General features: G+C 45.8%; 5 protein-coding genes, 1 non-coding gene and 1 pseudogene across 11 annotated transcripts; 2 read left to right on the forward strand and 5 right to left on the reverse strand.

Moving 5' to 3' along the window:
* Positions 1 to 28,317: 28,317 nt before the first annotated feature.
* On the reverse strand, positions 28,318 to 120,570 carry Nudcd3 (NudC domain containing 3). The gene is made up of 6 exons (XM_051165216.1): positions 120,113 to 120,570; positions 114,682 to 115,004; positions 61,168 to 61,300; positions 46,849 to 46,992; positions 34,751 to 34,939; positions 28,318 to 29,872 (listed from the first exon to the last, which is right to left on the reverse strand). Exons 1-6 carry the CDS (start codon positions 120,302 to 120,304, stop codon positions 29,762 to 29,764), a joined length of 1,092 nt encoding a protein of 363 aa, XP_051021173.1. The 5' UTR covers positions 120,305 to 120,570; the 3' UTR covers positions 28,318 to 29,761.
* Positions 80,394 to 80,521, reverse strand: LOC127206058 (uncharacterized; annotated as a pseudogene).
* Positions 120,571 to 123,279: 2,709 nt separating the features above from the next.
* Positions 123,280 to 123,386, forward strand: LOC127206071 (U6 spliceosomal RNA). The gene has a single exon (XR_007832759.1). It is a non-coding gene; the product is annotated as a U6 spliceosomal RNA (small nuclear RNA).
* A 3,979-nt stretch (positions 123,387 to 127,365) lies between these two features.
* On the reverse strand, positions 127,366 to 145,214 carry Npc1l1 (NPC1 like intracellular cholesterol transporter 1). Its single transcript, XM_051165089.1, has 19 exons — positions 145,158 to 145,214; positions 142,915 to 144,440; positions 140,648 to 140,748; positions 140,179 to 140,351; positions 139,803 to 139,931; positions 138,758 to 138,940; positions 137,730 to 137,844; positions 137,471 to 137,598; positions 136,895 to 137,032; positions 136,546 to 136,635; positions 133,857 to 134,047; positions 133,548 to 133,672; positions 132,945 to 133,071; positions 132,733 to 132,788; positions 131,680 to 131,830; positions 131,197 to 131,428; positions 130,900 to 131,013; positions 130,657 to 130,819; positions 127,366 to 127,562 (listed from the first exon to the last, which is right to left on the reverse strand). Exons 1-19 carry the CDS (start codon positions 145,212 to 145,214, stop codon positions 127,366 to 127,368), a joined length of 3,996 nt encoding a protein of 1,331 aa, XP_051021046.1.
* An 18,972-nt stretch (positions 145,215 to 164,186) lies between these two features.
* Ddx56 (DEAD-box helicase 56) lies at positions 164,187 to 173,484 on the reverse strand. Its single transcript, XM_051165005.1, has 13 exons — positions 173,267 to 173,484; positions 172,490 to 172,650; positions 172,176 to 172,346; positions 171,973 to 172,063; positions 170,991 to 171,235; positions 170,080 to 170,199; positions 169,322 to 169,435; positions 169,123 to 169,217; positions 168,003 to 168,076; positions 167,798 to 167,887; positions 166,909 to 167,014; positions 164,631 to 164,704; positions 164,187 to 164,333 (listed from the first exon to the last, which is right to left on the reverse strand). Exons 1-13 carry the CDS (start codon positions 173,294 to 173,296, stop codon positions 164,256 to 164,258), a joined length of 1,449 nt encoding a protein of 482 aa, XP_051020962.1. The 5' UTR covers positions 173,297 to 173,484; the 3' UTR covers positions 164,187 to 164,255.
* Positions 173,485 to 176,958: 3,474 nt separating this feature from the next.
* Tmed4 (transmembrane p24 trafficking protein 4) lies at positions 176,959 to 180,411 on the reverse strand. Of its 2 annotated transcripts, none has more exons than XM_051164908.1 (5): positions 180,215 to 180,411; positions 179,938 to 180,038; positions 179,485 to 179,610; positions 179,117 to 179,263; positions 176,959 to 178,147 (listed from the first exon to the last, which is right to left on the reverse strand). In XM_051164908.1, exons 1-5 carry the CDS (start codon positions 180,372 to 180,374, stop codon positions 177,998 to 178,000), a joined length of 684 nt encoding a protein of 227 aa, XP_051020865.1. In that variant the 5' UTR covers positions 180,375 to 180,411; the 3' UTR covers positions 176,959 to 177,997. The 2 variants fall into 2 exon arrangements, with proteins under 2 accessions (XP_051020865.1, XP_051020866.1); XM_051164909.1 differs by having other exon boundaries at positions 180,339 to 180,361.
* Positions 180,412 to 194,020: 13,609 nt separating this feature from the next.
* Ogdh (oxoglutarate dehydrogenase) lies at positions 194,021 to 253,938 on the forward strand. 5 transcript variants are annotated; one of them, XM_051164916.1, is made up of 24 exons: positions 194,021 to 194,154; positions 200,988 to 201,235; positions 217,963 to 218,154; positions 219,634 to 219,724; positions 226,817 to 226,861; positions 234,212 to 234,327; positions 236,508 to 236,662; positions 236,846 to 236,992; positions 237,604 to 237,694; positions 238,173 to 238,352; positions 239,630 to 239,758; positions 243,869 to 244,048; positions 244,475 to 244,627; positions 245,302 to 245,404; positions 245,704 to 245,832; positions 246,139 to 246,289; positions 246,566 to 246,693; positions 246,781 to 246,959; positions 247,323 to 247,394; positions 247,959 to 248,087; positions 248,923 to 248,995; positions 252,883 to 253,046; positions 253,246 to 253,400; positions 253,519 to 253,938. In XM_051164916.1, the coding sequence occupies exons 2-24, from the start codon at positions 201,014 to 201,016 to the stop codon at positions 253,637 to 253,639; spliced, it is 3,105 nt and encodes a 1,034-aa protein (XP_051020873.1). In that variant the 5' UTR covers positions 194,021 to 194,154; positions 200,988 to 201,013; the 3' UTR covers positions 253,640 to 253,938. The 5 variants fall into 5 exon arrangements, with proteins under 5 accessions (XP_051020873.1, XP_051020874.1, XP_051020875.1 ...); XM_051164917.1 differs by lacking the exon at positions 194,021 to 194,154 and adding an exon at positions 194,525 to 194,673; XM_051164918.1 differs by lacking the exons at positions 194,021 to 194,154; positions 219,634 to 219,724 and adding an exon at positions 219,847 to 219,949.
* The last annotated feature ends 11,920 nt before the right edge of the window (positions 253,939 to 265,858 follow it).

A 265,858-nucleotide genomic window follows, 5' to 3' on the forward strand; every position in this document is an offset into this window, starting at 1 on the left:
CACTGGCCGCTTGCTTTCTTAAACAACCCAGGACCATGTGCCCAGGGGTGCCACTGCCCACAGTGGGCTAGACCCTCTCGTATCAGCCATCAATCAATAAAATGCCTAACAGACTCGCCCATAAAATAATGTGTCAGTTGAATTCCCTCTTTCCAGGTGACCCCAGTTTTGTGTCAACACAATGAGCCTCAGAGTCAAGTGGATCCTGGGGTTCCCAGGGATCTTTTCAGGGCCTCTCTTATTTTTTCCTTTCTTTCTTTCTCTCTTTTTGTTGTTGTTATTGTTTGTTTTTGTTTTGTTTTATTTTGAGACAGGGTTTCTCTGTGTAGCCAAGGTGAATTGCCGAGACAGGCCTAACAAATGCTCTACCATACCCTAGAAACTGTATCTACAATGACCTCACCATTGGGGTCACCAACCATATCAGTAATAGCTGCCATTTATTGTCCGAGGACTAGAAGGGCTCCAGTTGGAAGGATTTTGGAGGCGGGATGTGTTAGCCCAGAGATGTAAGTAGTTGAGGGAAACAGGCAGTGTGGGCCACTCCTGCCTTCCTGGCATGCAGGCAAGAGAGATGAAAAAACAAGACTAGAAGAGGCTTGGGATCGATATTAAGTTCTGCTTCGGGGGTGCAGAGGCTAAGAGCCTCTCAGACACCCACTCCCACAGGATCAGGTGAAAACAAGGTCTTCCAGAGCATCACAGGATAAGCACGGGAGGAGGGTGGGACTACAGCTAGGAAGGTCACAGGAGGCAGCAAGGGCCATATGGGTCTCTGACGATGCAGCACTGAGGAGGCAGCCTGAGTAAGAAGCAAAAACACAACGAGAAATAAATGGAGCCTGAGAGGACAAAGGGAAGGGCATATCTGGAAAGTCTGTCAAGGAAGTTCAGGATAGTCATGCCAGTGGGGACGTGGGCCACAGCCAGGTGGGATGCTGGTCAAGGAGGGCATGGTGCCAGGAAGTAGGGTGTCACCATCTCGCTCAGGAATGACTTTCGTATATTATAGACGAGCTTGTTCCATGGTAGCCTCACTCCCTACAAAGAGCCATAAGCCTGGACAAAATTCGGGAAGCCATTGTTTCAGGCAGGAGACAGCAGCAATAGAAAGATGTGAGTCCCTGACAGACTCATCCCCACAGCCACTCCGCTTCCTCTCAAGGACAGTTTGCATTCCCGTTGTGAGTAGCGCGGAGAAATCCCACACCATTCTATGCCATCTCCACTGTGCTGTGAGCCATCCCTTTGTTTAGTATATCGCGCTGTATACATTGCCTGTCCTCCCACTCCCAAATTCCTATATGCTTTGGAGCACACAGTATATATGGTTTGCTACTGTGTATGGTCTTTGGCATCTGCCAGGGGTCTTGCAATATGTCTCTTATGGATGGAGGGATGGTCTTCTGTACAGCATAAAGCTGTAGTGGTTATCGCATCTCCCCACCCTAGTCCCAGGGGAACATTTTAAATATTTCATCATTAAAGCAGGTTTTTTTTTTATAGCTACTCTTTAACAGAACAAGAAAAGTTCCCTTCTATTCCTGGGACATGATCTGAATAATTCTAATCCTTTAAAATGTGTTGAAACTTATGGCTCAGCCATATGATCAGTTCGCGTAATGCACCATATGCCCTGGAAAATAATGTGTATTCTGTCATTACTGGGCATGGTGTTCTGAAGGCGCCACGCACGCCAAGTTGTTAACCACGTTACTCAGACTCTTTACCGAGTTTTGTTGTCTGCCTGTTCTCGCATTTAGTACGGGAGGTGAGTTAAAATTGTCTGCTGTGGCTGCCAAAGTTTCTATTCCTCGCTTGAAGAGTGTCAACTTTATGCTATGAAGTTACTAAGTTCATGTGAAATTTTAAAGATTTCTGGTAAGTCCATGCCTTCATCTCCACGGTTATGTGTGATATCTCTAGTTGTCCTTTTTTTTTTTTTTTTGTGCCTATTTTATCGAAGGACAGTTCTGTTGTGGTTCATGGTGTGCAGGAAAGGCTTAGTTGGCTCAAGTACTGGATGTTCCAAGAAAGAACTTGCTCTGAATAAACTCCTGGGAAGCAACTACTGAGCCCCGGGCGTCCTGCTCCCAATGTGTCATTACATGGCTGAGGCTTTTGGCCATGCTGAAGCAGTGTTAGCTTCTAAATGTTTTTCTTCCTGAAAATTCACTGAAATTCTAACCTAGTGCCTTGGAATGTGACACTGAGGAGATGATTAAGGTAAGAATGAAATCAGTATGGTGGACGCTAATCTAGCAGGTGTCTTAGAAGAAATAGAAATTTAGACAGAGGCATGCAGAGGGATGACCTTATGTGGGCCCAGGAAGACACATTTCCCATGCCAAGGAGAGGCCCCAGAGAAACCAGTCCTTCCCACGTGTCTGAGACTTCCAGACACCAGGACTATAAGAAACCCTCCTCTGTTGTTTTAAGATGTGTTGTTTAAGATAAGAGTTTCTTTATGGAAGCCCTAAGTCACAAATGTGAACAGACTGCTTATGCAAAATGTGGTGTGCAGGGATGACCTATGTAAGCTGTGGGAAGCTTACGGGCTGTATTTTCCATCCTTTTACTTTCAACCCCTGCATCTTTATTAAGACATACCTCTTGTAGCAATGTAGCTTTTTATTTTATTTTTTTTCCTTTAGAGTATCATGACCTTTTGTATTGAAATATTTAGTCTGCTTACATTTAGTGTACTCCCTGGTATGCTTTATTTTCTACCCATTATGTAACTTTTCCTCTACTTATATCATGTGTGCTTTGTATTACTTTTCTTCTTTGTTGCTTGTGTTTAATTAAGCAAATTTTGTTTTTTATTCTCTTCCACATTAGCCTTTGGTTGTGTGTTTTAGCTATTGTATCTAATACCTTACTTATGACTTACTTATCACTACTCACATGCTTTGTAGTAGATACACCCAGAGACAAGAAGCCTGATGAGCTCTATGTACTCTTTTAAAATGTTTTCCCTAGAAATTTATCTTCATTTTAAAAAAATGTATTTATTTATTATCTATACTGTGCTCTGACTGCATGTACACCTGCAGGCCAGAAGAGGGCATTGGGTCACATTATAGATGGTTGTGAGCCACCATGTGGTTGCTGGGAGTTAAACTCAAGACCTCTGGAAGAGCGGTCAGTGCTCTTAACCTCTGAGCCATCTCTACAGCTCCTTCATTTTTGAAAAATATTTTCACTATAGAATTATAAGAAACTATATTTTGGCAGTTATTTTCCCCAACATTCTAAAAATGTTATTGTCTTCTGAGCACGTGTTGAAAAGTGTGCTGTCCACCTTTGGGTGACTGCTCAGGCTCCTTCAAAGCTGGTGTTTACCCTGCTTGAGTGTATTGGTTGCCTTCCACTCGGGGACTGAGGGCATTCTTTTGTTTCTAAAACAATTATAACCTAACATCGCTTCCTAGCTCTTGTTTTTCTTGTATCTGAGACTACAATGGTGTCTCTCAGAGATTTTCAATATGCTTCATACATGCCTTACATTCTTCTGTAGGATACGTCTTTATCTTTTTTTCAAAAAACATTTTTATTGATTCTTTGGGTATCTCACCTCGTGCAACCCCCATCACGCTCACTTCCCCAGCTTTCCATGTCTGCCCCTGCAACTTTGTAACCTCCCTCCCCAACAAAAACTTTTTAAAAAATCTATTTCTGTTGTTCATATACTTACAGGAGCGTGGTTGAGCTTCCCGTGGTCCACCCATGAAAGAATCCTTTCCATCTGCACCCCTGCCTGAAGCCATTGATTTTGGGGAGCTGTACTTCAGCATCCTTTCCACAATTTTTAAGTGCTCTTTTTGATGGCTTCTGTTTTAGCCTGTTACTTTGAGGGGTGGAGTGGGGGTTAGGACAGAAGTCCTCCATGTCCCTCTTTCTCAATTGTGCATCTATGGTCATCTATATCACTGGCCGAAGTAGCTTCCTTGCTCTCTTTTCTAATATATTTTATTAATTTATTCATATTACATCTTAATTGTTGTCCCATCCCTTGTATCCTCCCATCCCTCCCTCCCTCCCTCCCATTTTCCCCTTACTCCCCTCTCCTATGACTGTGACTGAGGGGGACCTCCTCCCCCTGTATATGCTCATAGGGTATCAAGTCTCTTCTTGGTAGCCTGCTATCCTTCCTCTGAGTGCCACCAGACCTCCCCATCCAGCACAGACCACGAACATGACCCCAACTCTGCAGTAGGATCACAGACCTAGACAAGACCTTCGGAGGCAGCCTAGACCAATGACATCAACATGGATTCAGGCGGCAGCATGGACCACAGACATCCTCGTGGACTTTAGTGGTAACACAAGCCACAGCTGCCGTAGGACCTCGGCCCCAGCATGGACTGGACATCACCATGGCCTCAGGTGGTAGCACAGGTTACTCACATCAATATGGTCCCTATCAACAACTGTGTCTCTTTTAGAGAATTTCAATATGTCCCTTACATGTCTTATACTCTTTTGTATTATCCATCTTTAAAAAAAAAAAAATCTTTGTACAGCATTCTTGATGTCTTCTACTGTCCTGTCCTCTGCTTCCCCAAATCCTACCAGTTCATTTCATTAACCATTTCCTGTTCCACCAACACTTAAATCCACCTATTCTAAATATCAACTGTTTACACACACACTATATATATGTACACACACATACACACACACATATATATGTATATGTCTACACACATATGTAAGATATATTGTTGGCAGAGGCTGCCCTTGTCTTCTTGAGTAGCTATAGTGTGAGGAAGCCCCTGCAATCAAAGTGACACAAGGCACAGCTGTGGCCCTTGTGAGTTTCATTGTGCAGTATCACTGGTCAAACCTGCTCCTAAGGTGTTGCTCTCCACAGACCCAACTAAGACCCTGAACTCCAATTATTTATTTACTTATTTATCGGTCTTTGTTTTGCTCTCTGTCTAACTGCCCAGGCTGTGCCCAGCTGGAACTTGCGTTGCAGGCCAGGCTGGCCTCAAAGTCACAGAGATCCCCCTGCCTCTGTCTCCCGGGTGCTGGGATTAAAGGCATGCGCCCCCATGCCTGGCTCCTAAACTCCCATTTTTATCTCATCAGAGCCATGGGATCGTGAAAACTCTACTCAACTTTTCACCGACTTCATTAGGTGTAGCCTCTCACCATGTGGACCGCACGCACAGGCAAGTATTTAAGGGAAACCTCCACATTCGGGGCTCCTGGCCCCTTGGGTCCTGCCTGACTCATCAACGCTACAATTTAACTTTCTTCCCTCCTCATGAAATTCCCAGGCCCGGTGTGGTGTCACAAGCCTTTAATCCCAGCACTTGGGAGGCAGAGGCAGGTGGATCGCTGTGAGTTGGAGGCCAGTTTGGTCTATCAAGTGAGTCCAGGACAGCCAAGGCTACACAGAGAGACCCTGTATTGAAAAACAAACAAACAAACAAAACAAAAAACAAAAACAGAAAGAAAGAAAGAAAGAAAGAAAGAAAGAAAGAAAGAAAGAAAAGGAAATTTCCACCAGCTACCTTGGCAGTGCTGGCCCCGTGCTTGAATTCCTCATGCCCGTCTCTTTTCTTTTTGGCTTTTTAAAATTATAATCTAATTTTTTGAGGTTATAGTATAATAACTCACCACCACCCCTCTTTTGTTTTGTTTGTTTGTTTTTTAAAGACAGGGTTTCTCCGTGTAGCCTTGGCTGTCCTGGACTCACTTTGTAGACCAGGCTGGCCTCGAACTCACAGCAGTCTGCCTGCCTCTGCCTCCCGAGTGCTGGGATTAAATGCATGCCAGCTCTTTTTCCCTTCTTATTCCTCCCTCCAAACCCTCCCATGTAGTACTCCCTTGTGCTTGCTCTCAAATTCATGGATTGTGTGTGTGTGTGTGTGTGTGTGTGTGTGTGTGTGTGTGTGTGTGTTCCTAGATATATAAATACAAACTGCTCAGTCCACACAGTGTCACTTGAATGTGTGTGTTTTTAGGACTGGTGGTTTGTTACTGAGTAACCCGTTGGTGTGCTCGTTCTGAGGAAGGCAAGTTCTGCGCTCTCAGCATTCCTTAGCTGTCCACAGTCTTTGCATAGGGTTGAGTCTCCTGAACTCCACCCCCTCCATAACAGCATGTCTACTGTTGTTCAGATTAATCTGTCCCATAAATGAAAAACACCCAGCTGGTAAACAGTATGGAGAGCTCACCCCGCCCAGTTCTTGTGTTTGGAAATGTGGCTTCCTAGGTTCCGGTTGTCAGCAGCTGTCCAATTCATTCAAACAATTGCTTAACCTGGACTTCCTAGCTGTTCTCAATCTTTTCCTTGGGGGAACATTACTGTAGCCAAAACTTATTTGAGAGAGAGAGAGAGGAAGTCTCACCATTTAGCCTTGGGTGGCCCGGAACTCTATATAGACCAGGCTGGCCTCAAACTCAAAGAGATCCACCTGCCTCTTGAGTTCTGGGATTGAAAGTGTGTGGCAGAAAATGTACTCTTAGGAAAAGATGTATTGTTTGTAGGAATGTTCTGCCTGCATGCTCTGCACTGTGTACATGCCTACTGCCGGTGGAGGCCACAGGAAAGCATGGATCCCCTGGGACAGAGCTGTGAGATGCCCTGTGGGTGCTAGAAGAGACCAAGATCCTCTGCAGGAGCAGCGGTATTCTTAGCCACGGGGCCCTCTCTCAGCACCAGGAAATGCATTTTTACAGATGGTGTCAAACAGTATGTTTCTAGAGAGAGCAGAAATGATCACACAAAAATGGTTCCCCCTTTTGAATGCTTACTCCTGGCCAGACTGTGCCACATGGCCACATGAATTATGTCACTTGATTTTTGACAACAATCTCACAGGCTAAGTGGTACATCTAGCCCGCGGTAGAGAGGTAAAACAGTAGACTTGGAGAAATGATTAACTTTTCTAGGCAGTCTATCCTCTGGAACCAGCATGCATTCATTTTGCTTGTTTGCATTTTATTTCCTTTAAGACAGTGCCTCCCTGTGCAGCCTAGGCTGCCTGAGACCTCTCTGTACTTCTTCCTCACACTCCTGAGTCCTGAGGCTGGAGATGTGGGCCACCATGCCCATATACTTTGACACTTTAAAACTGAAGGTAAAGTATGCATATAACATAAAAATTTCAACTTTAATCAAAGTATACATTTCCAGGGGCATTAAGTACCAGGTTATCACTAACATATTTCCAAAACCATTCGCTGCCCCACACAGAGCTCTTTAGCCACGCATCACTATAACCTACCTTATCTGTCTCTATGAATTTCCTGATTATTGGAATATTCAAGGAGCAGAGCCCTACCTTACTCTCCCTTCAGTCAGGGGATGGAAACCTCAGGTGGCAGTGAACAAGTGAGATACAAATTTCTCAGGGCGTGAGCTTCAGTGAGACAGCTTTTTTAATTGGGGGGGGGGAGGCTGTTTAAGCCTTTGGGGAGTGGTTAGAGACTTTTAGGATGAGTGTACATTACTGGCCGGGGCTGCGTTGCTGGGAACCCCTTATTTGCATGGAGAGGAATTCCAGGTGCTTGCTGAGCATGATTTTATAAAGGGGGAAGTTTTACCTGGAACCTGACTCAAGGTTGGCAGAGGTACGGGGGTGGGGAGGTGGGGGATGGAGGGGGGTAGGGAGGTGGGGGGCGGAGGGGTAAGGACGGGTGTAAGGATACATGTACCAGGACATGTGCAGAATAGGGGGGAGTGGTCCTACCCCTGCTGGTCTCAAGAAGAGATTTTTGGGGTTTGGACATGCCTTGACTTCACTGTTGCTCCCGGCCAGCTCCCCTGGTAGCCTGGTTTCCTGGCCCCAGGATTGTGCAGGTGGAAGTTATTCTTTACTTTCTTGATAATGTATTTTGATGTACTAAAAGTTGTGGTTTTAATGACGATCACTTGATCCATGCCATATAAAGAAGCTACCGTCAAATCCAAAGTGAAGATACTTGTGTTTTCTTCAGAGTTACATGGGGCCAGCTCTGATATTTAGGTCCAGAATATATTTCGAGTTAATTTCTCTGTGTGGTGTGAGATGGGGGTCCAACTTTATTCTATGAGACAGGTAAGCTCCAAGAGGCAGATTCTGTGGGGAAGGGGTGCCAGTGGATGCAGAACTCTTTCTGTGGTGAAGAACATCGTCTAAATTTAGCAAGTGGTACAGGCTGCAGAGTGCTGTGAGTACCCTAAAGCACAGGATTGTACACATTAAACAATGGATTTTATGCTATGTGAATTATACCTCAATAAAGCTGTTATTAAAGGGAACAAAGGGAGCAGCTGGTGGCCCAGATGAGGGAGGACACACTGGCACTCCTGCCTTCTGCATCCAGGCAAGAAGACATGTTACACAAAGCCTTTGTGGCTATGGCCAGACTCCCACTGTGCGAGAGCCATGTGCTAGATTAAACAAACAACCCAGGCTTTTCCCCCATCACTCTCCATGGAATAAAAACCTTTCTTTCCTATGTTTCTTCACCCCTGCCTCAGACTCCAGTGAAGCTGCTGGCTCTTTAATCCTGTCAAATTAATTCACACAAAGAAAAATCATTGCAACACCATCAGCACTTGTGTCTTCTTTTGGGAGTGGATGATTTGAAGGAAGGGCAGGAGCACTGGCAGCCCACAGCATCCTGGCCACAGGCTAAGGCGAGGCACAGGTCTCCCTTCTGTCTCCTTACGGAGAGTCTTATTTCCTCAGGACAGAAAGAACTGGTTAAGGAGCGTGATGACTCCTGTTCTGACATCATGTTTAGCTAGAGCTCGTTTGCTGGCAAACCTACGTTAGGTTACACCTAGGATTTGAACATGTAGACTGGCTGGTTCAATGGGGCTTCTTTGTGGATGGTAGGAGTTGAAATGTTGGGGTCCAACATTCTCTCTCTGTACAGCATAGCATGATTTTCTGACACCAGGAATCACAGAGGACCACGCTATTTCTGTCCTGGAGGGTGAGGGGGGTGGGAATAGGCGTAGTGTCCTCCTAAGGGCGTTCTGGTGGCCTACCTGCACAGAAGATATCAACAGCAGGCCACGGTGGAGACTGGGGATCTGCATTTGCGTGTGCAGGGATTTCATAAAGTCTGGCTGATGACACTGTTGTGTAGATCCTCTCTGGGCACAGCCTGGGAAGCTCACGCCCCTTCTCAGGCCCCTAACCACAGGAGTGACAGCAGTCCCTAAGGTCTGGTGTACCCCTTCCTGGATCCCTCACACAGCTCCCTATCCATTCTTCCTGTCCCCTTGTCCAGATGCCCAGCTAGAGGGGCCAGGCATCCTCTTTCCAGGCCTCAGGGTTAGACACTGCTGACAGAAGTAGAGGGGACAAAGGCACTTTCTCTGAAAGTCCTCTTCTCTGGTGGTGTCCAGAGCCCCATGATGCTTGTGCCACTACTAAGGTCTTCGAAGCTCTCAGGAGGGTCATCACAGTGTCATACTGCTCACGTGCCCCTGTCCCCCCCTCCCCCGCCAACCCTGTGACCAGTTCCCTATGTGCTGTGTCTCTTTATAAACTCTCTGAAGCACAGTCTCCTTCCCAGGTTTCCAGACCATTGAAGGTAGCTCTGCTGGCCCAAGACTAGTCCTTTCCCATAGGCCAGACTTTCCTTTCCAGGGGATCTGTGCTTTTGTTTCTCATGTCTGTCTGTCTGGAATTAGGGGTGGGAGAGCTGATAATAACCAGGCTATACCCCATAAAGCAACAGCCAAATGCCTGCCTTCTTGCGCCTCCTCCAGGGCCCATAGCTAGCAGGCGGAAAGTCTGGTTCCCAGGAAAAGCTGTTCAGCCAAACTTAGCACAGAATAGCAATTCAGGAGCTCAACTCTACCTAGCAACAAGATTAGCAGCTGATTTTGCAAGCTGGTATTTTTATCCTAGGATGGGAACGGCTGAGAGCGGCTACCTCCTGCTTCTCTCAATGCCCCTCCCTCCAGTTCTACCCAGGGACCTTGTTCTCTGCAAATCCCTCCCGGCCCCATGGCCATCTGTGTCTTCCCTTCTTGCTAGGGCACTTTTTGACCCCCTGAGGTTTGGGTCAGAAGGAAGCATCTACCATGGGTCCATAAGGAAACAGAGTCCAGGGCTCGGAGGCGCCGTTGACCTTTCCTCCTCTCCCCACTGCCCTGCCTTCCTTTTTCTTATCCCTCTCTCCCTGTCCCCAGCATTTGTACCTGCCATGATTTCCAAAAGCCCCTGGCACTCTGTAGCCTCCCAGACAGGGTGCTCTGTAAATGGGGCTCCCTGTCCCCATGCAGCACACAGTGGGCTCCTGGCATCTTGTGCTTTCTGGTCCATGACCTCTGCTTATACACTCAGCCTGCCCTCTCAACAACCTTCACAATGACAAGATCTTTTGGCAGCCTAAAGCCCAGGAGCTTTCCGTGTGGACTGCCACCCACAACTACCCTCTTTGGGGGAGAAAAAGATATCCTGATGAAACGGCGAAATGTGGCAGAACTGGACGTCCAGTGTGAGGAGAAGACAGTGCAGACTCACTTTCTCCAGACCTTCTCTCCCTTGACATCATCCACTGCATGCGGGGGAACCCTGAGACCTGGAAAGAAGGGGAAAGACCGGCTGCAACCTCGGGTCTTAAGCGCTCCACTGTGGCAAGTCTCCTGGCTTGTAGTTGCAGCTCCCACATGCTCAGGTGAGGCATAGACCTGAAGTGCAAAATTTCTGCAGGAATAGACAGAGAATAAGCAAACCACAGGAAAACCTGCATCTCGTCAAAGGACTAGGAAACAGAGTCCACCAGAGCTAGGACTCTGTGGTCCATGAGGGCACTGAAGGGAGGGGAGAATCAATACAACTCATCTCTCCTCCAAGTGCCACACGAGCCCAGGCCCACTGGAAGGACCGTGTACTGGCAAGCAGCACACCACGACAGTGATGCAGGGTCTCTGAAACTTCCATGCCAGTGAAACTGTGTCTCACAAAAGCAGTGCAGACGCTTCCCCAGGTGATACCTCAAAAGCAAAGTGACCTGCTAAAATGACCTAAACAGGAGTGGGCGGTCCCCCTGGGGTAGCCATCAGAGATCACTCACAATACCAGGACCTGGGAGAGCTACAAGAGACGCCATCAACTGATGGCCACGCTGGGAGGTTTCAGCACTAGATATCTCAGGGACCTGAAAGCAGATATCATTAACATGTCCTGACAAACAATTATGGGTTATTTTAAATTAAGCGTGATTGATTGATTGGTTAGGTTTGTTTCGTTGGTTTGCTTTGAGACCGGGTCTTCCTATGTAGTCCAAGAACTCACTAGGTAGACTAAGATGACCTGAGATTCCACAGAGATCTGCCTGCCTCTGCCTTCCAAGTGTTGGGATTAAAGGTGTTAAGACACCACACCTGGCTTTTGTAAGCTTATTTGTTTTATATGTATGTCTCTGTGTGAGGTATTTGCATGTGTACACAGGTGCACTAGGAAACTAGATTCCCTGAGCTGGCGGTACAGGTGGTTGGGCACCAGCTGTGCTGCAATCAGAACACTGGAAGAGCATGCTCTTAACTGCTGAGCCATCTCTCCAGTCCCCAAGTTATTCTAAATGAAAAGAACCAAGTGAAAATTACAGAACTGAAAAGGCCTTGCTGCATGGACGCACAAGCACACTGGTGACAACAGAGTCGGCAGCCCTCACGGCAGGTCAATGGGATTTACTCATCAAAACCAAGAACATAGACTGGAAAAGAAATGAACAAGGCCTCAGGAATATGTGGGAAAAGCAGAGTTTACGTTCTCATCACTGGAGGTCATGGAGAGGAAAGCGTGTAGGGATAAAGGCAGCCAAAGCATGATGCTGGAGAGCATTCCAATTTTTACAAAGAAATCAGAGTCTTTAGAAGTGGATCGAATGCCAAATAACTCAAACCAACTCAACTCAAATCACATTATTAAACTTCTAAAAACCCAAGGCAGCTGGGCATAGTGGCGCACACCTTTAATCCCAGCACTTGGGAGGCAGAGGCATCAGATCTCTGTGATTTTGAGGCCAGCCTGATCTACAAAATGAGTCCAGGACAGCCAAGGCTACACAGAGAAACCCCATCTTGAAAAACCAACCAAACAATAAACCAACCAAACAACAACAAAAACAAACAAACAAACAAACAAACAAAACCCAAGGCAAAGGAAAGAAGTTATAGCAGCCCAAAAGAAGGTGAAATATTATCCAAAGAGGAACACTAGCCCCCAGGACAGGAAGTCTCCCAGGAATCCATGGCAATCAGAAACTGAAGATTTTTCAAGTGCTGGAAAGGAAGGAAAAAGAAAAAAGAAACAACACAACAATAAAACCTCTTACCTGAATACTCTATAATCCAGCAAAACCAGTTCAGAAGGATGGAGAAAACACGCCCCCAGATGATGACGAAGAAAAGGAAGAATTGGTTGCTAGCATCCTAACCTCAAAGGACAAATGTCCCAGACAAGCAAAAGGTGACCAGAAAAAGGCTAGTACTTTCTACAAGAAAAGGGGAGCAATAGAAAGAATACTGGGCGTGAAGAGATGGCTTAGCAGTTAAAAGTACTTGTTGCTTTCCCAAAGAACCCAAATTTAGATTCCTAGCACCCTTGTCAGGCAGCTCAAGTACCTAACACAAGGGGATTTGATGCCATCAAATGGCCTCTGTGAGTGCCTGAGTACTTGGACTCTCACATATAGACAAACAAACAAACAAACAAATAGATAAATAAATAAAATCTTTTTTAATCTAAAGAACAAAAGTAAGGTAAGCAAAGCAGACTGTTCAATTCATGGATTTCTCTAGTCACATTCAATGGCTAAAGCAAAAACGGCAATACCATCTGATGTGGTTCTTTGGTGTAGAAGGAATCCTCTAACAATTACATTCTTAAATCTAAGAGGGAAAAGGAACATTGATGGACTTAAGGTTCAGACACAGTAAACACAATGAGGCGTGGGCACCAGCACTGTAAGTCACTGGTGTCTGTTTACGGTCATGCCAAGGGCAACCGCGAAGACAACTATAGAAAGCTCGCTGCTCTTGCACAGGACCTGGATTCAGCTCCCGTCTTACAACTTAGCAGCCTTACAACTGCTTCTAACTCCATTTCCAGAGGATCTAACGTCCTTTTTCTAGCTTCCATGGGCTGCAGGTGTGCACATAAAACACATAGTATGTAAACACTTAAACACATAAAGTAAAAATAAGTAAGTCTTCATGGTGTATGTGTGTGTGCATGCACATGTGCATGTGTTTATGAGAGATTTCCATCACTGTGATGTGACAAATTACACAAGCATGTCCACCTAAAGCAGGAAGGATTTATTTTGACCCAAGGTTTCAATTTCAGCTCACTTGGCTTCACTGTATCTGGGACAGCCAGTCGTACTCAGCAGAATCAAGCTGCTCAGTTCATGGAGCTATGAAGAGAGAAGGGAGAGAGGGAGACAGAGACAAGGAGAGGGGAGAGCTGCGAAGGAACCTAAGATGCAGCCTTCAGCCGCATGACCTAGAGCCTCTTCTCAGGCTGCAGGACTGTGCTGCCTCTGCACAACGGGGTTTCCAGCTCCTACAGGGCAGCTCACACCTGCCTGTGGCTCTGGCTCCAAGGGATCTGATGTGCACCTCTGGCCTCCAAGGGCACCTGGGTCCACGTGTACATAGCCACCACTTACACATAAACACATCTTTTAGTTAGTCTTTTCTTTTGCTTCTATCACCTCCCAATGGCTCAATTACTTATGACGTAACCAGAGCCTTCATGATCCAACCACATCAAAACTGTCTCACTTCTGAAAACACGGCTGCCCTGGGGACCACACTTTCACTGCTCGACATTTTGGGCTCAGCAAATAGGAAGAAAGAAGTGACCTAGAAGTGACAGACTGATAGCTTCCCTCTCAGTTGTAGAGAAGTGAAGTAAATGTGCTCTCGCCTTCCTTTTCAACATAGTGTTTGAAGTTCTAGCCGCTGCAACAGGAGATCCTAGAACTGGGGGAGGCGGGGGTTCAGAAAGGTCACAGGATCGAAAACCAATACATACACGTTTGTTTCACTTCTATAAACTAACAGAAAACATACACATACACACACACACACACACACATACCATATGCATGCACACACACACACACACACACACACACACACAAACTAATCTTACCCAAGCATCTCACCACACCTCTGAGGACTTTCCTCGATTGGATCCTTTGAGGTCGGGAGAGCTCTGTCAGCCTGGCCCACACCTTCTGGTGGCAGCCTATATAAAACTACATGGGAGAAGGAAGCTTCTGCTCTTGCCTACTTTCCCTGCCTTTTGAGTTCATCTATCCTGCTGCTGAGGCAGCAGGTTTTAGAGGTTTTAGAACCTACTTCTTTGGGATCCCAGCACATACTGAAGATCACCTGAGCCATTTAGCCTCACGGACTGAACAACTACGGATTCTTGGCCTTTCCATCAGGAGACAGCAATTGTTGGACTAGCAAGACCCCAACCTGTAAGCTTCTCTGTGAGGTATCCTCTTAAACTCTATAGATTCTACTATCCGTTGTTTCTCTAGAGAACTCTGACATACATTACAAACATACAATAAAACAAATGCAGATTATATGAAGTTATAAAAAAATGATTATTATCCTGGTTGAGTTTGTCAACTTGACACAAGTTAGAGTTATATGAGAAGAGTGACCCTCAATCAAGAAAATGCTTCCTTAAGATTGGCCTGTAGAGTATTTTCTTAGTGATTGACATGGGAAGGTCCAGCCCACTGTGAGTGGTGCCACCTCAGACAGGTGGTCCTATATGGTATAAGAAAGCAGGCTAAGCAAGCCATGGGAGCAAGCCACTAAGCCGCAGCCTTCCATGGCCTCTGCATCAGCTCCTGCCTTCAGGTTTTCTTGCTTTGAGTTCCCGTCCTGACTTCCCTCATAAGCTGTAATATGAAATTAATCCTTTCCTTACCAAGTTGCTTTTGGTCATGGTATTTTATCACAGCAAGAAAAGCCCTAAAAACAATAATAAAACAAACCATTGATTTGAACACTTGGAAACATACATGGGTTGGAAGACTCAATATCAGAAAAGAGGTCAAATCTTTCAAATTCATAGGTTTACTCTAATTCACATATTCAAATCTCAACAAGATGCTGGGTATGTCAATCCTGCACGTAGGAGGCTGAAAGAGGAGGGCTATGAGTCTGACAACATACTGACCCCATGGCAAGAGTCCGCCTGAAAAACACAACCCTCAACATGGCTCTTTGTAGACACACAAATCTGTTCTAAATTCTAAAATTTATGTAGAAGGAGCTTACAGTAAGCAAAGGAGACATGAAGAAATGGTTGAATATGTTGAAACTTACAAAGCAGCTACAGAGTTAAAATGGCAGAATTGGTGGAAAGGTAGATACACAGATGAGTAAAAATGAATAATTCTCAGGAACAGAACGTCATATGTCTACTGCTTCTTCTCCTCCTCTTGGTTGAGTTTTCACTGTGTCTAAGAAGATTCTCTTGGACCCAAGTGATCAAGTGAGCCTGCTGTTCCAGATTCCCCAGGAACCAGCCATGGGCACTCATTAGCACTCTGTGACAAGAGGGTAGGTTGGTCATGGAGAAAGGTATCAAGTGTAATATAACAGCCAGTTACCTGAAAGACTGGAAACCGTTCCCCACAAGGATTACAAGTAAGAAACAGAGCATGCTCTAGAAAATCATAATGTATACAAATATAGGTGGAGAGGGAATGTGTCATGATCTATACAAGTTATGGCTGTAGGGGTGGGGCTTTTGGGCCTCAGACCTGTCCCAGTTCATTTCCATTTTAAGAGTACCTTTCCTTTTTCCTTTCTTCCTTATTTGTGTGTGTGTGCGTGTGCATGTGCGTGTGTGTGTGTGTGTGTGTGTGTGTGTGTGTGTATGTGTAAGGTTTTTCTATGTAGCTGTGGCCGTTCCAGAACTCAGTGAGTAGATCATGGAGGCTTCAAATGCATAAGAGATCCACCTGCACCTGCCTCTGCCAACTGAGTTCTGGGATCAAAGGTGTGCACTACCATACCCAAACCTTTTCTTAAACTATCTCATTTCTATCGCTATCCATACCTCCTTGGTCCAATTCTTTGTTCTGGAACATAAAGTCCTGGAAATCTCAGAGGGTGTCCCTCTGGACTCTGATCCATTCCTATTACAAAACCTCACTTGTCAACTTTTTTAAAATTACATTTATTTGTACGTATGTATATGCATGCATGTATGCACATGTAGAGGCCAGAGAACAGCTTGTCAAGAGTCATTATCTCCTCGACCACATGGGTTCTGGGATTCAGTCTCAGGCTGTCAGGTTTGGTGGCAAGTACCTTTACTTGCTAAGCCATCTTGCCAGCCTCAGTTCACTTTTAAAAGGATCAAAGCGATTCAACAGAGGGAAGACCATACTTTCAACAAATATTGCTGAAACAGGAGATGTTATGAAAACAATGAAAAGCCTGCAAAACAAAATTGTCACATTTTATATAAAAATTGACTCAGGAGGATAGAAAGACGGCTCGGCAGTTAAGAGCACTGGCTGCTTATCTGGAGGACCCGGGTTCAATTCCCAGCACCCACATGACAGCTCATAACTGCAGTTCTGGGGGATCTAACACACTTTCACACAGACATACACGCAGGCAAAACACCAACGCACATAAAATAAAAATAAATTTAAAAATAAAAAAGGACTTTGAACCTAAATGCAAACTATAACAAAACATGAAGAAAAATGTAGGAGAATTCTTTGAGATCTAGGATAAGGAAACGATTTTTTTTTTTTTAGACCTGACACCAGAAGCCTGATTCATAAATGGAAATTTTGAAACCCTGGATCTCATCAGCATTAAAAACTTCAGCTCTAAGCAAGACCATGTAAAAGGATGAATTGCTAACTACTATGATGTTGTGGGGTATATATTTGGACTTCTTACAGATTCTAGGCATGCAGATTCCAAAAATCCTTGGAACCTGCTGGAGTAATAGCGTCTTTTGTGTGCAAATGAGATGACTTTGAGGCTGCTGTGTCCTAGGTAACTGAAGGATGGTTGGTGATGGCCGCTACAAAGTTCAAGGCAGGACTAGAGGACTCAACTGCCCGTTCCACCATCCTCCAGGACAGGGAAGGGATGAAAGTGAGACTGACCACCAGTGAGCCTTCATCAAACCCCACTTGGACATGGGTGCCAGTTTCAGGAGGCTCTGGACAGTTAAAGCCTGTGACACTCTTGGGTTGTGGCTCCAGGAAGGCCCCACCTATAAATACTTCCTCTGAATATTCTGTTAATGTCTGTAGAGCACACGTGGTTTCCCTCAACTCAATAAGCTGCCCAAGCATTTACCGGAACCTCAGCAGCAAGTCCTAGGAACCCAGTTTATAGCCAGTACAGGTGAGACACCGAGCCTGTGATTGTAACAGAAGAAGAGTAACCATGGAGACCAAGCCCTTAATCTGTGTGATCCAACACTGTGGCTAGGTAGACAGCATGAGAACTGAGTCAAATTGTGAGACACGAGCTGTGTCAGTTGCTGTACACTTTTTGGAGACATAGAAGTCTTGCACATTGATTGTCCTGACATAAAAGCAGACATTATATAATATATATGTATTAATTATTCATATATATATATGAATTCATGTTAAATATTAAATTTCATAGCCAGTAAATGACTTTTATCTAAAATATATAAAAATTTACATAATCTGACATTTATTTTTAAAACTGGATTCAAATAGAACTCAGCCAAGACTCAACTGAATTTTCACTATATGTGGCAAAAAGCACATAAGATGCTCAATGCTCAAAATCACTAACCACTGGAGGCACACAAATTAAGTCAGGAGATGCCTTCTCATGTCCATTAGAAGGGACAAAAAAAAATCTTACTGGGGTCAGACACAGTGGCATGCCTTTAATCCCAGAACTCAGAGGTAGGCACATCTCTGTGAGTTCCAGGCCAGTCTGCTCTATATAATAGACCTTGTTTTAAACAACAACAACAAAACAATCCCATTCAAACCTGTATCATTTCCCTTTACTACTGTAGCAAAGTGTAAGAAAGTTAGTCTTATGACAGAATGAAGTATTCCACAACCTAGGAGGCCGGAAGTCCTGAGTTTATGATCACCTTCCATGCACCGTGGAAGCGGAGGTAGCCATGGCGTGCCTTTCTGACTTTTCTGTGGAACTCTTCCACATTTATGGAGCCAGGTGATTATTTTGGGGCCCACCCAAGAATGCAGAATAATCTGTTGTTTGGGGTCAACTGTATGGAAACCTAAATTCTACCTGCAACCTTGGTTCCTCCGCGCTCCACCCCAGCACAGGTTCTGTGCACCGGGACAGGACTGTGTGGAGCCATCGCGCTGTTTATCACAGCACCAGACGGTCTGGGCACAGATGCAGAGAAACTGACGGTCTAGTGTTGCTGGTGGGGATGTAAAACGGCACAGCTGCTCTGCAAACAGTTTGACAGCTTTAATAAAGTTACACATACACTTAAACATATGACCTAGCAGTTACATTCTGGGGGTATTTATTCCAAAGAAATAAAAAAAAATGTCTGCTCACCCCAAAGCCTGTATATGAATGTTAATTGCAGCTTTATTTGCGATAGGGAAAAAAAGCCCTGTTAACTGTCATTGGCAGCAGAGATGGAGACTCAGCTCCCCTGGCACCCTCAGGCATTTCTGAGTCTTTGGAGACCTTGACTCAGGTAACACTCGATCCTTGACTTCAGTGCAGAAAAGAACCTCATGGCAAACCAGCACAAGTAGAGCTGAGCTTACTGAAAACAAAAAGGCAACCGGGTGGTGGCGGGAGCCAGAGGCAGGCCCCAACCCTCTGTGAGTTCAAGGCCAGCATATTCTACAGACTGAGTTCTAGCCTGGCCAGGGCTACACAGAGAAACCCTGTCTTGAAAACAAAAACAAAACCTAGAAAGGCAGTGAAGAATATGCATACTTTTTAAAGAGGAGTTGCGATTAAAAATTACTGCATATACATGCATGAACATACATGTGGAGGCAGATGTTGATACATGTATGTACGCACACCATGTATATGCCTTGTATTTGTGGAGGCCAGAAGAGGGCATCGGGCCCCTTGGAGTTGGAGTCATAGATGGTTGTGAGCCACCACATGGGAGCTGGAGTTGAACTTGAGTCCTCTGGGAAAAAGAGCCAATGTTCTTAACTACCTTAATTTTTTGAAACAGCACCTCTAATAGAACCTGAAGCCCTCCATTTGATTTCACTGGCTGGCCTGCAAGCTCCAGTGCTTTTCTTGTGTCTGCCTTCCCAGTGTCGGGATTATAGGTGTGTGCTATAACTGGCTTTTAAAGCACATGCCAGGGACTCAAATAGATCTTTGGGCTTGCATGGCAACCACTTTACGGCATTACTGAATGAGCCATATCCCTAACCCCAAGAATTGCTATGTACTAAAAGGCTTTTTTAATTTTTTTTTTTTTTTTTAAAAGACGAGGTCTCACTATGTATTGTGGACTTGCCTGAACTAGCTACAAGCTGCCTCTGTCTCCTGGGTGCTGGGATTAAAAGCATGAGCTACTATGCTTGGCAAAAGATATTTATTCAAACATAGATTTTCATCAAGGGGGTTAAGAGAAAGAGACATTCAGGGAAAGAATAAAACATACCCAAATGTGGGTATGGGCTTCACAAGGGACAGCCAGAATTATGCATCTTAGCAGTGTGTGTGTGTGTGTGTGTGTGTGTGTGTGTGTGTGTGTGTGTGTGATTTTGGTGGCCCTCAAGTTACACCAAAAGAGTTGCTAAGAAATTTATCTCTCCCCACCCCCAGGGTCTATGCAGCCCTGACTGGTCTCAAACATGCTATGTAGAGTAGGCTGGCTTTGAACTCACAGAGATCCACCTGCTTCCCCCTTCTCAGTGCTGAGATTAAAGGCATGGGCCATCATGCCTGGCCCTTCCTTTTTGTATAAGTGGGATTACAGGGTGGCTCTGGAGGTGCCTTGGATTGGATTAAAATATGACAAAGTAAAACTATGGGCCACTTAGGCTACATGAGGGGTTTAGGACATCTTTTAATGTAAATGGGTTTCTGGTGAGATTCCTAGAAAACTGCAGGTCTCCATATTTCCCCTATCTTTCTATGCTGTCTCAGACACTATACAAGCCAAATGTCCTTTGAAGGGTGGATGGTTAAGCTATAGTACACCCACATACTCTGGCATGCTACTCTGCAAGAAAAAGGAATAAACTGCAATACACAGGGCAACCTGAGTGGGCTTCAGGGAAATTTTGGTGAATGAAAATGGAGCCTCAAGGACCAGGCGTGGTGGCGCACACCTTTAATCCCAGCACTCAGGAGACAGAGGCAGGGGGATCACTGTGAGTTTGAGGCCAGCGTGGTCTATAAAGTGAGTCCAGGACAGCCACGGCTACACAGAGAAACCCTGTCTCAGGAAAAAAGAGAAAAAAAGAAAAAAGAAAAAAAGAAAAAGAAAAGAAAAGAAAAGAAAGAAAGAAAAAAGGAAATGAAGTCTCAAAAAGATAATAAAATACTGTGTAGTTCCACATAAAGCCACAGCGCAACTCTAGTGAAGGATTCTTTAGTGCTCTCTAGAGGTTAGGGGCGGGGCACCTATAAAGGAGTATAAAGGAGTCTGGTTGTGGCCAAACACTTCCGTATTGGTTCTAGCAATGTTTCTGTGGACTCACATGCAGACACACACAGACATGGTGGAACCTGAATGTAGTCTGTGGCTCTGATCTTGTCTGTTTGCCCTGGGGAGGCTGCAGCATGTACAGTCATGAAACCCATCTAGGATTATTTTTGGCTGTATAGGAAAGGTAACCATGTGTGAAAGGCAATCATGGTAGGTTATGGCAGCAGGGCCTATGGGACCATTTCATCCTGGCCACCTTTATCCCCATGACCGGCCTTCTGCTAGGCACATCTCTCAGCTGTATCTCAAATCCCAGACACTCCTCCCTAAACAGAGACCAACAACACCAACAAGAGACCAGTCCATTCTCAGTTGGACATTCCAAGTCTTTTTTTTTTTTTTTTTTTTTTTTTGGTTTTTTGAGACAGGGTTTCTCTGTGTAGCCTTGGCTATCCTGGATCTCACTCTGTAGACCAGGCTGGCCTCGAACTCAGAGATCCACCTGCCTCTGCCCCCGAAGTGCAGGGATTAAAGGTGTGTGCCACCACACTGGCTTGGACATTCCAAGTCTTATCCTGCAGCTTGCCAGTAGATTCTCCCTGGCTTGGACCCTGTTGTCCCTCAAACTGGAACCCATCAGTGTAAGACCTCACTTCTATGCAATGATCAGACCAGGGAGGCTGGCTGAAGATCCACAGAGCCACCGCCCTTGTCCCTACAGGGGAGCTGTGGTGGGCTGGGGGAAGTGGGTACTGTGGTGGTCAACCTGGCACTTGCTACAGCTAGCTGTCCCTCCAGTGGGGACCTATTGGCATAACTTGGGCTTTTAACTCTTCCATGTGCCTAGAACAGGACCTTCTGTAACATTTCATCTATTACAGCGTCAGCAGCAGACTAAAGTGTAATGTTTTAACATGTTCTGGTGGTGGATGGTGGTGATGGCTATGCCACCATGTCAGTGCGGCATGAGGGAATGTACTCATGTCAATGAATTGTATCGTGGTGGACTGGGGCCTTCAAGATGGCTCAGCAGGTATAGATTCCTGCTTGACCACTTGAGTTCCACCCCTGGGACCTACATGGTAGAACGAGAGAACCAATTTCACATACATGTGGGTTTTGTTTTGTTCTTTTTTTTTTTTTTTTTTTCCAAGACAGGGTCTGTGTTAGCCTTGGCTGTCCTGGACTCACTGTGTAGACCAGGCTGTCCTTGAACTCATAGCAATCCGCCTGCCTATGCCTCCCGAGTGCTGGGATTAAAGGCATGCACCACCACCACCTAGCCACATGCATGTACACACACACACACACACACACACACACACACACACACACACTGTTTAATACAAAACGTGAAACAATTTTATGTGTATTTTGCCACAAAAAAAAAAAAAAAAAAAAAAAAAAAAGCACAAGCGCCGGGCGTGGTAGCACACACCTTTAATCCCAGCACTCTGGAGGCAGAGGCAGGTGGATCGCTGTGAGTTCGAGGACAGCCTGGTCTACACAGGGAGTCCAGGACAGCCAAGGCTACACAGAGAGACCCTGTCTCGAAAAACAAAACAAAACAAAAAGCACAAAAGCCTCCTGATGGAGGTGGGGGAGTATGCCAAAGGTGAATGGGGGAGGGAAGAAGACTGGTGGGTTTTTTTTTCCAGGTTGGGGCAGGGAACCCTAAAGCAGTATTTGAAGCTTTGTGGTCTACCAAACAGAGAAGCAAAAGTAGGCACAGGGGTAGTAGTTGGAAAAATAAGGATTAAAAGAAAAACTTGGACCCTGAGGCATCTTAGGTGAGCCCTCTGGTGGGAGAGGCTAGAGGACCATTGGATTGATCTTCTAATTGTCCTATGGTTTAAATAGGGAGCCACTGGGGCTCCTCAAATGTTCATTCTTTTGTAGTTTAGGTTAGGTACAGGACTAACTCCCTAAGCCCCTGGAGGGACATCTGGCTCTTGACTGTCAGATCATCCAGAAAGTGTGTCCCGTCTAGCTGGTGTGGGGGTGATGGAGAAGAATGGGCATGTTGCATCACAGGTGGCTGCAGGGTGTAGATCTGGAGGAGGTGCCTAGTGGCTAGGGTAAACTGTTACTCGCATTATCCCCAGACCTTGTGTGCAAATGGTCCAGGCCTCTAACTCTCCATGTCCTGGGCACAAATGTCCAACCTGGGCATCCTAGAGAGAGAGAGAGAGAACATAACAAGAGGAAACTTGGGGCAGGGAAAGGAGGCAGGGAGGCAATGTGGGCTCGGGATGCCCAGAGCTGCAGCAAGGGTACCAGGCTCTGCGAGTCTAGCTGGGTTGGGGTGCCTTGTCTGCATCCCACTCCCTTGAGTTTCGCTCCTGCCCTCGGGAATCTAGATAAACTTGGCACAGGACCAGTGCCTTCAAGATATGGTTCCACCCCTCAGAAGGGGCCTTGGAGTCATGCATCTTCAAGTTATAACCTGGGTAGTTTGGGGCTTCAGTGTCCAGCCGCCCCCCCATATACCCTAGTGCTGTTTGGTGAGCCATGACTGCTTTCATGCCCATTTGCCAGTGGGTCCTGTGTGTTTGCTCACTGAAGGACCATTTAGCACCAGGACTGAAAGGTATGTCATCTCTTACCAAAGAGTCATGACTCTGTGGTCAGATAGGCTGTGGGCAAAGCCTGGGGCTGAGGCCCTGCTGGACCACTGGGCAGCCATCTATTCTGAAGAAGCTGGGCTACTGTGAAGGCACTGATTCTGGGGTGTGGCTGGGTTGGGGTGTTTTGGAGTACCAGCTCTGAGCTCTAATGGGGTTGGAGGAGTGGTTCTTATCCTTCCTAATGAGGTAGCCCTTTAGTTCCTCACGCTGTGGCGCACCCCAACCATTAAATTATTTTCGCTGCCACTTACCTGTCATTTTGCTATGGTTGAGAATCATAATGTAAGCATGCAGGATATCTGGTGTGTGACCCCCGTGAAAGGCGGGGGAGGTCGCTGCAACCTACACACTGAGAACCACTGGGTTAGAGCCTAAGTAACTGAAAACAGCTTTCTCAAGACAAGGAGCAAGGGCAATGCTGTGGTCATAGATGAAGTGACTTTTGCCACTGTGGTACAGACTACCTCTGAAAACCTTAGAGTTTAGAGACGCATGCACACTCTACCACACGTGGCGAAGCAGCCAGGAGACAGGCGGGGCCTGGCTCTGGACTTCTCAAGGTGTTGGGAAACCATAGGCTAGCAGGTACCAGTCTGTGTGCCCCAACGGGTAAAAGGACACATGGGATTTAAGGCGTGGGGTCTAAAAAAAATTTTTTTAATGGAGTTAAGGGTGAGGAATAATGAGGTACAGAGCTAGGGGATTTTGGCATAGAGGGGTGAGGTTAACTTTTGTCTGTATTGGAGGAGGCTGATACATAAAGTTAAATGGTGGCAGGCAGGCTGGAAGATGGAACAACTACTTTAGGCCCTGTGGCCCAGGTACTCTGCTACCACAACAAAGTGGACAGGTGTCCTTGGTGCTGCTGGTGGGGTGTGAATCTTTCTTTCCCTGACTTTATCTACAGTAGGACAATGAGATGGCCATCGTCCAGATGAAGCCTGCATCACCTCCCTACCCTTACCCTGGGCTTTGGTTGACTGGCCCCTTCTGCCTGATAGACTGAGTAGGCCTGGCAAAGTCAGCTAACGAACTCACCTTGAATTCAACCATGCTCTGAAGAGTCAGGTTTCGAAATGGTACCTTGAAGTTAACTAAATCACTTCTCTGCTCTGGTGGCCACTCAGGGCTGCTGGAACCTTCCGATGGCCAACCTCACAGTCTCTTCTCTAAGGGCCACTGAATATGATTGCTGTCCCATGGGCTGGAGTTCCAAACACAAAGCCACTAGTTCCCACAACTGCTGAGGAGCGCCTAAGCTTCCATGCTGGCACCATTGGGTTGGATCCATAACTGAGCAGCTTCTCTGCCTACAGGATGGGCCACCTGAGTCCCAGCTACATCTCTAAGCCCGATCTTCTATGGCTCTTTCTCACCCTAACTGTGTACAATGCCTCTACCAGGAAGTAGACTCTTCTCCTCAACAAAGGTTTGGGGAGCCACCCATGTCTGGGTTGTTGAGGGTTCAACTGAATGACAACTGTGGCCAAAAAGGAGAAGCTATCTTGTACCAGTCTTATACCAGGTGATGAGGGTGAATGGAGACAGATGAGGTAACCACAGGCCATTTACTTTTGCAGTTACTTGCTCCTCTAACTAAGGTGAAAGGTTGTACCAGGAAATCCCTGAGGCCTTGTCTGGTTCTTTGCAAAACCTAGTATGGAGAAGTGACAAGGGAGGCAAGACTACCTCCCAGTCCAGGCATCTTTAATCTTGACCAATGGGCACATGCTAACCTACCAGGCAGAAGGCCATGAAGAAATCCAGAGGCCGACCTTGCAGTGATGTCATGAGCCTGGGCTGCGGTGTGACTGTTCCCACTCTGCAGACCATCCCCACAGTCACAAGGTGAGCTATCCCCGTGATGGGCTCTGCTGTCCCACCCCAGGTGGCAGCAAGGAGCCACCAGGCTGCAGGTGGCAAACTATTTTCCCTGGTACAAGTCCTTCTGTATACAAAGTGGGGGTCTTAGCCTTGACTGTGAAGAAAAAGACAGTACATCCAACACTGAGAGTTCAGGTATGTTGGGGCTGTCCTCAATTTGAAGACAAAGTTGTCATTTTTTGAGTCTTAAGAAATAAAATCGGGTCAGGAGAGCTGGTTGCTCTTCCAGAGGACTCACATTCAATTTCTAGCATCCACATGGCAGCTCACAACTGTCTGTAACTCCAGTTCCAAGTGATCTGACTCCCTCACATCAATGCACATTAAAAAAAAAAAGGCATACATGGTGGCACATGCCTCTAACCCCAGCACTTGGGGAGGCAGAGGCAGGCGGATCTCTGAGTTCTAGTCCAGGACAGCCAAGGCTACACAGAGAAACACTGTCTTGAAAAGCCAAAATTAGATAGATAGATAGATAGATAGATAGATAGATAGATAGATAGATAGAATGAAAGAAAGAATGAACCAAAAGCCAGGCAGTAGTGGCACCACCTTATAATCTCAGCACTCAGTAGGCAGAGGCAGATGGATCTCTGTCAGTTCAACACCAGCCTGGTCTACAGAGTGAGTTCCAGGGCAGCCAGGGCCACACAGAGAAACCTAGTCTTGAGAACCAAAAACAAAACAACCCCCACCCCCAAATGGCTGGGTGGCAGCAGCACACACCCATTATCCCTCCAATCAGAAGGCAGAGATAGGCTGATCTCCTGAGTTTGAGGCTAGCCTGATCTAAATACAAGTTCTAGGACAGCCAGGACTACACAGAGAGCCCCTCTCTTGGAAAGAAGAAGGAAAAAAAAAAAAAAAAAAAAAAAAAAAAAAAAAAAAAAGCAAGCAAAACCAAAAGAAGAAGAGGAGCAGCAGAAGAAAACAGGCATTTAAATACCACTTAACTGATGGATCTGAAAAGGAAGAACATTACATTTTTTTTCTCTCGCCTGAGATAGTAACTACACAAGTACTAAGCAAGACTGGGAGACACCCCAGGGCTTTCAGACCACATCCATGTAGTATCTTCTGGTGCCCAGTGAACACTCCTGGGCAGTAGCTGTTTTGGACATTTAAATCTGCAGACCTTCGGGCAGGCTGTAGAGATCAAGCTCTCTTGGCCATAGCCAGTCCTGTGTGGAATGCCCAGCTTTGTAGCAGGGAGCCAGTGAGCAGGGTCACTAGGCGTCTAACCAAACAGGAGAGCTTCTCAGGGGCTGGTCGGGCTCTTAGCACTAACTCACAGAAGCAGGCCATCCGGTTCCTGGCTGAGCTAGCTGCCAGCTGGCTCGCTAGAGGAGCAGATTTGAGGTGGGGTGAGGGTCTGTTCCCCAAGCACAGTGTTCTGGCCGGTAAGTTCTCTGCACAGCAGCTGACGCCTCCTGGACACATTTCCACACAAAATGCTTGACTGTGCTCACTCCTATACTCTCGGGGCCAATCACTGAAGACGTTTTTTTTTTTTTTTTTTTTTTAAAGGTTATTTCTGGTCCCAGGAATTAGATGGGCAATGCCAGTGTTCTTTATTCATTTAGAAGTTAACTTTCAAGCCCACGGGTCCTGCCTACTGAGAGTAGGGTCAGTAATGGGAAGGAAGTCTGAGATCTAAGTTGGTTCAGAGTCAGATACAGGGCTATGTACTGATGAGAGCTGTGTTCTAAGGGCTTGGGAGCCTAATACGTGTGCGCGCGCGTGTGTGTGTGTGTGTGTATGGGTACTGTCTAGTTTTATGTCAATTTGACACAGCTCTCTAGTCATCGCAGAGGAGAGAATCTCAGTTGGAAATATACCTCTATAAGACCTGGCTGTAGACAAGCTTGTAAGGCATTTTCTTAACTCGAGACTGATTGGGGGCGGAGGCTGCCTAAGTGGGTGGTGCTATCCTTGGGCTGGTGGTCCTGGGTTCTGTAAGAAAACAGGCTCAATAAGGCATGAGAAGCAAGACAGTAAGCAGCTCTCCTCTATGGCTTCATCACCTCCTGCCTCCAGGTTCCTGCCCTGCTTGAGTTCCTGTCTGACTTCCTTCAATGATACATTATAATGTAAAAATACAACCCAAACAAACAAACCCTTTCCTCCCCAGGTTACTTTTGGTCATGGTGTTTGATCATAGCTATAATAACCCTAAGACAAGGCGGCTTCAGCAGGATGGAGCAGGATTTTGAGTGGTGGACCTTTGGGGTAACAACAAAATTCCAGAACCTGTCTGAAATAATCCAACTGATAAATAGCTTACAGGGTTTCTAAAAGTAGTGACAGGCCAGATGAAAATCAACCCAGAGAATTTAGTTTTGGTTTTGACTATGTTCAGGAACTCGGTCAAGGGTAAGTGTCTTAACAGTGAATGTAACAGACAGACTCAGAACTGCTTAAATACAGATTTATTGCAAACCAACACCGAGGAGCCAGAGCAGCTTTGCAGGCTGGATACCCACTCTCCGGGTCTTTGGACACAGGGGACTGAGTCACCCTGCTTTCCTCAGACCTCAGCTGGTGGGACTTAGAGACCAAACTGTGGCTGTCGTGTCTAAAAGAGAAAACAAGGCAATGTCCCAGCTTCAGTGCTGGGTGAGCCAGGGCAGCGCCTCGGGGCGAAGAGCTATCTACTTGGCTGGCTGGGTTTGAGCCCCACTGTGATGGAGACATGTAGACACAGTAGCCACCACCATACCATGCACTACAACATGCCACAGGGATCAGTCACAGCACAGGCTCCTGCCACATGGCCTACAGCCAATACTATCCCCCAGGCTGCTTTTTCTACACAGGCTTGTTTGTTGAAACAGGGCAGGGACAAAGGAAAAATGCAACACAAATAAAACCATGCCAAAGGAAGACAAGTTGCTGCAGAAGTGAAGCATTGTCCCAACTAGGAAGATGCAGGGCTCTCCCACCTCTTTATTCCTTCTGGAAGACCACCACGGGGTGAGGGTTGAGAGGGAGCCAACTAGGACCACAGAGAAGACTGGAGACACACACACATCATGAGACTTCCTTCATTAGGTGGGACCACTTGCATGGGACAGGGATGTGCACATCCTAGGACCTTGATGGAAACTTCAGAGACAAGAAGCAGAGTGTCCTGGGGATCTTGTGAATGTGGCTGAGAGTCTGCTCCCTGAGGGTGACCTCTTCAGAGAGATTTCATCAACCTGGAGACCAATGTCCAATACAAGTTCAGACTCCAGAGTGGGTATTTGGAGTCCACTGCTCTACCCTCACCACCACAGTGGCTTATCTGGCCCACAGACTAACTCCCAGTATGGACTCTAAGAAGTAAAGCAGAGCTCCCTAAAATGACTGCAATGAAACAGCTTCTGTCTGCACAGTTGATGGAAAGCTTCTTGCAGTCTACTCTTCCAACGGCTCCTCCCAGGCATGTGTAAACAGCACTCAGTGCAGGGCCATTCGCAGAGGGCAGGCTGCCTTGGCTTCGGTGGGTCTTAGTTCTTGCTGGTTGTACGGTTGGCTCCCAAAGTACAGAAATCTGTGGTGCGATGTGATGTACACTCACACTAAGACTGAGAGCCAGGCAAACGGAGAGGCCAGGCAGCAACAGGCACAGAGAAAGCCCTGCAAGGGTTGGGACACTTGGGTCCCTATCCCTTGGTCAGGTCTTCACACCCTGGCTGGAGGTGGTCTGTGGCCACACAGGCTCTGAGTGCCACAGAGCAGTCTGGTGGGTAATTTTTCTTCCTAAGGCATCCTTCAAGGTCAAAACTGCTTAGGAGCGTGGCTGACACTATCTGCCAATGACTACCAAGATGCTGTGATCTCGTCCTCAAGGCACCCAGGCATCAATGCAGCACACCAGATGAGGAGGTCTTGTAGGGAGCAAGTAATGGTGGCTCCACTCAGTCAGCTTCAACAAGAACCGGAGCAAGGAGCTGCACCCAGAGGGTAGACAGGATGCTTGCCACCACTAGGCCAGAACCCCAGACTTTCTCTCCCAATATCTCCAACAGGCAAACAGACCCCAGTTTCCGCTGTTCTGCCCATAAAACTGAGGCGTGCCAAGTGCATTCACAAAGAGATGAGCAAGACTAAACACAGGGGCAGAGAGGGAGAGAGAGGAAGAGGAGGTCAACAAGTAAGGGTCTCCTAGCAGCTCCACAGCCACGCCTCGTTCGCCCTCATGCAGGTGCCTGGCCCCACACGCCTCAGTGTCACTTTGTCTGAGCCTAGCCACTCCTCATCCCCAATCAGAAGACAAGCAAGCAGAATAGCGCCAAAACAACAGCAAGCAGAGAGAACAGGGGAGGAAGGAAATGCTGCCTGCAGTGGCTGGTTGCTGTGGAGACAGAACATGTGCTCCCAGTTTGTTGGGACATGTCCCTCCTGCATTTCAAACACCTTCAACAGAGAACGCCAGGCAGCAGCTGGCCCTGCACCTTCTCCAGAATAGTCTGAAGGTAGAGCGGCAGCATGGAAGGCCTGCTTCATCATCAAAGGGAAAATGGCTAGGATAATCAGGAGGAGTGGGTCCCTGGCATGCAGGGAGTGAGAGGACAAGGTGTCCACCTCCCCGGCGGCGAGGGCTTCCTTTACTTCCGGTCATTAAAACTGCACAGCCCCTGGGGAGATGTTGAACATGGCCGGGTCGAATCGCTGGCCTCGGAAGGGAGAGCCTTCAGCATCCCAACCCTTCTTCAGCATCTCATGGACTTTCTACAAACAGAAAATAGAGAGATTAAAGGAGATCACAAAGCACTGCATGCTCTCTCCTAGAACAGGCTGCCTGCAGGCACGGAGACATTCTGCTTCCTCAGGGCTTGAGGCCTTGCCTGCTGGGAGCAACTGGCCAGAGGACTGCAGGCCCTGCAGTAGTTGGTGCCCGAGGGAGGCACCTAGCGACTGCCAATTCTTCTGCAAGGCTGTAAGACCGAATCGCTAGCTCTCCAGCTTCAGTCTCCAGGAAAGCACGGACTGCTCCCTATGGTTCATCTGCTGTCCCTTTCCCATTAGGTCAGTCCAAATTCCACACAACCCACAGAGCCTACAGGAATCCCCAGGGAGGTGGTTAAGATATGAAGGGGTGGTCCCCAGCCCCTTAGGGACATGACTAAGGGGTGCAGAGGTGTTCTAGCACCTCTTTCCCAAGAAAGGAAGGTTTTGCATCAGACAACACAGGATTGAGCCAGGATGTGATGACGCAGAGAAGGGTGAAACCTCCAAATGTCCAGCTGTGGACCTGTGGTCAGAAAGGCCCCGCTGCCTTTCAGGACATGGTAAGAGTTGGAGGACTTAACTCCTCCCAGCCTCTGGCCGCTGCTGAACAGGCTCTGAAAGTTAGCGGCAGACTGGCGCTGTGTGACTATGGGCTGTGGCCCTGGCGGCTGCACCTGTGCCTATGCTCGTGGCTACCCTTCCTGTGAGCATCTGCCCCCCTCAGCTGCTACCACAGGCGCACCCAAGGATGAAGGTCTCTCCTTCCTTCCAATGGCGAGAAACCAAAAAGACTAACAAGGCACACAGCTAGAGACTATGCCCCAGCGGAGCCCCTGATGCAGATGGCCCTGTAGAACAGGTGCAGAGGACAGGTGTTGCTGCCGGATCACGAGGGTGTAGATTGAGTGCAGACTGAAAGTGGAAAATTCTGAGTGTCAGAAAAGTTATGGGATTATCAGAACTAGGGATTATTAAACAAAACTCAAGCTACACGAGGCAGCAACAAGCATATCAAAGGCCTCCATCTTTGTCCAAGAGAAGTGTGAAGCTGTGCAGTCTATAACCAATGAGAGAGGAGACCAGCCAGCTAACCTAAGCAGGAGGCTGCTGAGCCACTCAGCAGAGCCTCAGCTAGCTACAGGGTAAACAAGAACCTGACGGCTGGATGGAGACCCGCTGTAGCAAGCAAGCCCAGAGTGCAAAAGGCAGGCTGCTAGGCTTGTTTTCACAATTGACGGAGCCCAGGATGTCAAGATAAATTCTCGGCCCTTTTTCCAGGTAGAGATCAGACCATTCTGTGTGCCACCAAATTCACTCACAGGAAATACTTGCACCTGCCTGTGCAATGTCAGTCACTGTGTGTTCGGAGGGAAGTGCCACAAGGCTGGAGGGATCCTAGCCAAACACATCAAAACACAGGCAGAGGAATGGCACCTATGTACTTCCTCATACCCCTTCTAGAAGAACACCTGCTCAAAGAAATCTAACTAGGGAAAAGATGACAAGTATTCCATTTGTTGACTTTGGAAAGAAGTGACCTTATGGCGGCATTACAGAATTCAAAGTGACAAAAGAAGTATATTAAAATGCGTTTAAATACAAAGCATTGGTGGCATTAGAAGCACAATTTAAAATTCTGGCAGATTTAGAAGACTTCAAGTTTACACCATAAATGGGCATCAATACAGAGCCCGTTGGTAACTGTGACTGCCAATGCGCACGGCAGATGGAGGCTGGCACAAGAACCTGGCCCCATTTCCATTCTCTCTCTGTTAGTTAGGAGTGGCAATCCTAGAGAAGTGACCTCGGCCACCCACAAAACCCCTGCATGTGAGTATCGACTGTGTGCTAACCTGCTATATGAGGAGCAGAAGGCCTCGGACCTACCTTTCTAGTTCTGTTTCTTTGTTTAATGAAAGAAAGCACTAAAATGCTTTATATGGAACCCCAGAGTGCGGTGTGCTGAAGATGTGTCTCCAGGGCATTTCAGGCCTAGAAAGGAGTGGAGATTTCAGCACTGACACCAAGCAGATAGTGGGACATGCTAGTTAGCACAGCCCTAACAGCTACGCTCACAACTATCCAGAGCCAGAGGCGTCCTTGGCCATCCTGACTAGTTCAGCTCTGGTGAGGGAATCACACTGGGTTCCAATCATGCACTACTAGTCCTAGGCTCCCTGAAGGCCGTGCTGGGGCATCTCGTCTGGGCAAGCACACTCATCCCCTCAATGGTCCTTGCCAGGCCCATGGTGATTCCACAGCAGAATTAGTTTAGACTGAAGACAAAGCTCTTTCCACTGGACCACAGCATCTTCAAAGTTTTCGTTAGGGTCCCTCTTAGCTGGGCTGCGCAGTCTCCTTGGTTTCATGGTGTGGGTCATAAACAGCTGTGGGGAAGCTATAGGTCAGCCATGGACAAGTCTTCTATGCAGGTGTAAGGACTTTCTGTTTCTCACTCAGGTTTCTGAAATGTCTTGTGGACAAGGAGGGCGGTCTTCACAGAAAGCAAAACCACAATACCCCCAAAGCCTTGGCTTCGGAGTGAGCCAGATTCCCAGCAGCAGGTCTCACACAGGATGCTGCATTAAGTGCGTATGCGCATGGTGCATCCACACGAGGTTTAACCCTGCTATCTTTTGATGCTTTTAGCAGCCTGTTTCAGATTGGCTGGAGGATCCTGGAGGCCAGAACTTGCCGAGAGTTGCCTTGGTCTACTGGGGACAAGCACACTACCCTATTCCCAGTCCTGGACAGCAGGCTAGGAGGTAGCCACCAGAAGAAGGAGCCCTAAGACCTACAGAGGTAGAAACAAAACAGCCAGTTCCTGCAGAGAACCACTGCTGAAACGGCAAAACAAGGCTGGACTGTTCTTTGGATAAAATCAGATTAAAGAGACGGGCCTCTTAATTCATTGAAGACAGCTGTGTGCTTGCCCTCACGGATGTAGACTGTCTTTCTTCCATTTGTTCTTAAGGAAGGTGACACTAGGCCATGCCAGAGGGCATTAGCACAGGAAGAAAAGAGGGTAGCACAGTGTGGAAACATTGAGTGAAAAGATCAAAGGGGAAGGACACGGAGAGGGGAGAAGGGAGACAGAGAGCATAGAACCTGACATATCATGCAGATTCTGCAGGGCTGCTAATTCCCAGGGGGCTGCTTTGACTTGTGTCCTGCAAGGAATGCAATACTGGGGACCTTGAGAGTCACAGGTGCAGATAACTATAGGACCTTTTAGCTTCTCTTCCGTCTCATTGTTCAAATCTACACAGGACTTCACTGAGGTCTGGCAAATGCACCAAGGCAGTTCAAGTCATGGTCACTATCTATTTCAATATTTCTCTACAACAAAGACTCAGTCATGGCAGCTGGGGAAGGTATGAAGAGCCATTCCTCCTTGGTTTCTCCTGTGGCACAAATTTCTCAGTGGTACCCAGTAACTCCTCCTTTCAACCCTTTCAATCCTTTCAAATGATGGGTGGCATCTGCATTCACTTCTCCAGGCAAAACAGACTCTTCCCTGGCAGTCACCTTATGTATGTATCTCAGTCCTTTTATGGACAGAGAAGTGAGCAGATCTGTAAGGTCCTACCCATAAGGCAAGGGTCACAGATATAGATCTTCTGTCCAGTGGACACTGGCCAACATGACCGGATTACACTGTGACCAAGCAGGTGTGGCTGTCTCTGCTAAGGTGATGGTTCTAAGCTTCCTCTAAGGGTTCTAAGGACCTCTATATTACGCGGACCTTCTCCCTGCCCCACACTCAGGGCCAGGGCAGAGAAGTAAAGGCCGGCCCTCGGCTAGAGCTGCTATGAGGCACAATACACCCTGAGGCCTCAAAAACTCAACCTCTTCATTGTGAGAAATAGACCACAGCTCGTCAACCCACCACGCCCACCATAGCTCATGCTTACGACATGTCCTGACAGCCTAGGGGAAGAGGTAAGGACACCAGTACTGCCTCTGAAGGCTTCTTGACCTCACTCACAGGGAACACAGCTGTGAGAACAACTAGGCTGACCAATGCAGCAACAAAGCATATCAACAACCCTGCTCCAATGTCCAATGCTACTCTGACGGGAAGGATGGCACAATCCACACAAACCAGGAAGCAAGGCTCCTTCAGAGACAACAGGGAACACACGTCAACTTTTCTGGGGCCCTGAGGTCCAGCTTTCTGTAGACAGCCTATTCCAGTCGCTGAACTTTCTCTGAACCATTTGTGGTACAAGCACACATGCTTAGGTGCTGTTCAGCTGGGCATCTGACAGTGATAAGAACCTGAGGCAGCAGCCTTTTCTTCCCTAAGTAGCTACTCTCAGGGTTATTAAGAGAAAGAAGAAATGTGTTGATCTAAGCCAGCAGCACCCTGTCCCTGGGTGCTACATAGGTCAGGTACAGCCTTTTGCTCTCCCAGAAGCCACTGGCCTCATACTCCCGTTACAGCTCCAGCACTTCACTTCACTCAGCTACTTATTCGCTGTGCATTAGCTTTTGCAGTGAGAACCTGCGCTGGCCCCGTAGCCTGGCCCTCCCTTGTTCTTCCATCTCAGGGCTCCAGGGAAGCTGCTTGTGGATAAGGCATAAGGAGCCATCAACATTCAACAATTCTAGGCTTTGGTGTGTTCAGGGCACATCGAGAGACACCTCAAGGCTGTGCTACCAGAGTTTGTGGGTCAGGCATGAGATAGGGCTGAACAGCAGTGTGCGTCTGACCTCAGGTAAGGGTTAGATGATGTGAGCAGTTGGGCTTCCCAGGCAGGATACTGTAGATCTGAAGCAGGGGCCAAGCCAGGACAGTCTATCCTCATGCTCTCTGCCCCACCAGCATGACCCACCCGACTGCTGCTGGGACGAGGAGAGCCCCGGTGCTCATACCAGCTCATGGCTCTGGGGCTTGCCCTGCAGTTTCTGGTGGTAGTCAAAGGTGAGCCTGTCCAGGACTGCCTGCTCCTCCTCATCCACAGTGGCCATGGAGCGCTCCTTGTTGATCTTGTCGATGTCGATGGGCTCCTCGCCCTCCAGGATCGCACTCCACCAATACTCACCAACCTTGCTCAGATTCACCTGGGACAAGCAGGGGGAAAAAAAAAATCTGTATCAAGTATGGCAGGAGACAGCCCACACCGCTGGGAAAAGAAAACTTAGCACTGTGGACACAGCCTACTAAGGGACAGTAAAGTCTAGGAGGAGCAGATGTTCCAGACTGAGCTTAGGGCCTGCACAGAGGGAAGGTGGCTGTAGCAGTAGGTACATGAGGTCACACAAAAGAGCCTCTGAGCCAGAGGTTATGTTGAGGGTGCTTAAGGAGACCTGTATGCTACAGGTCTGTCTTAGTCCTCAGAGGCAGAATGCTGTCTATGACATGTGCCCACTTCTTAGGCAGGTACTGTTTTCTAAGATTCTCTGATCCAGCAGGACCCGACCCTGGGCCTTCCCCACACTGCTGTATTCCCACCATGGAGAGCCCTACTTGGTAGGGCCTTGTTCAATCAAACTCCTTCCTTGGTAATGATCTTTCTGTCTTTCAAGAGCAACACTCAATCTCCTGCTGCCTTTGGGGGAGGTGAGATCTCTGAGATGAAGGGTGCAGCCTAATACAGGACAGAATCCTCCAAGAGTTCCTCCCATGGCTAAGACTCAGGGGCTTGTTCCCTGTCGCCTGTCTACCTTGGTACCTGCAGGAGTCCTCCAGCCCCAGTCCTTGGCTCAGAGAGGCGCCCAAGAATAGCTGAACTCAGGCTATAGGACAGTCTAGACGCACTGGGGTCAAGCAAAGCAGCACCCACCCAATACCATGCAGTGCCCTTAGTTTTGGAGTCTGTAAAACTTATCACATGAGTACAGAAACTCAGAAGCCAAGTGGAATTTCAGCAAGAATGGAACAAAGAACACCAGTGGCATCAATACCATTCCCTGAGGCTACTGGTCACAGGGACAAAAGAAATGGGATGCATTGGCAGTATCTTTCATGGTCACTGACTACACTCATGGGGACACTACTATCAGAGTGGACCAATGTGTAATGTTTGTCCCCCTTGTACGATGACTCTGTGATGGGATAAAACCATTCAGTGCTCACAGAGGGGGTTAAGGGCTACTAAGCCTGACCTATAGAACCCTGGGTCAGTCCCCAAGAACACCACCATCTAAGAGGGCCAGCTGACGGTACAAGACATTCAGTGGAGGTTTCCAGAAATGGGATTACAAAACTTGTAATCATGACATGACATCAGAACCACTTCAAAGCTTCTGCTCCTCATGCCTTAAGTACAAGGGAATAAATCCTGGGGCAAGGACCAGAGAGATGGCTCACTGGCTAAGAGCAATGGCTGCTGTTCCAGAGGAGCTGGGTTTCATTCCCAGCACTCACAGGGTGGTTCCAAACAGCCTGTAACTCAGATCCCACGGGACCTAACACCCTCTTGTGGCCTCTCCAAGCACTGCACACATGTGGTACACAGACACACATGCAGGCAAAATGCCTATACACATAAAATAAAGGAGGAAAAAACCCGCTTTTTTTTTTTTTTTTAAATAAGAAAGAGCACCTGTCTATGGTGGCAGCTCCATCAGTAAATGACTTCTGTTGTTCAGTCCCCAACTTAACCTTAAAACAAAGTGATTCTAGATATTCCAACCCACAGGCCCCAAAATAATGTGCCGTTTATGAGGTGGAGACCCCAAATAAGACCCAGAAACCCTAATGTGAGAACTTTGCCCTGTATTTACCAAGCTGAAGGGGTAAAGACACACTTTCTCTACCCCAAAAGTCACTCTGACTTTTGCTGAGGTGCTTACAGAAGAGTTGTGAACTGCAGGAAGAAATGAGCCTGCATTTTATCCACAGTGACCACTACTGAGGTCTACAGTACTAAGCTATTAGAACTCACAGGCTCTAGAGCATACACAGCATCATGCCTACTTAAGATGAAGACAAACCCTTCAGCTACGAGCCCCCCACTTAGCACTACAGGGAAGAACCAGCAGAAGAAGAGCAGATCAGCTGCTGCCGCCAGTAGACCTCTATACACTACACAGACCAGACTCCAGTTACCACCAAGTCTACACAGACACTCAGCTCACAGCTCCACAGGTACGGTGAGACATGAAACAGAGGACAAGTCACTAGTTTGCCCCACAAGGAAGACTGTATTATGGTTATCTGCCAGATGTAAGGGAGAAGTTCACTTCCAAGTCTATAATGGGGGGATGGATAGGGCTCATCCCATGCCAGATCCACTTGTTTACTTAGCAAATCTAACAAAAATCATGATGAATCCTATCACTCTTATCATTAGAAATATTTTATCTGTATTTAATTTCACAGAAATTCTAATTATAGGAACATGTTTAAATTCTTCCAAAAATCCTCAAAAGTTATTATAGCAGTAAGGACCAAATTAAGGGTGTTGTGCATACCAGAAAAGTAATCTTTTTTTTTTTTTTCAAGACAGGGTTTCTCTTTGTAGCCTTGGTTGTCTTGGACTCACTTTGTAGACCAGGCTGGCCTCAAACTCACAGCAATCCGCCTGCCTCTGCCTCCCGAGTGCTGGGATTACAGGCGTGCGTCACCACGCCTGCTGTAATCTATTATTGAAGTACATTTCAGGCTGTTTGTGCACGTGTGTGGCGCATGCACACGAGTACAAGCGTCTATGCCTGTTGCTCTCTACCCTGTGAAGCTAGGCCAGATGGCCAATGAGTTCCTGGGATCTGTCTCCATTCCCCATTAAATGCCCAAGCAACCATGCCTGGTTTTGGCTGTTGTTTGCTAAAACAAACAAAATTCCCCAAACATGGGTACTGAAATTGAAACTCAGGTCTTCATGCTTACCCACCAAGCCATCTCTCAAGCCCTTCCTCCCCCTCCCCCTGCCACACCATGTATGTGAGAAAGGGTCTCCTATCTAGTCCAGGCTGGTCTTGAACTCATGGTCTCATGGTTTTTCTGTCTCTGAGAACTAGGATTAAAAGTATGAACCACCACAACCACCAGCTTTTAAAATACCTATAATTCAAACAGTAACATCCCTTAGTGAGGTTTGAATATCAAACATCTACCTGGATGTTACTAGAAGCCGAGGGCTATTGTACCAGAGAGTATGGTTTCACCCATGCTGCTAACAAATATCACCCAAATGCAGCACTTATCTATGCAGGTAAAAGATGTCAGCCACCTTGTTTTAAAAATAATTTTTTATTGTGAAATTCACATAAGACCCCCTTTCCCCCAAAAGTTAACAAGTGAATGGCATTTGGTACATCCACAATGGTATGCAACCAACCACCGCATCCGTATCCCAAAACATTCCCATCACTCCAAAAACAAGCCCTATACCCAGGGGTAGTCACTCTGCATCTTACCATAATAATTTCTCTTAAATGTCTCCCACACCTCTTGCAGATACTAATGCTTTTGTCTCATTGGCTGTCACACAAATGAAATCTGTTGTTTTGTGTCTGGCTTGTTTCACTTACTATAAAGGTTTTAAAGCTCATCAGTGCTGTGGCATGCATCAGAACCTCATTCCTCTCTGTGCTAAGTAACATTCCACTGCATGAACTTGCCACAGTCTATTCGCCCATTCTCTGTTGATGGACACTTCTCCACCATTTGGCTCTTGTGAATAATGCTGCTATCTGTATTACCAAAGGTAATTACCTAGGAATGGAATTGCTGGGTCACTTGGTACATCTACTTCATGTTTCAAGAAACCACCAGATTGTTCCCCATTGGAGCTGTACCACTTCCACACCCTGGCACTGACAAGGAAAGGATCCAGGCCTCTACCTCCTCATGACATTTGTTTTTTGTTTTGTTTGTTTGTTTTAATTACAACCGTTTTTAATAGTGCAGTAGTTTATCTGCTGTTCCTTTGCTTGACTACATGCAAGCATACATGTTCCAGTGTCTTCCCCAGTGCCCTCTCTCCTGCTAAGGTTCAGGGCAGCAGACAGCACTCAGGGTTCTTAGAAAATGTCTTAGATGTCATTTCCTAAAATTGTGTGGATACTCTTGAGATTATCTTCTTCTGCTTTGTTTTTTAAGGATGAGCTAGCAGTCATAGATGAAGTAAGGCTGCACTGCTAGCTCATCCTTCACTGGCCTGGCCTCCTTTTCTACAAAGCTTCCTTGAAGCATTTCATGTCCTGTTCTGGCTGGCTCCTTACCCTCACACCCAGGGCCTACTCTTTTCTCTTTAAATAGCTTCATGTCCCAGAAGTCTTAGCTGACAAGTTCTTGGGAACTCAGGTAAGACACTGGCCACCCACCTAGTCTTCCAAACAAACTATGTAATGTGGTTAGAATACACAGGTCTCCGGGGATGAGGTAGGGTGTTCTCCATGGTGATGACAAGACCAGAGTTGGGTGGGAACAGAGGAGAAAGGCTCATTGAACAGACTTCAAGGTTCCTGTGTAAAGACCACACCCAGGCAAAAGTAGTTCCATGGTTTGCTTAAATTATCTGTTTTTGTTTTAACATTTTGTTACTTTGTAACAAGTCAGACTTGTGGAGGTGTAGTTTGCACACAGAAAAACTCACCCTGTTGCAGTTTCATCTCAAGCCTCCACTACAACCCACCCACACCCAGGCCCTTCCTCCACGTCAGTCTGCAATGCTCATCTTGCAGTCCAGCTTGTCCATGTCCAGGAAGTCTTCCCCCGCTGAAACCTACTGTGGGTTTGTACACAGACTTCCTTTCTGGAGCCGGTGGGCTACGATGCTTGGCCAGACTCCTCCACGCTGTTGGTGATCGCTACCTGTCCATGGCCATGTAGGGGCTCCTACGGTTTGGCAGGCAGGCAGGAGGCGGCTGTAAGGATCTGTGTGTTTCCACGTCTTGCAAGTGCAGAGCAGGTCAGGATGTCGGGGCTGGAAGGTGAGCATACTGGCTATGCCCACCACCTGGCTCTGGTGGCAGCAGTGAGGATTCAGGGCATCACAGCTCCTCCAAATTGAGCATGGTGGGCTTCTTAGCAGCCACTCTCTCAAGTATAAAAGGCATCTTACTATAACTTTGACTTATTTCCCTAATGCCACTGAGTTTCCTTGTGGTGTTTACTAGACCACTCATTTCTTATTTGCAAATAACTTCAAATTTACACACAGCTGGAAGTACAGACAGCAACATGGCATTTAGCAGCTGTGTGCCTGCATTGTCCCACTCTGTATTTATGTGTTCACATAAAACACAACAAATAATGTTGTTTTCTCAATCTTAAGAGTGAAGAACATCGTCTTGGCCCTTTACCCTGAGTTACTTCCTAAGACTAAGCAAGGCTCCTGAAGTAGCAGCCTGGCCTCAGCTTCCCTGCAGCATAGGACCCTGGTCCTCTCTGCTTTGCTACAGACCCTGTCTAGTGTCGCCTGAGGAACCAGGTGTGTCTGTTTGTTCCCACTTATCCTGGGCCTCCCCACACTGTCATCAATACACAAGTGTCATTCTTCTTAGGACCCTGTGAGGTCCTGTCTCCCCCACAGGCCGGGACACCTGACCTTGCAGCCTCTCCTTACTGACAGGGCATGGGCACTGCTAAAGTGAGCACCTTCTCTACAAGGAAACTGCTTGCCGCCTCCTGGCCTCCTCCGTTCTCAGTGACTTAGAAAGTCACTCTGAACCATCCTTCACTGGGTCAGAATTGGGTGGCACCCTACAAGGTCACTGTGACCTCACCATTTCCTGGATACACTCTCATTTTCAGGCCGTCTTTTATCTACCTGGTCCCAGGACATGATAATTTCCCAAAGGGACCCCAGAGTGTCACTGACTTAACAGTGCTCCCAAAATGTCCTCACAGAAACTTCACCCTCAGTGTGAATAAACTTACCTCAGCATCCCCCGATCTGTGCCGATGACTCACCAACATTTATATCCCTTTCCTTCCTTAGTAACGGAACCTCATTTCTATTCAGGGAAGCACTGTGCCCAGTGAGGATGGCTTTACTCCTCGCAGCTGCCCGTGTGATTGAGTTTGGGCCAACGGGAATGTTGTGGGACGTTCCTTCCAGGAAGGCACCTTGGAACAAGGGCAGATAATGGGGTGAGATGACAGCATGGCGGGAGCACCTGCTCAGCTCGACACCCACTGGGGAAGATGTGGGCAGCTTGATTCCTGTGGATATGCTGCAAGCCAGCGCTATACAGGTAGTCTAATTTTCAATGTCAGCTGCCTTTTTGAGCTTAAGAAATTAAAACAAAACTAAAGACACTGCACAGGTCAGACAGGACACAGCCATAGATCTCACACCCAGGGAGGCAGAGTACATCTACATTCTATTAGACTGGGGACAGCACAAGGGCACAAAAGCTGTACCCACTTTCTTCCTGCCCCCCAGGAGGAGGGGCTGAGGGCCACCCACTGTTGAATACAGTCCTGCTTACACTTGAAACAGGCAGCCTAGGTCACTGCCTTCTGTGTGATCTCCACGCCTCAGCTCTTCAAACTATTGGCATCCAGGGACAGGAATGATGCTAAGAATCATGACAAAAACTGGGAACAGGACTCAGCCTGGAGACGGCATTGCACTAAACATGGAAGGGCCCAAACTCCAATCCATACACATCCCAGGTTTGGAGCGCTTGCCAAAATGCTAAAATAACTTTATCTGTAGCTTCCATTCTGGATTAATGATCTGCAAGGACATTTTCACAGGCCAGGAAGTGTTGCTACATCAGAAAAGGCGGCTTGCAACTCAGGCCAACAATGGACCAGTTCACCCTTAAAAGAACAACTGCAGATGTCCAGACAAACTTGCAAGGACAGCTGGGGAGACGTCAAGTGCCAGTGCTAACACAGCCCTGACAGCATTCTAGAACTGCTGAACCCTCCAAGGAGAGCCGCAGTGGCAATCATCCTGGGGTTCCACTCTCTGAGAAATAATAACTTCAGGAAATCATCTCAATATAGGCAGGGAGGTGCAGCTTGCATAAAAATACTCACAGAGCTAAAAAAAAAATATCATAAATAAACACAGTGCAGTAAGTTTTAAACATCTATTTCTTCAGAAGATATTCTAGTGCTATCTAAGCAACATTAAGTAGTTTGTGTGTAAGATGTCAGTACATGAAGACACATATGTGGAATGGCATTCACCATCAGGCAGCTCCAACTACTTTTCCAACAAAGCCATGTCTGAGAGTCCCTGAAGCACAGCAAGCTGCCTGCCTACAGCTACCCACGCAATGCAGAGGGCAGCCAGCTTGCCAGCTCTCCACAGGGAGGAAGAAACGAGGACAATGCACAAGCTCAGTGCCTGGCTTCTGGAACCGAATGAAGAGTCAGGAAAAGTAGCTGGTGCCGTTGCCACGGCTGATTTTACATCTCCGTAACCAGGCAAGGAGCTTGCCTGAGTCAAGAAGTCTCATTTAACATTCTCGAGTGTGGGAGGGAGGGAGGCAAGAACTGTCACACGGTTTTAGCTGCCACCCCTGCCTGCCCTGACTGTCTGGTGTGGGATCCACCGCAAAGGGGAGGAGAAGCAGGACACGTGGAAGATGCTGAGAAGCAAGTGGCATGTCTGCACTCCCCTGCTCAGAGGTGAGAAGGTCAGAACCTCTTACTGCAGAGTCTGGGGGTACCAACAAGCACTCCGAACACCAGTCCTCTTCATAGATGCTGCAAGAACTCTATGTGAGTATCCCAGGGCTACTATAACAAAAATAAGACTAGGCCATCCATTTCTTGCACTCCTGGAGACCAGATGTCCAAAATCAAGGAGTTGGCATGGTTGTACTCCCCTGCAGGCTTCAAGGAAGGATCCTTTTGGCCTCTTTCAGCTCCTGATGGCTGCTGGCATCCCTTGGATTATGCCCACATCATTCTAGTCTTTGCCTGGTCTTCATGAGGACTTCTCTGTGTCTGTCTCTTCTTCTGTCTCTATTAAGAGTGTCTTTCACTGAGTTCAGAGGTCACCCAGAAAGTTCAGAATGATCTCGTGCTGAAATTCTTAATTACATTTACAAAGTCCTTTTCTCCAAAAATGGCCATATCCACAGGCCAACTTCCCGGCCTAACAAGCAGCAGTAAGTAGGCAAGTGAACTAAGAGCCAGATGTTCATCTCAAGAATCATACAAAAGTCACACACGGCTACAATGATGACCCACAGTCAGGCCCCCAATAGTTAGGTAACCTTTTCTTAATCCTTATGCTAAGTCCATGCAACCAATGCAAAACAGTAAGTGGGACAAAAACAGGCTCTTCATGAATAAAAACAACCTGCTTAAATAATTTATAGGATTGTCTCATATGTGTAATCAGCAGTAAAAAATTGGCCCCAACAGGTCATCAATAAATAAAGTGAAAACACACCAAACTTTTAGCATCTGTAAGTGGATACATCTCATAATACACAGCACTTTTTTGGGGTGGTGGCATATCAGCCCTGAACCTCTCATTAAGAAGGGACCCTAAGAACAGGCAAGGACCCAAGCAAATGAGAGAGCCAGGAGAAGTGGTTATAACATCTATAGCTCTCATTGTCAGATGCCTTTCTGTCCACAGGTGATGCTCCTACCCAACAGCAGTACCAGCAACTCTGAGGGACCATGGGGACTGAGGGTGTGGCGGCTCAGCTCCAAGGGGCTCTCTCTAGTGACGGCATAACACCCACAGACATGGCTCTGCTTCTTGTTATAAACTCTGCATACAGTAGGCACCTGGGAAAATTAAACTAAAACCCTAGCAGCAGCTGGTGCAGAGGCACGGCTGGCTGTCTAGCTGTCTCTAGCTAGCCTGACAAGGGTACAGGTACAGTAAATGAAATCTTTCCAGCTTAGGGTGCATTGCTCACATCTACCTGACACAAGAGCTTCTCAAAACCACTATGATCATCTCTTTACCCTATTTTTCTCCTCAGTTGGAAAAGGTCACTTTCCCCAATACCCTTTAAAGGGGCTAAACCTTTTCAAGAAAGAAAACTCTAGCTAAGCAAGTGGGCTTTGAGGCTCAATCCCATACTTGGGCAAACTACAAGCCCTATCTCAAAGCCTAAAGGTTCAGACTCTGCAAAGAATCAAACAGTATACTGTACTTCACAGAGCACCCAACCCAACAAAGGTGTTCAATAAATGTTGGCAATTAGTGTGTCTTGGCTATTAGCTACATCCCACTCCACTTTTTAAATTTCTATACATTTTATTCTCTTATTCTCTCTCTCTCTCTCTCTCTCTCTCTCTCTCTCTCTCTGTGTGTGTGTGTGTGTGTGTGTGTGTGTGTGTGTGTGTGTGTGTGTACACATGCATTCATCATGGCACACATACAGAGAGAGATCAAGGGGCAAATGGTGGGTGTCAGTTTTCTCCTTTTACCATGTGAGTGCTAAAGAGCAAATTCAGGTCATCAGGCTTAATGGCAAGCACCCTTACCTACTAAGTCATCTTGCTGGCCCAGTTTTTTGTTTGTTTCCTCTTTTCTTGAGATATTTTCTTGCTATATAGCCCAGGCTGGCCTAAAACTCATGGCAACTCTTCTGCTACAGTCTCTCAAGTATAGAGATTATATGTATGAGTCACTATGTGTGACTCCATCCTATTCCACTTGCATGGACAACCCCCCACCCCAAAGTAACATGGCTTTGCAATATTTATGAAGTCAGAGTTGGATTTATCAACAAAAGCTCTTAAGTGGTACATTAATAACAATCACATTTTTATAGACATAAAACGAATTACTAGCACACAGATCTATTCCCAGTGGACAGATGGGGTCTGTGAACCCAAAGACCATTCCAATGGGGGAATGCTGCTGGCTTTAGAGTAACAAAGATCAATTGGGAAGGGCTCCCAGAAGGGAGCTGTGCAGAGAGTTGGGATCCTAACCCATCCCATACTCTGTAGAGAGTTTAACCAGGCAGGGCAGAAGACAGGCCTGTCATGGAACTTGCAGTCCTTGAAGGCAGCAGCCCAAGAACCAGGGACCTCTAGGATGGTGGTCAAAACAGTGCCTACCAAGAACAAGGCTACCAGTCCAGTACTGCCACTGTGTTACTCATGTTCCAGAACTACCTGACGATGCAAAGCTCAACAGAGGCTGAGAGGGCACCTGGAACTTCAACTGGTATGCTGAGGAAAGACGCTGGTGCTCACAATCTAGGAAAAAGCTCACTACAGCACTATTAATATACAAGTAAGGGGGAAAGGACTGAGCTGCCAGATTCAAGAAAGCTGAATTAGGGTTCTCCAAAGACATACAATGAATGAGAGGGGAGATATTATATATACATATAAAATATGTAAAGATATATGATACATATTAAGTTGGCTCACATGATCACAAAGGCTATCTGCAAGTTGCAAAGCTAGGGAAGTCTGAACCTCAGAGCGAGAGAGTTCTATGGTGTATAGCCTAAGTTAGATATTGAAGGCCCAAAGGTCACGCATACAAACCCTAAGGCTAAAAGGACAAAGAACCTGGAGTCTGATATCCAAGGCAAAAGGCACGGCTGCTTGGGAGGGGAGAGCCAGAAAGAGGCAAAATGTCTCTCTTCCTCCACGTCCTGTTCAATCTGGGCCTAGCCTGTGGGATGGTTCTGTGCTTCCTCACTCAGGTCACTGACACACATGCAAGCCTTCTCTGAAACATCCTTGCAGACACATGCATGTTTTACCAGTTCATTCAGCCCAATCATGCTGACACCCGAAGTCAACCTTCAGAGGCAATGGGCGTATACTTCATGTCGAACAGTATTTTCTTTTCTCTAGTTGTGGAATGCTGCTCTGTGAAGGGATGTGCAACAGTGAGGAACAGAACAACCACCAGACAGAAACAGCCTGGAAGAGGCCTGGCCAAGTCCCTGTGGATATCATCAGCGCTGACCATCAGCAAAAGTAGGCCTGGGTGCTAGGAGATTCAGAACACAGGACAGACCAGTTCCAGCCCCACCTCCAGTAACTCCACATGCTATCTGTCACATGGACCTTAGGAAACCGAGGGGGAAATTGGGGCAGGGCAAGGACCTGGCAACGTTTAGGCATATGCCTAGGCAAGAGGGGGCATCTCCACATGAGCTACCATAAGTTCTAGTTTCGGATTTGATAGCCAGATGAGGCAGAAGATACTCCTAATCCCTGCAGGCACTGACTGAGTCCAGTTCACTCAGTCCCTAGCCTGTGCCTTCCTCTGAAACACGAATGTAGCCAAAATAGAGCCACTGTAGGCTTGAGAGCTTTTTTTCTGTATCCACCAGTACTAACCAGGATATCCCAGAGAGGCTGGCCACCACTGAGCACCTCTTGTAGAATCTACCAGATACTTTATTTTATCTATTGCATATATGAAGAATGCCTACAGGGTTTTGTTTTGTTTTGTTTTTTCATCTAAAGACTTACTGGTTTATTTTTTTCTTTTCATCTTTATCTCTCTTATCTAACTTGTTCCCTCTGTAGGAAGGAAGAAAGAGGAAACTAGTCCAAGACATGTTGTGTGACAATTTTCCTCTCAGGGCCAGTATATGGCCAGTCATCACTAATAGAGCTCAGAGCTATCACAGGAGAGTGGGCTGAGGCGCAGACACATCTAGCCAACCATACAGCCCAGTTGTGAGGGATCTGCTGACTGGTAACAAGTGATCTGTTCATTTGGATTCACACTTCACTGCCATATTCTTGAATTTTACCTGTGCCTTGCCAGATGCTAGGCGAGATGTGTTCGGTGAACTTTGTAAGTCCAGACTGGCATCTAGGCAAACCCACCCTCCATTTCCACTTTAATGTACTTGTTTCTGCCTTTATATGAAGGAAAGTGGGCTCTCGGAAATAATTGGAACCCTGAGGGTGGAGGATACAAAAGGCAGGCTCATGGAGATAGATTTCAAGCGAGAGTGGGGCACTAACTACTTGAGGGATTAATTAAGTTGGCTCCAATTACTGTAACTAAAGACCTCACTGCTCATTGGAAAAGACTTGGCCAAAAGGGTGTCACAGCATGTTTGAAACTCACCTGGGAGCTCTGCACACTGATGAGTACACTTACCAGAACACACCTGCCCGGCTCAAGGCTCCAGAGGGAGCTCTCGGTATTGATCTTGTGGGTGAGCTTCCCTTCCATGAGGACGCGTTCTCCATTTTCTTCCAACATGGCCACTCGGATGGAGCCACTGCTAAGGGCCACAGAAACCTGAAAACACAGCAGGAGAAAAATCATCTTGCTTGTGATGGTGGCAGCTGCTGCATTCCAGCTGTGCAGTCACTGTGACACTTGGGCTCGCCAAGCATCTCTGTCAAGAAGCCATTCCAGCCTAGTCAGCATTCCAGGCCACCTGCACTCTATGAGCTCCTTTAGGCAAATGCACCAGAAAGTTTTTCCATTGTTAGTAGAAGTGTGAGTATTGTGGTGGAAGCTGCTGGCTTTCTACCCAAATCTTTTTTACCTTCTGTAGTTATGGACATTGGCTCTCAGGCTGGAAGACAAACAAAATAAATAGGCATTGGGTGCTTTTATTTCCCCTGTGACTACCTAGACACTGCAGAAGCCTCCAGAAGGAATTCTCAGTGTTACTCTTATGATGAACTGCCTTTCCATGAAGATCTCTCTGCATTCTCCCTTCGAATGGCCACACAGACAGCCACAGGCAAGAGCCATCTCTCTGATCTCTTAAGACAATTTTGGCTGGCCTCTTCCTTCCCTGAGCTGCTACAAAGGGTGTGACCATAGTTTGGTCTTTGTTCAAAACCATAAAACTAGTTCCTTCAGTTTTGTGTCTGTCTGAGACGGGATCTTACTCTGTAGTCCTAGCTGGTCTCAAACTCAATACATAGATTGGGTGGCCTTGAACTCAGAGAGATCCACCTGCCTCTGCCTCCTGAGTGCTGGGATTAAAGGGGTGTGCCACCATGCCTGGCCTTTTAGTTTGCTTCTTCATTAAGCCCAGATTCAGTCATTTTTCTCCCTCTGAGCCCGCTCTGGACAGAAACTATGTGTCTGCTTTGCTGTCACGGATATACCTCTTTCTGCCCTGATTGTCCATCTCCACAATGTACTGGGCACTACTAGGAAAAGGCTCTCCACTTCATACCACACAACCAGCCAGCATATGGAAAGAGTGCATGACACTAGAAAGGTGTAAGCTCAATAATTAGAAAAGAAAATATAACTTGTATTTGTTTCACTTACTCTTTTATTTTAAAAAGTCCTTTTACGTGTATGTGCACAGGTACCTGTGATGCCAGAAGGCACCGGCGCCCCTAGAAGTGAAGCTACAGGTGGCTGTGACTCACCGGATGCTGATGCGGGGGAATGAACTCAGGTCCTCTACAAGAGTACCAAGCACTCCTAAACACCAAGCCATCTCTCCAGCCATGTGTTCATTTTCTTTTTTTAATATTTGCCCAGATGTTAACCAGTTGCACCTCCTTAATCTGAAATTTTTGCGTGAGAGATATCAACATTTATTTGCATAATTCACATACTAAATGGACATTAGGGACAATTAAGATTCTTTTTCTAATAGATGTATAAGGTTAAATTCAAAGACTACCTGGTAGATGCTCATTAAGTGCTTCGTTTTAGACGGGGGAGTGTCAATTTTCCAAGTCAAGTACTATTTGCTGATGAATTCTAATAGTAAAACCTGTGTGGTTTTGTGTATATGTGTGTTGGGGGCTTGTGTATGAGCACATGTGAATGTTGTGTTTGCATGCATGTGAAAGCCAGAGGAAACTTTGGATGTTGTCCTTCAGGGTCTCTCCTGGCTAGAACTTGATCATGGGGTTGGGCTGGCCAGCAATCTGCCTGTCTGCTTCTCTAATGCTAGCCTGTAAGTGCTTGCCATCATAACTGGGCTCCTGCTTTTTCTAATGAGGGTTCTGAGGATCAAACGCAGGTCCTCATACTTGCATGGTAAGCATTTTGCCAACTTAGCTATCTCCCTGAGCCCTAAATGCATCAATAAAAAACAAACAAACAAACAAACAAACAAACCCAAAACTGAGGAGCCCACTGGAAAGATGACTCAGTGGTTAAGTGACTGCTCTTCCAAAGGACGCAGATCTGATGTCCAGCATCTACCCATACTGCAGTTTATAGCCATCTGTAATGTAATTCCAGTCCCACCCAGGGGACCTAACAGCTCCTTCTAGCCTACTCGGGCACCAGGCATGCATGTGGTACAAGTATAGATACAAGTAAAAACCTATACACATAAAAAATAAATAATAAAAGGAAAGAGTGAAAAGAGTTTGGAAGAATTTCTTTAAAGGGTTGAAGGAGCAAAAACCATACACGATAGTGATAACACCTGACACTTCTCGATGAAAATGCTGTGTGTATGTTTGGAGGTGGGGGAGGTAATAGAGGGACTGCCCCAGAGGGCACACGGCCCTAGTGAGAACCCAAGGTTTGCACTCTTCTTGCCACAGCTACACTGCCAGGTTCATGTGCAAAATCAGGGAGGCATCTTCTCGTGGGACTTCAGATCAACCTGCACTGACATCCCTGTGGACACTGACTGTTAAAGTCTTTACCTGGATGGTCCTGCTGAATACAGTGTAGGTTCACTGTCCAGCTTATAACAGCCAAAGAAACACAAGCAAATGTGGCAGGGCTCAGCTCATTCCTGATAATTATGACAAATTTTGGACAAATTAATTAACCATGACTTTCTACTTGCAAAGAACACCTGACACAGGTGTTGGTGCTTCCCAAGTACAAGCTCACCTTAACAAACTCCCAGTAGTTTTACACAATATGCTAATTTCCAAATTTGGGCCTGCATGATTCTCACAGAACTTAACCAGAGTAACAAAATGAATCCTCAGAGGAGGTAACCGACAAGGTATACTTCCAGAAGAACCAGCAGAAAACGCCACTTTGGGAACATCTCTGATTTTCTGAGGCCTGCCCAATATGACAGTAACAAACAAACAAACAAACAACAACAACAAAAAAAAGCCCCAAAGAAGGAGACAACAAAGGGAAGAACAGAAGAGATGTGAACCCTATCTGTGAAGACAGGAATAAAGAATGACACATGGCACAGATGCCATAGGCTGGGGGACATCTGGCAGTGGCAACTAGAGGCTCTGGCTGAAAGAAGGCAGGTACAGAACAGAGGCACATGTGAGAAGCAGCCCGCTTCAGAGACTGACCATCATTCTGAGGAGTTAGTGTGCTAGCCATGCTAATTCTTCAGACACAGAAAACATCAAGGCTTCATACTTGTCAGGCAAACCTAATTGCCAATTCACTCAGATAATAGATGGTGAAAATACAAACAAAAAAACAGACCTTTAAACCAAAGATGATAGAGTTAATCAGTAAAGATGTATTTAAATATTTCCATTTTATAACTTTGCAGAAATCTAAGAAGTTATGAAAACAATTATTGGACCAAATTTTTTTAACTGCAAATAAATAAATAAATAAATATCAACAGAAAGGCTAGAAGTAAAATAAATCAGAGATCATGTTACTAAAACAATAAATATTCCAGAAATTCTAATAAGCTAATTCTCTTAAATTGTAAAAACTATGCCTTTATGTTGAAAAGACTCCCTGAGAGCTGAGCGAAGGAAAACAGGATGACTTAAATTCGTGTACTCTGATAGCACTGAGTGTTTTAAGATCCTATTAGTTCTAAAGAGGGCATGATAAAGTTTACTCACAGAGAACCAGAGTACATAGACATTCAGAATCAGTAACACTGGATATAAGGAAATAGGAGAGAGTCACTGAGAGGCTCAATGGGTTAAACAGTCTGCTGTCAAGCCTCGTGATCTGAGGTCTATCACAGACACCCACAGGGGGAAAGGAGACAACAAATTCCTGCAAGTTGTGCTCTGACCTCTACACATCAAGGCATGTGTACACAGATAGATAGATGGATAGACAGACAGACAGACAGATAGATAGATAGATAGATAGATAGATAGATACAGACAGACAAAAATTATAGATAGATAGATAGATAGATAGATAGATAGATAAAAATTATAATTCAAAAGAAAAAAGAAAAATGCTTTTGGAACACATTAAAACTGTGAAATAAGTGGAAGGTTAAAATAAATTTTAAGACATTTTAAGACATACAAGATCTCTCTGTCATTTTGGGGGGTGGGGGGGACCTAAATGAGAAAACTAAAAGGAACAATATTCAGCTGGGATGCAAACACAGGTGTGTTAGAATCCAAGTGCAAAGTACAGCTAACTGGAAACAAGCACTCAAACTAAAGTCACAGAGGAGGAAGGTCGTCAAGAGGAAAACTGATTTCTGGACAACATACTATATGACTGAATCTCAGTAATTTGGAGGTCATGAGAAAAGTACATTGTTTTTGACAATATAAAAAGAAAAGCAGTAAGAAACCCAAACAAAAACAAAAACAAAATTGTAAGAGAAATTCCTAAGTCAAAGGTATGTCAGTAGAAATGGTAAGTAAGAGCTCCTAAAAAGCTTTCTTCCATATATGCTCCCAGGACATGACAAAATCTGTCAGCATCAACAGTGGACTTTGGAAACTAGGCAGGGAAAGCTAGAGAAGAAAACCAGCAAGCTCTGTGGCCCCCTGCCTTGTCCTAACCACTCCCGCTCTCTGCCCTGGGCAGATCCAGTTCCCAGTGTACTAGCCACCATCACAGGAAGCTCTTTCAAAGCTCTGTTCTCAGAGAACTACCATTATCTAAGGCACTGAAGGGTCTTTAAAAGACTCCACCAACAAGGGGGGTGGTGCACCTACACCTGCATGTATGCTTGTTTTCAAAAAGCATTTTCCCAGGGAAGTGTTTGTTAAAAATAATTACAGGCAACTGTTTTAACTCTGAGGCAATGGATAACAATGGAGGAAACTAAAGAAAAGACTAGGGAATAAAATGTGCAGAAGAGTTTAAAAAGCTCTGGCATGCCTGTAATCCTAGCACTCCGGGAAGGAAAGGCAGGCAGATCTCTCTAAGTTCAAGGCCAGCCTGGTCTACAAAGTAAGTCCGTAACAACCAAGACAACATAGAAACACAGAGAAATCCTGTCTCAAAAACAACAAAAAACAAAAAGTTCTGACATACTCCGTATGATCCCGACCTTGCAAACAGACAGCAGAAAGCTAAGGCAGAGTCAGTCATTCTGGTGTTTAAGGAAATCTTTGGCAACATTAGCTGACCTCTAAGTTCACCTAATAGAGTTCACTAGCTCTGCATAACAAAAAATAAAGAATTTACAGAATAAGTTCAGGGAGTCACTGAACAATTGTATCAACTACCAACAGAAACCACAGAAAGAAGGAGAAACCTGATTTCCAGAGCAGCCATGCTGTGTTACTTTCAATATGGACCTTTTTCTTTTTCTTTTGTAGTTTTTTGAGACAGTGTTTCCCTAGCTGACTTGGAACTTGCTCTGGAGACTAAGCTGGCCTTGAACTCACAGAGATCCACCTGTCTCTGCCTCCCAAGTACTAGGTAAAACACACCACTGCTTGGCCAATACTGATCTTTCAATACTAAGATTACAAAATTTATTTTTTTAATTTTAAAGTATTTATTTTATGTGCGTGAGCGTTTTGGTTGCATGAACATCTGAGTATCACACACATTCTAGAACTGGAGTTTTGGATAGTTGTGAACCACCATATGGTGCCAGGGATTGAACCCAAGTCCTCTGCCAGAACAGGTATTCTCAACCACTGAGCCATCTTTCCAGTTCCTAACAATATGGATTTTAAACAACAACAGCAACAACAAAAACCAAAAACAACAACAACAACATCAAAATAAAACAGAAAGTGTAACCCAAACAGCAACGTGGTCAGATAGAAAACTATACAAATTATTGGAGAAACCTAGTCTGCCAAAAAAGCTGCTGCCATACTTTAAACAGAGTTTAATAAATTGGTTAAGTCTTCACTGTACTGAGGCTGGGTTTTGAGGAAGAGGCCCCAGAGAGCCTCATTAATAAACATGTAAAGGAAGCACCAGGGCATGGAGGCCAGATTTGCTTGGGTACTGAGGCAATGAAATCTGACAGGTCACACAACAGAGGCAGGCAGAGTACAGAAAGAGACTGCATGAGATCTCAAAAGCAAAAACCAAAATCATCTGGCAGATAATCAGGCAACCTAATCAGAAAGCGTGGGTGACAGCCATATTGTTTAATGGAATGCTTCCACTAGTGTCTCATGCCAGGAGTGGAGAGAAAATACTTGGAAGAAGAAAAGTTAGAATGTAAAGTCCTAGTAATGATAAGACACTCCATCTGGTCATTCTGATCTGCTCGAAAACGGCAAGATGGAGGTTATATTTTTGCTTTGAACACACCCTCAACATATCAACCCCTTGGTTGGGACATTATTCCATTCGTCAAGGCCATAAAAACACTCGTGGCACACGGCTGAATCTATCAGCAACTGATGCAAACACAAGGCAGTATGAGAAATCACTCAATGCTGCTGCCACAGCACAAAGGGAAAAGCCGAAAGAAATCCTTTCTGGAAGAACCTCCAGGTAGAGGAACTGTCCATTACTTCAAGTGTTTCCATGGACTGGTGCATGCTGGGAAAGCCACAGCAGGACAAGTGGCTCTTCTGATGCACTGGCTGGAGGAAGGAAGAGCATCCTGAAGTGCACTGAGAGGCGACAATAAATGAGGAACCAGATGCATCTGTGTGTCATCTCCAGAGGAGGAGGAAAGTAAGCAAGTGTCGGGAGTTGCACTGACATTAAAGAACACGTGTCTTGGAATATTAATACAATAGGAAAGTCACCCATATGATCATAAAAGAAAGGCTGGGCCGGCCAGATGACTCAATAGGTAGAAAAGTCTTGCACATAAGCTTGACAACCTGAGTTCCATCTTAGGACACCACAAGGCAGAGGAAAGAAGTGATTACTAAGAGTTGTCATCTGATCTCCACACATGCACGCACACACACACACACACACACACACACACACACACACAACAATCCTTTTTTTAAAGAGGTAACTTATAATTAAAATGTCCTTCTGAAAGTTCTCAATGAAAGCAAAAACCAAAACCAAAAACATAAACTATGCAAGATCCCTAGGCACTGACACTGGCTTGGTGATGGATGATCACTGAAAGCAAATGGTTCTGCTTTTGATAGAAGGTAAACAGCAGCCCAGTGCCACGCCTACACACACATCTCACTAATGTGTATAATACACATGGCACTAATCTCATCACACAGAGACTGTATGATCACAAAGGATGATTACAGTGTATCAAGCTATTTTAAGAGATCATATTCATAACTATTACAGTCTACTTTTTAAATGCTCATATTTTATTACTACATACTGTTGCTCTCCTACTGTGCCTACTTTATACATTAAACAATCATATGAATGTTGCATAAAGAAAACATCATAAATATAGGTTTTGGTGCCACCTCTGGTTTTAAAAATTCCTTAGGGCTTTAGAAATATATCCTGAGGCTAAGCGGGAAGGCATGTGTGTGTGTGTGTGTGTGCATGCTCACATCACAAAATGTTGATCTCTATATCCAAAGGAAGCTCTTGAAAAAAAAGAGCAACAACTTAACAGAAATGAGGAAGCAGGGAGCGAACAAATTTAGAGAAATATAAGTTCATACTGGACTCTAGATGCTACTTTTTAAATTTTGATGCTTGAGACAGGGTCCTCCTATATAGTCCAGCTGGCCTGCCTCTGCCCCCAGAGCACTGGCCTTACAGGCATGTGCTTTTCACACTCCCCTAGATGCTATGATGATAATTTTTCACCTAACCTTCACAAGGCCCACAAGGCTAAGTCAGAGTATTGTCAACAAGTTTGTTAGAAAGAAGGAGTTCCTGTGAAGCATAGAGGGTTGGCATGTATGTTTAATACATCTCTACTACTACGCTTTATAGAATTTATTCACAAGGAAATGCATAGAGACAAAACAAGATGTTTAGAAGCATTGTTGTTTACAAGAATAGCTGGGCTGAGTGGTGGTGGCGGCTGTGGCGGCTGTGGTGACACACACCTTTAATCCCAGCACTCTAGAGGCAGAAGCAGATGGAAATCTGACTTCAAGGCTACAGATCAAGTCCAGGACAGCCAGGGCTACACAGGGAAAATCTGTCTTGAACAAACAAACAAACAAACAAGAAGAGCTGAAAAGACTTCAGTATAGTTTAATGATCATCCTGTTGCTCGAGGTGGGCAAAGGCAGAGGATGGGAGCTCTGAGGGGCAGGGGCAGCCACCGGAGTCAGAAGACTAGGGACAGTGAAGTGTATCAAGAAGGGACACCTGAGGACATGGTTAAACAAAAGTCACCAGAGCTGCCGTGGTGGCTCCAGATAGATAATGGGTAGAAGTAGTTAAGGACATGTAAGCAGAACTTATCTGTACTAAAGATGGGAACACAGAGGTAAGAAGTATATTTATACTTGATTCTGCATGCATAGCTCCTAAAGTGGACCCCAACCAGGTACAAGATCTCACAGCACAAGAGGCACAGAGCCAGGTCATTGTGACCATTTAACTGTGGTGTATTTTCAAAAGCTAGGCAAATTTAAATGAAGCCTAATAGACTTTTCTGTTATAGAAATTTCTTGCAATAAAGTCTTCTTACTTAAAATTATTTGTTTGGTTTTGAGGCAGGGTCTCTCTATTAGCCCTACTGTCCTCAGCTTCCCAGAAACCCACTTGCCTCTGGCCCTCGAGTGCTGAGAGTCACTATGCCCCACTACCTTCCTTCATTCTTTTCCCAGATCAACTGTAAGAAGAGAAGACTGTGGTAAAGCTTTCAGCACAGCTTTCACATCTGCATCAAGCTCAGGAGAAAGTCACCACAAGTCAGAGCCTGGGAGGGGAAGAGCCGCGCAAACCAAGTCTGGAGACCAAATGGCTATCCCAAGAGGCTCTTTGTGTGAAGACAGACAATTTAGGCACCCAACAGGACCAGAGTCACTGGGAGAAAATCAGGAGACAGGTTCAGTTATTCAGTAATATTAAAAAATGACTTTGTGATAAAAATCCTAGTATTTTTCACTCAAAAGAAGTCAAAATAAGGTAACTGGAAGCCTGGCTTCAAGCTTTCTCATGTGGAAAAAAAAAAAAAAAAACTGCACCGTCAAACTCTCAAGGGTACTGTGAGCTCATGATCCAGTGCAACAGCAGCACGCTGAGCTGCTGTGAGCAATCATGGGCACCCTGCTCCTTTTCCCTACTCTGAGTGTTTAGACAAGGAAAGAAGAGAAGTATGCTGCACTTCTTGCACAGCAGAGCAAGTAAGCAACAAGTATGGTGAAGAAAAGACCAAATCATGTTCTACTGAGGCACATGGGAAGCTTCACATGAGGGATCTTTGAAATTTGCCAAAAGAACCATCACTTAAAATCTTGTATACAAAATAAGAAACTTTGTATTTTTCCCCTGAAGAAAGAACATAATGCACTGAGTACACACCCCCATTCACTCTTCAGTACCCTTAAAAGGACAGTACGCTATACTCACACTCATTTCCTAAGAAAGAAAGTGAGTGAAAACAGCCTCGGAGGCAACTCGAAAGGCCAGCAGTGAGCTACACTAGAGAACAGAGGGCCTACACTTTGCTCCAACACTCCCTTCTTTAAGCCTAAGTCTCACACCCACGGAACACCAAAACAAACAGCGCCTACACAGGGCCTCTTCATCACCAACCAGAACCAACTCTGGCTCAGTCTATCAAAGCTGCTCAGTCATGGCTACCATCATGATTTTACCTGATAGATGGCAGAGACAAACCAAAAATAAAATATTGCTGACAGGAAGCTGTGACAGGTACATTTAGGGAACAACTGGAAGGGAATCAGTCAAGAAAAAGTGCAACTCTGAGGAAAAGCCCCTAGGCCAGTGGAACCCAGGAGGCAGAAAAGAAACTTATTTCAAAGTTTTAAGAGAGGCTTAACAGAAACTGTTAGAAATCACTAAGAAACTAACAGGCCACATTTTTAAAGTTTCAAATAAACATACATTACATCTTAGGCATGCTGTTCCTTTATACCCCATCCTCCCTTGTCCTTTAGTCTTTGTCCTACTAGAAGTTTCATTTTTACTTTCATGTCATATATGTGTATACACATGATTTTATGTATGGATATAAAATAAACAGACTGCCTTAACTTGCTCAATCTGATGCAGCTGCAGCAATTTTCCTGCCAACAAAGTAACTGTTCTTCATGACCATAAGGCTTTCACTGTGTGTCTCTAACACATTTCTTCCTCCACTTCTCTGCAGCTGAACACCTTGCTTGGGTCCACTTCTTAGCTACTGTGACATTGCTGCACAGTACTCCATGACATGCTGACTCAGAGCCTGCAGACAAGCACCCAGAAGAGCTACAGTTGAGTCATATGCAAGACCTATTTCCCCAGTTGGTTGGTTGGCCTTTGGTTTTTGAGAAACCACCATATTGATTCCACAGTGTTAAGACTAGGTTGGACTACCCCTAGCAGTGTGTAAGGGTTCCCCTGTACTCCACATCCTCACTAGCATTGGTTGTTTATTTCTTTTTTTTTTTTTTTAAGATGTATTTATTTATCTTCTGAGTATGAGTATTCTATTTGTGTGTACACCTACATGCCAGAAGAAGGCATCATATCACATTATAGATGGTTGTGAGCCACCATGTGGTTGCTGGGAATTGAACTTAGGACCTCTGGAAGAGCAGTCAGTGCTCTTAACCTCTGAGCCATCTCTCCAGCCCCAGTTGTTTATTTGGTTTTTTCTTAGTAACAGTCATTCTGGCTGTGATAAAATGCAATCTCAGTGTAGCTTGCTATAGACAAGCCCTCACTATGAAGTTATGGCTGGCTTGGAGTTCACAGGGATTTACCGGCCTCTGCTTCTGAGGTACTAGGATTAAAGGTGTGGTCACCACATGTCTCAATGTAGTTTTGGGGTTTTGTTTGTTTGTTTGTTTTGCATTTTTATGATGATTGGTCAAGAACATGTTTTTCATGTTTATTAGCAATGCATGTTTAGTGCCAGTCAAAGGGACTGTCAGTGACTCAGGCTGTTTCATTAGTCCATTTACTGATTGAATTGTTTGATTTCTTGTTATTTGGCTTTGTTTTGCTTTTAATTTTTTTATATTCCAGATATTAGTCTTCTGTCTGGGGCATAGCTAACAATTGCTTCTCATTCTGTAGGCTGTCTCTTTACCCAATTAACTGCTTTCTTTGCTGTGTAGGAAGCTTTTAGTTACATGAGATCCTATTTGTCAATGCTGGCCTTATTTCCAAGTGAAGAGAGTCCATTCAGAAAGTTCTTCTGTGTCTATTTCTGAAAGTGTCTCCTCTACTTTTTCTTCTAACAGTTTCATAATTTTAGGTCTTACAGTAAACAGACCAAGGATTTATAAAAGAAGTTTATTTTATTATTAAGCATATCATGGAAAAAGAAAATTTCCTACCATTTAGGGGATAAGGATCTGTACAGATAAAGCAACATCAGTAGGTGTCAGAAAAAGGCCAACCAGAGCAGACTTGGCATTTAAAGTTGGCGGCAGATCTTGAAAGCCCCTCACCCCACCTCAGTGCTTTAAAAAAAAAAAAAAAGCCAAGTCTGCTCTGGTGGGGGTAGCTTTGACTGTTGGCTGGGCTGCCATGAGTGCATAGTGGTCTCTGCATGGTGGGCCAAAGGAGTGAGTCACTGAGATGGGCATTCCACCTGTGCTGACATACTTTGATGACCATTACTGCCTATGCAATAAAAGAGAGAAATGTTCGATGCCATCAATCTATCTTGGTAACACCACTTGGGCCATATATACATATATGTGAGAGAGAGAGAGAGAGAGAGAGAGAGAGAGAGAGAGAGAGAGAGAGAGTATTCCAGAAATTGATATCGGTATCTTCCTCTATTTTGCTCCTAATGAGCCTGGATCTTGTTGATTCAGCTATGCTTGCTAACTGGTAAATCCTCAAGACCCTTCTGTTTCTGCCACCCTGGCACTGGAATTATAAGCAAACAATATGGCTTATATCTTTTTATATGTTTGCTGGGGATCCGAACTCAGGCCCACATGCTAACAGAGCAAGCACTTTATTAACTGAGAATTGTATAGTTGTTTGTAATCTATTGGCACTCTTACCACAAGATGAGATAGAAGTCAACACCTGACTCACTAACTCTCAAAAAGATGTTAGGCAAGCAACTTGAGCGAGGTAGTCAGCACCTGCCCCAAACCATCCAAAACCAACAGGTGTGAACTGAGCTTGGTGAACTGTCACTATGTGGGTGGGATATAGGGTGACAGGCAAGCTGTCCCCACTGTCATAGCAAAGTGTTCCACAAAAAACAAGTATAACTTGACTTCCATGTTACATGTTCCACACAATCCCAGCTTCTATGAAGCCAGGAACTTACAAAGTAAGAGGTTAAGACCCAGAGAGAAATCTAAGCTTAGAGACAGATATATCTGTCAAAGTATAGCTTTGTCCTTTTGTTTTGTTTTGTCATTTTGTTTATGCAGCAATTCATCCACTCAAATAAGTATGTAAAAGCCCAGTTTGGGGCTTTGTAACAAGGGAGTCAACACAGGATAATTTAGCAATTCCTCATCTATAAAACACGGGATTGCTTTGTATATTTAAGGTTCTCTTGAAGTTTAAAATAAGGAAAGTTTCTGTCACATGCCAAACTTTATTATATGAATTCAAATTCTTTAATATCCTATTTGGATTTGTTACCTGAGATTACTTTAAGCAAATCTTGCTTATTTATAACAATCTATAATAATTGTACTTCTTCTAAGGTTTCCTAAACAAACATCTCTTTCCCAATAAAAAGTTAGTCCTAAACAGAAGTTTCAGAGATCAGCCTAAATGGGTAATGTCCCAGCTATACATACTTGGCACAGCTACTGCCCCATGGAAGGACCATAGGACACAAGTCAAGACATTTTTCTTCCTTCACTGTGGCCTAGGTTTGTATGTGCATACGTGTGGTGTGTGCCCATCCATGTACATGGAGGCCCTAGGAAAAGGTCCAGTGTCCTCCTCTATCATTCTGCCTTCTTCCTCAGAAACAGGACCTTTCACTAAGCGTAGGGTAAGCTAGTGGGCTAGCAAGCCCAAGCAATCCTCCTGTCTCCACCCTCCACCGTATCAGGAATGTGTAACCCTCCTAGCTCCTTTAGAGAGCTCAGGTGCTCCTGCTTGCACAGCCAGTGCTCTCATCCAGTGCTATTCTCCCCACCCCTAGATTTCTTGGCTTTGTCTCAGGACTGACCAGAACTGCAACCGGTATCATGCGACCTGACACAATTGGGGGGAGGGGGGGGAGCTAGGGTTACAGGAAGTATTTGTGCCTAAAGAGTGAGCTTTGTTTGTCAACAAGGGAAGAAAGTGTGTGTGTGTGTGTGTGTGTGTATGGATAGATAGATAGATATAGATATATACACATCATAGAACTTGTGCCTGAGAAGTAGGACTGTCCTTCCATGAGCACCCTGAGGTGACAGGCCCAGCCAATGAACCTAAGCACTGACAAGGTACATCAGGTAACACCAAACCAATGGACCTCACAGAAATGCAATGTGCTCTGGTAACCTCTAGCCAACATGAGCAAAGAGGCATGCAGACAGGAAAGCTTGTTCTCAACACATATCTATGTGACGCCAGTTTCAGTGTCTAAGAACACCCACACAAATCCACATGCTCTTTTCTCTTCCCCTGACCCAAGACTAAATTTCAGTACTTATTTACGTCCAAAGTACACAAAAAGGCTCTGCTGCCCTATTCTGTGTGAGCACTGGGCCACATCACAATAAACAGACAAGATAAGGCCTGGAGAGATCGCTCAGTGGTTAAGAGCACTTATTCTTCCAAAGGACCAGGGTTCAATTCCAAGCACCCACATGACAGCTCACAACTGTCTGTGACTCCAAGATCTGACACCCTCACACCAATGCACATAAATTAAAATAAAATTATTTTTAAAAAAACAGACAAGACAGTCACCTTAGCCCTCACTGTGAGGTCAGCTAACTGGAGTTTTCTTCAGGAAGCTGAAGGTAGACTTCGCTAAGGTAATGTTAGGAAGGTTAGCTGTCTACAGGGAAGCCCAGAGAAGGACCATGTCCTTAGTGAGAGGCTAGGACATCACTCGAAAGCTTTTCTGCACACTATGGCTGCTCAGACTAAGAACTGGGCTTACTGTCCCCAGGGAAACTTGAAGATCAGGTAGAAAAGGCTCATAGGCAGAGAAGCAGAGGCCAAGGACAACAAAGGCAACCACCCCCTGGGGTACAAGACCTCATACCCGAAAACCAATCTTAACCCTCTTGCAGTCATGCCAGCTCCCTGCCTGGAGCTCAGACGGACTGCAGTGAAGCCCTGCCCACAGGCTGTTACCTGCTTCCCCTTCACCACATGCTTGGGCACTGGCACCCTGACCTCCAGGTCAGTGTAGTCTTGCGACCAGGTGTAGTTCTCACGGACAGCACCATTGTAACTGTCAGGATTTTTCTGGAATTGCTCCTGCATCCTGAGGGGGGAGAGAAACAAGAAAAGTGAGATACAGACAAACGGATCAAAGCAGAGAAGTCCCAAAGCATCTTCACATGTGTTAATCCTATGTCCTAAGCACGCACGCACGCACGCACGTGCGCGCGCGCACACACACACACACACACACACACACACACACACACACAAGTTTACTTGCTTTCTACATCTGTTAAAGTCCCCTTTGGGGCAATTTCCTTTGTGACACTCCTATGAAGTCTCCCAGGGAATCACAGCTCTGCTTGCTGCCTGTTCAGAACCAGGCCTGTTAAGCAAACAGGCACCTTGGTTAAAAAAAACCCTGGTTAGATGGGCACAGTGGCACATGCCTATAATCCCAGCACTCCGGGAGACAGAAGCAGACAGATCTCTGTGAGTTCGAGGCCAGCCTGGTCTACAAAGTGAGTCCAGGACAGGCAAGCCTACACAGAGAAATCCTGCCTTGAAAACCAAAACAAAAAAAGAAAGAAAATCCCTGGCTCATGAGCACTGGGTGTGTCTGATGAACTGCTGAGCAGAATTTGTCCTTTTCAAAAAGACAAAAAAAAAAACTCCATCCTGCAGGTGTTTGACTCCAATCCTAACACCAACACTAAGCCTCTCTTTCCTCCTAATAAGTAACTCAAAGCCACAGGGACTGCATTAAAACTGTACCGCATTAGTAAGAGGTAAGCAATCCACTTAGATTGAGATGGCCCCCAAAACCCAGCCAACCAAATCCTATTACATACTTCCATTACAAACCCAGCACAGGTACACAAAGGCCTAGCTAGGAAGCAGATGTTGAAGATAAAATACAAAATCTGCTATAAAATTTAGCAATGTTAATCATATAAAGGCCTTAAAGATGAGTCTAGACTCAAGTCCACTAAATGAGGGGAGGACCTAATTCAGAGACAAAAGCTTTTGTTGTAGAGGAGGCAGCAGAACATTCCGAAGTTGGGGTGGCTCAGCTGTCTGTAGAGTCTGCTCAGACAGCAGCAGACAAACTGAGGCAGGCAGAGCACCACACTCTAGGTGTGCACATGCCTCCACTCACTCTAGAAAGCACGGCTACCTACATTTGTCTTGACACAGAAACAAGACAGGATTGGGGAGGGGGTGATTAAGTGGGCATGGTCTGATCACTCAAGTTTTAAGATAAGACTATCTTCACCCATGGCATGTGCTCTTGTCTCCATATATTCAAGAGACCTAGCCTCCAACACAGTCTGAGCTCTCTGGGCCGGGTAATGGGAGGCTGTTGAGGGGTGATTTATGTCCTACCAAATGATACCCTTGAGTCTTAACCCCTAAGGCCTCCAAGTGACTCAGGTCATTAAGGTAGGCCCTAGCCCACTATGGCTCTTGTTCTTAAAGTAGAGACTTTGGATACAGATTTATCCAGGAAAAAGATATAAAGGCAGCCAGGAGGACCAGGCAGCGATTAGAATGATGGAACAAGAACTGTGGGCCAGAAGGATCCTTCCCTACAGCCTTCGGGAGAGAGCCAGGCCACGCCTGATCGCAGTACTTAGATGTGGTAACACACAAGAGTGGCTAAGGAAATTAGCTTCAGTCTGAGGCCATATTCAAAACCAACTCTCAGGACCATGAAGACCAGGCACTGCCCAACCAGCATGGACACAACAGTGAGGTGGGTGCCGCACAGAGAAAACACACAAGAGCTGAAAGTAGAGCACACTTGGCTTGATGACTTGACAAAACAGAGTAAAAAGAGGGCACTAAAGCAAAGAAAATGTATACAACAGGTCAAGTGTTTTAGACTAGTGATATGGGAAAAGCTTTTAACACAACAACAACAAATGAATGGGGTAAAAAAAAAAGATATTCAAAGGATGCAGAGGGACATGTCTGTAATCCCAGTACTCAGGGAGGCTGAGGCAGGGGGTTCTCTGTGAGTTCAAGGTCAGGTGGTCTACAAAGCAAGTCTAGTAGGACACCCAAGGCTGCACAGAGAAGCCCTGTCTCAAAAAACAAAACAACAACAACAACAAAAAGATATACAACTTCAATATATGGCATGGCTTCCGGGAAGAGGAAATGAGCACATATTCACAAGCAGGTTTGATTATTGTGATAAGATCTTTGCTTCCTTAGGCAATATCCAAATTCCCTACAATATGCAAACATTTTAGCTAAGAGAAAAACCACTACTTTAACAAATATGGACTGGAGCAATGATGGACCTGTGGCCCCAGGACCCAGTGGCCATCCCAGAGCCAATGCAGTAGCCTCGGCCTAGCCCCTAAAGCCCCCTGAAATGAAGTACAGGGAAACCTAGCACAGCAAGAAGTACTGCCCAGCTTCCGAGCGTCCACAGGGCTCCCCCACATGAGCCCCAGTGGTAGTACTGGGCTTACACCTGACATGGACACACATGAATATGGTGTGGTATCTCTGAAAAACCAAAACAAACCAAAACAAAAAAAGGGTAGCAGTGGCTACCTCTACATCTGGGAAGCAGGGAGAAAGATCCCTCTCCGCTGACAGCCGTATCAATGTCACCACGTTAAAGCAGATGAAACGTGGGCTACAGGGATAGGCTAGTGGATAAAAGTCCTTATTGCGCTTGCAAAAGACCTGGTACCTACATGGCGGTTCATAACCATTTCTGACTAGTTCCAGGGACTTCAACTTGCTGTTCTGACCTCCGTAGGCACTTGTGCATTTACACACACAAAGGCAAACCACTAGTACACATAAAATATTTTATAAGACTATGAAAACATAAATAAATCACTTCCTACATAAAATTAAAACCAAGGTATCCCCAGCATTTGACAGAGACCCAGGAATAAACACAAAGACTTCTCAAAAGGTGGAAGAGCCTGTATAGAAAAAAGGCCTTGGAGCGCAGCTCTAACAGCAGACCCTCATGTGAGCTCCAGGATGGCACGTGCGCTCACCTCTGCAGGGAGAGATAACTGCCAGTCTCAGCCTGACCCTGTATCAGGCCCCCAAAGCTAGGCATTCCCGTTAGGGGTTCTCTATTTTTTGCCTGAGACCTGCTGGTCTATCTTCTCACTATTCCCTTCCAGCACAGACCCCAGGTCCCCTTGCATGGGCCTCACAGCCTCTGTCTACAGTAGGCAGAAAAATTGCTTCTAAAACAGTCATAGCAGGTTGCTAATTGCTTTTTATAGCACTCTGAATCCATGTTCTCTTTAAATAAAGTTGATTATTTCCAGTCGACAGTATGTAAAAATATGTGTCCTGTCAAGTGCAGGTGGCTCTGGGCCCCACCCAGCAAATCCAAGGCCACCCCTGCAGCTGTGGGCCTGGGGAAGCGGGAGGCGGGGGAGGGGGAGGGATGAGCACCAGTGCTTCAGCATTGGGTAGGAGTGAGACAGTGAGTCAGCAGCCAAGTCTCACTGCAGCTCCCACTCTGTTCCTGATGAGCACGGGACAAGAAGACTCTTGACAAAGTAAGAGAGGACCCAGGCTCCACATCCTGCTGGGTACTATGGACCACAAGCTCTAAGTCTCCTTGAAGACACAGCAGTTTTGCCTGCTAAACCCTTCCCAGCAGGCCTAGGCACCACAAAGTGGGGTCAAGCCAGGAAGCCAGAATCACCTTCAGTAAGTAGGCGTGGCTGGGATTGTCACAGGAACCATAGTCATCTCATGGAATAGCAGCAAGACTCATGCCTGGGCTGCATCCCAACCTACCCTGTCAACCTGAAGTCCTGCCTGCCACACAAAACAAAATGACCTCTCTCCTGCTTGCTGGTTTTCAATGCTAGGGGCTGACCCACCCCCACCCCCACCCCCATGCATGCTAGGCAAACAATCACTAAACTGACCTCAAGCTTCTCCTTCAGTTTGTTTTAAAAAACAAAGGTTCAAAGACAATTTGGGGTTTGGAATAGGTAGTAGCACATATGATAAAAGGTAAGTAAAAGGAGACTAAACCCTTAACCTAAAGGTTTTGTACCAACCAGAATCCTAAGCTAGAGCTAGATTTATAACTCAATGGGTTCTATGCGCTGCCCTCATTTCTTTCCCCAGAAAGTGTGAATGCAGTAGGCATTTGCTTCATGATGGCAGGGAGCTGGAGGACTGGCCACCCAAGGTCAAAGCAGAGCAGGGCAGATCTCAGTGTTGCCATTTCTCTCCCCTAAGTGTGCTGAGCTCTTCTTTTACACTTCTTGCAATCAATACTGTCCACACTATAAACATTTACCATGACCCTGCATAATGTGATGCAAAGACTACTGACGCTATGTGTGGGTGACAGTATCTACCATCCTTGACTGACCTCACCACCTTCCTATGGCCTCCGCTATCCATTGGGTTATCAGAAGAGGGATCATACGTGTGTGCTATGATGTGGAATCTGTGTCCTTCCAAAATTCATGTGTCCAGATCCAGCCTCACCATGACAGAGTCAGAAAGTGGGGTTGGTAAAGGCTGGTGAAAGGAATACAGCCGCATGAATGAGATAACTAATGTCCTTATTAAAAAGCCCTTAAAGAAACCCCTTACTTTGTCACCATGTGAAGACCCAAAACACACTGTGTGTGAGGAGCATGCCCATCAAACACTGAACCTGCCGATCACTGGATACCAAACTCCCAGCATTTGAAACTGAGAAATAGATGCCTATTGTTGGGAACCACTGTTAGTATTCTGCTTCAGTCTGCCCGCCTGTGATGTCACTGCTTACCTGCATTGGGGCATGGCCCTGCACAGGACTATATAAAAGACAGACCCTCCACGTGGCCTCTCTCTACTCTCTCTCTCCCCTATACCTGCTCTACCCTCTCACTTTCTGTCTCTCTCCCTCTTCTTCTCTCCTCTCTCTCTCTCTCTCTCTCTCTCTCTCTCTCTCTCTCTCTTTCTCTCTCTCTCTGGGGTACCCCTGCCCCCTTTCCTTCTCTCCCCATGTTCACTTAATAAACCTCATATAATATAATATCTGTTGCCTGGCATCTTATCATCTTACCATGTTATTTTCTTTTATTAATCATAACAACCACCCAGTCTATTGAATAGTTACAGCAGCCTGAAGAGGCTGAGACAGTGCATGCGCACACACTGTACCTATGTGGTATGTGGACAGGTAAGCACATGTGTGGCACGGGCATGCCACGGGTGAGGCAGCCTCTTTTTCTCCCCCACCCCCTGTCTAACCTCTTTCCCTTCTCTCTCTCCTTTCAAGCCACTGTGACCATCTGGGCCTCAAAAAACTTTCTGGGCTCTCTGTGGCTTCAGAAAGGTATTCAAGATTTTCAGTTTAGCCACCAGGAGTCATTTCCTTTTCCTCTACTTCTATAAAGGATTCTTCCTTCTCTTGTCAACTCCTCCCTGGCAGCGCTTAGTGTCAACCTAGGATTTACCAAAGTCCTTTCCAACTGGCGGAAATCCAGGAACTTTTATTCTGGGTTCTTCACTGTTGACACTTTATAAAACACACGATTAGAAAAATGGCGCACTGTCCCGCTCTAGAGTACGCTAATGGCCTGCTAGGCTCTAATCCTGTGTTTAGGCCCTTCCCTTCCAGAGGACTGTGTTCAATTCCCAGTGCCCTTAACTGTCTGTAACTCTAGTTCCAGGGAATCTGATGCCCTCTTCTGAACTCCAGTGGTGCACAGACATACATGTAGGCAAAACACACATACACATAAAATAAAAATAACCTTTAAAAAAGAAGAAAAAGGCCTGTTCTGGCCTCTTTTTCTGAACAGTACAGAAGATGATATTTTCAGTTTTGAATAAGTAAATTTATTAAGTATATAGCAAGTCAAAGTAAAGGGGAAAATGCAAGGAATGAATGGATAAGTAGACAGATAGTAAAATGTAGTCAAACATCCAGCAGAAATTAACTGATAAGTTGTCTTGGGCAAAGCACAGTGAGGCTTTCAAGTAAAAGAGCAAATAATAACAGAAAAGTTGTTAGCATACTGCCCCCAGTCTGCCTAGCAACCTAGGATGTCATTACCTGTCCACCACTAGGATAAAAAGGGCAAACCCACCTCATCTCCCTCTCTTACCTCTCTCCTCTCTTCATCTCTCCTTTCTCCTGCTGTCTCTGTCTCTCTCTCTAGGGTGCCCTCCCCTTTCCCTGCTCTCCCACACTCCTATAATCACCTTCTCCATATCATATCTGTTGCCTGGCATCTTACTTTTCATATTTAATACAAGTAACGTCATCAAGTTGGGGCTTACAAACATCTAGCAGACACTCACAGAGGAAGCCCCATTAAAGCAGCCTGTTGGGGCTCTCCATCAGGAATTCCATGCAGAGAGTAGTGCCTGCTTGGATGAAGTTTCCAAGGACGAGGACAGAGAGCAATGTTGGGCGCTTACAACATCCAACAGAAACTGCCTGGGGAAGCTGAGGTACAGTCGGGTGCTGTCCCTAGCTGAGCTTTCTCTCACGGCTGACCTTCCAGCTTCTCTCTCCAGCACTTTTATGTCATGGAATAAATCATAGACACATTGGTGGAAACAGTTCATCTTCTAGCTATTTAAGAGAATATTTTCCTGATTTCTCTGTCTCCAAGTTAGGGGAGCCAGCCAGTAAAGGTCTTGGAGGATTCTTGACATAAAAATACTTGGGTCTGAATCGGAGGGTGGCAACACCATCTCCAAAACCAGTTTCTTGTGTGCCCCCCCCAAAAAGACAATTTACCAATACAATACATTACATTGGCTGAAAGCCATTAAGTCCCCCCACAAAAAAAAAACCAACAACTAAACAAACAAACAAACAAAAACGCTGATATCTTAGTGACAGAGTACAATTCATTCTAAAATTCATTCATGAAACTGCTCTGTAGGAACTATAATTAAAGAAGTCTAAATAATAAAGAAGGTAAAACAAGAAAATCATCATCTTGTGATCAGTGATGAAAACAACACATCTGCAACATTTCTCCAGTGCTATGCACCAGCGGACGGCTGATGAAGAGTCTGCCAATGGACAGACCAGCTCAGAACACCTGCCAAATGTCTGTGAGTTTACGGGATATCACGTGCTGCCTGAGAGAGCCCCCCACTTGGTAGGCAGTCTTGCTTCCAAATACAAAGCATTAAATGAATTCCGACTTGCCTGTCTCAGAAAAGATGAGAAGCAGGAAGACTGAGAGAAAGAGAAGCACGGTCACTAAAACCAGGGACACAGCCAGCCAGTCCAGATCTGGAAATTAAACTGAACAATGCTCCATGTTTCTCTGACAGGCATGCAGGGTGGGATAAAAACAGCAAAGGGAAGTTATGAGACTTAGAGGACCTATCAACAGAATTCAATGGATAATGCTAATGTGAAAAAAACTACAAAAAAAACATTTTGAGACAATAATAAACAGATTGGGTATCAATTTTAAAGAAATTATAAATATGTAAAATATTAAAATCATGATAAATTTAAATTATTATTTTTACCAAAATACTTAATGGATGAAATTGAATGATGTCTGGCATCTGTCCTATAAAAGCAAATGAACAAATATATGTGAGTTGGCAGGTGATGGGAGGAAGATGTTATAGGACCCATGACACACTGTAAAGCGATGAAGCAGGGCCAAAGTGCTCATTATGCTATTCCTTCCTGTCTGTATATATCTGAAACTCTGAAGAATGTATCCTGGGGGAGGGGTAAGAGAGAGAATGAATCTAGAGTGTCAAGGCTGCCACGTCCTTCTTCATCCTCACTAGCAATGTGAGTAATGCTACAAAACCCCAGCATCCATGTATCATACTATCAGACCATAAAGGCTTACAGATTACAATAAATAAAGGCAGTTTCTCAGTATAACCGTAATTCAAATTTACCTACTGGCCACTTGCATCTTCAACAAAATTCTAGTTGCATCTTTGCTGGTTTTGTTTGCCATTTCCTTGTTTTATGCCTCTCTATATATTTTGATAACGATTCATTGATGGCTTCACAGTTTATAAACACCTTTTCCTGGTCTGTAAGTTACACTCATACTACAAAATGTGTAAACCAACTTTTCATTTTCTTTTCTTTTAATTTATTTATTTTTATTTTATGTGCATTGTATGTCTACGGGTGTCAGATTTTGGAATTACAGACAGTTTTAAGGACCATGTGGGTGCTGGGAATTGAACCCAGGTCCTCTGAAAGAACAGTCAGCACTCCCAACCGTTGAGCCATCTCTCCAGCCCCAACTTTTCATTTTTAAATAATCAAATACATCAATCTTTCCTTTCACAGGAACTCTTCTATCCTCAAAGCACCTTCCTTCCTCAAGGACTAAAAGGAGAGATGGTTCAGTGGTTAAGAGCGCCGCCTGCTCTTCCAAAGGTCTTGAATTCAATTCCCAGCAACCACATGGTAGCTTACAACCATCTATATTGAGATCTGGTGCCCTCTTTTGGCCTGCAGGTGTACATGTACACAGAACACAATAAAACAAATGAGTCTTTAAAAAAAAAAAAAATCAGCTTCTGCCTTTGTTGACCTGTGATGTACCATCTTTAGTCTGGCAGACTCGTTTTATAGCTAGAGTTAAAAAAGAAAAAAGAAAAAAAAAAAGCACTACATGAGCCTATATGTACCTAAAATAAATGAAGCAACATACATGCAGTCACTCATAGTATACTCATGAATAATTCAATAAAACTTACATGCAAATTTAGAGAATATATTTCATATTGTACATCCGTTGGTCAGTCAATATCAACAAAATTAATATTTACTAGAAAACTAGTTTAATTAACTAAAAATACAAACTTTTATAGTAACATTTTTCTTAAATTATGTTAATTTAACAAAGGAAAAAGGCTTTTTACTTTTTTGTTTTGTTTTGTTTTCCGAGACAGGCTTTTTACTTTTTAAAATGCATATAAATATATACTTTAAACATTAGGTAATTTGCTCCTAAATACCCACTCTGGATTACATGTGTACATAGTCTCTGATTCCAACTTTCTTTTCCTATGCATGCAAAATCAGAAACATTTGGACTAGCTTTTCTACTTCAATTCCCTCAAAAAAGAGGGGAAATATCCCAAATGAGAACCGATCAAGCCAAATTACCATCACTATTCAAGCTTATGGAACACCCCAAGTCTGTTTCTCAGAAATAGCCTCAGGGGGTGGCCTTGCCAGGCCACAGGAGAAGAGGATACAGGTAGTACAGATGAGACTTGACAGGCTGAGGTCAGATGTTAGGGGAGGAGGGCTCCTCATTTCTGAGGACTAGGGGAGGGAGGGAGATGGTATGAGGGAAGGATGGTGGGATCAGGGAGGTGACGAGGGATGGGGCTACAATCAGGATGTAAAGTGAACAAATTTTAAAAATTAAAAATTAAAAAAAGAAAGAAAGAAAAGAAATAGCCTCAGAAGAGGGCGAAAACGGTGGCTCAGTCAGGATGGGTGTTTGCCTTATGAGCCTGATGACATGAGTCTAATCCTTGGAACCCATATAAGGTTATAAAGAACGAACTCCTGTGCCAAGTGTTCCAGGCTCTTCCCCACTTTTTCTTCTAACCAATTTAGTGTCTCTGGCTTTATATTGAGGTCTTTGATCCACTTGGACTTGAGTTTTGTGCATGGCAACAAATATGGGTCTAATGGCATTTTTTTACACATAGACATCCAGTTAGACCAACACCATTTGTTGAAGATGCTATCCCTTTTCCATTGAATAGATTTGGCTTCTTTGTCAAAAATCAAGTGACCATATGTGTGGGGATTCACTCTAGGTCTTTGATTCCATTCCACTGATCAATCAGCCTATTGCTGTGCCAGTACCGTGCTGTTTTAATTACTGTTGCTGTATAGTACAGCTTGAGATCAGGTATGGAGATTCCTCCAGAGGATGTTTTATTGTACAAAATCGTTTTAGCTATTCTGGATTTTTTGTTTTTCCATATGAAGTTCAGAATTGAACTTTCAATGTCTTTAAAAAATTGTGTAGGTATTTTGATAGGGATTGCATTGAATCTGTACATTGCTTTTGGTAAGATGGCCATTTTTACTATGTTAATTCTCCCGATCCATGAACAATGGAGATCATTCCATCTTTTCATGTTATCTTCAATCTCTTTCTTCAGAGTTTTGAATTTTTTTTCAAATACGTCCTTCACTTGCTTGGTTAGTGTAACTCCTAGATATTGTAGTGTGTAGTTTTCCTAATTTCTTCTTCTGCATGATTGTCATTTGTATATAGGAAGGCTACTGACTTTTTTTAGCTAATTTTGTATCCAGCCAACTTGCTGAAGGTGTTTATCAGCTGTAGGAGTTCTCTGGTGGAATTTTGAGGGTCACTTATGTACACTATCATATCATCTGCAAATAGGGATAATTTGACTTCCTCCTTTCCCATTTGGATCCCCTTGATCCTTTTGTTGTCTTATTGCTCTGTCTCAAAAAACAAAAACAACAAAACAAACAAACAAAAAGAACATGATACTCTATCACAAACAACCAAACCACTGCCACAGCTCCTGGCATACGCATCTTCTACCTTCCCTGCCCTATTCACTGACTGCTGCCAGTTACCTTTATAGCAAACCAGCACATAACACTGCACGCCTTTAACCCCAGCACTTGGGAGGCAGAGGCAGGTGGATCTTTGTGAATTTGAGCCCAGTCTGGTCTACAGAGTGAGTTCTAGGACAGTGAAGGCTACATGAAAGAATCCTGTCTCAAAAAACAAAAACAAACAAACAAACAAAAAACCTGCTGGTTACCCCATTTTCTAACAATAAATCCCATTTCCTCAGCATATATTAGGGTTTTCAAGAGTGGAAGTGCATAATGCACCCATCCTGAGCCTCCACTTTGCTCATTCCCTTCCCCCAGTAATACAGGAAGGCTAAGACTCTTCAACGCCATTGATACCTTTCATAGGCTATGCCTTCTGACTTGACTTGGTACCTGTCCCTTCTCAACCTCCAACAATCTCTCTGTTAAAGTTCCTGCAGCTCTTTAAAAAAAATTTTTTTAGAAAGCACAAGATTGTCTCTTAAGAGGGGAGGAGAGGCTGCTGCACATGCCCACAATGGGAAGCGCAGCTGAGCAGATCAGTACAGCATGGCAGACACACAGCATGGAGACTGGGCACAGCAGCTTTGAGCTGAAGCCCTATGACATCATAGAATCCCTAACAAGAAAGGGTAGAGCCAAAGGAGGGGTTTTACAAGTCAGACTGGAAGCAAGTTACATCTTAGAAGAATTTCAGACAAAAAGAACGGCTGTACCACTTAGTGCTTGCGGACACAACTTGAGTCAAAATGCCAGTCCTGCCACTGTCCAGTAGTCTGACCTTGTACCATTTGTCCCTGGCTCACATGCACCTAGTTCTGCACACTTTCCTGAGGCCTACACCAAGCCTGCCACTATCAACCTGGCACAAGAGACTAGATGACTCAGATCTACACAGATGCCCTGACCTCTAGTGTTCTTAGTAATACAATGTCAAGGGCTTTTCCAGCAACCATTTTGGAATTTTGATCAGAGAGTTGCTGTTGAAAGCTCAACTTGGGAGGAAACTGGCCACCTCAAGAGCACAGCTTCTGGTGACAAGGCATCACAGGAACATTCAAGTCAGCTAGTGTAAAACTCTGCAAACAGTACTTTTCCATTTCATTAGTTACAGGCTGCCAGGAAATTTTAGCACTGAGCAGAATGAAGACAGGCTGGAGAGAGAGTCCTACTATTTATAAAGCCCTAAGTTAGCCAATTTGGTTGTCTTCTGCATATAAACTAGGCTAAGATCCTCCGGCAGCTTATACCCACAGGACTGGAATGTTGGTGGGAAAGCCCAAAACCCAGACCACAGGCTTCTTCAAACACCTGGGCTGTGGCTGCACTTTGTCTTGTTGGTTCACATTTGATATTAAGGACAGATTGCCTAACTCACTGTGAGCCTAACGGTCAACTGTGATCCCTAAAATAGCACTTCAGAGGAGGAGGAAAATGGAGGAACGTAGATTGTTGATAAATATGCAAATTAGCAGTTTCTGTACTATTACTACCTTTCCACCTAGTAGGACTAGATACTCCACCATACAGCCAGGCAGTGGTGGCGCACACCTTTAATCCCAGCACTCGGGAGGCAGAGGCAGGTGGATCTCTGAGTTTGAGGCCAGCCTGGTCTATAAAGTGAGTCCAGGACAGCTAAGGCTACACAGAGAGACCCTGTTTCAAAATAAAATAAAATAAAATAAACACCAAACCAAACCACAAAAAAAAATCATACAATTCAACTAAAAATGAAGTAAGTGAATAAACGATGTTTCTGAAAGCAGCCCGATATCTGGCAATATTTATTACGTTGTTTGAGAATTCTTTGTAGTGAATTATGCAGAGTCTTTCACTAAACAGCCAGTAATGAAACAAATGTCAGAGAGTCAGCTTTAACAACAGAGTGTTTACTTATGCTGCTGAGAAAAAGCAATTAGTTCTTGGCTTAGAAAGAGCCTTTAACAAGGAGACAGTTTGCTGTAGGGCTATTCCATTCCCTGAGTACAGACCTGTTGTGAGTGGATCTGAAAGTCCATCTGTTAATGCTCCACATGGGATAACAGTCCAGCAAATTCAACAGCCGGGACCAAAAAACTCCAGAAAAAGACACTGACGGACTTCTTTAAATGGTGGGACGAAGCAGCCGATTTTTAGTGATAGTCGAGGCTGCAGTAAGTGCTTTCTCTAGCGTTTCCACACATTTGCATCTGCTATGATTTTGATATCCCCTCCAAAATTCAGAGATTGGAATTTAATAATCAGTGTGATGGCATAAAAGGTCATAAAATGCCTCACTAATAAATGACCCTTTTGAAGCATGTTCCTCTCGTGTGTTGCCCAACTGCCCTTCTCTCCTTTCCACTGTGTGGTAGTAACACAGCTTTTCCTCTCCAAAGAGGCATCAGTGAAGTGCCATGCTGGATGTAGGAAACAGCCCTCACCAAATACCCACCTTAGTTGTATCTTGGACTTACAGCTTCCAAAATGGTAAGGAAAGAAATTTGCTCTGTATAAATCACCCACTCTCTGGTAACCACAGCAGCCACTGATAATACTAAGGTCACAGAGAAAACTGCTGATAGATGACATCAATGTAAAGAACTAAGCGAGGAGGGCAAACCTTCAGGAAAGGACACCTTGGCCTTGGCACACAAGTCCCACATGAGACTCACTGCCATATATCATTTGTTTGTCCGAAAACAAAGGCTCACAGAGCCTAAAGAAAAGCTCAAAGGGCTGGCAGAGGTGGTTCAGTGATTAAGAGCACTTACTACTCCTGTAGAAGACCTGAATTCAGCTCCCAGCACCCATACTGGGCAGCACACAACTGCCTCTAACTCCAGCTCCAGGTGATCCAACTCCCTCTTCTGGCCTCTAGGAGCACCTGCACTCAATTGCATATACCCACATGCGGATACACGCACATAATTTAAAAAGTAAAAACTTAAAAGAGAGGGGGAAGAAGAGGGAACGAGAGACAGACTCCAAGGTCTGAGCCAAACCCTGTTCCCGAAGGCCACAATGAGACTATCAGGTCCTTGTCTGCATCCACCAGACACAAAAGCCGTGCTCCTCCAGGATACACTTGACTCACAAATGGTGAATGGCATCTGGGCTCTACTCTACTAGCCTCAGTTCATAGGCTTTGCTTGTTTCCTACACTATTCTCCTGACCATCAGTGCCCATTTCAGGAGTCTAGTTAGAAGAAGATAGAAATTGGTGTTAATTCCTAGTTTGTAGCACACTGTGTACATGAGCAGCAATAAGACCTCTCAGAGCCTGGAGTCACTTTTCACCAATCTTTAGTCACTCCCTAGGACTGGTGACCTTGCCTACGCCAGAGAGACACAGAGAACAAATGCTAACCCAACCAGAGGCTTTCCACAGGGCCCTCAATGCCTTCAAATGCTATGGAGAAAAGACTGAGTGTGATAGTAACTGCCTTATGCTTTAATTCATAGCTATCAAGGCCATTTATTTCCTAATGCTGCTGGCACTAGTAAGCACCTTGGCTTCCTTGATGCCAACATAGCCAAACCACAGCAGACAAAACCATCAGGGAGAATGCAAATCCCACTGACACTGAGAACTGTCTTCACAACTAAGATGTAGTCATAGATTGACATATGCTGAGTCCGCATTTTACATCAGGCCAGCCATGCAGACCTAGTATCCACAAGCTGCACCACACATCTGAGGCCCTGCTTCTGCTTAAGTAGATAAACTAGAGGCATGGTCTACTTGTCACTTCTTTCTACCAGCCTTGTGCCAGAATAACAAACAGAAAAGTAATCTGTAGGTCTTTCCCTTTAAAAAAAAAAAAAAATATGCTCACTTTCTTCAGAAAATCAAGAAGCCACAAAGTCATGGCTCAGATCTGAGCTTGGCAAGGAGAGAGTGGTAGGACCCTCACAGAGAAGAGAGATCAAAGGTTGATACAATCACCTGAAAACCTTCAGGGTGTAAGGACAATTAAGCTGGAGGACTAAAACAGGGAAGAGAGCCAGACTGTGGCAAAATTGTGTGGCTCTCTTAGGAGTAGATGAGTTCTCCAAGAGGAGCACAGCAAAAAGACAGAGAAAGGCTGATTATGCACAATACCTCCACAGCACCCACATTCAAGGGTGGGAAGACGACAAGGCTAAGGAAGAGGCTGAAAGTCATCACTGGCAGGGAGAGAACTGAGTGCACAGAAGCCAAGCACACGTGTCAACAGGCAGCTGACAGCATCAAATGAGGAAGAACTAAGAAAAGCCACTGGGGACTGAGGAGATGGCTCGGTTCATCAAGTGCTTGCTGTACAGACATGAGCACCTGAGTTCTGGCTAGCCAGTCTAGCTAAATTATTGAGTTCAATGACAAGTCTGTCTCAAAAAGCAAAGCGAAGGGGCACCTGATATTAACCACAGGCCTGAACATTCATGTGTTCATTCCTCTCCTCTCCTCCTCTCTCTCTCTCTCTCTCTCTCTCTCTCTCTCTCTCTCTCTCTCTCTCTCTCTGCCCCGCCCCCATTTTCTCTCACACAAAGAAGCTTGAGCACAGCTTGTGAGAGAATCATTCTTTTTACTTAAAACAAACAAACAAACAACAAACCCAAACAGAAAGAAAGACAGCTGTACCCAAATAAGAGTAGGAGACCAAGACGCAGCGCTACTGAAGATGTAAAGGAGGGGCACAGGCAGAGTCCAGTGACTAGTGAGCACGCAGGGGCAGGGACAGGAGAAGGCATGGGATAAGGGAGAGTGACCAAACAAAGAGACAAAAACAGGAAGATAGTAAAGGGAACATTTAAAACGTCAGAAAAATAAACACATATATGGCGCATGGGTTTAAGTCATCTGTGCTTAGCCAAGTATGACCCCTGGGTTCATACCTCTTGATGACCTCTTGAAGAACAATGCTGCCACAGCTAGACACCCACATACAGAAGACATGGACTCCTAGCCACATCCTGAACCACATGCCAAACTAAGTCAAAATGTATCACAGACCGAATAGAAATCAAACTATAAAGTTTTCCATAGAAAATATTTTAGAAAGTACTTGTGCTAGGTAAAGATTAGATGTGGCACCAAAAAAAGAAGAAATTGTTATTCTAGACACCATCAAAGTATTCTGTTTGGGCCAGAGTTTGGCTAAGAGGTTAAGGGCTTAGCAAAACTACTGGCTGTTCTTCCAAAGGACCCAGGTTTGATTCCCAGCACCCACACGGCAGCTTACAACCATCTGTCAATCCAGTTCCAGGGGACGTGACACCCTCTTCTGGCTTTCATGGGCACCAAGCATACACTTGGTGCACAGACATTCATGAAGGCAAAATACCCACACACATAAAAGAAAATAAATAATAAAGTCTTCTATTTTCTGAAAGCAATGTTGTGGCTGAGGATGGTGCATGTTTCACATGTACAAGGCCTGGGGTTTGATCCTCATCTCCCCTAACCTTAAATTTAAAAAGCAACTTCAAGAGATCAAAAAGACAATTCAAAGACTGAAGAACTATCTGCAAATTACATACTTAATAAAGTATACAGGAATACAGAGAACTCTCAAAACTTACTAAGAAAATGAACAACTCAATTTTTAAAAATAGGCAAGCGATCAGAACTGACACCTCACCAAAGAAGGCATAAAGAACTGCACCGTCATTGCGTATTCGGGAAATGCAACTTCACACCACAATGACATGCCACTAGATACCTAGGAGAATGCCTAATTTTCTCTTAAAAATTGAACATCAAATGCTGGTTAGGAAGAGGAGCCATTGAGACCCTGGCACACACATGGCAGCTGCCACAGACAAAACCCTTTCTTCCTAGATTGTAACAAAGTGTGTGTCCCCTGGAAGTTATAGACAAATGTTCCCTGGCAGCTTTATTTGTAACAGCCAAGTGAACAACACCATGTTAGTCAAACTTTTACCACTTTAGACAAATACCCAGGAGCAACAATTTAAGAAGAAGATATATTTATTTTGGCTTCTGGTTGCAAAGGATGTATAGTTCATGGTTGACTGCCTGATTTGTTTCTGGCATGTGGTAAGGTAGAAAAACCTGGCTGAAGGGTATGGTAAGGCACAGCTACTCACTTCACAGCAGCCAAGAAGCAAGTGTGCATCAGAAAGGAACTCTGCTATCCCCAAAAGCATTCCCAGAGACCCAGGTCCTCCAGTAAGGCCCCATCTTCCAGTTCCACCACCTACACAGACTGTTCACGCTGCCAGTCCATCAGTAGATTAGATTTCCCCCGTGGAAACATACTGGCAGACATGCCCACAAGTGGGCTCCACTGCTTTTCTAGGTAGCTTTTCAACCTAATTAAGCTGAGAATCAAGATTAGCCATTACAAGAAAGAGGTCATTAAGAATGTAACTAGCTGCTCTTGCCCAGGACCTCAGTTGAGTTCTCACATAACTCCACCTCCACAGACCTGATGCACTTTTCTAGTGTCCACAGCTACCTGCACCTACATACCAAATGTGCATATGCATACACAAAAACATTTCAATAAAAATAAAGGGGCTGGAGAGACAGGTCAGGGATCGGAGCACTTGCTACTTGCTACTCTGGTGGGGGGGGGGGTAGGAGGGGTAGGGGAGCTGGGTTTGGCTCCCAGCCTCTACATGGCGGCTTATAGCTGTCTATAACTCCAGTTCCAAAGGATCCATCGCCACCTTTTGGCCTCCTCGGCTACCAGGCACTCATGTGTGGCATATAAGCTAACACTCATACAGCAGGAGCTGTGTTTTAGTAGATACATGGAGAAATTAAAGAATTCTGGGAACATCATAGCAATGTGAATTTATGTAATGTCAGTGAAGAGCTCATTTAAGTGAATTCAATAGTAAATCTGATGTGATGCATATCTTGCCACAATTTTTAAAGGATTTTTATTATACATGTATTTCTGCCTGCATGTATGTTATTTGATAGCACAGGTATGTCTGATGACCTCAAAGGTCAGAAAAGGGTATTGGATCCCTTGGAACTGGAGAGTCACAGAAGTTTGTGAGCTACCATGTAGGTGTGGGAAGCAACCCCAGGTCTTCAGCAAGAACAGAAAGTGCTCCTAACTACTGAGCCATTTCTTCAATCCTCTTACACTTTTTTTAAAATGTGATGGGGTTGGGGGAGGACAAGTTTCCAACATACAGATGAGGCTCCTCCTTTAGCTTCCCAGGTTCTGGGATTACAGGCACATACCACCACATCTGGCATTAATAATTATTTTGAAATGAATTCTATATGATTCCACCCATATAATTCTAGAAAATATAAACTATGCTTCATAAGAGAGAACAGATCAATAGCAGCCTCGGGATAGGTCTCAAGACTGAGGTCTGCCACAAAGGGAACATCAACAAAACCTCATGGGCATATTCACAAAACAACTCAAGTTACATTCTAAAGGCATGCAGGTTAGTACATAATTACATCATCAGGTGTGGTGGTACACATCTGTAATTCTAGCACTTGGGAGGTGAGCAGGAGTTCAAGGTTATCCTCAGGTACATACAAGTTCAAGAGACAGACTGGGCTACTTTAGACCCCATCTAAGAAAGGAGAAGAGCAGGAAGAAGGGAGGAGAGGGAGAGGGCTCAGTTGAAAAGAAAGTGGACAAAGAGACCGGGCAGGAAGAAGAAAGGAAGCCACAGAGTTATCTTTAATAGCCGACAAGAGCTACCCTAAGAGAAAGAACAAACACTATGTACCTCTGGCACAATCACATCAATAGATCAAAGCATGCTATGGGGGAGAAAGGGCTCAAAGGAAAGTATCACCCATGAGGACAGCAATGCCAACCCTGTGCCATGGGCCAGGAGTAAACAAAAGCCAGGGTCAAGGCAGCCTTTACAGGACAGTTAAGAAGCCCCTTGAACAAAGAGAAAGAGCTCCCTGAGGTAAATCACAAGAGCAGGATATACAGAGGGCGAATGCACAGCATTCCACGAGGACAGGAGTCTGCTCCTGGTCAGGGCAGCGCCACACACGTGTCTTCCAGGAACAGCACGAAACCTAGGAAGACAACAGAGCCCAGAAGTAGTCTGCAGCAGGCAGGACCCTGAGCTCTTGTTTCAGTCCCTCCTTCTCTTAGATGCTTGTGGGGGAGAACAGCAAGGCTGTAGCATCAGTCATTTGCTAGAAAGATTTGACTTAAGTTAGAAGGAGCCAGGAGGGGTCATTGGAACAAAGGGCTGGCAGAGCTACAAAACCAGCCCTCTGGCTACCCAAGGACTAAAATGAGAAAAAAGGCACAGACAAAGGGTTGATGTCACTTGGCCCGTGACTGTTGCGTCAATGCATCACTCCTTTAAAACTATGCTTTAAAAGTACTTCTCATCCAGGTGGTGGTGACGCACACCTTTAATCCCAGCACTCGGGAGGCAGAGGCAGGTGGATCTCCATGAGTTCAAGGCCAGCCTGGTCTACAGATCTGAGTTCCAGACAGCCGGGGCTACACCGAAAAATCCTGTCTTGGGGAGAGAAAAAAAAAAAAGTACTTGTCACACTCACTTCCTTTACCTTTGTCACTCTGGGTGTCTCTCAGGAAAACCAGCCGTGACGTTTCCGAGACATTCCATTCCCAGGTGAAAAGCCCACTTACCATTACGGATGTGCAGCATGGCTCATGACGTCATGTAACTCAGCTGCTACGTGCACATCATGTAACAGCTAAAATTAATGCAAGAAATGATTTCCAATAATCGCGCCTCGGATAAACCTCATTGGCTATGATACTGCCACTGTGCAAAGCTGCAAGAAACGACTTTCAAAATGAACAAAGTCTATCGAATCCTAAAGCTCTCACTAATGTTCTAAAGAATTCCTGCCTAGGCATGGTGCCCCATGCTTATATTTCTAGCACTCAGGGGCGAAGCAAGAAGATAGTGAGTTCAAAGCCAGTCAGACACACACACACTTTTTTTTAGGACTTTAATTCTTGTCCCTAAAATTGTAGCCTTGGAGGACTCTGCATCAGAGATCTGAAGGAGTCTTGAGAAAGCCTGTCACTGACCTCCTCAGAAGTCAGCAGGAGGATGGAGCAGTGTCAAAGTTCAGTGGGGGCAGGCTGACCTTGATGGCTGATTATTTGCCTAAAAGACGCAAACATTAGATCCTCCTTCAACAAGGTGACCAAATGAGAGGGCAAGACCTAGAATACAAGGAAAGCAGTTCACTGCTGTGCTCTCTGTAAGGTTCTGGGGAGGGACTTTTATTCTTTACATTTAAAAGCATTTAGCAGGCTGAGTGTGGTGGGTGTAATGTAATCCCAGCTGAAAGAAGGCAACATGTTTAAAGCCAGCCTGGGCCCCATAGTGAGACTGGACTTGTCAACCCCAGGTTCCACATATGTAGAAGAACCAATTCCCACAAGTTGTCCTCATGTATGTCATGACACACATCCACATATATGCAAACACACACACACACACACACACACACACACACACAGTAAAAAATGTAATTTTAAAAATCCATGGAGCTGGCTCAGTGGTCAAGACCACTTGCTACTTTTGCAGAGGACCTGAGTTCAATTCCCAGCACCCATGTCAGGCAGCCCACAACCATCTATTAACTTCAGTTTCAGGAGATCCGATCTGATGCTCTCTACTGACCTTCACAGGCATCCAAACACATGTGGCATACACTCCACTTGTATAGACACAAACACACAAAAATTAGGATTAAAAGGAAAAAATTAAATATTCCATTATTCATAAGGCCACAGAGATGGCTGCGCAGGTAAAGGCTCTTTCAGCCAAGAGCCAATCAATGATTTTCAATGCCTTGGCCCCACACAGTGGGAGAGAACTGACTCGTATAGGTTATCCTCTGGCCTCCACATACTTGCCACCACACACACACACACACACACACACACACACACACACACACTCACACTCACACACACACACACACACACACTCACACTCACACACACACACACACACACTCAATAAAAAAGTTTTCCATGTTCCCACCATATGAACCATGAGATCTATTGATTATCCAGAGCTGAGGGATTTGAGATGATATGGAGAATAGCCACTTGTGTGGGTGAGTTCTGGAACAGCAGAAGAGTCCTGCCATTAGTAAAGGTGAGACTTGTATACCCTGTACATCTGCCCTAAACAGCACATGAGAAAAGGTAAATATTAAGGCATATGAATTATATCTCAAAAATGTTTAATACTGTACATGTGTATGCATTTGTGGTGAGGGGTGTGTACATGTGTGTAAATCTGCACATAAAGATATATCCCATGATACGCCACCATTCAAGCAAGACTTTATTTTTTACATATCTTTAATTCATTTGTCATAGTAGCCAAGTATTTTCTAATTCTATAATAAAGAAGCAACAAGCTGGGCCTATAATCCCAGCACTCGGGGAGGCAGAGGCAGATGGATTTCTGTGAGTTCAAGGCCCATTTGGTCTACAAGTGAGCCCAGGACAGCCAAAGCTAAACAGAGAAGCCCTGTCTCAAATAAATAAATAAATAAACAAACAAAGAAATAAATCACACACACACACAAGCAAGTGAGCAAGCAACAAGGGAGTTTGAGAGATGACTGTCATGAAGAGCACGTGCTGCTCTTGAAGAGGACCCAGGTTTAGCTCCACACATCCTCTCACTATCTTAACTCAGTTCCAAAGGACCTGACACTTCTGACTCCCATGCACCACAGTACACAGACATACACAAAATTTCAACACATCAATTTTTAAAGAAATAAATACATCTTAATTAAAGGAAATTCAACAAGATACTAATACCAGTGCAACTTGAATTTTTTCTATATTTTTCATATTTTCTAAAACCTATTATTTTTATGACGTCACTTAGGTATAAAACTTTCTGGGAAAGACAACTTTGTTTGTTTGTTTGTTTGTTTTTTAAGATTTATTACATGTACAGTGTTCTGCCTGCATGTACACCTACACACCGAAGAGGGCATCAGATCACACTATAGATGGTTGTGAGCCACCATGTGGTTGCTGGGAACTGAACTCAGGACCTCTGGGAGAACAGGCAGTGCTCTTAACCGCTGAGCCATCTCCCCAGCCCCCGACACAGCATTCTTAAAAGCAACACAAACACTAACTACTTGGCTTTTAATGGAACTCAGCACACATGAGATTCGTATATAACTCTCCAGAGTAGCTTTCTGAAGTAACTGAGTTGGATGGGAGCTGGGGCGGCAGCGGAGGGAAGCCATCAGCAAGCAGCACGCTACAACTGCTTCTAACAGGTACTACTTAATGAGAGTAAAACTAAATGTGTACCTTTCAAGTTAATATGCTGTCTTAACTTGCCAATTTCTTTTTTTTTTTCTTTTGTTTGTTTGTTTGTTTGTTTTTCAAGACAGGGTTTCTCTGTGTAGCTCTGGCTGTCCTGGACTCACTCTGTAGACCAGGCTGGCCTCGAACTCAGAGATCAGCCTGCCTCTGCCTCCCAAGTGCTGGGATTACAGGTGTGCGCCCGGCTCTTCTCAATTAGTTTCTAAGGAACATAATCCACAACTTCGCTGGGTCAGAATGAAATGCATCTTAAAGAAGTCAAGAAGAGAGGTAGGGATCAGTGTAGAGCAGCCTATCTAAGACGCACACTGTCCTTGGTTCAATCCCCAGCAGAGGGGGAAGCAAAGGGGAAGAAAAAGAGGACATCTTGTCAGGAGCTACAGAGTTAAGAGCACTTGTTCCTCTTCCAGACAATGCAAGTTTGATTCCCAGCTCCCAGCCAACCCACCTTGAGAGACCCAGGATTTTCCTCTGGCCTCCTCAGGCACTGCACTCACATGCATATGCACAGACACACAAACAGATACATAATTAAAAATAAAAAGAAATCATTTTTTAAAAATCAACCTTGAAGGACAGTAGTGTAGATAATGGAATGGTACATTTAGTCACTGAAGGAAAGAGAAATTTCTCAAGTCTAACATAAAGTGAACTATTTAAGAAAGGATAGTCAATAAACTGGAAGAAAAGTAATGAATGAGAAAATACATAAAGTTTTATTTATATAAAACTATAGAAGGGCAATATTGAGGTGCGCATCAATTTTATTACAAAGGAAATACTAATAGTAAATAAACCTTGCATAAAATGTAACTTTGCCTGTAAGTAAAGATACACAAATTAAACCATAAATATCATAACTATTTAAAATTTACAGGCACTCATTACCTATTATGACCTAGACTTGGCTGACTCAGACAAGATCAGAAGGAAGGAAGTCTGCAATGTGTTTCACTGCACTAACAGGAAGCAGCAGCCAGTTACTGTAAGACCCTCTGCTAAAAAAGATGCCGGGTTACACCTCAGGCCCTCCCTCAAAACCACCAGCATATTTAACTCTTACCACTGCCAATGCTCTCTCCTAGCCAAGAAAAGACATCTTTATCTTTCATCATGGACCACATCTGGATTAAGGGTTTTTAATTTATTTTTATTTTTATTTTATGTGCACAGCTGTTTTGCCTCCACATATTTCTGTGCACCATGCTTGATGCCCACCGAGGCCAAAAGAAGGCATTCGTTTCTCCTGGAACTAGGACTGCCAACAGCTGAGAGCAGCCATGTGGTGCTGGGAACTGAACCTGGGACCTAGCAGCCCATGCTCTTAGCCATCTCTCCATCCCATTATCTGGGGTTTTAAACCACATAGGCCTTTAAATGCATCTATGCTTGTTTTTTCCAGTAGAAAACAGAACCCACTACCTAGAAGAAGAAATAAGATGATGAAGAGAAACATAAAAGTAAATCAAATGCTTTAGTGTGAGGAGGTGAAGTCAGCAAGTTTAAGTCCTGGACTAACTATCAAATCCAAGGCCTTTCTGAATTCCGCAAATACTGTGAAGCACAGCTCCAAGTAAATTAATTACGTCCTACTCACTTTCTTTGCCAGTATGCTTTTTGCAGAATTGCATTAAGAAATTTTGGGTTTCCTCCACTAGAAATCTTTGAGTCACCTTAAAAGCTTAGTAGGCCTGCACCATAAGCCTTTTCTACTTCGAGTGTTTCAGGTGGCCTACAAAGGACTGACGAACAGGAATGGACCCAATTCTCCTCACCTCCAATGCTCCTTTCCCTTCTTACACTCTCAAGTCATACATATTATAAGTCTCTTCCCCCTTCTTCCAGCTTCCTGAGACCATGAGTTCATAAAAAAGGCAGCACAGGCATTTCCTGGTCCAAGGGACTGGTGCACTCGCACTGAAGCACAGCTGTTTGCCAAAGTTATACCTGAACTATAAGACAGCAAGCATCTCCTGCTGTGGTGTGTGACTTCTAGATGCCCAGAGGCCAAAAGAGGCCAGTAGTTTCTCCTGGGCCTAGAGTTACTGACAGCTGAGAGCAGCCATGTGGTGCTGGGAACTGAACCTGGGTCCTGTGGAAGAGCAGCCAGTGCTCTAGAATAGGACCTGCACATCATCAAAGTTATTCAACATACAGATGGAGGGGAAGAAGCATGGGAAACCTCAACTCTAAAATATCTTCTCCTAAAAAAGGAGGAGGCAGCTGGGTGCAGTGGCACACACCTGTAATCCTAGCACTAGGGGAGGCAGAGACTGGCGGATCACTGTGAGGCCAGCCTGGTCTACAAAGTGAGTCCAGGACAGCCAAGGCTACACAGAGAGACCCTGTCTCAAAAGAAAAAACAAAACAAAACAAAAAACTAACTAAATAACTAAACAAACGGAGGCCCCTGCTTCAATCCCTCTCAGGCTTCCTGAAGCTGGAGCGGCACTAACATGGTCTCCCGCCCATGAGGGAGTGCTGTGGCAAACCAAGTACTAAAAAGCTCCCGGCCCTGGGTAACATGGCCACAAACAGGCAAGGCAACCCAGGCACTGCTACTGAGATCACAGAACTTTTGGAAGGGCTCCACAGGCAGGGAGAAAGGACTCTACCTCTACCCGTGTAACTGTGTCCATAGTTAAACCACAGCAACCATAGAGGGGAGGAAGCAAAGGAAGAGAGACGGCTGGGAGCCAGGCTCTGCCCGAGGGCCATGTGAAAGCTGTCCACAGTTGGGATGGACAGGTGGTAATGGAACAGCATCCAAGTGCCTTGCTCCACAGTAAACAAAATCAGAGCTCAGATGAGTCAGCTGTGCAAGCAGATGGCCCCTGAACACAGGTGGTCTCCCCAAGGAGATGTTCTGTGGTATTCTACAAATATAACACATGAGTACCTATATTAAAACTCAGACGGCTTCCACTGCTCTGACAGGGATTATCAGGAACATAGATACGCACTTGCCTCTCATACACATGCAAGGGAGATGTCCACTACCGCCCCACATTTGAGTGTATTTAAAATAACTCAGCTAAAGGGCTAGGCATGTTCAACTTAGAAATGACACTTCATGAGATTTCCTTACAAAGCACCCAGTTTCCAGAGTTATGGTGCCAGTTACTGGACAAGGGCAACAATTATGTATGTCATCAGCGTCTTTATTTATACAACTACCATAACAAATGGCCACATACAACATAAACTGTGTTCTTTAAAAATCTCCCTAATGAAAAAAAAAAAGAAAAAAAAAATCTCCCTAATGAAAGTCCCCCCAGAAAGATTCTTAAATGAGAAAACATTAAGGCAGATTTGGTGACTCACACAGCTCTAATCCCAGCACTTTAGTGGGCTAAGGTAGAAGGATCGCCAAGATTTGAAGCCAGCTTGGATGGCCCAGTAAACTGTAGGCCAGCCTGGGCTACAGCATAAGACCCTGTCTCATCTCAGGAAAAGAGAAGGGAAGGGAGAAGGGAGCAATGACAACATAGTAACCATACTTTCTGGTGTATAAGATGACCTCCAAAACTTTAACTTTAATTTTTCTAGTTAAAGTATAGAGTTTACAGCCCAAGTCTGCTGCACAGGGTGTGTGCTGGAAGAAGGGTAGTCTTATAGGTAAGTATATTCAAATTATAGTTTAGTTTTTCATTGAATTAAGAAATTATAAAGTAGCCAGGCAGTGGTGGCACATGCCTTTAATCCCAGTACTCAGGAGGCAGAGACAGGGAGACCTCTGTGAGTTTGAGGCCAGCCTGGTCTACAAAGCAAGTTCCAGGACAGCCAGGGCTACACAGAGACCTATCGCGGGAGAAACAAAGAAAAGGAGAAAAGGAAAAAGAAAGGAAAGGAAAAGGAAATCCTGAAGTAAATCACTCTAACTTTCAAACACAAATGATAACAAAAAAACTTCTTTGACTATGGGAATGTTTGGAGCAGTGCTGGGTGACCCAGGCGAGGGGACTTGTGTGTTGGCATAGATGCCTTCATCCACAGTCACTGAGCAGAGCATGGCTAGAAGCCATCTACCCTCACACATCCCCATCACATGTCACATTCAGTGAGGCAGAAACCCACTGTCAGTGCATCTCAACTAGACTCCAACTCTATTTTAGATAAAATCCCAATTCCTTTTTGCATGGCATTATTATTGTTGTTGTTGTTGTGTGAATTTTACAAGAATCACAACAAGTATACAAATCCGTCTGCCTTTAGCTTTTTACTAAAAACTGATCACCCACGCATGCATGCACCACCACCAGTTTGTCTTTCAAGACTCCACCAGACTTCACATGCAGTTCCTATTTGAGACCAGCAACTATCTCATTCAGGCTCCTGGTATTTATACAATGAAAAACAGGCTGGATAGCTCTTGAATCTTCTTTATACATGTGTACACACATTACAATATTGTACCCTAGAAGTATTAGATAAATAATGCCATTTATTTTTGCTTCAGGGCAATACTATTTCTTGTAAGGACGAAGCAGTAGCAGGGGAAACATGAAAGCTTAGGGTACAAACTAGCTTTACCTTTTACATAAAGGGGAGCTTGGAGTTCTTCACCTCCCTGGAGATAAGCTGTCTGAAACTCAAAACAGGATATTGACATCAAGAAAAATACTCTACCATGGCAACATGGCTTCTCCCCAGTTTTTCTCTGGGAATCCTATTGCACTCTCCATAGCCCACTAATACACAAAGGTCTGCTAATGCCTCCAAAAATCTTGAGTTCTTGGTAAGGGCAAAGGCTGTGGCAATAACAGAGAGCACCCTGAGGAATGGGTACAAGATATTATCCAAACTCAAACTGTGCAGAACTCCACCACTCCCTGAAGCACAAATGTTCTAAACTAATTATCACTTTCACAGAATTAACAAAGGACTTTAGCAATCATAGATGAACAAGTTCTAGAACCATGGTTCTTACCTTCCTAACACTGCGACCTTTAATATAGTTTCTCATGTTGGGATGACCCCCAACGATAAAATTATTTCATTGCTTCTTCGATAACTGTAACTTTGCTATTGTTATGAGTCTTTATGTAAATATCTAATATTCAGGATATCTGATATGCAACCCCCCACCCAAGAAGTCATAGCCCACAAATTGAGAACTGCTGTCCTAGAAGAAAGTTATAAAATAAGAAGCTTTGGGGACTTGCCCTAAGCACAAAGCCCTTCCCAACCTTGTGTCCTGACACAGACTGAGCCCTTTTTTGGAGCAGGCACAGGAGGCAGTCACCAGCTGTCTCTAGTGCAGCACCAAGTGGGAATGAAGGAGCCCACAGTCTGCACTTACACAGTTGAGAACACAAGGACACAGGAATGGACCTCATGCCCTCACAGCACCTGAGCCACAGCCCCATAGTCAAGCAGTTTAAGGCCTCAGCTGACACTTAGGAAGGCACTGCCTAAGAGTCCTCTTGTAAATGTAGTCCCTACACTTTATAATAAATGCTGTTAGGATAACTGAGCAGTCATTTAGAAAAGGATAAAGCTCTGCTTGGATGGTGATGGCTCATACCTTTAATCCCAGTACTCAGGAGGCAGAGGCAGAGTTCTAGCCCAGCCTGGTTAAAAAATAAAAAAGAAGAAGTTGGGCATGGTGACACACACCTTTAATCTCAGCACTCCAGAGGCAGAGGCAGACAGATTGCTGTGAGTTCGAGGCCAGCCTGGTCTACAAAGGGAATCAAGGACAGCCAAGGCTACACAGAGAGACCTTGTCTTGAAAAACCAAAAAAGAAAAAGATAAAGCTCAGCTTATACTCCACAATAAGAGAATAGAATCAATTGGGTTAGTTATGTAACTACTAAAACTCCAACTATGCAAAGGCCATTTTCTTTCTTTCTTTCTTTCTTTTTTTTTTTGGCAAAGGCCATTTTCATAGAATTTTACAGTACTATAGGAAAAGTACAAACATTACAGAAAAAATGAGTCAAAATCCTAACTTTGATTCAAATTTTAAGACACCAAGAGGATTCAGTTTTATAATAAACATGTTAAACATTAAAGAAAATAAAAAGCATTTGGCTAGAAAAGAAAAAGCAAAAGCAAAGTAATAAGATGAAATGGGGAAGCCGGGCATGGTGGCGCACACCTTTAATCCTAGCACTCGGGAGGCAGAGGCAGGGGGATCGCTGTGAGTTCAAGGCCAGCCTGGTATACAAAGCGAGTCCAGGACAGCCAAGGCTACATAGAAAAACCCTGTCTCGAAAACCCAAAAAAAAAAAAAGATGAAATGGGGAAAACACTGAAATAAGCACTAAAAATAAAGTCTTAATCCTCTCTTATATACTATAAGCTCTTTTTTTAATATTGCTTATTATGTTTCTTTTTTAACATATACATTTATATTATTACACATGAGTAAAATAAACTATACACAGCAGGATATTTACTTCAAGTTTGCCAAATGCAAATAGCCAAATCACTATGAATGTAACATTTGTACTATAAGCTCTTAAAAACTAAGGTAAAAAAGCAGCAGAACTCCAACATTAAAAAAAAAAAAAAATGAGCAAAAGCTGGGTGCGGTGGCGCACGCCTTTAATCCCAGCACTTGGGAGGCAGAGGCAGGCAGATCTCCTGAGTTCAAGGCCAGCCTGGTCTACAAAGAGAGTTCCAGGACAGCCAGGGCTACACAGAGAAACCCTGTCTCGAAAAAAAAAATACCTCCCTACTTGTTTCATTTTTGAGACAGTGCATCCCATAGCCCAGGTAGGCCTAGAAACTACTATGTACCCAAGACTAGCCTTGTTGTGGCCCTCTCAGGAATTATATGTGTAGCACCATAGCTAGCTATTATTATAAATGTTAAAACATCAGCACACAGTACCTCCCAGATGGATTCAAATCCAATCCTAGCTGCACACCCACTCACTGGCCAACTCTGGGAACTGAGCCTCTCATACATGCAAACTGGTACAATTGTCAGAAGGGATTTGGGCAGCACTAACCACTCGCCATCGGCACCTCACTCCTAGGAAGTTATCTTTAGGGTATACTCCCCCCAAACTAAGACAACATATAGCACAAAGCTATCACTGCTGTGTAACACATGCGCAGCAAATCACTGGAGCCACATGTAAGGAGCCCTGCACAGAAGCTGGCTGGGCAGCCATGATGCACACACAGCACACACTACCTGGAGGCTAATGCTGCAATCACAGGCACAGACCTCCAGAGCCGGTAAGGGAAGGATTTCAGAACCCATGGCTAGCTGAAAAAGCAAGTGTAAGAATATAATTTAAGAAGCAGAAATTTTTTTAAAGCATGTGCATATATGGAGGCTGTATTGTTTACCTTTGAAGGGGGAGGGGGGGCAGAAAATCACCAGAAATCCCTAAAAGTTAAAAAAAGTGTTCTCTAGATGGTAAGAGGTAGAAAGAACAAAAGGAGCAAATGTGAACTCTGAGATTCTTTCACGTGTGAACTCTGAAAGTGTTTACCTCTTCAAAAAGTAAACAGAAAACAACCAACTTGCCCACAGAGGTTACAGATGACAGGAATGAGGCTGACAGTACGGGAACTTGATGATACGACACTGCCATAGATGGACAATTACCTGGGCACACTCAGTGTCTCTGCTTCAGTCCCTTGCGGGCTGTTAGCTGTGTCTCATCGCCTAGCTCCATAAGCAAACAGTTCCCGTGGAAGCTAGATGACCACAGCCCAATCGCAAAAACCTGCAAAACTCCCATTAACACAGAGTCAAGTTTACCAAAAATCTATAGTACTTCCTGCTCACAACACTTCACCCCAAAACCCAAGGTAGCTGGCACCAAAATTTGGTAAGCTGAGGAGATTGAAGCCGTCAAAACATAAAACAACACTATGTCACAATGGTTATGTTACACACATCATTTATTTTGGAAATTCAATTATTACTGCAAATATCTACATTGAGGAGGGTGCGTGGGCACGGGGAGACCTCCTATGGAGCCAAGCAGGTACAAGGGTGCACTCAGGACAAGGCACAGCAAACAGAAGGCCCCATCACAGGCACCCCATTTCCAGGGAACATTTTAAATTTTTTGTTCTAATTTTCCTGAAACTTACTCACATTCTCATAATCCTTTGTAGCTAGCCACCACTCCCCACAACTCCATTGGAAAAGAGGTTGCAAGACTAGAGATCAAGGCAACGGGAACCAGCTCATCCCACAAAACTATTCCCACCCACAGGCCCAGCCTGGGGAAGCAGAACACTATGCAGTCATCCTATAAAATGCAGCCAGTACCCACTAAGACTAGTGAGGAGGAGGAAGAGGAGCAGCAGCCGCAGCCGCAGAGAGCACTGGCTAACATCGGTAGAAAAATGAAAAATTCCAATACGAGAGACAAAGGAGCTGCAGGATAGAGTCCTTTGGCTCTGTGGAGCTCTGGATGAGCCAAGCAGGGGTGAGGGTGGGGAGAACACTGCAAACTGCTGCTACCCAGGAGCACCAGGTTACAAAGCCCCCAGGAGGAGAGCACATGAGCAGCCCCCAGCTGTGTTCCAGACCCCTGCAGGTCATAGGAAGCCAGCACTGGCCTCCCTGGGAGATGACTCTCTTTAAGCTCTGACAGGCTTGGCCACCTACTGAGGCTTAAGGGAGACCTTCCCGGCAATCAATATACCAGCAATGAAAAAAGTTGTTTGAGGCCTTCTCCAGATCCCAAAGAGCAGACAGTACTGTCACTAGGGCCCCGGCACCCTACCCTAGTTAAGAATGGGTCAATTAGAAACAAACATTATGGAGGAACGAAGGAAGGGGGGGGAGGAGTCCTTTCCAATGCTGGCACAGCAGCTCCACCCACACATCAGTGGGGCTTGCTTTCAGAGGCAGAATGTGCCCAAGCAGAATCAGAACTGCTCATTTAACTCTGGGACAGCGGAACACCCACTCTAAAACTCCTACTCGTGGGTGGCCAGGAAGAATCCTTCCTTTCTCCCCTCAACTTGAATTGCACAAGAACTCAAATGCCCTGAGCAGAGCGGGTGGAGCCTGGGCAGGCGGCACTCTCAAGCCTAGCTGCCTCAAGACCCTGAAACCAGTGTTTACCCATTCCACATTTGCTGAATTCAAGAAGCAAGCCCAACACAGTTGTGCAACGAAACACATGTATATCAGTGATCTCATATGGTTATAACTGAACTCACATGGCTGGAAACGAAACAAGGAAAAAGGGAGCAGTGATAAGAAAACAAGATCCAAGAAAACTCAGTGTAAGGTGTAGGAAAAGCTGCCACAGGCCTCAACAGCTCCTTGAAAGTCTGAAAACATGGCCCAGCAATCCAGTTTCTCCCCTGATTGAGAGGAGTGTTCATGGCACACCATCTGCTAGAACATATCTACTATGAAAAAGGAAAGACAGCAGCAACCTCCATGGACAGATCTCTGATAACTCGCTCCTCAGTCTGGGGCAGGCAGGAGGATCCCAAAGGAGGCACTGTAGTCAAAGGAGGCAACAGCTCTATGCATGTTACTACCCTGAAGACCTTCCAGGGAACAAGATATGGGGGGAGAACAGTAATACTGATATCCCAATCCTGTATACGTGGGTGGGCGTTAAGTTTTACACACAAAAGATGCAAATTGAAAAATACATATATCAGAAAAAGCTTACAAATAATGACATAAAGAAAGGTAACAGTGAGCTAGACATGGTGGTGCACGCCTATAATCCCAGCACTCAGGGAGGCAGAGGAAGGCCGATCTCTATGCATCCAAGGCCAGCCTAGTCTATAAAGTAAGTCCAGGACAGCCAGGGTTACACAGAAAAACCCTGTCTCTAAAAACAAAAAACAAGGCGGGCGGGGGGGGGGGGGAGATGATAAGATAAAATGAGACGAGATGAGACAGATAAACAGTGCCTTCTACAGAAAACCAAGAAATGGCAGGTGAAGCCAGTGCAGTTGGGAGGGCCCAGAAGTCTCTGGGTGGCTTCTGTGAAGGTTTCTGTGGAGGATTCAGTACCAGTCTTAGGGGCTGAGTCATGGTCATGGTCGAGGCTCAAGGTAAAGCCAAAGACAAGGAGTGGCTGTCCGTCACCAAGTTGGGCCACCTGGTTAAGGACATGAAAATCAAGTCCTTGGAGAGCTACCTATTCTCTCTGCCCAAGATTACTGACTTTTTCCTGGGTGCATCCCTAAAGGATGCAGTTCTCAAGATCATGCCAGCACAGAAGCAGGCACGGGCTGGCAAGGGGACCAGGTTCAAGGTTTTTGTCGTTATTGGGGACTTCAATAGTCACATTGGTCTTGGTGTTAAGTGCTCCAAGGAGGTAGCCACTGCTATCCGAGGGGCCATCATCTTGGCCAAGCTTTCCATCGTCCCTGTGCAGAGAGGCTACTGAGGGAACAAGATTGGTAAGCCACACACTGTTCCATACAAGGTGACAGGCCACTGTGGCTGTTTTGGTGCATCCATCTCTGTCCCCAGAAGCACTGGCATTGCCTCTGCTTCTGTGCCCAAGATACTGATGGCTAGTACTGATGACTGCTACACATCAGCCATTTTCTGCACTGCCACCCTGGGGAACTTTGCCAAGGCAACCTCCAAGACTTACAGCTACCTGACCTCCGACCTCTGGAAAGAGACTGTGCTCACCAAGTCTCCTTATCAGGATTCACTGATCATCTTGTGAAAACCCACACCAGTCTCTGATCAGTGAAAACCCACACCAGTCTCTGTTCAGAGACTCCAGCTGTCACTACCACATAAAGAGTTTTTATACAAGAAAAAGAAAGTGAATTAAATCTGGGGAAAAAAAAAAAAAAAGATAACAGAAGTGTAAAGTACAGTGATATTAAGTACAATGTGTTCATGTTTTCAACCAAGTATTACTATTACATGAGTCAAAAGTTTAAAAATTAACAAATTTATGAAATCAAAAAAGGCATACTAGCCTTTATTGTGGAAGAAAGAAAAACATTTTATAAACTGTGTAGCTGAGCCAGTGTTTAATGCTAGAGCAGTAGCCAGTTTAAGCAGGCATCAGTGCTCACTCCCACTCGCTCACTGGCTCACACAGAACAATTTCCAGTCCTGCACTCTCTTCATGTCAAGTGCCTGGAAGAGGTGTATCATTTCTATCTTTTACACCCTATTTTTTGCTGTCCTTCTATATTTAGACACATAAATATTCACCACTATGCTACAACTGCCTGCAGGATTCAGTGGAGTAACATGATGGGCAGGCTTGTTGCCACAAGCACTAGGCTGTCCTACCACCTTTGTATGAGCACACTCTATGATGTTTGTATTCCAGCTAAATCATCTAACTATGCATTTCCCAGAACTTACCACACTAGTAAGCAATGTGTGACTAGACTTCAAGTTCTACATCATTTAAAATCCTTAAAACCCTCTTAAGCACTGTCATTCTATGTTTATGACAGAAACAAGGCCCAAGGCTCTCTAGCAAGTAAGGTGCTGCCAACAAGGTAGACGGTCTGAGTTTAGTCCCCAGAATCCACACTGTGGAAGGAGAGAACTGATTCCTAAAAGCTGTCCTCTGACTTCTACACATGTCGTGGCACCTACATGTTTATGCTTATAAACAAAAACATAGGGATGGCTGAGATGCGGTTATCTCCCAAAGCCAGAGAGCCAGTAAGGGCGGGCAGGCTTTCAGACTCACACTCTGAACCCACACGAAAAGATCATCCAAGGAGGGAGAAATGAATGTGACGGCTTTGGAGTGTAAAAAAGCAAAACCCTGGAGGTTTAAGAGCTCTGCCTCCTCTGCTAGAGAATAAAGGTCAGTCCCAGGACCCAAATGGTGGTGCACAACGATCTGTAACTCCACTTCCAGGGAATCCGAAGCCCACTCTGGCCTCCATAAGGCGCCAGGCGCACATGTGGTGCAGACATACACATATGTAAATACATAAAATAACATTTTAAAAAGCAACAGAAGCAAACTCACAAAAGAGGCAAAACCAGGCATCTTCCTTGCTTGTCTTTAGAGATGGGAGCACACCAGCACCAGGTCCTGGTTTTGAATCTGAGTCTCCAATCAAAGCATCAAGGCCTCGGAAGAAAAATCTCATCTACTTCAGAACTCAAGTAGGGAAAGAAGAGAAACCTGCAAAGTCTCACAGTAAAAGAATGTACAGAAGTAGAGCAAGGCACAACATCTGGAACCCAGCCCTCGGGAGGCAGAGGCAATGAGGACCCAGCCTGGAGGACACAGCCATCCCGGTCTACACAGTCAGTTCCAGTGAGGTCTTACCTCAAGTAACTCAAGAAAGAGTGGGGCTGGAGAAATGGCTCAGCGACTCAGAGACTCCCTGCTCTGCCTGAAGACTCAGGTTCTATCCCCAACATCCACATGGCTTACAACCGTCAGCAACTCTAGCTCCATAGGATCAGGAAGTATCTTCTGGCCTTCTCAGACACCAGGCGCACACATAGTACACACACAAGCAGACAAAACACTCACACACGTAAGTTTTTTGTTTTTCTTTTTAACTCAAGAAACTCATAACTCGTCAAAGTGGGAGGAATAAGAGTTGAATCCAGTCCTCAGGCACAAATGGGACATTTATAATCACCCCTCAGGAAAAATCGAAGGTGCCCCCACCCCCCCAAAAAAAAAGAGTCGTGGAGGTTAAGAAACAGGCCCAATCATGTGGAATGCTGACTTCCACGCATGACATGGCTATTGCATGCCTTAACACATAGCAGCTGTGACTACTTGCACAAGACTGGCCCCAATAATATCCACCATGGAGGAGGAGAGCTCGTGGGGCCCCATGCACCCTGAGGATTTATAGACCTCAGTAACTGCTGGGAGAAGGAAAGGCATGTTTTTCAACGTAGTAGACTAGGTGAAATCCATTTGGGTTATGAAAATAAAAAATGAGGGCTGGAGAGATGGCTCAGTGGTTAAGAGCGCCGCCTGCTCTTCCAGAAGTCCTGAGTTCAATCCCAGCAACCACATGGTGGCTCACAGCCGTCTGTAATGTGATCTAACACCCTCTTCTGTAGATAAAGCACTCATATGCAATACATAAAATAAATAAATCTTTAAAAAAAGAAAAAGAAAATAAAAAATGAAAACGGCCAGCAAGATGGCTCACAGTTAGAAGCACTTGTACAAATCTGACAACTTGAATTTAAACCCCACAATTGTCCTCAGGCCCCTACATTGCACACATTCAAACAGATACTTAAAAAATAAATCTAGCCAAGCAGTGGTAGCACACATCCTTAATCCCAGCACTCAGGGGGGAAGGGCAGGCAGACCTCTGTGAGTTCGAGGTCAGCCTGGTCTACAAAGTGAGTCCAGGACAGCCAAGGCTACACAGAGAAATCCTATACCTAAAAACCAAAAATAAATAAAGAAAAGGAATTAGGAATAAAAGATGTGGAGGTAGGAGGACTAGTTAGGAAGAAGGAATCGGCAGACGTGGGAAGAAAGGATAGTGGGAAGTGAACATGATCGATATGCACGCTACATGTGTGACAATGTCACAATGAAACCCACTATTTATAATTAGTACATGAAGTAAAACACAACAAAAAGAAACCCTGTCCAAAAATCAAAAGCAAAAATCAAAACACTCTTCAGGTTCTGGGGAAAGCCTACTTGACAGAAGGACAAGTCAACTGAAAAGAGCTAGTAAAGGATTCCAAGTGATGAAACAAACATCACTGAATATAAATACTAAAATTTTATTTTAAAAATTCATTAACAATGAGACAGGTTAACTCCTGGCAACACCCAGCCTACCTCAAAGAAGATGATGACCATCAAAGAACCTCCTTATGGAGATAGTTTCAAACGTGGCTAACCAGTCACTGGGCAAAATGTCCTCATTTCTGCAACAGACAGAATTCTGCCTAAAAATGGGCAAGCTTGGATGAAGGCAGAGTTGACGACCAAACTCTGCCAAGACAGTGTAAGCAAGTCCTCAACAGTTCCTGCCTCACTAATATGTCTGTCAGAGATATTGGGCTAGAAGGCCGAAGATGATGCTCCAACATTATAGTTTTGGGTGACTGTTCAGGCAGCAAACTGTCTCTGTCATCTTCTCATTTGGAAAGCTACTAATATGCACTCCCTGAATACTCAGATAATTAATTTTATTCCTTCTCAAGTCTTTAATGAGGTTGAAGAGCAGATAGTTTAGTTTTACAGTTAAGCTTAGTTGCTTAGGGATTAAAATGCTTTTAGGTCTAGACAGACTTTTAAGATGATAATGACAAGATATGATAGATACTGATTTACATTCAGAATTTTAGATACACTAAGATAGGAAAGATGTTTTCTTCAAGGCTGCCAAATACTAACAGCCAAAACACTAGGAATTTATATAATTCCTGATTGTTTCATGGTTCTTCTTGCTGTAAGTAGTTTATTGTATATATGTGTTATAATATAAATGTGTATGTAAAAATTTTTTTAATAAAATAAAATCAGCTGGGTGGTGGTGGCGCACGCCTTTAATCCCAGCACTTGGGAGGCAGAGGCAGGAAGATCGCTGTGAGTTCAAGGCCAGCCTCATCTACAAAGCAAGTCCAGGACAGTCAAGGCTACACAGAGAAACCCTGTCTAGAAAAGCCAAAAACACCAAAAAATAAAAATTAAATTAAAAATTTTAAATTAAAAAAAAGGTTAATAAATGAGTTGGGTGGTGGTGGTGCAGGCCTTTAATCCAGCGCTTGGGAGAGAGAGGCAGGTGGGTCTCTGAGCTGGAGGCCAGGCTGATTTACAGAGCAAGTTCCAGGACAGTTAGGGCTACAAAGAGAAACTCTGTCTCAAAAAACCCCAAAAAAATGAAAAGAAAAAAAAGAAGGGAGAGATGGGGAGAGAGAGAGAGAGAGAAAGGCCATAATCCTTACAGTGTTACACAGAAATGACAGTTCATTGACTAGAATTAAGCTCCCACACTAGTTGCTAGCAGACCAGATCAAAAGGGAGTAACTCATGGTAACTACCACTTCAGCAAAGTAAATTTTTTCCTCAAGACAGGGTCTCTCTGTGTAACACTGAATGCCCTGGACTCACTCTGTAGACCAGCGTGGCCTCAAACTCACAGAGGTGCACTTGCCTCTGCCTCCCTGAGTGCTGGGATTACAGGTGTGTGCCACCATACCCAGCTCAAACTGAATTTTAGAATGAGCCATTTCTGAAAAAACAAAAACAGGTGATTGTAGTCAAGCAGAATCAGTATAATAGGGAAGTCCCTCCTGTTTTAACCATGTTCAACACAGCCAATCCACTTTTCCTGGCCTTTGCTTACCTTAATCATTTTATCATAAAAACAATTTCCTGCTCGGCTCAAGGAAACACTGGTCTTTTTGTAAAATGAAAAAGTGTTGATTCTAAGATGGCAAATAATTCAAATAAATTTTTAAGTTTATTTTATTTTGTGTTTTGACAAGTATATTAATAAATGTAGAATAGGGCTGGCGAGATGGCTTAATAGTTAAGAGCACTTCTTCAGAGGACTCTGTTTCAACTTCTAGAACCAATACAGCAATTCACAACCATCTGTAACTCCAGCCCGAAAGGATCCAACATCCTCTTCTGACCTCCACAGGTACCAGGCATGTATGGAGTGCAGGAAAGCAAAGCATCACATAAATAAGTATTTTTAATGTAGAATGATGGAAAATATGTCTCAATTTATCAAGCACCGTAGTAATAACTGATTGAGGCAAAAATAATCAAGCTATGATAACTGGGCTTGAGTATGTTGAGAAACAAAACATTTATCTAGTGCAAAGTATCTCCCCACAGGATACTTAGCAACCACAATGAAAAAGAGCAGAACTAGAGAGGAAGGAGGCGTGATGGCTACTACCTCAGCCAAGGGATCCCAGTTAGGAGCAAAGGAATGGGACCAACAACATTGTAAGCTGCCTAATATGAAGTGTCCAGGATACTCTTGCCCAAAGTATGAACATGAATATAGTCATAAGGAAGCATCAGAAGAAACTATAATGAAGAATATTCCACCAAAAGAGAGGTAGATCCATAACAGGAAGGAGAGAAGAGAAAGGGGGGGGGGGGATGAGAGGAAGGGAGAAGGTGAGAGGGAAAGAGGGAAGGAAAGGTAAAGAGAAGGAAAATGAAATTGTCTTTAAAGGCCATAAAAAACACCAACTTTAAAACTATCCTAAGAAAGGGAGGCTGAGGAAACAGTCACAAATACAATATCAATAACAGACTAAACCCTGGTCCAAAAAAAAATTTTTTTTTTATTGAGCAAAATTAAACACGGTCTATGAATGACCTAATTCGAAGAAACATGAGGATTCTTGGTATGACTTTTGCAATTCTTTTAAAAAGTTGAATTACCTAAAATGTCAAGAGTTTGTTGGGTTTTTTTTTTTTTTAAAGTAAATAATTAATGTGGTTATAATATACTAGTCAGCCAAGAACAATCTGGTACTATTCCAAGGCCTTAAGTACACAAATCACATTCCACACACATCAGCCTTATTCTATAGAACCAAACCCATGACCCATGCCACTGTTTAAGGGACCAGATCTCCATGAGCTCCAAGTCTGATGTTGTATCATGGTTCACAGGGATTTTAGCCAATTCACCTGAGATGACTTATTCCAGGAACAATCAAAGGGGATTCCTCAAGGTAGAGCTATCCACGCATGAAAGTAAGTAAGTATTAAAGCACCGTTTCTAGTTTCTTCTGCCTGAGATGTTAAAACTTATGTCACTCAGCCACGCCTTTAATCCCAGCACTTGAGAGGCAGAGGCAGGAGGACCTCTATAAATTCAATGTCAGCCTGGTTGCTGAGTTGCAAGGTTAGCCAAGGCTACATACTGAGTCCCTGTCTCAATAGGGAAATAGACAGACAGACAGACAGAATAAAATAAAACCTCCTCAGGTCACTCACTCCAAGCTCCTCATAGCAGGGCTCAGAACCCCAACTCTCTAATGTGCTTTGCACAATTCTAAGCTGTCACACAAGTGTTGACAAGTGTTGTGAAACACCAGGGGAAGGGATAGGGCAGGATCACACCAAGGTAAAACTGGAGCAGCTCACACCCCAAGGCTCAAAACAAAAGAGGTTTCACGACTCTGTGAGTTTACAACACGATTCAGAATTGCCCTAAGAAGACAGAATAATATAGTATGAACAAATGCAAAAATGGAAGAAAAGCAAATAATAACCGTTATTAAATGATGGTGTTCACGATATGTTAAAACTCTAAGGTTGATCATTTTGAACATAACTTTTAATGCCTATCACCATTCATTCAACTGTTTCCCAAGTGCCAAGTTTGTGCCACGTGCTAGGATCAACAGTGACTAGACAAAATGCCCTTTGGTGGGAAAGTCAGGTGTCAACATAGACACAACCATGGAGACATGGATGCCCCTTTCAGCTGGCTTCCTGGGCTTCCTGCCTCAATACTCTACCAAGAAAAAAAGAGGATTGGGCACAAGGGGTCCATCCAAAGAAGACGTCCAAAGAAGCCAGCATCAAAGGGACAGGCGTGTGGAAAGCTGGGAGTGTACCTGTCTACCACCTGCCTAGGCACACTTTGAGGCAAGCACAGAACAGGGACAGCACAGGATCCTCAGGGAGCACCTCAGTAAGACGGGGAAACAGGGACAACAATGGCTAGGATCTGAAGTGCTCCTGCAGAGCTCCTGCAGCCACACTGACCACACGAGTACCACAGGGGACACTCTGCTTACAGGCTGGACCTGGACACACCAACTCAGAGAGGCTGAGCTCCTTCCCTGTTCCCTTGACAGAAGTATCTTCAGATCACAAAATCCAGGTTCACCAAGTGCCACCTGTGTGCCAATTGCTCAGATCTCCTACAAACAGGTAAACAAAGGGCCTTCCTAGGAGAGACCTCTTCTCCCATCTTCAACCTGCCCGAGTTGACCCTGAGGCAGCCAGACTCCACTGCATCTAAATGTGAACGCTTTAAATACAACAGTCCCTGCTCTTCACAAAGCCCCAAACCCATCTCCACAGCTCATTTTGTAAGGCCAGCTAAACCTCTGGTCAGTTTCAGTTCTTTACGTCAATAAGGCGGCAGCCCGTCCTAGTCTCCCACAGAAGCAGCCTTCCTTGTGCTATAGTGATTGTCAGCTCCATCCTCTCAGTTGCCTGGCAACAAAGCTTGACAGGGAGAAAAATACAGTTATATTTAAAATTCTAAGTGAAAAAATACATGTAATTTACTACTAAAGACTGTCATTATATAGTAATAAAATATAATTTAGTACTAAGCATAATAAATACTAAACAGCCTGTATATCTACAAAACCCAACAAAATTAAGTAAAAGACTATTAGATGGCAAGGAGAGACATGTGTCTCATTTCCAGTTTCTCTACTAGAAAAAAAAAATTAAAATTCCACAAGCCTTAAAGACACACTCTATTCTTAGATAGATAGAAAAATATAAAGATAGCAACTCATCTTAATCCAAAATATAGATTGAATATATTCCTATGAATTTTCAACCAAATTTCCATATAGAAAAATTCGTTTGTATAAAGAAAATCTGGGGGAAATTATTAAACATGAATCCTACCAAGTGTTAAAATGTGTTAGAAATCCATGGTAAGGTAAATAGCTTGGTAATGGCAAACAAAAGAAATATATTGTTTAGTATTTGTAAACAGACTGGGAACGGAGAAAAGCCCATACCACACACAGAGACAAATCAGAACCTAAGGTAGGTCAACAGTGAATGGCACTTCAAAAATAAGTAAGAGCATCCCAGAAATGAGTTTGAGTCACTTCTAGCAGGTGGAAAGGGATCGGGCTCCCTCATGCAAGCTGGCAGTGAGAGAGCAAATGGGCAGACTCTCTTGGGGGCCAATTTGGCAACATCCATCAAAATTAAAAACCCTTCTGACCCAGTAATTCCTGTTCTGGGAATTCATCCAACTGATATGCATACACATGTTCCAAGAAACACACACAAGCATATTTACTGCAGGATCATTTGTGACACTCGCATACTGTAAACAGCTTAAACACACCCTGCTTAGGGACCCATTAGATGATAACTCAAAGGATACAACACTCTATGGCAGTCAAGAAAAACCTCAGTCACTGGGAAGCTTCAGAAGATGCACAGGACCTACAAACCACCTAAGCCTATCAAATACACCTCTAGTGAAGGGGCCCAGTCATTTTCATTTCAAGCCCCCAGGGAGGGTCAGGTGGGCATCGGTGAAGAACCTTGGGGCCACCATTCAATGGAAAGAAAGCCCAGGACTCCACTCCTTTGCGGCTACCTGAGCACAAGCCACTCTTCTGAACCACGAAATGGGAAAGTGACGGTCCTACCCATGTAATTTTAAGGACCATAAAAATTACATGTGTGCTAAGGAGAGCGTACCTGGCAACAGAAAGCACTAAGTCAGACCTAGCCGCTTATCAAGCCTGAGTGATCACAGCACATTTAGGGGATGTGGCAAAGTCAACAGTCACAGATGTGCTGTGTATACACATGTACTGTGTATAATGGCAAAGTATATACACACATGAGTAAATTTTACAAAAGACGCTATGGACAAACTGCCTCCAGGAAGAACAATTTATTTCCATTACATAGCCTTGTAGCTTTAAAAATGCTACTCTTAATCCAACTCTGACCTAAAGGAAATAGGACAGAGGACATGCTAAACCAGCTCACAGTTAACTATCAGTAAGATTCACAGTGGCAAGCCCAGCAAACAGCTTGTTCTTTCTTTGTTTGCTTGTTTTTGAAATGGTCCTGTGGAATTAACCCTGGGCCCTCTATATGGACTTCTTTTAACAAGGGTGTTCTGGGGCGAGGGGAGAAAATTGTCAGTTATGAGCCATTGGTGTTTGCAGTGTTATTTATAGTCAGACTCAAACAAACCATATTATAGAACATTATAAGGAAACTGAAAAAACATGAAATACTATGAGGCAGAATTTGACCTTTTTTTTTGGTTTGGTTTGGTTTAGTTTGGTTTGGTTTTTTGAGACAAGGTTTCTCTGTGTAGCCTTGGCTGTCCTGGACTTGCTTTGTAGACCAGGCTGGTCTCGAACTCATAGCGATCCACCTGCCTCTGCCTCCTGAGTGCTGGGATTAAAGGTGTACGCCACCACACCTGGCTAGAATTTGCTTCAAAATAACAGAAGCCAGGGGAGAAGTTCAGATAATGAGGTCATGGGGAGCCCTACACTCTTATGCCTACTGTGGTTTCTACTCAAAGTTCTATCTAATAAAACTTTTATGAATTATCTATATTGTCTTTACTGCAAAAATAGCATAATTTATTATGAAACAATTCAAATACAAGTTGGTTGTCACAGCACTTCTCTTAGAAAGCCAGGACTAGCCTTGGGCTCTGTAAGTAGCCAAGAAAGACACTGAACTCTTGACTTTCCTGTCTCCTCCCAGGTGCTAGCATCTGTGCATGTGCCACCACACCTGATTTACGGTGTGCTGAGAGCTGAACCCAGAGCCTGTACATGCTAGGTAACCAGGTTACCAACTGAACTACATCTTCTAGCCTAATATCTTAGCTTTAAAAGCATCTTTCAGGTAGCCTGGTTATAGTGGCTTTTTCTTCACAAAGCAAAGCAAATTCATGTTTAGCCTAGTGAAAGAGAGCCACTTTGATCTTAAAGAACTTTAGCCCTTTCCTCTAATTGTAGGATTTTAAGCAAAACTCTTGGCCATGGTAGATCTTAATTTTTCATCTGAAAAAAAGGAAACCGATCAGTGATTATCACTACTTTAAAAAACACATTTTTCCAGGTTAGTGTATCATGCTTCTTCCTCTACCCTCAGATCCTCTATAATCAGAACAGCAGGTCAATGTCTGATATAGCTTCAATTAAAAAAAAAAACAAACATAAATTAGTTTCCTAAAAACAAAGCCTATTAAGTCTCACTATGATAGAAAAATCGAATGAACTGTCAAATAAAAAATAAAAATGCAAAAGCCGGGCGTGGTGGCACACGCCTTTAATCCCAGCACTCGGGAGGCAGAGGCAGGCGGATCGCTGTGAGTTCGAGGCCAGCCTGGTCTACAAAGTGAGTCCAGGATGGCCAAGGCTACACAGAGAAACCTTGTCTCGAAAAAACCAAAAAATAAAAAAAATTTAAAAAAAAAAAAGAAAAAGAAAAATGCAATGAACACCATACCTGCAATCCTAGTAGTAAGAAAGCTGAGCGGAAGCTTAGGCCAGTAAGGCTAGATAGCAAGGTCCCAGCTCAAGAGTCAATTCGCAAATGAGCAGGTACTTTCTAGACAGCCAAAGTCGTCCTGGCTGTGATTTAATCAGGTTCTCCATAGGCCTCTGATGTCTCAGCTTCCTTTAAACAGCAGCAATTTCAAGGTGAAACAGAGGGAAAGCTGAAGCGCAGTCCCCAAGTGAGCCCCACAGAACACTGAATCTAAGTGACAAGCAGAAAACCCCTCCACTTCCGGTTTTCTATTTGTTCCCTCTCAACACATGCTATGCAGCACCCACCCCTGCCCGAGGGCAAGAGTCACTCCAGGCACATTACACCCATCAGTGTGTAGAAGGAATTCAAAGTGCAAAAAGAACGCTGGAAATTCCCAAGATATACTGTTCAACAAAATAGAAAGACATGTTATAAAAGGCTACAAATATACATTTTTAAATGTATGAATATGCGCACATACATATGGAAAACTACAGAAAATATCCCCAAAACAGAGTAAGGAGTAGTGAGATTTTCTTCTTTTACACACTTTTCTATTTTCCAAATATTGTCTGACTATCATCCAAAAGAAAAACAAGTTTCTCTCTCTCTCTCTCTTTTTTTTTTTTTTTTTTTTTTTTTTTTTTTGAGACAGGGTCTCTCTGTGTAGCCTTGACTGTCCTGGACTCACTTCGTAGACCAGGCTGGCCTCGAACTCACAGCAATCCGCCTGCCTCTGCCTCCAAAATGCTGGGATTAAAGGCGTGCACCACCACCGCCAGGCCACAAGTTTCCCTTTTGTAAGACAAATGATAACACTAATAATAGGTAGCCGCTGAGTGATCGATCACTCTATCAGGAACAAAGCTAAGCAGGTCTTCAGTATTTATTCAACACTTACAACCTACAGGATAAACATGGGGTGACTTCTGACCAGGCCACTGTGACTTTTCCAAGGGACTGCCTACAAGGAGCACCAGAGAAAGGCCTTAGCAGATGGAGAGCTGTATAAAACTAAACCAGCCAGGCAGTGGTGGTGCACGCCTTTAATCCCAGCACTCAGGAGGCAGAGGCAGACGGATCACTGAGTTCCAGGCTATCCTGGTCTACAAAGCAAATCCAGGACAGCCAAGATAACAGAGAAACCCTGTCTCAAAAAACAAAAACAAAAAACTAAACCAAAGGATCCAGAAAGACTCAGGGGCAGGCCTTGCTCTGACAGCCTGCCTAAGAAACATCAGTGACAAATGCCGCCAAGGCATCAGTGCTACAGAACCAGTATTCACATTCTCCTGAAGTTCTACTGCTGAAGCCCCACACATCAAGGTGAGGCTGACTGCTGCTGGGGTCTCCGGGAGATGATCAGGTCATGAGAGCTGAGCACTCACTTTAAGGCTAGCAGACCTATCAACAAGGAGCCAAGGAGCTCATCGGTTTCTCTGTGACATGATGACTCAGAAAGAAGACGGAGGTCAGCCAGCCACAGTGCACATGCTATACAACTAAAGAGGTAAAGGAAGCAAGAAGATCAGGAGGAATTCAAGCCAGACTTTGTGGCCAGCCTGGATGCTGCACGACCCTATTTTCAAAGAAAAAGAAAAGGGGCGGGGGGTGGGGGTGATGACAAGACAAAATCCTGGCGCCAGAGCCTAATGGCGCACTTAGGGAGCATGCCCCAGCACTGCATAAGGAGATCTCTTCCAAATGATGCAGTTCTCTTCCCAAGAAGCGCCTAGGCCCCTGGAGCACCTAGGCACAAAGGACACACTGCTAGAACTATGAAAACATATTAATACTACTGGCTTTGTTATTAGCATGTTCAACTCTGTCAAGTGGCTCATATGCCTTGTTGCTCCCTGATGCTCTCCTCACACTGCTGCTACTCTACCCCCTGCATAGGCAGGAGAGATGGCTGGTTTGGACACTGACCTATAGTAAGGCCTCCTCAACACAACAACATGTGATCATGCATCCAAGGGACAAAAAGGCACTTGGTCCCAGCACTCAGGTAACTATCTGCAAGTGATAATAACTGATACTCTGTTTGTTTGCTCTATTGTAAGTTTGCAGGTGGGGGAAGTCTTGGTTTTGTCCATCTGGTTATGGTTTTCTCTTTTGTCTTTTTGGAGATGAGGGTTTCACTATGTAGCCCAGGTAAGACTGGGTGATATCAGTTATCCCTAGGTAATAACTGAGATTTTTTTGTTTTGTTTGTTTGTTTTTTGTTTTTTGTTTTTCGAGACAAGGTTTCTCTGTGTAGCCTTGGCTGTCCTGGACTTGCCATTTAGACCAGGCTGGCCTCGAACTTACAGGGATCTGACTGCCTCTGCTTCCCAAGTGCTGGGATTAAAAGCATGAGCCACCACACTCAGCTCTGATATTCTTCTTATTGCCACTTTTCCCCTCTCTTCCTTCCTTTATAAAGGATTAATGGTTTATATAAGAAAAACAGAACTGCCACATGCCGTCAAGATCCTTCCATCAGCATTCCCAGACCCAGCCATAGCTTTTCCACTGCCTGTAGCAACACCTGCAGGTGGAGAGCCTGAACTGCAGGTGCCCCAATAGCTTGGTTGTGAGGGAAACACAAGCTAAATTGGGCTATTGGGATGAAGCTAAAAGGTGAACCACAGCAGGCAACTTAACGAGCTGCTTATGACTAGCATGAGCAATGCTGTATGTCTCTTCTTTCCACAGCACTAGTCCTGCTCACAGGCGCTGGTCACTGATCAACTGTAACAAAAACACTGAGACAAGAAAAACAACACACACTATGGACAACACCCAAACTATAATGTACTTACTTTACAGGCTTGCACAACCAGGCAATTTTTTGTACCCGAATGAGTGGGAATTAAGTGGGTGTTTCAAGCACCCTAATTACTTTTGTTTCTTCTTTTCCTCATTCCTTAAATGAGGTTTTACTGTGTGGCCCAGGCTGAATGGTCTTAAACTTGAAAGCTCAAGCAATTTTCCCACGACAGCCTCTCATGTAGTTGGAACTAAGGGATGTGCCATCATAGCAAGCTCAGCACTGGGGAATTCTGACTTTCACTTGACAAATCCCAGCAGTGACAAGAGGGTGAAAACAACTGTAGCTTATTAGTGGGGGAGATAGTAACATCAGAGTGACAGCAATATTAGATCAAACTAACATTACCTTCAAATATTCCCCCTTAATCACCCAAAATATACTGTACTTATAGCATTATGTGCAAAAACTCTACATTACTATACATAAGTAACAATGTATACTGTAGCTAGGTATGGTGGCACATACCTGTAATTCTAGTATTTGGAAGGTGAAGGCAGGAGGATCCCACAAGGTTGAGGACAACCTGGGCTAAGACCCTGTCTCCAAAGCAAAAACAAAATAACAAAAATTTAAAAATAATTCTTAAGAAAGAAATTAGTAAGTGCCCACAAAATGGCTCAGTCGGGTAGGGCACATCCACTAACCCTGATGACCTGAGTTCAATCCTCGGCACCCAGATGATGTAAGGAACGAACTAATGCATGTGCACATGCACACACAAGTAAACATGATTCTGTAAGGAGAGAGCTAATGCATGTGCACATGCACACACAAGTAAACATGATTCTGTAAGGAGAGAGCTAATGCATGTGCACATGCACACACAAGTAAACATGATTCTGTAAGGAGAGAGCTAATGCATGTGCACATGCACACACAAGTAAACATGATTCTGTAAGGAGAGAGCTAATGCATGTGCACATGCACACACAAGTAAACATGATTCTGTAAGGAGAGAGCTAATGCATGTGCACATGCACACACAAGTAAACATGATTCTGTTAAGGAGAGAGCTAATGCATGTGCACATGCACACACAAGTAAGCATGATTCTGTAAGGAGAGAGCTAATGCATGTGCACATGCACACACAAGTAAACATGATTCTGTAAGGAGAGAGCTAATGCATGTGCACATGCACACACAAGTAAACATGATTCTGTAAGGAGAGAGCTAATGCATGTGCACATGCACATACAAGTAAACATGATTCTGTAAAGCTATGCTATAAAACTTTAAGGCAGAGCACAACAAGGTCGCAGGACGAGGACAGGAGCAAGGAAGCACTGTGCAGTCTGGTAATGGAAGCATCTCTAATGTGGCCATGGTGATTAAAGACTATTCGAGGGAAGTCATTAACTATATTCCAGAAGAGAGTTCATTGCACTGTTGGGTAACTATGTTTCAAAAGACACAAAATGATGGCTTCTCAGCCTTTTGTCTGTGATGGAAAGGGTTAAACACACACACAAAAACATCAAGCTTAATAGCCAGGCACCAGTGGTGCACACCTTTGGTGCCAGTAAAGAGAGGCAGAGGCAGACAGATCTTTGTAAGTTGAGACCAGCCTGGTCTACATAGAAAATTCCAATCCAGCCAGGGCTATACAGTGAGAACCTGTCTCAAAACTAAACAAATCCAGAAACAACAAAAACTCCAAAGGCCATGGTGTATTATATACACTCGTGAACAACTTAAAAGAAGAGAACATATGTAAACATAAATACCCGATTTATCATCCTGTCCCTCTTTCCCCAGCACCTATGCCAAGTTTAGTTAAATACGCATGTCACGGGCTTCACTGAGAAGGAGTACCCTGTCATACTGTGTAGAACCAGCAGCAGATTTTTGTCTAACAAGGCCATCAGAGACAGCAAGCAAATGGAAGAAAGAGGAATCAAAGCCAAGCATGGTGACACACATACCTGTAATGCTAGCACTTGGGAGGTGGAAAAACAAAAAACAAAACAGGAGTTCAAGGTCAACCTGGGCCATAAGGCCTGTCTAATAATTAAAGGAAGAAAAAAGAAATTGGTACTCAAAGTCTCAGGTCCTGGGAAACTGACTTTGGAAGGAGAGGTGGTTGGGTGTGGTCTTCTGAAGATTCTTCTTCAATCATTCAAATGACAAAAGACAAATCTTGACATCTACCATGCATAGCTAACTGGTGGAGGAACTTGGGATCTGGCACAGGATCCAGGTAGAACAAGGGAAAGAGCAGCATTTGACATCCCATTTTCCGATGTGCAGAAACACTGCTTCTCAGCTACAGCTATGACAAATTAAAATGCCTCAACTTGTAATTGACTCACTGGCTAAACTACTGAAGAGGGAGATGCTGCAGTCCTAAGCACTGAAGGGATGTCAGGACAGTGGAAGTCTAACCCGAACAGCAAGTAAAAACGCTGGTTTCTGAAGCACATGCAAACCTTCACTCTAAACTTATCACTATGGCAGCATTCTGACCGAGCTGTACGTCCGGCTATTAGCACCCTGGCAGCATCCTGACCGATCTATAAGCCAGAGCACAATTCACTGCTTCAGGAAGTTACCGTAGAGTCCCTACGACAAGGTAGCTATTCTAGTCCATTACTCAAATCAAAACCAAAAATTTTCCCCCCAGAAATAATAAAATAAATAAAACGAAAGTCCTCATTTGTATTTTTTTTTTAAAAAAGATAAATATAAAGATGAAGAGTTGAGGGGATGGCTCAGTCAGTAAAGTGCTTGCCGGAGAAGTGTAAAGACCTAAGCTAGGAGCAGTGGCACACACCTTTGACCCCACCACTTGGGAGGCAGACACAGGTGGATCTCTGTGAGGCCAACCTGGTCTACAAAGTGAGTTCCAGGTTAGCCAGAGTGAGACCTTGTCTTGGGGAAAAAAATTAAAATTTAAAATCTGAACTTTACCTCCAGAATCCACGTCAAAACAAAACAAAATAGTCAGGTACAATGAAGGTTTAAAACCTAGTGTAGACCGGGCATGGTGGTGCACGCCTTTAATCCCAGCATTCAGGAGGCAGAGGCAGGCAGACTGCTGTGAGTTTGAGGCCAGCCTGGTCTACAAATCGAGTCCTGGATAGCCAAGGCTAACACAGAGAGGCCATATCTCGAAAAACAAAAAACAAAAAACAAAACAAACAAACAAAAAACCTAGTTCAAGAGAGGCAGGCGGGTGGAACCCTTGAAGTCCACTGCCCACCTAGCCTAAGCCTACTCGGCAAAGTTCCAGGGTAATGAGACCCTATCAGAGTAAAAATAAATAAGTAAGGAAAAGGAAGGCACCTGAGCTTCAACATCCAGCGTTGCCTCCTGACCTCCACATGCACTCAGATACACAAAGATAATTAAAACACTCCTTATTCCATCACTCAGTGATAGTCACCATTAATAATGCATTTCTTTTCTAGGCTTTTCAAATTTGGCACTCAGCAGTAAAGTATATATCCTCACTCTCACTTAACATTAATTATACCATGAAATATCTGTATCTGTCTGTCAAGAGTTAAGTCAGAGAAACAGAACTAGCAGCAAATACAGAAAAGATTTCTGGGAAGGCTGGTGAGATGGCTTGCTGAGTAGAGCACTTGCCACCAAATCTGACAACCTGAGTCCGATTCCTGGAGCCCAGACAACAGAATGTCAGAACCAAGCCCCATAATTTGTCTTTTGGCCTCCACACATGCACTCTTGGCATAAGTCTACCCATACATACAGTAAACAAATGTAAAGCCAGAGGCCAGCCTGGGCTACATAGAGACGTCCAGAACAGCCTGGGCTATGTAGAGAGTCCCTGTCTTAGATGGATAGATGGATAGATGGACGGACGAACGGATGGACGGACGAACAGACGGACAGACGGACGGACAGGCAGACGGACAGATGGACAGGCAGACAAAGAAATGAACACAACTATGGGGGATGTCTAAGCCAGTCCAAAATCCACATGGGCCACTTTAAACTCCCCAGAAACTGAGTGCAGATGCTGTCCACAGCAATTCTACTTCAGAGAAGTTGCCCCTGATTGATCAGGTCCACTCACACAGAACAGCCTCCCTGCTTAAAGTCAACTACTACAGACCCTACCTATACCTACATATTCCTTCACAGCAATACTAGCACAAATATTTGATACTAGAAACCATAGCCCTGCCTAAATGTAGAAAGAGATCAACTCTCAAAATATCCACATTGGCAATCTTCAAGATCACTTCATAAACAGACAAGCAAGCATGTTTTGTTACACTTGCTAACATTGTAATGTGTTCTTTGTTTTGTTTTTGAGGCAGGTCTCATTCTGCAGCCCTGGCTGGCCTCATATTCTTCATTAATACTAGGCCGGACTCAAACTTAAGTGATCTTCCTGACTCTACCTCTAAGTGTTGGGATTATAGAAAGACTTTTTTGAATACCTGAACTTTACAGCATTGAGAAGATAGCCCCAAAAATCAAGAGTTAGGATAAACTAGCCCTAGCCAAGAGGTGGCAGTCCACACCCCTAATCCCAGCACTCACAGAAGTAGAGGCAAGCGAATAGCTATGAGTCCAAGGCCAGCCTGGTCTATAGAGAGAGTTCCAGAATAGCCAGGGTTACACAGAGAAACCCTGTCTCAAAAAATCCAAAAGTTGAAAAATAAAATAAAGACAAACTAGACCCAGAATAAAAGGTCCTAAAGATAGAACAGGTTTTTTTTCTTTCTTTCTTTCTTTCTTCTTCTTTTTTTTTTTTTTTTTTTTTTTTTTGTATTTCCAGACAGGGTCTGGCTGTCCTGGAACTCACTATGTAGACCAGGAGACCAGGCTAGCCTCGAACTAAGAGAGATCCACCTGCCTCTGCTTCCAAGTGCTGAAATTAAAAGTGTGCCACAACATGCACAGCATAAAGGTATATCTTAACCCTATATGTACACGTATACACACACACACCTTCTCAAAATCATGCTAACCTGAAGGGAAAAAAAAGCCAAGAACAAAACCCAACACTCTTTAAAAGGAGAAAAGAAAATAGAGAAAACAACACAACACTCATGTCTACTATCCATTCAAAAGTTACCGGACACATAAAGAAGCAGAAAAATATCCAAAAGAAAGGGAAAATTCAACAGCAGATTACACTACCAGAAATAAGAAAGTTCTTAGGCGCTGCATATGATGACACTTTAATCCCAGCACTTAGAAGCCTGAGGGAGGAAGATCGTGAATTCAAAGCCACCCTAGACTACATTAAGAACTTGAGGTCAGGGCTGGAGAGACATGACAGCTCGCAACCATCTATACTGGGATCTGATGCCCTCTTCTAGCGGGCAGGCCACATGCAGGCAGAATGTTGTATACATAATAAATAAATCTTTAAAAAAAAAAAAAAAAAAGAACTTGAGATCAGTCTAGGGTACAGGGGAGGAAAAGCCAAAACTATTCTTTTTTTTTTTTAACTGAAAAAAAATTTTTCAAGCTAAAAGGAAGTATCAATTTCCTCTCCACCTTTGGACTCCAAAGCTTTATCACAGCCCTCTTCTTTCAGAACTCCATATTCAAGGCCAGCTACCCTTCTCCATCAACTAGGTTCACCTAGCCAACAATTGTTTTTCTCTAAACTCCTTATTAGCTGGGCTCTACTGTCTTGCCACACTCGATCTTTACAAAACTTATTCTTAGCCAGGGATGGTGGCGCACACCTTTAATCCCAGCACTCGGGAGGCAGAGGCAGGCAGATGGCTGTGAGTTCGAGGCCAGCCTGGTCTACAAAATGAGTCCAGGACAGCCAAGGCTACACAGAGAAACCCTGTCTCAAAGAACAAAAAAAGAAAGAAAGAAAGAAAGAAAGAAAGAAAGAAGAAAGAGCAAACCAAACAAACAAAATTTATTCTTGCCTGCTCAGGAATAAGCCATTCCAAGTTGTTTACTTCGCTTCATTAAATGGAAACTAAATCCACTCTCCAAGAACAGGCTAGAGAGTTCAAGGAGGAGAAAGAGCAGAGCAGAAGTTGGAAATAAAAGAAGCAAACCTCTCAAAAAAGTAGATTTATCTAGAAACAAAGCATGATTGCAGCTGACTAGCAGACTGCCACACAAGGAGGTTCCAACTCCTCTCACTGGGACTTCAGGGAAGGACTAGATGCACTCAACTTCTGGACAGTGAGTAAAAGTACACCATGAGGCTCGATGCAGGCTCTGCCCGGCTCTTAGCTCACTGAAGATTCACAACAGTTCTACAAGAGAGGCCTGATGGATCTCATAGAGAAGTGAGCTAGAAAGACGGTTCAGTAGATAAGAGCATTGGCTACTCTTCCAGAGGACCTAAGTTTGATCCCTGCACTCGTGTGGCAGTTCACAATTGTCCAGTTTCCATGGGTACCAGAGAAGCATGTGGTACACATGCAAAGCACCCATACACATAAATTTAATAATAATTATAATAGTAATAAATAATCATGAGATGTGATAATACTTGCCCAGAATAATATGCTTAAGAAGTAGCAGGGGCAGGTTGTGAATCTAGGCCCTACGTTAGACTGTTCTGGTATACATCAGACCTTGGGTTGTGGGAAATGGAGGAATTGTCCATTCAGCAGTGATCTTGAAGGGAGAAAAATATTAAGAATCAAGAGCTAAGGATGCCCTCGGTACTGAAGCATTTGCCCAGCATGTGTGAGGCCCTAGGCTCAATGTTCGATACTGTTCCAAGCCAAAGAATCAAGATGCTGTGGCTCAGCCTCGCCTACACACAGATGCAGTAAGGGCTTGGGGAGGCAACAGTGCTCTCATTTTGGCCCTCAAATGGTGAAAAAGTGAAAAGACTGAAACTAAATAAGCTCCCAACTATGCAATTACAGGACTGTTGTGCAGGCTGTAAACAGAGAAAGCTGTAGCAGGAGGCAGTGGCACTGCAGCACAATGACTGAGCCAGCAGCGCTGAGAAGTGGCTCTAAATGACAACTCATGTGATGTCCAAGGCTCTCATAAGTCAGGCGCTAATTTATAAAGTTTTGTCATAGGAATAAAAAAACAAAACTGCTCTCCCAGAAATTTTCCAAACAAGTCAACTTTTGTTCTAGAAATGCTTCAGACCCTATTAAAATTACATTTTAGGGGGCTGCCAAGATGGCTTAACAGATAAATTGCCTACCACCTAGACTGAAAATGTGAGTGCAATCCCTGGGACCCACATGATGGGAAGAGAGAGCTGACTCTTGTTCTCTCTACTACCACACGTGCAACGTGGCACATGGCCACCAACCCATACCCCAACAGGCACATACAATAAATACAGATCACACTTTAGCTGACTGAGAGTCCTCTGAGGTAAGGGAATTCACGGCTGAGTTCCTGAAGAAGGTCCCTGAACCACCTGGATGGAAGGCAGTCTGGCACACTGATGAGAACAGGAGATTAAGACACAGGCCAGAACAAAGAAATGAGAAGACCATGTGAAGACACAAGAAGATGGTGTCTGCAAGCCACTGATAGAGGCCTTTGAACATATAATCTTGGGTTTCCAGCCTCCAGAACTATTAGAAAGTAAATTCTGTTATTTAATCACCACCCACCAAAATGAAACTGGCATTTTACAAACCACACAAAGCAAAAACCAAACCCAAGCGAACTTAACCACAGCAGAGAAAGAGCAGTCAGAGGAGATGCCCATACCTGGGGAGCTCAGGGGGTTCCTTAGGGCCTTCAGCAGCACTGCTAACTGCTCCTGGTGCCTCTGCCTCCTCCAGGCCATGGGTAACGTTGTGCTTGGGGCCCGGGGGCCCTGGGGGCTCCGTGTTTTCTACTTCCTGAGGCCCACTCAACTCTGCAGTAGCATCGATCTCTACCTCCTGCACTGGGGCTGGCACGGCTTCTTTCTCAGCTGTAGCAGCTGCCGCAGCCTTGGCCTCTTCTTCCTTTTTTCTGATTTTCTCTTCAAGTTCCTTCTTCCGTTTCTCATCATCCTGGCGAGCCATGTGATCAAAGGCTTTAAAGACCTAAAAAATAAAACATCAACCCAACAATAAGTTTATCTGCCCCCATTAGACCACACATCATAGAAATAGAGCAAAGTCTACTAAATACAGAATTAAATAGCAGTAAAACAAAGCAAAGTGGTTCTAGAACATCACCAAAAGTCAGTAGGAATTGTTCTTCTTCAAGAAAGTTCCAAAATTAACAAACTCAAAACCAAGTCAAAGCTAACAGTCCTTACAAATCTAGAGAATGCAAAGCTAGACAGCTTTAGGTGTCATTAGTTTGGGGAAGGGGGTGGGGCCGCAAGACAAGGTCTCTCCATGTAGCCTCGTCTGTCCTGGAATTCCCTGTTTCCCAGGCTGCCCTGGAACTCACATAGACTTATCTGCCTGCCTCTGCCTCCCCACTGCTGGGATGAGAGGCATGAGCCACAGTCGTCATCACTTTTACCAAGCTTGCTGTTAATGTGAAGAAAGAGCACACTCAGGGTACGGATTCATGGAGGGGCCAGCATTCAGAGGTAGCTTATCATGGTCTGTCAGCAAAGAGGCAGGGAAAAATTACACGAGATCACAACAAACTTAAAAGGCAGTGTAGCCAGAAGAAAATAAATAAAATCTTAAAAGGTTCCAAACTGGAAACAAAGGCCGAACATAATGGCAAACAACTTTAATCCCAGCACCCACAAGGCAGAGAGCTCCAGACTAGCCTGGTATAAATCGTGATTGATACAGTTTCCAGCCCAGCCAGGAGTACATAGTCAGAACCACTCCCCGTTTCGAAAAACCAAAACCAAAAAACTAAACAAAACACCTACAGACAAAGCCAGAACCATTTCCACCCTGCAGGTGACCTGAAGGTTTGACCAGCTTCTCTCCAGGACCCACGCTACCAACATGTCTGAGCCCTTTGTGCTCAAACCCGCTCTCTCTCTAAGCCCTCGGATCTTCAACTTCACTACAAAGGGCCAGGTGATAAATAACGACTCTCTCCCGTAACTTCAGACTGCTAACACAGGCTGCTCCGTATGGAGGGCTGAGAGTCCTCGGCCTTCCTGAGGCTCCTGTGACTCTGTGTGCTGACCCTCCCATCTGCACCACCCAGCTCTCACGCCACTCCACAGCTCCAGCTGCCATATGTTCACAAGACTCACCCTAGAGACCCAGAATCCTAGGCTGGAATAGATGTCTGGGATCTTCAGTAAGCCATCTGGGAGGCCAAGGGGTGAACTGACTTGCCTGAAATTTCCAACAAGTTACAAAAGGAATAAGAAGCAGGTGGCTTCCGGATTCTCCTGATGAAGCCTCACTAAGCAGTGCTTTTCACATGGGCCTCCTACTGACTGACAGGGTTTCTCTTGTCATCCTGGCTGTCCTGGACTCACTTTGTAGACCAGGCTGTAAACTGCTTCTTTTCTTAACATTTTCTAATATACAGCGGAACAGAACAAGGCTCTCACACACTTCATTCCTGCTATAAGACCTTAGAAGGAAAAAGTGATGTGCCTCACACCAGCAGCACTGCATCTCTTAGCTTCCTGTTGCTGCAATAAAACGGCACGATCACAAACAAGCGGAGAAGGAAGGGTTCATTTGCCTGAGAGGTTACAGTCCCTCGGCAGGTGAAGCCAAGGCAGGAGCCGAAGCAGAGACAACGGAGAAGTGACACCACTCACTCCCTCAGCCTGCTCTCTTACACCCCTCAAAAGCACCCGGGGTGGATGGCACTGCCCACAGCAAACCCTCCCACCTCAGTTATGAATCAAGAAAATGCCCCACAGCACTAAGCTGCCACTATCTTTGTGTATTAGAAGGAGAATTAATGTTAGGCACATTGTCCTCACCCACAAAAAAAAAAAAAGTGACTGTTTTGAAAGCTGTTCCCAAATGCTTGAGAAGACTGAGAATTCTTCCCTTTTAACGGCTTGAAGCTCATGGGTGTTTAAGAATTTTAAAAATCATTTTGATTTTCTTTTAATCCTGAGAAATGATGGAGGAGCGAGTCCTGGTGCTGCTGCAAGCATTTTATAATAGGGGCTGCAAAACCCATCTTCACAGGCCTAGACAGGAAATACTTGTGGTTTTATGGACCAGCTTCTGTTGCTACCTCTGAGTTCTGTCACTCAGAAACAGCCTTACATAATGCATAGACAAGTATGTGCATGGACATGCATGTAAATGAGTAAAACAGAGCTTTATCCGGGACAATAAAATTTTTTATGGACAATAAAATTTGCATTTTTCAAAAACAAAAAAACAAAGATCAATCTGATGAAGGCAACTCCTCAATTGAGATTACCCCTTTCTAACGTCTCAGTTTCTATCAAGTTGACAAAAAAAAAAAAAAAAAAAAAAAAAAAGGTCCACTCCCCAAAACATCAGTGGGAAGCCCTCAAGTTCCACAAAAACATAGCCAAACCATCTCTGCCTATGTTCCTAGAGACCAGGGTATCACACTTGACAAGAAGAAGTCACAGGAGGAAACCTTGGGATCACTGAATCAGGAACAGAAAACCAAGCAGATGAGTGAGAATGCTATAATGCTGTGTGTCCACTGAGCTGGTCCATCTGACTGACATTAGCAGCACTCCACAACAAAACCCTTTCCCATGCCGAAGCCACGTTACAAGCCTCTTGCCAAAGACTTCCTGTAAATTAAGGAAGGGAGGGAGAGAAAGGCAAGTCTTTGGGGACTCACTATGATCTACCTAATGGAAATATTCAAGAATATAAACATTTTTAAAGTTTCTTGGTTGGCGGGGCATGATGACACACACCTGGGACCTGTAATCCCAGCACTCAGGAGGCAGAGGCAGATGGATCTCTTTGAGTTTGAGGCCAGCCTGGTCTACAGAGTCAGTTCCAGAGTAGCCAGGGCTCAATGGAGAAACATTGTTTCTGAAAAAACTGGAAAGGAAAAAAAAAAGTCTCTTGTTCAATGCTGATGGTTGAGAAGCACCTGGGGGTGGGGAAAGGGGGCAAAGTCAAACTCTTAACCCTGTCCTTGGCTTCAGAGACTGAGGCTGTTCCCCAGCTGTCCTCTACTTTGGGCTCTTCCCTTCTTCAGCCCTCACCAGTCCCTCCATCTCCTGCAAGATCCAGTTCCCCAATTCCAACAGCTTAGAGGTCAGAACTCATCTGCAGTCTCAGATTCAAATTCTCTAAAACTAACACACACATACACACACGCCCAAATCCAAGTGACAGTACAGTTAGCTCTTGAACGTTACTGCTGCAGTCACCCTTGGGATTTGGGACCTTGGAATATCTGAGTTGCCCTTCTCCTTCCTCTGCTCCTGCTCCCTACCTCCAGCAACATGCTCACCACGCTGTAACCTCTGACCCTTTCAGAGGGGGCTGTTTTATAAAGTTACAGGATAAATGACTGCATTGCCTCTATCAGCTCATCAGAGGAACCAGGCCCAAAAGCTCAGGTTGTGTTAAAGCTAAAATAAGCTGCAATACACTAGAAAGCCAGATCCTGGGATATACTCTTTCCTCCTCCAAACCTTTCTACAACCAAAACAAAACTTTTCCCCTACTAGGGGATGGTTAAATGACAGCAGAAAGACCTGGAACGGGAGAACTGGAGTGCTGAGTCCCAGCTATGCAGGAAGAGCTGAGTGAAGTTCCTGCCCTGTCATTTAACCTTGCTGAACTGAGACGTCAAATTCAGAGAGAGTGTGAAGATCGAGTGGCACGACTTCATTCTAAAGTGGCATGCGGCTTCACTCCAGCTGCCTCTCCCACTCTCCAGCTACTCAGATGGCACCTGGGCCACTAAGGATGAGTTACTACAGTACCTCAGCAGTTTCCATTCTGAAACTGAACCTCAGGAGGAACCATCCCACCTGACCGCCATTATGTTTACAGTGACTAGAACATTCTAAGCTTTGGTTTCTTCCACTGAGAAACTGAGGCAAGTAACACCTCAGAAACCTGAAGACTTCAAAAGATAAGCCGGGCCACAGTGGTGCCGTAATCCCAGAGTGACTTCCAAAACAGCCAGGGCTACCCAGAGAAACCCTGTCTCGAAAAACAAAGACTTCAGAAGGTAACATATAGCACTTTATAAGTGCTGGAGAATCAGAGTCTAACAGGCAAGTTTGATGCTCCCCCTACCACGCCCCCACAAAGTTCTAATCTCATTGAAAATCTAACCTCTCCTACAAAACTTCCTCAATTTCATCCCTACCATTCCTACCACTCCCTTCCAAACAGCCCTACCACACAGAGAACTAGCCGAGTCCTCTATTTCCTTCTGTGCTTTATTTTCGGATAGTGTCATGAATTGATGGACCAACTGTTTAAATATCCACACACCGTCAGAGCCTATACTGAAGCTGAGAGTGTTAAATATAGTAATTAAATGTTTGCTTATTACTAACTCAACAATGTCAACAATCCCAGTGCTGGACAGTAAGAGGAAGGCGGACCATAAACTGGAAAAATTACTAATCTGTCTACCTGGCAAGTTCCAAGCCAACCAGGAGCCACAAAGCAAAACCCTGTCTCAAAAGCAATTTTTAAAAAAGGAGTTCAAACAACTTCGGTCAATAATTAGTAATGCTTCAAAAACAATAAATTTAACCTGGGACTTAGAGATGTAAGCCCAGGTGTAAAGTTCATAATCATTTCAATTGCCCACGACCTACTAAGTCACTGGCAAGCGGCCCCACCCACCAATGAATGCATACCAGTCATCTTTGCCACTTCCTGAGCCCGGGAGTTCTGAAATATTCAAGTTTCTGCTGCCGTAAAAGTCCTTCCCCTCCCGCCTGCACTGTCTGAACACAGCCTAGCAAACCCCTTGCATCCTTCTGGGGGTGCCCACAGGGCGCTCAGAGGCCCTCAACGCTGGCAGCTTCAAACACCTAAGAATGTCCCGCACAAACCCAGGCTAAGCAGTGCATCCCTGACAACGGATCGGTGCTTCGGATGACGCCTGGCCATGCACACAAAATCAGCTTCGGCACCCCAGGGAGAACCGCAAATTCTGATGGGTTGGGATAAGGAGTGGCGGCTAGTCCCAGGTGAGGGACGCGAGCCGGGGACACGGCCAGCGCCGGAAGGGAGAACTGGGGAAAGGACCAGCAGGATCGCAACGACCCTCCCACTCCCCACTCCACCTGCAACACCAGGGCCTGCGCGGCCCCGGGCGGGAAGCCCATACGGTCCGAGGGGTGGCGCAGCAGGCGGTAGAAGTCGGTCTTGCGGTAGAGAAAGCCGAAGAGCACGCGCAGAAAGTCCTGGACATTGCCCACGTGCTGCAGGATGCCCAGGAGGGCCTGGTCATAAAGCTCAGCAGCCCCGGGCTCCATAGCTCTGCTGCCCGAGGGACGCGAACACAGTGGGCACCGCCTCACACCGCCGATTGGCCACTTCCGGCGTGCGTGCCTAACGGCTCCCCCGGACAACGAGGACACGGAACTTCCGGTCCGGTCCGCGCTTGTCACTACTAGCGGTCACTGATTGTCTTCCTTGCTGCACTGTATCTCCTCCGTCGTGATCCCTGCCTAAAGGAGATTGGTATGTACTCAGTATGGTTCCTACACTCAAGAACGGCCATAGTTGCCGGGCGGAGAGCGCTTGCCAACCATTTTTGAAAAGGGCGGAAGCACTATGGTGACGGCAACATGACGTGTTTGATGGAGATGTTGTCACGTGGTCTGGGAGCCTTTCTTCTTTCTTGATTGAATTCCTGCCTAGTTATCCGGAGTGCCTTTTTCAAGCCAGGGCAACCACCTTTTGTCTGTGAGCCAGAGAAAGCAAAAGGAATGTTGTAGGGCTTTTAAGAATTCATATTAATAACAGAGCTGTGAGTGAAACTCAGGAGGTTGCACCAGAAGAAATTCAAGGTGACTTGAAAGGACAAGAAAAATATGAAAATCTCAATAAAGGAAGGGCCAGGCGTAGTGGCACACGCCTTTAATCCCAGCACTCGGGAGGCAGAGGCAGGCGGATCGCTGTGAGTTCGAGGCCAGCCTGGTCTACAAAGGGAGTCCAGGATAGCCAGGGCTACACAGAGAAACCTTGTCTCGAAAAAAAAAAAAGGAAAAAAGATATATGATATTGTAAAATGTATATATCTGTTCCTGCATATGTAGTACATGTGCGTGTGTGCATACATATGTCATTCGTAATAAGTGTTTGTCAAAGTAGTATAAATCAGTATAAAGCTGGTTCAAAGATCATTTTGAGGCTCTGAATATAGACATTTTATTTTTTTAAGATTTATTAATTAATTTATTTATTTATTATGTATACATTGCTCTGCCTGCTTGTACCCCTGCAGGCCAGAACACGATACCAGATCACATTGTAGATGGTTGTGAGCCACCATGTGGTTGCTGGGAATTGAACTCAGGACCTCTGGAAGAGGAGTCAGTGCTCCTAACCACTGAGCCATTTCTCCAGCCCGAATATAGACATTTTTTTTATTAATTGTGTAAGATTGTCACAGGCCTGGTGGTTCATACCTGTAATCCTGATATCCAAATCTAGGCCAACCTGGGCTACAGAATAAAACCCTGTCGAAAGAAAGAGAAAGAGAGAGTGTGTGTGTCAGGTGCCGGGTGGTGGTGGCGGCGGCAGCGGCGCGCGCCTTTAATCCCAGCACTGGGGAGGCAGAGGCAGGGGGATCTCTGTGAGTTCGAGGCCAGCCTGGTCTACAAAGCGAGTCCAGGACAGCCAAGGCTACACAGAGAAACCCTGTCTGGAAATCCAAAAAGAAGAAGAAAGAAAGTATAGAGAGCCAAGAGAAGAAGCTCAAAGAGATGAGTGTGGAGATTTTACAGGTGCGTTATTGGTCACACACTCATCCCACTTCGCGCAGACATCCCAGTACCTCTCCTAGTCTGCTGAGCACAGCTGTGGGCAGTTGATGGCTTTGCAGGTAAGGCTTGTAATCTGTCCCAGTTCTCTGAGTGATCTGCAACGGGCTTCCTTCTCTAGGTCTGGGCCCTGGTCTAGTCTGGCTTCCGACAGGCCTTTGGACTTGGGGAAGCGTGTCCAACTTGATTAGCACAATGGCATGGTCTTAGCTGGTAGACATCATGGCCAACCTGAAGTGGTCTTGTACTTAGCGTATATACCCTACCTATGTAGGCAATGGTGTTTGCGCTATGTTTATCATTATGTTGAAGTGGACAGCCTGTTCATTTCTTATCACAGCAAGCACACCGCTTCCCTTCTCACTACCAGATGTTTTTTACTATACTTTCAACCCCTTGTTTTACATGTTCTCGAAAGAAAGAAAAAAAGAACAAACTAGAGACATAATATTAGGTCACAAACCCCAGACAAATGGCTGAGGTACCTATTAACATATCCAAACAGACTTTGGCCACCAGCCTCCCTCAGCCAGTACCTGTTACTGGGTTCTTCTCACTGGCATGCTCTGCCCCCACCCTAAACTTCTCCAGCCCAGAGACTGGGCTTTCCTTTCACCCAGCTTCTCTGCTTCCTGTATTAACACAGCCCTTTTGGTTCCGGGACCCTTCTTGCCCTTTGGCCTCTTGGCTCAAGGTTACTGTCTTCCTCTCCCTTCTCCCCTCTCCTCTCATGGCCCAGCTCAGCCTCCCAATCTTTGTCCACTTTGGACTCTCCCAGATGCCTCTGGCTCTGGCTGTGCTCTCCCTCCCATCTACAGTAACCCTCCCCCACCACACCCTTCTCACAGCTTCTTTTCATTTGATGTAGCTGAATTGGGAGAGTGTGTGACTAAAAGGCAGGAGACGCTGAGCAGCATCCTGAGTGCTGCATCCACTGTCTGTAGTGACTCACACCCGTAAACCTAGCACTAGGAAGGTGGAGGCAGAACCAGAAACGAAAGCTTTACTTATCCACATAGCCAGTTCAAGGCCAACTTGGCCTCTATGAGATCCTGTCAAAAAAAATGCAATCAATAAAATTTTTAATGTATTGCATCTCCAATAGACTACCATCTACAAATTAACATTTCTTTGTTCATTTGTTTAAGACAGTGTCTCACCATGCAGTCTTGACTGGCCTGAAACTTTCTGTATAGAACAGACTGTACTCAAATTCACAGAAATCTGACTGCTTCTGCCTCCCAAGCGCTAGGAGTAAAGGTATATGCCACCACACAGAGCAAAATACTGGTTTGGTTTGGTTTTCTTGTGGTACTGGGAATCAAACTCAGGGTCTTCAGCATGCTAGGCAAGTGCTCTACCAGTAAGACATGTCCCAGCCTTAAATATTTTAATAGTGTTTGGGCCCTAATGAACTTTAGGTAAAGGCATACAGATAAATTGCTGTAAAATATTTATCTGGGGTGCTTGCTTCAGCAGCACATATACTAAAATTGGAACGATACAGAGAAGATTAGCATGGCCCTTGTGCGAGGATGACACGCAAATTCGTGAAGCATTCCATATTTTACAAAAGAAAATATTGACCTAGGGGCTGGAGAGATGGCTCAGTGGTAAAGAGCACTGTCTGCTCTTCCAGGGGTCTTGAGTTCAATTCCCGGAAACCACAGGGTGGCTCACAACCATCTATAATGTGAGCTAACGCCCTCTTCTGGCATGCAGGTGTATATGCAAATAGACCACTCATATACAATAAATAAATAAAAATCTTTTTTTTAAAAAGGAAAATATTGGTCTGAAAGTTTTTCAACGTAGAATTTGTTTATGACCTTAAAATTTTGCTTCACAAGTCCATGGGTCTACAGTGATGGCCCAGCAGTTCAGGACACTGGCTGATATTCCAGAGGACACAGATTTGATTGCCAGCACCTCTATAGTGGCTCACAGTCATCTTTAACTCCAGTTCCAGGGAGCCTGCTTCTCTCTTCTGGCATTAAATGACACTATGTACATGGCGCATGAACATGCATGGAGGCAAAACACCCATTCTCATAAGATAAGATGAAAGAAATTTTGCCAAAGAATCCAAACAACTTTTAAGTCTTACTCATCATTTACTGTACTGGAAATCAATGCTTACATTCATGAATTTGTAAATAGCCACAGACATCACAACGTCGACACACTTTTTAAAAGAATCTTTTATTCTTTGGCAATTTAATACATATATATAATGTATCTTGATCATATGCATTCAAATTCCTCCATTCCAAACCCCCAGCATGCCCCCTCCTATCTTTTTTTTTTTTTTTTTTTTTTTTTTTTTTTTTGGCAATTCACTGACTCCCAACAGTGCTGCTTGCTGTCAACAAACTTGTAAAAAGAAATAATGGTGAGCCAGGTGTGGTGGCGCACGCCTTTAATCCTAGGACTCAGGAGGCAGAGGCAGGCGGATCACTGTGAGTTCGAGGCCAGCCTGGTCTACAAAGGGAGTCCAGGACAGCCAAGGCTACACAGAGTAACCCTGTCTCGAAAAACAAAAAAAGAAAGAAAGAAAGAATGCAGATGCTATAGAAATGGCTTTGTGGTTAAGTGCACCGGCTCACGTAGAATTTCCAGACTAATGTCAAGAATCGCCTCTGCTCACTCTTCTACCACATTGAGTGAGGAAGGGTCTCTCAGTCAAACACAGAGCTTGCTGCTATGGTTAGTCTTGGCTGAGCCAACTTTGCTGCGCTCCTGCCTTCCAAGGCTAGGATTCCCAGCAGCCACACCCACTGACCATTGACTTGGCTTCTGGGGATCCAAATTCTAGTACTCACACTGCATGATAAGTGCTTTAACCACTGTGTCATCCTCCTAGCCACTTTGAATATCCTAGTCTCTGTGTGTGTGGCTACTTGGGAATAAAGCTGGTTAAGGAGTAACGATTAAAATATAAATCAACATTAAATATTAATAAACATTCAGTACAAGTTAAATGTGCATACACATTAAAAAAATAAATAAAGTAAAAGGCTTCTTTTTAAATATTAGAAAATTATCTGGTTAGCCCCATAACATTCATGTCACTATTGCACCATGGTCATACTTTGCCAGGCCACAGCTGGATAAGATAGAATAACTCAGCCGGGCGTGGTGGCGCACGCCTTTAATCCCAGCACTTGGGAGGCAGAGGCAGGTGGATCGCTGTGAGTTCAACGCCAGCTTGGTCTACAAAGGGAGTCCAGGACAGAGAAACCCTGTCTCAAAAAACGAAAAAAAAAAAAAAATCAGAGGGCAAGTTAATGTATCTGTGTTTATTGTTACTGTGAAGTAATGTGTAGATACTTTATTTTGTCTAAATGACTCAGCAGCTGCTCCCGTGTTGTGAACTTGATCTATTCTTCCCTGATTTGAAATGTCATTGTTAGCACAGCCTGTTTGGTTCTTCAAACCCATGCTTCTTTCCTGCAGCAGCAGAGTTCTAACAAGGTGACCCGTAAGAGTCATTCTCTGTCCTGTGTCAGATCTCCTTTAACCAGCTTGGCCATCCTTCCCTGCCAGTGAGCCTTGTCAAGATCAACTGTCCATGTGAGATACACAGGGAGTTGGCGGAACAGAACGTGAACAGTGGTTTCCAGAGGTGCTAGCTCCTGTCCACATATCACAGGAAGAACCACAGCCAGACAGGAGCTGGATGGAAGGAGTGAAAAGGCTCAAAAGGGATCTGGAATGTTCCTTCTCAGTCTCACCCCAGAGGAGCACCTTCTTGGAGACAGTAGTTTACTGAGTGGATCTCTTGGTCCTGAATGCACCCTGGGGGTCTCCAGCAGGTTCGCCAACTGTGCCTACTCCACAGGCTACTCTGGGCAAAGGAAAAGCCCCATGTTCTAATCCTGTGCCTCACAGTGAGGGACAGTACTCCTGCCCATTACAGGCTCTCACAAGGCAAGCAAACATGTCACAAGGATAGTCTCTTAAAAATAGAGAGGAAAAATAGAAACATAATCTTTCCATAAACCACACCCCAACACTTGTATTGTCGGTTCCTGTACAAAAATTATCCTTAACCCAAAGGAAGCCAGAGCAGGACATGTGATGGAAACACCAATTCTGTTCAACAAATGTTTATTAAGCACTCTGTCCTTTGCAAAGAACAAGTTATCTTCTCTGTCTCTGATGCAACCGATGCACCAGGGTCACGCTGTGCATCTGAAGCCAGTGGGCCTGCGCTCCAGGCACAAGACCCATGCCAGAGAACCCACCCAGCCCAGAAGCTGTCAGCCTGCAGGCAGACACACAGATGGCTACAACCAGCTGAACAGTTGCTGAAACTGGAGGTCAAACTGAATGCCAGCTTCCAGATGAGGTCAGCCTTGGACCAGAAAGAACAGTGGGTACCCTTGCCTTCCCTGGTCTCCCACAACATCACAGCCCAGGGTGGGGGCCGTTCTCTGTTCTCAGGATACTGGAGAATGTAAAGAGACTTACTGGCACAGAATGGGCACTGGTAGACAAAGGCAGTCAAATGGCACTGGCACTGGTAACATGCTAGGGACAAAGTTATGGCTTTCTTTGGCTCTCTCTCATTTTCAGTGCTGAGGACTAGCAGAACCTCACTCATGCACATGAGACAAGCATGCTACTGCTCTGCCCCTAAGCTATGACTCCATCCCAGGAGTGAGATTTTATCACTTTTTATTAGATTTTATTTATTTATGTGTTTATGTGGGTGTGCCACTGCGTGCACATGGGGGTCAGAGCAGCACTTGAAAGAGTTGCTTCTCTCCTTCCATCACATGAGCTCCAGGGGGGCAGACTCAGGTCATCGAGCTTGATGACAGCCACCTTTACCCACTGAGCCATATCACTGGCCCTGGAGATATTCTTTTATATCTTTTTTTAGATTTATGTGTTTGCCTTGTGCGTGTGAGTGTGTTGTCTGCAAATACATGTGTGTACCATGTGCGTGCCTGGTGACTGTAAAGGTCAGAAGGTGTCAAATCCCCTGAGACTGGAGCTGTAGGTGGTTGTGAGCTACCGTGCGGGTGCTGGGAACTGAACCCAGGTCCTCTGTAAGAGCAACATATGCTCCTTAACGACTGAGCCATCCCTCCAACCCCTGGAAACATCTTTGACAAGGGACAGGAAAGCTGGGTGAGAAATGCATACTATGGCTGAGCCTGAGACACACATGTCCTCAGCAACTCCAAGACCCTGGGTGAGAAGGAGAAGGTAATTCCTCACTGACCAAGGCCTTAGGGACCTGGTACGGGAGCAAAGAGGTCACGACCATTTCTGTGAGTTCGAGGCCAGCCCAGTTTACAAAGTGAGTCCAGGGCAGCCAGGATTACAAGAGAAACGCTGTCTCAAAAAAAAAAAAAAAAAAAAGATACTACAAAGAGGTCACTGCCAGTGACGCTGGCTACCTCATGGCCAGAATACCAGCCTTTTTTTTTTTTTTTTCAGGAACAACCTCCCCGCCAAGCCTTGAGGACAAACAGAGGGAAGACCCTCATGGCTCCTCCTCAGTAAGAGCCATGGAGCCTGGACCAGCTCGTACTCCATTAGAACTTCTGGTCGCTTTTGGGCAAAGAGCTGCTAGCAGCGCCAGCTCCACAGGCACATTCTTCAAAGTTGTGGTTAACGTATTCATAGGTGTGAACATTGGCAGGGGAGGGGGCCTTCGGGCAAGAGGGCTCCGGGGCCATTGCTGCCTCTGTGGCTAGCTTCTCCAGTACCAGAGCTTGGTTAACATCAGGCCCTGCAGGAGAGAAGAACACACACACACCTATGGTCAGAGAGGAGTGCAACCAGCACAGACATCACTGCCAGAAATGCCAGTCCAGTGGGAACTGGGCTCTGACTTCATTTGCACCTCCTTGCTCTTGCCCCACCTTCCCAACAGCCATTTCAGCTGGCATTGCCACCACCCTCACCCATGTTCTCTCAAGAGGAGCCCTGACACTCAGCCTCTCCCTTTCTTCCTGGGACTATCTGGTACTGACTCCATAGGCAACGCTCCTTTAAAAAGCATGATTCTGCCAGGCATGGTGGCACACGCCTTTAATCCCAGGCAGCACTTGGGAGGCAGAGACAGGCGGATCCTGTGAGTTCAAGGCCAGCCTGATCTACAAAGCAAGTCCAGGACAGGCAAGGTTACACAGAGAGACCCTGTCTCGAAAAAAACCAAAAACAAAAAATTAATAAGAATAAAAATAAAATAAAAAAACATGATTCCTTGCTCTGGACAACCAACCCAAGGCACAGGGCAACCAGGGAGCAGGGCTCTGTCCTTGCACATGGCTTTTTGGGTCTCTGTCTGCATAGCCCTAGTTCTAGGGTATTCCTGACTGCTGCAGCACTGGGGGTGGGAGGCTTGCAAGGTCCTTGGCACTCCCCAGCCCCTATAAGTCTAAACACTTCCAGCCTGTGGTTCTGAGGCTCTGGGCTCCCAACTCGAATCTCCCAGGGCTGTTCCTTACTGTCCCCAGTACACACTTTCTCCTCCCTAAAGATGGACAGTGAGTCCCTACAGGTGATTCTAATGTCACAATGCTGAGGAGGAGGAGGAGAATGATGATGATGGTGATGATGATAAGTAACTTTGTGGAGCGTATTAGCAATCTGCCTCAATAATCAACATCTCCAGGTTGACTCTAAGAAAATATTGGATGACAAGGTCAAAGATTCAGCCACGAGGTCAGTCACTGCAGCGCAGGCAACAGTAGTATAGCGTCAGGAATAGCCTAATGTCCAGCAGCTGCAAACTGCTTAAATAGACGGTGAGATGAGTAAGAGAAGCATACTTCTTCCTGGGGTACGTGGTGAGTTAAGCACTGTGAAGCACTGTTAAAGATCTATTTTAAAAAATCACTATTAGTTCTAGCAAGTTCTTTGTATTATATAGTAAGCACTCATTCTGATGTCTGTGTCCCTGTAAATAAGCAAAGATGCTGCAGGATGGAGCAATCTGCCTTCCTAAGCTGCACTGTGGGCCTCTTTCCCTTGCTATTCCAGCTGCCTTGAGCAAAAGAACTACAACCAGACAGCCCTTATACCTGCACCAGCTGTAGGGTGAACACTCCCCCCCCCCCTCCACCCCGGCTGTGTAGCCGGAGAACTGTTGTAACTGATGCAAAGAGGCAAGACCATGATTGGTCCAAAGCACAAGCCAGGATGTAATTGATGCTAAGAAGGAAAGCTGTGATTGGCCCAAAACAACTCACTGACTACAACTGATGGACAGAGAGGCAACACTGTGAGTCCAAACTTACAGACTGTGATTGGGTAAAACACACCTTCTCGTGCTATATAAGCAAGATGCTGAGAATCCACTCAGACAATCTCGTGGGCCAGCCTCCTGGTGTTGCAGCACTAGGCCTCTTGAGTGGTCTTTTCCTACTTCCTTTCAGAAGTATGGGTTGAACTGGTAACAAGATGAAAGAGGTAGCAGAGGGACAGGACACTGTACTGGGAACCAATAGCTGAGCAGTCAGCAGGCCAAGCGGAGGCAGCAACAAGGCAACAAGCTACTTGAAGCCACTGCTTGAGCGCAGCCAGGGCAAGAAGGTGACAGATGGAAAGAGATGGCAAGAGAGGACAGAAAACTAGAGTTCTACAGAGTGCAGAAGAGAAGTTCTAAGCTCAGAGTGCCCACAGAGTCAAGTGCCCAAGAGCCAAAGCTGCCACGACATTGGACGGAGAGTGGTAATGCTGGAGGCGATAGGGCTGAGGGTCCTCATAGCCAAGGCCTACACAAGAGCTTAAGCATTGACGGGAGCTGCTTGCCGTGGCCCCCGCCTGCCTTCTGCCACTGCTGCTCCTGCCAAACGCCGAGGGAAATGAAATGCCACAGACCAACATTTGAAACAGAGCAGTGTTTCCAAATTGCGAGTTATTACCCATTAATGAATCATTTAACGAAAACCTCAGACCAACACCAGAACTTTCAAATCAATGAAAGGGCGGAACCAAAAATATCAGAATACTTTGTGTGCTAAGAGCAAATAGTATTTTGTAAGATACTTGCCTTAGTTTCATATGTTTGTGTGGCCGCACACATCATGTCTCGGTGTAAGATATATTTCTGTGCTAAGGTGCGACTCAGTGGTACAGCACTTGCCTAGCATGTGCAATGTTCTGGGTTCCATCTCCAGAATAGTGTGTGTGTGTGTGTGTGTGTGTGTGTGTGTGTATGTGTGTGTATGTATATATGTGTGTGTGTTGGTGTGTGTACATGTATGTCTGGGTGTGAATGTGTGTCCTGTGTGTTGTATGTCTCTGTGTGTGAGTTTGTGTCTCTCTGTGTTGTGAGCATGTCTCTGTATGTGTGTATATATGAGTGTGTATCTGTGTGTGTCTATGCATATATGAGAGTATATATGTCTGAGTGTGTATATATGTGTGTGTGTGTGTGTGTATTGTGTGAGTGTGTGTGCACGTGTGTCTGTGCATTTGCATGTACATGTGCACAAAAGTCTAACAGAAAAATGCAGCAGACTACACAGCATCTGAAACATAATCAATTAACAGAGGAAGATGCTTGCAGCATATCTCATGAAAAACAGAAGCTTCCAGCTGGCCGTGGTGGCGCACGCCTTTAATCCCAGCACTCAGGAGGCAGGCGGATCTCTGTGAGTTCGAGGCCAGCCTGGTCTACAAAGCGAGTCCAGGACAGCCAAGGCTAACAAAGAGAGACCCTGTTCTCGAAAAACCAAAAAAAGAAAAACAAAAGCTTCCAAAATAGAAAGTATGGTCATGATCTTGGCTGGACTCCCCAAATTTTCCAAGGGAGCAGGCACCATTTTGATCAATACTCATAGCTGTGACATTGCCAGGCAGGCATAGATACTCACCCAGATAGCTGAGGACAACAGGCAGAAAGACCAAGCCATGAAACAGGCCCAACAAGGTTATCAGGAGGTTGAGGCGGAAGAAGAAGATCTGGATAAGCTGGGCCTGGGCAAAGCCCAAGATGAGGATCCCTGGGAAATTGGTCATGGCCACTCCAGCAAACACCTGGCAGGGTTCATAACCAGCAGTCAGGGAAGACATAAGGGTCAGGTGGCACATAGGGAGCTCCATCCCTCCCCACTTACCGCACTGCCCATGAAGACCGTAGCTTCCTTGGCTCTCTCCAGCCGGGTAGGCTTGGTGCTCACAGCAAAGGACTGGGTGATGTGAGACACGAACTCCACAGACATACCCACTGCCTGCAGCCAAGAGAGCAAAACTTCAGGCAACAAGATGGAAGACATGGGGGAAGGGGGGGGGGTGGGGGAGGGAGGGGGCAACAAGAAAGACAGCCAGGCAGGTATCTTAGAGTCTACATAGGACTAGGTGTAGCTTATGAGTCCAACTGCCAAAGGCCATCTGCGGCCTATTCTGCAGGTTACCGTGACAAGGTTGATGAGGGACACAGCATTGTAGCTGATACCCCACACAGCCATGAGGCCGATGGTGTCCACAAGAATCATAATGATGGAGATCAGGTTGAGGATGCCTGAGCGTATGTCCAGGCCCAGGAGGAGGTAGCAGACCACAAAGGTGGGCACAAAGCAGAGAGCAAGTGTGAAGATTCCCTCAGGGAGAACGGTCAAGTATTGCTGGTAGAACACATTGGAGATCCTGTCAGAGATCAGGGTGTGGTCAAGGCACTAGCCCTTCAGGAAGAGAAGAGCATCATCCCATTCCTGAAGGAAACCATGGGCCTAAGAGGTTTGAATTGGGTCCCAGCTCATGTAAGAAATAGACAACACCAAAGCTTTCCCAGGAGACACCTGAGAAAAAGTTGGTTCGCCTCCCTCAGCCTGCAGCCCCCAGCATCTCTTATGTGGCTCTTTCTCCCCACATCCCTGCCTCAGCCCCCCAGTTCTCACGTGTAGGGGAAGACCTCAAACTCTGGGTCTGTCCCAGGCACCTTCCGTAGTTCAGCTGTGATGTTGGCTGCTAGCAACCGGGATGCCCGGAGAGCTTCCGTGAAGTCCTGTGAGTTCCTTAGCGGCTTGTGGTAGGCCATGAACTGGGAGGCTGGATGGCCACAGTGCGAGAAAGCAAGTCAAAGGTTAGCATCCATTGGCATATCCCAGAGACGGTGACACAGTCATGTGATCAGATGGGGTTCAGGGTTCTGCCAGCACCACCTGAAATTCCTGATCGATTTTCGACAGGAGACCTGCATTTTCTTATTTATTTATTTTTAATTGTATATGAGTATGTTGTCTGCATGTATGTCTGTGCACCACATGCATTCCTGGTGCGCATGGAGGCCACAAGAGGGCATGGGGGTTTCTCTGTGTAACTTTGGCTGTCCTGGAACTTGCTCTGTAGATCAGGCTGGCCTCGAACTCACAGAAATCCGCCTGCCTCTGCCTCCCAAGTGTTGGGATTAAAGGCATTCACCACCACGCCTGGCTTTGGAATCTCTTATAGCTGGAGCTAAATACAGTTGTGAGCAGCTACATGGGTGCTGGGAGTCAGAGCTGAATCTTCTGGAAGAGCAGCCAGTGCTCTGAACCTCTGAGCCATCTCTCCAGGCCCAAGGCCTGCATTTGCACTTTGCATCAGCGCCCCCAAATGGTAGCTGCTTCTGCCACTATCTGAGGCCAAGGCCTGACTTCAATAGATGGAGCCTAAAGGGCCACCCCTTGCAGATCACCTGTAATCCCAGGGACCTAGCAAACAGAAGGATGGGCTGGAGAGATGGCTCAGAGGTTTAAGAGCACTGGCTGCTCTTCCAAAGGTCCTGAGTTCAATTCCCAGCAATCACATAGTGGCTCACAACCATCTATAATGGGATCCAGTACCCTCTTCTGACCTGCTGGATCACAGGCAGGCAGAATACTATATAAAGAATAAATAATACTATATAAAGAATAAATAAATAAATCTTTTTTTTTTTTAATCTCTTCCCGATACTAGGCTGCACTTACCTATAACCTGGCCATCTGAGCTCAGATTCACAGAAGTTCTGTACGCTGCTAAACCCCTGCAAAGAGGAGACCAGAGTAGAGGCTTAGAGGGGATGAGAGCTTGTCCTGTCTACCCATTCTCTGTACCCAGGGAGGCCTTAGCTGGCCACTCTTGCCCCTCTGGAACCCACAAGTCTTCCCGCTCTCCAGCAGGAGCCATTCTTTGAACCTACCCTTTGGGACATCTGATGTTGGGGGGATCATTCAGGAACCAGGGCAGGTACTTGTGAAACTGCTCTGCTGTGGGCCTCACGGGGCCCAGAGTGAAGCTCATGCAATTCTTTAAACAGTTCAAGGAAGCTGCTGGAAAGGGGACTCTGAATAGTGACACACCAGGCAAGGCAACTACTGTTTTAACTCTCACTCTGTGCCTCAATCTAAAGTCCTCAGTTCTGAGGGATAGGTACAGAAATATGCAGGTTTACAGCTGCAATCCCCAAATGTGGGAGATGTGCCCCCTCTTGAGCCCTACAGGCTGATAGGAAAGGGAAGTTAGGCAAAGAAATGGGGTCCCCTACACCTATTAAACACAGCACCTCCACATGTAGGGCCATATCTCCATTCCCACCTCCACTGCCCACTGCCCACAACCAGCATGTTAAAGGCATAATACTCCCAGAGACACACACACGCAAGTATGAATGCCTAAAGCCTAACCTGTCTGGCTCCTGTGGATTCGGTAGGGGACTGAGAGCCTTACCAGTCCTTTCTTTTTTTTTTCTTGCCTCAGTTTCCCTAAGCTGTAATGTGCATGAGCCCTGCAGCCCCAAACTCACTAACGGTTGAGGGGCAGAACTCATCCTTATTGGGGCCAGAGGTATAAAGGCGGCAGCAGGTGGATGGGGTCAGCCAGTCGATGAAGTCGTCTACCCAGGAGGACGCAGCAATCGCCAGATAAGACCTGAGGCCAGACAATGGAGAGGAGTAGGTAGAGCCAGTGAGCCTGGTGGTCACTCCTCCCTGACCCTTGCACTGGGCCTTCTGTGGCTTTGTTAGTGACAGAGACAGAGCACGCAGGAGAGAAAACAGGAGAGGAGAAAGCAGAGAGGGAGCAAGCCAGAGTGTTGGGGAGACCAAACACTTACTGGTCAGGGAATTCACTGGCATACTGGATCTTCTGGGTTAAGGAGAAGCTGTCACAGCCTGCACTAGAGCAAATGGCGTTCATGCCTGCCTCACTGGAGAAGTTGTAGCCCGAGGTGGTGACAAAGTACACTGGAGGCCCCACTTCAAAGTATCGGTTCAAAAAGAGGAAGTAATCGATCAGGTATGAGTCCTGGGAAAGAGGAGGATCTGTGAATCTCAGGAATGTCCATAACAGGCTTGTCCCGGGTCATACAGAAGCAGGAGCTCAGATCCATGCTAATGTACCTACCGAGGTAAACAAGTTTACAGAGGAAGACACTCAGAGGCACACCCACAAGATTGATGCTCAGAGGCACACGCAAAGAAGCGTACTCAGAAATATACAGAGTGCATGCACACATACGCACACGATACACGCTGAGACGCACACACACAGAACTGTGTCCTTAGAGGAACAGGCCCTGATACACACACAGAGTGCACACCAAGATGCAGAGAGGCTCCAGGAGACTCAAGTAGACCCATATATACACTGTAGATTTTCAGAAAGAGAAGGAAGATGAAAGAAATGGATAGGTTATTTGAAGAAACATAGCCCAAAACTCCCCAAACTGACGAGGAACAAACATAAATGTTAAAGGAACTCGGGCAAGGCCTCCTAAACAAACTGAGACAAATTTAGCCCAAAGCACATGGAAGCACAGCTGTCAAAAACCAACCAACAGCAAAGGCAACGCAAGAGAGAGATGACTTAGGGCTGGAGAGATGGCTCAGTGGTTAAGAGTGCTGCCTGCTCTTCCAGAGGTCCTGAGTTCAATTCCCAGCAACCACATGGTGGCTCACAACCATCTATAATATGATCTGATGCCCTCTTCTGGCCTGCAAGTGTACATGCAGACAGAACACTGTATACACAATAAATAAATAATTCTTTAAAAAAAGAAAAAAGAGCTCAGGGGTAATAAGAGTGCAGGGAGCCAGTGGCTTCAGCCTAGTGTGGTGACGCACACCTTTAGTCCTAGGTCCTGAGAGGCAGAGCCAGGCCATCTCAGTGAGTTCAAGGCCAGTCTGATCTACACGGGGAATACATAGTGAAGTAGGGCCTATATAATAAGACCCTGTCTCAAAAAAAATAAAATAAAATAGCAAAATGCCTAGGACACTGCGGTTCTTAAAAACAGGAATACATCCTGTGTTCACGGCCTGGAAGACAGGCGTTTATTCAGTGCTACCAAAGCAAAGCAGTCAACAGATTCAGTGGGACAGCTTTCATAAATGCCAATGGCAGATTTTGAAGAAATCTAAATGTGTCGAGCTAAAACCCAAATGCAATCTCCAGAGAATTCAAATAGCCAAGAGATCCTGACAAAGAACAAATTTGAAAGACTCACACTTTCTGGTTTGAAACTTGACTACTGAATCAAAGGAGTGCAGTGCTGACATGGGGCACACATGGAGCGCAGGGGAACAAATTAAAGAAACGTGTGTGCTTGAATGACGCCTTCCCACAAGGCCAGGGCGCCAGAACCATTCGATTGAGGAAAGCTATGCTTCTTAGTAAGTTGTCCTGGGGAAGCTGGATGGAATTAAAATTTGGCCATTTTCATAACACAACATATAAAAATCAGCTCCAAGTGGGGCAGTGGTAGCATGCACCTTTAATACCTGGAGGCACTTTAATACTTTAGTACTTGGAGGCAGAGGCAGGTGGATCTCTGTGAGTTTGAGGCCAGCATGGTCTACAAGGAGAGTACAGGACAGCCAAGGCTACCCTGAGAACTCCTGTCTTGGAAAACCAAAAAAGAAAAAGAAAACACAAATAAAACCAGTATAAAGCTAGGCCTTGGTGCCGCCAGAACTCTCAAGAGACAGAAACAGGAGGACAGGGTGTTCCAGAGCAGCCTGGCCTACATAGGGAGACCCAGTTTCAACAAAAGCAAAACAAAACAAAAGAACCCACCAGTACAAACACAAAGATGCTACTTTATATTCTGTACCATAACTGTATACATACATACGTGTGTGTGTGTGTGTGTGTGTGTGTGTGTGTGTGTGTGTGTGTGTGTGTGTGTGTGTAGAGAGAGAGAGAAAGGGAGAACAAACAAGGGGTATAACTTTATGACTGACTGGTAAAGCACTTTCCCAACAAGTGGGGGATCCCAGATTTAATGCTCCAGCACCAAAAAAATTAAAAACACAGAAGGATAACAAGTGCTGGGACTGGAGAGTCAGCTCAGCAGAGCTCCCATGTTCTATTCCCAGCACCGACAAGGCGGCTCACAGCCATCTGTAACTCAAACCCCAGGGGATCTGACGCCTTCTTTCTGACTTCTGCAGGCACCAGGCACCCACACGGCGGAGCACAAACATACATGCAGTAATAAATAAAGTAATAAATCAGAAAACAGGTATTGGTGAGACATTCACATAGAAAGAAACGGCAGTCCCTCCATGCAGATAGCCACACGGAGAGCTCTCGGATGCAGGACACCTTCTGTGGCCTGACCCACCATTCAGCCCTTTCACTTTACAAACATGGATATGGCTTCTCCCTCAGGGTCCTCTTGGAGCAATTCTGCATGGTGCCAAGCCTTGGGTTATGTCCCCACACCCCACCACTCCACCTGTGGGGCACTGCTGCCCTTTTCAGGTCTCTGGACGAAAGAGTTGAAAAGAGGCCAGACTCACCTTGGGCAGAGCCAGCTCCTGGTCCAGCCCCACGCTGATGTGGCACATGAAGTAGAGATTTGCTCCAAACAGGGTCAGAAACAACAGCAGCTGAAGGAGAAACTGGCATGTGAGACCCTCTCCCCCAGACAGCCTTCATCTTCCCTCAAACTCGAATGGGTTTGTTAGGCATCCTGGGAAACATCCTGGAGTTGGACAGACTCAAGCTCCAGCTCCAAGTATCCAACCGCCCTGGGCCTGGGCAGCCGTCCCTCCCCCACCCCACCCCATGCTTCCTTCTTCTTCACCCCCTCCCCCACCCGCGCATGGTCTCTCTTCCAAAATGGCACAGCCCCCACAGCCCACGTACCACAGCAGGGCGGGTGAACCTGTGCAGCAGGAAGGGGGCGTATATCTTTCGGAAGAAGCAGAGCAAGAGGCCCTCTTTTTGTTCAGGTGGGGGCAGCTTCCGGGATGAGAAGCAGCATAAGACGTCAGGGCGAGAGGCCTACAGGATGACACTGCCTCTCAAGACTGGGTCCAAGGCCGATTCCAGGATCCACCTCCCCCAGGGAAGACCCGGAGATGGCCACTGCACTTTTTGCTGCTTTTGCTTCTGCCTTAAGCAAATACTGAACTTTACATCATCAAAAACAAAAATAAAAATACCAAAAAAAAAAAACAAAACAAAAACCCACCAGCTTGATTTCTGTTAACTTATTTTGTTAAACTTACATACTTTTAAGAGGTTTGATGATACTTTCAAAAATAACTAAAACTAAATTCTCTTTCTATGTGAAATTGGAGAACACAGAGCCCAAATGTCCTCTTTCCAGATAATGCCCCTGCCTCCCACCCAGCTCTTCTGGCTACCTCTGTGGTAGTAATGCCACATCTTCCAGTGAATGAGGAGCCGCAGTCAGGGTGCTGGCCCAGTTGCCTTTACCTCCTGCCTCTTGCTATCCAGGGAGAGCAGGGCCACAAAGGCGGTCATCTGAAGCAGGAAGTCAAGAATGATTGCTAGGCCAGAGGTCAAGGCAAAGGTCCGCACAGCTGGCATGGGGGTCAGGGCTCCTGTTGGGGACACAGGGTCTGTCAGATCATCCTGGCAATCATGGGCCAGATGTCAGGCCAGACAGCTGAAAGCGGGAAACACCCACTGTCTCTGAGAGCCTGTGCCCCACTCCTAGACAGCCCTTGCTCACCTAGAAAGAAGCAGATGGCCTCGGAGAGGCTGCACAGAAGCATGCTGGGGGCCACGCTGCCCAGGGTACGGCCAATGTGGGCTTCTCGCTCCTCCCCGGGCCTCCTAGGCAACCTCTGTGCAGGTAAAGAGACAGAGTACACAGGGTCTGCCAAGGTCACCAAACTTTAAAGGCCAGTTGTGGGATGGTAAAGGGCTGAGAGTCCTGGCTAAATCTCAGGAACTGCCAGACCCTCTGGCGACAGAAGAGCCTACTAACTCAGCCACACTTTCTGCTTCTGTGTTGTGTCCTAAAGAACCACTTGGTGCATCCTAGCTATGAAAAGAACCGGGCATTCTCGTCACTCTAAGCATTTGACAGCAAAGAGAGACTAAACAGACTCTGGTTTGTGCTTATATTATACCATGGAATGCCACACAGGGTGTTGTAAAGACAGGGAGGAGGGCCAGGCGGTAGTGCCACATGCCTTTAATCTCAGCACTCAGGAGGCAGAAGCAGGTGGATCTCTGTGAGTTTGAGGCCAGCCTGGTCTACAGAGTGAGTTCCAGGACAGCCAGGGCTACAGAGAGAGACCTGGTCTTATGAAACCAAAACCCAAACCAAACAAAAGACAGGAAGGAGGTACCTCTAATATGTTAGGAAGCTTACCGGACATTGTATGGGTTTAACTGAAAGCAGGCTCAAGATGGCACAAGTAGCATGGCTAAATTTGTGCCAACCCAGGCTATTTCCTATAGGCAGATAAGAGCCTACAAGGACGCCCGCAGCTCTGTGTGGGCCTTTGTCTAATGAGGATGTCGGGTTGCCCATGGGTGCCCTTCTGTTCTTTTTTTTTTTTAACAATTTTTTAAAGATGTATTTATTTATCATATATACACAGTGTTTTGCCTGCATGTAAACAGATCTCATTATAGATGGTTGTGAGCCACCATGTGGTTGCTGGGAATTGAACTCAGGACCTTTGGAAGAGAGCAGCCAGTGTTCTTAACCTCTGAGGCATCCCTCCAGCCCAACCCTTCCATTCTTACCTGGTACTCAAGAACAAGGATGAAGATGTTGTCAGCTCCCACGGCCAGCACCAGGAAAGGTACCACTTGGATGATAACCAGAGAGGAGGGGACACCCAGGTAGGAGTAGAATCCCATCGCAGCCACGACTGCTCCCAGCACAACAGCCACCCCACCTAGGCCCAGAGTAGCCTTGGACTCCACCTGTAATTCAGTGAGGTTCAGCTCGTTGGCTCCCAGAGAACCTGCCCAGATCCTCCCTCCTCCCCAGGCTGGGTGAGGAGCAAGCGGGGCCCCCTTGGTGTTCACATGCCACCAACCTCAATAAAGAACCCATGTGTGCATTTAAGCGTTTTTGCTAAACCAGCCTCCCAGGGGCAGGCCCGTGGCACCAAGAAGAGCAGGGGTGGGTGCCTCCCTGCATCTTCCTAGAATTGCATTGCATGCATTTAAAAGTGGTAGCTTTGCATGTGGACAGTGGGAAGCTGGCAGAGAACAGGACGAAAGCCCCGAGCCTGGGGCTGGAGAGATGGTTCAGAGGTTAAGAGCACTGACTGCTCTTCCAAAGGTCCTGAGTTCAATTCCCAGCAACCCCATGGTGGCTCACAGCCATTTATGATGTAACCTGATGCCCTCTTTTGGCATGCAGGTGTACATGTAGACCACAGTATAAATGATAAACAAATTCATCTTAAGCAGGGCATGGTGGCGCACGCCTTTCATCCCAGCCCTCGGGAGGCAGAGGCAGGAGGATCGCTGTGAGTTTGAGGCCAGCCTGGTCTACAAAGTGAGTCCAGGACAGCCAAGGCTACACAGAGAAACCCTATCTTGAAACCCTCCCCCCAAAAAAAAACCAAAAACCCTGAGCCTTTCAATACAGAACAGGTTCAAGAAATCCCACCCTCCAAGGGCTTCTCTTTGATGTGTACAACTTGCTGTTTTAAGCTGGCCCTTTCTGGGAAAGCTTTAGACAGCCTTCAGGAAATGTTCTAGGCTCTGAGTCCCTCTTGCTGTGTTCCTCCCTGCCCCCGCCCCCACCCCCACCCCCTGCCTGCCTCACTCTCACCGCTACTCGGTTCCATCTGGAGTAGCTGCCCAAGGCCAGGGAGATGTACAGGAAGACGATAATATAACTGATGGCGAAGACAGGAAGGTCCTGGATGGTGGTACGGTTGATCTCATCCTCCAGAGAGCGCTGCAAGCACACAACCGGCTCAGTGACCACATACTGAGTGTCCCCCCCCACCCCCACCCCCCGCCGCACATTCTCGGCAACTACGGGAGCCTCTAACATGAGCACCATATGTGGGTGGGCACAGGCAATCACTTCCCCGGGGCCACTCAGGAACAAATAGAGCCAGGATGTGGATTTGACTGAAATTGACTCTTGGGGGGCTTGAGGGGGTGGGGGCGGGAGGGTGGCACGGGGGGGGGGGCCCTACCTCAGTTGAGAATGCCATCTCGAACTTGTCAGCCGTCCTCTTCTGGAAGGCTTGCATTTCCTTTAGGAAAGCCTCCTCCCAGAGCTTAGCCTGGGCCATGCGAGGATCATCGGCGGGGTAGTTATTGAGAGAGAAGGTTATGATCAGCGCCTCGGCCTCGGAGTAGTCCGTCCCTGGGAAGGAAGAACTCTGAACCACCCTCCTACTGTGCCCTTGGCCCTCTCTCCCTCAAGTTGTAACCCTTTCCAACTCCTTTCCTCTCCTGCTTCTCCGCTCTAATAATGGCCTTATCCCAGCCAGAGGCACAAAACCAGAGTTCCTGGGCAGCATTAAGACATGAGGGGAAACATCATCTGAAGCCCCCTTAAGCCAGCCTTCCCCCCTCCCCCCCCGCCCCCGTACTGGCAACACTCATCACCATGGCCTCTCTCTCCTACCTATTATCCCTCCCAGGGCCTATGTCACTTACCTTGGTACCCCCCAACAGCAAGGAAGGGAAACACAGGGGCCCCGTAGTCAGCCATGCAGCTCAGGGCCAGGGACGTGCCATCTTTGAACGTTAGAGGGGCACTAGAGGAAAACCACAAAGGGAAAGAGCCTGTCCTGGCCCTGCCTGGTTCCTTTAGCCCCACCCTGCCCGAGGCTCGCAGCTCCCTGAGGGAGGAGCAGTGACTTCAGAGTTTACTATCTGTCCACAAAGTGGGCTCCTGGTCCACTGAACGGAGTAGGGGCTGTCTTGGGTATCTTCCTTTGGGCAGATTACTGTAGAACGGTTTGTCCTTGCTTCCCATGTCACCTCACATAGCCAGACCTTCCAGACCTGTCTTTATCCCTGTTCCAAATGAGCATCACAATTAAGTGATGGGCCCAGATTTGAACCGTGGCCATCTCCGGCACAGGTCTTCGTTCCTTCCCTCACAGAGCCTGAATCCATCCAAGTGTTGAGCTGAGCCCTGGAGCTCAGAGCCACATGTCCACAGCAACCCAGCCAGTGCCCTTGGTCAGGCCTGCCCCTTCAACTAAACCCTTTCTGCAGAGCACATCTCTGTGGAGACAGAACAGGATGCCTACACGCTCTTTGCACACTCTCAGCTCTGAGCAGGTGAGTATATTGGCCAACCAAGCCATCCAAGAGAGCTATATTGCCGTGTGGCCTTAAGCAGCTTACCACATCACTCTGAGCCTCAGTTTTCCAGTCTATGAAATTAGCATAATCAGTTCATCAAGAGTTGGGAGCATCTAAAACCAAAATAAAGATAGGACAAACCAAGCAGAGGTCTGCAACCTCAATACTCAGGAGTCTGAGGCAAGAATGTGAATTTGAGGACCACCTTTAGAACTCTGTCTTAAAATGAAAGAAAATTGGCCAGGCGGTGGTAGCGCACACCTTTAGTCCCAGCACTCAGGAGCTAGAGGCAGGCAGATCGCTGTGAGTTCGAGGCCAGCCTGGTCTACAAAGTGAGTCCAGGATAGTCAAGGCTACACAGAGAAACCCCGTCTCAAAAAAACCAAAGAAAGAAAGAAAGAAAATTAACAACAACAACAACAAATCACACCATATCTGGGATGGTTGATTCCCGATGCCTCTCAACAGGTCCTCTCTCTTCTGCTGTGTCTGAGGGACCACACGGACCCTCTAGGAAGCAGGCCACACTTGACACTCAGCTGAGGGTAGACAGCCAGTAGCAGGGAGAGACAGCAAAGGCTTTCTCCCCTTATCTGGTGGATCTAAAAAAATGTGCAGCCTGGGACTTGCAGCATCCAAAACTGTTTCATAACAGCACACAGGTTGCCATTACCTACTGTCACTCTGCTCTAGAGTCGGGTAGGGACAACAAGGCCATTTGAGGTACTTCACTCTCCACTTCTTTCTCCCAGGAGCCTCCTCTACCACTGGCCCTCTCACCACCCTTCCCTGAGTCTGATGGTCTCGTGCATCCTGTTTCTGCCACCCGATATGGGCAAAGCCAGAAACAGAACCTTCTGCCCGAGAACACCTGGCCTAATGCCTGGGGTCAGAGACTAGCCACAGTCTTGGCTGAACCCAGATGAACTTATTCCTAGCCAGTTCTGAGGCTACCCGAGTCTGTACAGATCCTGACACAGAGAATCAGGAAAAACAAAACAGTGCAAGCACAAACACTACCTGAGCCGCCACTTTGTAATTTAAACTAAGACTACTTAGGGGTGGTGGCGCATGCCTTTAATCCCAGCGCTTGGGAAGCAGAGGCAGGCGGATCAATGTGAGCTCAAGGCCAGCCTGGTCTACAGAGTGATGATGCCAGGACAGGCAGAGCTACACACAGAGAAGAGAAAAAAAAGTTGAGCCGGGCATGGTGGCGCACACCTTTAATCCCAGCACTCGGGAGGCAGAGGCAGGTGGATCGCTGGACCTGTTCGAGGCCAGCCTGGTCTACAAAGTGAGTCTAGGATGGCCAAGGCTACACAGAGAAACCCTGTTTCGAAAAACCAAAAAAAAAAAAAAAAAAAAAAAAAAAAAAGTTAGTAAACTGACACCACAGCAGGAGCATCTTGGGAGGAAAGATCATATGGACTGGAGCTGGAAGGCCTGTTAGGACAAATGTCCTTCAGAGAACAGGCATAACACAGGGACCCGAAGATACTCAGGCACATGTAGGAGCTGTCCCTTGGCTCTGAAGGATGGAGCTGTGGTGTTCCGGCCTGGTTCCTGGGGGCACACAGCAATCCCGACCTGTTCCCCTCAGGTCTACTTACTTTGCACAGTAGAGGAAATGGTCCTTCCAGTCTACCTGGGAGGTCTGGCCACCCAGCGTCTGGTTGGCGGTAAGCAGCAGGAGCGTGCGGTTGTTCTGAAAGTACTGTAGGAGGCTGTTGACACAGCAGTCGGAGAGGCTGGTGTTGTACGGGTTGAGCGGGGCGTAGCAGATGTCCTGCAGGGAGACGTTGCGCTGTGCCTCGGGGGACCACACCTGCAGGTGGCGAAGCGTCTCCTGAAGCTCCAGCAGCTCTAACACCAGGTCCAGGGACAGGATGCCACTGAAGTTCTTGGACCCTAGGAGCAAAGAGTCGTACTGGTAGCTGGACCTGTTCCGAGCTGTCACAAAAACCTGGTTGGTTCGGAAGAAGGGGCCGAAATGCTCATCGCGGAAGGCCTTCTCTTTCCGGGCTTGGCTTTTGGGGGCAGACCAAAGTTCCACGGGGTCTGTGGTGAGTTCTATAAAGGTCAGGCCTACCGCCAAAGCTATCACAACCATAAAGGACAGTGCCAAGACAGTGAGCGGCCATGAGGCCACCCTTGTGCCCCATCTCTGGAAGAACTGGCCAAGGATGGTGTAAGGTGACAGTTTCCGCTTATGAGGGAGGTCGGAGGCGTCCTGGGGGTCTGTTGGCTTGCCCTTCTTCCGGTCTGAAACTCGGAGATACACAAGGACAACAGCGAGCAGCACAAAGACAGCAGTGAAAATGATAATGAGAGCCAGCCAGCCTGGCATACGACCTATGTAGAAGGAAGGGCGCAAGGCCGGGGGCTGAGGAATGACGGGGCAGGAGGCTGCACAGTCCTGGCAAGAACAGGCTGCCAAGTCTTCACCCTGGGACTCGTTGCAGGGTGTGATCTTCCCGTTTAGAAGCTGCATCCCATTTGCCAGGACCTGGTCAGGCTCCAAGAGGTGGAAGGTGATGTCCAGCGGAGCCAAGCCGTTCCCTGTGTCTCCTTGGAAGTCGAGCCAATGCTGGGCATTGCAAAGAGCTGAGCCATACACGCCGCACATGCTGCCCACGGCCAGTGAGGCAGCTGCGGGGATGCGCACCCGGCTACAGGACTCATAGGCCTTCTCTGCAAAGCTGCGCTGGTAAAAGGCTTCATAGGCCACCACGGCAGGAGGCTGTCCAGGGTCCCGCACAGCCACACGGGTGACATTGATGAAGAGGCTTTGGTCAGGGCTGCAGGTGTTGTGGCAGTGCAAGCTCACAAAATTGTCAGAGCAGGCCGGGCAGCGGGTGAGGAGGGCCTTGGTGATGGACAAGCTCCTGTCTAATGACACGAGCTGTTTGGCAGAGCAACAGGCAAAGGTGGTGTTGGGGCCATTGTACAGCTGGGGACAGATGCGCTGGAGGAGGGCCAGATGTTCATCTACGACAGGGCGGGCTGGGGTATTAGACAGGCAAGATACGTTGGATAGTGATGTGAGGCCTCCAGACAGTTCTGGATTCTTCCCACATTCGTCATAAAAGGTGCAGTAGCCAGGCTTGTGGATGGGCGTGTACAGCTCGCCCTGGGCCTGCAGAAAAGATCAATAGCACCCATAAGCCCCGAGGCTGGTTGGCACAGTCGGGTACTGTCTGGTGAGTAAGAGGACAAGGAGGGCATATGGGAAGGAAGTACACCAAGTCAGGGGCTGGGAGAGCTATGCCGAGGCTCGTGGGGGCACGTGCTATGCAGGGTGTCAATGGAGACACACTCTCCCAGTGGACAGTGATGGGGTTACTCAGAAGAGGAAGGAAGTAATCTGTTAGAATGTGGCTTTAAAAGGTCCTGCCACTGAAGAGTGGAGGAGACGGGGAGGTGGAAAAACCTCTGTTGCTGAGTCTCTCAACTAGACTCCCCACCGAGGCCAGGGTTCCTTGTAAAGGGTCAGTACAAGAGCCCCCATCCTACAACCTGAATTACCAAATGCTATCACCCACCTCTGAGGGTAAGCAAGGGTGCCAACAGGACCTCCTCCCAACCCCAGAATATTTCAGGTGCTGTTCACCAGCGATCCACCTCCAGCACCTGACTCAGCCTCCATTTAATCACAGGCTAAGGCCCCATCCATTTGCCTCTCTGACCCTCTACCCTTTCAACCCCTTCACATGAAGAGACCCTCTCCACTAGCATTTGTCTTTGGGCATGGGAAACCTCCCCCAGTCTTAAGACCCTTCCTCACCATCAGGTACCCAACCTGTCTTGCCCTAACCGGCGGCAACTAGGAAGCAGCCATGAGCAACAGACTCACCGAATTCAGGAGCAGGGCCCAGAGCAGCCATCCCTGAAGGCCAAGGCCAGCTGCCATCCCAGGGCCAAGAAGCGATCAAGGAGATGCAGGGCCAGGCTTAGGGTCAGCTGGGCAAAGCTGAGGACTGGTCCCCGAAGTTTCACACTAAGGCAGTTTCCTCCTCCTCCTTGTGACAACCCTCGCCTGTCAGGTGGGAACCAATAGGGCTGTACATTGCCGGTTAATGATCTACGCACTGTTCCCGCCCATCGGATGACTCCCATGTCCCTTCTTTTAGGTGAATTTCCTAGTGAAGGTGCTGAGGTTCCCCCACTTATTTCTTGATGCAATTGAAGTCTAATGTGGTTTGAGCTAGTTGGGCAACAGATTCAGGGCTGTAATCCCACCAGACCAGACACTCACTGGCCTGGTTTCAGCCTTGGAGCATTAGCGTAGGCTACAGAATGTCAACACTCCCCTGGGCTTGGCCTCCAACCTGCACTCTGACCGCGTCGCCTCTTGAGACCAACATCAAGTATAGACTCAGAATCACCCTCTGTCACCCTAGCAACCGGTTAATTGATATTAGCACCCAGATAACAAAGGGACACTGAGAGATAGTGATTCAGTCACAAAAGTCCCTTCAGGATACGACAGGGGACAGAGACCAGAGATTCCTTTGATCTCTTTACCCTTCATCCCACTCCTGCTCTGATGCTTTCTTGTTCCTGCTCCTGGCTTAGTCCACTGAACGACCCTGGTTGGGAGCTCTGGGTGGCAAGTCCCATCCAGCATGGACCAAGGTACATGGTTCCCTGTCTGCTTCTTTCCGGTACGAGCCTTCCAGTCTCTCCCTGGGCCCTTGCTATCACCAAGATGGGCCAGGACCTTGGCCCCTATTGCCAAGGCCAAGCTGCTGATAAGGCCATGCAGGAGGCTGCCTGCTGAAAGAGACAGCTGCAGGGACGGCCTACACCCTGTCCCCCAGTGTTCCATGGACTCTGGTGGGCTCAAAGGGGGAGCTGCCCAAGCTTAGGCAGAGGAACAACAGAGGCTGAGGAGAAGGGCTCAGGAGATCCAATATGGTAGCAAGCAGAGCGGACTGGGTTTGGAGGAGAAGGGATCAGGACCTATTCTTGTGCAGGGGTAACCCCACCCAACTCCTGGTCTCCTTGTTCTCCCTGGATGGCATCCTCTCATCTCTTTCTGTTCTGTCCTGAGTGTTCTCTTTTGCTTTCCCCAGATGCAGACCCTGAGACGGGTACCCTAGGGCAGATGAGATGGTTTATTTGGAAGGTGACTTCAGGTGACAGCAGTGCGGTAAGCCGACGAAGACCCACGAGATGTGAAGAAACCGATCAAGATGGGTTCAAGAAAAAAAAATAATAATAAAAAACAAGTAAATAAATAAAAAAAAGATGGGTTTAAGAACAGCTCCAGTCCCTGAGACCTCCAAGACATCGGGAGAACCACCTGAGAGGATCCCACCAGTGGGTAAGGGTGTGACACTGTCCATACCTGCAAGTCATTGATTGAGGATGCTTCTGGAAGCCTGAACCTGAGGAGATGCAGCCACTGCGTTTCCACATCACAAACCCTCAGAACAAGACATTATTACTGATAGGGACATGGTGGCACGTGCCTTTAATCCCAGTGCTCAGGAGGACAGAGGCAGGCAGATCTCTGTGAGTTCAAAGCCAGCCTTGTCTACAGAGCAACTTTTGGAATGGCCAGGGCTACAGAGTGAGACTGCTGTCACATGAAAACCTCAAGTGCCCAAATGAGGGATGCTGAAGCCCTGCCTTCTATTTGTCCATTCTCATGAGGGTTGTCCAGCTGTGCCCAGACCCGACAGATGGGGTCCAGATCAGTGGCCCGAGTTCTTTTCGGGATCCCAAAAGGCACAAAAGCCACACAGTGACATTGGGGACAAGAGGAAAAGTTGCACCCAGGGTCAGCTCCACTGCCTGTGTGGGTCCTTCTAGGCCTTGTCGGGGCACACAAGCTCAGTCATGAACATGTGACACAGGCATATGCACGTGTTGCTTGTCCCTTGATTTGAACACCACACTGACTTCAGTCTCTGAGCAGCATGTGTATTGTGATCCACAGGGCAGCAGAGCGGCCTACTACTCTCCCAGCACTGCAAATTTGGCCAGTTACCAAGATTTCATTTTACAAAAAGTGTCCAGTTGACCCTTTTGTGTCTAAGACGTGTCCTCTTCCCCTCCTTCCTCTTCTTCTTCCTCCTCTTTTTTTTTTTTTTTTTTGTTTGATTGTTTTTAAACATATCACCTTAAAATGTGTTCCAGAGCTGAGATTATGATTTGGGGGTTTTGTTTTGTTTTTGTTTTTTTGAGACAGGATTTCTCTGTGTAGTCTTGGCTGTCCTAGACTCACTTTGTGCACTAGGCTGGCCTTGAACTGACAGAGATCCGCCTGCCTCTGCTCCCCCTGAATGCTGGGATTTCAGGAGATTTATGATTTTAAGGTCGTTTATGACTCCCAAGTGCACAGCTTGCTCCTTCAGTCCTTGGGCTAAATGAGGACTATCAGAGTATTATCAGATTCCATTACTGGTATCTAGCTAAGGGTCAGTCCCAACCCTTAAATGATAACCACTTAGTGACGCCAACAAGCACAGTGTCTCCTCTCAGGGTCACCTAGTCATGACAGCACCTCATCAGACTCCCATCTAATCATGAACAGTGTTTGTCAGGCGTCAGTGACTTTAGTAACTGTAGCATGATAAAAAGATACGTCAGGGGCTTACGGAGGGAGGGTTTGATTGTGATTGAACTCAGGATGTGCACGTGGTAAGGGAGTGTTACGCCACTGAGCTGCGCAGACAGCGAAGAGATCTCTTCTTAACTTGTTTTTTATTCTTCATACAATTACCTCTGGCTACAGTGTAGCTAGTAGCCCCAGAGCAGCATTTCCTACTGTGCCAAGAGGCAGCCTGGGCTTGGTTGAGACATGGCAATCCTCTGGAGTGAGGTCTGGGCTTTTTGCTTGATAGTTCACCAAGGACAGCTATTTAGGCAGGCCCTGGAGACATGAGGAGAGCTTGACTGTCTGGCTTCTCTGTAGTCCAGCAGCATTCAGAGTTTGGGGGGTCTGTGTGGAAAGGCAGGGAAAGTGGTGTTACCAAGCTGGTCACCTGGCGTCGCCCACCTTTGCTGAGCACAGTGAAGGTAAACAGCCGTAGCCTCAACTGTTGGTTCTTTGGGGATAACTGGCCTACTATTGGCATCTTCATTCTCTTGTCTTCAGAACCAAGGCTGTATTTGGGCAAGGGCTGCGCCTACTGTTCAGAAGAGGATGCTCTCCCTGTACCCGCAGCTCCTTTCAGCACAGGCGATGGTCACGGGATCTCCTCTGGGCTTCTGTACTGTGTGACCCGCATAGCTGCCCTAGCCTCCCCGCTTTTCCATACCCTAGACAGAGACTGAATATCTGGAGTTGTAGCAAGCATTCTGTAGTCCTAAAGTATCAACAAACAATGACTTTTAAAAAGATAGGCCATTCAAGAATGACATCAGAAAAACAGTAAACAAGGAAGCCCTAAAATATAATCTGTTCACAGAAACATTGATAAAACAAGCAGAAATGTCAGCACCAACTTTGTAAGCACTAAAAAAAAAAAAAAAAAAAAAAGATAAAGGTGTATAGCAACCAAGCAAACAATTAAAAAAAAAAAAAAGTCACCCTGAAAATCCTAGGGAAGTTTTATGGTGCACTTACTCACCCTTGCCCCTCCTCTTCCCCACATGGCAGCTACCTCTGCCTTAAAGCAACAGTAGCACTTGTTTCACAATACAGAGGGAATTCCTCTTCTGTGCAGGGCTGATCTGCACATTCGTTCAATTATGCTTAGAGTAGGCCCCGACACAGAGTGGTACCTGGGGTGGAGTTCATAGGTAGAGACCTACAAAGGACCATCTAGCTCAAAGAAGCTGGGGAAAATCAGATGCTCAAAAACAGCTATTTTTGTGTTCTGGGAGAAAAGATGGGAAAACCCACCCATCTAGGCTGCACCAATGGCATCTCACCCAGCAGTCACAGAACATCCAGATTCCCAATTCCACTAATAAAATGTAGTCTTTCCTTTAAATTCTTTGTTTTGTTTTGTTTTGTTTTGAGACACGGTTTCTCTGTGTAGCCCTGGCTGTTCCAGAACTAGCCCTGTAGACCAGGCTGGCCTCGAACTCAGAGATCTGCCTGTCTCTGCTGGGGATTAAAGAAGTATGTAACTGCCACTTGGTCTTCTCTTTCTTTCTTTCTTTCTTTCTTTTGGACAGAGTTTTACTCTGTTGCCCAAGATGGCATGGAACTCACTATGTAGCCCAGAGATGACTTTGAACTCAGAGCAATCCTCCTGTTTTAGCTTCCTGAATTTTGGGATTGCAGGTGTGAGCCACCACACCTAGCCTTTTAGACCCTGTTAGGGAACTGCCATTTTGTTATTTTTAGACACATTAAAGTATATGTGTATATACATATATATGTGTGTATATATATTTTTTTTTCTTCCGTTTTTCAAGACAGGGTTTCTCTGTGTAGCCTTGGCTGTCCTGGAGTTGCTTTGTAGACTAGGCTGGCCTCGAACTCACAGCGACCTGCCTGCCTTTGCCTCCCGAGTGCTGGGATTAAAGGCATGTGCCACCACACCTGGCCATTAAAGTGTACTCTTGATCATATAAACTAACTTTCTGTTGTTTCTCTCAGGCTTCTTGGTAAATTTGGATTATCTAAACTATAGCTTCAAAGATTAACAAAGTGGAAACCAGATCGGGGAACCTGGGCCAGATGACAGAGAGGCTATACTTAGGCCCCTGTGCTGAGAGATGACCCAGGGGTCAAGTAAGGGCAAAAATGTCTTCATAGGGCTTTGTCTCAGGCTGATTCCTTTCTACAATCTGCCATGTAGTTTTTGTTTTCTAGAACTAAATCCAGATACCATTTGGATAGCAAGAGTAACTATGTCACCATTGAACTTAGTTCTTACCATTCTTCTGGTCTGGTAGCCTACCTGTATGTAGACAAACACTTGTTTAAAAAAAAAATATATATATATATATATATGTGTGTGTGTGTATATATATATATGTGTGTGTGTGTGTGTGTGTGTGTGTGTGTATATAAACAAAAGAAAAGAAAAGAAAAAATAAAAACATATATATATATATATATGGACATGGTGGCACACGCCTTTCATCTCAGCACTTAGGAGGCAGAGGCAGGCGGATTGCTATGAGTTCAAGACCAGCCTGGTCTACAAAGTGAGTCCAGGACAGTCAAGGCTACACAGAGAAACCTGTCTCAAAAAAAAAAAAAAAAAAAGGAAGAAAGAAAGAAAAAGAAAACAAAAACAAAACAAACAAACAAAAAATATACATGTAACATTTTTTAAGACAGAGTTTCTGTATGTAGCCTTGACTGTTCTGGACTCCCTTTGTAGACCAAGCTGGCCTTGAGCTCACAGACGCTTCTGCCTTCTGAGTGCTGAGATATCAGGTGTGTGCCACCATACCCAGGTTAATAAATATATTTTTAAAATCACAAATGTGGAGACATTTAAAACACCTAATATCTAGTAGGTTAAATAATAAAATACAAGAGAAGATTTAAAGTGCCTTCAAGCTGGATATAGTAGCCCATACCAGCAGTGATAGCTATTTGGGAGGCTGAAGTAGAAAAATAATGAGTTTGAAGCCAGCCTGGACAATTTATCCACACTCCATTGTTTTTTTTAAGTTAGGAAATGAAATTAAAATACAGAAGAATTTCCAGAAACAAAAGGTAAAACAACTAAAGTCCAGTGAAATAAAAACCCAGCAAACTACATGTGTGTGTAGAAAAGACGCGTTAAGAGGGAAATGTTGATCCCAACTACACACGTCATAAAAGAGGAAATGCTCGTGTGGCGAGGCAGGCTGTGGTCCAGCATTCAAGAGCCTCAGGCAAGAAGATTGATGGCTCCCCACAAAGTGAGGACCCGTCGTCTCTCACACAAAAACAACAGTAAAAGGACAACATTTCTGTTTTATTTCGTTTGTGTGAGGGATTTTTGTTTGTTGTTTTTGAGACAAGGTCTCACTAAGTAGCCTTGGCTGGCCTAGGGCACTCTAACTTACAGAGACCAGCTGGCCTCTAATTTCTAAGTGCTGGAGTCAAAAGCATGCAACACCATAGCCAGCAGCACAAAGGGGGTCACACTGGCTTTTCAGTGGCTAAAAAGCCAATGGGAGAGTATATGCTGTATGTGCTCCGCATGTAAAGCCCTGTGTTCAGTCCCCTACTCTATCATGGAACATGTGCATACATGCGTGTGTGTGTGTGTGTGTGTGTGTGTGTGTAAGACCAAGCATGCCCAGGAAAACACACACACACACACACACACACACACACACACACACCACACACACATACCACATACACACACACACACACACACACACACACACACACACACACACACACACACACCACATACACACAGTGGTAATCTAGCCAGGGCTAGTGAGCTCATTGATCTGGAAGGAGAACTGCCACTTTCCTAAACTAGCATAATCCTGAATTTCATTCTCATATTTGTTCTTGTAAGCGCAGATGGGTGTTTCACCACTCAACAACAACAGCAACTAAAATCACTAAGCTAGGAAGATGGCTAAGCAGCTAGGATGGCTAAGCAGCAGAGGACGAGTTTGATTCCCAGCCCCAGCATGGAAACTCACAACCACCTATAACTCCAGTTCCAGGGGATCTGTCTGACACCCTCTTCCAACTTCCCAGGGCACCAGACACATACATGGTGCAGACATACATGCAGGTAAAACACCCATAATCATAACATAAAATTGTAACAACAATAATAAGAATGGAAAAGAAACCTTTTTGCAACAGACAGACACCACTGTAGATAATCACAACTGATGGAAATGCAGAAGACAGGTGACCCGTACAGTGACCAGCCCCAAACGGCCCATCCATAGCACAGTCCCTGCAAACCAGGCTCAGGAAACATTGTGGAACATTCTAAGAAGTCACAGACATGAGGACAAGGCACAGAGGCGTCGCTTGACAAAGTTCCAAAAGCTGATCACCACTTCCCTTAAATATTATGTATGGTCCAGGTGTCATTTTGCCAAATTATTCTGAAATCTGCTTTTCTACTAAGACTGTCTTTCTCTCTATTTCCCACTTTGAATGCTAATGAAATTCACACAGGGAAAACTTTTTCCCACAGAGAATGTTGAAGGAAGGCATCTAGCCAAAGGCTTGAGACAATGATAGAGTTTTTTTGCTCAGACTATGAGCACCCAAACAGAAACTGCACAAAAGAAAGTTAGTACCTTGACATAATAGTACCCAGATATATACTATTAGTTGTAGAAAAGTGTTTTTAGGCCGGGCTGGTGGCGCACGCCTTTAATCCTAGCACTCGGAAGGCAGAGGCAGGCGGATTGCTGTGATTTAGAATCTGCTTTGAGAGCAATAGAAAGTGAGCTTGGAATGTCATGCTTTACAGATGTTTTTATAATAGAGGAACCCTTGGTGGTTAGCGTAGGCTTAGATAGCATACCTGTTGGTTTGGAACCAGGACCGGGAATAAGTCAAGTTTTTTCTTTATTAGAGAACATTTATCTCAAGCTATGTTGCTACGACAATCATGTAAACACAATAGCTTTAGCCCCCAGAAATTTATGATTAAACTTTCCTGAGTGTTTAAGAAATAGTTATCAGAGCACTCAGGAAGTAGAGGCAGGCGGATTGCTGTGAGTTTGAGGCCAGCCTAGTCTACAAAGTGAGTCCAGAACAGTCAAAGCTACACAGAGAAACCCTGTCTCAAAACTCTCCCCCCAAAATAGTTATCAGATTATACTGACCATTGCTTGGAAATTGACTGATTTTTTGCTGTATATTTTATTGTAAGTTAGAACTGTTTCTATTTCCTTGTTAGATTGTTCTCTTGCTTTGTTGATTTTTATTTTTTATTTATTTATTTTAAGATTTATTTATTTATTACATATACAGTATTTTGCCTGCATGTACTCCTGCCCTCCTGAAGGGGGCACCAGATCTCATTATAGATAGGTGGCCACCATATGGTTGCTGGGAATTGAACTCAGGACCTTTGGAAGAACATACAGTGCTCTTAACCTCTGAGCCATCTCTCCAGCCCGCTTTGTTGGTTTTTAAATGTTCTATTGATTGAAAAAGATGAAAAAAATCATGATGTAACCTGTAATTAAAAAAAAAAAAACTTCACTTTAAATAAAATACTGGGGTTGGCCCAAGGAGAACAGCCACAGAAAAGGGTAAAAACAAGAAAGAAGAGACAGAAAAGTAAGAGAGAGAGAGAGAGAGAGAGAGAGAGAGAGAGAGAGAGAGAGAGACAGACAGACAGACAGACAGACAGACAGACAGACAGACAGTAACCATGTGAGAAAGACAGAAAAATAAAGTTCCTCTGGGCTTTAATACCTTCAGTTTTGTACCACATACGCCTGGGTCTCTAGTATTTCTTTTTTCCTCCATTCCTCAACCACTGCTCAACATCTGGCTCCTACAGCCAATTGTTCCCAAATGGTTGGTTCCCCTTCACCAGCCACTCACCACTGCTCAATTCTCCCTACCGCAGATCCACCAAGACTTTCTCTTCACTGTTCCCGGAGCTGGTCTGCGGGAGTAGCAGTAGGAACCAGAGGCTCAGGCTACCTGCCGTGAAATTTTGTCTCCTAGAAAAATGTCAGGGAAGCTACACCTGTGGGGTCTCAACAAGACCTGAACAAGGAAAATACCAACAGTCATGATAACGTGGAAGGGGGAATCTCATGGGGCCAAACCCTAGCAAGAGAACTGTGATCCAGTAGGGATTGCTGAGAGCAGAAACCCCCTAACTGGTTAACCAATACCAAAGGTCAGCCCCGAAATCATACACATACAAGTAACATTACGCAGACTAAGCAGGTTGTATCTATATATTTAGGAATATATGTTTATATTCCTAAATATATATGTGTATCAATTAAGGAAAAAGAGGCTATGAATTTGAGAGCAAGGGAGGAGATGTGTATGGGAGGGGTTAGAGGAAGGAAAGAGAAAAAGGAAATAATGTAATTATATTTTAACTTCAAAAAATTAAAAGCTAGGGCTGGAGAGATGGCTCAGAGGTTAAGAGCATGGGCTGTTGTTTCAAAGGTCCTGAGTTCAATTCCCAGCAACCACATGGTGGCTCACAACCATCTACAATGAGATCTAGTGCCCTCTTTGGCCTGCTAGCACACATACATAAATACTAAATAAATAAATAAATCTTGTTTTAAAAAATTAAAAACTGAAGGTGGGAACTTTACAGTGTTATAGGAATGAGTAACACAACACTTTTTTGTTTGTTTGTCTGTTTATTTTTGTGACAGAGCCTCTCTCTAGAGTCCTGCTGTCCTGGGACTCATTGTATAGAGCAGGCTAGCCTCAAACTCAGAGAGCTCTTCCTGCTTCTACCTCCCAAACGCTTGGAATAAAGGTGTGTGCCACCACACTCAGATAACACAATACTTTGAATGCCAGCGGACGGAATAACAAAAAAGAATGAGTGAGGTGCTTAATGTCTAGCTGCCGAAACTGACTCATAGATAGGAAACCCAGAAAGACCCATACAGAATAAGGAAACTGAGCCACTGATTTTAAAAATGCTCCCCAGAGAAAATCTGAGGACCAGAGGGCTTCACCGGCGAACATTTACCTGAGCATCAACACTGAGCCTTCTGAAACTCGTCTTCCAAACTACCAAAGAGGGACGAGCATTTCCTGATTCATTTGCTGTGCTTTGAAGGTGACTTGAGTGAGTCGGCAGCTTGGTAGTTGAGTTGGTAGTATAAAATGGTGGAACCTTTAAGAGCTGGGACCTAGAAAGCTCATGAGTGGTGAGATAAACAGTGGTCAAAGGAGCCTTTAAGAGATGCTACCCAGAGCCAGGCGTGGTGGCGCATGCCTTTAATCCCAGCACTTGGGAGGCAGAGGCAGGCGGATCCCTGTGGGTTCGAGGCCAGCCTGGTCTACAAAGCAAGTCCAAGACAGCCAAGGCTACATAGAGAAACCCTGTCTCAAAAATTAAAAGAGAGAGAGAGAGAGAGAGAAAGACAGCTCTCTCAGCAGGCCCTGCACCTTGCCTGGGCAGCACAGTAGAACTGACCTTGGTGATGTGGGGATGGGTGAGCTGACCACGAGAGCAGGAGAGCTGGCCCTGCCCCTTGCTGGCTATGGCATTGGGTGACCAAGCCCAGGTAGTGCTGGAGAGCTGGCCCTTGTAGTGCAGGTGCAGGACAGCTGGCAGGCTGACTAACTCAGCTACTTCCCAGACCCAGATCCAGGGCTTTAAGTGGGCCCTACCCCAACATCTACCTCATCTCTGAATTGCTGGAGTGTGTGAAGGGGCCAGTTGCAGATCCAAAGCTGCAGGATCTCCATGACACAGGGCAACAACAGGATAACTGGGAGGAGTCCCGATGAGGATTCAATATTGATGGTGTCACAGAAGCCAGAGATCTTGAACCACACCAATGACTCATTGCAATGAACATTTGCAAGTTAAGATATGTAGACAGAGGGATATAATGTGGGACACACTGTGACATGTTTCTTTCTTTTCTTTTTTTTTTTTTTTTCTCTTCTTTTCTTTTCTTTCTTTTTTTTTTTTTTTTTTTTTTTTTTGTTTTTGTTTTTGTTTTGTTTTGTTTTTCTTTTTTTGAGACAGGGTTTCTCCGTGTAGCCTTGACTGTCCTGGACTCACTTTGTAGACCAGGCTGGCCTTGAACTCACAGCGATCCACCTGCCTCTGCCTCCCTGAGTGCAGGGACTAAAGGCGTGCGCCACCATGCCCAGCTGATGAGATGTTTTCTATGCTTTTGTTGTTGTTGTTCATTTTTAATTTTGAGGGAAGGTTGCAAAGACGAAAGTTGGATAAGAGGGGCTAGGGAGATGAGAAGGACTGAGGTACATGATATAAAACTCACAAAGAATCAACAAAAAGTTTTTAAATACACAGGATCAAGGAGCAAGAGCTAAGGCTAAAAAACACTTCGATCAGGTTCTCAACATGTGGGTCGAGATGCTGTTTTGTGGGTGTTAAATGACCTTTTCACAGGGGTCACCTAAGCCATCAGAAATACCAGATGTTTACATTACAATTCAGAACAGTAGCAAAATTGCAGTTATGAAGCAGCAACAAAAATAATTTTATGATTGAGGGCCACCATGACAGGAGGAACTGTACTAAACGGCCTCAGCATTAGGTAGGTTGAGAACCACTGACTTAGGTGAAGCCCATCACAATGATTTCTTTTTTTTTGTTTTGTTTTGTTTTTGTTTTTGGAGACAGGGTTTCTCTGTGTAGCCTTGGCCATCCTGGACTCACTCTGTAGACCAGGCTGGCCTCGAACTCACAGGGATCCACCTGCCTCTGCCTCCCGAGTGCTGGGATTAAAGGCGTGCGCCACCATGCCCGGCTCACAATGATTTCTTGCCCATCAAACACAGACATGAGCCAGGCGGTGGTGGCGCACACCTTTAAGCCCAGTGCTCAGGAGACAGAGGCAGGTGCCTGGTCTACAGAGCAAGTTCCAGAACAGCCAGGGCTACACAGAGAAAGCCTGTCTAGAAAAAAAAAAAAAAAAAACAGAACAGTAACAAAAACAAAAAGCACAGACAAGAAAAAGAAAGCTACCGAATTTGGTTTTCCCTCTCTTTTTTGAATCATTGCTTGCTCCTGTGCTAGTTGCATGTGTTTGGCATGATGAGGTGTAGGGCGCATATGGAGGTCAGAAGACAACTTTCAGGAGTCAGTTCTCTCGCTCTACAGAGGGTTCTGAGGACTAAACTCAGGTGATCAGGCTTACAATGGCAGGGTTTTTTTTTTTTTTTTTTCTGAGCCATCCCATTAGATTGATAGTTGGGTTTCATCCAAACGAAAGCATAAAAACTTAAGCCAGATGCACTAATGATACAGAAGTGACATTTTGTTTTGTTTCGTCTTTTTGGTTTGTTGTTGTTTGTGGGGTGTGGAGACAGGGTCTCACCCTGTGGCTGAGGCTGGCTCGTACTCATGACCCTCTTGCCTCAGCCGCACCAGGAGCTGGGGTTACAGATGCACACCTCCACACCCAGCTGTGAATGCCTTTAATGTCATTGTTGAACACTTAAGAATGGTTAAAACAGCTGGGCGGTGGTGGCGCACGCCTTTAATCCCAGCACTCAGGAGGCAGAGGCAGGTGGATCGCTGTGAGTTCGAGGCCAGCCTGGTCTATAAAGCGAGTCCAGGACAGCCAAGGCTACACAGAGAAACCCTGTCTCGAAAAACCAAAAAAAAAAAAAAAAAAAAAAAAAAAGGATGGTTAAAACATTTTTAAAGCATAGTAGAGCAGGTAGATGGGACAGTCAGTGCTTACTGCCGCACCTCAGTGGCACATGGTGACACTTTTCCACCATTAGGGCCACTTGGCCTGAGAGAATGACAGGCTCCTCCTCCCACTCCTGTCATGGGTCTCCTCCTCTCTAGAGTTGTGACCACTCCTTACTGATGTCCTAGAAGTCCCTGCTCTCCCCCTCCAAAATCCAAAAGCCTAGCTCCACCTGTCTCTTGCTCCTTGCAGCCAGATTTGAACTGATGTTCAGTGGGAGATCTCAACTGGTGCCCAGTGCACTGTTGACTTCAGCAGCAGACCCTACCTACCTTCTTCCCAGGAGTTGCCACCAGCCAGATGAGACAACCTAAAATGTCTCCACACCTTACCAAATGCCCCATGCTACAAAGAGCCTTTGGCTGAGAGTGCCCATTCACCCACACTTCTTCCACATGATCAGGCTGATGGTAGCCTTGGCCATCCTGGACTCACTCTGGAAGGTTCCTTCCAGATTTGGAAGGTTCCTTCCAAATCTTGCAGTGGTCAGAGCTGTACCACCTTCCTGGGCACTCAGCTTCTCAGTCACTGGGTGTAGCTTTATGCTGCTGTATGTCTCCTCCATAAAGGACCCTATCTTGTTCAAGGGGCCAATCTTCACATTTCCATAAATGTATATGGCTATTTTCTCCAGGAATGAGGCTATAGCTGGATCTATATATGGTGGCCCTGATGTCTGGGTCTTTGTTTCCATCCTCAGGGGACCAGAGCCAGCATAAGCCTCCTGTGCCAGCCCACAGTGAAGACAGGAAGGAGGCAAACCTTCCTCTGAAAGGTGAGGCATCTAAGTACTTCCTTAAAGGCTGCTTAGAGGAGAGAAAAGGCAGTTAGGTCCACCTGCCTTGACCAGTGACCCCCAGCATCCTATTTCTCAGTTACAGGTTCTAGCAGAGGATCTCAACCTGAGCGGGATCAAGAACACTGAACACGAGCCAGGTGTGGTTGTACCTTTAATCCAAGCCCTCAGGAGGCAGAAGCAGGTGGACTGCTATGAGTTCAAGGCCAGCCTGGTCTACAAAGTGAGTCCAAGACAGAGGAGAAGAAGAAGAAAGAAGAAGAAGAAGAAGAAGAAGAAGAAGAAGAAGAAGAAGAAGAAGAAGAAGAAGAAGAAGAAGACGAAGAAGAGGAAGAGGAAGAGGAAGAAGAAGAAGAAGAAGAAGAAGAAGAAAGACAAAGAAGAAGAAAAGAAGAGAGAGAAAAGAAAAGAAGAGAAAAGAGAAGAAGAGGAAGAGGAAGAGGAAGAAGAAGAAAAGAAAGAAAGCAAGAAAGAAAGAAGACAGAACACACTGACCACAGAACAGGGGAGGGTAGACCCAGACTGTGGAACAGGAGATGGAGACCACGTGTCCTGTGTCCACTCTGAGCTGGGATGAGGGATGAGATCAGGGCAACTGGCCTTTCCCACTTAGTCACTGTGAAGCATGCAATCCCTGAAGCATCACTGAAAGCTGGTTGGTAGCCTTCATCCACAGACTCCAGACTTTTCTAGTCATCTGTAACATTGCACTGCATTTTATAACCTTAAACCAACCACTTGCACTGTGGACCGTCAGGACACCAAGAAGCATGAGCGCGGCCTGCAAGCAAGACCTCTCAGATGGGCAGCCTCTGCTTACAGAGCTGGTGTTTAAGGGTATACGGGTGTCCACATCTGTTAGCCAGTCTAGTCAAACATGGGGCCTCTGGCACATCTCAGCCCTTGAGAGGAGTGCAGTTGGCACCTCCCATCTAAGCTCTGAGTTATGGAGATGATGTGAGAGCTCCTGGGTCAAGCCTGCTGTGCTGGGTGCAGAGTCCAGCCCTGCCAACTAACTTCTTTCTGTGGCTTTCGGCCCATCTAACTGGGCATTTTCTTTAAGATCCTTGAGTCAGAGAAGAGTATGAAAGGAGAGGTGCTGATACTCAGAGCTTCTAGTATAGTAGCAGCAGGAAGGAACACACAAACAACTTGGTGTGGTCCTGACTCCAGGGCACGCCCACATCAGGGTGGGGTGAGTCACTAGAAACTGGGTTTCAGGAGTTGAGACAATTATCAGAAGCACAAACTGACTCCAGAACTGCATTCTGGAGGAAGCCATGCCAGGTGAGAGAGGGTTAATGCCCTAGACCTGCCAAATAGAACATAAGCAGAGGACACAGCTAAATTTGAATTTCAAAGAAAACAATGCCCCCCCCCACCTTTTTTTCTTTTCTTTCCTTGTGTGTGTGTGTGTGTGTGTGTGTGTGTGTGTGTGTGTGTGCGCGCGCGCGTGCGCGCGCGCGCACGCACTGCTGGGAGTCAAGCTCATCAACTGAACTACATCCTCAGCCTCAAATAATTTTTTTTTCAACACAATTACATTCCAAATACTGGATGGGACATGGTTTTCTATTAACATTCTTCACCTTCCTGAAATTTCAAAGTAGATGAACTTCTGTACTGGCCCCTGGCTGAAAGAGCAGCCTCACAGCAGGTCTGAACCTTCAGGCTAGAGACATTGACAGAAACCTGCCTTATCATCCCTTAGTCAGATGATGGGCCTTGGTTGCATCAGTAATCAGAACCTGCATATCCACCTGCAAGACAGATGAGTGGTAAAGCTCAGACTGTGGTCTAGGCAGCAGAGGGTTGGCCCTCACTTTGGAACACAGAATCCCAAGCCTGCCCTAGATCTGCAGAACAAGCATGCGCCTAGTGTCCCTGGAAACAAAGCCTGTCATCTTTGTGGCATGCTAGGCAAGCACCATGGAGCCTTAGCCCAGCCCCAAGCCCCTGTATGTTATAAAGATCTCTTTGTGACCTGGTGTGCATGGGAGTTGGAGGTGGGGCCATTTTATAAACACTTGAGAAGCATCAGCTGTCAGCACAGAATAGGGCCACAGTAAGGGTGCTAGGTGACTAGCTGCACCAGCACTTCACCTTTGTGCTGCATTAGCCTTCAAAGGAGCCCTCCAGATAGCATGACATCACCACTTACAGGGTATTCAAAAAATGCAGTGTCTTTCCTTATGAGGCCATATGGCCAGTAATGATCTGGCCCAGCCACTATGATCTTGGCATGCTGGGCACGTGAAGGGTGGTGCTCCATCATCACAGATTCTCTTGATGTGCCTTGCTCTGTGACTGTTAGAGGCATAGACACCTGTTACATTCACTGGCGATCCCGGCAGTTTGCTGATACATGTGTGGGCAGTCAGGTGGGTGAGCTAGAAAGGCTGGACCCATCCAGTTCCAGAGGCGTCTCAAGAGGAATGAGAGCCAGGCGTGGTGGCGCACACCTTTAATCCCAGCACTTGGGAGGCAGAGGCAGGCTGATCAATGTGAGTTCGAGGCCAGCCTGATCTACAAAGAGAGTCCAAGACAGCCAAGGCTACACAGAGAAAACCCTGTCTCAAAAAATCAAAAAAGGAGGAGGAGGAGGAGGAGAAAAATAAGAAGAAAAAGGAGTGTGTGCGCCCTCTCTACTTGGCCCTCTTCAGTGAACCAACTTTCTCCTTCCTTTAATGTTGTTTAAAAGAGAGGGGGATGGGGAGGAATGAGGGAAGGAAGGAGGGAGGGAGAGGATGAAAGTGGAAGGCTGCCATAAATGGAAAGGGAACCCTTTGCAGCCCCTCCTGTAAGATAGGCATCTCATAGTAATTATCTTCCAGGGAAAGGAGGGTGCCATGAGCTGAGGCGTCTGTCTCCCTGCTCAAGCTCAGCCTTATCGCTATTGGCTCCCAGGAACATCAACTGTAAAGGCCAAAGTCCCGCAATGAGTTCCTCAAAAGCTGAATCATTAATCCTTGGCAGGTGCAACATGGACCCGTCCATGCTCTGGGTCCAGAGGTTTCTGGACACACCCTGTCTTCCATTATCAATGGAGGTCTGACTATCTGGTCAGGGTGGTGTTCTCTTAAAAACCCAGCAGTCCTTTCACTTTTAAACAGGAGGCCTTCAGATTTCCAAGGTCAACCAGATGAGTTTTTAACCTGCCACATATCTTGGTGACAACATTGGTCTTTTTACCTTCAATTGTACTGGGGGATTTACATGTATATGTCACCTACCAAGACTGCTGTTTCTTCTTGCCCTTCCTTCCTCAGCAGTCTCTCCAAATGTGGCCCTGCTCAAACCTTCAGCATCATGGCTTCCCCCGCCATGTCGATTTCCCAGTTTGTGTACTGCTCAAATGTCCACCCTAGTATGTAAGCCTTTTCTCCTATAGGCAAAAATCAGATGGTATAAACCCTAACCTGTTAAGTCAATTGTGGCTTAGGGGCCCAATCCTTAGTTCCCACAAAGTTCTAACATGCAGACTGCCTTGTTCCTGACTCTAGGCAAGATCATGGCTAAGACACAGCAGGTCACCAGGCATAAGCAAAAATGTCAGACTGGAGGCTGCCTGGATTTTTCTACTGCTTGGTGACACCTCAGGCTTCCAGCAAACCCCGCCCCATTCTTCCTAGGCTCACAAGGCCAGTGCCTCCCAGTCCTGGGTAGCTCACTCCTGAGTCTATTTCAAGTATCCCTAGCCACAGGCTCGTCCCGTCCATGTTTAGATACGCTCTTCTAAGGTTAAGGACACAGATGTCATTCCCAGGCGGAGTGTAAAAGATAACCCTGCCAACCAAAGCAAAGGGATCGTTGCACATGGCCACAAGGCCATTTGGACATAGAATGAATGTGCTGGACAGTTTTATGTCAAAAAGATACAAACTAAGCCAGGTGTGGTAGTGCACGCCTGTACTCCTAGCACTTAGGGAGGCAAAGGCAGGTGGATCACCTGGTCTATAAAGGGAGTCTAGGACAGCCAGGGTTGTTACACAGAGAAACCCTGTCACTACAAAAACAAAAGACACAAGCTAAAGTCACCTAAGAGGAGGAAGCCTCAGTTAAGATGTCTCCATAAAATCAGGCTGTGGAAATGACAACGGCCATTTTCTTAATTGGTGATAGATGTGGGAGGACCCACGGCAAGCTAGTAAGCAGCACCCTTCCATGGCCTCTGCATCAGCTCCTCCTGCCTTTTGAGGATGAACTGTTAGATGGAACTGTGAGTGAAATTAACCCTTTCCTCCCCAAATTGCTTAGGTCATGGTGTTTCCTTACAGCAATAAGTCACCTGTGGCAGTCAGGAAAGCTGGTTCCTGGGTCATGAGACTGGGTGAGCTGGCCCTGCCCCTCACTAGCTGTGCCACTCAGAAAAGTGGGCTGCACGTTGCCTGGGCAACAGTGGTTTGCCCTGATGGTGAAGGGCATGGGTGAGCCAGCCTCAAGGACATGAGAACATGAGGGCTGTCCCAGTCCCTTGCTGGCTGCAGCAGTTGGGAGAGTAGGCCCCAAGCCCTGACTGGGCAGCTCAGTGGAGCTGGCTCTGGACATATAGGTACTAGTGAGCCAGGCCCAAGGGCATGAGATCAGGTAAGTTGACCCTGTCTCCTGTGGGATGGTGGTGTTGGGTGGCCTGACAGAGCAGGGCTGGAGAGCTCATCCTGTTGGTGCAGATAAGGAGAGCTGGCAGGGTAGACAGCTCAGCTACTACCCAGGCCCACACAGATCAAGGCTTTGAGTTGGCCTACCCCAAAATTTACATCATCTGTGAACTGTTGGGTCACGTGAAAGGACCAGTTCTGCTGACCCAAAGCTGTGGGACCTCTATGACACACAGCAGCAACAGGACAACTTGGAGCTCTGGCGAGGATCCAGTATTGGGGATGTCACAGGAGCCAGACCAATGACTCACTGCAATGAACACTCATGCACAAGATGTGTGGACAGAGATGTGTAGTGTGGGACACACTACAGATTCCATGACAAAATGTTTTCTAGGCTTTGTTCTGTTTATGTGTTTATTTTGGGGTGTTGCAAAGGTGGATGGTGGATCCAAGGAAAAAGGGAGATGAGTTGGACTGAGGTGACTGATGTGAAACTCACAAAGAATTAATAAAAAGTTTAAAATCAAAACAAAACAACAACAAAAAACCCCAAAACTGTAAGAGAATGAGCTCCACATACTCTCCCTATTTAGACTCAGAAAAAACAGGGAACATTTTCTTGACAGCCTAAGTCATTTCATCCCCATCAAAGTGTAGGGCCTGTTGCAGCTAGCAGAGGAATGCAACAGACCACCCAAGCACTCGTGTCACCTTCCTGGGATGGGATGGAGCCACAAGAACTCGAATTACTGCAGTGGACAATCCAGACAGCAAGTCCTGTGCTGCTGGCCAGGCCAGACTCCAAACCCTAGTCCCACCTGCTGTGACCTCATCTTTAATTTTGCTTTAATTTTGAATTTATTTACTTTGGGAGGGGGGCCACAAATGCCATGGCACATATGTGGAGGCCAGAGAACTTGTGGGAGTCAGTTCTCTCTTCTACCATGTGGGTCCCAAGGACTCAATGCCACAACAAAGCAAGACATACCACCTTTGAAAGTCTGTCAACTCTGGAGATTTGGGGAAGCAGCCTCTTCCCACATGCCAGAGGCCCATGGCCAAGGGCAGCTGGAATCTTTATTCTGTTACGCTACAAGATGGCAGACCAGCAGCACCAAGGAGATAGTGCCCAGGGCTGCTTCCTCAGGTTACAGTCTGTGCAGGCAGTGAACACCAGAGTGTGTGCGCACACACACAGAATGGGAAGTCCACTCCGTCCAGGCCAGGATGCCCAGCTCAGTGTCCTCAGGTTCAGGCCACCTCAGGAAGGCGTTGCTGTGGGTTTAGCTTTCTTTCCCCTGCGCTTGAAGTCACGCAGTGGGTTCTGGGTCTTCACCTTCTACAGGGGCAGAGTGACCAGTTAGTTGGAGGAATCAGGCAGATGGTCCAAACAGACAGAGTGAGCAGTGCTGGCACCTGACAAAATTCCTGTGCCACAAAGCACACATTGCTAGCTGCTGCAGACAATGTGAGGGAGGCCAGCTGAGGGCAGAAACAGGGCCTTCGGGCAGCTGTAGACACACCACACCCCTATTCCTGGGAGGCCTATCCGTCCCTCAGGCAAGGGAGCTGCTGAAGACGAAGGGCAAGGTGGAAAGGAGCCCTGCCATAGTCCCAAGATCCTCAGAAGACATACCTTAACCTTCCTAGAGGAGGGCAGCTTTCTCCGTTTCTTTCGAGTATGCACAAGGCCACGAAGAGCAGCAGGAACTGGAAGAGATGTTGGGCCTCAGGAGTAGCCTCACCCCTGCTTCTAAGTTCCAGCTACACACTGCACTCTACTCAGGGAAACCTGGCCTCCAGTGTTGTCCCAGTGCCTTCTCAGCGCTACTGTACACCTGCAGCAGACTCTAAGCCTGCCCAAGAAATGGTTCCAGCTCAGCAGTGGTGGTGCATGCCTTCTTTTTCTTTTTTTTCTTTTTGGTTTTTCAAGACAGGGTTTCGCAGCCGGGCGTGGTGGCGCACGCCTTTAATCCCAGCACCCGGGAGGCAGAGGCAGGTGGATCGCTGCGAGTTCGAGGCCAGCCTGGTCTACAAAGTGAGTCCAGGATGGCCAAGGCTACACAGAGAAACCCTGTCTTGGAAAAAAAAAAAAAAAAAAAAAAGACAGGGTTTCTCTGTGTAGCCTTGGTTGGTCTGGACTCTCTTTGTAGACTAGGCTGGCTTTGAACTCACAGAAATCCGCCTACTTCTGCCTCCCAAGTGCTGAGATTAAAGGTATGAGCCACCACGCCCAGCAGTGGTGCACATCTTTAATCCCAGCATTCGGGAGGCAGAGGCAGAAGGATCTGAGTTCAAGGCTAATCTGGTCTGCAGATTAAGTTCCAGGACAACTGAGATACAGAAAACCCTGACCCAAAAACCATCAGAAAGAAAGAGAAGGAAACAGGAAGGCAGGAAGGAAGGAAGGAAGGAAGGGTCTCCAATACTCAACCTGGTCTATAAAGTGAGTCTAGGACAGCCAAAGCTACAGAGAGCCTGTGTCTCAAAAACAAACAAAACAAAACAAAAGATTAAAGTTAGCTCCCTATACTCCCGCTGTCTAAATCATGTCTGTAGTGATTAGATTTACTGCAAAGAACACATAACAAAAGAGAGAAGCTATGGTACATGCAGTGGTAGAGAGTGTAGGTGGCATACAGACAGGAAGGAAGGGAAATGCATTTAAACAGAGAGAAGTCCATGGGTGTCCTCTTGTATAGCTTCTGAACTGCAGATTCCCTAGCCCTGTTACTGCCCTCACCTTCCCTCTATATTGCACTGAAACCTCAGGCGATTGTGGGCCTGGCCTCAGCGCCCACCTCAACCCCATCAGGCTAGGCCACGTCTAACACTTCACACCTTCTCCTGGCTCTCACAAACTTCCTGGCCACACTCTTAGCAGTAAGTACCTTTAGGCCTAAGGGACCCTCCTAAAGTTTCAGACTGACCAAGGATGAGGTCTCCCCTGGCTCCCTGTCCCTTAGGAACCCCCTCCAGCACTATTGTGCTCCCACCTTTCCTCGGCCCTTTCACATCACTACACCTTTTCTGCCCTGATATATCCCTCCTATACCTTCTGTCACCTTTCTTCCCCCTTCAAAACAAGGTCTCTCTGTACCCCTGGCTGTCCCAAACTTGCTGTACAGACAAGGCTGGCCTTACACTAACAGGGATCCGCCTGCTTGTGCCTCCTAGGTGCTGGGATTAAAGGTGTGTGCCATCACTGCCCGCCCTTCCTGTCACTCTAACACAGCAACATCACATTAGCAAACTGACTCCAATCCAGGCAGCAAGATCAGGATGGCGGGGGAGCCTAGCTAACTGCCCAGCGCCCTTTTCGTGGACTCTTCTCCTTTATGCTCATTGTAAGCATGGAAGGCATGAGTACTCGGCACCAAGAACATCCCACAGTGGACATGCAAGGAGGACGACCTATCACCCAGAGCCTTCATGAGGTGAGAGGGGCCACTGAATGACTATCCTCCTCCCTCTGCCCTGTGTGTGCCTCACCAGATCCCGCCTACAAACCACAGAGGCCTCAGTTGGTGCCTACCAATCTACAGCACTCTGCTGCACATGATCCTGAGCCCAGGAGTCTCCTTCCAATGTGCTCGCCCTCTTGAGAACACAGGACACCCTGACTGGCTCACTCTCCCTCCCAGCCAAATCCTGGAATGTGCCGCCAACTCTGCATAGCCTCGGCCTCCTCATCTGCACAACACAGCAGAGCTACCATGAGATGGATGGGTGAACAAGTCCACACGAGCTGGTGCACAGCGGCACAGCTGTTCATGTTCACACATGCTGTACCGCCTGGTTCTCTAGGTCCTCTCACACACAAGCTTTCCCAGCACCCAGCTCAGGGGCTGGCGGAAGATGGCCAGGAGTGCAAGGCCATTTCCTCCAGTCTCCTGACCCTCAGCAACACTCACCCAAGTAGTCAGGGACATTGCCCAGATGAGGCTTTACCACTGCTGGGTGCAAGGGCAGGTCATGGCGTAGCAGCTGGAGGTCCCTGGGGTTGTCTTCAAAGTACGTCTGACAGGCAGAGAGGGAACAAAGTTTAAGATGCACTGTCACCATGAAGTTTGCCTACCACTTTGTTCATCACCCTCCTTGAGAGCCACAGCCTAGCACCAACCAGGACAGCTGACCTCTGCTGGCCAAGTGTGGCAATGCATGCTGCAGCAGAACCGAATATTGCCACCTTCTAGAAATGTGTCATCTCTGGAGGCTTTGGAATGTAGTCCCTTCTCCTATGCCAGAGTCATCTTACACCATCAACACATTCTTTCTCGTGTCTGATTTTTTTCCCTGATTTTTTACTTATTTATTTATTTTTGGTTTCTCGAGACAGAGTTTCTCTGTGTAGCCTTGGTTGTCCTGGACACACTCTGTAGACCAGGCTGGCCTCGAACTCATGGAGATCCACCTTCCTCTGCTGGGATTAAAGGTGTGCGCCACCATGCCTGGCTTCCCATGTCTAACATCCAGGTATGACCTGTATTTTCTAAGGCCCCTGGTATGACCCCTTAAGGCTACAGGGCTTCCATCTTTGGCTTCCTAAAAGTGTGCGCATGTGCGCGCGCACACATACACACACGCTCACTTGTGAATAATGCCAAGAACCCACTGAACGAACACACACACACACGCTCACTTGTGACTAATGCCAAGAACCCACCGACCTCCCAGCAGGGCAGCTTTCTTTCAGCTGGTTTCCTGCCTCTCCCTGCCAAAGGCCAGCAAACTGCCCAGCTATTTCTCACTACTCAGAGCTTAGCCAGTTTCCCAAACTGTCAGCTCCAAGCTTGCCCTCACCTTGAGCTTCTCTGAGTGTAGAAGTTCCTCCTTGATCTCCTTCAACCTCGCCTCTCGAATGGCCTGTTTAGTGACTGAGCGCATGGCATCCTGTGGCAGACCAGGGATCAGGCAGCCTTATTCCTGAGTGCTCAGCAATGGGGTGCAATCCCTGGGTCACGGCTCGTCCTCAACCACCCCCCTTCTCCATCCTTGTCAAGCTTACCCTGCAGCGATAGCGGAAGCTTTCAATCTCCCCCATCTGGAACTGGTAGGGAAGCAGGACGGGGGCCTCACCCTCTGGAGAGAAGGCACAGTGAGGGCTGAGGGCAGGGCTCATGGCAGGCCTTCCTGGCAGCCTCCTTTCTGCTCTGAAATGAGGCTACAGCAGTGCTACAATTGGGCTAAGAGCGGCTCCCCTGATGCTTTGGTTAGGGTGTGTGTTTGAGCCCTCTGTGCCATTGTGTCCTCAGTCTCCCCCCACCCCCAACTCAATCCAAGGCTGCTGTGGCCACAAGACACTCTCCTAGTGATGGTTGCTGCCTGAAGACAAGGCACACTTCACCGCCGGCATCCGAACCAGAAGTGGGAGATATCTAGCTAGTCCCTGACCACGAGGCACTCAGTGAGCACACCATTGGAGAACCACCCCAGTCACCATGTGTGAAAGGACACGGTTCGTGTCACACAGGGAAAGCTGATGCTGGGCAGCGGTGGAGGGAGTCTGTCAACACGATGGCCCTTTTGGCATTTTACACAGGGCCCCCACTATGTAGCCCAGGGTAGCCTCCAACCAGCTACGTAGCCTGGGCTGACATAGACCTCTTAATCAGCTGCTGCAGGCTCCCCAGTGCTGGGACTATAGTACCTGAAACCACACTTGGTGTTGGTATAAGGTTTCTTCCCTCTCATCTCGGACTTAGAAAAAGGTTTCTCTTTATTTTACTTTTTATATGCAAATGCTTTATCTTTATGCACATTATGTGCATTGCCTACATGCCTGGTGCCTGCAGACGCCAAAAGATGGTGCTAGAGTTACAGATGGCTATGAACTGCCAAATGGGTGCTAGGAACTAAACCTGGGTTCTCTAAAAGAGCAACAAGTGCTGTTAACCATGGCTCCATCTCTCGAGCCCCATTCTTTGGTTTAAAAGTAACAACCAAAAAATAGCCTCTTGCTATGTATCCCAGGCTAGCCTCAAATTGTCAATTATCCTGTCTCAGTCCCCTGTGTTCTGCAATGACAGGTGTGCACAACTATTCTGGATACTGTGGTTGCAAGGTGCAATAGGAGGAGCCGGCTTCTAGACCCAGGGTCACAGAGTGTCACGCAGCAGGGCTCTTACCTCCACTGAGAAGCTCCTCAATCTTTCCCAAGGAGGACTGCTCTGTGGGCAGCACAAAGGTCAGAACTATGCCTGGGTTGTTGGCTCGAGCGGTCCTGCAGGGGAGAGGAGTAAGCATGCAGCACTAGCCCATGGCTCTGTCTGGATCACTTCAACCCCCTCAGCATGCCCTGGCTCACCACACTCCCCATCCTCTGACCTGCCAGCTCGATGGACATAGGCTTCTGGAGTGGGAGGAAGATCAAAGTTGAGCACAGCAGACACGTGGTGGAAATCTATGCCCCGAGCCACACCTGACTCCGGATCAGAGGCCCTGAGAAAACAACCCTGAATCAGCCAGTAAGAATACTCCGGGAGCCGGCGAGGGGGGGAGTGGGGGGGGGTGGGGATATTAAGGGGTGGCATGGAGTTCTGACATCTGGCCAAACCCTTGCCCTGACCTCAGCTCTGGGAAATAGCAGAACACCCTGACCTACAAGAGTTCTGAGACCCAGCCAGGCATGGTGGTACATGCCTTTAATCCTAGCACTCAGGAGGCAAGCAGATCCCTGTGAGTTCGAGGCCAGCCTGGTCTACATAGCGAGTCTAGGACAGCCAAGGCTGCACAGAGTACCCTGTCTCGAAAAACCAACCCCCCCTCCCCAAAAAAAACTCTTCAAGCAGGCTAGAGAGGGTCCCTTTCCCCTCAGAAGCACATTCTCTGTGCAGCATAGCCACATGCCCAGGGCTACCTAGACCATGTCTGCTGTAAGTCAGCTCACCCATGCCCAGCCTGACACTGTGCTGCACACACAGGAATCACCCTTTACCATCCTCTCTACTTCTCCTTGTCTGTCCAGGAAACTAAGCAAGGGCCCAAAGGGCTGCCCAGTGTAACCATCAAGAATGTCTGGCAACCTGCTCTGCATACTCAGCTTCAGTCTGACATGTGCTGAGAAAAGAGAAATGTGGACTCACTTGTCTCCTTTGGACCCTCGGCCTCGCCGCTTGCCTTTGACTGGGGGTCCCAAGATTTCAGCATCTGTTGCTATGACACAATCATAGAAGCCTTGGTTGAACTGAGAGATGATGTGGCACCTGCAATCCGAGAGGAATGGTTGGCCCGGTGAGCACAAGAGCTCTTCCCAATCCTAGCACCTTCCTCCCCTACTTGTCCCCTTTAATCTCTTTTATCATCTTCAGGCTCCTGTCTCAGTTTCCTCAGTTGAAAATGGAGTAATAAGAGGCTGGAGAGATGGCTCAGAGGTTAAGAGCATTGTCTGCTCTTCCAAAGGTCCCGAGTTCAATTCCCAGCAACCACATAGTGGCTCACAACCTTCTATAATGAGATCTGGTGCCCTCTTCTGGTGTGAAAGCACACATGCAGGCAGAGTACTTTAACAAGTCTTTAAATAAAATAAAAAAAGGAACAGGAGCATGGAGCTAAGCGCACAACTCAGTGGCTGAGTGCTTGTCCAGCATAGGGAAGGCTCTGGGTTCAATCCCTAGCATAGCAAAGAGGCACGGAAGGAGAGAAGAAATAAGGCCAGGCTGTGCAAGGTGGCCCACAGCTTTAAACCCAGCACCTGAAAAGCTGAGGCAGAAGGACAGCCTCAGTTCACGGCCAGCCTAGACTACAAATGCAGCACAAAACCCCATGTCTTCATCAAGACATAGACCATGGGGCTGGAAAGAGATTCAGTGAGTAAGAGCACTGGCTGCTCTTCCAGAGGACCCGTGTTCAACTCCCTGCACCCACATGGCAGCTCACAACTGTCTGTGACTTCTGTTCCAGGGGATCCAACACCCTCATAAAGACATAAATGCAGGTAAAACACCAATGTACATTAAAAAAAATAAAAATACATAGACCATAACCGGTAACAAACCTGGAGCGCAGCGGGAGTTCTCCATTTAGCACACAGGAGGGAATGCTGAACTGTTCCAGGAAAAGACGCAGCCGGTAACCCCTCTCTAGAGTGTTGACAAAGAGCAAGGCTTTGCCCCGAATCAGTGACAGCTTGAGCAGGGCATACAGTAGCAAGAATTTGTCTTCTTCAGTCTCGCAGACCACCTGAAACTGCTGCAGCTGGTCTGGCCCCGGCAGCTGGGACTCATGTAACTTAAGGGTAACCTAGGAAGAGGACAGACCTGTGATCAGGAAAGAAAGAGAAGAGGTTCTATGGCCACTGCCTCACCAACCAAAGCACCCACCTTAGTTCAGGGCAAGATGCGCCTTAACCAAGAAGAGACTTGATACCCTATGAGCATATACAGGGGGAGGAGGCCCCCCCTCAATCACATTCATAGGGGAGGGGAGTAAGGGGAAAATGGGAGGGAGGGAGGAATGGGAGGATACATGGGATGGGATAACAATTTAGATGTAATATGAATAAATTAATAAAATATTTTTTTTAAAAGATGTGCCTTTAAGGATCTCTGGTGTGTAAGCCATCACCCCACACCCCACAAGGCTATAAACTAAGAACTCAAAGTGTCCTGCCTATTATGGTATACAGAAACACAAACGATGCCGCCTATAACATCAGTGTATGCCTCAAAAACAAACACTGATGGGCAACAAGATACAGTACAGAAGGCCTGCACAATGGTTCCGAAGTGAACTCTGGTCTTAGAATTTGGCTCCCCTCGAAGACACAGTGACCCCAGGTAAACCTAGGCAAGGCATAGTTTGGACTAGGGACACCTAGAAATCTATAATGATTTTAGGTGACTTCCTTTTAGTGACTAAGAGCAAGGGATGACACAGCCAACAACAGTCCTACCCCAACTGGCAAGTTTCCTCTGAGAAGGAACGACAAGCCTGAGTGTCCCCCGCGCCAGTCCCAGATGCTCACCACCAACCCTTACCGGGTTATGTAGTACCAGCTCCTTCAGAGCTTGTACATCTTCGTTGAAGGTGGCTGACATGAGAAAGGCCTGGTAAATCCGAGGCAAGTGACTGAAAGAAAAAAACAGAGCCTGATCAGGCTCCAGCTCCACCCGTCCCACTCCAGTCCCGAGTCTAGACTCCCAGAGGGTCCCTGTAGGAACCATTTCCAGTTCTCCCTTACCAGAGAAGACTCTTGAGTTCATCCTCAAAGCCAAAGGAAAAAAGAAGGTCAGCTTCATCTACCACCAGCAGCTCCAAGGACTCACGGAGTTTTAAGCTGTCCTGCTGCAGGTGGCTTAATATTCGGGACGGCGTCCCCACCACCACATCTGGCTTCTCCATCAACATAGCTCTACAGGTGGCAAGGTATGGGCAGCGAGAATTGAGCAGCCAGAACCTCTCCCTGGCAGACCTGCCCTGTGTTGCTACTCACAAAAACCAAGGCCACATCTTTGCAGCGCTTGGATCCTTTAGAGCCCTGCAGCCTCCACCTACCTCTGAGAAGCTGAGTCTTCAGCAGCTGAGACATTAGCCACTCGCATATCCCGAGAGCAGTAGGCAGCCAGCTGCTGGATCATGGACTGGGCCTGCCGAGCCAGCTCCTTGGTAGGAACAAGGACAAGGCCTCTCACAGCTTGTTCCAGTACAGGACCTGTCTGTAAGAGCACGAATTAAAGATCGTTAAAAGGACTCGAGGCGCACGCCTTTAATCCCAGCACTCCCAGCACTCTGGGAGGCAGAGGCGGGCAGATCTCTGCCAGTCTGGTCTACAAAGTGAGTCCAGGAAAGCCAAGGCTACCCAGAGAAACCTGTCTCTCCCCCTCCCGCCCCCCCCCAAAAAGTATTGATGCTCTTTTTCCACCTCTTCCAAACACTGAGGACTGTGCACTGCAACACAATCACCTAGCTGTGTTCTGATAAACTCTTAATTCTGCCCACCTCAGAACACAGCCTGGAGAGCTTTCCCTGACACTAAAATTTTAAATGACTTGCTATGTGTCTGAAATTACTTAACACATACTAGGTATGGAGCTGATGTGCCCTTTCTAGATTAAAAAAAAGGGGGTCGGGGAGGGGGTTTCCTTGGTGATAGGAGCAGCAAGGCCTGGATTGACAGGCAAGTAACTAACCCAAACTCCAGCTCGGAGCTCATGCCGCAAATGGACCAGGTTCCCCACGGCCCGCCTAACTCGGTTAAAAGACCAACAGAAACCTTTGCATAAATGGGCACTTCCCTCCTCGGACTTTTGGGACTTCCTTCCTCATACCCACCGATTTCTTGTGGAGAAGCAACTGCAGCATCGGAATAGCATAAGCTGCCGTCTTTCCGGAGCCTGTGCGGGCGCGAGCCAGGAGATCCTTCCCCTCCAGCGCCAGAGGTATGGCCTTTTCCTGGATCAGCGTAGGTCGCGACCAGCCCAAGTCGGCGACAGCCTAAGGAGGAAGGGGACGCGGCTCAAGCGGTGCGGAATGCAGCAGCAGGCCAAGTCCCAGCTCCACAGCCTTCCCCATACCTGCAGGAGCCGGGGATCCAGCCCCATGTGTTCAAAACCTAGCGCCTCTTGGTCCTCCATGGCGTGCCTCCGCACTGACAGTGCGCACGCGGGACACAACAACCACCAATCAGCTCCGGAGGATACGTCACTTCCCGGAAGTTCTTCGGTGTAGGCTTCCGGCTTTGCTACACATTTGTGCTGTTGCGCTACGTTCCGGGGCGTCCGCAAAGGTTCTCCTTATCGCCCTTGAAATCGTGGGTGCCTCCTCCCGGACGCCTCAGTCTTCCCTGACCCACAGGGTGGCATGAGCGGGCTTTGCCTGCTAGGTTATGGTTAGGATCCGACCGCGTTCTGGCTGAAAGGAAGCAGCAAGGCCCATTTGGATGCCACCGAGAGACTGTAGGGCTGCCGCCACTTAGGCACGGGCGCAGAGGAACGGTTCTGTGGGTAGTCTGAGGCTAATCTCACTGGGTTTAAATTACTGCACAGAGGGCTAACCTATTAAGATAAATGTTATATCAGACCTCCAGCTGCTGTGAAGACTCACAGATCCTGCCACACGCCCTGCAATCTTCCATAGCTCGCAGAAGAGCCAAGTTGAACCAACCCCTTCTTTGGGACCTGACTTTCAAAAAAACAAAACAAAAAACAAAAACAAACAAACAAACAAACAAAAAATTAGATGGTGTTACCACATACTAAGGAGGCCCATTCTTCTTCCAGACTTTCTTTACCCGGGCATGTCCTTGGAACCTTTTGTTTGTTTGTTTTGTTTGTTTTTTGTTCTTCTGTTTTTTTGAGAGAGGGACTCAGTATGTAAGGTACTGGCTCTGAACGCAGATATTCTGCCTGAGTTAACCTTGGGAGTGCTGGGATTAAAGGCGTGTGCCACCACGACCAACTTAACTTTGTTTGTTTGTTTGTTTTTCGTGACAGGGTTTCTCTGTGTCTCCTTGGCTGTCCTGGACTCACTTTGTAGACCAGGCTGGCCTCGAACTCTCAGCGATCCGCCTGGCCCTGGCACTCAAGAACTGGGATTAAAGGCGTGCGCCACCATAGCCCGGCTCCAACTTAACTTCTATTTTTTTTTTTAAAGATTTATTTTTTTTTTATTATGTATACAATTCTCTGTCTGCATGTAACACCTGCGTGCCGGAATAGGGCAACAGATCACATTATAGATGGTTGTGAACCATCATGTGGTTGCTGGGAATTGAACTCAGGACCTTTGGAAGAACAGTCAGTGCTCTTAACCTCTGAGCCATCTCTCCAGCCCCTCCAACTTAACTTCTTAAACAGCATCTAAGGCCGGAAATAAAGTATGCCTCTATATCTAGTAAGGTGATGTCATCTGACCTCTGGCCTATTTCTTCTGGGCACCCTCCCACCCACCCCCATCCCCACCCCCATCACTTTTATTACAAGAGACTTTAAACGAACTCTGCTCCCTCCCTGTGGGTTAATGCCTTTCCCTCACCTTGCCACTCCAGCTCTTTAATAACTGCTTGCTTGAAGGTCACCCAGTGGTGGCCTCTCAAACCTAACAGTTTGTTAAGTCATTCTGGTAATTACTGTTAGCACAATGATGGAAGAAATTGGTAGGGGCTAAAAATATTTACCAACAGGGTCTTCTGTATAGAAAGGGAGCTGGGCGTGGTGGTGCACGCCTTTAATTCCAGCACTCAGGAGGCAGAGGCAGGAGGATCGATGTGAGTTCAAGGCCAGCCTGGTCTACAAAGAGAGTACAGGACAGCCAAGGCTACACAGAGAAACCCTGTCTTGGGAAAAGAAAAAAAAAAAGGAAAAAACTGACAACAGGAATAGGCTGAAGACCAATAAAGGGTCTTGGAAGTGGGAAAATGGCTCAGTGTAGAGTTCTTCCCTAGCGTGCATGATGCCTTAAAGGAGAGGAAAAGGAGAAGATTATGCTGAAGAAGGTGGGTGGGACTAGAAGGCAAAGTGCAAAAGGCTAGCTCTGACACCTGTGATTACAGTGGGCTCGTCCTGATGACCTAGAGCAGTGGTCCCCAACTTTCCTCATGCTGTGATGACCTCAGCCACAAAATTTCCATTGCTACTTCTTAACTGCAATTCTGCTACTGTTGTGAATAGTGTAAATCCCTGTTTTCTGATGGTCTTAGGTGACACCAGTGAAAGGCCCATTGGACCCTCAAGGGGGTCACGACCCACAGGTTGAGAACTGCTGATCTAGACCAACACCCTACTTTAAAGTAATCTGATTAGTAATCTGTCATGTTGGGTGGCATCACAACTCAGGAGTTAGGATAGAGATACAGCTAAGGCAGTCATTTCCTGGGCATCTCATACCCATGGCTGACTCTGACCCTACTGGAGTGCTGCCAGAGATTTGTTGGGTTTCCAAGGCGGGGTGGAGAGGACTCAGCAACAGAAGCCCTGCTTGCTGAGATGTGCGCTCCAGTGTGTTTACTGTTGGACAAGCCCATCAGGGCCTGGCCTAGCCTTTTCTGGCCTCTTATTCTCCCAGGCCCAGTCTCTACTTTGCTGCCTAGAACTCTTAAGACATCATCAGAGCAGAAACGTGTCCCTTCTAAAGGGCCTCGTGTTATGGATCTGCACGTCTAAGCCATTCTAAATGTATCTTATTTCTGGGCATATGTTGGCACCCACTTGTCATCTAACACTTGGGAGGCAGAGCCAAGAGAATCTTGATTTAGAGACCAATGTAAGTTCTACCTCAAGACTGTCTCAAAACCTCAAGGCATTCTCTTAGCTGGGCATGGTGGCACAAGCCTTTAACCCCTCCACCCTGGTGGCAGAGACAAGCAGATTTCTGTGAGTTTGAGGCCATCCTGATGTACACCAAGGCTATGTATACATATCCTGTCTCAAAAAGCTAAAATCAAGATAACTCTATTAAAAATCTAACTTCTCATACTAACTCTAACCTGAAGAAAACTGCCAGGCTATTTAAGTAGCAGAGGAATTTTTCTGGTGGCCATCCAGAATTGGAAATAGGAGGGACATGTAAACTTTTTTTTTTTCCTTCTTCTCTGCTAACTAAAAAAAATATTGCATACATACTAAGTATAAAATAGGCTTATATATAATAGAGAACACAGAAATAACAAGAGGAGAGTTTAGTTCTATAAGTCAGAAAAGGAAATTTAATAAATATTCCAAATAAATATATAATAAAACTATGAAATAAAATATCAAGAATGGGCAACTAATGGCCTGAGGTTTATACAGAAGGGGGCGAGGGACGTGTAATAAAAGCTGTTTATGCTTTAGGAGCTAAGGAATCAAATTTTTTTGTTGTTGTTCTTTGCTGACATTTTATCTACCAGGGTGACCTTTGAGAATGATTGAGCAATCATCCTATTCATTCCCAGGCCAAGCTTAGCATGTGTGCCCATTGAAGTCTACCCTAGGTTTTCTACAAAGGCAAGCAGTAATAGGCCAGTAACCTTCCCTCCACTCCCCCTACCCCCTTTTTTTGGCCTTAACCTCTGCCCATAACCTATTATTTCATATCAAACATAGCTACTATATTCTATTTCGTTGAAAATTTTTGCATAAAGAACCAAAATCTGGTTCCTTGGAAGAAAATGTGTGATGGCACATGCCTCTTTCATCACAGCATGTGGTAGGCAGACACGGTAGATCTGAGGCTAGTATTGTCTATAGGGAGCTCTGGGTCAGCCAGAGCAACAGAGTGAGGCTGTCTCAGAACCAAAATGGAACCTACAAAACATTTACCACTGCTTATGTCAAACTTGACGTGTGCACTGCTCCGAGCTGCTCTGTCACTCTCTGGGGGATTGGACTCACAAGTGTTCAAGACCACTCACTCTTTGTGCCTTCTAACACAGACTTAAGAGTAACTACAGTATCTGCTTTCTGGTCCTAGGCTGCCGAGATTCTGAGCACTGCACGGCAGTGGTGAAAAACGTGTGAAGCAGTAGAAGGCGTAAGGTCTGGATTGGTGGTTTTGGCTAGTTTACAGGCAGTGATGATGATTCAGTCAGGAAGGAAAATATATAATTTATCCAAAAATAGTTCTAAAATATAGAAAAACATCTCAGTCCTTCAGGGCCAAGAACTGCCTCTTATTTACATTCACAAAGCTGTTGGGAGAACTCAGGACTAAGCCAGGGACACTGAGGCAGGGCCTCCTCCATGGGCACGCCAGTGGCCTGCCGCACGCGCAGACAAACAGAAAACAGAGGAACATTTGGTCATCTCTTCAAAAACAGAAGAATCATCAGAGGCAAAAGAAATGACGCGATCTGGGGTTAATTCCAAGTTCTCCCAAACCCTAAGGCAGATTTTTGAAAGTTTGGACGAATGTCTGTCTCTTGGAGAAACAGGGTCAGAAGCAGCTGATCTGAACGGCTTATTACCATGATACCAATGGGACACACGGTTTTTCATTTTTCCTCCTCAAAATCCAGGTGGACAAGGGGCTGGGTGGGGAAATTATCAAATAATCGAAGCAAAAGGGAATGGTTGCATGGCAAGAGCCCTACACCAGCTTCTTGGCCTCAAAGAAGCTCTTGAGGTGACGCATCTGCCAGATGCCAGTGAGGATGAGGATGACGGTCTGGGCGATGGACCACCACAGGACCCTCTGGTTGGTGCTCTCACTGGTCAGACGGAAGCGCTCTTCACGATACTGCATGGGACAGTGAACAGAGGATTAGAATGGGCAGGAAAACAGAACCTGCTATTATAAGGCCTTCCATTTGTGTGACCGCATAACTCCCAGACCAAACGCCTCTAGAATACCACCTGTAATTCCACTCAGTGGCTACTCTCCTCACTGAGGCAAAAAGAACAGTAACATGGTGCGTGGGGAGTCAGTGTTAACACTAATTAGGATCACACACGAAAAACCCGAACTGCAGTTTGGGAAATGGAGTGTTTGATGGGTCCAGATTCTCTTGGAAGGTGTAAGTTATGCACACAGGTGGTAATGACAGTTACAACGCGATATGAATTCACTTAATGCCACAGGACTGTACAATTAGAAACGATTGAAATAAGTTTTTACATATATTTCATAACAAAAAACTCAAGGGGTTAAAAAAAGAAAAAAGAAAAATAAAAGGGTCTACAGCCGCCGCACTACCCCGAACACTTGAGATCTGATCCCAGAATCAAAGTAGGGGCAGGACTCATTAGTGCTTGGATGGGGGACCACGTGGAACTACTGGGCGGTCTAGGCTTTTAAAACACACACATACACACATACACATAGATATCATAATTATATATAAATTATGTATTTATATGCATAATTATAATAAATATAATTATATGTACATAAATTTTATATATATATATATATATATATATATATAATATATATATATATATACATATATATAGCAGAAGGCACGGCCCAATGGTAGAGATCTTGCCTAACATTCAGGTAAGGCCCTGGGTTCAACCCTTGGCCCTGTAGACATAGACATGAAGTGAGGAAAAGCAAACCTCCCCTATGTAGTAGACTGATAACTCCCAATTCAATCTCTGATAAAATGGATCTCCCAAGTAGGAAAGGCCCCACCAGAAACACCGCCCCGTGGGGTTAAAGGTCGACTGACCGCAGCCGCAAGCGCGAGGCAATGCCCGGCCTTACCCTCTGATAATCCTGCTCCTTCTGGATCTGCTCCACCTGATCAAGCAGCTGGCGAGCACGAAGCTGCAGCTCTGTTAGCTTATCCTTAGCAGCAATCTCAGGGTAGTTGTTGGCATGCTCCCCAACCTGGATGTCCAGGTGCACACGCTACGAGGAAACAGGACGAATGAGTGGGTACCGCCCACTGCCCATCCCTGTTACCCAGTTCCTTTCTTGTCTCTGGCTGAGTGAGGAAGAAAGACAAGCCTTGTTTCCCCAACTCTAACTGTGCCCATCCGCTCCCCGCAACAGCCGGGGGCGAAAAAAAGACAGCAATAAGTCAACTCTGGAAACAGGTGAGAGCCGCTTAAGACCCACGAGCCACTTACCAGTTTGCCTCCAGCAAAGAGAGCCATCCTGGTGGAGTTGGAGTGCAGGCAAATCTGATGGTCACCGGGTGTGTGGGACGTGAACGTAAAGCGGCCCTCGGAGCCATATTGGCGGGACAGTACCACCTGCGGGATGCATCAAATCCCAGGTTTAAGGCAGGCGGTGGTGGCGCACGCCTTTAATCCCAGCACTTGAGAGGCAGAGGCAGGCGGATCTCTGAGTTCGAGGCCAGCCTGGTCTACAGAGTGAATTCCAGGACAGCCAGGGCTACAACAGAGAAGCCCTGTCTCGAAAAACCAAAACCAAACAAACAAGCCTCAGTTTTACAACGGCGTCCCAAAATGCAAGAGCTGGTACCTAGGGACTTTTACCCTGGATCAAGGAGAGGCTTTACATCTCATAAGGACATTAATGGACAGAGAGAGCCTTCCCAGCCAGGGGTGGAGGCTTACCTTGCTGTCCGGATCCTTCACCTCTACGTGCATGCCCAGGCCAGGGGTGGATGGCAGGAAGACCTCCTTCTGCTTGTCCCACATCTGAGTTCGATAGTTGCCTGTGGGACAGGCACACAGTTACGCCCTGCCCCTCAACAAGTAGCCCCGGGGTGCTGGGCAGGGGATCTGGTGCCCTCAAGGCGCTCTCAGGATGGGGGCGAGCTGACAGGGAAGGAGGGGTGCTTCCCAGGACCAGGAGAAAACAAAGGGCCCCTCCACCCTCAAGCCCCCTGACCGATGACCATGGTCTCGTCGGGTATTTCTTCGATGAAGCAGCGCTTCTCGGTCTCGCCGATGTGGAAATAGAGCCCACGGGTACCCGCAGCACACACAGTAAGCACCAGCAGCACAAACCGCACCATCGCCTGCAATCCCCGGACCCCTACACCTGCCATCGCGCCTCCGCCTCGCGCATGCGCACGCTTGCGCACTGCTCGGCTTTTGCGCCGCAGCCCGAAAACGGAAAGCGCGCCTGCGCAGTGTTGCGGGCCCTCGGCTCCGCTACCCGACTCTGTCAACCACACACCGGACCATAGGCCGTAGTGTTGAACTGCTCTGCGCCTGCGGTCCTCCGAGCGTAGACTAACCTTACAGAGAGAAATATCCTGCGCAGTAACACTGCCCAAGGCTTTTTTCGGCCTCTTGTTGTTGGGCTTAAACACCCGTGCAAGGCTCCACTGTGAGCCTGCGCACTGCACACTGAGGCCAAGCTAGAGAACTTTCCATGTACAGTGCTAGGTGCGAGGAGACCTTATGAGTTTGGCCTGAACAGTGCGACTTTTTCTTGTCTCCAGTGGCCGAAGTAAAGTAGACCCTGCTCATGAGCACGCTTCAGAAGAAACACATTTGCGTCCTTTCACCGTTGCAGGCTTTACTGAGTAATAATAAATTCACAAGTTAGTCAGCTTCATTGGCTACAATCTGCCAAGTAGTATCAATTTGGCAATCACGTGGAGGTTTTTTTCTTGGTTTTGGACAAGGTCTCAAGTATGCGAGATTGGTCTGGACTTTGTGCTATTTAGCCTGCGCAACTGTGTTTCTTCTGCCTCCACCTCCTGAGCCGTGTGGGTCATCTCGCCTGGTGCTGCTGGGGTGCTGACGATGGCGTTTCCTGAAAGCTGCCCAAGTTCTCTGCCAACAAAGCTACCGCCAACCCAAGCAAAGGTTCTTTTATTCCAATCTTAGTTACTAATCCTATCTCTTAGGTCCCGCTTTATACTTCATACAATGGTTATATCTAGGCGTATGTCCTAGCATCAGCTGTCAAATTGGCCTGACGGGGAGGAGGGAGCCTCGATTGAGGACTAGCCTCTATTGGACCGGCTTATGTGCTTGCCTGTGGGGCGTTTTCTTGGCTCTTAGTTGATGAAAGAGGGACTAGAGCATAGTTGGTGGAAGCATCCCGGGGCAGGTCCTGGGTTGTATAAAGAAAGCAGCTGAGAGAACCAAAGGAGTCAAGTGAACGGCACTTCCCCCATGCACTCTGCTCCTGCCTTAAGTTCCTGCCCTGGCTTCCTTCAGTATGGACCATAACCCATAAACCGTTTCCTCCCGAGCTGCTTTTGGTCATTGTGTTTATCAAACCAACAACAACTACACAGACAGACAGAGTTCTAGTTTTGTTGTAGTCCAGGACAGCCAAGGCGACACAGAGAAACCCTGTCAACAAAACAAAAGAATAGCTGGGTATCTTCCCAGCTATAGTACCTGAAGCTTTTTGTTTGTTTATTTGTTTGTTTGTTTTTTGAGACAGGGTTTCTCTGTGTAGCCTTGGCTGTACTGGACTTAGCTCTGTAAACCAGGCTGGCCTTGAACTCACAGAAATCCACCTGCCTCTGCCTCCTGAGTGCTGGGATTAAAGGAGTGCACCACCACCGCCGCCCAGTGTACCTGAAGCTTTTAATGAATATAGTGTCTCCCTGCCATTATTTGGGAACTGGGGTGGGCATAGAAAGTCCATACTTTTACAGTAAGTAAGATACAAATTGGTAACTAAGGGCTGGAGAGATGGCTCAGAGGTTAAGAGCACTAGCTGCTCTTCCAAAGGCCCTGAGTTCAATTCCCAGCACCCACTTAGTGGCTCATAACCATCTATAATGAGATCTGGTGCCCTTTTCTGGCATGCAGGCACACATGTGGGCAGAATACTGTATGAAAAATAAATAAATCTAAAAAGAAAGAAAGTGGTAACTGAGATTAGGATATTTCTGTGCAGACCTGACTATATTTTGGTGAGGAGAGACTTTTTCAGACTTCATTTTTATATGCCTTAGGACCACCTGCCCAGGGGTGTTACCACCCACCAGTGTCTGGGCTCTTCCACATCAAGCATTAGCCAAGAAAATGCCCCCCCCAGACTTGTCTAAAGGCCAATCTTACAGAGGCATTTTCTCAGTTAAGGTTCTTTCCTCCCAGATGACTCTAGCTGGGGTCAAATTGACAAAACAAAACTAACCATCACATACCAATAAACACATAATTTAAAACTTAATCTCTAAAAAGTTAATTAAGATGTTAGGGATTTCCCCTCTCACTGGGAATAGAATCCAGGGCCTTTCATGTGCTAGGTATGTGCTCTACCTTTATACTACAATGCCAGCCCAATAATTTTTTTTATTTTTCCTTCCTTTCCTATCCCCTTCTGAGATAGGGTCTCATAGAGCTCAGGTTGGTCTGTAACTTGCAGCCTAGGCTGGCCTCCAATTCATGACCCTCCTGACTCAATCTTCCAATACTAGACCTACAGACATATACCATCATGCCTGTCAGCAGCGGCAGAGACACAGCCTAGCACTTCTACCAGTAGCCCGAGGCGCTCCCTGCTTAGGGACCTCCGTTGACCTGCCAGTGACCAGGGCAGAGGAGTTGAAGTTGGACTAGAGAGTCAACAGAACCAGGGGATTCTGGGTGATATTGCCCAAGATCCTTTTCCTGAGTTTCTGTGATGGTGTTTGAAGGAGGACAGTCATCAGAGGTTCATATGTTTGACTGCTTGAGTCCCCAGTTGGTGGAAATGTTTGGGAAGGATTAAAAAGTGTTTCTCTCTCTCTCTCTCTCTCTCTCTCTCTCTCTCTCTCTCTCTCTCTCTCTCTCTTTCTCTCTGCACTTCTGCTCCAGTGCCATGCCTGCCTGTCTGCTGCCGTGCTCCACACCATAATGGTCATGAACTCAGTGAACTTGTAAGCCCCAATAAACTGTTTCTTCTATAGGTTGCCTTGGTGTCTCTTCGCAGCAGTGAAAAAGCAACCAAGGCAGATTCTCCGAAGCTTTTATTTCATGATACCTCAGGGTTCAAAGTGTGAACAGAAGAGCAATGGTGAACGTACATAGTAGTTCTCTGCTGAACTAGTAATAGGACTTTCTGCTCCAGATGTGCTCAGGGAGCAGAAAGTCTCATGCCAAACAGTGGCTGTTTGCATAATCTCCTTCCATGTCCTACACTTCCACAAGGAGACATCGTGCCTGTGCCGTTCCTTGGGCAGATGGAGGCATTCCTCCTAAGGTAGTTAAGTTAGATCTACGGGCGCAGAGTAGGATGACGTAGGAAAGTCTATATTATATGCAGGCTACAGGCCTTCCCTAAAGCCAGATCCTAGACTTTATCACGGAAGAGAACGTCAGGACAAGTCAGAGTGGAGTCAAGGCAGCAAAAAGTACTAAGTAGTGATAGGAGGTGGCACCCGCTTTAGATTTACATATGACCATTACAGACACACATAGGCCAGGCACTACACACCGGAGACACGATGCTTCCTTTTGCTGCTGTTTGTTTGAGACAGAGTCTGCCCTGGAACTCACAGAAATCCAACTTCCTCTGCCACTTAAGGGATGAGATTAAAGACATGTGCCACCTATGCCTGGCAGGTGCAGGCTTCTTGAAGGAAGGACTTAGGTGTCCTTCTGACAGCTGTATACGTGTGACTCTGTGGCTATCCAAGTTCCACTGGCCAAAGGATGTCATTTACAACAAAGTTTAAGGATTACATAAAGTTTAAAAGTTAAAGAAAAATATAGGGTCTGGTGTTTTTTGTTTGGTTTGGTTTGGTTTGGTTTTTGGTTTTTCAAGACAGGGTTTCTCTGTGTAGCCTGTCTGGTCTTCTTATATTCCTTAAAATAATTTCTTTTTGTAAATGAAATGGTAAGGTGCCCTGATGAGAGAGGACAACTGATATAGTTAACTCAACGCCACAAATATTTTGGCCCTAAGTAAATAGTTTGTCATTATTTTAATTTGATGTTCTAACTTTTAAAAAGTACTTTATTTTTATTTTCTGTGCGTTTGTGCGTCTTATTGCATGTCTGTATGAGGATGTCAGATCTTAGATAGCTGTGAGCTGCCATATGGGCTCTGGGAATTGAACCAGGCTCCTCTGGAAGAGCAGTCAGTGCTCGTAACCACTGAGCCACTTCTCCATCTTCTCCCTTTTTTATTTTTATTTTTGCGTTGTTTTGTTTGAGACAGGGTTTCTCTGTGTAGCCCTGGCTATCCTGGAATTCTCTTTGTAGACCAGGCTGGCCTCAAATGCACAGAGCTTCACCAACCTCTACCTCCCAAGTGCCGGGATTAAAGATGTGTGCCACCATGCCCAACTTTCTTTATTTTATTTTTTTTTTTTTGAGCAGGGTTTCTCTGTGTAGCCTTGGCTGTCCTGGACTCACTTTGTAGACCAGGCTGGCCTGGAACTCACAGAGATCTGCCTGTCTCTGCCTCCTGAGTGCTGGGATTAAAGGCGTGCGCCACCACACCTGGCTAACTTTAATTTTTGATATTAACATAATTACAAATTTATCCCTTCCCTTTCCTTGCTTCAAGCACTCCCATATACCTCTCCTTTTCTCCTTCAACTTAATAGCCTCTTTTTTCACTGTTATAGAAATAAATGTATATATTCACATACATATATACATATATGTATATATACAAACATATATATTCTAAATATAACCCTCTCAGTCTCAGTTTGTATAAAGTTATTGTATGTGTCAGCTTAGATTTTTCAAAACATACTTTATTGAAGGTTCTTAAGCATTTCTTTCTTTCTTTTTTTTTTTTTCCTTAAACATTTCAACCTCCCTTCTAACTCACTGACCAGAGGAAAGAGAGAAAAAAAGTTAATAGGAAAAGGGGGTTATGGACCTATTTAGACGTAGTGTCTTGGGCCAATTCCACTCAGCGTTGTCAGGATACCAGCAGTCCAGTTCAATAACCAACACCAAACAGCAACATGAATCCCTAGGGGAGGCACAGAAACAATCGAGGCAGAGCCAGCAAGGCTCTGTTGAATCAGCACAAGTCAGCAAAAGAGGCCAGAATCAGCTGGGGTACCATGAGAGGCTTTCTGGAACGTTTCTCTCTGTGAAGCAAAGACCAGTAAAGACCAGCGAAGCGTAGCTAGGCGGCAGAGCAATGCAAAATCCATGGAGTTCTATTTACTCTTTCCAACATCACTCGCCACCTCAGAAGTCTGCTCCAGCAAAACAGCACATACCCTCTCACAGGACATCTTCCAGAAAAACATCATGTGCCTTCTCACAAGACAGCTCCCAGCACACTACCACAGCTGAGTCTTCAAAGAAACTCCATGTATGACTCCAGGGCTGACAGTTTGGTATTGGGTAAGCAATTGGCATGCTCTTCATTGAGGAAAACTGTTTCTCCTGCATCCTCAGTTGCCTCCAGCTCTTCGTGTAGAGTCAGGACCTCGTGGGATTTTCTCCATCACTTTGGCTTGTCCATTGGTTGTGATCTTGTTCAGCCCACAGTCATGCCCGTGAGACTGTATGGATGTGTCCTCACTTATGTTTATACACATTTGCCTGCTTGTCCTTCCGTGTGAATACAGTGCATGTCGAGACCAGAAGAGGGAGTCTAATATTCTGGAGCTGGAATGTTGTGACAGATGTGGGTGCTGGGAATCAAACCTGGTTTCTCTGCAAGAACATCAGGTGCTCTTAACTGCTAAGCTTTCTTTCTAGCCCCTAGTTTATTGGTTTTTTTAATAAAAGATTTATTTATTTATTATTATATGTACAAGTGTTCTGCTTGCATGTACACCTATAGGCCAGAAGAGGGCATCAGATCACATTACAGATGGTTGTGAACCACCATGTGGTTGCTGGGACCTGAACTCAGGACCTTTGGAAGAAGAGGCCAGTGCTCCTAACCACTGAGCTATCTCTCCAGCCCTAGTTTATTGTTTTTAACATTCTTTTTTTTTTTTTTTAAGATTTATTTATTATGTATACAGTGCTCTGCCTACATGTACACCTGCAGGCCAGAAAAGGGCATCAGATCACATTATAGATGGTTGTGAGCCACCATGTGGTTGCTGGGAATTGAACTCAGGACCTCTGGAAGAGCAATCAGTGCTCTTAACCTCTGAGCCATCTCTCCAGCCCCTGTTTTTAACATTCTTGCTTGAGATGTTTTGTTGTTTTTGTGTTTGTTTGCTTTGGCTTTTCGAGACAGAGTTTCTCTGTGTGTATCCTTGGCTGTCCTGGACTACCTTTGTACACTGTCAGGAGCCATAGGACCTTGCCTGACCTGCCCCAGTGGCTAAGAGGCCCTGCTGGCTAAAAGCCATAGCTGTCTGCATACTTAAAATTAACCAGGCTGGCCTCAAATTCACAGTGATCCACCTGCCTCCCCAAGTGCTGGGATTAAAGGTGTGCACCACCATGGCTGGCTTGAGATGTTTTTGGGTTACGGGAAAGGCATGTTTTTGGTAGGCAGTTTTGGTAGGTTTTTTTGGTTTGGTTTGGTTTGGTTTGGTTTGGTTTTTTTGAGACAGGGTTTCTCTGTGTAGCCTTGGCTGTCCTGGACTCACTTTGTAGAGCAGGCTGGCCTTGAACTCACAGCAATCCACCTACTTCTGCCTCCTGAGTGCTGGGATTAAAGGCGTGCACTCCTGAACCCAGCTTGTTTTTTGGGTTTTTTGTTTTAATCCTGCTTCATGCCTGGCACTCAACTGTAGTGGAAGTTTTGGTGTCTTTAAAAACTCAGTTATGTTATGTAATGATGTTTTTGTTTTAATCCCAGGTGTGGGATATGGGTCTGCTTCTGATTGTCTACAGCATCTGACTATTTGGCTCATGCGAGCTCTAAGAGAGGCGTGATCTTTGTCAGCTGCAGATAGTTTAATTCTGAGGACTCCAGAGAGGGATAAATGCCAGAGCCCCAAGAGAGGCTGGGAGTGTTTTAAGAAAAAAGGCATTGCTGCTTCCCCTTGCTGCTGCAGTTTGAGAGAAGTCTGAGACGTCCTGAAACAAAGATTGGACTTGCCCCCAAGAAGCCCAACCACCCTAACCAGCAGGAAGTAGCTAAAGAGACCTAGGCCCCTCTCCCCACTAATCTTCTTTCTCTCTTACCTGATGCTAGGGTGTTGGAAGGGATTGGGGTGAAGGGAGGTAGAGGCTTAAGGAACCCCAATAAAGTAGTGTAAAAAATAAACTCTACACCCAACAGTTTTCTTAGCATGTTAAAAGAAATCCATAGGAATCTACAGAAAGCAGCAGAGTCCAGGTGAAAGAATGAAAGTCTTTCTCCTATAACTAAGAACAAGGAACGCATTCCACTTCAGCACTGCTGTTCAGTAGTGTATGGGCCCTCTAGCCAGAACAATTAGCTAAGAGGCAAGAGCAGAAGGCATCCAAACTGGAAAATTAAAAAGCAAACCATTTCTATTCACAGATGGTATGATCCTATTTATAGAAAACTGAAAAACAAAACAAAACAAAAAAAGAAAAGAAAAACAGCTAAAACTAATAATTCTAGTTTCAAGGCACACATTTATGCCTTCAAATCAATACACTAGTAACAACCAACCCAAAAAGAAAACAAAGAGAACTTTTGGTTATAAGTGTATTGAAAAGTGTGAACCATCTTGGGTTAAAAGACTGTTACAAATCGGGGTCTGGTGTCACAGGTATTTATTTTCCCCTTTGGTTTTTGGAGACAGTGTTTCTCTTAGAACTCAATCTGTAGACCAGGCTGGCCTCAAACTCACAGAGATCTGCCTGCCTCTGCCTCCCAAATTCTGGGATTAAAGGCATGCGCCACCACTGCCCGTGGCATAGGTCTTTAGTTCTAGCCCTTGGGAGGCAGAGTCAGGCAGAGGTAGTTGAATCTCTTTGAATTTAAGACTGGCCTGCTTTACATAGTGAGTTCCAGGCCACCCAGGGCTACACAGTGAGACCCTGCTTCAAAAAACAAGGCAGGGGACACTAACATTTCTCCCCCCTGTGGTCAGGTGGTTACGCCTTTAATCTCAACACTCGGGAGGCAGAAGCAGGCAGATCTCTGGGAGTTTGAGGCCAGCCTGGTCTACAGATTGAGTTCCAGGACAGCCAGGGCTACACAGAGAGACCCTGTCTCAAAACAAAAACAACAGACAAACAAAAATCTGAACAATGCAAAAAAAGTTTTGCTCTGCTGGTAACTGAAACTCCCACTTACTGCATGTTAGGCAAGGCAAGTGTTCCATCACAAAATCATATCACAGCTCTGTTAGAAATAAATTTAACAGAGGAGGTAAAAGACTTGTAAAAATAAAAACTATAAAGTATTGCTGAAAATCATTAAGGAAGTCCTGAATGGAGAGATATGAAAAAAATATCCTGAATTCATGGACTGGAGAAAGTGCAAGGGAGAGAAGAGAGGCGTGGGGGGGGGGCACATGGCTTGTCCTTTATATCTGGTGCCTCTGGCACACACCTGGTAGCTGGCAGCAGATGATGACATCAGAGGTTGCTAAGCAACCTAGAGGCAGGTCATTTATATGCCGACAAACACTCCCCAGAGTCATCTATAGAGTCAACATAGTTCCCATCAATCTCTAGCAATCTTTTGAGATGTGGAAAATCCAACTCTCAATTTTATATGAAGTGCAAGCAGCCTTGGGTAGCATAGAGAGTGCCAAGTCACTCAGTGAGGGAAAGAATCATTTTCTCAACAAATGGCACCCAGAGATTTGGAGTTCCATATGCAAAAGAATGGCATGGGACACTTGCTGCATACCTTACACACAGATTAACTCAAAATGGATACGAGCTGGTTGTGGTGGTGAGCACCTGTAGCCTCAGCCACACACAGTGCTGAGGCAGGAGAATAACTTGATGTCTGGAGTTTGAAGCCAGCTTGGGAAAGACTGAAATTTTGTCTCAACAAACAAAACGGATAGAAAGACAATCTAAACATGAGCTAAAACCGCAAAACTCTTAGAATGAAAAAAAAAAAACTTCATGACTTTTGACTTGTCAATGAATTCTTAGATATTACATAAGCAACATTTTAAAGTCTAGCTTTTTGTCTGCTGCCCTACATACACCTCAGAGATTGTGAGACCTGCCGGCCCCAGCTGACAGACATGTGATACGTGGCCTCTTGCCTGCTGGCTGCCCTTGGGGGCTGCTTCTCTCCCAGGGCCAAAGCTATCAACGACTCTAGACAGCTTGAGCATCAAGGCAGATGATGACCAGCAGCAAGGTCATTAGCAAACTGAATGGGAAAAACAATGAAAATGCCATGACCCAGGCTGTTGGCAACCTTGCCAGCATGCCTGCTCGTGGGGCTGGGGCTGTTTCTGCTGCCCCTGGCTCCATAGCTCCTGTAGCTGGTTTTATCCATCTGTGACTGTGTCTATTCCCATGCTCCCCACCCCACCCCACCCCACAGCAGCGAAGAAAGACTAAAGGAAAACAACTGGCTATAGTGGCATATGCCTTTAATCCCAGCACTCAGGAGGCAGAGACAGGCGGACCACTTTGAGTTCTAGGCCAGCCTGGTCTACAAAGTGAGGCCAGGACAGCCAAGGCTACATAGAGAAACCCTGTCTCCCAGAAAAAAAATTAGGTTTGGATAGCAACAGACATGGAAAGAGGAAGTTCGAGGAGCTGACCACTTTCTACACAATCACAACTGTATCTAGTTCTCACTTTGAATCTTTAGGCCTCCAGTGTTTTATATCTCATTCAAGAAAGGAATCTTTGGACAAAAATCACAGCCTTATGAACAGATGTTGGAGAATGCTCTTTGTAGGTTAATAATCTGAATAGATGACATGGCATCTATAACTTTGTCTCCGTGGCCACTGCACAGTGACAGTTGCCAAGATAACCTACTCAGATTCTCAAGGCAGAGGAGATTTCCACTGGCCACAGACAAATAGTTCTGCTCTCTTCTGTCACATCCCAGCTGCCCAGTGGGTTTTTTCAGTGTCAGGAAAACTATGATTCCCCACTAAGAAATCCAGAAATCTTTTCTAGGTGTGGGCAGTGCCAGTTAGTTTTTTGTCAACTTGACACAGGCTAGAATCATTCTGGAAGAGGCAACCTCAATTGAGAAAATGCTACTATCAGATTGGCCTATAGGGCATTTTCTTGATCAATGATTGATGTAGGAGGGCCCAGACCACTGTGGGTGGTGCCATGCCTAAGCAGGTCACCCTGGGTTGCATAAGAAACTAGGCTGAGCAAGCCACAGAGAATAACCAGTAAGGTGTGCTCCTCCGGGGCCTGCCTCCGGTTCCTGCCTCTGGTTCCTGCCTCCAGATTTCTGCCTTGCGGTTCTGTTCTGGCTTCCCTTCAATAGCTGTAAAATAAAATAAATCCTTTCCTCGCCAGTTTGCTTTTTGTCATGGTGTTTTATGGCAATAGAAGGCAAACTGAACCAAAGGCTCTCCTTTCTCCCAGACTGACTAAACAAAAGCTCTAAGAAAAAATTAAAAACTAGTCAGATGTGGTAGTAGACACCTGTAGTCCCAGCTACTCAGAAGGCAGGAAGATGGCTTATGTCCAGGAGTTAAAGGACAGCATAGGTAGGTTACAATGTTAAGACCCATTTCAATAGAAAAAGTCAAAGGTGAGAGGATCAGGAGTTCAAGGCCAATTTGGGCTACATATATAGCCAAAGCCTGCCTCCAAAGTATCAGTATGTAAGTAAAACCAAAATCCCTACTGTAGTGATAATTTTTGATTCATTTAAAAACACAGAACTGTTTTCAGCCCAGGTGTGGGATATGTGGCTGCTTCAGGCTGTACGTAGCAGCTGACTGTGATCTGCCTTGTGCTCTCACAGGGGGTGTGCTTTTGTCATCTGCAGACAGTCTCTGCAAGTATATGACATTTGGAGTTCTGGGGGCTCTTGAGAGGGTACACAAAACCTTGAGAGCTACGGCAGTAGCAGCCCTTTGTCATGCTGCTCGCTGCTGTTGCTGGTCCTCATTTGTCCCAGTTTGCCAAGCGGTTGTACAAAAAGAGAGGAGAAGAAGAAATTGGATATAGTGTCAGGGAAGATCAAATCTGAAACAAGGGACTGGAAATCAGCAGGAAGGAGTCCAAACATAATGACGCCCCCTTTCCTCTCTATCCTTCTTTCTCTTCTGCCTAGTGTTGGGGAGTTGTAAGAGCAGAACTGGGGTGGAGAAGGGTGGTACATAAAAGACCCAATAAATAACCAAAAAGTCCCAGTCACACCCTACTTTCGTTTTTAAAGAACATTATCAAGAAAATGAAGACAGCCAGGTGTGGTGGCACATGCCTTTAATCCCAGCACTCCTGAGGCAGAGGCAGAAGGATCTGGATCTCTGTGAGTTTGAGGCCAGTCTGGTCTACAAAGTAAGTCCAGGATAGCCAGGGCTACACAGGGTTTAAATATCCAAAGCATGTAAACAGCTTCCTACGACTCAACAAAGGACAACAACAACAACAATGTAAATACAGGCAAGACCCTGGAATAGGATATATACAAATGAAAAAATAAATACTGAAAAGACACTTGGTGACGCTAGCTTTCAGGAAGTACATGTATCAGTGTGTGTACGTTGTGTGTGCATGCACGGGAACCAGCGCTCACTGACTGGGTGACTAGTGAGCTCCCTGGAATCTGTCTCAGCCTTTGTAATGCTAGTGCCCACACCTACTTTTTTATGTGGGTGCTGAGGATCGGAACTCAGGTCTTACCATTTGTGCCGCAAGCACTTTACCAACTCGGCAACCTCCCCTAGTGCTGTCTTTCTATCCATACCAGCCATCTGAAACACTCTGCAGCTACTCTGAGAAAACCAAGCAATGATCCTAGCTGATGTCCTGACCAGAGAGGTTCCCGAGGCAGCCAGGGCTGTTTGAAAGAGTGTGTAGAAGAGGCTTTGCTATCATAAGCCTTAGTGAATTCTAAATGACCCTACTACCACCATTTCCATGTAGGTCACAGGGGAGCATTTCCCCTGGTGGCCCAAAGGGAGAACTGCTGTGATGGTGCTCACTGTCCGGTGCTGAGAGGCATGCTGGGATTGCAAAACTCGCTTTGTATGGTTTAAACAGGATGCCAAGGCACCCTTCCTGAGGCCTCTGGGAGATGCTATCCTGTGCTGCTTTCCCTGGTGTTGCAACAGCAAGCCCAGCTTTGTTTGATTTTATTCTAGACAGGGTTTCTCTGTGTAGTCCTGGCTGTCCTGGAACCCACTCAGTCTGTAGACCAATCTGGCTTCAAACTCAAGCGATCCACCTGCCTCTGCCTCTCTGGTGCTGAGATTAAAGGTGTTGGACACCATTGCTTGGCCAGGCCCAGTTTAAAAAGAACTCTCTTGAGTGGTCCTTTCTTGACTACTCCTGGGCTGAGGCTGTGACACAAAGAAAGCCTTTGTGTAGGCCTAGGAAAGCAGGATTCCTTAGGCCTCCACATCAGCCAGTGTTACAGCATGCGGTGTAAGATCCTTGGCTCTAAAGACTTGACACCTCTCCATGCAACCAGGGTAAAGGAATTTGAGTACCGAGGCTGTCTTTAAGATGCAGCAGCAAGTTCTAAGTAAGGGCTGAGGAGTCTTGGTTTCTTAGGGCCAACCTAAGCGCTGGATCATCTATAGGGCTGAGGGTTCCAACTCACTTGTGCCACTGCTGCCTGTGCACAGTGGCCTGCCACTGCTGCTGAAGATCAGCGCTCACCTACTCAGGACTTCTATTTCAGTAGAGAAGGAGGACTCCCCAGTCAGCTCACTCATAGCCCTGGTGCTATCTGCCATCCATAACATGGATAAACTGCCTCGAATCATGAGATATTTTAAAGGCTATATTTCTGTCCATCAAAAACTTTGAGCCTATAATCTGCACAAGAGTGGAGTTAAAGAACATGACATGAAGCCGGGCATGGTGGCATATGTCTGTAGTTCCCGCATTTGGTATACAGAGGCAAAAGGAACAGTTCAAGGCCAGCCTGAGCGACACAACACAGTCTCAAACAACAAAAGCCATAAGGATGAAATGAATCACCCTCCTTTCTGAGACTGGATCCAACTGTACCCGGTTCTGGGATTACAGGTGTGTACGTCCAAACCTGGCTGAATATTTTTTGTTTGTTTGTTTTCCAAGACAGGATTTCTCTGTGTAGCCCTGGCTGTTCTGGAAGTCTATGTAGACCTAGGTGGCCTCAAACTCAGAGATGTGCCTGCCTCTGCCTTCTAAGTGTTAGGATTAAAGGTGTGCGCCACCACCACCAGGCTCTGGCTAAACACTTTTACACGCGGAGCATTTCATGCCAGGGGAGTGTGACAAGTTTGCTAGGAGTATTTTCTCTATTTATAGCAGGCTCTGGAGAGCCAGGGTGATCCAGGCGGGTCTCAGCACAGCTTCCTGTCAGAACGCTGGTAGGAACGCCCAAGTCACAGGTCGCTATACAACACAACTACTCTTCACAAAGACTGCTGCAAAACAAGAGTCCAAAAATGTGGATCTTGTTTTTCAAACTATTTCGTGCAGTGATACATTTTACCAACCCAGCTATTATTTAGTGCAGCTTGTTTGGGATACAAAGCCGGTGGGCCTCAAAGTCACAACGCCCGCCTGCTAAACGTTGCAATTACCAGCGTGCAACACACGCCCGAATTTCCTAGATTCTTAACAGGCTTTGGAAGCTCCTCACGTGCAACCACTTTTGACAAGCGAAGCACACACAGTGAGCAACAGGTCGGCTTTGGCCAGCGGCAAAGTTCTGCATTGGCGCGAAGCCCCAGGGCCTGAAACGCAACTCTGTGACGTCATGTTACGCCCACAGCCCTTCTTCGCGCAGGCCGCTCCTCTGGGGCTGGGCTACGCGCTGACGCCACACGCCGGGGCGGGGCCGAGAGTTTGGAGCCCGGAGTGGGGTGTCGGCGCCTCACTCGGGTGGAGCTGAACGGGAGACAGGTAACCTTGGGCGGCAGACGGGGTCAAGTCCAGTGCCGGGAGGCTCGGCGCTTGACATCCGGAGCTCGCGGCTGAGTGTGAGGCCTACGCGCCCTTGCAGCCGGGCTGCCTGAGTGACGGGTGTGAAGCCGGACCGAGCCGGGCTGACGGCCGGAGGGCGGCGATGATGGGCGGGGGGACGAGGCTTGACGGACAGGCGTGGTAGCCAATGGCGTGACAGGGTCCGCCGGGCGGGCGGAGATTGGCGGGTGCGGACGCGCGCCGGGGGTCGCGGGCCCCAGCGCTATTGGCTCTAGCGGAGGAGCCGGGAAAGGCTGCTGGTTAGGGTGTCGGTGGCTCGGCGGCCCGGGAGAGCCCCCAAGGTCGCCGCGCATCACGTGGCCCTGTCGCTTCCTCCGGCCCGCGCGCGTTCTTTTGTCCTGCGTGTTCTGATCCCAGCAGGCCGCCGTCCTTATGATCGCCGCGCCCGGTCACGGCGCTGACCTTGGTGCCTGCGGCAGCCCCACCTGCCGGTATGAGGTAAAACAGGCTGCCAGCCAAGGTGACACTGGTTTCCCTAGAAACACCATCCACGCACCGCTTTCCTCACGAGAGTGTGTGTGTGTGTGACAGGTGTGAGTTATCCTCTGAATGACTGGGAAGCCTCCTACCGTGCCCTCGTATGAGTTACCAGATCATGTTCTTTTTACCCACCGAGCAGTGTGCCAGTCTCTGAAATGACAAGTTCGGGACGAATACTCACGTGGACACAGGTGTTAAGACAGGAAACCCGAGGGTTAGGGCGTAGGACTATCTACAGGGCGTAGGAGCAGGGTGAGGTGTGGAGAAAGGGGGATTAAAGGTACTGAGAAGCCACGGGCTAGGTGCTGTGCGCATGCGTAACCCAACTTCCTGACTGTAAGATCAGAAAATGGCGGCGTTACTCATCATTGGAGGGTGGGGTTTTAGACCCTTGACGTCAAAAGGTCACTCAAGGAACACCTCTGCAGGCCAAGGTGGTGGAGAGGGGGGGGACGGTCAGTGGTGTCAACCAGTATTTGACTGAGGCCTCTACGTACATGAAAAGCCTTATGCATATATTGTGAATCTGTTTTGAATGAACATCTCAGCCTCGTGACCTGTAAGAAGCAACTAAAAACAGAAGTAAATTTTTTTTTCCCCCAGATTTTCTATGGATTTCATTACTCTTCCAGGCCCTCCTTGTGTTTTTGCTTCCTGTGCTCTGAGTTTGAGCAGAGGGCACTGTTGGAGGCTTCCTGTTTGCCTGATCTTGCAGTCCTGCCCTTGAAGGTGGACCCGGCTAGACTACTTTAAGTAGTTGGCATTTCCTGTCCTTGTCACTCTGCATAACATATTATGCAAGTTTATTTTTTATTTTAAAAAGTTATTTATTTGTGTGCACGCCGTAATGGAGGTCAGGGGACAGCTTGTGGGAGCTGGTTCTCCTTTGACCGCGTAGGTCCTGGGGATTGAGCTCAGGTGGGCAGCTTTGGTGTCGCAGACCCATCGTGCAGGCCCCTACTTTCTCTCTTGCTACCTGCACATTTAGGCTTGCTTATCTTTTTGATAGCTGGACCTTTCATTATCTCACATCTCTTTCAGCCTCTGGTAGTTGCCTTTTCTCTGCTGTCTGCTTTATCAGGTAACAGTAGGGCCATTCTTGGAAATATGGTTAATATTTCCATGAAATGTCTTTTCAGCCTTTTGGTGTCACTATCTTTGAAGTGATAATTCTTGTATCTATACTTTGTTCTCTTTTACCCACCTGCCTATCAATGCTTCTCATAGTATGTTGGGGTTTATTGTGATATGTTAGAGTCTTAAGTCTTCCGTTTTGCTTATTTTCTTCTAATTGTATTTCTCGACTTTGTGATGACCTGCTTTGGGTTACTTTAGCATATATACATACAGCCCAAGCTGCCCTTGAATCTATGGTTATCCTCCAGCCTCAGCCTCCTGAATGCTGGGCTTTACAGGTGTGCCTCACCAGAGCTGGCACTTGGGTTGTGTGTAGGTCAGAGCACAACTTTAGGAAGGCACTTCTCTTCCACCATGTGGATACTGGGGCTCCAGTTTGGGTTGTCGTCTTGAGCAGCAGAGATCAAAGTGCTGGGCTTTTTGGTAGTTCTTGTTGGGTGACTTTAGATCGACAGTTCTGTTCTTCAGTAGTTGAACACTGTCAGTTTTTCTTGGTTTTCCAGCTTCTGATGAGGATTATATTGTTTTACATTTTTCTACTCCCTTGAGACAAGATCTCACACTGAACCTGGAGTTAGACTGACAGTCAGCAAACCACAGTGGTCCTCCTCTCTCGCCCGCTCAACTAATCTCCCAGGCCTTCTTTTTCTTCTATTTTCCTTTTATTATCTTGGGCATAGTTCATTACTGCAGCAATCCACAAGGTTTCCATGCATCTATGCTGTGTCAGTAGCGCTTGGCTTTCAGGTCTGCTGGTCTTCTTGAATCTGTTTGGTTTAAGCCTTTTACCAAATTAGGGAGTTTTGTTTTGTTTTGTTTTGTTTTGTGACAGGTTTCCCTATGTAGCCCTGGCTGTCTTGGAGCTTGCTTTGTAGACCAGGCTGGCCTCGAACTCATACCTATCTGTGTCTTCCTCCCGAGTGCTGGGATTAAAGACATGCACTGCCATACCTAGCCCTATCTGGTTGACTTTTTCGAGACAGGATTTCTCTGTGTAGCCCTGGCTGTCCTGTACTCTTTGTAAACCAGGCTGGCCTCGAACTCAGAGAGATTCACCTGCCTCTGCCTCCCGAGTGCTGGGATTAAAGGCATGCGCCACCATACCCGGCCTTATCTAGTAGTTTTAATAGCTGTGATGTATTAGTGTTAGTGTAACTGGCTGGCCCAGATCTCTCTCATTCATTGGCTTTTTTTGGTTTTTTAAGACAGGGTTTCTCTGTCTTGGTTGTCCTGGACTTGTTTTTTAGACCAGGCTGGCCAAGAACACACAGAGATCCCCCTCCTCTGCCTCACAGAGATAGGATAAAAGGCATGCACCACCACACCTGGCTCTTAAATTTCTAAGCAAAATAGAGTAGGCTCTTTCTGACTGTTAAACGGCAGGGCATGCTGCCTTGTATCTTCAGAGAAACTTGTTACTACTGTAGTTTTGAGTTCCCACCCACATTATTGCTGGAATCAGGCTCCTAGCTGTTGTTGTTGGAGTAGAGGTGGAGATTAAATCCCTGATTTGTATTTTGACATCATTGAGGATGAGACTATGGTGTTTTCTCTGCTGTTTGGCGTCACAGAACAATAGGTTAAATTTTCCATCTTGTTTCACCTGTCACTGTCCTTTGTCTTAAGAGCAGAGGCTTTGTGGCTCCTTTTGTCTACACCTGTTGGCATTTCTTAGAACTTCTCTACTGATTAATCTGAAACATGTGACACAAGGAGAGCGCTCTGTCTGCCTGTCTCTTCAGGTTCCAAGATTCAAGGTTCAAGTCAGCTTACTTTGTCCACTTTTGGAGATTTTTGTTTTAAATTTAACGTTTACGTTTGGGGATGCGTTTAGCAGGAAACAGAAATTCTGTGTTGTGCTTTGATAAAATGTTGACATTTTGCGTTCTATAAAGATGTCAGAGTTTTCACTCTTTATGAACATACATTGTAGTTCTTTTTGAGATAGGATCTAAGTAAGTAACTCAGGCTGGCCTGGAAAGGTAGATGCTCCAGCCTCAGCCTCATAGTGCCGGGAGCACAGGCATGCGTCATTATAAGTGACTTTACCTCTTCACCTCCACCCTCACCAGTCTGCTTGCGTAGACCTCTGCAGTCTGATGCTGCAGAGCCCCAGCTAGAGAAAGAGCACTGCAGTCTTCAGACTTAGGTAAAGAAGCTTGCTCAGTGGGTTGACTTGGAAGTGCTCCTGGATGACAGCCTGCATTAGATGGGCTAAGTAGGCTGGGATGCTAAATGTTGGAGACGCTACTAATGTTTTACAAGTTACAGTAATTGTTAGACCAGGGTTGCTGATGTTTATTTATCTTGGGACCTTGAATTTCTCAGACATCTTTGTTGGCTTCTTATAAGTTATAATTCTAAGTTGACCTACTTGTTAGTTATATTTCTTCAGTCAAAGAAATACTTGAAGTTTACAAAGTGTTTTAATGGGGCTGGGCATGATGGCATACACCTTTAATCCCAGCACTAGAGAGGCAGAGGCAGGTGGATCACTGTGAGTTAGAGACCTGCCTGGTCTACAGAAAGCAAGTCCAGGACAGCTAGGGCTACAGAGAAACCCTGTCTTGAAAAAAACAAAAACAAAAACAAAAACCCAAAATGTTTTAATGTTTGTATTATAGTTACAAAAAGAAACGAGAGAGATGAGTAATTACTGTTGCTACTCTGGGTTCAAAGAGACTGAGCAGGTCAGGTCTAGTATGTAATGCTTACTTAGCAAGTTGGTGTCATCGATACCCGTGGCACTATCAGTAAAGTGCTTACTAGGCAAGCATGAGGACCTGGGTGTGGTGGCACATGCTTGTCATCCTAGGCTGGGGAGGCAGAGGTGGATCCCTGCAGCCAGCAGGCCTAATTAATTTGAAAAGTTCTAGGTGAATGAGCTACCCTGTCTCCAGAAAAGCAGGACAGCACTTGAGGAATGACACCAGATATTGACCTTGGACCTACACGCTCATGTGCAATAGCACATGCACTTATATGTACATATATTTAATATATACCTGTTTAATAGACTATATCTATGTTTATGTACCATATATAATAATATTTAAATGTTCTACCTCAGCCTCCAGAGTGTTGGGGTTACAGGGTGAGTCATTATGAACACCTCTTAAAAGTGCCTCTTTACACCGGCCAGGCATGGTAGTGCAAGCCTTTATTCCCAGTACTGAAGAGGCAGAGGCAGGTGGATCACTGTGAGTACGAGGCCAGCCTGGTCTACAAAGTGAGTCCAGGACAGCCAGGGCTATGCAGAGAAACCCTGTCTCGAAACAAAACAAAACAAAAGGTGCCTCTTTACTTCCACCCTCACCAGTCTACCTGCTTATTGATACCTGCCTAAATATTAGATAATCATATATCTAATATGTAGGTTTATTTTCCCTAAGGTCATGCCATTTAACACCTACAGTTTTTCTTGGTTCTGCTCTTTTCTTTCTTTCTTTTTTAAAATAACATTTGTTTATTAATTATTATTACAATGTACTTATTATTTATATAGTAGTCTGCCCGCATGTGCACCTGCCCGCCAGATCTCATTACAGATGGTCATGAGCCACCATGTGGTTGCTGGGAATTGAACTTGGAACCTTTGGAAGGGCAAACAGTGCTCTTAGCCTCTGAGCCATCCCTCCAGCCCCAGTTCTGCTCTTTTCATTCCTTTTTTAAATTATTGTTCTCGCATATAGTATAGTACATCCTGACCACAGTAGATTGTTATTTCTAATCCAAGGCCATTGAGCCTAGGTCACTTGTTTCTTTTTTCATCTTGTTTCTTCCAAATACATAGGCTTATTCTCTCCAAAAATTTTCTGCTTGTGCTCATGCCATGTATATGCCTGGTGCCTGTGGAGGTGGGAAGAGGGTGTCAGATTCCCTGGACCTGGAGTTACAGGTGGTTGTGAGTTGGGAATCAAGCATTATTTCACTGCGGGAGCAGTAGAAACACTTAATCACTGAGCCATCTATCCAGCCCCAATTCTACTTCTTACAGTTACGACTTCGATCCGTTTTGATTTTTGTAGTGTGTAAAGTTCCACCTCTTTCTTTCTTTCTCTCCCTTCCTTCCTTCCTTCCTTCCTTCCTTCCTTCCTTCCTTCCTTTCTGACAGTTGCATTATGTAGCCCTATAGACGACAGTGGGTTGGAATTCAATGAGAGCTACCTGCTTCTGCCACCTGAGTACTGGGAATAAAGGCATAGACCACCATTGCCCCCCTAATGTGTTGTTTTTAATTTAGTTTTTTTAGATTTAAATTTTTTTCTGTATGTGTGTGTTTTGCCTGCATTTATATATGTCTACCACATGCATACCTAGTATTGTTGAGGTCAGAACGCTGGGGCTTTTATGAGAACCACAAGTGCTGAGTCATCCCTCCAGCCCTAATGTGTTGTTCTTAATGTATTAGGCAAAGCCCCTGGAATTGTGCCTTAAGACCTGCCTATAGTGTGTGTGTGTGTGTGTGTGTGTGTGTGTGTGTGTGTGTGTGTGTGTGTGTTTTCCCCCCACATATGTAAGAGAGTAGGCTGAAGGACAGGCTATATATACCAAGCTAATTGGAATGTAAGTCTCAGTGTGATAACAGGCCTGTATCCTGGTCATTCCTAGGTAGACTGCAGCGCCACTTACTGAAGGGTAACTTTCTGATGAGTCATTTTAAGGAGGGTTTGAAGCTCTCTAGCTGTTTGTTCTGTTGAAGCCAAGCTTTCTCTGATATTTCATATTTATTTCTCAAGGGTAATTTATTTGAGGTTAAGCAAAGTCAAATTTCTTTACTTTCCAGAATACTAAGAGCATAGAGAATACTCCATGGTTTCTGCCGTTTTGCAATTACTAATAATCCTTAACCAGTCCTTATTGCCTTTTCTGCAGTCATTTCATACAATATGTAAATGTAAAGATCAGTCAGATGGTAAAGCTTGCAGCTCTGTGCATATCTCCCTGGGGCTAGTGCAAGCATCTTAGGGGATGTGGGTGTGCCAGTTGGACAGCCATGCTCTGTCAAGGTTCTGAGCAAGACACTGGCTGTTGTGAATACTTTTTAAGCTAGAATATTTTCCCTGAACAGCTGGGCAGGTTTTATCTCCTTAATGTTTTTTTTAAAACTTCTCTCTCTCTCTTCTTTTAAACAGGTACTGGTGGAAGGCTTCAGGGCAAAATGTTTCACTTAAGGACTTGTGCTGCTAAGTTGAGGCCATTGACGGCCTCCCAGACTGTTAAGACATTTTCACAAAACAAACCAGCAGCAATTAGGACGTTCCAACAGATTCGGTGCTATTCTGCACCTGTAGCTGCTGAACCGTTTCTTAGTGGGACTAGTTCGAACTATGTGGAGGAAATGTACTGTGCCTGGTTGGAGAATCCCAAAAGTGTACATAAGGTAAGGCTCACAGAATAGTTTCTGTGCTGTGTGTGTTGGTCAGCTGCTCACTGGCTGCCAGGTAAGTGAGTGTATCCAGAAGAGTCAGTGGGCAGCAGGCAACTGGAACCAGGCATCATCCGTCATGCCAGCTGCGTCCGACTCAGTGAGGCCTCAGTGGAGAATAGTCCTCCTGAGTTATACCCAGCGCAGCGCAACACTCTGAGCACACAGTGAAGTGTGTGAAGCCTTCAGGGACGAGAGGAGTTACAAGTGTGATCCTGTGAATGCGGGGACGAGAGGGCCTATAAGTGTGATCCTGTGAACGCGGGGACGAGAGGGGCTACAAGTGTGATCCTGTGAACGCGCGAGGAAGCACAAGACTGGCCCTGCACGATCTCCCTGGAGGTTGCTTTACGATGAAGCTTCTGAAGAAAGAAAGTCTGGAAAAGAATAGGACCTCGAGATGCCCTTTCATCCTGACTACGCTGAGAGAACACGTGCCTTTGTGACATCTTAAATTCACCACATATGCTTTCTATATAAACATGTTTAGATCCTTGTGTTTTAATTTTTCTCCTGTCTTTGGTTTCTCTTTATCATCTACATGGGCACTTTCTTCTTAGAGCCTTTTCTTCTATGTTTGCCTGAACCCCTCCTGAGGGTGACTAGTTCAGACTATGGAGATGTGCTTTGCTTGACTGGAGAATCCCAAAACTGCCACAGTGTACCTGTCTGCCTCCCCTGGGCTAGTCCAGGCACCTAGGAGTGCCAGAATTGGTTTGGTTTGTTTGTGGCCAGTGACTGTTTATAGGTTTCGACGGGCATTTCTTAGGCTTTGGATGTGGAAGCCAACTTGATGCCGGGGCTGCAGTGTGATGTGGTGGTGAGGGTATATAGTCCACGGCCCCCCCGCTCCTTGCCTCTGCACTACTGACGCACAGCGCCGCCTCACCTGAAGGCATTTTGTGTCGCTAGCCTGTGACTAGGTGTTTGTTTTGTGCAGGAAGGAGGGCCACACTTTTGCTTGCTCACCTCCAAACTTTTACTTTGTTATTGCTGCTCTGAGTATCCTGGCAACCTTCTTCATTTTTTCTTTGTGGACTTTGAAGAGAGTCTAGCCAGGGAACCTCTGAGCTTTCCTTCTTAAACATAGTGTTATTTACAAAGTTTACCTTTGCACTGCTAGTGAAAATCATGCTGGGATTCACCACTAAGCAAACTTATTATTTTTTTAAATGTCTTTGCTACATATCCTCACTGTCAGTAACTTCTTAATTTCTTGGTATTTACAGTGTCTTGATTGCTTTTTAGATTTTCAGTACCTTTTTTGGCACTTTGAGTTCCTCTGGGCTTTGGTTCACTGATCATAATATCTCCAGCTTACCTGGATCTTAAACACCTAACATCTGAATCACCAGAGATTCCTTTCTCTTTGAGCCTTTGTTAAGATTTCCACACCCTTCTTGATCGTTTTCCTCCCTCACTGTGCCCTCCAGGCTTCAAGCATGTTTGTTTCCCACTGAATTCCCCCCTAGATGTTGACTTCTTGGCTCCATCATCTGATCTCTGTCTGTGATTAAGTTTTATCTTTAAGTGTTGGTGACACTGAGGGTGGACTTGTTCCTGTGATGGCTGAGCCACTTGGCAGTTATTTGACAGCAAGGTCCCTTGCTCATTACTTGCCCATTTCCATGGCAACCTGGAAGTCTTGATTTTTCCTGGTGCACATATGGTACATAGACATTTTTTGTGTGAGATGACCCATAATTTAAGTCAGATTTTCAGAGATAACCTGTGACCTACAGAATGTTAGGATCTGTGACTTTAGAAATACTTCATTTTATTAAAAAATGCTTTGGGCCTGGGGAGATGGTCCAGTGGGTGAAGTGCTTTCTGAACAACCATGAAGACCTGAGTTCAGACCCTGTCTCTTGTCACTAAGCACCCATGTGAAAAGGCAGGCATGGCAGCCACACACCTATAATTCTAGTGCTGGGGGTGGAAATTAGAGGATCCTTGGGGGCTTGCCTAGGCCAGCTAGTTTAACTACACTGGCAAATTCCAAATCTAGAAAAAAACCCTGCCTTTAAAAAAAATAAAGATCCTATATCAACGTCTAGCCTCTACACACACACACACACACACACACACACACACACACACACACACACAACACACAACACACACACACACAGGACAGACAAATACTTAGGGTGTAGCTCAGTTGGCAGAGTGTTTGCCTAGCACATAGAATCCCTGCCTTTAGTCCTTAGCACTTTGTAAACTAGGCATGGTGGCAGATAATAATCTTAGTGTATACATGGGAGGTAGTGGCAAGAAAATCAGAAATTCGAGTTCATCCTTGCCTACTAGAAAGTTAGAGGACAGTGCACATTGGGATACATGAGACCACTGTCTTAAAACAAATTTAAAAGGATCTAGAGAGGTGGCTCAGCAGTTTAAGAGCACTTGTTGCTCTTGCAGAGAACCTGGGGTCAGTTTCCAGCAACCACATGGTGGCTTACAACCATCTGCAACTTCAGTTCCAGGGGACAGGGACCTGACACAAAAATAAATAATTAAAAAAAGAAACAGAAAAGAAAAGAATGCTTTAATCTCTGGTACTGGAACAGATTTGTTTTGGGATTTTGTTTGTTTTTCTTTGAGACAAGAGTTTCTCTGTATATCCTGTGTTGTCCTAGAGCCCACTTTGTTGACCAGGCTGACTTCTAACTCAGAGCTCCACCTACCTCTGCCTCCCAAGTGCTTAAAGATTATTAAAGGTGTGCACCACCAACACCTGGCTGTTTCTTTTGTTTTAAATGGTTCATTTATTCCTATTTTAGAATATTTAATTTAGATAGAAATAATAAAGTTAGAAATGCTTTGTGATTTGATTATCTTATCATTGATTCTATATTAGAAATGTCTGAAGTCAGGGGCTGGAGAAATGGCTCAGTGGTTAGGAGCACTGGCTGTTCTTCCAGAGAACCTGGGTTCAATTCCCAGCCCCCACGTGGCTATCTGTAACTCCAGTTCCAGGGACATCCTCACATAGACATACACACAGGCAAAACACCAGTGCACATAAAATAAAAATAAATTCTTTAAGGGTCTGGAGAGATGGCTCAGCGGTTAAGAGTACTGACTGGTTCTCCAAAGGACCTGGGTTCAGTTCCCAGCACCCACCTACATGGTAGCTCACAACTCTCTGAAACTCCAAGATTAGACACCCTCACACATACATGCAGGCAAAACACCAATCAACTTAAAATAAAAAATTAAAAAACAAAAAACAGAAATGTCCGAGGTTGGTTTCTATAATTTTTCAGAGAGGTCATGGAGGGAGGCGTGTTCTGTTGCCCAGGCCCTGTCCCTGAGTCCTGAGTTCCTGAGCTCAGGCAGTCCTGCTGCAGCTGCAGTAGGCTCTCCAGGTGTGGGCTGCCATGCCTTGCTTTTACCACCCCAACACCCCTTTTTGTGGTGCTGAAGATTGAGCCCATGACTTTGTGCATGAGAGGCAATGATTTTTCCATTGAGCCATATCCCTGTCTTATCTTAATTATATTTTAATCTCATTTATTTATTTGGTTAAGACTTGGTCTCACATTGTATTCTTGGCTGGAATTTACTGTGTAGCATGGATAGCCTGGTTATACTGAAATTCTCTTATCTCAGTCTCTAAAGTATTGGGATTACAGACTTGTGCCAACATGCTTGGCCATCTATATTTAAAACAGTAGCCACAGAAACAACTTTTATTTTAAAATGACTAGGGATATAGTTTAGAAGTACTGTGCTTGCCCAACATATATGAGGCCTTGGTCTAGTCCCCAGCGTTCCACAGAAAAGTGAAAGTATGTGTAATTGGGAAATTTTTGTCTGTGGTTCAAGTATTGCAACAGGTCAGAACTTGGTCCCTTCTTCCTGTGCTGCTCCACAGTGTTCTGTCTTCTGACTTGATCTTTTCTACACCAGGTCTTCTGTCCTTTTGTTCTGTATTGTAGGCATTTAAGAATATGTGGGGGCAGTCTGTATTAGCCTTTAAATCTCCTTTTAATATCTTAACATGTTGGGGATGCATAGAATAGTGACATCTATACTTATGTTTTAAAAACAGTCAAAACTAGCCAAGCATAATGGCACATATATGTGATCTCAATGGTTTTTGTTAATGTTTAAAACAAGTAGGTAAGCCCCTATCAGTCTTCATAGTGTTCTTGTTTAATTCAGTAGAGACACTACCAAGCTCCAGGTATAGTATGGGAGATAGGTCTTTCTGATGAGCTACCAGGTTCTGGCCAGGCTGAAATAAATCTAGGTTTAGTCCTGAGAGGGTAGAAGGAGCTGCTCCTTCTCCATAGTGCTCCAGCGCCTGTCTTGAAGATGCTAGTCACTGGTCCTGCTTCCCTTTTGTGCCTGCCCAGCCATTGAGCTTTCCCACAGCTCAGGACTGCAGCGTTCCAGCCCCTTTGTCTTGCTTAACACCTTCCCACTTCACAGCCTCCCTTCTTTCTGATTTTGTTAATTGATACCCATATTCATATATATCACCCCCCCCCTTTCCTGGAACTCTCAACTTCAGAGATCTGCCTGCTTCTGCCTCCCAAGTGCTGGAACTAGAGGTGTGACACCACCGTTCAGCTATCCGTTCCATTTCTTTCTTTCTTTCTTTTTTTTTTTTTTCCCCTTTTTTTGGGGAGGGGTTTGGTTTTTGGTTTTTCGAGATAGGGTTTCTTTGTGTAGCCTTGGCTGTCCTGGGCTTGCTTTGTAGACCAGACTGACCTAGAACTCACATTGATCTGCCTGCCCCTGCCTCCCGAGTACTGGAATTAAAGGCATGTGCCACCATGCCTGGCTCCAGCTATGCATTTCTTATTCAGCGTTTTTTCATGTCTTGCTTGTTCATTCCTAAAGTACAGTAAGAACTATGGTTCCAGGTGGCTGCTTCAGGATTAGGGGCTCGGCATTCAGAAACTAGATGGAGAACTAGCAGCTCCACTTGGCCATGCTGCCCTTTCTGGCCTGCCACTGCCTATGCTTGTGAAACAATACTGTGTTACTTTCTGAGAGTGAACCAGCCAGCAGGGGAAAGACACAAGTCACAGTCCACATTACAAGTCACATTCACCTTTTCACTCCATCATAGTGATGCTGCTTTGACTGCTCTTAGAAAAATAGGACCATTTCTATCCCTAATATACATTTGCCCATTTCTGTGCAGCCTTGGGAGTCCTCTCAGGGCAGGGACCTGTGTAGCCTTAGTCTTACAGGCACTTACATTCATTGCACATGGTGTGGAGAGCTTCCTACTGTGCTCTTCTGAAAGGGACAGCTATGCCAAACAATCTGCAGGACACTACTCTGGTGCTGTTTTCATGGTTATTTCTGGGAGGAATTCAGAAAAGTTTCTTTAACCTAATTAAAAAAAATTTTTTTTAGACAGAGTTTCATTATGTATTCCCAGTTGACTATGTAGAGCGGGCTGGCCTCCAACACACAGAGATCAGCCTTCTAAGTGCTGGGATTAAAGGCATATGCCACTGCACCTGGCCAGAAAGCATTTTAGATGATGTCCTTTGGCATTTAAAATGCATTTTCCAGGGTGGTTTTTTGTTTGTTTGGTTTTGGTGTGCACATGTAGGTAGGGGTCAGAGATCAGTGTTGGAGTCTTCCTTTACTGCTGCCCACCTTATGTTTTGAGACAGGGTCTCAAACTAATTTCAGAGCTTACTGATATGCAGCCTGGCCAGCTAGTGGTGAACTCTGGGTGTCTACCTGTCTCAACTCCACTCTTTCCCAGTGCAGAGATTATAGGCACATGTTACCATACTCTTTTTCTTTCTTTTTTTTCCAAGACAGGATTTCTCTGTGTAGTCCTGACTGTCCTGGACTCACTTTGTAGACCAGGCTGGCCTTGAACTCACAGGGATCCACCTGCCTCTGCCTCCCAAGTGCTGGGATTAAAGGCGTGCGCCACCACTGCCTGGCTACCATACTCTTTTTTTTTTTTTTTTTTTTGAGACATGGTTTTTCTGTGTATAGCCCTGGCGGTCCTGGACTCTTTGTAGACCAGGCTGGCCTTGAACTCACAGAGATCCACCTGCCTCTGCCTCTTAAGTGCTGGGATTAAAGGCGTGCATCACCACACCTGGCCGTCCCACTTTTAAATGGGTGTTAGGGATCTGAACTCAGGACTTTGAGTTTGCATGGCAAGTATTATACTTCATAAGCCATCTCCCTAACCCCTAAAGATTTTTTTAAACTTTATTTATGATTTATTTTTATTTACAAGTGCTGAGGTTGACTCAGTATACACTCTACCATTGAGGTATATGTTCTTCCCCTTTATTTTGTGGTGTTAAGGATTTAACCTTGTTACCTTATGTATCTAGGCAAGCACCGTACCACCGAGCTCTATCCCTAGCCCCCAGTCCTAGTTAGTTTATTTTTTAGTATATTACTCATATGTGTCAGTATATGTGCATATGTGCATGTGAGTACATACATGGAAGTCAGAGCTTAACCTCAGATGTTGTTCCTTGGGAGCAATCTACCTTGTAGGGTCTGTTTGGTTTTTTATTTTGGTTTTTGGTTTTTCGAGACAGGGTTTCTCTGTGTAACAGCTCTGGCTGTCCTGGAACTCTCTTTGTTGACCAGGCTGGCCTCAAACTCACAAAGATCCATCTGCCTCTGCCTCTCAAGTGCTGCAGTTTTGAGACAGGGTTTCTTATTGTTACTGCCTTGGAGCTCGTTGAATAGTTTGGGCAGGTGGATGCCATCATGCCTGTTTTGTTTTTGTTTTTTGTTTTGTTTTGTTTTATTTTATGGTATATAGGGATCAAATTGAGGCCCTCATGCTTGTATGATAGTCACTTTACTGACTGAGCTGTCTTTCCAGCCTTATTTTAATCTTACTTGTAGTTGATTTTGAATGATTATGAAAACAATACATATTTAAAGTCTGTAGTCAGGGTAAGAAGATTTTCATAATTAAGACTTTAAAGTTGTCCAGCCTGGTCTACAAAGAGAGTCCAGGGCAGCCAAGGCTACACAGAGAGGCCCTGTCTCAAAAAACTCAAAAAGAAAAAAGAAAGAAAGACTTTAAAGTTGTCTCTCAGTGATCTTCAACTTCTTCTATCAGCAGTGGTTTCAGCAATTACAGCTTTTTGTGTTTAACTATACCAGCCCAAACTTGTGCACAATATTGTACTTTAATGGATTTGCATTTTTTTATGGTTCAAGTGGGGATATCTTTAACTTCTGAAAGCAGCAGGAGTTTCAAGGCAGCCTCTTCACCTGTCTCATGTGTCAGGTTACGGATGGTGACAGCTTTGTTTGTATGAGAGCTATACTGACTGGTGTCTGTTTACTAGCAGTGTGTGTGAGTTGGCTCAGCTAACTGAGAAGAGAACCCTTGAACTTGTGAAGAGAAGTGCGGGTTGTTCCGAGCTGTGCGTGAGAGATAAGGAAGGGCAGGTGCAGGGTTGGAGATAGGGGATAAAGTGAAGGGATTTAGCAAGGGCTTATAACCTCAGCAAGTGGCAGGTTGGGAGGAAAGGCCTTCGGGGTAATATTTAGGTTCTAAAGGAATCTTTTCAAGTGAGCTGTTGTGTACTGTATCATATTGTAGCTATTAGGGGAAAAAAGGAATGTTGCTTAAGAAAGGACATCATTATTGTTTTAAAACACACATTGCTGGGTATTGCCTTTGATTCAACTGTTTTAAGTCCTCATTTTCTCCAACTTTTAAGTGCTTGCTGAAGTTCCCAAATATGCAAGGGATAACTTTTACACTTTTTTTCCTTCCCACACTTCTTGATTGGCTTTGCAGAAATAAAGTTTTAAAATAAAAAAAAAATAATAATAAAATAAAAAAATAAAGAAGTTCCAAGGTTGAATCAGAAGGTGCTTGCTTACTTCGTATTTTGTTAGGTGCTGTGAGTGTGTGAGCTCTCTTCAGTGGGGCGGGAGACTGGCCAGAGTGGCCTTGAGAGCTAATTCAGGCCAAGTGGAAAGGGAGAAACTACTCTGAGGGCTACTACGTCTTTCAGGACAGTTTTTTTTTTTTTTTTTTTTAAACAATTTCCCTTGCACTATGTTTTAAAGCAAAAACAAAAAGTTAGAATCAAAGTGAGATTACAAAATAAATTTTAAGGGAAAGGTAAGCACCAACAGTAAAAAGAATTGAGTTGCTTAAGAGCAGCCAGAATGTCCTCCTTCCCATGTGAGAAGGTCAAAGAGTGGAATTTGTAAATCCAGGAAGCAACTCATTCTTTCCACATGGCATGGGGACTAGAGAGGCTTCCTAAGGGGCAATGCCAGTGTTTAGAAGGTAGAAGATGTCGCCTTGTAGAGACAGCCTGCTCAGTCTTGAGGCTTTCTCTCCCACTCAAGGCTTTCTTGAAGCTGGTCTTAGGCCCCTGGGACTCTTGCTTAAAGTAGGTGTTTAGTTGTGAGATGAGGAGGTGGAGACTTGAAGACCTCAGCATTCTACTAGAAATTCTGGAGCAGCTGTTTACAACCACCTGGGCTAGGGCTTCCCTCAAAAGACCCAGTCTATGGAGGACAAAACTGGTTGGTACTTACCCAGGTGGCCCCTAGTCAGATCAGCACAGGTAACCCCAGATGATCACTTTTCAGCTGGCCACCTGAGTAATGTCATATGCAGATCTGGTCTGTTTTCCTACAGAATGTCCTAAGTCTGCTTAAGAGAAGAGTCATGGGGTATATTGGCTGCAGCACTTTCCTATGGGAAAAGCCTGATTCTCAAGAGCATTGCTATAACAAACCATTCCCAAACTGCATCTCAAAGTGGTACAGGAAGACAGGCGCAGTAATCTCAGCACTCAGGAAAGCAGAGGCAGGTGGATCAATGTGAGTTTGAGGCTAGCCTGGTCTACAAAGCAAGTACAGGACAGCCAGGGCTATACAGAGAAACCCTGTCTTGAGACCTCCACCTACCCCACCCCCCAAAAAAGTGGGGGCCTCTGGTTTCCCACAGTGGTCCCGTGCAGTCAAGATTCCTGTAGCCAGGGTCTTTGAAGGCCCTAGTCACAGCTGGCAGTAGTGGCTGGTCTTCTCCTCAGTTGCTGCAGTCTTAGTTTTAGGGAAGTTCCAGTGATGGCTGAAGGACTGGCTGAAGAGTCCCTGAGATCTGGGCCCAGATCTCAGGCTGCTGCTCTGAGACATTAGTCTGAGCACATTGAGAGACAGCCTCTATCCTGAGAGATGGAGAGGCAGGGCATGTGTGTGCATGGAAGGCCATGTAGGACTGACTGGCTAGCCTCCAGCCTGCTTCACTGAGGTCACCTATAGTTTAGGACAGTGCATTCCATAGTCAGAGTTAAGGCAGCTCTTTGTCACTCATAGGTGTTTATCACAAATTAGTTCACATACCCAGACAGAAAGTTTAGAAGCATTAGATATGTATACTGTACTGTAAAAACAATGTTGTTGTAATGGAGCTTGCATTCATTTGATGTTTTTACTGACATCTAATTGTGACTGCCCTAGTTTTTTGTTAGTTTGTTTGGAATTTTTGCCTACTATGTAGCAGTACCTCTCTATTATTTATAGGCTGTCAACCTCAAGAGTACTAGGATTACAGGCATACATCCATCAGGTTTCTAGTTCCAACTGGCTCCTTGTAATGGGTTTGTGTATCAGCAAGCATGGATCACAGTGTACCATGAGGGTTTGCCTCACAGATGGGACGGTGCTGGGCAGGAGTCCTGCCCTGGCTGGGAAAGAGAAGTCCTGCCTAGGAAGTGTGGGGAGTTCAGCTCTCCCTCTTGAGTTCTTTTGAGCATTTGTACTTAGCCTTACTCTGGCCACTCTCACATTGATCTGAGACTTGTCCATATTCACCTCTGAAATCATTCCCAGGGCATTTGATGGAAGGACTCAAACCTACAAGTTAGAACAGATTCCTGGGTTTGGAGGAGAGGGGTAGAAAGCATGAAGCCAGCCTTGCTTATCCATGCTGTGGCTAGGACAGCAGGGCTTGCCCCTCAGAGTAGCACTAGCCATCCTGTACGTAGGTGATCACAGGGCATTGGGTGGTCACTGGGTCACTCAGGGAGCATCTGCCTTTTCATTGGATCAGAAAGCTAAAAGGAAGCTTTCTGTTGGTTTTCACTTGTTTCCCTGTAGCTTATATTGATAACAGTAAGTATAATTAGCATTTGAACTTAATTGAGGGTGTATTTGATAATGCTGGGCTTCATCAAAAATTTATCTATCAATGGTAGGTAGGCCTTTGAGCCTGCCCCACCCATATCCCTGGATTATTTATTGTCACATGTCCTTTGTTAGTCCTTGGCTGGCCCCAGTACAGGACTACTAAATGCTTTTGGTTTCTATAAATAAACTGGGAGCTCAGAGTTCACTTTTTTTTTTTAGTTCACTTTATTTTACCCATAGTTCAAAATGATTTACATTTGAAACCTGTCCTGTTTTAAGTCATCTTGGCAGAAAGACTATGACCTTAAACCCACTTATGACGGGAGGTTGGCAGGAAGATATGAGCTCCTCTTCCGTAGGCTCCCTCCTCCTGTTAGCATTAGGTGGCAGAGCTTACCCTCCCCACAAGAGAGTTAAGCAGTGTACCCCAAGTGTTTTGCCCCATGACCTAGTTCCAGTACAGCTTTCTTGTCTGGTTCTTCCAATACTATCTTACCTTCCTGGTGCAGCCATACAGGGGTCTTCAGCATGTGATCTTTCTCCTTTCAGCTTTTTTGGGTCCTCCCTGCTCTTCAAGACTTGGTGCCCTCTCTTCTCAGCATTTATATCCGTTGCATAGTCTGTGAATTCACATATTTACTTTTCTTACCTTCCTTGAGAGTAGGAAGCTCATTTTAATTTGTCTTCTTGTTCCCAAACCTTAGAGCAGGGTGCACACAGTTAGCTTTTAATGGATGTTCCTAAAATTGAACCAGAAATGGATTTTTAAAAAAAATTTTTACAGCCAGGCGTGGTGTCACACACCTTTAATTCTAGCACTTGGGAGGCAGAGGCAGGCAGATCTTTGTGAGTTTGAAGCCAGCCTGGTCTACAAAGTGAGTCCAGGACAGCCAAGACTACACAGAGAAACCCTGTCAGGATGGGTGTGGGGTGGGGAGCATTTACATTTATTTATTTTGATGGTGGGAGTAGGTACCATGACATGCATGTGGTAGTCAGAGGACAACTCTTGGGAGTTGGTTCTTTCCTCCCAACCATGGGCTCCAAAGATTGAATTCAGGCATAGCAGCAGGTGCCCTAAACTATAGAGCCATATCATTAGCCCCAGAAATGGATTTTTTTAAACCATTGTTTTTGCTAGGCATAGTGGTGCACACCTTTAATTTCAGCATTTGGGAGTCAGAGGCAGGCAGATCTCTGAGTTCAAGGCCAGTCTGGGATACATAGTGAGACCCTGTCTCAAAACAAAAATAATGTGTGTGTGTGTGTGTGTCGTTCCCCCCCCCCCCAACACACACATACACTCTCTACAACTCTTTTTTTTTTTTTTTTAAGATGGTCTCTCTGGGTAGCCTCCGCTGTCCTGGACTCTCTTTGTAGACTGGCTGGCCTCGAACTCACAGGAATCTGCCTGCCTCTGCCTCCCGAGTGCTGAGATTAAAGGCATGCGCCATTACACCCAGCTCTGTACAACTCTTTTTAAAGAAAATATGTCTAATTTGGACTGGTGGGTTGGCTCAGTTAGTAAAGCATGGGCCTGAATTGAATCCCTAACACCCATGTAAAATAAGGACGCAGTGGTCAGTGCACACCTGTAGTCCCATTACTGGGGAGGTGGAGACAGAAGGATCCCTGGGGCTTTCTAAAGCAAGCCAGCTTAGCTGCACCAATGAGCTCTAAATACAGCGCGAGACCCTGTCTGAAAAGTTATGGTAAAGTGCAGTTGTGGAAGATGATACCCCTGCCTCCCATACCCACATGCACACAGATGGCCCACATACATGAACATGTATGCACAAAGAAAACATCTGTATACTTTCTGAGAATTTGAAGACCACTTACTAGATGCAAAGACTAGTGCGTTGGGATAGGCACCTCATGTACATGTAGCCCCTCTCCTGTCCAGACCTAATTTTCCTGACAGCTTCTTGTCCCTTGAGTGTCATTCATAATCTTGCCCACCTACTGTGATCTTTCAACTTTTTCTTTTTAAAAAAGTCTTTATCTCTAATGAGATTCGAGTGCTATGAGCTTCTTTTATATATAGTCCAGGTCCTTCATTTCTTTTTGTACATTAGGCCATGAGTTCATATGGAGTGGGCTCCAGCAGCTCAGGCTCCTTCCCATCAGTCCTCACAAAGTGTGCTGCTCTGGGTGGCGCAGGCTGGCACTGCAGCTGAACCCAGGTGCCCTTCTCCTTGGCCGCCTTCTTCGTCTGGTGGTTCTCCTTCACAAGCGTCAGGAAGCTGTCCCTGCTCTTTGAGTGCTTGGTGTGCTCAGTGCACACATTGATTCTCTTGGTGAGAATCTTGCCCTTAACCTGCTTGTTTACAGTGATGCCCACTGCGTGCTGGATGACGTCGTAGACTCTTCTGGTTTTGCCATGGTAACACTTAGTGGAGCATTCCTTTTTGAACTGTGCCTATTCTCTTGATGTCTACAACATCACCCTTCTTGTAGATTCACATGTATGTGGCCAAAGCAACAGCTCCATGCTTCCTAAAAGGGCTAGAGAACATAAGCGAGTGGGCCTCCTCTTTCCCTTCCTGTTTGTCATTTTGGTGAGTTACTGTAAGATGGCTGCGCGGCCAAAAGTGAGTGCTATGAACTTTGAACAGTCTAGTGCTAAGATAGGCAAGGAAACATGTTTTTCTCTGTTTATTAATTGCAAAACATGCCAAGTAAGAGGTTGGAGAGGCAGATTACCGTAGAGGTGGGTGTGGTGGACCTGGGGCAGGAGCACAGGTCAGCATGACTCAGAAGTCACCACCACCACCCTTCATCCTTCTGGAGCCAGAGCCCAGCTCTGTCTCTGTCTCAAGGACAAGAAACCATTCCTGTTGGGGAAGTGTTTGCTGCTGTGCTGTGCTGTGGTTCCCAGGGAACCAGCTGCTGCTTTCCTTTTTTGTTTCTCCCTGGTACCTGGAGACGTTTCTGAAAGTAGAAATTGCTGCCCTTTTTATGTTGACCATGGTTTTGTCCAGGTGGTAGCAGAGGATAGTGGGGGAATATTCAGAGAAACAGAAAACCAAGGCTGGGAGCTTAGGCTTATTTTCTTCACTCACCAGAAGATGGAAGGTAGTCAGCTTGTCATTGATGCCACCAGGGCTGCTGCTTTCCTTAGTGAGTGGCCCTCTGTCATCTAGGTCACACTGAGCAGGAATTAGTGACAAGGGAGTTGACATTTTTTTCTCTTGAACTTTTTTCACATTTGCAGAAGCTTCATACCTCTTGTGCTGGCCAGGCACTGATGTCTCAGCCTAATTGTTCTTCATCCCAGTGGGTTAAACTTGAGTTGTGGTGGCAGCCTGGGAACAAATTAGTGATAAATACATAGACTCTCAGGTTGAGATAAATGCAGGAGGAGACCAACAGGGCTTCAGTTAAGGGTTAAGGACATCTTCAAAATAGCGACAAATCTGGATGTTACAGTGACACTTGTATGAGGTGATGAGTGGGCTTCTCAGGAAGCTGTAGAGAAAGTGAGAGTCTAGAAGTGGGTGGTCAGTAAGGTCTCTAAAGACTACAAAGAACTCCAGACCCAGAGCTGGGGTATTAGAGATGACAGTAGCATGGATGTTAGCATCAGGGGTGGGAGAGATGAAGGCAGGGCTGGGGAGTGGGAGCTGTACATAAGATGCAGGGTTGCAGGGGCAAGAGAAAAAGGAATGGCCTTTGGCTTCCCAAGAAGGAAGTTATGTAGGGGTGCTTCTGGCCTTGAACAGGTGTCTGCGTTTTGGCTACCTGTGGCCACATGTGTGGGCCAGATGATGGCCTTCACTTTCTAAGCCTATTGAAAAGAAGATCTAACTTGTTTAAATGTACTTAGTGTATGTAGTATGAGTTTTGCCAAGTAGGTATAGTCAGCTTACTGTATACTGAGGCCTCTGATGGTTGCCTATCAGAAACCTGTTAGTGTGACACCAGGCATGGTACAGAGGGAGAGGTTTTTAGGTGCAGTTCCAACCCCATAGGGGCCACTCTGTCCGTATCTGCTTGTCTGAGAAGAACCACTGGAGCTGCATTCCCTACATTTTCCTCTTTGGAAAAAACTAGTATAAACCTGTTCTCTCCCTACGCCCACTCTTGCTAACCCCCTCCCACACTCCTCACTGGCTTTAGTACAAGCAGAGTTTCTGTCCCTGGAGTTTTACTTAGCACAAAAGAACGTCACAGGGAGCTGGGTGTGACGCTACCATGCCCCACTTTTTACATGTTTGTTTGGGATCTGAACTCAGGTCCTCATGCTGTGCAGCAAGCACTGAACTCTCTACCTCATTTTTTGAGACAGGGTCTGTCTTTGAACCTGGAGGCTACCAATTTGACTGAACTGGCTGGCTAGCACACCCCAGGGATGATCTTTATCCCCCCAGCACGAGGATTACAGGTGCACACCATCATACCTGCTCTTTTATATGAGCTCAAACTCGGGCCTTCATGCTGTGTGTCAAGCACTTTGCTAAATGAGCTATAATCCCCAGCTCTAGTATTAAACTAGTCTTCCTGCCTCTTAACCTTATGAGTAACCTGCGGAACCAGGAATGGTGGCACACAGTTAGAAGCACTCTAGGAGTGGAGGCAAGGGGGTAAGAAGTTCAAGGTCATCCTCAGCTGCATAGCAAGTTGAAGACCAGACTGGGACACGAGACCTTGTCAGAAAATAAAATCAATCATGCTTAGGATTCAGTTTAAAGGTAGAGAGCCTGCTTAGTGTGTGAGAGGCCCTGGGTTTCCCTTGAGGTGAGGGGTGCTTTGAGGATAAAAAGAAGGTGCTTTGGGCTGTGCTGTTCTCCATGGGCTCCGTGCTGTCAGGGTAAGGCCATGAGTGTCAGAATTGGACAGTGAGCCAGCTCCTGCTGCTAGTTTGGAGGGATAGAGCCTTCCTGAGGATAGAGCTGCATGTTGTTAGTTCATGCAGTGCTGGAGTGTGATAGGGTTGGATTGTCTCACCCCGTTTGCTTCGGCATTGATGAGGCTTTTACTGAAGGCCTTGGTGTGTGTGGCCAAGAAGTTTCTTGGACTGATATTTGAAGATGGACCACTAAACCGTGTGGTCTATGGTCATCTCTTCTAGAATGAGGATAGACGCTCACATGTGCTGTCATTGATCACCCTGATTCTAGAACAGGGTTGGACAGTTGAGACACCCTGGTCATCTTTGCTTCTAAAACAAGCACCTATAGCCAGAAGTATGTTCTTACTGTAGACTGTTATAGTCATTTCAGAAAAGTTCATAAATATTTTAGAGTGAGAGGCTGCTCTGTTGTATAAGAGGTAGTCAGACTTTTGTGTGGTTGCTTTTGTGTAGCTTTCTGGTTTATATACCAAGAGCATATAGATATATATTCATAAATCAGATATGTTGATATCCCTAGACAGCATTATGAAAGAGCTAAGTCAACAGAATCCAAATGATCAAATGGGGTGGGGCAGGGAGCAAAGTCACTGGCAGGTCACTTGCCTACCATGTTTAGGGCCTGGTGTTTATTCCTAGCAGGATATTTTTAAAGACAAAGAACTTTAACAATCAATATCATGATTTATTTATTTGTTTACTGATTTTTTAAAACAGGGTTTCTCTGTGTAGCCTTGACTGTCCCGGACTCCCTTTGTAGACCAGAGTGTCCTTGAACTCACAGCCTGCCTCGCCTCCCGAGTGCTGGGATTACAGGCGTGCACCACCACGCCTGGCTTAGTGTTATGATTTATTGAGTCATCTTTACCTGCTGCCCCCAGGCATAGACATACTCCTTTGAGAGCCACAAACATCCCCACACTGAACCCCCGAAAAGCACATCTAAGTAGTAACTTTACAAGTTCGTAGGAAGGAGAGTTTCATCTCTTAAAATTTCCAGAAAATCTAATCAGAATTTACTGGTGGGAAATTATAGACACACAACTGTTGCAGAGAAGACAGTGCCTCATCCTTCAAAGCTGTGTTATGTAGCATGAGCCTGTAATCCCAGTACTGGGGAAACCAAAACAAGTGAATCATGAATTCAAAGCCAGTTTAAGCCTAATAGTGACTTCCATACTCAGATCCTGCCCTCACATTCACACACCCCCCAACCTGTCCTTTTTTTTTTCCTTCCCAGTGGAAATAAGTCTTCATCTCTGATCTCGAAACTATTTTAAGAGGTTAAAGAGATAGCTTAGCAGTTAAGAGCACTAAGAGGACTTAGTTTGGTTCCTAGCGTCCATAATGGGCAGCTTACAACTACCTGCAACTCCATTTCCAGGGCATCCAGTGCCCTCATCTGGCTTCCACAGGTGCACACATGGTGTTAAATACAAATAACCAAGTATGGACATACACACAGAAATAAGTAAAAATCTTAAAATACATATACCTTTAAATATTTTAAAATTTACATCTTGTGTGAGGTAGGTTAAGTAATATATAGTATATAATTTACAATACAAAATACAAATTAGACTATTCAAATCTGAAGTAAATAAAAATAGGAATATAAGGAAATGACAGTGTTGCCTTCTTGCAGAGGACAGTTCTTTATGACACTTAAGGAAGAATCAGGTAACTGTGCTTTTTTTGTCTTTAGTCATGGGACATTTTTTTCCGAAACACCAATGCTGGAGCCCCTCCGGGCACTGCCTACCAGAGCCCTCTTTCCCTGAGTCGAAGCTCCCTGGCTACCGTGGCCCATGCACAGTCCCTGATGGAAGCACAACCTAACGTCGACAAACTTGTGGAGGACCACTTGGCGGTGCAATCTCTCATCAGAGCATATCAGGTGAGCAAGAGCTGGCTGTCAGTATCATATAAGATATAGTATTTATTCCCTGGCCCTTTTTGGGTATGCATTGTTTTACTTCCACATGCCAGCTGTTTCCTTTCTGCTTTGTTCTTATGGAGGCAAACATCAAGTATAAGAGAAAAGAAACAACACTCCCCTAGTTGAACACATTTTTCAATTTAATGGTCTGTTTCATAATAGCTCATGACTTCTTTTCATAAATAGGCAAGCCAGTATCTGGGCATGGAACGTGAGGTTTTGCACAGCTGGTGATGGGGCGGTGCTGTGGGATGGAGTTGTGTCCTATCTCAGTTGACAACTGAATCCTGTAAGAAAGTAAATCCATAGAGTTTAGAGACAGAAGCCAGTGGGTAGAGAAGAGGAACTAAGTCTAAAAATGTGGTAAAACAAAGATCCTATATCTAAATTCTGCCAGTAAGCAGCCAGCCTCGTTACATGTGTTCAGCAGGACTGGGCTTTTTCCACCCTGTCCTTTCTCCATCTAAGCACAAAGATGATCTTCCATGAGTGCTTCTGTTGGGGAATTCAGACTTTAAGATAGATCTGAGGAAGCCAGGCATGGTAGCCCACACCTTTAATCCTAGCACTCTGGAGGCAGAGGCAGGTGGATCTCTGTGAGTTCGAAGCCAACCTGTTTTACAGAGTGAGCCCAGGACAGCCGGGGCTACAACAGAGAAACCCTGTCTCGAAAAACCAAAAAACAAATAAACCTCTCTTCTGTTCTTTTAAATAGTTCAGATAAAGGGCTTTTAACCCATATAGTAGTGGGAGATTCTGTTTATATGACCTACTCTGTAGCATTAGGGCAGAACCCTTACTCCTCCACACATTTGGATATAATGAAGGCAAACCTTTATTAATACAATAGTACCATGATTATACCCTTTCCAGTCACAATCAACACCTAAGCCTTCATTTTCTCCCTCGGAAATAATTGTCTTTTCCTATCATGTCTCATTTTCACTGATCTAGGAAACTGTAACGAGCCCAAGATTCCTTTTTAAATATCCAAGGTTGTAATAACTTGAGAAACATTTTCCTTTTTTATCCTCATAAAAGGGCACTTATGCACAATAATGCTGTGGTGGGGGAGAGGGAGAGAGGGATACTGGGAATTGAACCTATGGCCTTGTCTCTACAATTGAGCTGTATATATCCTGGTCTCTCTTTACATTGAGACAGGATCTCACTAAGTTGCCCAGGCAGGACTTGAATTTTTGATTCTCTGCCCCAGCCTTGTAAGTGGTTTAGATTATAGGTCTGTACTAGCAGGCCCAGCTCCCAGTAATGCATTTTAAAATAAATTGTTTAAACTGTTTTTAAAAGAACTAAATCTGTTGTATGGATTCACTGAGCTATGTTCCTTTCTAAGAAAGATTTGTATGAAATATAACTTTTACCCCTCCCCAAAGCTCACTGGATCTGTTTAATGACTTGCTTGTATTATTATTCCAGGTCAGGGGTCATCACATTGCAAAACTTGATCCTCTCGGAATTAGTTGTGTAAATTTTGATGATGCTCCGGTAACTGTTTCTTCAAACGTGGGTGAGAATTAATATGTAAATGCTAATTTTAATGTAATTTTACTTTTTTTTTGCCCCTTCCCTCTTTTTTTTCTCCTGTCCTTTTGTGTGTGTCCTTCCCTCTCATCGTTGGCCCACTCATAGATACGAGGGCACCATGTAGCACAGCTGGACCCCCTGGGGATTTTGGATGCTGATCTGGACTCCTCCGTGCCCGCTGACATTATCTCATCCACAGACAAACTTGGTGAGGGTCTGCGAGCAGTCAGCTGCGCTGCTTGAGCTCCTCTCGCTGTGCACAGCCTGTGCTAGCCAGGACATCCAGACAGGAGGGAAAGGCTCTTAAGTTTCCTTCGTTCTGATCACTTGAAATTCAGCAGTAATACAACCATAGTGTATTTAAGGATGTTGTCTCAATTTTCACCCAGATTGTCCAAGTCTCAATCTGGAAAATAAAATTTCAAAGGAAGGTTCTGTGGCACCGAGAAAACCTGGTCCACTGCTTCAGAGAATAGCTCTTCTGGCTCCAGCTTTCCTTGCAAGGCTGCAGTTGTCAGGGGTGTCCCGTTCTTGAATATGGTGGGGCCTGCTTGGGCTGGAGGGTGTTCATATTCTTAAGGAAGGAATTCTAGAGCAAGGTTTTCCTGATTTGTAAATGCTGGTGATCACACTGAGGAAACTTTGGAAGGCGTTCCCTACAGCGTCAGGAGGCCAGGGCCTTTGGGTGGTGCATGTGTGGAGAATTGGGATTTGTCACTGTTATCAGAAGATATGCCAACCTGTGCCTTGTCCTCCTTGTGAGGTGAATTGGCATTGAGGTGCTCACTGCAGTTGCTTCCAGAGTTAATTTGCTTATGTCACCATGCTGCTAACCTGTACTAAGGAAATGATGTGACTAATTATGAAATGACCAGAGTGTTCACAGTAGGCACCTTGCATGCTAATAAAATCGATTATCACCTACTTGCTAATACTCTTGGGGAGAAGATGGAATTAGTGTCCTTGAGGAACAGTCTCTGGGGCTCGGTACCTGCCCTGTAGTCCTACAGGCACTGCTGAGATGTAACCCAGGATTTGGATGTTAATCAGCTACAGCTAGAGGACTTTATTGATGTTGGACTTGGTGTTGACAGTTGTAAATTGTTCTTTAGTGTTCAAGAACACTCGTAGATATTACAGAATTTCCTCCGTATTGTATATATTCTTTCAGAAAGTTTAGGAAATGTGTAGAAAAATAAACTTTGTCTTTTGGTTATCTAGACAAAAAAAAATTGTGAGGTAAAGGTGCTGGGGAGATCACTCAGTGAGTAGGAGCACTTGCTATGTAAGATGAGGGCCTGCGTTCAAGCACCGTGTTAACAGCCCATGGCCACATAAGCGTGTGACTCCAGCATTGTGCAGACTGCAGACAGGAAGGGCACTGGCGTCTGTTGTTGCTAGCCTACCTGCTCCAGGTTAAGAGAAAGACCCTGCCTCAAGGAAATAAGACAGAGATAGCCAATGACCTCCTCTGGTCTCTGTGCAAGTGTAGATACACACACAGAAAGGTGTAGACACTTCTTCCTACCAGCAAGTAAGCAGTCAGTACCAGCTATGTTTCCTCTCATTTAATTCCGTTCTGATAGATTGCTCCCCAAAAATAATTTGTTTATGGTGAACTCCAAAATAGAAAATCTGGAAAAGATTAAGATTTTGTGATCCATGTGGGGTAAGAGGACTTCTAGCTTCTATGACCTGCATTAGGGAAAAAAATTATGAGCCAGGAACCATGGACAAAAACCAACTACTTGAGGCTGGCTAGATGGTTCAGCCACAACCTGAGTTTGGTCTCTGGAACACACATGGTGAAATAAGAGAATAGACTCCTGCAGGTGGTCCTCTGACCTGCACACGTACACTGTGCATGTACATGCATACAGTTAGACAGGTAACAAATCAGTGTAAAGACTAACTTCTGTCTACGTGGAAATGAAACCAGATCCAAGATGGGAGCTCACGTCCCAAGACTGTGTTTATGAGGCGCAGTCATAAGTCTAGGCCTCAGTAACTGCTGACTTACTACACGTTTGTGTTCAGATTCTATTTATTTATTTTTTGTTTGTTCGTTTGTTTAAAGGCAAGAGTCTCATTATGTAAACCATGCTGGCTTCAAACTCAGACAGATCGACCTGTAGTTGCCTTCCAAATGCTGGTATTAAAGGTTTGTGCCACCATACCCAGATGTTCAAATGGCTTACAAACCCAGCAAAACACTTGCATGTATTTACCACCTTAGTGTAAAGGCTGATTTAAGGATGTAAACAGTCAGTCAGGTGAAGAAAAGCTGAGGACAAGTCTGGAGATGTCTCAGGTGTTCTGTAGCATGGAGTTGGAGTACACCACCATCTTGGCATGTAGACAAGTTTTTGTTCAGCTGTTACGTTTCACAGTACATAGCCTGCAGTACACTGTCCTCGTGGGCTTATATGGAGACTTTATTGCACAGGTGTGATCAAACTATCTTCTGTCCCCTTCAGACTGTGTAGGTCATGGCAAGCTGTGGGGGATCCCAGCCTAGCAGTCTTGGGGGGGGGTGTTAAAAAAAAAACGTATGGAATTCCAGCAGAGCCCAGCCTCCTGAGTCTATACTTTACCAGTCTACCCTATCTTTATGTATTTATTTTCCCTTCCTAGGCCTTGCTCAGATCTACTTTGGATAGTGTCATCAGTGTTTTTGTGCTTCTGTGAGGATCATAGTTGAAGATGTAATAAATTATAAAGCTTAAGTGCATAGAAATGCTCAGAGCTCTGAAATCCTCTGACCACTGTCTGTGACCAGGAGCATATGGGTGCACTAAGAGTTAGGAATGAGAGAAAAGCACATTTGATGCTCTGTTTTTTTTTAAGGTAGGGTCTCATGTCACCTAGGCTGGAATAGAACTTGCTCTGTAACCAAGGTTGGCCTTGAACTCCTGATTTTCCTGTTTGTGTCTCCAAGGGTCTGGGATCACAAAGATGTGCCACTTGATCCTGTAAATTTTATTTATTTTAATAAGAAAAATTAAAATCCTAAGCAGATCTTGAATTCTCAGTGTAGGCCAGGCTGGTCTGGAACTTAAGAATTTCCTCGTGGGTCTTCCACATGTTGATTAACATGGCTCTTTGCCACCATGGCTAGTTTCCCTTGAGTCCCGCCCCATCAAACTCAGGGCCTCTAGTAAGCTAGATAAATACTCTACCATTTCACTACATCCTATCCCTGATGCTGTGAATTTTAAATAGTGTGACATAAAGATACATATAGGTTAAAAAGGTGTCAGTTGGTAGACGTTTGAAACTGTAGGAGAAGTAGTTTGAATAGCCACCGTTGATGGCCACAGGTCTTTTATGAGTCCAGACGCTACTCAAGCTCCAGCATCTCTTCCCTATTGGATGGAGTTTATAATTAATGGCTGACCTTCAGCTAGATGCTTAACCTTCTGTATCTCAGTCGTCTCATCTTTAAGACAGGTGTGATGGTATCACCTAAGATTGTTTCAGAATTAAGCCGTTCATAGAGGAATATACCTGTTGTAAGCTCTCTGTGTAAGCCAGCGTGCCTTTGAACTTGCTGCAGTGATCTTTCTGTCTCTGGAATTCTGGGCTTATATTTGTGACCCAGCACACCTAGTTATCTCTCCTTCCTGTCTGCCTCTCTGCTTTCCCCTTCTCCCTCTTTTTCCACCCTTTCCTCACTTAGGCTGAGCTCAGAGGGCCCTACTGCCTTATCCTCTTGAATAACTAGGACTACAGGCTTTTCAATGAAAAGTTTTTTTGTTTCTGAGACAGGCTTTCTCTGTATAGCCTTGGCTATCTCAGACTCACTTTATAGACCAGGGTTCAAACTCACAGAGATCCACCTGCCTCTGCTTCCCCAAGTGCTGGGATTGCAGGTGTGCACCACTGAGCCTGGCTCTTTTGGTTAAAAATTTAAAGATTAATTTTTGGAGCAGCTCTTCAGTTAGTTGTGGATTATATTCCACGACTGTGCTCATGATGTCTGGGCTAGGGTTCCTTTTTCCAAAACGTATTCAGGTGGAGTCAGGTTCCAAGTAAGCCTCTGGAGGGCCATTTTAATTTGTGTGGGGTTGTACTGTAGACCATACTTGCCTTAACATTCCTGTCACCCACAGCCATGGTTTGTTCCGTGTGTTTTCTGGCAGTGAGGATAAGGCATCCCACTGTCTACTGCCAGGAGGAAGGCTCGTGGGTTTAGGAACCAAAGTAGAAACGAGTGTGTCTTGCAAGATGACAGAGTTGTTATGAGTGAACAGGTCTAGACATTGAGCCTCCACCATTGTCATTTTTTGGAGATACACAGCTTAGCCAGAAACAAATCAACCTGCAGTGCCAGCTGCAGCGCGGCGCCTGTTGTCTCAGGGTTCCAGTGCTGTGCTAGTCATGCTCAGCTTGACACAGGGGAGGCTTGACATCTTGTTCCTTTTAGCTCTTGTCCTCAATTGTTTTCTTTCAAGTACAGTACCAAAACTAAATTCCTGCCTAAAATTGCCATAATTTGTGACTTCTGTTACATATTCCACAGCGGCTTCTCACAGGGACAAAGTAATTATTTCTCCTAATCTGAGATTTAAGTATAATTAAAAAATTCAGGCCAGGCACGGTGATGCACACCTTTAGTCCCAGCACTTAGGAGCCAGAGGCAGGCGAATCAATGTGAGTTCGAGGCCAGCCTGGTCTACAAAGTGAGTCCAGGACAGCCAAGGCTATACAGAGAAACCTTGTCTTGAAAAATCAAAAAAACAAAAACAAAAAAAGGATTCAGATTAACATTCTGTAAACAAATAAGGAAAAAATGAAAATTCTCAAACATACCCCTTTAGTGTTTGTAAATTCCTAATAATATTAGGATATAAACCTACATTTGGTTTAAAGGTCTTTTTATTTATAAGTCCAAAATTATGTCAGCATTTCAGCCACTCATTTGCCTTTGTGGCATTAAGCACAGTGTGTCAGTGTTCCTGACTTTCTTGGTGCACTGAGCAGCATGAGCTGAAAACTCAATACAAATCTGAGGGTTTGGCGGGGGCGGGGTTTAGGTTTTGGTGGTGGTGGTGGTGGTGGTGGTGTTTTTGGTTGATTGGGCTTTTTTGCTATTACTGCTTTTTTGTTTAAGATGCAGTCGTTCTTGTTGTTCAGGTTGGTCTTAAAACCATGTACTCAAGTGACCCTCCCACTTCAGCCTTTCAGCTGGCTGAGACTACACCACACCACCCGCTTCTAGAATTGCTTTTGAATCACGTCTTTTGGAGTAATCGCAGTTTATTTAGCATACATTGCCTGCTGTGTGCAGCATGTTGTCCTTCAGATAGCTGGGGAGTAGTAACAAATAAGCTTCTTTAGGTGACTTCAAGCAGCTCTCCTGAAGCTGTATTCAAAGGGCATCAAGACCCAGACCAGGAAGTCCCTAGGTGTTTAACAGGAATTGTTTATGCCCAAGAATTGGTAAATCTCTACACCCCCATGTAAGTGTCCTGCATCTTTTAGAAGTGACAAGCTGTATCCTTAATGGCTTTTGTCTACTCCTGTGGCACGCCTGCACTCTAAAAGTAATTGCTGAAAAGACTCTAAAAGTACTCAGATGTAATGGGAGACAATTGTGCTTTCTATAAATGACAACACAGTGGTTCTCTTTCAGTCTTTGGCTGTGTCCTTTGTCTTTTGTTTTCAAAGTACAAAAAATTGAGTAAAAGTATCTACATACCCAATACCCAGATAGCAAGCACTATTCCATACTGTTTTCTAAAAAACAAGAACGGGCAATTTCAGTTCGTTTTGAGGCCCTCCCCTGTGTCCAAGCTCTGCAGGATCACTAATGGTATTGACTTGGTCTGTCTTGAATCTGAAGATCCTAGGAAAAAACTTAAACTCTTCACCCTCACCTTAAGTGGAGCATTGCTGCTTTTGTCCAGAGCTTGGATACTCAGGTCTTAGATAGGTGCCCCAGGAGAAGGCAGAGCTTTGCCTGGTTTGCACAGCATAGGTGTTTTTGTTGTGGTGGTGGGTTTTTTGTTGTTGTTGTTTTGGTTTTGGTTTTTCAAGACAGAGTTTCTCTGTGTAGCCTTGGCTGTCCTGGACTCGCTTTGTAGACCAGGCTGGCCTCCAACTCACAGCGGTCCCCCTGCCTCTGCCTCCTGAGTGCTGGGATTATAAAGGCATGTGCCACCACCGCCTGACCAGCATAGATGTCTTAATGAGACTACCTGTTTACTGGGATCTTGTCAGTCAGCCTGAACCCTCCAAACCCTCCACTGGAAGGGAAGCACTTGGCTGCCCTTCATCTGCACACCCTGACCAGTGCAATGACCGTGACTCTGGAGGAGGAGCTTTGTGTATTTGGTAAATGTTTTGAGCTTCACTGGTGGCCAGGAACGTTGGGGTAGAAGTGCCTGAAAGCTCTCGGTGGAAGGCAGGGGAAGGCCTGCCGAGCCATGTGTACTTCAGGTTCTTAGGGTGGCTTGGGCTGCTGGGTTCTTCTGTTCCAGCTCAGCCTCTTATCCAGGAAGACTAGACTAAAGATCCTTCTAGTCTTTAGAATCAACTGCCACCTGAATCCAGTTCTGAAAGATGGCTACTTCACCAATCAGGTCTTTACACTTTCTTTCCCTCCATCTTTGGCCACATCTTGTGGTCTAGAAATATGTGTAACTTCCCAGGTAAGCGCTGTATCAGCAGCTTCTTGAGGCTAGGTTAAAGCAATGGGATCAAATGATACTGCCTGGGCTTCCCAGTGTCAGGGGAGTGGCCTTCCTGCCTTCTGAGTTACCTTATTCCAGCTCTTCTGTGGATAGGTCCCACATTTACTACTCAGCAATGAACCCCTGATCACAACCCCATCCTTGTCTCTGTGTGTGTGTGTGTGTGTGTGTGTGTGTGTGTGTGTGTGTGTGTGTGTGTCTGTGTGTGTGTGTATGTCCATATCCATCCATCTGTCCTTCCATCCCTTCCGTCCGTGTGACAGTGTCTGTGTTGCCTATTTCTGTGGTGATGGTATAGGATTTTGGTGTTGAGGTTTTAAACTAACTCACCTGTCTTTTTCCTTCTGCGCTCACCCATGCTACCTCACTCTGCCTCTCAGATCTTGCAGTTTTCAAGGAACGACTTCGAATGCTAACAGTAGGAGGTATGAAAATAATGAGCCTTTCACTTTTCTGGAGTTGAGGACTTTGTTTGAATAGGATGTGCAACTTTTCCTAGCATGTGATTTTGGGAAAGTTGACACAACATCAACAGTGTTTCACAGTTTGTTAATTATTTTAAAACACATTTTTTTCCCTTCACTTATTTAATAACCACGTAGAGCTGTGGCCCAGTGTGGGCTTGTTTCTGTTCACTCTGTGTTCTGAAGAGCATTTTCATCTTCTACATGCTTCACTGTCGCTTTGCTGTGAACTTCCATCTGCAGCGTTGCTCACGCTTAGCTCCTGCTGGAGCCAGCGGGGTCCTGAGGCCACATTAGCTCCGCATGGTGGCTTGTCCTGTCCTCTACGTTCTGTTTGTGGGTTTTGCTAGACTCTGGATTCCTTCAGGTTCTGCTTCCTGGGTTTCTAAACCGCTCTCTGTTTAAAAGACAGCCAGAGTCTTAGTGAGTACTTTCTGGGAGTACTTTGTGATCCCAGATCTGGGCAGAATGCCCTTGAGGAATCCAGAGTTGAGGAGCTGGGGCCATCTGCCTGCTGTCTTCTCGACCTGCCCCTCACTCTCATGGCCAGTTTCTTTCCTTCAGGCTTCTCTTAAGACATTTTTCTTTTCCTTTGTCTTAGTCATAGTAGCTCTAAGATGTTACACTTTGCCATTTGAGACAAATGTAGACTCATGTAATTGTAAGAATTAATGACTTTCATAACCTTTAGTCAGTGTCCCCAGCGGTAGAGTTGTGACTGTAGCACACAGCAGGGTCAAGACTCTGTCTTTTGCCTCTCGCCCTACCACAGTGCTTTGCCTCTGCAACTACTTTTGTCTTCTCCACTTCTGTAACTTGTCATTTTATGAGTGCTATAAAAGTGAAACCACAATACAGAACATTTTGAGGTTGTCACTTTTCCCGTGTTAGTTATGTAAGATACACCCAGATTGCTACTGTTTTCTGGTGAGTAGTGTCCCATGGTATAGAAATGCAGTTGTTTAAAGGACTCACATGTTGAGGACTGGGCTTTTCCAGAGCAAAACGTTTTCATTTTTGTGATATGTAGTTTGTTAAATTTTTTCATCATATTGTGCTTTTGTTGTCAATTTAATTTTTCTCTTAGCCTTAGATCACAGAGCTCTCCCCCGGTATATTTTGATGTGCACAATGGCCTGCACCTGTCATCTCACCACTCACTTAGAAGGCAAGGCAGGAGTGTTCTTTGAATTTGAGGCAAGCCTGTGCTGTAAATGTTTTATCATTTCAAATAAGTCTAGAATCCATTTTGAATTTATGTGTGTAAGATCAGTATCTGTAACTGGAGAGATGGCTCAGCAGTTAAGAGTACTGACCGGGTTCAATCCCAGCACCCACATGGCAACTCAAAATTGTCTGTAACTCCAAAATTGGGCAGCCTCACACAGATACACACCAATGCACACAAAATAAAAACAAATTATTAAAAAAAGAAAAAGATCAGTGTCTAAATTGAGATTTATTTAAATACTTATTTTACCCATAGTGTCTTAATTGTTTTGGCGCTGTTGGCTGGAAATCTCTCCTTCAGTAAGTTTTGTGCACTTTTCTTGAAAAATAAGTAGGATGTGGACAGTGAGTAAAGGCACTTGAAGCCAAGCCTGATAACCCTGAGCTTTGTCCTGGGACTCACATGGTGGAAGGAGAGAGCCTTGACCTCCACAAGCATGCCTTGGGGCCTGTGTGTCTCACAGACACACATAGTAACTAAGTATAATAATTAAAAATCACTAGGTCTTATTTGTATGGATTTACTCTGGATTTTCTGTTTTCCTTTAGTGGTGTGTATCCTCCCACCAATATTGTTATTGTGGCTATTAGCGTCTCACAATTATTGTAAGAGTTTTAGAGTCTTTTAGAATAAGTGTTTCTATCTATATAAAAACTCTGACATTTTATTAAGAATTAGGTTAAACTTACAGGGGAATTGAGAAGTGTTCCTCCATGGCTTGTTTCTTCTAAGTTGTAAAATACCTAGAGTTTGTGATATCTTGAGGGTCTTTAGTGACACCATGTTTCATTGCTGACATTGGTAATTTGTGTTGCCTTTGCTTTATGAAGGGCTTGTCAGAGTGTGTTTGTTTCCCTGGGTTTTCACTACTGTTTCATGTTCCTCGATTGCATTGATTTCTGCTCTTTCAGTTTTTAACATCTGTGTGCTGGGTTTTGTTTTGTTTTCCCCTTCTAGTTCTGGGGCCAGGGTTAGGAACTTAGATGATTGCTTAAAACCTTTTTATTTTCTGATGTATGCATTTTCTCCTGCAAGTTCTTGGTACTCCTTTGGATTTCCGATGTTTTGATAAATTCAATGCCTTTCCTCCCACACATTGTATTTTGTTTGTAAAACTTTGGTTTTTGGGGTTTTGGGGGGGTTTGTTTTGTTTTTTGTTTGTTTGTTTGAGACATGCTCTCACTGTGTAGCCCAGGTTGGCTTTGAGCTCACTATATGTAACCCAGGCTAACCTCAAAACTAGTAGCCGTCGTCCTGTCTTGTCCTCAGTGTTGGGAATACAAGCTTTTTATATTTTAAATATATATAAAATCTGCTTCTGCATTTGGGATTGCTATCTTCTCAGTATACTGATTCTTCTGTTATAATGTAATATCTTTCTGTACCCCTAGTAATGTTTTACTCTGAAGTCTACCTTATCTGATACTAATATTCCTTACTTTTATTGGCTTGATGTTTATACAATATATTTTTCTAATATTTCTGTCTATGTTACAGTATTATAAGTAAGGTTCTTGTAAACAATCATGTGCTTAGGTCCTAGTTTTTCTGTGGAGGTTTTGTTTTGTTTTTAATCCACTCTACTAATTCTTTTCATTTAGTGTTATTTATATTTAGTGTGGTTACTGATACAATAAGAGCTTCAGTGTGCCATTTAATTCTTTCTGCTTTTTCTATTTTTCATTTTGTTATTGGAGTTGTTAGTGTCAGAGCCAGCCCTAACAAGCTAGGCTCAGTTACTCACCCTCAAAAGGCCAGTTAAAGAAAGTAAAGCCAGGTGTGGTGGTGCACATCTGTAATCCCAGTGCTCAGGAGGCAGAGGCAGGCAGATCTCTTAAGTTCAAGGACAGCCTGGTCTATAAAGAGAGTTCAGGACAGCCAAGGCTTCATAGAGAAACCGTGTCTCAAAAAACAAAAACAACAACAAAACAAATAAAAACCGATGAGAAACAGAGTAAGAAAATTTATTCAATGTGGTCACAGTGGGAAGAGGAATAAAGAGGTTCAGTGACCCTCCAAAGGCCATCTTTGGGGTCCTGACATAAAGTTCAGGTTTAAGTAAAAGAAAAAGAGCAATGCATAACTCAGAAGCCTGGTCAAGGTGTGGTCCCGCCCATCATCACCTCAATTATGGTTGTCTGACAGGTTGTCAGAACTGTGTGGAATCTCTTTCCAGGAGACAAACTACTGCTCTGGTTGGCACCAGGCTTCAGCCTTTTCCTTTCCCAGGAAGAAACTCTTGTGGAAATTCCAGTTTGTTTAGTATAAGCCAAAGGAAGAGTTATACGTATCACAGTAGAATATCTTTATTCTTGCGAAACAGCTAAAAGAATTTTTTGGCTTTTATTTTCTCTTCATCTATGGATCTTTAGAAAAATGTACTGTGAGGGGCAGGAGATGGGTGTATCCAGGCTGTGTGTAACCGTGGAGATCAGAGGTCAGTTTGTGGAGTTAGTTCTCTCCTCCCACCTTTATGTGAGTTCCGGGAGGTAAACCAACTTTACTGATTGAACCATCTTCTTATCAATCTACTTATGCCTTTTACTCACTGAGCCATCTCACCAGCTCTGTTCTGTGCTTTGAATATTTTTTTAGTGGTTGTGGGATCTTACCTAAGTCTGCCATCACAGACCTTCTGGACACTGCTTCTGTCAGGGGCACTACCTTGCTCCTGTTTTAGTCTCAGAAAGGAGGCGGTTTTAGACTCGCTCTGGAGTCTTCCCTAAAACCTCGATGTGGATGCTCCAGACTTGTAACAAGTTAGAGAGACAGAGATGGAGATAGAGACACCATGCAGCAGGAATCGTCTCAAGTTTCCTGGTCTTGTGAAGTTGCCCCCTCCGGATCGTCACATAGAGCAGCATCTATGGGGCTCTGTTCTCTCTACTTCTTGAGATTTCTCTGCCCCTGATTCTCTCTACTCCTGAGATGTGGGAACAGAAGCAAACCCAGGGACTTCCCTGGCTGTCTGCCTTCTTTTGGCCTTTCAACAGGGTTACCTTACCTTTTTTCCTACATACAAAGTCTGGAGTTTTTAGTTGGAATTAGTAAAGAAACAGAAAGAATGACTTTTCTACCTGCCAAAAGCATATGTGTGTGGGTTTCATTTCTCAAATGACTGGTGATGTAGAAATGGGTCCAGCACTTCTGCAGCTGCTCAGTGAGGCCCAAGAGCTGTGAATTCCACCTGAAGGGCCATCACAGAGCTCGTGCTTCCTCATTAGTTCTTCATGCTGTGGTATAGCAGCCCAGTTCTCACCCCACATGTGTGCATGACAGGTTAACATCACAGCCTGAGTGTTTTCTATACTAAATAGTGTACTGTTTTGACACTCTGGTCTTCTGATCTTCCCCTTGAGATTTCCAGTATTTTCTTTTTTTATTAGGTGATTGTTGGTGTTTTGTTCTGAGATATAGTCTTCCTGTAACCAACACCAATCCTGAGTTCCTGACCCTTTTGCCTTCAGTTCCAAAGTGCTGGGATTATAATAACCACACCTGGCCTGGACTGAGTTTTGGTGTTTTTGTTTTTCCAAGTCAGGGCTTCTACGTGTGGCCTTGGCGGTCCTAGACTTGCTTTGTAGACCAGGCTGGCCTCAAACTCACAGAGATGCGCCTGCCTCTGCCTCCTGAGTGCTGGGATTAAAGGCACGCGCCACCACACCTGGCCCTGGGCTGAGTTCTGTAAGCCTGGGAAATTTTCTCAAAAATAATTTTATTAAATCAAGCATGGTGGTGGATACCTGTAGTCAAAGCATTTAAGAGGCTGACATTGAAGAACTGCTGCTGAATCAAGTCTAGTTTGGTCTGTATAACATGAGCCTGTCTTAAAAAAACACAACTACAGGGCTGGAGAGATGACTCAGAAGTTAAGAGCACTGCCTATTGCAGAGATCCTGACTTGATTACTAGCAACCACATCTGTACTGGGATCTGATGCCCTCTATCTGTAGATGCAGGTAGAGCCCTCATATACATAAAGTAAATATTTTTTTAAATATTTTTAAATTTTATTTTATTTATTATGTATACAGTGTTCTGTCTGCATGTACAGAGGGCACCAGATCTCATTACAGATGGTTATGAGCTACCATGTGGTTGCTGGGAATTGAACTCAGGACCTTTGGAAGGGCAGCCAGTGCTCTTAACCCCTGAGCCATCTCTCCAGCCCAATAAATATTTTTTCTTATTTAAACATTTGTTTTAAAAAACAGCCACAGAAAATATTTTATTTTCTTCTTCATAAACTCTGTGGAGCTGTTGCTTACAAGGTGGGCTATAAAAGGTAAGAGCTTTGTGCTTCCTAAAAGCCCATAACTGCTGTTCCTTTATTGATGATAAAAATAACAGGGAAAAGCAAGTGAGCAGGCTTAAATAAACCACTTTCACCCCCCATCTTCCTTTAGGTTTTGGGTTGGGGGGTTGTTTTTGTCTTGCTTTTGTTTTAATTGAACTTAAAAGGGCTTTTTAAGACTTGGGGATGTCCCAGTGACATAGGCCTTTAATCCTAGCACTCAGGAGGGAGAAGCAGGTAGATCTCTGTGAGTTTGAGGCCAGCCTGGTCTACAGAGCAAATCTAGGTCAGCCAGGGCTGTTATACAGAGAATCCCTGTCTTAAAAAAATAAAAATCGAAGACTTAATAGCTGGGCGTGGTGGTGCAGGTCTTTAATCCCAGCACTCAGGAGGCAGAAGTAGGTAATCTCTGAGTTCGAACTAGGGCTATGTACAGAGATGCTGTCCAAAACAAAGAAGATGCAATTCCCCAACTCAGCTAGAATCATGAGAGTCCTGGGCCACTGATGCTAAAGACTGAAAAGGTGTTTTTTACAAGTCCCCCCTGAGAACCAGCATGTTAGTACACAGCTGTAATTCCACTACTCAGAAGACAAATGCAGAAAGATTACCTAAACTTCAAGGCCAACTTGGTCTACATAGCAAGGCCAGCTTAGAGCTTCATAGCGACTACCAAGGGACAAAACAAAAAAGCCACCCTGGAGTTATGCTTGTGTTTGCAAGCTCCTTGTATTAATATGGTTCCCTGAGTTGTGGGTTTCGCAGCAGCCCTTACTTATACTTAATCCAGGCAGGAACAATGATCCTGTTTTATCTCAGGCACTCAGATGTCAGGCTCTGCACACTGTCTGCTGGTTCCATTTTCATGTCTAGGGCCTCAGAAAGTGCTGGCACCAGGTCTTGAAGTGCTAGCGACTCTCAGATTCTGCTCTTTACTCTTCTTGAATTGATAAGTTATTTCAGAATAAGTGCCAAACTGGAAAAGGAACCAGTGCTGTCTGTCATTTGATAGTTTGTGCCTTCAGTGATTTCAAGATAAAATGAACATGATGCTGAAGAAAAGAGCCTCCTATTGCTACCAGTTTGAACCGGCTTCCTGATGAAGACCTGTAATGAGTGCTTCAGGAAGAGTGGATAGAGAAAGAGGGGTTGACCTGTAGCTGACTAGCACTGTAAAATATGCCTACAATATCTAACAATTGGGGTTCTCCAGGGAAAGCACTCAGCACTAACCCAAGCCTGAGGGCTGTTTACCTTTTCTTTGCTACCTCAGATGTACCCTGAAGGGCAGTTCTCCCACAAGTCACTTGGTTCCTAGTGACTGTTTCTCCCTCGCTTTGTAAGCCCAGCTCTTTGTCATTCACTTTATAATATGAACTCATGTTACTGTTAAATGGCTCGTACTTGATCTGCTGTTTCTCTATCAGTTCCTGATTTCCTACTATAATTCTCTTAACTTTTTATTTACTTTTTGATTGACTTCTTATGGCTCTTTCCACCTCCCAAATTGTCTTTTATTTTGGGACTTTCAAATAAATTTAACTCTAAATTGTAAATAATTGCCAAACACTGGACTAATATGTACATAATAGCTTTATATAATCTTAGTGTATAGTTATTATTAAAATGGCTGGGTTTGATGGTAAATATTGCTTGTTTTCATATACATATATATCAGGGGTATATGATATATTTTTCTTTTTTTGCTCCTTGGGGCATCCCTTCTCTTCCCTTCCTGTAAACTGTGACCCATGCATGGCTGTGCCTTATCCCTCATCGTCTATAGGGTTCTATGGCCTAGATGAGTCTGACCTTGACAAGGTCTTCCACTTGCCCACCACCACTTTCATCGGGGGACCTGAGTCAGCACTTCCGCTGCGGGAGATCATCCGCCGGCTGGAGGTAAGAATAGTTTTTAGGAAAAGCTTACAAACTCGAGACCAGGCTATTTGTTTGGTTTTGGTCCTGTGTTTTTAAAAAATGGAAAAATAAGCCTCCTCCCCTGTTTTATAGCTAGAAAACTACTTTTGGATTTAAAAAACAAAACAAACCACCAATGTTTTCAAATCCCTCTTTTTTTTTTTTTTTTTTTAAGATGCACTTGTCACCCTGGAAAATCCCTGTATCTGGAGCCACAGATTGCACTACACACTAGAATGGCTGCTCCCATTCTAACCCCCTCCTTTCATTTCTCCCATCCGTCTTGTTTTCTTTTTTCTTTCTTTCTGGACTTTATTAGTATTTAGGGTACTCCTTTATATGTGCTGCAAACAGCAGCTGACAGCCCAGCTCTGGTGTCAGGCCACCTGTGTGTTGCCCATCTCTCTTGGGCACGTCATTCCTATGTTCTGTAACTCAGGGTAACTGTGGTGCCTGTTCCGGAAGGGAGTGCACTTGCTGAGAGGCCCTGGTCCAGTATTACTGTTGCTTTTACTTAGTGCTTTATGTGGCATTCAGAACTAACAGGTTCTGAACCCGCTGGTGCCATCTGACATTCTTCACAAACCCAGCTTTTGAAGCACAGTCACAGTCGGGGATCCCTGAGGAGCTCCTGCCGTGGCTGGACATTAGAGTCAGCCGGGGTCACCTAAGTCAGCCTTTCCATCCCCAGGTGATTAATGTTTGTCCCACTGCATCTTCTTCATGTTCCAAGTCTATACTTAGCACATCAGTGGCAGGAAATATTTGTATGTCAGATAGGACACTTTGTATGTTTGTCAAAGCATCTCAGTTAGGAACTGCCTTACTTCCTCATTTATGAGCCCCTGGGAGAGCAAGGAGTGGGAATTCCTTGTATCGGTATCAAGAAGAGACAGGAATATCAGCATGGGGAAGTTATTTGTTCAAGGTTAACCCAGTGTGAATTAACTCTGCGTCCTAGCTGGGCATCATTGTCACCACACTGGTTATGCTGTCTGTTCTGCCTTTTTCAGCACAGGAGCCCCCTATTAACCATTGGGCACCTGCAGCTGGGTGGTGATGGAGTGCACCTTTAGTCCTAACACCCAGGAGCCAGAGGCAGGCTGATCTCTCAGTTTGAGGCCAGCCTGGTCTACAGAGCTATTGAGCATATGAAATGGGCAAAATTCCTGAATAACTTTTAACTGTTGAAGCAATGTGTTTAATATATTGCATCAAGTAAAGTAGGAAATTTTATTGTATCTATTTCTACTTGGAAAATTGAACTTACTAAAGTTGTATTTGCTAAGCTCTGTGTAATTACACCACAAGTTAATGCACACATACATCATGTGTGGGGAAGCATCGCCACCAGCATGGCAGTGGTGGGTTTATGTGCATACCCCCTTTCACAGATGTGGCTCCAGGCTTGTCAGATCTACTCAAGAACTGTTCTTTTACTAGGGTGTGGTGGTGCATACCTTTATTGTTACTTTTTTTGTGGTGCATTCTTTTAGTCCAAGATTTTGGGAGACAGATGCAGGTGGATCTCTGTGAGTTCAAAGCCAAGTTGGTCTACATAGTAAGTTCAAAGGCAGCCGGGGCTATATAGAGACCTTGCCTCAAACAAACCAAAAAAAATAATGTCCTTTTTCCTACACTGTCATTAGAAGGACCTCAGAAGCTAAGTGTGGCATTTATAAGATGGTAATCCAAGCACTGGGAGGCTAAGGCAGGAATGATAGCTACATGAGTTCTGCTTTCTATGGTAGCACCTCAGGTATATGGGAGAAGGAAGTTTGCTCCTCTCTGGCCTGGATAAAAGGGCAATTGGTCAGGAACTGGAGAGATGGCTCAGTAGTTAAGAGCACTGTCTGTTCTTCCAGAGGTCCTGAGTTCAATTCCCAGCAACCACATGGTGGCTCACAACCATTTACGCTAGGACCTGTGCCCTCTTCTGGCCTGCAGGTGTACACAGAGATAGAGTACTCATACATTAACTAAATAGGTCTTTTTAAGGGGGTGAGGGGGCAGTTGATACCTTTATACCATGAGGTCTGGTTAAACATACCCTTGCCTGTATGGAGGGTGACAGACAGGTAGATGGCTTCTTGCTGGCACACTGGAATACAGTTCATATTCACCAATGACTCTTGTGTCCCTGTATGCACATATGTGGACAGATGGCTTACTGCCAGCACATTGGTGTGGAATTCATGTTCATTAATGATTTGGAGCAATGCCAGTGGATCCGGCAAAAGTTTGAGACCCCTGGAATCATGCAGTTCACCAATGAGGAGAAGAGGACCCTGCTAGCCAGGCTTGTGCGGTCCACCAGGTAAAGAGCTCCCAAGGAGATCCATGGCCCATTTGTGGGGTATGGGTAGCCTGTCCTCCAGGGTGGTGAGCAGGCAGGAGAATAGCATTGACCTCCATTGTGTCCTGTTGTCACTTGAGAATCCCTAACATTGAGGCTGGCCCTATGGACGTTGCTCTTCAAGTTGCTTGGTTCTCCATCCAGGTTTGAGGAGTTCCTACAGCGAAAGTGGTCCTCTGAGAAGCGTTTTGGTCTGGAAGGCTGTGAGGTGCTGATCCCTGCCCTCAAGACAATCATTGACAAGTCAAGTGAAAATGGAGTGGACTATGTGATCATGGGAATGCCACACAGGTACTTCAGGCCCGTGAGGCCCTGCTGCTCCTTCATCAAGTGGCAGCTAGAGATCTGAGAATGCCTGACTATATAAAGATGTGTTGTTTTCCAATGTTTTTACACTCCCACATCAGGAGGACTACAGAGTCCGTCTCAAAGCCAAATGCAGTTAGACTTGTGTTTTATTTCTAGTGAGTTTTGTTAAAATTAAATTCAAATGGATATGGTAGTATATGCCTGTAATCAATAGTACTTGAGAGACTAGAGCAGAAAAATCACAAAATTCAAGTCCAGCCTGGGCAATAGTAAGTTCTAGACTAGCTTTGCTGCACAATGAGAGCATAAGTAAATCAGCCCATGTCATTGCGGCCATCTCACTTGTAAGAATGACTGCTGTCTGAGATCTGGGGGAAGCATGGGGCTGGGGCTGGTAGCGTTGTTGGGACGTTCTGCCTTTCTCTTGTCTGTGGGTTTGGCTCATCGTGCCTGCTGGCCAGAGACCTGGTATCCACACCAACTTTGGGTCACAGCTATTCTTGGGCTACAAACCAAGAGATGCTGTGTCCTGGGTAAGGAGCAAGGTGGAACAGCTTAGCCCTGGAGATTACTCACTGTTGCCTATGTCCCAGAGGACGACTGAACGTGCTTGCGAATGTCATCAGGAAGGAGCTGGAGCAGATTTTCTGTCAGTTTGATTCAAAGCTGGAGGCAGCTGATGAGGTGAGGTTCTGTATGGAGATATAGCCACTGTGGTTGTCTCAGCCTGCCTGAGGCTCCCCTGGAACCACTGGAGTTCCTGATGTCTTAACCAAAATGCAGCTCCTCCAGACCATCTACAGTGTGCCTTTCTTATTGGAACCAGCCAACCTCCTCTACCCAGCAGCCTTATATTCCTCCTGCTGGGACAAGAACATTCCTCTGCCCAGCTGACCATAGTTGTGCCTGGGAGAGATGATACTGGCGAAAGCCTTCCCATCCTCCTGCACTTGGGCCCTGGGAGTTGCTATTGAGAATCAGTCTCTCCAGCCAGCATCACTTGTGCTTTTGTTGTTGTTCTTTTGTTTCTCTGTGTGCCCTTGGCTGTCCTTGACTCACTTTTCACATCAGGCTGGCCTCGAGCTTACAGACAGCCACCTGCCTCTGCCCCGCAAGTGCTGGGATTAAAGGCATGTTGCTCACTTGTCATTTTTATCATCAGGGTTCTGGGGACATGAAATACCACCTGGGAATGTATCACCGCAGGATCAACCGTGTGACTGACAGAAACATCACTCTGTCCTTGGTGGCTAACCCTTCCCACCTAGAGGCTGCTGACCCTGTGGTGATGGGAAAGACCAAAGCTGAGCAGTTCTACTGTGGAGACACTGAAGGGAAAAAGGTGAGTGCCCTCAGAGGCCTGTGAGTAACGCTTCTTCAGCCCTGTATTTCACACTGTGTTCTCCCGGTGTAGTCTCACTTCTTCCTACACTGTGATCACCAAAACTGGGTAAAGGTGTGGGGCTCAGGTGTCAGGAAACTTCCATGGCATTTCCTTCTTGTGACAGAAAGTGCTGAATATTGGTTAGCTTGCTCAAATATAAAAATTCTTATCTGACCATAATCTTATTTAACCTCACGATAGAATTCTTAGTTGTAGCAAATTGTATATTTGTGTTGTTGAGTTGTTTAGTTCTTATTAATAATGTAAAAACTAAGAAAGCAGAAAAAATTATTTGATGTACATGGTAATGTACATTGGATGATATGTGAAAAAGACACTGTCAGCCTTCTCTCAAGGATCCTTACTCTTTGTGAAGAAAAAGAGGTAAATAAAGGAAAAGTGGGGAGGGGGCAGGGTGTCAGGAAGTCAGTGATCAGTAAGTGAAGCAGAGCTGCAGAATGAACCATGAAGCACTTTAGAATAAGCATCCATAGATGTGGGGTCAAGTTAGATGAGGAATAATTGGCTGGGCGTGGTGGCACACACCTTTAATGCCAGCACTCAGGAGGCAGAGGCAGGTAGATCTCTGTGAGTTCGAGGCCAGCCTGGTCTACAAAGTGAGTCTAAGACAGCCAAGGCTACACAGAGAAACCCTGTCTCAAAAAAACTGAATGAATAAATAAATAAATATTTAATTGAAGAAGCAATATGATTTGGGGAGGTGGAAAGAAAAGAATGTTCCATGGAGATTAAGATGGAGAGAGGGTTGAGACTTTAGCAGGGCAGTTTGGTAGGAAGAACCAATCATCTTACTAGGGCCTACAATACTTGTTTATTTATTTAAAGACAAAGTCTCACTATGGAACAGGCTGGCCTCATCTAAGAGATCCTGCCTCAGCCATTCCTGAGTGGCAGGGTTATACACATGCAGTGTACCACTGTACCTGGTTTTGCTATTTAAAATACTATAAATCAAGGCTGAAGAGATGGTTCAGCAGTTAAGAACACTGACTGCTATTCCAAAGGACTGTGGCTGTGGTTCAATTCCCAGCACCCACATGGCAGTTCTCAACTGTCTGTAACTCCTATTCCAGGGGATCCAACACCCTCACACAGACACACCAGTGTACATAAAATAAAAAAATAATTTAAAAAATTTTAAACATTGCAACTCATTTCAGCCACTCGTTTTGTGGACTCAGCAGTCAAGATGTGTTGTACTTGGTCTTTTGCAGGTGATGTCCATCCTGCTGCATGGTGATGCTGCCTTTGCTGGCCAGGGCATTGTGTATGAGACTTTCCATCTCAGTGACTTGCCATCCTACACAACCCACGGCACCGTGCATGTGGTTGTCAACAACCAGGTAACCCCAGCTGTCTGTCTAGCTACGTGTCTTCCTCCTCATTTAAAACCTTCACTGTTTGATGATTGTGTATATAAGTGGGTTTTTGTTAAAACATGTGGTTAGAGAGCTCGCTCAGCAGTTAAGAGCTGTTCTTCCAGTTGTCCTGAGTTCATTTCCCAGCACTACATGCCGGCTCACAACCATCTATAACTGTGGTCCTAGGGATCTGATGCCCTCTTCTGTTGTGTATGCAAACACCCATACACATAAAATAAATAACTAGGAAAATGTCTTTGGATAACACAGAAAGCCACTTTTTAGAGTGGAAATATTTTAATTACCTTATGTAAGGAGGGCATTGTTTTAAGTATTTTTGTCTAAAGCCATAGTTATAGGTAGTTGATTTTCTCTTTAAGAAACCAGAGTCAAGTCCTATATACATGTCTTACTATCTACTCTTTATTTACCACATTATTTGCTGATGTCATCACAGTCTTTTAAAACAGCTTAGTAAAAGTAGTTAATACAGATTGTTTCATAAAACAGGCTTCTGATCTTAGGTTTTCTTGTTTCTAGATCTGCTTCAATTAATAATATTATAGTTCTCACAGCTCAGTTCTGCCCAGTGTTGACACATTATCTATTTCCTATTGTGTCTTCCCATTGAATTGTCTCACCCAATACATGTAACTCTCCCTGACAGATACTCAATATAAATACCATATCAGGCATCAAACAGAGCAAGTGCCACTGTGCCCCAGTAACACAGAACAGTCCATTGAGGGATAGGGGCTCAGAAAGCCAAGAAGGAAGGCAAGGGCGAGGCGATAGCAATTCTCTGTGTACTTGATGACCAAGTGAAAGCTTAAAGATCAAGTAGACAAATGGTGGGGGTGGGGCAAGCAGAGGAAGTCTTTAGTCTAAAGGACTTTATCCATCCCAGATGTTTAATGTGAGCCTGAGCTGCCATCAGCCAGTGTCCAGAGAAAGCTTAGCCTCCAAAGCACGTGGCTGTGGACCCAAGCTCAAGCCCCAGATCCCATAGAAAAAGTTATATGTGAGGCCTGGAGAGATGGCTCAGCAATTAATGAGCACTGGTTATTTTTCCAGAGGACCCAGGTTCAATTCCCAGCACCTGCATGGTAGCTCATCATTGTCTATAACTCCAATTCCAGGAGATCCAAATCTTCTGGCCTCTGTGGGCACACACATGAAGCAAATACATACATACATACATACATACATACATACATACATACATACATACGACAAACATACATACATACAGGCAAAATACTCATACAAATATAAATAAAATTTTTAAAAGGTGTATATGAAAAAAGAAAAAGAAAAAAAAAGTGCATATGATTGTACACACTTATAATCCTAGAGGTAGAAAGCAGAAGACCAGAGGCTCTCTATCCTAATTCTTGAACTCAGTCAAGGTCAATGGAGACCCTGTTGTCTCGAGCCAAATAAGACGGCAACCTCCTGATGAGTATAACACTTGAGGTTGCCCTCTGCCTACCACAGAGCAGGCCTGAAGAGAGGCTTTAGTGGTTGGTTACAAGTGCTTGCTGCTGCTTGCTGCCCTTCCAGAGACATGAGCTGAGTTTCCAGCACCCATGTTGTTTAAAATGAAAAATTAATATTTAACATTCCTAGAAATTAATACAGCTGCAGTTTTCTTTACCCAGCTAGTTCCCCAATGATGACACAGAGAGACTATGACTTATTTATAGCTTTAGGGCACAATAACTGGGCATTATAAATCTATTCTGATGCTCCATGGCTAATCTGTTTTCCTCTCAGCCAAAATTCCCATAATAAGTACCGGGTGTGGTGACGCACGCCTTTCATCCCAGCACTAGGGAGGCAGGGGCAGGTGGATCCCTGTGAGTTCGAGGCCAGCCTGGTCTACAAAGTGAGTCCAGGACAGCCAAGGCTATAGAGAGAAACTCTGTAATCAAAAATAAATAAATAAGAAAGAAAGATGGAGAGATCCCCATAATACTTGCATTTTGGTTTTCTCTGGAATCGGGTCTTTTCTCATTAAGCCTCCTGGACCTCTTTTCATGGCTGAATCTCCCACTTCCTCTCTCTCTCCTCCCCTCACTTGGAAACATGTCCCCTCTTATTCTTTCTAATGCCCAGCTACTGGCTAGCTAGCTTTTATTGGCAAAGCAGAGAACAAATGGTGAGCGTGTTTATACAAACTTGAGACAGGAGATTCTTAGAATAAACATTACAGTGCAATGTCTGGATTGAAACCAGATAATGGGATAGAGAAATCAACATTTGAGTAAACAGGGTAAACTGTACACAGTATACAATATCATTAATGCCAGCAAGGTTTGGAGGCTTCGGCTTCAACCCCTTCTCCCGGCTTCTGTGGGCACCCACACATATGTATCAGGCAGCCACAAACAGACACACATATCCATAAAGTAAAATAAATATCAAACAACCTGTGCCTATTCTCTGTTCCTCTCCTCTGCTCCGGGTAACCACCATTTTACTTCCTCTTATTTGTTGTTACTCTGGGTACATTATTTACGTGGCGCCTGTAGTACTTGTCTTCTTAAGGTAATAATGTTCCTTCACTAACCTAATGCCTTCACTGCCCATCTATGTTGTGATGTGTTAGAGTCTGCTTTTTAAATCTGAATAACATTCTGTTAGGAATACAACAAATTTTGTTCAGCTATCCATGTGCAGACACTTGAGTTGCCTCTACACTTACCTGTTGTAACTAACGCTACTGTGGATGTGGTTTACAGATACTCTTCAAGACCCTCCCTGTACTTCTTTTGGCTATACACCATAAGTGGAGTTGCTGACTTATAGAGTGGTTCCACTTAAACTTTTATTTTGGGTTTTTTGGGGAGGGGGCAGGGGGTTGTTTGGTTTTTAGTTCTCACTCTGTAGGCTAACCTGGTACTCGTAAGGTAGACCAATCTAGCCTCAAATGTATAAAGATCTTTTTGCCTCTTGAGTGCTGAACAATTTCAGAGTTTTGTGTTTTCACAAATGTCCTTGGATTTTAGCTGTACTTTGCTGAGGATGGTGACACTCACCATTAAGCCCAGCAGCGAGGCAGAAACAGGCAGATCTGTGGAGTTTGAGGCTATCTGGGTCTACATAATGAATTTCAGGCCAGCCAGAGTTACAGAATGAGACCTAGTTTCAAAGAATAATTTAAAGAAAAAAGTAGTCAGGGCACTAGGAAAATAGTTCATTTGGTAACTTGCTTGCCACACAAGCATGAGGACCTAAGCATAGCATTGGGGAGGCGAAGACAAGTACTCACTTGGAACTATCTAGTTATCGATCCTAGCCAAATTACAGGATCAATGAGAGAAGACACCGGACATTGATGCTTAGCCGCCATTGTACTTGCATGTCCCCACGAGAACAAGCCACACCATATACCACCCCCACACAAAGAAGTTGGGGCGAGAAGGGAGATAATTTTAAGACATTTTGGCCTCTCTAACATTCTCTTTTCTGTTTCAGTACTGAGGATCAAACCCAGGGCTTTGTACACACTAGGGAAGCATGCTACCTCTAGCCTATTGTACATGTAGCAGAGGAGTCGGACAGGTGTGCACTCCTGAAGCAAGATCTGAAACTTATACTTGTATACATTTGCATAAAAAGATCATCTAGAATGGAAAATATGGGGGCTGGGAGAGATGGCTTAGAGGTTAAGAGCACTGACTACTCTTCCAGAGGTCCTGAGTTCAATTCCCAGGAACCACATGGTGGTTCACAATGTTCACAAGGTTTTCACAATCTATAATGTGATCTGATGCCCTCTTCTGGCCTGCAGGTGTACATGCAGGCAGCGCACTGTATACATAATAAATAAATAAATCTAAAAAAATAATAATAAATAGAATGGAAAGTATAAAAATGTTCATACTACAACCTAGCTCCTCTCCCAAATTCCCTATGTTAAACATACATGAATTTTGTTATCAGAGTAGAGGAAAACAAGCCACTTGGGGCCTATGCTCATAGTAGCTGAGTAGGAAGTACAGGCTGGGCCCAATACTGCCTCCACCTTCTGTACCCTCTACTACCAGTTTCAGGTACCGTTGCCAGATCATTTGTTCATAATTACAGATTGGCTTCACCACAGACCCTCGGATGGCCCGCTCCTCTCCCTACCCAACTGATGTGGCCCGAGTGGTGAACGCCCCCATTTTCCATGTCAACTCAGATGACCCTGAGGCTGTCATGTATGTATGCAAGGTGGCAGCTGAATGGAGAAGCACCTTCCACAAGGATGTTGTTGTTGATCTGGTAAGTGATGGCACAGTGGCTGTGTCCAAGCAGAGGGTCTGGCCTGTCCCTCACTCACCTGGGGCTTTGCAGTGTCATACTGAAGGCAGGATCCTTCTGGTACCAGAGTGATCAGATTCAGGCTCTCCTCTGAATACTGCTCAGAGAGAGCTGTATGGCCCATCTGGTCCTGTCTAAGACTGTTTTATAAATAAAAAATTTCTATTCCAAAGTCACTCTCATTATATCTCATTCACTAGAGCAGATTTGATAGTTTAAAAGAAAGAGAAACAGAATCTTAGCTGTAGAGGAAGTAAGTTAAGGCAAAGCAGTCACAGTCATGTTGCCATCAAACAGATGAAATGTCAGATAGACACACACACACACTGCTATTCTTTGCACAGACCAGCCACAGCCTCTCACCGTCTTCTCTTGTTGCTCTGACAGGTGTGTTACCGACGCAATGGGCACAATGAGATGGACGAGCCTATGTTCACGCAGCCACTCATGTACAAGCAGATCCGCAAGCAGAAGCCCGTACTGCAGAAGTATGCAGAGCTGCTGGTGTCCCAGGGTGTCGTCAACCAGCCCGAGTATGAGGTATGTCCTGGCAGGCCTTGGGTGGTGTGACAAGGTAGAGAAGATTGTTTTAGGCCAGTCTTTTGGGACCCAAGTGAAAGCATGTGAAGACTTGACAACTATAGCATTTCAGCTTCTATGAGGATCTGGAGTATCAAGATGCTTTTTAAAGGTGGAAGCTGAGAAAAGTGTTCTAGAGATGAGGTAGTGGCTACCCAATAGGTTCTCTCTGTCCACACTGGTTGGGTTGAGAGATTATGAACAAGGGCCCACCCAGCTTGGTAAAGATCCTGTATGATCTGCACAGAGTACTCTGTCTCATGCAGACAGTATGGGCAGGTGTTCTAGACACATGGGATGGTGCCAGGGCCCAGATTGGACAGCTGCAGAGGGAACAGCTCTAAAGCCCAGTCCTCTAAAAACACATAAAACTGAACCAGTTCTTATGAAAAAGGGTTTAAGGCTCAGACTAAACAGAATCTCTGGCTCAGGGATGCCGGGAGTGAGGAACAAAGTGTACAGGTGTCTTTCAGATGGTGAAGAGGCTGTGTGTGCTGGAGACTAGCGAGTCTGAGTAAACACAGGGGCTGGTAGTTGGGTGTGCAGAAGTGCAGAGGCACTGAAAGGCCGGGGTGCAGGAGGCCCGCACAGCACGCGTGCTGTCCTCAGCTACGTATTCCCACTCACTCTTCCAGGAGGAAATCTCCAAGTACGATAAGATCTGTGAGGAGGCATTTACCAGATCCAAGGATGAGAAGATCTTGCACATCAAGCACTGGCTGGACTCGCCCTGGCCTGGTAAGCAAGGGACCACCCCCACAGCGACTGCTTGAGAATCGGCTGTAGCATGAGGCCTCTTCCAGACAGCTCCTGCCCCCTCTTCTGTACCTACAGTACACAGCGACGGCTCCATTTCAGCCAAGCTTCTGCAGTCGCCAGGGGCCACGGAGGCTGTATTGTCTCTTAGCTTTCATTTACCCAAAGCCATGTAGTGCTGTGCTGAAATTTCTAGAAAGGCTGAGATGTTGCTCTAATCTGCTCTGTAGATGTCCTTTCCAAAGCAGATGGCATACCTCAGCCTGTCTTTGTTCTCCTAGGCTTTTTCACCCTGGATGGACAGCCCAGGAGCATGACCTGTCCCTCCACTGGCCTGGAGGAGGATGTCTTGACCCACATTGGGAATGTGGCCAGCTCTGTACCTGTGGAGAACTTTACCATCCACGGAGGTAACCAAACCTGCAGTTGGCTGTGGGAAGACTGGCCTAGCTCAGCACCTCTTAAAGAAGACAGGTTCCCCAGCCATGCCCTATAGAGACTCCCCTGTCCAGAAACCCCTGGCTGTGTTGGTAGACTCGGCTTCCACTCAGGTTCCTTCACTTGGAAAGAAGCAACTAAGAGGTTGCCACTCTGCTATCCTAATACTGGTGACAAAGGCTGTGCCTCTGTCATTGGAGCACAGGCAGTAAGCTGTCTACCTGGGCTGGGCCTGCAGTCCTGTGAATGCTCTCTCTTGATGCTCTCTTTCTCTACAGGCCTGAGCCGGATCTTGAAGACTCGCAAGGAGCTAGTGACAAACCGGACTGTGGACTGGGCCCTGGCAGAATACATGGCGTTTGGATCACTCCTGAAGGAAGGCATCCATGTCCGGCTCAGTGGCCAGGATGTGGAGCGGGGCACCTTCAGGTAGTAAAAATGTTTACCCTTCAGTCCAAAATCGAAGGGAGGGGCTTTGGTATCTCTACTCCAGGGATAGGGGGAGTCATTTCCAGATAAGTCACTGCATCCTCAATTTTTAGGATGCCTTAACTTCCCCTTTTGTTGCGGATGCTTCATCTATATGCTGGGAGGGGTCTACCCTGCAGTATCTAACAGAAAGCCAAGTTGTCACAGCAAGTCTGTTAGTGCTTCAAGGTTCCAGTGCAATCTGTGCTCCTTACTAATCTTGTCCTTCCGCCTCAGCCATCGACACCATGTGCTCCATGATCAGAATGTAGACAAAAGAACCTGCATCCCCATGAACCACCTTTGGCCAAATCAGGCCCCCTACACCGTATGCAACAGCTCGCTCTCTGAGTATGGTGTCCTGGGTAAGTCCAGCCCCAACCCCACCTCAGTCTTCTGCATTCCCTGCCTGGTGCCCTAAACATGTATTTCTTCTTTCCTGTCCATCATAGGCTTTGAGCTGGGTTTTGCCATGGCTAGCCCTAATGCTCTGGTTCTCTGGGAGGCCCAGTTTGGCGACTTCAACAACATGGCACAGTGCATCATTGACCAGTTCATCTGCCCAGGACAGGCAAAGTGGGTGCGGCAGAATGGCATTGTGCTGCTGCTACCTCATGGCATGGAAGGCATGGTGAGAGCTTCCCCCTTGCCCACAGAACTCAAGACCTCACAAGGACCTGTCCAGGACCCCACCCCAAACAAAGACCAGATGATTCTGTTGGTCCTTCCCACCCATTTCAGATGGGAAGACTAGCCCTTTGGAAGGCAAGCATGGCCCATCTCCGTGTACCCTGCACGGCTGTCTCTGGATGAGCAACAGATAGTGTTGATGCTCCTGAGTCTTAAGCACTCAGATCCCTCATCCCTGCTGCCTGTGCCTTGCTGGTGGGAAGGGGAGGAACCAAATGAGTTCTGATGTCAGGAAGCAGAAACAGAAGTACAGCAGATGTTAGCATGTGACAACTTGCAAACTAACATGTGTGTCTGGTTTCAGGGACCAGAGCATTCCTCTGCCCGCCCAGAGCGGTTTCTGCAGATGTGCAATGATGACCCAGATGTCCTGCCTGTGAGTAGAGTGGACCCTGCTACTCAACTGCCCGGGTATCTAGGGGAGAATTCCATTTGGATGTCCTGAGGGGTCAGATCTCAGCTGACTCTTGCTCTCTGGCTTAGAGATTGGAGTGGGTGGACCAGTGTGGCCCCATGCCTTCTGATCTCACTAAAATAGGCTACTTCATTTGTTTCCTGCTCTTGCAGAAAGCCTAGAAACCTGGCCTTAACTCTTATGTGACATTGGTACTGCTGTGGTTCAAACAGGGCTTAACGGCAATTTAAAAAGAACAGAACTACTGGGTGTCAGTTTCTAAGGAAGAGTAGACGTGACTGTAGCCAGCACCCGGGTCTCCTATATTTCATGCATCCACTGCCAAGCAGTAGTCATCAGATGCTGCCAGTTGTTAAATGGGGCTCAGACTCAAGGAACCTGTGAAGTCTGCTCCTCACTGTCTTCAGTGAATCCTTGAGTCTCCAGTATGACATCCTGAGGCCCCTCTGCCCCAAGTTGCCCCTTCTCCCAGGCAGAATGCTCACACCTGCCCCCAGACTCTGGGCATTTCCTTCCATGCTACAGGACCTGCAGGAAGACAACTTTGACATCAATCAGCTGTACGACTGCAACTGGATTGTTGTCAACTGTTCCACCCCTGGCAACTTCTTCCATGTGCTGCGACGACAGATCCTGCTGCCCTTCCGGAAGCCGGTCAGTGCTGGGATCTCCAGAATGAGCAGGGTGCCAACCTTCTTGTGCTAACACAAGGAGGGACTCCCTGGTGCCTGTTGCTTTAGGTTGGTTAAGTGGTACCTAAGGGGAATGCAGATGAGATATGGTCTCAGGAAACCAGGTCCTATTGCTTTGAATGCCAGGGAACTGCACATTCTCACTCCCAGACTGAGTCCTCATGTGGTCTTGACCATGGCGTGTAAGAGAGTTGACCAGATACAGTCCTCGGCTTAGCAAGCAAAACAAGCATAGCCACGACATAAGACAGGTTGTCATGTGGGTATGCTGAGGACTGGAAGAGAGGTGAGAAAGAAGGCCCCAGCAAGGACCAAAGATGTCCAGGAGCCCCAGGCAGCAGCTCTTGAGCTGGGTGTTAAAGCATGAATAAGAGTTGTGTGGAGAAGGTAAGTGGGCAAAATGGTCAGAAAGAGGGTGCCTGGGATAAGGGTACAGGGAGACCCCTGCAGCCCTGGGATGCTGCAAGGGCGTGTGCAAGGCTAAGAGTTCCAGGACGTCTATGTCCCTGGCAGCTTGCAGGCCCACAAGGCGGAACAGCCCTGGTGCTAGGCCTTGTCACGGCTGTAAACTAGCTGACAGAACATGGTCTCCGACACCACCTGGAGCTCCCAGATGGGAAGATGGCCCTGGAGAGTAACACCTCCCTGGAGGAGATAAGGAGCTCTGGGTCTCCCATTGAGAGCTGGGAGACGGGCTGGCCTTGCTATCTCAGGTCACGCCTTAGATGTCCTCCATCTTGTACCTTCGCTCTAGAATCTTTAAGATATAGTCTACTATGAGCTGTTTTGTCTTTCAGTTAATCGTCTTCACTCCCAAATCCCTGCTGCGCCACCCTGAGGCAAGAACTAGCTTTGATGAGATGCTTCTAGGTATGTGCGGAAGGCATAGGTGTTTCCTGCGGGGGATGTTAGCTCTGGGAGTTGTTTGCTATTCTGTAGGGCTTTGGGGGCTTGTAGTTATCAATCTCCTGTGGCTCCTTCTGGATTTTTAATCATGATATAAAGACCTCTGACTGTGAGTTCTCCTGGAAGTAGCAGGGCTTGGTGGTGCATACCTTTAATCCCAGCCCTCTGGAAGCAGAGGCCAACCCATCTCCAGGGCCAGCCTACTCTCCAGAGGAAGTCCAAGCCAGCCAGAGTTACATGGTGAGACCCTGTCTCAAAAAAACCTAAAACAACAACAAAAGACACCACAGTGAGTCTAGGGTCACACATGCATGCTTGTGACAACTTAGCACAGTTCAGGAATACAAGGCTCAGAGTAAATCTTTGCAATGAGAAAAGGATGGTGGAGGGGGGAGCATGCCAGCTGCGCTGCTGAGAGGAGTCTGTGGCGTGAGAGTTCTACGTGGAGGATGACAGGTGGGCTCATGAAGCCAGACTGCTTCCTCTCAACCCCAAGCCCTATAGTCTTTCACACAGTGAGCCTCTTGTCTGTTGTTTTCTATTTGTGTATATGTGTGGTTACATTTACATAATGTGGACTCGACTGTCCTAACCATTTGTAAGTCTTGAGTGTCACTAAGGAACATTCTTATTGTTGTACAGCCATCTCTCCTTCCATTTCTAGAACTTACATCAGGTAAAACTGAACCTCTACCCACTAAGTACCCCCCACACTTACTGCTCTTGTCTGGCAACCTCGTCCCACCAGAATCAGTGAGTAGAGCTGAGCAGCTCTTCTCCAAAGTGCTTAAGACCAGAGATGTTTTGGATTTGAGCTTTTTCTAGATTTTGGAATATATTTATAGACCCAAGTCTAAATGTGCACTGCACTTCTTTTGTGTGTATCTTGTCCACATATGATAAAAATCACTCTGTATTTCCAGTGTGCCTGTGCTTTGATTGCAGCCCATCACATAGCAGGCAGATAAATAGTCCACTGGGGCGTAATGTTGGTATTCAGGATGCTTTCAGATTTTAGGACTTAAAAGCCTAGGATTACTCAGTCTACACCAGTCTTTTTATAACTGACTTATTCTGGTCAGTATAATGTCCTCAAGGTTCACTCGTGGTGTAGTGTGTGCCGTCAGGGGTCACCCGTGTGGTGTAGTGTGTGCCATCGTGTCCTGTCTTCTTAAGGTGGAACAGTATTTCAGTCTGCAAACTTGATCTTAGCCAAAAGATAATGTATTTTATGCATCTGCTGCATTTGGCTTTAGTTGTCATGAGTAACACTGTTTGGTTGGGGAGGGGCGGGGTTTGCTTTTGGTTTTTCTGGAGGCAGGGTTTCTCTGTGTAGCCTTGGCTGTCTTGGAACTTACTCTATAGACCAGGCTAGCCTAGAACTCACGGAGATTCGTTTGTCTTTGCCTCCCAAGTACTGGGGTTACAGGCGTGAGCCACTGCACCTGGCTGAGTAACACTGTTTTGAACACGGGTATACAAATAATCCTTCAAGATCCTGACATTATTCTCTTGCCATGTGGATTTCCAGTTTTAGAGCACCATTTTTCAAGACTATTTTTTACCATAGAAAAGCCTTGACGCCTGTGCCGAAAGTTATCTGACCATGTGTGTGTGTGTGTGTGTGTGTCTGTCTGTCTGTCTGTGTGTGTGTGTCTGTGTGTGTGTGTCCCCTTCCATGTCCAAACTCATAAGAGGTTTGCATAGCAAGTGCTCTGCCCACTGAAACATATCACCCACCCTCACTTTCCATTTGATGCCACTTATTTTTTTTCTTTCTTGCCCAGTTGTATTTAGCACTTGTAGTAGCATGTTGAATAGAAGTGAGAAGTGGCAAGAGTGGGCATGCTAGCTTTGTTCTTAACCTTAGAGGAACAGTTTCCACTCTTTTACCAATGAATATAAGTTTTGCCATGGGTTTTCATCTATACTCTGTATCATCCAGTTGAATGTTTAATCATGAAAACGGTCACTTAAGTCTTCTGTTTGTTTATTTTATGTGCATTGGTGTTTTTGCCTGCATGTGTGTCTATGTGAGGGTGTCATACCCCCTGGAACTGGCATCTATATACAATTGTGAGCTGCCAGGTGGGTGCTGGGAATTGAACCAGGGGCTTCTAGAAGACCTGTCTTTTAACCGCTGAGCCATCTCCCTAGCCCCAAGTCTTCTCTGTTTTATGAGCACTAGTTCTAGCAACAGTTGTTTGAATATGCCCTCTTGAGTGTGTTAACTTTTTTATTTGTAAACTTACAAGTAGCCGTCAGGTGGTAGGGTTTTCGGTTTTTGTTTTGTTTTTGTTTTTTTTTTTTTGAGATAGAATCTCTCTATTACATAGTACTGGCTATCCTGGAACTCTCCATGTAGAACAAACTGGCCCTAAGCTCACAAGATGCACTTGCCTCTATGTCTCAAGTGCTAGGCTTAAAGGCATGTGCCACTAAGCCTGTTCTATTTCTTTTTACTTTTGGGGTTTTTTTTTTTTTTTTTTTTTTTTTCTGGTTTTTCGAGACAGGGTTTCTCTGTGTGTCCTGGACTCACTGTGTAGACCAGTCTGGCCTCAAACTCACAGCAATCCACCTGCCTCTGCCTCCCCGAATGCTAGGATTAATGGTATGTGCCACCACACCCGGCTCTTTTTGTTTTGTTTTGTTTTTTTTTTTTTAAGGTCTATTTTATTATCTTACATATATAAATATTTTGCATGCATGTGTGCGTGCGTGTACATACCATGTGGTACCTAGTGCCTGAGGAGGACAAAAGAGTGTCCACATGGCAGCTGCCATGTGTGCTGGGAGTTGGCGCATGTCCTCTACAAGAGCAACAAGTGTCTTAACCACTGAGCCACCTCTCCAACTGTCCATCAGATTTGGGGGGAAGGGTTGGTTTGGTTTTTGGTTTGTTTGATTGCTTTTTTTTTTTTCTTTGCGTGTATTGGTGTTTTGCCTGCATGTATGTCTGTGTGAGGGTGTCAGATCTCTTGGAACTGGAGTTACAGACAGTTGTGAACTGCCATGTGGGTGCTGGAAATTGAACCTGGTCCTCTGGAAGAGAAACTAGTGCTCTTAACTACTGAGCCACCTTTCCAGGCCCCCTCCATCAGATGTTTTAATTTATTTGTTCCTAAAGTGTACGGTAGGCAGGCCTTTTTTGGAGGGAGGCAGTCATCGAGACAGGGTTTCTCTGTAATAACCCTAGCTGTCCTGGACTCCCTTTGTAGACCAGGCTGGCCTCCAACTCACAGAGATCTGTCCACCTCTACCTCCCAAGTGCTGGGATTAAAGGCATGTGCCACCACGCCTAGCTATAGGCAGACCTTTTAAAGAATAACCTGCTGTGTCCCAGGTTGTTCCTGCTTACAGCATGTTGTTGCTGTTGTTGAGACAGGGTTTCTCAGTGTAGCTCTGGCTCACTTTTGTAGACTAGGCTGGCCTCGAACTCATAACGAGCTCCCTCTGCCTCCTGAGTGCTGGGATTAAAGACATGCCATCGCTGCCCGGCCTGTACAGGCTTTTTTTTTTTTTTTTTTTTTTTTTTTGCCATATCATTTCACTATAGAACCCTGGCTGGCCTGAAAAGTGCTATGTGGACCAAACTAGCCTCAAACTCACAGAGATCTCCCTCCCTCTGTGCTCTGAGTTCTGGGGTTAAAGATGTGTACCCCCACAGCTGGTTCTGCAACATTCTTAGTCTGAGCCAATACACAAGCATCATAGGCTTATGAGGGAGAAGCATCTCTAACCCTCAGACACCATAGATCCCAGGCACTGTGTGACAGCCCTCAGCTCAGCCACAGCAACTATGGAATGGGCCTGGAGAAAGACACATCCCAGCTGTGGAAATTTTCTTGTAGGAACCCACTTCCAGCGTGTGATCCCAGAAGATGGACCTGCAGCTCAGAACCCAGACAAAGTCAAAAGACTTCTCTTCTGCACTGGCAAGGTGTATTATGACCTCACCCGAGAGCGTAAAGCCAGGGACATGGCAGAGCAGGTGGCTATTACAAGGATTGAGCAGGTGAGAGCATGTGGCATAGCAGTACCTATGGGGTACTTGGGGAGCGATGGTGCTTTGGCAGAACATTATTTGCTGAGGTTCCTAACCTCTCCCACCTGCAATAGCTGCAAGACTTTTCCTTCTGGAATTCAGCCTCCCTTCGCTAACCCTACCCATCCTCTAAATGTCCCTTGGTTGATCTCGCCCCTGCTCTCTCCAGCTATCACCATTCCCCTTTGACCTCCTGCTGAAGGAGGCACAGAAGTATCCCAATGCCGAGCTGGCCTGGTGCCAGGAAGAACACAAGAATCAAGGCTACTATGACTATGTCAAGCCAAGACTTCGGACCACCATTGACCGTGCCAAGCCCGTCTGGTAAGACTCAAGTCCTTGACAGGGAGACCTGCAAAACCTTCCCTCAGGTTGGTGGGCAGTTAACCTGGAAGCAAGCAAGCTCTGACTTCATCTTCGTTGCTCCTTCTCTGTCTCTCAGGTATGCTGGCCGAGACCCAGCAGCTGCTCCAGCCACTGGCAACAAGAAAACTCACCTGACAGAGCTGCAGCGCTTTCTGGACACAGCGTTTGACCTGGACGCCTTCAAGAAATTCTCTTAGATGCTCATGGAGTTGATCAGGCCATGGCCCCCCCATGTCCATGATGCTCTTTGCTTCTCAACTAAAGAATAGTGCCTCAGCACTGCCCACACTTTGCCCCTCGCTGTGCCACACACCTCCCCCTATTCTCATAGAAGTTAAGCTATTGTCCACTCCAGTGCTCGGCTGCTCCCCAGGCCAGATCCTGCCCAGCCTGTGCTGACTTCTCCAGGCTGCACAGCTTTCATGGAGACTGAAAGGAGCAGGACGAGGAAAGAAAGCCCTCTCTAGATGTCCTAGGGAACGCAGCTCTGGCCCCACCCATCCTCACTGTGCAATCCTCCAGGGTAGGAACGGAAACCCTGTGTGGCTTTCCAGGGTACTAGCCATCCTTGTCACCCAGCAAGTCACAGATTCAAGACTAGGGGTAGCTTCATCTTGCTAGGGCCAAGCTGAGGAGTCATGGAGGAAGTATAGCTAGCAGGGTTTGGGGATGTCATTCGGCTATAAGTGGAGGATGGCACAGGGCAGTTGGAGAGGCCTTAGCAATGACCTTGGGTCCAGCTCTGCTCTCCTGCCTTGGGTCTCGAGCTGTGTGGGGAATTTGCCCTAGCTACCATGCCTGGAGTGATTGGCTTTGAGTAGGATCCAGATGCTCCTGTGGGTCCCAAACCCCAGGCACTGGCTGCCTCTTGGTCCTGCTGACTCTTCTCTCCTAATCCCCTAGCCACTTAATTTTCTTTGTTCCCTTAAACACACGGAAACTGTTAATGAATCTTTTCTTTGCTGTGCCAAGGCAGGTCAAAAGCAGGAGATGAGTGGACAAGGCAAGGTGTCCCAAGGAACCAACTGTCCTTCCTCCCTCTTTTGACCTTCACAGGGACAGATCTGATTTATTTATTTTGATTTTTAAAAAATGAAAAAAAGAACAACCAACTTTGCATTGCATCGGCTTGACCCATAAACTAAGTTATCATGGCCAGCCTGTCTGCTGTCATTCTGTGTTTCACCTCCAGCCAGCCTGCCTGGAAACCTTTTCACTGAGGTGTGGTGCCAGCTGCCACTTGCCTATTGGATTGTGCCCCATAGCTTTCTATACCCTTATGGGCAGGAGCAATCATTATGAGGTACTTGATGCGAACTGGGTTAGCTGCTCTGCCTCAATGGAGAGTACTCTGCTCCCTGGACTGGGCATTTATATTTGAGTCAGCATTCCTCATGAGTTTGTCGTTTTGTTTTTGTTGGGTTTTTTTTCCCCCCAGGTCGGGGGAGGGCTGTTTGTCCCAAAACAAACCTTGTGTGTAGCCCTGGCTGTCCTAGACTTGCTCTGGAGACCAGACTGGCCTCAAACTCACAGAGATCTGCCTCCCGTGTGCTGGGATTAAAGGTGTGTGCCAACATGGCCAGCTATCATGGACTTGTTTTCAGGATTGTCAGTAACTATAATGAGTGCCCAGTAGAGAATGTCCTGGGCTGGAAACAATGGCCCTTACTCTTGGGATGGGGGGTGGAAAGGACAGGATACTATTTTGCATCTACCTGTGGTGAGCACACACTTGTTTTTGTTGTTTTTTTATAGCTGGGTGTAGTGGTGCACACATTTAATCCTGGCACTCAGGGAGGCGGAGGCAGGTGGATTGCTCTGAGTGTGAGGCCAGCCTGGTCTACAGAGTGAATTCTAGGATAGCCAGGGCTGTTACACAGAAATTGCTGTCTCGAAAAACAAATTGGCTTTTCTTATTCACGTACCTCATTGAAAAGGGGGTTTCTAAACAGGATAGAGCTGTATGAAGAACAACTCTAGGTTGGTCCACACTGTGTTTACACACAGGAGCAGTACTGTCCTAACAGCAGGCAGGCGTAGCAGGGACGCTTGTCAGATGCACCTTTGCAGACAATCCTGGGCACACTTAGAGCAGCATCCTGGATAGCGACAGCGGCAACAGCAGCTCTTGCAGGAGGTGCACGTGCAGTCTTTGCAGTCACCGTTCAGGAGCTGCTGGTGGAGCAGGAGCAATTGAAATCCATTCTGAGATGTAATGAAGCTGTTACAGCAGAGAGATGATGAGGTAGGCTACTGGAAGCCACGGTTTGTCAGCACATACTTGTACTTGCCTAGTTTCCTTGGGTAGGTAGCATAGAGCTGTGTGGAAGTGTGCCTGCTGTGACACTGATGACCTCATCCTGTCATCTATCTGGTGAGACCTGTACTACCTCCCCTTGACCTAAACACCATTTAGAAAGGATAGCCCAGGGCAAGGTAGCCGGGAGGCTCACCTCCTAGACTGAAATGCTGAAGGAGAGGCAAGAGCAAAGCCCAGATTGTGAAAGCCCTGGTAGCACTTCCTAGAAAGCAGGGATTTGACTTGGCTCCTGAAGCAGCTCAGTGTGAAGCTATTAGAAGTAAGCAGAAAGCCAGGCAATGGTGGTGCACGCCTGTAATCCCAGCACTCAGGAGGCAGAGGCAGGTGGATCACTGTGAGTTCAAGGTCCGGTCTACAAAGCAAGTCCAGGACAGCCAAGGCTTCACAGAGAAACCAAGTCCTGTATGTGTGGATCAGTGACTGAGCACCATAAAGAAGAAATGACTTCCATTCTTTTAAAAAGGCCAGATGTGGTGGCACACGCCTTTAATCTCAGCATTCAGGAGGCAGAGGTACGCAGATCTCTGTGAGTTGAAGGCCAGCCTGGTCTACAAAGAGAATCTAGACCAACCAAGGCTACACAGAGAAACCCTATCCTGGGGGCGGGGGGAGAAGTAAGTCAGGCTGGAGAGATGGCTCAGAGGTTGAGAACACTGGCTGCTCTTCTGGAGGTCCTGAGTTCAATTCCCAGCAATCACATGGTAGCTCATAACAACCTATGATGAGATCTGATGCCCTCTTCTGGCATGCAGGGACACATGCAGGCAGAACACTGTAAAAAAAAATCAGTATCTTCAAGAGTGTGGTAGACGTGCAAAAAGGAAGACCTCAAGGGAAGATTCTTTGTTTTGGTTGTGGGTTTTTTTTTTTTTTCTTTCCAGTTTCGCCTTCCATAGTGTCTGCTCTTACCCCTATCCATACCCCCTTTCCCTACCCTAACCCTAACCTATTCAATTTGTTTTGTGACTCACCAAACTTAACCAAAGCCATCTCTGTAACCAAAGGTTTGGAGCTATCCATTAGAGCCTGGTGAGCTCAGCAGAGTACACAGACCGACAGTCCTTCCCCCACAGAGGAGTCTTGGATCCATTCCTCCCTTCTCTGTCTGTCTCTCTCTTACATCACACAGTTGGGCATACCTTGCTTTCCAAATGGTTTCTTTATACCCCTTTTAGCCAGGTTATCCTTCCTCCATCTCACCTCCCCAGTACTTCTGCCTAAATTTTCCACCTATGGAATTCTCCCTCTACTATTTTTAAACCCATGTCCTACTGTTTCCTCAGCTTTAGGTAGCCCCCTTCCTTGGTTTCCTGGCTTGTATAGGTACTCCTCTTGGACTATACTAAAGAGTTGAATGAGAACACGCAGTTTATCCTTCAGAACACAGGTTACAACAGAATAATTTCTTCCAGTTCCGTCTATTTCCCTCTAAGTTCCATAATTTCATTTTTCTTTGCAGCTTAATGTTCTAGTTTTCTTTCTGTTGCTGTTATAAAACAACTAAAATAAAAGCAACTTTCAAATCAGTTTATCATTGAGGGAAGTCAGGGCAGGAAGACCAGCAAGAACTTAAAGTAGGGGGCTGGAGAGATGGCTCAGCGGCTTAGAGCATGTGTCCTCACAGAGGTCCCAGGTTCAGTCCCCAGCATCCAGTCGGTGGCTCACAGCCATCTATAACTCCAGTTCCAGGGAACCAAATGCACTTTATAACTTCCTTGGACACTTGGTATACGTGCATATAAGCAGGCAGAATACTCATACACAAAAAAATACATCTCTAAAATCAATGTGGGGGCCAGAGAAATGGCTCAGTGCTTAAGAGCACTGACTGCTCTTCTAGAGAACCTGGGTTCAGTTCCCAGCACCCGCATGGCAGCCCTCATCTGTCTGGAACTCCTGTTCCAGGGGATCTGACACCCTCACAGACACACATACAGGCAGAACAATGCATATAAAAATAAATCATTTTTTAAAAACCAATGCAGGGATTGGAAAAATGGCTCAGCAGTCAAGAGCATTGATCTTTCAGAGGTTCTGAATTTAATTGCCAACACCCACAGTGGGATTGACAACCATCTGTGATTGTAGTCCCATGATATCCAGTGCCACCTTCTGGTGTGCATACATCAGACAAAACACCCAAACACACCTAAACCCCCCTCTTTAAACAGCTTTTTTTTTTTTTAACTTTATTATTATTTTACAGTGCTCTGCCTGCATGTACACCTGCACACCAGAAGAGGGTATCAGATCCCATTAGAGAAGGCTGTGAGTCACCATGTGGTTGCTAGGAATTGAACTCAGGACCTTTGGAAGAGCTGTCAGTGCCTCAAACTCACAGGTATCCACCTGCCTCTGCCTCCCGAGTGCTGGGATTAAAGGTGTACACCACCACCACCAGCTTAGCAGTCAGTGCTCTTCCAGAGGTCCTGAGTTCATTAGCAACCCCATCTATACTAGGACCTGGTTCCCTCTTCTGGCAGACAGGCACACACCCAGGCAATAAATACACCTTTTTTAAAAAAGAAAAGAAAAGAAAGAAACAATTTCAGGCCGGGCATGGTGGCTCACACCTTTAATCCCAGCACTCAGAAAGCAGAGGCAGGGGGATCTCTGCGAGTTCAGGGACAGCCTGATCTACAAAGCACGTCCAGGACAGCCAGGGCTGTTAACACAGAGAAACCCTGTTTCCAAAAACCATAAATTGAAGCAGAAATCATGGAAGAATACTGTTTGCTGGTTCATTGGCTATCTTGGCTCACACTCCACTCAGCTAGACCAAAACCACCTTCCTAGGGATGGTGCTGCCCACAGTAGGTTGGGCCCTCCTATACAAGTAATAATCAATCTCTCACAGACATGTCCAGAAACCAACTGTCTTAGTGAGAGTGACTACTGCTATGATAAAACACCATGAGCAAAGCAGCTTAGGGGGGGGGAATAGGGTTCATCAGAGTAAGTCAGGACAGGAACTTGAGGGCCAGAGCTGACGCAGAGGCCATAGAGGAATGTTGCTTACTGCCTTGCTTCTCATGGCTTGCTCAGTCTGCTTGTAGAACTCAGGACGGTCAGCCCAGGTATGGCACCACCCACAATGTGTCAATCAATTAATAAAATGCCAGCTGGGTGTGGTGGCACACGCCTTTAATCCCAGCACTCGGGAGTCAGAGGCAGGCGGATTGCTGTGAGTTTGAGGCCAGCCTGGTCTACAAAGCAAGTCCAGGACAGCCCAGGCTACACAGAGAAACCCTGTCTCGAAAAATAAAAAATAAAAAGAAGAAAGAAAATGCCTTACAGACTTGCCTATTTGGAGGCATTAACTTCGTTGAGGTTCCCTTCTCCCGGATGACTATTTTGTGTCAAGTTGACATAAAACTATCTAGCACACCAACCTAAAACTATTAATTACTCACTGGAAATTCTTCTGTCCCCCCTGGGTAATTCTATAATGTCAAGTTGACAGTTTATGCTAAGTAGAACACAGTAGTACTGTGCTGTGCATATGGTTGTTAGCCACCATGTGGGAATTGAACCCAGGTCCTCTGTGTAAGAACAAGTGTTCTTAACCACTGAGCCATCTCTCCAGACCCAGATGGAATTTTAAAGTGGTATAAGTCTGCATTTCCATAATGCCTACAAATGTTGAACCGTTTAACTATGTTCCCTAGCTATTTGTCTTTCTTCTTTTGAGAACTCTTTTTTCATTCTGTATATGTTTTCTTAGTGTTTGCTTCGTTATACAGTATATATTCTAGACACTAATCCTTTCTCAGATGTAAAGATTTCCTTCTTTTCTGTGGTGTCTTTCTTGTCTAGTGGCTGGTCGTGAAGTCTAGACCACCTCCACCTCCTGGCTCCACCTCCACAGCTCTGGGATTTATGCCTAGAAAGTCAAGAACAGCTTTTTTTGGAGGGGGCATTGCAGGTTTTTTTGTTTGTTTGTTTTTTGTTTTGTTTTGTTTTGTTTTTTGAGACAAGGTTTCCCTGTATAGCCCTGGATGTCCCAGACTCACTTTGTAGACCAGGCTGGCTTCAAAGTCACAGAGATCTGCCTGCTTCTGCCTCCCAAGCACCACCGCGCCTGGCTAAAAACAGCTTTTTTACCCAGGTTCCAGGGATGGAGCACAACTTCATGCTTGCAGGCCAATTAAAATATCACCCCAGCCTCTGGGGGTTTTGTTTTTGTTTGGTTTTGGGGGGGGTGGGGTTGAGAGACATGATTTCTTTGTTTGGAGATTGTCTTGGTCACTGTTCTGTTGCTGTGAAGGGACACCATGACCAAGGCAGCTCTTATAAAAGAAACCATTTAATTGGGAACTTGTTTACAGTTTCAGGAGTTTAGTCCATCGTCAGCATGCCAGGGCGCATGGCGGCAAGCAGGTAGGCCACTGGAGCAGTAGCTGAGAGCTACTTCATGATTCCTAGGTGTTAGGTCTCAAACCTGGGACAAATGGCTGAGGTGCCTATTTAACAAATCAAAGTGGAAGCTGGGCATGGTGGCACACGCCTATAATCCCAGCACTCAGGAAGGCAGAACCAGGCTGATCTCTGTGAGTTTGAGGCCACCCTGGTCTACAAAGTGAGTCCAGGACAGCCAAGGGTACACAGAGAAACCCTGTCTTGAAAAACAACAAAAAAAACTCAAAGTGGATGCTGACCTAGTTCTCTCTCCCAGTGTCCCTCAGTCCCTCCATGTTACAGAGCCCTGCTGACTGGAATACCCTTCCCTTCTATGCCCTCACTTTCCCCCCTCTCCTGTTTTTTACATGGCTCGGTCATGTCCATGGCCAAGCTGGACTCTCCCAGGTATTCCTGCCTATGGCTGTGTTCTCCCACGTGTCTGCAATAAACTCTCTCCTCCACCACACGTAGGAGCAGTCATGTCTTTCTGTAACTCTGGCTGTCTTGGAAGTCACTCCATAGACCAGGCTGGCCTCAAACTCATGGAGATCACCAGCCTCTGCATCCTGAGTGCTGAAGTATACCACCACTGTCAGCATATAGGCACAATTCCGCTGGCCTGCCCTCAGGGACCTAGCAATTGCTTATGCCATGATCTGCAGATGGCAACAGGTGTGTGTGGCCAGATAAAAGAATTGCTCACCATCCCATCCCTCTCTGTTCCCAGCATTCTCTTTCTACCCCTTTCTCTCCTCTCTGCCCTCATGTCTGTGCTCATCGGTCTGCCTCTACCCCACCCCCCATCTCTGGGTCTCATTCCTTTCCCTTCCCCCAATAAACCTCCTTATACCAGATCTGTTGCGTGGCATAATTTCTCAGGGGCACACCTTGGCATGGGCCACTATGGTACCGTTAGAGTACAGGTGATTCTGCTGGCCTGCCTCAGAGACCCAGCAGCTGCTTACTTCATCACTTAGTGCCACACCAGGTGCACCAGGTGGGCTGCTAGATAAAAGGACCCTCGCCACCCCAGCACTCTCTGTCCCAGCACTCTCTGTCCCAGCCCCTCTGTTCCCATGGTCTCTCTCCCTTTTTCTGTCCTTCTCTGGGCCCCACCCCCTTCTCTGCTTCTTTCTTTCTTTTCTTTTTTCTTTTTTCTTTCTTTTTTTTTTTTTTTTTTTTCTTCTCATCTGGGGTCCAAACTGGAGAATGGCATAACTGTGTCCCCTTTGGGGAACTGGACTGGTCTGAGCCAAGCTGCTGATCTGGCTTTGCTAAGGTATGTGTGGATCACTTATTTTTGCTGGCTTTTGACCCAAAATTTGATTCCAGATTCCTGAGTTCTATTCCTCAGCTGCTGCTTCCCTCTACCTGACTGTCCTGGACTCACTTTGTAGACCAGTCTGGCCACGAACTCGCAGCAGTCCTCCTGCCTCTGCCTCCCAGTGCTGGGATTAAAGGTGTGCACCACGCCTGGCTAATAAGTAATATTTTTTCTTTCTTTTTTTTTTTTTTTAAAGATTTATTTATTGTGTAAACAAATCTCATTATAGATGGTTGTGAGCCAACATGTGGTTGCTGAGAATTGAACTCATGACCTTTTGAAGAGCAGTCAGTGCTCTTAGCCTCTGAGCCATCTCTCCAGCCCTTTTTTCTTTTTTGGTTTTTTGAGACAGGATTTCTCTATGTTATCTTGGTGGTCCTGGACTGACTTTGTAGACCAGACTGACTTGAACTCACATTGATCCGCCTGCCTCTGCCTCCTGAATGCTAGGATTAAAGGCATGCACCACCACGCCCAGCAATAAGTAATTTTTTTTAGACGATAGAACCTTATAGTGAAGTTAGAAATGGCAATACGTACATTGCACATACACACGCACGTGTACTGCAGACAGGCTGGGTTGCTGGGCAGGCCTGACCTGTTTCCTGGAGAAAGCTCTGGAGTCTCCAGCAGCGTCAGTTGGTGAGACCGGAAATGATGAACAGCCTGGGCCGGGTGTTGGGCTCACTTAATAAAGTGAGTTTTCAGGCATCTTTTCCAGCAGCAGGGGGCAGCATAGAGAACACTGCAGCAGGAGAGTGTGGCAGAGAGTGGGCCACGTGTTAACAGGTATCTAGGCAATCAGATAAGAAAATTCTGGACACTGGAACATTAGCAAGAGTTTGCATTTAGATCACATGGCCGCCGACAGCAATTGTATGAAGCTAGGAAAGTCATCCTGAAAGAAGAAAGCAGAGAGGTGGAGAGATGGGATCAGTGGTTAAGAGTGCTAAATGCTCCTACAGAAGACCCAGTTGGGTTCCAGTTGTCCACATGGTAGCTTACAACTCCCTGAACTCCAGCCCCAGGAATCTCATGCCCTCGGCCTCTGTGAGCACTGCACAGGCACAAATATAAAATAAATCATACTAAATAAATAATGAAGACTAAAAGGAAGGAAGGTAGGAAGAGAAAAATGCGTGGGTTTTAAGGAGCATAACCAAGGGTGGCCACTAGAGAAAGTAAGTGGGAAACAAGCCCAGAGCTGCTCCAGGGGGCCATGTTAGGCCCCTCTGCTTCAGCAGTCAGGACTAAGATCTCAGCCTTTCCCACAGCCCTGAAGGAATGAGGAAAACAGTTAATGGCAGATTTTGAGAAATAGTGACTGGCCTGTCAAGGAAGGTGAGGAAACTGGTACAAAAATGCAGGCTGTCTGGGCTGCACAGGAGTCCTGGAGTTTGCCACATTAACATACTCTAGCCAGGAGCGGTCTAAAAGGTTGAGCCAGAAAGGCTGCACTGCTCAGTGGGGTGTCAATGCCCCCCCACCCCCCGCGCCACGTGCAAAGGTCCAGAGTGTGTAGTAGCCCTCAATGGGATCCTTGGAGGTGTCCAGGGCCTGGTCAGGGGTCAACAAAGTCAAGTCAGTTTTCAAAGCAAAAGACTTTGGGTTTTGGTTTTTTTAGAGACAGGGTTTTCTCTGTGTAGCCCTGGCTGTCCTGGAACTCACTCTGTAGACCAGGCTGGCCTTAAACTCACAGAGATCCCGCCTGCCTCTGCCTCCCAAGGCGTGTGCGCCATCGCTGCCTGGCTAAAACACTTCATTGTATTTTGTCTGTGAACTTTTGTTTTATTTTATTTTTTGGGTTTTTTTTTTTTTTTTCGAGACAGGGTTTCTCTGTGCAGCCTTGACTGTCCTGGACTCACTCTGTGGACCAGGCTGGCTTTGAACTCACATCAGTCTGCCTACCTCTGCCTCCCAAGTGCTGGGATTACAGGCATGTGACTTTTTTTGAAACTTTGAGATATAGTTCCACTGAGTTTCCCAGGCTGGTCTTAAGTGTGTCTCAAGGTCTTGAGTAACTAGGATTACAAGAATATTGGTCCCTTTTCTCATCACTGTTACCAAAGCAACATAAGGAAAGAAGGGTTTTCATGGCTCACAGTCTGAGGGTAACGTGGTGGTGGGACAGCTGGTGTGTGAAGCAGCTAGGCATATTGTGTCTGCAACCAGGAAGCAGAGAGAAGTGACCGTTACTTCTCAGCTTACCTTTTCTTCTTCAACATTATTTTAGTTTATTTTCAGACAGAATCTCTTTTTGTAGTTCTGGCTGTCCTGGAACTCTCGACATAGACCATGCCAGCCTTCAACTCAACAGAGATCCATGTGCTTTTGCCTCCTGACTGCTGGGCATAAAGGCACGTGTGGCCATACCTAGCTCCCTCCACCCCCATTCTCTGTGAGTGAGTGTTCTCCATGTGTGGGAGGTACGTTCATGTGTGTGTGCTTGCATAAGGAAGCCTGAGGTCGGCTTTGATGTAATTCAACCTTACCCATGAAGGTGAGCCTTCCCACTTCATACCAAAGCTTACCAAGATAACTAGTCTTCCCCGCCATCTTGTCTGGAGGTCCCTTGGCTCTGCCTCCTGAGGCCAGAGTTACAGATGGACCTCCAAGCCCACCAGTTGTTTACATGGTGTAAGCGAGGGCACAGTGTAACTACCAAACTAGACCACTGCATGGGTTGCAAGAAAGGTCTATTGGGGATCAAACTACCAAGACCATCTCCTGGCAGGGTCGAGGGGATGCAGAGAGAAGCAAAAGAGCAGAGAACCAGGAAGACTTTATATGGCAGTCAGCAAGGTGGGGGTCATTGAGCTGGTACAGGCTGTTTCAGAACTAGATGCTCTTGCCCCAGGTCGTTGACTGTTGGGGGTGGATCAAGAGGGGTTTCTGGGACACAGACACTGGCCTTTAGGCTCCTTTTTACACAATAACAATCCTTCTGTTTACCTGGACAAAGTCCTCCTGCTTAGGACATTGTCACCAGCGCTGCCATTTTGGGTGAGCACTTTAGACATAACCCATGGGTTCTGGGACCTGAACTCCAGGTAAGCACTTTACCACTGAGCTGGCTCCCCAGTCCACTTTTAGGATGGTCATTCTACCTCAATTAACTCAGTCTAGAAAGTCCAGTTGAGCCATACCCTGAGGATGTCTCCTGGGTGATTCTAGATCTCACGTTGACACTTGGTATTAACTATAACAGTAAGTCTGCACCACTGGGTCTGCATAAATAGTGTGTTCCCTCAAGCTCTTATCACACGCACATACAATGCCCTTCGATCATCTGTCTCCACTAGGCTGTCACTTCCTTTATGTCCTTTCTAAACTGCCAGTGTCCAACTCCCTCCAAGTCGCTTCCTCTCTACCTTAAATTTTCTGTGTGTGTGTGTGTGTGTGTGTGTGTGTGTGTGTGTGTGTGTGTGTGTGTGTGTTATATATGTGGACACACATGCCATGACACACACATGGAAGTCAAGGGCAGTTTTGTGGAATCAGTTCCTGGGATCAAGGCTCAGGTTGTCAGGCTCTTAGTGTCAGGCAGGAGGCCCTTTACTTACTGAGCTATGCTGCTGGCCCAGTTCCCTCCCACATTTGTGGTTGGTTTTTCTTTTGTATCTAGACTCTGCCTGTGATTCATCTTGAATAATTGTATAGGAACTGAAGTTTAGGTCAGAGTTCTTTTTTTTGGCCATTTGTGTGTAGCAATTCCAGAACCATTTGAAACAAAAGATCAAGGCTTCTGCATTGAATTTGTTTCTTGTTTTGTTTTGTTCCTGGAACTGAAAACCAAACTTAAAGCCTTGCAGTTGCTGAGTAAGTACACTACCACCAACCTAAATCCACAGCCCTTAAGTTTATTTTGTATGTTTGGAAAAAAAAACCAAAATGACAACAACAAAAAACAAAACAAAACACACACACACACACACATACACATACACACACAGAAAACCAAAACAAAAATGGCTGGAGAGCCAGGAGCATGAGTCCACATCTGTAATTCCACCACTCAGGAAGCAGTCACAAGTTCAAGATTAGTCTAATCTATATAGTGAATTATGGGCCAGCCTGAGCTACAAACTCCCACTGCTAAAAGAACAAATTAGCCGGGGGTGGTAGCACACACCTTTAATCCCAGCACTCAGGAGGCAAAGGCAGGTGGATCACTGTGAGTTTGAGGCCAGCCTGGTCTACAAAGTGAGTCCAGGACAGCCAAGGCTACACAGAAACCCTGTCTTGAAAAACCAAAAAAATTAAATAAGTAAAAAGAACAAATTAGCTGGGCATATTTGTTAGCATCTATCTCTTAAGTTTACTATTCTGCCCATTTATCTCTGTCCTCTCATCACCAACACTACACTGCAT

Source organism: Acomys russatus, chromosome 22, assembly GCF_903995435.1.
Source record: "Acomys russatus chromosome 22, mAcoRus1.1, whole genome shotgun sequence".
Lineage (NCBI taxonomy): Eukaryota > Metazoa > Chordata > Mammalia > Rodentia > Muridae > Acomys > Acomys russatus.

What these genes read in the sequence shown, in the direction of transcription:
- Ogdh (XM_051164918.1), top strand. Translation starts at nt 201,014, where the DNA reads ATGTTTCACTTAAGGACTTGTGCTGCTAAGTTGAGGCCATTGACGGCC. An exon ending in AGGCTTGTGCGGTCCACCAG is followed by an intron (nt 236,663 to 236,845) that starts GTAAAGAGCTCC and finishes TTCTCCATCCAG; the next exon opens with GTTTGAGGAGTTCCTACAGC. An exon ending in TGCTGCCCTTCCGGAAGCCG is followed by an intron (nt 248,088 to 248,922) that starts GTCAGTGCTGGG and finishes TTTGTCTTTCAG; the next exon opens with TTAATCGTCTTCACTCCCAA.
- Npc1l1 (XM_051165089.1), bottom strand. Translation starts at nt 145,214, where the DNA reads ATGGCAGCTGGCCTTGGCCTTCAGGGATGGCTGCTCTGGGCCCTGCTC. An exon ending in GGCCATCTGCTTCTTTCTAG is followed by an intron (nt 137,599 to 137,729) that starts GTGAGCAAGGGC and finishes TGTCCCCAACAG; the next exon opens with GAGCCCTGACCCCCATGCCA. An exon ending in GGTTCACCCGCCCTGCTGTG is followed by an intron (nt 136,636 to 136,894) that starts GTACGTGGGCTG and finishes TTTCTCCTTCAG; the next exon opens with CTGCTGTTGTTTCTGACCCT.
- Nudcd3 (XM_051165216.1), bottom strand. Translation starts at nt 120,304, where the DNA reads ATGGAGCCCGGGGCTGCTGAGCTTTATGACCAGGCCCTCCTGGGCATC. An exon ending in AGCCGGGCAGGTGTGTTCTG is followed by an intron (nt 34,940 to 46,848) that starts GTAAGTGTACTC and finishes TGCTTGTCCCAG; the next exon opens with GTGAATCTGAGCAAGGTTGG. An exon ending in AGCCCCAGAGCCATGAGCTG is followed by an intron (nt 29,873 to 34,750) that starts GTATGAGCACCG and finishes TTCTGTTTGTAG; the next exon opens with AAAGTCCATGAGATGCTGAA.
- Ddx56 (XM_051165005.1), bottom strand. Translation starts at nt 173,296, where the DNA reads ATGCTGCAGTTGCTTCTCCACAAGAAATCG. An exon ending in TATGTCCATCGAGCTGGCAG is followed by an intron (nt 169,218 to 169,321) that starts GTCAGAGGATGG and finishes TCTCCCCTGCAG; the next exon opens with GACCGCTCGAGCCAACAACC. An exon ending in TGAGGAGCTTCTCAGTGGAG is followed by an intron (nt 168,077 to 169,122) that starts GTAAGAGCCCTG and finishes CCTTCTCTCCAG; the next exon opens with AGGGTGAGGCCCCCGTCCTG.
- Tmed4 (XM_051164908.1), bottom strand. Translation starts at nt 180,374, where the DNA reads ATGGCAGGTGTAGGGGTCCGGGGATTGCAGGCGATGGTGCGGTTTGTG. An exon ending in CGACGAGACCATGGTCATCG is followed by an intron (nt 180,039 to 180,214) that starts GTCAGGGGGCTT and finishes CCTGTCCCACAG; the next exon opens with GCAACTATCGAACTCAGATG. An exon ending in TCTTTGCTGGAGGCAAACTG is followed by an intron (nt 179,264 to 179,484) that starts GTAAGTGGCTCG and finishes GTTTCCTCGTAG; the next exon opens with CGTGTGCACCTGGACATCCA.